Source organism: Ornithorhynchus anatinus, chromosome 3 (assembly GCF_004115215.2).
Source record: "Ornithorhynchus anatinus isolate Pmale09 chromosome 3, mOrnAna1.pri.v4, whole genome shotgun sequence".
In the NCBI taxonomy this organism is placed as follows: domain Eukaryota; kingdom Metazoa; phylum Chordata; class Mammalia; order Monotremata; family Ornithorhynchidae; genus Ornithorhynchus; species Ornithorhynchus anatinus.
The window spans coordinates 18,516,156-18,785,635 of NC_041730.1; the positions used below are offsets into that span (position 1 = coordinate 18,516,156).

General features: G+C 47.7%; 13 protein-coding genes, 2 long non-coding RNA genes and 9 other non-coding genes across 26 annotated transcripts; 10 read left to right on the forward strand and 14 right to left on the reverse strand.

The window, feature by feature from the left end:
• Positions 1 to 2,876: 2,876 nt before the first annotated feature.
• On the reverse strand, positions 2,877 to 4,387 carry LOC100084070 (olfactory receptor 10V1-like). The gene has a single exon (XM_029059832.2). It carries the CDS (start codon positions 4,156 to 4,158, stop codon positions 3,211 to 3,213), a length of 948 nt encoding a protein of 315 aa, XP_028915665.1. The 5' UTR covers positions 4,159 to 4,387; the 3' UTR covers positions 2,877 to 3,210.
• A 15,637-nt stretch (positions 4,388 to 20,024) lies between these two features.
• Positions 20,025 to 20,972, reverse strand: LOC100075155 (olfactory receptor 10V1). Its single transcript, XM_001506638.3, has one exon. The coding sequence runs from the start codon at positions 20,970 to 20,972 to the stop codon at positions 20,025 to 20,027; it is 948 nt and encodes a 315-aa protein (XP_001506688.3).
• A 20,623-nt stretch (positions 20,973 to 41,595) lies between these two features.
• Positions 41,596 to 76,485, forward strand: PATL1 (PAT1 homolog 1, processing body mRNA decay factor). Of its 3 annotated transcripts, XR_005659845.1 has the most exons (20): positions 41,596 to 41,674; positions 45,395 to 45,506; positions 54,954 to 55,171; positions 55,929 to 56,006; positions 56,912 to 57,106; positions 58,023 to 58,124; positions 58,613 to 58,702; positions 59,355 to 59,584; positions 60,270 to 60,359; positions 63,225 to 63,405; positions 65,696 to 65,819; positions 66,194 to 66,291; positions 66,455 to 66,514; positions 67,799 to 67,947; positions 68,795 to 68,954; positions 71,373 to 71,528; positions 74,094 to 74,185; positions 74,288 to 74,437; positions 74,639 to 75,355; positions 76,247 to 76,485. XR_005659845.1 is itself a non-coding variant. In XM_029060645.2 (19 exons), exons 1-19 carry the CDS (start codon positions 41,660 to 41,662, stop codon positions 74,658 to 74,660), a joined length of 2,322 nt encoding a protein of 773 aa, XP_028916478.1. In that variant the 5' UTR covers positions 41,596 to 41,659; the 3' UTR covers positions 74,661 to 76,485. The 3 variants fall into 3 exon arrangements, 2 of the variants coding, with proteins under 2 accessions (XP_028916478.1, XP_039767338.1); XM_029060645.2 differs by having other exon boundaries at positions 74,639 to 76,485; XM_039911404.1 differs by having other exon boundaries at positions 55,932 to 56,006; positions 74,639 to 76,485.
• LOC120638273 lies at positions 60,186 to 63,841 on the reverse strand. Its single transcript, XR_005659846.1, has 2 exons — positions 63,595 to 63,841; positions 60,186 to 60,485 (listed from the first exon to the last, which is right to left on the reverse strand). It is a non-coding gene; the product is annotated as an uncharacterized LOC120638273 (long non-coding RNA).
• A 14,354-nt stretch (positions 76,486 to 90,839) lies between the features above and the next one.
• On the forward strand, positions 90,840 to 127,058 carry LOC100074379 (oxysterol binding protein). Its single transcript, XM_029060040.2, has 14 exons — positions 90,840 to 91,101; positions 102,512 to 102,720; positions 104,316 to 104,566; positions 112,030 to 112,228; positions 112,653 to 112,755; positions 113,143 to 113,197; positions 114,662 to 114,793; positions 115,615 to 115,860; positions 117,001 to 117,121; positions 121,274 to 121,377; positions 121,710 to 121,805; positions 122,347 to 122,528; positions 124,379 to 124,599; positions 124,734 to 127,058. Exons 1-14 carry the CDS (start codon positions 90,857 to 90,859, stop codon positions 124,874 to 124,876), a joined length of 2,307 nt encoding a protein of 768 aa, XP_028915873.2. The 5' UTR covers positions 90,840 to 90,856; the 3' UTR covers positions 124,877 to 127,058.
• Positions 127,059 to 135,931: 8,873 nt separating this feature from the next.
• TRNAL-UAA lies at positions 135,932 to 136,014 on the forward strand. The gene has a single exon. It is a non-coding gene; the product is annotated as a tRNA-Leu (tRNA).
• A 4,180-nt stretch (positions 136,015 to 140,194) lies between these two features.
• Positions 140,195 to 140,267, forward strand: TRNAF-GAA. The gene has a single exon. It is a non-coding gene; the product is annotated as a tRNA-Phe (tRNA).
• A 788-nt stretch (positions 140,268 to 141,055) lies between these two features.
• On the forward strand, positions 141,056 to 141,128 carry TRNAV-UAC. Its single transcript has one exon. It is a non-coding gene; the product is annotated as a tRNA-Val (tRNA).
• Positions 141,129 to 141,400: 272 nt separating this feature from the next.
• On the reverse strand, positions 141,401 to 141,473 carry TRNAK-UUU. Its single transcript has one exon. It is a non-coding gene; the product is annotated as a tRNA-Lys (tRNA).
• Positions 141,474 to 141,972: 499 nt separating this feature from the next.
• On the reverse strand, positions 141,973 to 142,045 carry TRNAK-UUU. The gene has a single exon. It is a non-coding gene; the product is annotated as a tRNA-Lys (tRNA).
• A 6,012-nt stretch (positions 142,046 to 148,057) lies between these two features.
• TRNAF-GAA lies at positions 148,058 to 148,130 on the reverse strand. Its single transcript has one exon. It is a non-coding gene; the product is annotated as a tRNA-Phe (tRNA).
• Positions 148,131 to 148,368: 238 nt separating this feature from the next.
• Positions 148,369 to 150,088, reverse strand: LOC100074423 (olfactory receptor 4D9-like). The gene has a single exon (XM_001505988.3). It carries the CDS (start codon positions 149,839 to 149,841, stop codon positions 148,906 to 148,908), a length of 936 nt encoding a protein of 311 aa, XP_001506038.2. The 5' UTR covers positions 149,842 to 150,088; the 3' UTR covers positions 148,369 to 148,905.
• A 5,069-nt stretch (positions 150,089 to 155,157) lies between these two features.
• LOC100074469 (olfactory receptor 4D9-like) lies at positions 155,158 to 156,227 on the reverse strand. The gene has a single exon (XM_007670613.3). The coding sequence runs from the start codon at positions 156,225 to 156,227 to the stop codon at positions 155,292 to 155,294; it is 936 nt and encodes a 311-aa protein (XP_007668803.3). The 3' UTR covers positions 155,158 to 155,291.
• Positions 156,228 to 161,837: 5,610 nt separating this feature from the next.
• Positions 161,838 to 162,773, reverse strand: LOC100074511 (olfactory receptor 4D9-like). The gene has a single exon (XM_001506065.3). It carries the CDS (start codon positions 162,771 to 162,773, stop codon positions 161,838 to 161,840), a length of 936 nt encoding a protein of 311 aa, XP_001506115.3.
• An 8,371-nt stretch (positions 162,774 to 171,144) lies between these two features.
• Positions 171,145 to 172,726, reverse strand: LOC100074553 (olfactory receptor 4D6). The gene has a single exon (XM_001506101.4). It carries the CDS (start codon positions 172,608 to 172,610, stop codon positions 171,600 to 171,602), a length of 1,011 nt encoding a protein of 336 aa, XP_001506151.3. The 5' UTR covers positions 172,611 to 172,726; the 3' UTR covers positions 171,145 to 171,599.
• A 1,602-nt stretch (positions 172,727 to 174,328) lies between these two features.
• LOC114810208 lies at positions 174,329 to 181,163 on the forward strand. The gene is made up of 3 exons (XR_003757939.2): positions 174,329 to 174,386; positions 178,331 to 178,456; positions 180,520 to 181,163. It is a non-coding gene; the product is annotated as an uncharacterized LOC114810208 (long non-coding RNA).
• Positions 181,164 to 187,456: 6,293 nt separating this feature from the next.
• On the reverse strand, positions 187,457 to 188,404 carry LOC100682180 (olfactory receptor 5A1). Its single transcript, XM_007670621.2, has one exon. It carries the CDS (start codon positions 188,402 to 188,404, stop codon positions 187,457 to 187,459), a length of 948 nt encoding a protein of 315 aa, XP_007668811.2.
• A 10,281-nt stretch (positions 188,405 to 198,685) lies between these two features.
• On the reverse strand, positions 198,686 to 199,645 carry LOC100074611 (olfactory receptor 5A1-like). Its single transcript, XM_001506152.2, has one exon. The coding sequence runs from the start codon at positions 199,643 to 199,645 to the stop codon at positions 198,686 to 198,688; it is 960 nt and encodes a 319-aa protein (XP_001506202.2).
• A 17,257-nt stretch (positions 199,646 to 216,902) lies between these two features.
• On the forward strand, positions 216,903 to 217,891 carry LOC100074651 (olfactory receptor 5A2-like). Its single transcript, XM_029058979.1, has one exon. The coding sequence runs from the start codon at positions 216,932 to 216,934 to the stop codon at positions 217,889 to 217,891; it is 960 nt and encodes a 319-aa protein (XP_028914812.1). The 5' UTR covers positions 216,903 to 216,931.
• A 1,793-nt stretch (positions 217,892 to 219,684) lies between these two features.
• LOC114810361 lies at positions 219,685 to 219,822 on the reverse strand. Its single transcript, XR_003758062.1, has one exon. It is a non-coding gene; the product is annotated as a small nucleolar RNA SNORA7 (small nucleolar RNA).
• A 4,937-nt stretch (positions 219,823 to 224,759) lies between these two features.
• LOC100074694 (olfactory receptor 5A2-like) lies at positions 224,760 to 225,794 on the forward strand. The gene is given in 2 exon segments (XM_001506230.3): positions 224,760 to 225,051; positions 225,053 to 225,794. Coding segments are annotated over 2 exon segments (957 nt in total). The 5' UTR covers positions 224,760 to 224,836.
• Positions 225,795 to 249,055: 23,261 nt separating this feature from the next.
• LOC114810754 lies at positions 249,056 to 249,193 on the forward strand. Its single transcript, XR_003758449.1, has one exon. It is a non-coding gene; the product is annotated as a small nucleolar RNA SNORA7 (small nucleolar RNA).
• A 1,458-nt stretch (positions 249,194 to 250,651) lies between these two features.
• Positions 250,652 to 250,789, reverse strand: LOC114810867. Its single transcript, XR_003758557.1, has one exon. It is a non-coding gene; the product is annotated as a small nucleolar RNA SNORA7 (small nucleolar RNA).
• Positions 250,790 to 254,997: 4,208 nt separating this feature from the next.
• On the forward strand, positions 254,998 to 256,572 carry LOC100682251 (olfactory receptor 5A1-like). Its single transcript, XM_007670622.1, has 2 exons — positions 254,998 to 255,932; positions 256,509 to 256,572. Exons 1-2 carry the CDS (start codon positions 254,998 to 255,000, stop codon positions 256,570 to 256,572), a joined length of 999 nt encoding a protein of 332 aa, XP_007668812.1.
• Positions 256,573 to 269,480: the final 12,908 nt, after the last annotated feature.

Genomic DNA, 269,480 nt, shown 5'->3' on the forward strand with positions numbered 1-269,480 from the left:
CTTTCCACTGAGCCAAGTAAGTACTTAACACATGCCCTATAAAAATAACAATGTAAATGAGTAAATCTCAATAGGTAATTTAAAGAGATGTGCGTAAGTGTGGTGGAGGGAGAATAATGATCGTGCTGCTTATTAAGTGCTCATTATGAGCCAAGCACTGTGTTCAATTCATTTATTCAATCTTATTTATTGAATACTTACTGTGTGCAGAGCACTCGACTAAGCGGTTGGAAGAGTTTTCAGTGCTGGGGTGGGTATTGAGATACCTAAAGATAGGCTTAAAAATAGAAGAAAGCCCTGTTTGGAGTAAATGCATCAACACAGCAAAGAACGGTCTTCATCTGCTGGTTTCCAGGACCGAAGACATTCGTTCATTCATTCGTTCATTCAATCGTATCTAATAATAATAATAATGTTGGTATTTGTTAAGCGCTTACTATGTGCAGAGCACTCTTCTAAGCGCTGGGGTAGATACAGGGGAATCAGGTTGGCCCACGTGAGGTTCACAGTCTTCATCCCCATTTTACAGATGAGGGAACTGAGGCCCAGAGAAGTGAAGTGACTTGCCCACAGTCACACAGCTGACAAGTAATAATAATAATAATGTTGGTATTGGTTAAGCGCTTACTATGTGCCGAGCACTGTTCTAAGCGCTGGGGTAGACACAGGGGAATCAGGATGTCCCACATGGGGCTCACACTCTTAATCCCCATTTTACAGATGAGGTGACAAGTGGCAGAGCCGGGATTCGAACCCATGATTTCGGACTCCCAAGCCCGGGTTCGTTCCACTGAGCCACGCTGCTCATCTGTTGAGCGCTTACTGTGTGCAGAGCACTCTACTAGGCGCTTGGAATGTACAATCCAGCCACAGGTGGAGACAATCCCTGCCCAGTGGGCTCACAATCTAAAAGGGGGAGGCAGATAGCAAACCAAAACAAGTAGACGGGCATCAATTCCATCAAAATAGATAAATAGAATCATAGATATATACGCATCATTAACAAAATAGAGTAATAAATACTATATACAAATATACGCAAGTGCTGCGGGGAGGGGAAGGGGGTAGAGCAGAGGGAGGGAGTCGGGGTGATGGGGAGGGGAGAAGGGGCAGAGGGAAAGGGAGGGGCTCAGTCCGGGAAGGCCTCCTGGAGGAGGTGAGCTCTCAGTAGGGCTTTGAAGAGGGGAAGAGAGTGAGTTTGGCGGAGGTGAGGAGGGAGGGCGTTCCGGGACAGCGGGAGGACGGGGGCCGGGGGTCGACGGCGGGACGGGCGAGGACGAGGCCCAGTGAGGAGGTGAGCGGCGGCAAAGGAGCGGAGCGTGCGGCCTGGGCTGGAGAAGGAGAGAAGGGAGGTGAGGTAGGAGGGGGCAAGGCGATGGACAGCTTTGAAGCCAAGAGTGAGGAGTTTTTGCTTCGTGCGATGGTTGATAGGCAACCACTGGAGGTTTTTGAGGAGGGGAGTGCCATGTCCAGAGCGTTTCTACCTCCACACTCCTCTCTTTGCCCTCCCTTCCCTCCTGCTGCTACTGGAGTACTCGGTCCAGAGTCGAGGGTGCTCCTGCAAGGAGGAGGAGGAGGAGGTAGACATCGGGTCAGAGAGGGAGGGTTTGACTCAATCCTACAACCTCTTTGTGATCCGAATTGCCGGCCGGGACTCCCAATAGCCTGTGGGATGAATGGTTCTGGATGTGGGAGGGAAAGGGAGAAAGGGATAATGGTCCTTTCACGGGGCTTTCTGTCCTCTGTGTGACATGAAGACGGGGGGAGGGTGTTGGGTGGGAGTTAAAGTTAATTAGTATCGGGCCCAGCCCATGACATCATCATCTTATGCCGTGTGCTGCTATAGCATGAGTGATGTCATGGCGGGGGGTGGTTTCTAAAATTTTGTTTTGCTTTGGTTTTTTAGCACTGAGCCAATCCAAGAAGACTAGACCTGGCAATTAATGCCCTCCCCCCTCCATTGTATGGAAAATGAAACTGCTATCCCCATAAGAAATAAATGGCTTCTGGATACTTTTTCCGAGCAAAATTGGGTTTTCCCCTGTACAGGCTCAGCTAATGCAATTATGGTGCTTGTAGAAGCAGCGCGGCTTAGTAGCAAGAGCGCGGGCTTGGAATTCAGAGGTCGTGGGTTCTAATCCCTGCTCTGCCGCTTGCCAGTTGTGTGACTTTGGGCAAGTCACTTCACTTCCCTGTGCCTCAGTTACCTCATCTGTAAAATGGGGATTAAAACTGTGAGCCCCACGTGGGACAGCCTGATCACCTTGTATCCCCCCAGCGCTTAGAACAGTGCTTGGCACATAGTAAGAGCTTAACAAATACCACCATCATTATTATTATTATTATTATTAATCCCGACTCTGCCACTTAGCCGTGTGACTTTGGGCAAGTCTTCTCTGTTCCTCAGTTTTCTCATCTGTAGAATGGGGATGAAGACTGTGAGCCCCACGTGGGACGACGTGATTACCTTGTATCTACCCTAGGTCTTAGAACAGTGTTTGGCACATAGTAAGCGCTTAAATACCTTCATCGTTATTATTATTAAGAGCTTACTATGTGTCAAGCACTGCATTAAGTCCTGGTATAGATACAAGATAATCAGGATGGACCCAATCCAAAGGTTACACAGTGCTTTGTTTGCTCTGAAATAAAGGCATGATATAAACATAAAGTTAATCAATCCCTTAATTTTTGTCTGGGGGGATTTTTTCCACACCCCCAAGGAGCCCAAGCACCAGATTGTCTTTGTTGATTTATGCTTATGCAGAGCCCATCAGTGAGCTGAATTCCTGAGCCAGCATTCAGCTCATGCGTCTCACTGAAAAGCAAGGCAAAGTCAGGTCATTTTGCCCAACACTGTATTTACCTACCCCAATATCCAGTCCTGCGTGACATTTTTTGTGCCGTGATGGAGGTGGTGATGGTGATGATGTCAATGAAAGCAGTCTTCTGGGAAGCCTTGATTACTCTGAAACTTCAGCATGCTCCATTCCCCCTTCCCCCTACCCTTCAAGCTTTGGAAGAGGGGTCATCGCGAGGTGGAAGTCTCTCTCTTTTCTTCCTCACTCAATCACCCTAAACACTGGTGCCGAAGGCCACGAAGTCCATTACAGCCTAGTCACCGGTAGCCAAAGGGCCCAGTCTTCTTCCCGCCCCGCTGGTCCCTCTAATTCTTTTCCTGAAAAGAGACACTATTATCAGGCCAGTCTTTCACTTCACACGGGGCAGCAGATGCCTCCTCAGGGCTCCCTTCAGGGCATTCTTGAGCTCCCGATTCCTCAGGCCGTAGATCACTGGGTTCAGCACTGGCGTGATGAAGGTGTAAACCACAGACACCACCCGGCCTCTCTCCGGCGAGTAGCTGGAGCTGGGGCATAGGTAGATGAGGCTACCGCAACCATACTGGAGGAGGACGACGGTGAGGTGAGAAGAGCAAGTGGAGAATGCCTTACGCCTCCCCTCTGCGGAGCGGATCCTCAGGATGGCGGCCGTGATGAAGACATAGGAGGCGGTGATGAGCAGGAAGGGAATGGTCAAGACCACCACACTGACCGCAAACACGATAGCTTCGTGAACTCGAGTGTCTGCGTGGGCCAACAGGATGACGGGGAGAACGTCACAGTAGAAGAAACCGATTTCACTGTTGCCGCGGAATGGGAGCTGGAAGATCAGCACCGTTAACGGCACGGCCAGCGTGAACCCCAGCGCCAGGGACCCCGCCGCCAGCTGGACACACAGCCGCCATCTCATGATGAGGGTGTATCGCAGTGGTTGGCAGATGGCGACAAACCGGTCGTACGCCATGACGGCCAGGACGATGCAGTCAGAGCTACCCAGAAAGATGAAGAAGAACATCTGCGTGCCACAGCCCAGGAGGGAAATGAAGCTGTTCCCCATGGACCGGACGTTGACCAGGGTCAAGGGGGCGATGGTGGAGGAGTAGCAGATCTCCAGCGCTGCCAGGTTGGCAAGGAAGAAGTACATGGGAGAGTGGAGGGAGTGGTCGATCCAGATGATCAGGCCAATGGTCCCGTTTCCCAAGACGCTGACCAGGTACATGAGCAGGAAGGCCACGAAAATCAGCATCTGCACGCCGGGTACCGCTGAGAAGGGGTGGAAGTGGAAGTGGATCATCCCGGTTTGGTTTTCATCCCCCATGTGAACAGGATCTGGAAGTTGGGGCCACTCAGGAGCAGGATCCGGAAGCTGTGGCCACTCAGGATCCAGAAGCTGTGGCCACTCAAGATCTGGAAACCGTGGTCACTCAGGAACAGGATCCGGAAGCGGTGGTCATTTGGGAACGGGATCTGGAAGCAGTGATCACTTAGGAACAGGATCTGGAAGCTGTGGCCACTCAGGATCGGAAAATGTGGTCACTCAGGAAAAGGATCTGGAAGCTGTGACCACGTAAGATCTGGAAACTGTGGTCACTAAAGGAACAGGATCTGGAAGCTGTGGCTACTCACGATCTGGAAACTGGGGTCACTCGGGAACAGGATCTGGAAGCAGTGGTCATTCGGGAACGGGATCTGGAAGTGGTGTTCACTCAGAAAGAAGCTCTGGGAGTTGTGCTCACCCAGGACCGGGGACTGGAAACTGCGGTCCTTGAGAATCCAGAAGTTTCACATGATCTCTCCCACTCCATGCTCTACTGATTAGTCCCCGTTCTCTCTCATACGCTGTCCCCACCAGTGCACCTCGTCATCTCACCCCCAACTAACTCACCCCCCACCCCCTACTCAGACCATCCCCTCCTTAGTAAACCTCTCACATCCCTGTCTAAATGCAGCCTGTGGAATCCCTGCACCATCGTAGATAGATTCCCCTTCATCCTTGACCTTTTCCTAACTCGGTCGCTACTCCTCAGCAGCACTGAGAGCCAACTATCACCTGACGATACTGTGTTCCCCGTTGCTTTCTCTCAAGCTCATCCTCTCACGAGGAAAGGAGGATGAGTCGGACTGCCCCTGATTCTCCAATGTTGCTTCCATCCGAACCCTTTCAACCCTCCCCTTCTCTTCCTTTGAAGCCTATGTCATCCACCTTTACCACCGACAGTGGTGGTAAATTTTTAGTCGCAGTGTTCTGCTGCCTCCCTGGCCACCTCTACTTTTTTAAATGACCTTCTCTTCTTCCTTTTCTGATTCTTCTCCCTTACACTAATCACTGGGGACTTTCAAATCCACAAGGATGTTCCCTAACCCCAGGCCCCGCCCCATCTCCCCCTCTCACCTACTTAGCGACACGCTGGCTCTCATCGTTCCTAGTCATTATACCGTTTCTAACCTTACCAACTCTGAAATCCCACCCTTCAACCACAATCTTGTAATCGTCCATGTCAGCCATACTCATTCTCCATACAAAACTCCTCTCTCCCCACACAACTTATCCCAAGCCCTCATGCCCAACTTGGACCCCTTTCCAAACTCCTTTTTTTTAATGATATGCTTACTATGTGCCAGAGACCGTAGCAAGCAGTGGGGTAGATAATAGCTGATCAGATTGAACACAATCCCTGTACCAATTAACAGTCTTAATTATCATTTTACATATGAGTTAACTGAGTCTTCTCTCACCTTCTAAAAAGACTTGCATCCACTCTTCTCCCCTCCCTTTCTGCCATCATCGACCGCTATCCTCACTCTTTAATGACACCTTCCTCTCTGCTTTCAACATGTTCACGTCTCCTCTATATTAAAATAAAATCTCCTGGACCTCACCAATCTCTCCAGCTATTGCCCCATCTCCCTCCTCCCATTCCTGTCCTCTTGTCAAACACCCTTCTTGACCCTCTACAATCCAGTTTCCACCCTCTTCATTCGATTAAGACCGCTCTCTCCAAGGTCACCAATGACTTCCACCTGGACAATTCAAACAGACTCTATCCTAATCTTCCTCGACCTCTTGGCTGCTTCAGACACTGTAGACCATCCCTTCTCCTGAAAGCACTATCTAACCTTGGTTTTTCGGACACAGTTCTTTCTTGATTCTCCTCCTATTCCGCCGGCTAGGCCTTCACAGTCTAACACTGGGTTTTCCTCCATCTCTCACCCCCTAACTGTGGCTATTCCTCAAAAATTCTTATGGCTCTCCTTCTCACTGTACTTAATATTCACTCCCTTGGAGAGTTCATTTGCTCACGCTGCTTCCACTCCCATCTTACTGTATGATCACACCATAAAGTAGCCTGGTACAGAAAGCTCCATCTTTAAGAATAATTCTTTGTCTCCAATTGTTCTATTATAGATGTATAATGAAAGTTGCTGCTTAGCAGTGGGTGAAGAGTCCAACATACATAGATAAATAAAGGCTCCCCCTACCCCCAAAAAAAGTTTCAAGGATTTTACTAACCCATCTTAATCCACAAGAGGAAAAAAGTGTTAAAGAAAGGGAACAGCATTTTTTTCACTCCACCCTCAGCCCCATGGCGCTTATGTACATATCCATAGTTCATTCATATTAATATCTGCCTCCCTCTCTAGACTGCATGCTCCTTGTGGGCAGGGAATGTGTCCTCCAACTCTGTTGTTCTGTACTCTCCCAAGTGTTTAAGATTGTGCTCCGCACACAGTAAACACTCAATAAACGCCATCAATTGAGTGATTGATTCTTTAAATCTCCCTTTGCCAAAACCATTGCTCGACCAGGAAGAATGGTCGAGCATCTTTTTGTAAAGTTGTTCATTATATTAACTGCAAGAAGTTGAAGGCTTTTCATTAAAAAAAATCATCGTGGTTGGTTTGTTATACCATTCCATCCTTCCTAACATCAAAATATTCTAATTTCATAAATTGGGAAAGTTCTTCATGTTTTCAATATCATCAAACACTTTTCCCTCCTCTATTCCTCCCTGCCCATCGCTATCTCACCTGTAACCCTTTTCCCAATCTTCTCTGTCCTGCCGTCCACCTCACACTGTCAGTCAGTCATTCATAATTATTGACCCCTTACTGTGTGCAGAACATTGTACTGTGTACTTGGGAGAGCACAATACAACAATAAGCAGACATATTCCCTGCTCACAACAAGCTTACTGGTTGTGACAGTGTCATCGTTCTCTTTCTCTTCTTTCTTTCCATGAGACCAGGTAGTGTAACACAGTATTTACTGGGGGGAAGGGGGAGGACTGGGATTTTCTAGGGTTGGGGTGGGGGGGGATTGGGTATTAAAGCTGTAACATCTGTAATTAATTTATATTAATGTCTGTCTCCCCCTCTAGACTGAAAGCTTGTTGGGGGCAGGAAATGTGTCTGTTTATTGTTATAGTGTATTTTCCCTAGTGCTTATTACAGTGCTTCACACACAGTAAATGCTCAATAAATATGACAATGGATGAATGAATAAAGCTGGATAACTTTTTGGATGATTCTGGGATCGTGTCTACAACTCTGTGGAACTCTCCCAAATTCTTAATACAGTGCTCTGCCCACAGTACGTACTCAGTAAATGCATTGATCTACTGATTGATTGATTTTTTAAAAAGAAGTATTAAGCATTTACTATGTATCAGGCACCACACTAAGCATTGGAGTAGATAAAGGATAATTGGGTTGGACGTAGACCATGTCACACATAAGGCTCACAGTCTTATTTTGTATTTTACACATTTCGATAATCAGTCCCATTTTACAGATGAGATAACTAAGGCACAGAGACATTAGTGACTGGCCCTAGGTCTCACAGCAGACAAGTGGCAGAGCTGGAATTAGAACTCAGGTGCTCTGACTCCCAAGCCCATGCTCTATCTACTAGATGATGCTGCTTCTGGGCAAGGCCCTGAATCGTCTTCAGTAATCTTTCAGTAAAATGAGAATTGTGCCCAGGTGGATTGATTTTCTCCCTCTTTCTTGAGGCTTATACCTCAGTGGGAAGTGGAGAAGTGGCTCCCCAGTTTGTATTCCCACACGCAAAGGGCATCCCCGGCAGTCACTTAAATCTGCTCAAGAGGTCCATGTGTCCAGAATTCTTCTCCCCCCTTGGGCAGAGCAATGAGCTTCCCTCCTATCCTGCTCTGGACCCTGAGCAAATATTCCGACGGGCAGAGAATGGGGCAACCAGAAGAATCAGGGAGACAGAGCTCAGACTACCTGCAAGGAGGTGATTATCTGTTTTGCTACAAGACCAAGCGTTCATGCTTCGATGAGGTCTTATCCAGCTCCTCACCTGCAGCGTGGGTCAACCTAGAAAATATTCACTTATAATAATGATTATAACAATTACGGCATTTATTAAGCACTTACTCTGTGCCAGGCACTGTACTCGGCGCCGGGATGGATACAGGTAATCAGGTTGCTTTAGAGAGCTAAACCAAAGGTTTAACCCCATTCTCACAGCTCTCTTGAGCTGGCGGCAATGTGGGAAAAGATTTTCCCCACTTCCCTGAATTAGGGCCTTCTAAATGGAATCACAGAATTCCAGGGTTTGAAAGGATCTGAAAAGGTTATCCACCCCAACCTTCCCTCAGAAACACACCTAAACTAACTCAAGCAGACCCTTACCTTGTCCTGGAAGAAGGCAGCAATGATATCCCGTCCCAAGTCTGAGCTCTAAATACTGTTCCTAACGAGGGACCCTTTACCACATCTCAAGGACCTCTGGGACTCCTTATAGGAGTCTCCCGTCCACTGGGGCAGATACCAAAAAGTAAGCCAAAAAATGAACCGCTTCAATGATGCTCCACCGCAACACGATGAAAGGGGTGCCTTTGTGAACAAAATGGAAAGGGTTCTTGTTTGGTCTGATCCAATACTCATGACTCATGCCTCTGGCCTGGAACACCCTCCCTCTTCATATTATTATTATCAAGTGCCTTCACCAGAACGTCCTGTCTTCTGCCATGATCTGTAACCTTCCTAACGGTTCTTCCGTTATCGCTGTTAGGGAGCCGACAGACGATTACTGTCTGGCACATCGCCTTCAGGAGGCTTCCCGGACTAAGCCCTCATTTCCTCTTCTCCCACTCCCTTCTGGGTCACTTAGATTTGTTCCGTTTTCCCACCCCTCCTTCAGCCCCTTAGCATTTATGTACATACCCATAATTAATTTATTTATATTAGCGTCTGTCTCCCCCTCTAGACTGCAAACTCACTGTGGGCCGGGAATGTAGCTATTCTTGATTCGATTTATTGCTATTGTTCTTGTCTGTCCATCTCCCCTGATTAGACTGCAAACCCGTCAAAGGGCAGGGACTGTATCTGTTACCGATTTGTCCATTCCAAGCGCTTAGTACAGTGCTCTGCACATAGTAAGCGCTCAATAAATACTATTGAATGAATAAATGAACTCTGTTATCCTGAACTCTCTCCGAAACTTAATACAGTGTTCTGCACACAGTAATAATAATAATAATAATAATAATGTTGGTATTTGTTAAGCGCTTACTATGTACAGAGCACTGTTCTAAGCGCTGGGGTAGACACAGGAGAATCAGGTTGTCCCACGTGAGGCTCACAGTTAATCCCCATTTTACAGATGAGGTAACTGAGGCACAGAGAAGTTAAGTGACTTGCCCAAAGTCACACAGCTGACGAGTGGCAGAGCCAGGATTCGAACCCATGATCTCTGACTCCAAAGCCCGTGCTCTTTCTACTGAGCCACGCTGCTTCTCTAAGTGCTCAATAAGTATAATTGGTTGATTGACTTCTTGTGTCATTTCTTCGGAATGTTCTGCTTTCTTTGGGTACAACAAAGAGCCAGTAGACTGATATAACGTCTAAAAGTACCCTTCCTCAAGAAAGCGAGCGGTAGTGCCAAACCGAACGATTCAAGGAGGACGAATTAATTTTTTAAAAAATTTTAATTGTTTCTGTGCTTTGTGTTTTCATTTGGGGACCTATTGTCTGCATCATTCTGTGAAAAGCACAAATGATGAAATAACTAAATATGCCTCTTCTAAATAGTTTTGGAAAAGAAATTCAATCCATCAGTTAATGATATTTACTGAGTGTTGTGCAGAGCATTGTACTAAGCTCTTGGTAAAGTACAACTGCGGTGGTAGAAGCGATCCCTGCCCACAAGAACCTTACAGTCTACAACAGACATTGAAAGTGATTAAGGATAGGGAAGATATTAGAATATAAGAACATTTACATAAGTACCATAGAGCTGGGGTGAGAATCAAAGCGCTTTAAGGGTAATAAGCCAAGTGTTGTCTTGCAGGGGGAGACGCAGATGGGAGAAATTTAGGATATAATCTGGGAAGGCTTCTTGGAGGAGATATGTTTTGAGGAGGGCTTTGAAGGTGGAAAGAGTAACGGACTTTCAGATGTGAAGAGGAAAAGATTTCCAGGCCCAAGGGAGATTGTGTGTAAGGTGTCAGAAGGGAGATAGATGAAATCGAGGTACAGACAGTAGGTTGGTATTAGAGGAGGGTAGTGTGTGGATACCTTCTCTATGTCTCAGTTTTCTCATCTGTAAAATGGGAGTTAAGAGTGTGAGTCCCATTGCGGAACAGGGACTGTGTCCAACCTGATTAACTTGTAACTACCCCAGGGCTTAGTACAGTGCTTGGCACATAGTAAATGCCTAACAAGTGTCATCATTATTATTATTATTAGAAGATAAGCAAGGTTAGGTAGAAGGGAGGGAGCTGACTGAGTGTCTTAAAGCTGATGATAAGGAGGGTCTGTTGCCTAGGTGGATGGATAGCCATCGAGGAGTGGGAAGATATGGAGCCAAGTTGTTTAAGAAAGTTCACACCTGACACTTTCTATTTTACCAACAGTATCGTTGGTGAGGTCAAACAGTAATGTGACCTCCCGTCAAGGAAATGGAAGAGTTGATACTGCTCCCCCAGACTCACTGTGGACTGAACCCTTAGCAATATCGTTTCCTTGAAGCTTCGTTCAGAACTGGACATTGGCAAAAATCTTCGGAAAAGAAAAATCACTTTCCTATTTTCATGATATCGCTTCCTATTCACCAGATATGTTATTTCCTCACACTTATTTTTCTCTCCCTTTTCCCAGTTCCATCTTCACCTGAAGCACTGTAGGTTAATTACATGACTGATGGTAGGTTTTTGGCTGTGCTGTCTCTCGGCATCTGGTAATTATTCATCGTGGGGTTTGCCCACATACTTAATGGAAGTGGATAGGCAATGAACAGAAAACAGAGTGAGAGAAACTCCTAACCATAGTCTCCAGGGAATAAAACTCATCCCCAATAAGAAATGCTGTTGCTAATTACTGTCTTTCATTCTGGGACCAAGTAATAAGTCAGAACCATTGGCGTGAAGGAAAAACTGGAAAAACAGCAGGTATTCCCTTTAAGAGGGACAGGATAAACCCCTTACCACTGGCTAAAAAGCCCTCAGTCAACTCACCCCATCCTACCTCAGCTCACTGATCTTCTACTCCAGCCCGGCCAACGCATTTCACTCCTCTAGCAATAGATTACTCACTGTGCGTGGATCTCATTCACCTTGCTGCCGACCACTTTCCAACATCCTCCTCCTAGCCTGGAACTCCCTCTCCCCTCCATATACAACAGACCGCCACTCCTCCCTCAAAACATTATTATCGTCACATCTCCTCCAAGAGACCTTCCCCAATTAAGCCCTCTTTTCCCTGGCTCACTCTCCCTTCTGCATCGTCTATGCATGTTGATCTGTGACCTTTGGACATCTAAAATTCACTCCACTCCCAACACTGTAACACTTATAGCATACCTTTAAATAATATATTACAAATTATTTATTCATACTAATATCTATCTTCCCACTGGACAATAAGCTCATTATGGGCAGGGACTAGGTCTGTTATTTCTGTTGTATTGTAGTCTCCCAAACACTCAGTACAGTACTCTGCACATAGTAAGCGCTCAATAAATACCATTGATTGATTCATTGATTGACCAAAGAGAAGACAGATGATCACTTCTCAGGGAAATCATGAGAGGAGTTTACAATCCTGTGTCCTACACGGGAAGTAAAAGCCACTATTAAGCATTCCCCAAAGTTCGTAGATGTGAGAGAAGATAAATTGCAAATAAGGCAGTGAGTCTCATATAATCTATCCTGTCACCTAAAGAACTGTTCCAGTGGGTTTTCTCAGGGGATGAAATATTACTTGAGAACAGTTGAAGCATTTTTACATACCTGAAACTCTTTCAGGTCACCAGAGAAACCTGGTGTCCATATTTTTTATTGGATTAAGAGGCACCCAAGTGGTCTTAAAACATTGAAGCCGTTTCTGAAGAGACCTGGCTTACTTTCTGGGGCTAGCGTAGATCCAAAGTCAAAATTACTAGTTGATTTCAGAAGACATTTTAGGTCCTATTCCATCTTAAAATTGTTTCGGGTTCGATCGATTCAGCTGGAAATGCTTCTCTAGAACAGATCTCTTCTTAGACACCATTATTCTACTCACTATATTCTCTATAAAACCTTCCTTTGAAGCGACGTGATCTAGTGGAAAGACCACAGGCTTGAGAAGTCAGAGGACCAGGGTTCTAATCTTGGCTCAGTTAATTGCCTGCTGTGTGACCTTGGGCAACTCACTTATCTTCTCTCTGCCTCAGTTTCCTCATCTGTAAAATGGGGGTTAAATACATATTTACTCTCCTACTTAGACTCTGAGCCTCAAGTCTGGCAGACACTGTATCTGGCTTAATTAACCTATATCTACCTCAGCACTTAGAACAGGACTTGATACATAGTAACCACTTTACAAATGTCATAATTATTTTAAAGTACTATCGTTTTCTTTTACACTCTTCAGCTGATTGCAGGTAGTTAAACTGGAAAAAGTAAGCTAGTCGTAGTGTTATAGGGAATTTGATTGGAGAAGTTCCTGGAGGATTCTCCAAAGAAATTGATTTGAGAAGCAGCGTGGTCAAGTGGATGGAGCGCGGGCCTGGGAATCAGAAGGACCTGGGTTCTAAACCCAGCTCTGTCACTTGCTGTGTGACCACAGGCAAATCTTTTAACCTCTCTGGGCCTCAATTTCCTCTTCTGTAAATTGGGGATTAAGACAATGAAGCCTCAAGCGGGGCAGGGCTGTTTCCAACCTGATCAGCGTGTGTCTACCCCAGCATTTAGTACAGAGCCTGACACGTAGTAAGCGCTTTACAAATACCATTTAAAAAATGGATGGAGTAGAACACCATTCGTTTTTAAGCTTTGGGGTGTCCTAAAGAGAAGAGGACCCTGGGGTAGGAAGACAGGCAGCACGGGAAGATCAAAGTGGCTTTTGAGGCTGACTGCTCAAGTCTTTTAGGCGCTAGCTGATTTATTCTCACATCATTTCCCTGAGCGCCTTTGAGACCTTCTAACCGGCATAACCGTCGCTACCCTGTTCCCTTAATTCCAAACTACAACCGCTACAACCGGCAGTTTAAGGTGTATCTGTGTTTGTTCATAGCTGGAGACTAGAAAGATGAGCTTCTAGTAGAAAATTAGGTCATCTGTCATTAGGTTGCCTTAGGTCTTATTAAATTACACTTATTGTCTCTTAAGAAAAAATAAACAAGGACGTAAATAATGCCAAATGGTTTCCAAATGACGGTTTTTTGTTTTGTTTTTGTTGTTGTTGTTGTTGTTTTTCAGAAACTTGGAGAGGTCGTTAGCCAAATACCAAAGGGACTATATGCAAACCTTCTCCCAACTCCTCATCTATTGCGAACCATTGGAGGGACAAGGTCTGTGTCTCATTTCATTCATTCATTCAATCGTATTTATTGAGCGCTTACTGTGTGCAAAGCACTGTATTAAACGCTTGGAAAGTACAGCTTGGCAACAGGTAGAGACAATCCCTACCCAATTACGGGCTCACAGTGTAGAAGGGGGAGACAGAGCATACTCTTTCCCCAGCCTTAGTTAGGTTCTCTATACACGGTAAGTGCTTAGTAAATATAATTACTATTATTACTGCTCCCACGAGTCCAAATCAAGTAGAGCACAGGCCTGAGAGGCATAAGAACCTGGGTTCTAATTCCGACTCTACCAGTTGATTGCTGTGTGACCTTGGGCAACTCATGTAACTTCTCTGTGCCTCAGTTACCTCACCTGTAAAATGGGGATTAAAACTGTGAGCCCCATGTGGGACATGGAATGTGTCAAACCTGATGATTTGGTGTCCACCACAGCTCTTAGAACAGTTTATACATGTAAACATGTATAAACGTGTATAAACATCAGTGTAAGCATGATGTGTGGCACATCATAAGCACCGAAAAAAATCATTAAAAAAAATAAACCCTTGGCAAATCGCTCTCATCAAAATATGAATCAGCACCTCGGACAATGCTCCGCGATTGAGTGGTCTAAGCTTTCTGGTTAAGACGAAACTTCAGAATACTACCCCAAAAGGTGAAATGATACTGAAGCAGTGTTTTCTTTTTTCCCAATAGCACAATCCCAGGAAACAGAAATATTGTGTTCGATTTTTAAAATCGCCAGCAAGTAAGGCAGCAGAAGATGAAAGCATAGGCCTGGGAGTTCAATTTAATAATCATAATGTTGGTATTTGTTAAGCGCTTATTATGTGCAGAGCACTGTTCTAAGCGCTAGGGGAGATACAGGGTAATCGGGTTGTTCCCACGTGAGGCTCACGGTTAATCCCCATTTTACAGATGAGGTAACTGAGGCACAGAGAAGTAAAGTGACCTGCCCACAGTCACACAGCTGACAAGTGGCAGAGCTGGGATTCGAACTCATGATGTCTGACTCCCAAGCCCGGCTCTTTCCACTGAGCCACGCTGCTTCTCTACGAACACCTCCTCTGCCACCTGTTTTTTATTAATAATAATAATAATGGTATTTTTAAGACATCTTATTATATGCCAAGTGCTGTAACAATTACTAGGGTAGATACAAGATAATCAGGTAAAATAGTCCCTGACCCATATGGAGAGGAAAAAGATTTATTTAATCCCATTTCACAGATGAGGAAACTGAGGCTCAAAGACGATAGATAATAATAATAATGGTATTTGTTAAGCACTTACTATATGTCAGGCATTCTTTTAAACACTGGGGTAGATTCAAGATAATTGGGTTGGTCACAGTCCCCATCCCACCCAGGGCTCACAGGCTTAATCTCCGTTTTGCAGATGAGGGAACTGAGGTACAGAGAAGTGAAGTGACTTGCCCAAAGTCACACAGCAGATAAGTGGCAGAGCCGGCATTAGCACCCATGACCTTCTGACTTCCAGGCCCTTGCTCTATCCACTAAGCCATGTTGTGTGACTTGCCCCTGATCAACACTGCAGTGAAGTGACATATCTGGAATTAGAACTTCAACATTTGGGCTCCCCAGCCCATCGTCTCTCCATCAGGACCCGCTGCTTGCGCTCTGACTTCCATTAGGTTCCTTTCTGTCTTAATGACTCTACTGTCCGCTACGTAAGTATTATTGCTCTCCTGACATGTTGGAAGAGATTGAAAAATCCTTCAAAAATAGGAATCGTGGGTAAGGAGGGGAGGAAGAAGGAAGGAACGGAGTGTGGTTGTGTTTGTCTTCTTTGAGGGTTACCTGCTGGGAGGAATGCACAATGTTCGATGTTCCAGGGCCAGTGCTAGTGGCCTGAAGACATCACTTTATCCTCCTTCATGTCTGTCTCATGCTACTTTTGAAATGGTTTAAGAAAGCTACACTGGTACCTGGCTCCAGAAGAGAATGCAGAAGAGGCCAGGGCCAAGAGAGAGGATTTGGTTTTGGTTTTTTTTACCCTTTCCCCCTTCACAGAGGGGAATAGAATACTTGGGGGGGGGGGCATCTTTGTTTCAAAGGAATGAAGAATGAAAGGAAGATATTTAGCTGGTCTTCAAAGAAAGACCCAATATTGAAAACATTAGAAGATCTGACACTGACAATTCTTTTATCCTGATATGCGGGTGCTGTCTTTTCCTCGTGCATGATTTCTTTGCTTGCCAGCTGTCTAGGTAATCTCTGTTGTTATTAGTTCATTTCTGCAGCTCCAATCCTTCCTGGTCTTATCATCAGTAAGCAGCACGGATCCAAACTGACCAGAGTACTCAGAGAGGAAGTGGCAGGGCAGCAGAAGCAGAGGTGAAGTGGCCAAAGAAGGGCAGCCGCAATCCTGTAGTGACCATCCTTCCTTTTCCCGTAGCCTGGAAGCTCCCCGTGGGCAGGGATAATAACTGCCAATTCTACTGCACTGTATTCATCATTCATTCAATCATATTTATTGAACGCTTACTTTGTGCAGAGCACTGTACTAAGTGCTTGGAAAGTACAATTCAGCAAAAGATAGAGACAATTTCTTCCCAACAATGGGCTCACAGCCTAGAAGGGGAGGTGACAGACAACTAACCGAAACAGTAGACAGGCATCAGTAGCATAAAAATAAATAGAATTATAGATGTATACACATCATTACATTGTTCCGCACTGGACCGGGAGTTCAATTTAAGGTGTTCTAACACCTCCTCTGCCACCTCCTTCTTATTAGGAATAATATGGATTGATTGATTTGAAAAATGTTAACTATGACGTAATAATAATCGTTGCGGTATTTGTTAAGTACTTATTACGTGCCAGTCACGGTACTAAGCACTGGGGTGGATACAAGCAAATCAGGTTGGACAGAGTCTCTGTCCCACATGGGGCTCACAGTCTTCATCCCCATTTTACAGATGAGGTAACTGAGGCCCAGAAAAGTGAAGGGACTTGCCCAAGACCACACAACAGACAAATGGCAGAGCCGGATTTAGAACCCATGACCTTCTGACTCCCAGGCCCATGCTCTATCCACTACATTATGCTGCTTCTCTTCTATATGGAGCAAGAAGGAGTGGGGAAATTCTTCCCTGCCTTGGGGTGGCCAAGTGTCTAATGTTAGCCTTGCTGGAATTCCCTTTCCAGGCCCCTTTTTTAAAAGAAATTTTATGTTATTTGTTAAGCATTTATCTTGTCCCAAGTACTGTACTGAATATTGGGTAGATACAGGATAGGTTGGACACAGTCCATGTCCCATTTAATAATAATAATAATGACTTTGGTATTTGTTAAACGCTTACTATGTGCAGAGCACTGTTCTAGGCGCTGGGGGAGATACAGGGTCATCAGCTTGTCCTACGTGAGGCTCACAGTTAATCCCCATTTTACAGATGAGGTAACTGAGGCACAGAGAAGTTAAGTGACTTGCCCACAGTCACACAGCTGGCAAGCGGCAGAGCCGGGAGTCGAACCCATGACCTCTGACTCCGAAGCCCAGGCTCCTTCCACTGAGCCACGCTGCTTCTCACAGTCTTAATCTCCACTTCAGGGCTCCTTAGGGCTTTAGGGCTCTTTAGGGCTCACAGTCTTAATCTCCACTTTACAGATTAGGTAACTAAGGCACAGAAAAGTGAAGTGACACACCCAAGGTCACACAGCAGAGAAGTGGAAGAGCTGGGATTAGAAGCCAGGTCCTCTGACGCCCAGGCCCGTGCTGCTTCTCATAGGCCCCGCTGCTTCTCCCCTTCTTAAAAGCTCTTCTGAGATCCCTTCTCTGCCATGAGGGCTTTCTTTTCCCTATATCATAGTATGCCAACTATCGCTTCAGTACCTACAGCCATCCAGAGCACTTATAAACTTATAATATCGGTTTATAAACTCAACCATTCAAGTTCTTCTTTATTCACTTTTCCGTCTATTATCTTGTTTTAAACCAGTTGCATCCCTCTTTTCTCTCCTAAATAAATTTGATGGTCTCCTCTCTTTAGAATATAAGCTCCTTGAGGCCTGATCCCAGAAGGAAGAAATATCTAGGCGATATCTGACCCAAAGCAGCCCCCTGCTGCACCCCTGAGGCTCAGAATCTGGGTGAGGAGGAAGGTGTCTTGAGTGAACAGATTGGAGCTGATGAAGGGGGGGTGGGAGAGAGGTAGGGCATGTTGGGGGGAGAGAGAGTTCAGGGAGTAAGCTCCCTGAGGGCACAGGTCATGCCTTTTACCTCTAGTAAACTCTCCAGAGAGCTCAGTGCAGTGTTCTGCACATAGAAGGTGCTCCACAGCTCGTTGTGAGCAGGAAATGTGTCTGCTTATTGTTGTATTGTATTCTCCCAAGCACTTAGTAGAGTGTTCTGCACACAGTAAGTGCTCAATAAATATGATTGACTAACTAAATTATTATTATTATTAAGTGCCATCGAGTCATTTCCTACTGATAGCGACTCCGTGGATATACTTTCTCCAGAATATCCTGTTCCTCTGCCATAATCTGCAACCTTTCTCATGGTTCTTCCGTTATCGTTGTTACGGTCTCTATCCATCTAGCTGCCGGTCTGCCTCTTCCGCGTTTTCCCTGGACTCTTCCTAGCATTAGTGTCTTCTCCAGAGAATTAGTCCTCCTACTGATGAATTGATTGCTTAAACTTGGTTTATTGGGCTATGAAGTTATATCCCAATTTTCCCATTTCTAGCATATGTCTAGTCCAAACTTCCATCTTGAGACTCCATTTTAATCACTACACCGGGTTGTCTCTTTCCCTATACAAGGCTTACAATATTTAGAAAATTGTCCGAAAGTTCTTCTTCAGAAAGACAAATTATAGGATGTGCTCTTAAATGTCATATATTTTTTAATTTTATTTTCAAGCATTTAGAAAAAAAAGGTGATGAACACAGTCTAAATCCATCCATCGGTCAAGGAATCAATAGCATTTACTGAGCATCTACTTTTTACAGAGCACTGTATAAGCTCTTGGGAGAGAACAATCATCACCGTCGATGGTATTTATTGAGGGCTTACTGCGTGCAAAGTTCTATACTAAGCATTTGGGAGAGAACTATGGAGCTAAAATCCATATTCATTAGCTACAAGAAGGAATTCAGCTTTGGCACAGATATTAGGTCTACCCTATCTTTATGAATGGGCCATAAAAGAATGAAAAAGACAGATGCAAACATTGGAGACAGAAAAAGAAATAATTAAAAAGAAATCTGGACAAGAACCAGAAGCCCAATTTAGCATGTTGACATTTTGAAGCAGCTTTGGCAAGAGACCCAGAGTTTGGGTTAGGTAATTATCCACTCCACAGATCTGTTACCCTGGGCCTTGTTAAAAAGTATCTAGGATCTTTAGGGACGGTGTATTAAAATAATTCTTTTCGACAATCTGAAAGGTCTAATGAGTCCAGGGAAGTTAATCTTATATTGGATGAATCCTCAGATAACTCTGACTTGAAATGAAAGCATCTGGCATCACTCTCCATACAGTCTTTCAGTTCCTGAAAACATGAAGATGATAGAGCTGATGGTTGCAAAGTGACGATCGGTCACAACAGTAATAATGTTGGTATTTGTTAAGCGCTTACTATGTGCCAAGAACTGTTCTAAGCGCTGGGGTAGATACAAGCTAATCAGGTTGTCCCACGTAGGGCTCACAGTCTTCATCCCCGTTTTACAGATGAGGTAATTGAGGCACAGAGAAGTGAAGTGACTTGCCCAAGCTCACATAGCTGACAAGTGGCAGAGTTGGGATTAGAACCCATGACCTCTGATTCCCAAGCCCGGGCTCTTTCCACTAAGCCACGCTGCTTGAAGCAGGGAAGCTGGACACCTGATTATGACCACACTCTTTCACTCTTCCCAAGGACATGCCGGTCTTCTTTGATTGGGTTTTCTATTTGTTTGTCTAACTGTGCATCACTGAAGAGCATCTGCCTAAGTATGTACCCTGCAAATACTTTTCACATGACTCCAGTGTCAGCATTATAAGTACGATAAAGTGACCTCAGGAAACTCAGTCTTCACTTTGAAGAAGAAGTGAAACATGCGCTCAGCCCCAAGGTAGTGGCATTTATTCACTTTAGATGTTAAAACGGTACCAGTGAATATGAACCTTTTATGTCCCCATAGCTTTGGTACTGAAAAGGTGACACCGCAGCAGTCTCATTAAATTCTTCCCCAAGTTCCGTGCCCTTTTTCTATCTCTTGCATTTTTAAATTAAATCAAGATTCTCTTAGTCACTTAAACCCTACCATCACCCTTTCCTATTCTCTCATGGGCTACCCGATCCTTCAGATCATCTTGTCTTCCTAATGATGACAAAAAACCTTGGGTAAATGAGATGACCTTTCATTTCCTCTGAGGTAACAAGCATCTTCTCAGTGTTTTCTGCAAGGCATCTTTCAGGAGCTCGTTCCTCATACTGTATATCACTGGGTTTAAGATGGGGGTGATGAAGGTGTAAACCACGGATATCCCCCGGCCCGTTTCCGGTGAGAAACTGGCACTGGGGGATAAGTATATGAAGCTGGTGCAGCCGTACCGCAGGAGGACCACGGTGATGTGGGAGGAACAAGTGGAGAACGTGCGGCGGCGACCTTCCGCTGAGCGGATTCGCAATATCACCATCCCTATAGGGACGTAGGAGATGAAGATCAGCGTGGCGGGGATCGCCAAGACCATGAAACTTATGACGTGCAGGGCTGTCTCGTGGACGCGCGTGTCGGCGCGGGCCAGCCTCATGACGGCAGGCACGTCGCAGTAGAAGTGACTGATTTCGATGTTGCCGCGGAATGGAAGTTGGAAGATCAGAGCGGTCAGCGTCAGGGACGACAGAAATCCGAGCACCAGGGCTCCTATCAAGAGCTGTACACACAGCCGCCAGCTCATGATGAGCCTGTAACGCAACGGGTGACAGATGGCTACAAACCGATCGTACGCCATGATGGCTAGCAGGACGCAGTCTGCTCCCCCCAAGAAGACAAAGAAGAACATCTGTGTGCCACAGCCGGCCAGGGGAACTGGGGTTCTGCCCGTCGACAGGAGAGCGGTCATGGCCAAGGGAGCAATAGCGGTGGTGTAGAAGATCTCCAGGATTGCCAGGTTAGCGAGGAAGAAGTACATAGGGGTGTAGAGAGAATAGTTGGTCCAGATGGTGAGTCCTATGGCACCATTACCAGTGAGGCCGAGCAGGTACATGACCAGGAAAGCCACAAAAATCAGGACCTGCACATCTGAATCGGTAGAAAATGGACGAAAGTACAACTGCACCCAGCAAGTTTGGTTTGCCTCTCCCATGAAAGCAGCACCTTAGAATTACCAAAGTGGAAAGAGAATTTGAGCAATATTAGCACCAAAAAAAAAAAATGAAAGGTTACTGTAAAATCGGTCTTTAAAGATATACATTATCTTCCTCTGCCATTTAAAGTCTAAGTGACTCAGTTTTGCTCTAAATTCCTTTCACCCTCCCTATCTGTCAGTGCTTTATTGTATCTCCATTCCCATGGGCCTCTGGAATCTGTCGATGCAGAATCCTTCCCTAGAGAAGGATGCAGGAAGGGAGACGGAGGGAGAGAGAAAAGAGAGAGAGAAAGAAAGAGCGGGAGAAAGAGGTAGAGAGCGAGAGAGAAGAGAGAGAGAACAGAAAGATAGAAGAGAAAGAGGGAGAAGGAGGGAGAGAGAGAGAAAGGTAGACAGAGGGAGAGAGGGAGAGAAAGAGGTAGGGAGAAAAGGAGAGAGAGAAAAAGGGAAAGAGAAGGGGAGAGAGAGATATCAACCCAGCCCAACTCAGACTGGCTCAGTCAGACATTAACTCACCGTGATTTTCCTAGCATTTCAGAAAGTCAATTAAATCCCAGACATAGAGAGAAAACTCAATCCCTGGCCCCGAGGGCCTGATAGTCTCCAGGGGTCAAAAGTGATATCAGGCCTCTGGTAGCTCAGCTCCACCACCCACACCACTTCCCTGACTCTTTAAACCCCATCCCTCACTGCAAATTGCCTGCGTGAGAAGTCAGCAACTTTGTTACATGGCCAATTTGTAGAGCCTCTCTAAGACACTCAGGTGATACTTGGGTCCTTTAATCCCTCACCTTCGAGAAAAATCTGGGGGGACCCCATTCCTACTCCTTCGCCCACCCTGAGCCTCCTCACTCTCTCGATCTTCCTCCTTCACACACCCAAGCAACAAGGGGAAGCTCCATTCCCTTCCCCACATTTTTGGAACCCCAGAGAATTCCTTTCAGAAAATCAGGTTGAGAGACTCCACAAGTTCCTAAACAACCATCCTTCAACTGCTTTGGGGAAAGACGCCAATCCAACAATCAACAAATCGGTCATTTTACTGAGCACTAACTTTGTGCAGAGTATAGTATTAAGTGCTTAGGAGAGCACAATGGAGTCGGAAGACGCAATCTCACCGTACACAAGAATCCCAAGAGTGACCTACGGACCGCTTAGCACTGACTGCTGAAACTAGAATCCCAGCCTGATTCCTGGATCCGAGTTAAGGGCACCAAACCATTCTTAACTATAGAGAGCAGATTTTAAAAACCCAGAAGGGACCTTAATCAGCAGGATCAACTATTTTATCAGTGTTCCATTTGGGAGACCTGAATTTTTTTCCAGCTCTGCCCCTGACATGCCGAATGATACTTGTAGAAAATCGACATTCAGTCTTTCAAGGTACCAGAAAAATAGATCCAATAATAATTGCCTCTGTCTTTACCTATAGGACTGCTGTGATGATTGCGTGGTCTAGTGGACAGAGCACAGGCCTGGCAAACAGAAAGATCTGGGTTCTAATCCCGGCTCTGCCACTTGTCTGCCGGGTGACCTTGGGCAAGCATTTTCACTTCTCTGTGCCTCAGTTGCTTCATCTGTAAAATGAAGATTAAGACTGTGAGCCCCATGTGGGATAGGGACTGTGTCCAACCAGATTTGCTTATATCTACCCCAGTGTTTAGTACAGTGCCTGGCACGTAATAAGGACTTAAATACCACAATTATTATGGAACACAATGGGCAGAATTCTTTTAGCGCCTCAAGAAAACAGGGCTGTATTTATCTTAGAAGATGCAATTATCACTGGATATTATTGGTTCTGTTGGAAGGAGGTTGCCTCTTACCCTGAGTAGTTGTTCTTAGTAGAAGTAAAGGAGAGACACAGGCCCATAGTGAGGTCCAGAAAAAAAGACTACTTCAGGAAAGGCTTTCACTGAATCAAAAGTACCTTCAAAGCAGCAACTCTGGCAGGGAACTTGAAAGAGTTGTGTCTCTTGCTGTTTGTCCTGAAAGACTAAAGGGATGTCCTGATGATAATGTTCTGATGATGTTCTGATGTTCCGATGATAAGGACTAAAGGGATGTTCTGAGGATAATACGCAAACTTATTTTTCATAACCGATTCCTTGATGTTTTTCCATCAAAGGGAGAGCTCAAATGGGGTCTAACCCCAAAGCTAGGAATAATAACAGTAGAGTATCTCCCCATGACGAATTTTTAATAATAATGGTATTTGTTAAACACTTATTATGTGCCAGACACTGTACTAGGCACTGGGGTAGAAACGAGATCATTGGGTTGGATGCAGTCCCTGTCCCACACGAGGCTCACGGTCTTAAATCCCATTTTACAGATGAGGAAACTGAGGCACGGAGAAGTAAAGTGATTTGCCCAAGGTCACATAGCAGACAAGTGGCAGAGTTGGGATTAGGACCCAGCTCCTCTGTCTCCCGGGTCCATGGTCTTTCCACTAGGCCATGCTGCTTCTCAGTGAGTGGTCTACGCATAAGTAGTATGGGGAAAAGCATTTTATGTGAGTAAATTGCTAACTCTATTTCTGACTCGGCAATGCTTACGGTCGGTTATCTGTATTTCTCACAGTTGGTTACACACACACACACACACACACACACACTTCATCAACAGACGTACAATGGGAAGAAATTTTTGTTGAGTTTCAGCTCAAGGTCAAGTCGTCTCCCTTTCAGAAGACTGATCTGTCGACATGAAACTCATCTTGTAGATGAGACACTCAGATCGGACTTTCAGAATCCTCTTCTCCTTCACACTTAGCGAGCACTGAAGGTTCTCAGAATCCTTTCCGAAAAACAGATTTATTCCTTTCTCTTCGTTCCAAATTTTTCCACCACCCCCGGTGTGTTGCTAAGTGTCCTAGGCTATCCTTAACACAGAAGTGGCTGCAGGGAAGAGATAGGTTCGAAAATATCCAACAATAATAGTATTTGTGGTATTTGTTAAGCGTTTACCATGTGTCAAGTACAGGGGGAGAAATAATATCAAATCAGACAACAGTCCCTTTTCTACAAAGCGTTCACAGTATGTTGGTAAGGGAGAATAGGAATCTCATCCTCATTTAACAGATTAGAAAACTACAGCCTAGGGAAGTGATTTGCCCAAGGTCACTTAGCAGGCAAGAGGTGGAACCAGGATTCGAACTCATGTCTCCTGGTTCTCAGCCCTGTGTTCTTTCCACTAGGCCACGTTACTTCTGAGAGTACAAGGCTCAAGGCTAATTGAGCATCACTAACTTTCAAAAGTTAATTGACTAATTTATTCATTCTCCTCTTTTTCTTTCTCTCTTTTTTCTAATCCCCCTCCTCCTTACACCTTCACATCCACTAGAATATTAATACCAAGGGCCTAAAATTATTTCTTAAATGCTATTCAGCGAAACATTCACACCAAAATTAACTCCACCGACCTGATCCAATGAAACCCTCTCAAGCCTACTCAATTAATCTTGTCTGTGAACAGAGTGTTGGATGGGCTACTTATCAGCCACAGCCTGGTTTACATCTTGGGCTTATTTAGAAATGACATCTCTGGTTCCTCATCGTCAGTGGTGATTAGTAAGCACTTACTGTGTGCAGAACACTATACTAAGCATTTGGGAGAATACATTTCAACATAAGTGACAGACGCATTTCCTGCCCACAGCAAGTTTACTCATTCCCTGCCACAACGAGGGAACTAAGAGGATGACCGAGGTAGACTGTGGGACCACCTTCCCCAGGCAGCCCATGAGAAGCAGCACGGTGTAGTGGATAGAGCATAGATCTGGGAGGCAGAAGGTCATGGGTTCTAATCCTGGCTCCACCCCCTGTCTGCCGTGTGACCTTGGGCAAGTCACTTCACTTCTCTGGGCCTCAGTTCCCGCTCCTGTAAAATGGGAATTCATTCAATCGTATTTATTGAGCACTTACTGCATGCAGAGCACCGTACTAAGCACTTGGAAAGTACAATGTGGTAACATTTAGAGACAATCCCTACCCAACAACGGGCTCACAGTCTCGAATTGAGACTGTGAGCCCCACGCGGGACAGGGACTGGGTCCAACCTGATTTGGTTGTATCCACCTCAGCACTTAGTACAGGACCTGGCACCTAGTAAGCACTTTACAAATGCTACAATTATTATTATTGTTATTATTAAGAAGAGTTTAGGTAGCTATCTGATTTGAACTAAGTCTCATGCAGTGGATAGACAGAGTAGAAGGACTCTTTATTCTTTCTGGAGGCAGGGGGACGTTTTAGGTGACTTCAAACTCCGAGATTTGGGGATTCTACGATAAACCGCCCTAAGAAGAACAGGTTGTAGGTCCCCATGTTTAGCGGTGAGAAAAATGAATCCGAAATCAAAGGAAAGGGAGAAGATCTTACCTTGTACTGAATGGGAGTACGTTTTCAGCTCCGCTTGCTGAAGATGCCCCTTAGAGTCCTCTAGACTTTACCTACCTCTGAAGGACCCTCCTGGGAATGAGCTCATGAAGGCTCCACTCTCTGAGGGGATTTCGGGGGGATATTCACCCTTTCATGACAGAAGACACTCATGATGAGAGGCCTCAGGGGGTTGTATTCAAGCCACCTATTGCCTTGGTCTGTAGAACATCTAATCACCTCTGGGCTGCATTTTATGTCCTAACTGTCACCTTCCTACCCTGTCCCAGGTGGCTTCGAGGGTTTACCTCTCCCATATTCCTGACCTGGGATTTACTTGAAATTTTCCCTGTAGTGATTTTTTTTTTTATGAACAGCAAAGAGTAGTTTCTAATCTCCTACATTACCAGATGGCTTCAGCATTCTTTGCCCCCCACATTAGCCAGCTGTTTTCAGGATTCGTTCTGGGCTTGTCCAATGTTCAGAAAACCCTAGGTGGTTCTTGGTCCACACCATCAATGTTGATAGAATAGCCCTAATCAATCAATCAACCAATCAGTCACTGGTATTTTCTGAGAGCTTATTATATGCAGAGCACTGTACTAAGCCACTGGGAGAGTGCAAAAAGAACAGAGTTGGTCATTCTCTGCCCACCAGGAGTTTACAGCCTAGACGGGGAGACTGACGCTAAAATAAATTTTGGATATGTACAGAAGTGTTGTGGGGCTGAGGATAGGGTGAATATCAAGTGCTTAATGGGTACAAGTGCAAAGAAAGATGCAGAAGGAAGAGAGAATAGGTGAAACGATGACTTAGTCAGGGAAGACCTCTGGGAGGAGATGTGATTTTAATAAGGTTTTGAAGGTGGGGAGAGGAGTGGTCCGTCAGAATTGTGGGCCAGAGGGAGGCAGGGACAAGGGGTTGGAGCTGGATTGAAAAGACTGAGGTACAATCAGTAAATTGGCATTAAAGGAGGAAAGTGTGTGGGCTGAGTTGTAATTGGAAATCAGTGAAGTAAGAAGGGGCAAGCTGATTGAATGCTTTAAAGCTTATGAGAAGGAGTTCCTCTTTGATTCTTTGATGCGGAAGAGAATGGGCAATCAGTGAAGGTTTTTTTAGGAGTGGAGAAACACAAAATGAACTTTTTTTTGAAAAATGACCTGGGCAGAAAAGCGAAGTAAGAACGAGAGAGGGAAGAGATAGAAGGTAGGGGGGTCGGCGAGGAGGCTGATGCAGTAATCAAGACAGGATATGATAAGCGTTTGGATCAGAATAGCAGAAGTTTCGATGGAAAGGAGAGGACTGATTCTAACACTGTCGTGAAGGTAGAACCGACAAGATCCAATATGTGGATTGAATGAATCTGCATATTCAGCGACTGACTGAAATTGAATATGTGGATGGAATGAGAGAGATAAGCCGAGGATTTTACCAAGATTATTGAGCATGGGAGACAGGGAGGAGAGTGGTGTCGGTTACAGAGGAGGGAAAGATAGGGGAAGGACAGAGCTCGGGTGGGAAGATGAGGAGTTCTGTTTTGAACATATTAAGTTGGAGGCATTGGCAGGAGATGTCCTGAAGGCAGGAGGAAATGTGAAACTGCAGAGAAGGAGAGGGGTCAGAGTTGGAGATCTGGGAATCATCTGCATAAAGATGGTAGTTGAAGCCATGGAAGCAAATGAGTTCTCCAAAGGAGAGGGTGTGGATGGAGAATAGAAGGTGACCCAAAACTGAACCTTGAGGGACCCCCACAATTCTAAAGTGGGGGGAAGAGGAGGAGCCTGCAAAAGAATAATAATAATAATAATAATGTTGGTATTTGTTAAGCGCTTATTATGTGCAGAGCACTGTTCTAAGCGCTGGGGTAGGCACAGGGGAATCCGGTTATCCCACGTGGGGCTCACAATCTTAATCCCCATTTTACAGATGATGTAACTGAGGCCCAGAGAAGTGAAGTGACTCTCCCACAGTCACACAGCTGACAAGCGGCCGAGCTGGGATTCGAACCCATGACCTCTGACTCCAAAGCCCGTGCTCTTTCCACTGAGCCACGCTGCTTCGAGAAGGAGCGGCCGGCGAGGAAAGAGGAGAACCGGGAGAGGCCGATGTCAGTGAAGCTAAAATTGGATAATGTTTCCAGGAGTGGGGGAGGTTGACAGTGTTGAAGGCAGCTGAGAGGCTGCGGAGGATTAGGATGGAGAAGAGGCCATTGGATTTGGCAAGGAGGAAATCACTGATGATATTAGGGAGGGCAGTTTCTTGGGAGTGAAGGAGGCGGAAGCTAGATTGAAGGGGATCGAGAAGAGAATTGGAGGTATTCTCCTACTTCCACCCCCACCAACCGCTGTAAGGGGAAAGTTGGACTGGTGGGAAAGGAGGGGGGGTGGTCTGCCCACAGAAGGCACTCAGTAAATGGTATTAGTGATGGTGATACGGATGACGATAATCGTGATTATCGTCATAACCATGATTATAATAATAATAATGGTATCTGTTAAGCCCTTACTATGCGCCAAGCACTGCTCTAAGCTCCGGGGGAGATACAGGCTAATCAGGTTGTCCCACTTGGGGCTCACACCTTTAATCCCCTTTTCACGGATGAGGCAACTGAGGCACAGAGAAGGGAAGTGACTTGTCCAAGGTCACAGAGCAGACAAGCGGCAGAGCCGGGATTAGAACCACATCCTGGAGGATCGTGATCGTGACGAATTTACGAGGCTGGCTGTTAGCAGTGCCTGTCAAAGCGTGTCTTTGGACTTTTACTGCCACTAGTATAAGAGACACTCACCTTTCAGAGGGGGGATTCTCTTCAATCAGTCAGCCGATGGTATTTATCGAGCGTTTACTGTGTGCAGAGCGACGAGGTGGTAGATGCGATCCATCCCTGGTCACTTTTAAAAGCCCTGCAGATTTGCTTCCAGTGTTATTTTCAGAGGGAGCTGCTATGGGGTGCCACTGAAAGCCTTAATAATAATAATAACAATGGTGGTATTTGTTAAGCGCTTACTATGTGCAAAGCACTGTTCTAAGCTCCGGGGGATACAAGGTGATCAGTTGTCCCACGTGGGGCTCACAGTTTTAATCCCCCTTTTACAGATGAGGTAACTGAGGCACGGGGATGTTAAGTGACTTGCCCAAAGTCACACAGCTGACAAGCAGCGGAGCCGGGATTCGAACCTATGACCTCTGACTCCCAAGCCCCGGCTCTTTCCACTGAGCCAAGCTGCTTCCCTTGTGGACCACTTGTGAGCCTTGTGGACCACTGATTTTTAGGGCACGGGTGGCTCAGGATATACAGGATCAAGAGGTTTGTATCTTCCACACTTAGTACAGTGAGCTTCGTACAGAGCTCTGCACACGGTAGGCGCTTAATAAATACGACTGAACGAGTTGAATGAATCTTAACTCGCTCCGGCTGCTCCTTCCGGGGCAACACTAATAGCAATAATAACATTTACCTATTAAATGCGGCGAACTGTTCTGAGGGCTTAAGAAAGTTCGACATTCGCATACACCGACAAGGAGCTTCCATTCTAATGGGGAGTACAAACAAAAATACTTACAATCAGTGGAATTATCATTTATATTCAATTGAGTATATAGACATGTACATATACATATATATACACACATAGGCAAGTGCTCAGAATGAATATAAATAGAGAAGCGGCGTGGCTCAGCGGAAAGAGCCCGGGCTTGGGAGTCAGAGGTCATGAGTTCGAATCCCGGCTCCGACGCTTGTCAGCTGGGTGACTGTGGGCGAGTCACTTAACTTCTCTGTGCCTCAGTTACCTTATCTGTAAAATGGGGATTAACTGTGAGCCTCACGTGGGACGACCCGATTACCCTGTGTCTACCCCAGTGCTTAGAACAGTGCTCTGCACGTAGTAAGCGCTCAACAAATACCAACATTATTATATAAATAGATTAATGCTCGAGGAAGCTGTCAGGCTGATTCGACTTGGGGTCTTCGAAATTAATCAGGGAAAGTTTCTTGGAGGAGGTGGGGGTTTAGAAGGGCTTTTAAATTGAGGAGGGCTGAGGTCTGGGGTTCTAATCCTGGTTCTGCCACTTGCCTGCTGGGTGAATTTGGGCAAATCACTTCCCTTCTCTGTGCCTCAGTTACCTCATCTGAAAAATGGGAATTAAGACTGTGAGCCCCATAAGGGACACGGATTGTGTCAAGCCTGATTAGCCTGTATCTACCTCAGCACTTAGTACAGAGCCTGGCACATGGAAAGCACTTAACAAATCCCATAAAAACAAACAAAAAAATTACATGATTGCCATTTTTGAGCCCGTTCGCTTTGCAGAACATGCTAGGCTCAAGCCTAAAGCATTTCTTCCAACAGATCCGGGGCCTTTGCATTCCTCTCCCAGGTCCTTATGAAAGGCACAGTGGATAGAGCACAGGCCTGGGAGTCAGAAGGTCTTGTGTTCTAATTCTGGCTCTGCCACTTGTCTGCCGTGTGACCTTGGGCGAGTCACTTTACTTCTCTGTGCCTCAGTTACCTCATCTGTAAAATGGAGATTGAAACTGCGAACCGCATGAGGGACAGGGGCTGTGTCCAACCTTATTTGCTTGTATCTACCCCAGCGCTTGGTAGAGCGCCTGGCACAGAGTAAGCGCTTAACAAATGCCATAATTACTCCACGAAGTCTGGTTCAGCATCCAAGCCACAGAACGCAGTGGCAGGAGCCACTGGAGCGGGCTGCTCAACACTGGAAACAATCAAAAGCAGACACTGAAGCCTGCAGAACAAAACAGAGGATGGACCAGTTTGAAACCTGCACTGTCCAGTGTCATACCGGACGACCGGCCGTTCTGGCTGGAGCCCCTGGAACACAGTATAACTGGAAGTCAGTCGGTCAGTAGTATTTATTGAATAATAACTGTGGTATTTGTTCAGCACTTACTATGTGCCAGACACTGTACTAAGCGCTGGAGTGGATACAAGCTAATTGGTTTGAGCCAATGGGTCCCTGACTCATGTGGGGCTCACAGTCCCATTTTACAGATGAGGTAACTAAGGCCCAGAGAAGCCAAGGTCACACAGCAGACAAGCGGAGGAGCCGGGATTAGAACCCACAACCTTTTGGCTGCACCCTTATTGTGGGCAGACCACTGTACTAAGCATTTGGGAGAGTACAATGTAACAGTGAACGGACATATTCCCTGCCCATAACGAGCTTATAGTCTAGAGAAGGGAGACGGACTTTAATATAAATAAATAAATTACCTTAATCCCCATTTTACAGATGAGGTAAGGGAGGCAGAGAAGTTCAGTGGTCTGCTCAAGGTCACACAGCATTTTGGTAGATATGTAGATAATCCTGTAGAAATTTCGTAGATAATAAGATATGTACATAAGTGCCGTGGGGCTGGAAGGGGGGGGGATGAATAAAGGGAGCGAGTCAGGGTGGCGCGGAAGGGAGTGGAAGAAAAGGAAAAGAGGGTTTAGTCAAGGAAGGCCTCTTGGAGGAGATGTGACTTCAATAAGGCTTTGAAAGGTGGGGGAGAGGAATCGTCTGTCGGATATGAGGAGGGAGGGCGTTCCAGGCCGGGGGCAGGATGCGGGCAAGAGGTCAGTGGCGAGAGAGACGAGATCCAAGTACAGTGAGAAGGTTACCATTAGGGGAGCCAAGTGCGCGGGCTGGGTTGTAGTAGGAGAGAAGTGAGGTGAGGTAGGACCAGGAGGGGAAAAGATGATCGAGAGCTTTAAAACCAATGATGTGGGGTCGCCGCTCGATGCAGAGGTGAACGGGCAACCGCCGGAGGTTCCCGAGGAGAGGAGAACCGTGGACTGAGCATTTCTGTAGCAAAATGATCCCGGGCAGCAGAGTGAAGTAGGGACTGGAGTGGGGAGAGACGGGAGGTCAGCAAGGAGGCTGATGCAGTAATCGAGGTGGGATCGGCTAAGTGCTTTTGATCAGTGTAGGAGTGGTCTGGAAAGAGAGGAAAGCGTGGAGTTTGTGAAGGTTGGAACCGACGGCATTTAGCGACGGATCGAGTACGAGGGGTGGAATGAGAGAGAGGAGTGAAGGATAACGCCAAGGTTACGGGCTCGTGAGACAGGAAGGATGGTGGTGCCACCTACAATGATGGGAAGGTCAGGGGGAGAGCAGGGTTTGGGTGGGAAGATAAGAAATGGGAGGAGAGAAGGAAACTAACAAGGCCTCTGCCCTGGAACGCCCTCTCTCTTTAAATTCGGCAGACAATTATTCTCCCCCTGGTCTCCTTCAAAGCCTTATGGAAGGCCCATCTCCTCCAAGAGGCCTTCCCAGACTAAGTCCCACTTTTCCTCATCTCCCACTCCCTTCTACGTCTCCCTGACTTGCTCCCTTTGCTCTTCCCCACCCCTCCCCCGCCCCACAGCGCTTATATACAGATCGGTCATTTTTTTTATCTGTACTGATGTCGGCCCGTCCGCCCCCCCCCCCCCCCCCAAGACTGCGAGCTCCTTGTGGGCAAGGATTGTCACTCTTTATTGCTGTACTGCTTCTAGATTGTGAGCCCATTGCTGGGTAGGGATTGCCTGCTATCTGTTGCCAAATTGTAATTTCCAAGCACTTAGTACAGTGCTCTGCACACAGTAAACGCTCAATAAATACGATTGAATGAATGAACGCAGGGGGAAACGAAGCAGTGTAGCTTAGTGGAAAGAGCCCGGGCTTGGGAGTCAGGGGCCGGGGGTTCTAATCCCGGCTCCACCACTTGTCTGCTGTGTGACCCCGAGCAAACCACTTAACTTCTCTGGGCCTCACTTACCCTATCTGTAAAATGGGGGTTAAGACTGTGAGCCCCAGGTGGGACAACCTCATTGCCTCTGAGCACTTAGAACAGTGCTTGGCACGTAGAAAGCACTTAATAAATGCCATAATTTAACTTTTTTTATTGTACATTCCCAAGCATTTAGTACAGTGCTCTGCACACAGTACGCACTCAATAAATACTATTGAATGAATGAATACAGACTATAAGAAGAATTATTATGGTATGTGTTGAGCGCTCACTATGTGCCAAGCACTATTCTAAGCACCGAATCAAAGTGACAGGTTTCTTGCCCACGAGAAGTTTCCAGGGCAATGGGGGATACAAACGTAAAAGTCCTGTCCAAATTCATAAATTAGACTTGGGGTGTATTCTGCTTCAAGATAGGAGACTGAGGAGGTAGCCTCTGAAAGGCCGCCCAAACCTTCCAGCCCGAAGATCCGAAGACATCTGGGGATGGGTTGCACCGAACACCAGTTCAGCCTCCTCCTCCGAGCGGCCTCCTCCTCTCGGATCTCCCATTCTCCTCTCTCGCCCCGCGCCGGTCTATTCTTCCCTCCGCTGCCCGGATCATCTTCCCGCAGAAACGCTCTGGGCCTGTCACTCCCCTTCTTGAACACCTCCAGTGGTTGCCTATCGACCTCCGCTCCAAACAGAAACTCCTCACTCTAGGCTTCGAGGCTCTCCGTCACCTCGCCCCTTCCTACCTCTCCTCCCTTCTCTCTTTCCACCGCCCACCCCGCACGCTCCGCTCCTCCGCCACCCACCTCCTCACCGTCCCCCGGTCTCGCCCGTCCCGCCGTCGACCCCGGCCCACGTCCTCCCGCGGTCCCGGAACGCCCTCCCTCCTCACCTCCGCCAAACTAACCCTCTTCCCCTCTTCCAAGCCCTCCTGAGAGCTCACCTCCTCCAGGAGGCCTTCCCACACTGAGTCCTCCCTTTTCCTCTGCCCCTTCTCCCCTCCCCATCACCCCGACTCCCTCCCTCTGCTCTTCCCCCTTCCCCTCCCCGCAGCACTTGTGCATATTTGTATATATTATTACTCTATTTATTTTGTTAATGATGTGTATATATCTGTGATTCTATTTATCTTCATGATATTGACGCCAGACTACTTAATGTTGGTATTTGTTAAGCGCTTACTATGTGCACAGCACTGTTCTAAGCGCTGGGGTAGACACAGGGGAATCAGGTTGTCCCACGTGGGGCTCACAGTCTGCATCCCCATTTTACAGATGAGGGAACTGAGGCACCGAGAAGTTAAGTGACTTGCCCAAAGTCACACAGCTGACAAGTGACCGAGCCGGGATTCGAACCCATGACCTCTGACTCCAAAGCCCGTGCTCTTTCCACTAAGCCACGCTGCTTCACGCCGCCGCTAAGCACTAAGCACGCCGCTACTTGTTCTGTTTTGTTGTCCGTCTCCCCCGTTTGGACTGTGAGCCCGTCGTTGGGCAGGGACGGTCTCTATGTGTTGCCGAATTGTCCATTCCAAGCGCTTCGTCCAGTGCTCTGCACATAGTAAGCGCTCAGTAAATACGATTGGAAAGAAGCAGCGTGGCTCAGTGGAAAGAGCCCGGGCTTGGGAGTCAGAAGTCATGGGTTCGAATCCCGGCTCTGCCACTTGGCAGCTGGGTGACTGTGGCCAAGTCACGTAACTTCTCTGAGCCTCAGTTACCTCATCTGTAAAATGGAGATTAAGAATGTGAGCCTCACGTGGGACAACCTGATGACCCTGTATCTCCCCCAGCGCTTAACAGATACCAACATTATTAATATGGGAAGCAGTGTGGTTCAGTATAAAGAACCCGGCCTTGAGAGTCAGAGGTCATGGGTTCGAATCCCAGCTCTGCCACTTGGCAGCTGGGTGACTGTGGGCAAGTCACTTCACTTCTCAGCGCCTCAATTCCCTCATCTGTAAATTGGGGATTAACTATGAGCCTCACGTGGGCCAACCTGATTACCCTGTGTCTACCTCAGCTCTGCACACAGTAAGCACTTAACAAATGTCAACATCATTATTATTACTATTATTGAACGAATGAACGAATGAAGTGTCCATTCCAAGCGCTTAGTGCAGTGCTCTGCACATAGTAAGCGCTCCATAAATACGATTGGATGAGTGAATGAATGAAGTGTCCATTTCAAGCGCTTCGTCCAGCGCTCTGCACACAGTAAACGTTCAATAAATACGATTGGATGAATGAAGCGTCCATTCCAAGCGCTTCATCCAGTGCTCTGCACACAGTAAGCGCTCCATACATACGATGGGATGAGTGAATGAATGAAGTGTCCATTCCAAGCGCTTCATCCAGTGCTCTGCACACAGTAAGCGCTCCACAAATATGATTGGATGAATGAATGAGTGTAAGCCGGTCAAAGGGCAGGGACTGTCTCTCTCGGTTACCGATTTGCCCATTCCAAGCGCTTAGTCCAGTGCTCTGCACATAGTAAGTGCTCAATAAATACTATTGAATGAATGTGAGTGAATGAGTGAGTGAATGAATGAACGAACGAACGAAGGAAGGAAGGGATGGAAGGAAGGGAGGAAGGGAGGGAGGGAGAGATGGATGGAGGGAGGGAGGGAGGGAGGAAGGGAGGGAGGGAGGGAGGGATGAATGGATAAATGGATGGATGGATGGAGGGAGGGAGGGAGGGAGGGATGGATGGATGGATGGATGGATGGATGGATGGGTGGATGGATGGATGGAGGGAGGGAGGGAGGGAGGGAGGGATGAATGGATGAATGGATGGATGGATGGATGAATGGATGAATGAATGGATGGATGGATGAATGAATGAATGAAGTGCGTAATGACCACCAGGGGGCAATAGACGAGTTAAATGCAGGGTCCGCCGGCTTCGTGCGGTGAGAGGCGCCCCCTGGTGGACACTGTGCCAACCGCCCATATTTGACACTGAGGCCCAGAGAAGTGAAGTGACCTGCCCCCAGTCACCCAGCTGTCAGGTGGCAGAGCCGGGATTCGAACCCATGACCTCTGACTCCCAAGCCCGGGCTCTCGCCACTGAGCCACAATGCTTCTCTATGAATGAATATGAATTCATTATTCTCTATGAATATTCTCTAGGAATATTCATTCTTTCACCCCATCGTGCTTATTAATAATAATGGCATTTATTGAGCGCTTACGGCGGGCAAGGCACTGTCCTAAGCGCTTGGAAAGTACAATTGGCAACAAAGAGAGACCATCCCGCTGCCCACCGGGGGCTCACAGTCTAGAAGGGGGGAGACTGCAAAACAGGGAAAGAGGCATCGGTAGCATTAATAATATCAAGAAATAGGATTTATAGATATCTGGAGGCAACAGTTTGGATTCGTGAAAAGAGCCCGGGCTTGGGAGTCAGAGAACGTGGGTTCTATTTCCCGCTCCGCCACTTGTCTGCTGTGTGACCTTGGACAAGTCATTTTATAATAATAATAGTAATAATGGTGTTTGTTAAGTGCTTACTATGTGCCAAGCACTGTTCTAAGCGCTGGGGTAGATACAGGGTAATCAGGTTGTCCCACGTAATAATAATAATAATGGTATGTGTTAAGCTCCTACTATATGCCAACACTTTTCTAAGCGCTGGGGTAGATACGATAATAATAATAATAATAATGTTGGTATTTATTAAGTGCTTACTATGTGCAGAGCACTGTTCTAAGCGCTGGGGGAGATACAGGGTCATCAGGTTGTCCCACATAAGAATAATAATAATAATAATAGTAATGGTATGTGTTAAGCTTTTACTATATGCCAAGCACTTTTCTGAGCTCTGGGGTAGATATAATAATAATAATGTTGGTATTTATTAAGTGCTTACTATGTGCAGAGCACTGTTCTAAGCGCTGGGCAAGATACAGGGTCATCAGGTTGCCCCACGTGGGGCTCACAGTCTTAATCCCCATTTTACAGATGAGGGAACTGAGCCACAGAGAAGTTAAGTGACTTGCCCACAGTCACGCAGCTGACAAATGGCAGAACCATAATTCGAACCCATGACCTCTGACTCCCAAACCCGGGCTCTTTCCACTGAGCTACGCTGATCAGGATGTCCCATGTGGGGCTCACAGTCTTTAATCTCCATTTTCCAGATGAGGTAACTGAGGCCCAGAGAAGCGAAGTGACCTGTCTAAAGTCACAGAGCTGACACGTGGTGGAGCCGGAATTAGATCCTGAGGTAACTGAGGCCCAGAGAAGTTCAGTGACTTGCCCAAGGTCACACAGCAGACAAGTGACGGAGGCGGGATTAGATACCACATCTTCTGACTCCCAAGCCCGTGCGCTTTCCACTAAGCCACACTAAAGAATAATAATGACGGTATCTGTTAAGCACTTACTATGTTCTAAGCATTGGGGGAGATACAGGGTCATCGGGTTGTCCCAGGTGAGGCTCACAGGCGTCATCCCCATTTGACAGATGAGGGAACTGAGGCCCAGAGAAGTGAAGTGACTTGCCCACGGTCACACAGCTGCCAAGTGGCAGAGCGGGGATTCGAACCCATGACCTCCCAGGCCCGGGCTCATTCCACTAGACCGTGATGCTCCTCTACTTGATCTTCCTTTGCCCAAATTTTCCTTGACCTATATTTGTTCTGGAACGATGTGTCTTAGAAAGGTAAGGCACACATATTTTTATTAATGTCTGCCTCCCCCTCTAGACGTTACGCTCCTCGTGGTCAGGGAACGGGTCTACCAACTGTCCTTTTCCAAGCACTCAGCACAGCGCTCTGCGCATACTGCTACGGGCTCTCGTTAGATCCCGGCTAGACTACCGTGTCGGCCTTCTCTCTGACCTCCCTTCCTCCTCTCTCGCCCCGCTCCGGTCTATTCTTCACTCCGCTGCCCGGCTCATCTTCCCGCAGAAACGATCTGGGCATGTCACTCCCCTTCTTAAACAACTCCAGTGGTTGCCTATCGACCTCCGCTCCAAACAAAAACTCCTCACTCTAGGCTTCGAGGCTCTCCATCACCTTGCCCCTTCCTACCTCTCCTCCCTTCCCTCTTTCTACCGCCCACCCCGCACGCTCCGCTCCTCTGCCGCGCACCTCCTCGCCGTCCCTCGGTCTCGCCCGTCCCGCCGTCGACCCCCGGGCCGCGTCCTCCCGCGGTCCCGGAACGCCCTCCCTCCTCACCTCCGCCAAACCGATTCTCTTCCCCTCTTCAAAACCCTACTTAAAACTCACCTCCTCCAAGAAGCCTTCCCAGACCGAGCTCCCCTTCTCCCTCTACTCCCTCTACCGCCCCCCCTTCACCTCTCCGCAGCTTAACCCTCTTTCCCCCCATCTCCCTCTGCTCCTCCCCCTCTCCCTTCCTCTCCCCTCAGCACCGTACTCGTCCGCTCGACTGTATATATTTCCATTGCCTTATTTATTTTGTTAATGAATTGTACATCGCCTCGATTCTATTTAGTTGCCATCGTTTTTACGAGATGTTCTTCCCCTCGACTCTATCGTCTGTCCGTCTCCCCCGATCAGACCGTAAGCCCGTCAAACGGCAGGGACCGTCTCTATCTGTTGCCGACTTGTTCATTCCAAGCGCTTAGTACAGTGCTCTGCCCATAGTAAGCGCTCAATAAATACTATTGAATGAACAGTAAACTCTCAATAAGCCTCATTAACTAACTGTGCGGCAGTTAAGACTGGGTTCACCCAAGTGGAGCTCAACCTAACTCAACGAGGGATAGGGCGTTGGAAGGGGAGATCCGTGGAAGGTTATATTATCATTATTATTATTATTATTATATTTGTTAAGCACTTACTAGGTGCCAAGCACTGTTATAAGCGTTGGGGTAGATACAGGGTAATCAGGTTGTCCCACATGGGGCTCACAGTCTCAATCCCCATTTTAATAATAATAATGTTGGTATTCGTTAAGCGCTTCCTATGTGCAGAGCACTGTTCTCAGCGCTGGAGTAGATAGAGGGTCATCAGGTTGTCCCACGTGAAGCTCACAGGCTTCATCCCCATTCTACAGATGAGGGAACTGAGGCCCAGAGAAGTGAAGTGACTTGCCCACGGTGCCACAGCTGCCAAGTGGCAGAGCCGGGAGCCGAACCCATGACCTCTGACTCCGAAGGCCCAGGCTCTTGAGGTAACTGAGGCACAGAGCAGTGAAGTGACTTTCCCGAGGTCACACAGCAGACAAGTGGCGGAGTCAGAATTAGAACCCACATCCTCTGACTTCCAAGCCCGGGCTCTTTCCACTAAGCCACGCTGCTTCTCGAATTTCTATGCATTCGACATAACAACCAAATTAGCTTTATTCTTTTCTAGTTAATCACCTCATCACTGCAGGAAGGGTTTATACATGTGGTTGGTCCCAAGGCCGAAGATAATAATAATAATAATAATAATGTTGGTATTTGTTAAGCACTTACTCTGTGCAGAGCACCGTTCTAAGCGCTGGGGTAGCTACAGGGGAATCAGGTCATCCCACGTGAGGCTCACAGTTAATCCCCATTTTACAGATGAGGTAACTGAGGCCCAGAGAAGTGAATAATAATAATAATGTTGGTATTTGTTAAGCGCTTACTATGTGCAGAGCACTGTTCTAAGCGCTGGGGTAGTCACAGGGGAATCAGGTCGTCCCACGTGGGGCTCACAGTCTTAATCCCCATTTTACAGATGAGGTAACTGAGGCACAGAGAAGTGAAGTGACCTGCCCGAAGTCACACAGCTGACAAGTGGCCGAGCCGGGATTCGAGCCTATGAACGCTGACTCCAAAGCCCGTGCTCTTTCCACTGAGCCACGCTGAAGCGACTTGCCCACAGTCACACAGCTGACAGGCGGCATCGACTTGTATTTCTTTTCCTTCTTCACTCGTCTCGCACTCTAGCCCCCCGATATCAAATAATGATCAAACCTTCTGAAACAGAATACGTTCCGTTTGTTTTCTGTTACCAAGTCCCGGATTTTCAGAACTGCTGGGCATCGTAATCACCTTCCTCTGACTCAAATAAGTGGGTAACCTAGTGCCGTCCGATTTATATGAGTTGCTTTTTATGGCCACGGTAAAAAGATCTTCACTGCGAGCTGGAGGTGTGAGAAACGCTGCGGGCACCGTAAAAGAATGGCGGAGCGGCCAAGCGGAGCACAGAGAGGGTCGGGTGCTGCCCTGATGTAGCCCAGCCAGCCCTGCCACAGTGAAGACTGGAATCCAAAACTTCACCTCCCTCCTCCACCTTATTCATTCGTTCCATCATATTTATTCATTCATTCAATAGTATTTATTCATTCAATAGTATTTATTGAGCGCTCACTATGTGCAGAGCACTGGACTAAGCGCTTGGAATGGACAAGTCGGCAACAGATAGAGACGGTCCCGGCCCTTTGACGGGCTCACGGTCTAATCGGGGGAGACGGACGGACGAGAACGAAAGCAATAAATACAGTCGAGGGGAAGAATATCTTCTAAAAACAATGGCAACTAAATAGAATCAGGGTGATGTACATCTCATTAAACAAAATAAATAGGGTGAAAGAGATTTATTGAGCGCTTATTATGTGCAGGAGCACTGTATTCATTCTGTAGAGCAGCAGCACGGAGAAGTGGCTAGAGCCCAGGCCTGGGGGTCAGAAGGTCATGGGTTCTAATCCTGCCCCCGCCACTTGTCGGCTGCGTGACCCTGGGCAAGTCACTTCACTTCTCTGGGACTCACTGGCCCCCTCTGTCAAATGGGGATTCATTCATTCAGTAGTATTTATTGAGCGCTTACTATGTGCAGAGCACTGGACTTAAGCGCTTGGAAGGGACAATTTGAAGGCGGTGAGCCCCACGTGGGACCACCTGATGACCTTGTATCCTCTGCAGCGCTCAGAACAGCGCTTTGCACAGAGTAAGCGCTTAACATTCATTCATTCAATGGTATTTATTGAGCGCTTACTGTGTGCAGAGCCCTGGACTAAGCGCTTGGAATGGACAAATCGATAGAGATCGTCCCTGCCCTTTGATGGGTTTACAGACTAAACAAATACCAACATCATTATAATCATTATTATTATTATCCCCCTTTTCCAGATGAGGGAACTGAGGCCCAGAGCCGAGAAGCAGCGGGTTTGGGAGTCAGAGGTCATGGGTTCGAATCCCGACTCCGCCACTTGGCAGCTATTGACTATGGGCAAGTCACTTCACTTCTCTGTGCCTCAGTTCCCTCATCTGTAAAAATGGGGATGAATTCATTCATTCATTCAATAGTATTTATTGAGCGCTTACTATGTGCAGAGCACTAGACTAAGCGCTTGGAATGGACAAATCGGTAACAGAGAGAGACACTCCCTGCCCTTTGACGGGCTCACAGTTTAATCAGGGATGAAGACTTTGAGCCTCACTTGGGACAACCCGATGTCCCTGTATCTCCCCCAGCGCTTAGAACAGTCCTCGGCACATAGTAAGTGCTTAATAATAATGTTGGTATTTGTTAAGCGCTTACTATGTGCCGAGCACCGTTCTAAGCGCTGGGGTAGACACAGGGGAATCAGGATGTCCCCCGTGGGGGGGTCACAGTCTTCATCCCCATTTTCCAGATGAGGTAACTGAGGCCCAGAGAAGTGAAGTGACTTGCCCACAGTCCCACAGCTGACAAGTGGCAGAGCTGGGATTCGAACTCATGACCTCTGACTCCAAAGCCCGTGCTCTTTCCACTGAGCCACGGACATTATTATTACTATTATTGTTATCATTATTATTATCATGTTATAATATTGACAATATATATTATTTGTATTTATCATACTTATTTTATAATGCCTTTATTTTATATTTATAAAATTTATCATATGAATAATATTGTATTATATATTTTAAATATAATTATATTCATTGTATGCGATTATAAATGTTTATTGTGTGAACTTATATGCATTATATTATAAATTACAAATTAATATTATATATATTATTATGAAGCGGCTTTGCCCAGGGTCACCCAGCTGACGAGGGGGAGGTGTCGGGATTCGCACCCACGCCCTCCGCCTCCCCAGCCCTCCCTCTTCCCTGTGCGCCGCGGCGTTTAGCGCAGCGTTTAGCGCCTCGCCAACGAGGAGGCGCCAAAGCGCTGACGCCCGGCCGGACCGCGCGCATGCGCACCCGAGGGGCGGGAGGGAGCCCGGGCAGGAGGCAGCGCGCGCATGCGCACCCGAGGGGCGGGAGGGAGCCCGGGCAGGAGGCAGCGCGCAGGAGGCAGCGCGCGCATGCGCACCCGAGGGGCGGGGGAGCCCCGGCAGGAGGCAGCGCGCGCATGCGCCCTCCCTCCCCCCGCGACCTCTTTGCCGCCCGTCCCGGGGACGTAATCCGTCCCGCCGGCTCTCCGCGCGCAGCCGCAGTCTCCCCCCACCCCACCCCCTCCCCCTCCCGCCCGCCCAGGGCGACGTGCGCGCGCGGCCGCACGCACGTAGGCGGCGTACGGCGGCGGCCGGGGGTCGCAAGGCGGTGGTGGCGGCGCGCGGAGGAGCCGGGGGCGTCAGCCGCCGCCCCCGCCCCCCTTCCCTCTCCCCTTCCCTTCCCCCCCTCCGTCCCTCCCCCCGAGAATGTTCCGCTACGAGGTGAGCAGTAACGACCGGAAGTGCCCCCCCCCCCGGGGTCCCGCGCGCCCCCTTGGCCGCCCGAGCCCCAGGGTGCGGGGCCGCCCGGAGGGCCGGGCGACGGTGGCCGGGAGGGGCCCCGATACCTCCGTCCCTTCCGCGCGCTCCCTTTCCCCCCCCCCCATCCTGGGGAGACCGCAACCCTGCGTTGCCGGGGAGGGGGCGCGGGGGTGGAGATGATGATAATCCCAATGTTGGGGTCTGTGAAGCGCTTACTGTGTGCAGAGCACTGTTCTAAGCGCTGGGGGAGACCCAGGGTCATCAGGTTGTCCCCCGGGAGGCTCATCCCCATGAAGAGGAAGGGGGACCGGCCCCAGTGCTCTGCACAGAGTCCAGCGCTTCGCCCAAGCCTGCCGGGGAGCGCCCAGTAAATAGCCCCGGGGGCCGCCTCCCGGGGGAGGGAGGCTGCCCCTCTTTGCAAGGCAGCCTATTGTGCGCGTCCCAGCGCACAATAATAATATTACCCCGTAATAATCATAATATAATGTTGGTATTTAAGGGCTTACTGTGTGCAGAGCGCTGTTCTAAGCGCTGGGGGAGATACAGGGTCATCAGGTTTAATGGTTTGTCTGCCTCAATGGGCTCATCATCATCATTCGAGCGCATGGTGCCTCAGTGACCTCATCTGGAAAATGGGGAAGACTGGGTGCCTCAGGTGGGACAACCTCATTACCCTGGAATAATAATAATATAATAATGTTGGTATTTAAGTGCTTACTATGTGCAGAGCGCTGTTCTAAGCGCTGGGGGAGATACAGGGTTATCAGGTTTAATGGTTTGCTTGCCTAAATGGGCTCATCATCATCATTCGAGCACATTGTGCCTCAGTGACCTCATCTGGAAAATGGGGAAGACTGGGAGCCTCAGGTGGGACAACCTCATTACCCTGTAATAATAATGATATAATAATGTTGGTATTTAAGTCCTTACTATGTGCAGAGCGCTGTTCTAAGCACTGGGGGAGATACAGGGTCATCAGGTTGTCCCATGTGGAGCTCACAGTCTTCATCCCCATTTGACAGATGAGGTGACTGAGGCCCAGAGAAGTGAAGTGACTTGCCCCCAGTCACACAGCAGACAAGTGGCGGAGTCAGAATTAGAACCCACATCCTCTGACTCCCAAGCCCGGGCTCTTTCCACTGAGCCACGCTGCTTCCTGTAATTACCCCAGCGCTTAGAACCGTGCTCTGCACATAGCGCTTAACAAATACCAACATTATTATTATTGTACATTCCAAGTGCTTAGTACAGCGCTCTGCACAGAGTAAGTGCTCACTAAATAGGATTGAATGAATGACTTTGAGTGCTTACTGTGTGCAGAGCACTATAGTAAACGCTTGGACTCTACAATTCAGCCACAGATAGAGACCATCCCTGCCCAACGATGAGCTCACAGTCTAAAAGAGGGAGACAGCAAAACAACAGTGTTGGTATTTGTTAAGCGCTTATTTACAAAACAAGTGGTCAGACTATGATGGGATCTGTTGAGCTCCTACTATGTGCCAAGCATTTCACAGGGTGTAAGGGGAGGGGCAGAGAAAATCGTTCTGGGTCGTGCTGTAGGGAGAGGCGGGGCTTTAAGTGAGTTAGTAATAATAATGTTGGTATTTGTTAAGCGCTTACTATGTGTAGAGCACTGTTCTAAGCGCTGGGGTAGATACAGGGTCATCAGGTTGTCCTACGTGAGGCTCACAGTCTTAAACCCCGTTTTACAGAGGAGGGAACTGAGGCCCAGAGAAGTGAAGTGACTTGCCCACAGGTACCCAGCTGACAAGTGGCAGAGCCGGTATTCGAACCCATGACCTCTGACTCCCAAGCCCGGACTCTTTCCCCTGAGCCGCGCTGCTTCCCCCAGTTTTGAGCCCGGGGGAGCGAGGGAGGGGATTTCCCCCGCTCTGGCTCCTAAACCAGGGCCCTAGGAGATGTGAAAAAAGCGGCTGAGAAGGCCTCATTTATCCAGCATCCCGATTTATCCCACCAGACTAGGATATCCTGGCAACGGGATGTTTCCAAACTAAACAGACTCGGTGTGGACCGGGAGAGAGGTAAGGGGATACAGTGGGTAGCCGCTAATGAGAAAACTTAGAAGGGGAAAGTCAGCCGAAGGAAAGGAGAGGCAGAAACGAGCGATGTGGGAGAAAAAAGTGAAGCTTTTCGTCCGCCAGCAGTCGCCTAAATTTAGAATCTCATTCCGAAGGCCCCGGGAATGGCATCAGGATGGACAACTTTACTGGGCGATGGTGTGCGGTCAGTCCTGAAGAGGTGCTTAGATAGTCGGTGGTGCTCATCGAGCCCGGACTGTGTGTAGAGGACTGTAGTAAGTGCTTGAACGCTCTAACCTTCATTCCCCTCTCTGTCGGGCAGTCAGTACTATTTATTGAGCGTCCGCTCGGAGCTCAGCACTGTACGAAGCACTTGGTTGACTGTAAGAGCGGTAAAAAGTTACCGGAGCGTGGCTCAGTGGAAAGAGCCGGGCTTGGGAGTCAGAGGTCGTGAGTTCTAATCCCCGCTCCGCCACTTGTCAGCTGTGTGACCTTGGGCAAGTCACTTCATTCAGTAGTATTTATTGAGCGCTCACTATGTGCAGAGCACTGTACTAAGCGCTTGGAATGGACAAATCGGTAACAGAGACAGTCCCTGCCCTTTGATGGGCTTATGGTCTAATCGGGGGAGATGGACAGACAGGAACAATAGCAATAAAGTGAATCAAGGGGATGAACATCTCATTAAAACAATAGCAAATAAATAGAATCTCTGGGCCGCAGAGACCTCATTTGGAAAATGGGTGTGAAGACTGTGAGCCCCACGTGGGACAACCCGATTACCCGGTATCTACCCCAGCACTTAGAACAGTGCTTGGGCCACAGTAAGTGCTTAACAAACACCAACATTATTATTATTATTTAAAAAACACACGCCCTGAGAAGAGTGCCTAATAAGGCACGTATTATTTTCAATTAATGGGGTCAATGGAAGAATGAAGAGACAGACACCTAGACTAGGAAGAGCATAGAAAGGTGGATAAGAGAGTGAGTAAATGAATGAATAAATAGACCTTATTGATTGATAAAGGTATAAATTGCTGTGGTGAATGTTGATATGTGATGACGAGCTATGGGAAGCACCAGAAGGAGGAATGAACAATACTGGAAGATCCCTAAAAGTAAGGGAGGGGGTAAATTGAAACTAGGAAAAAAATAGGAAGTAATGGAGTGGTGAGAAAGATTGTTTAGAAGTGAACTATATGAAAGTGAAAAAGGAGAAGAGCCCCGATAGTTTTTCAGTTTTCGGTTCTAACTACCACTCTATCGGTTAATAAGTTCTTGGCACACAGCAGGAACTCAGACTAAAAATCTCAATGTTGACTCCTCTGCAAAAGTCAGGGGTAGAAGAGGGGGTCCCTTTATTAGAATTTCGGTTAAACCAAAAAGTAAAACTCTGGAATAGGAGGAAAGATAGAATGGATAAGCTGGAGCAGAAGAAAACGATCTAGTAAAATGTGCCATACTTATGAAAGTGAACACTCACGTCAAGGAGGCCATAGGGAAGAAATCTCTTTGAGAAAGTTGTGCAGTTCTTTCCCGGTAAGCGTTTTAGAGGTGAATAAAGAAGTGGAGTGGTGCACTTGTGCGATTTCTAGAGGCTTTTTTCATCTTACCAAACTCTCCTCTCTTTCCTCAGTCCTTGGAAGACTGCCCTCTGGATGAAGACGAAGATGCCTTTCAAGGTCTGGGTGAGGAGGATGAAGATATTGATCAGTTCAACGATGATACATTTGGGGCGGGGGCAGTCGGTGAGTATTTTTTTTTCCCCATTTCATCATCATCTTATCCTTCCGGTCCTTCGATCTTTTATTAACTCCCCTCACTGATTTGGGAACGTCCGCCAGTGTCCGGTCTTGATTCTTGGTTCCACGCAGAGAATCACCTCTACCAGAAATCAATCAGTAGTACCTATTACGTGCTTTTACTGTGTGCAGAGCACTGTACTTAGCACTTACCCAAGCCCTTGTCCTACCGACAGCGGGATACCCTCTCCTCCTACCCCTAGTCAGGAAGTTATCCGCAGGTAGGAGGACCAGTATATTGGGGTAATGACTGATGAGGTCACACCTTAAATATCTGAGCAGCCCTATTTAGGAATGCACTGCTCTTCCTCACTGGAAAAGTCCCAGAATTTTCCTTCCCCAAACTCCACATTGGCTTTCCAGAGGACTGCAGCCGGCGAGCCTCCGTCTTGCGGGGCAGTAGCAAAGAGAAACCCAGTCAGTGGCGGATATCGACCACATGGGCACAGGTTGGGTAGGAATGTGGTCTTCAAGAATGAAGGACAGATACGCCTCTAGATTGGAGCTAAATAAGACAAGTGAGAGGGTAGGCAAAATCATCTCTGAGACATTAAACGAGATCATTCGGGTAGGGGGATCCAAATGGCGGCTGCAGATTTTGCATTCACAGCAAGGAGCCAACAGAAGCAAGGAAGCTTTTGGCTCAGAAGAAGATTTTTGTGAAGTGTAGATTTTTTTTTTCTGCCATCAGTCTGTAGCTTTGTGCATGTCATTCGGTCTCTTCTTCGGTAAATGGAGATAATGCTTATTTACCTCGACTACATATACCCGGTGTTCTCCCAACTATTGAAAATGGTAGCTAAGTCTTTTTATGAATGTAAGCGTGCTATATTAATGCCCATTCTGCATGGTGTCCTGCAGTTTTCTCTCCCCTGGCTAACTTCAGTGTTCTGGTGATTGAGTGGAAAAGGTCAGGGATCCAGACTTAGCCCGCCGGCTGCTAAAGTTGTGACTGGAGTTGTCTTAATTTGAGGCTGACGGAAATGATGACGAAAGGATCGTAGGAAGCAGGTTGGTGCTAGAAAAGCAGAGGGCTATGGGTATCGGGTGCAAATAGAATTTCTGAAAGAAAACTATGAACCTGATTCTGAAATAGATGGCAATCGTGAAGCGTCGGTGGGGGACCGAAAATGATCTCGGCTTGTTGTTGAAAAGATTTGGAAACGGCATGTAACTCGTCCTGCGGGTCGAAGAGAGGACATTAAAAATGCAGGTGCTGAAAGCCACCGTACAGAGAACGGATATGAAAATGTCTAAAGAGGAGGAGTAAGGCAATGGTGTGCGTGGATATTGTTGACAAAGTGCTATAAAGGCTAATCTGTACACAAAGGAAGTAGAGAAAAAGCATTCAAGAAGTCTTTGGTGATTGGGAGGGGCGATGAAGACAAGTGGGTGATGTGAACATGTTGCTAGCTATAGAGAAAGGTGGGTGGCTAAAATTTTTAAATTGCCCACTGTAAAATGGGGATTGAATTTAAAGATAGGGCTGGCATGAGTGTGTGGAGAAAAGGGAAAAGGGATCCTAAAGTTGAAAATTGAGCTTGGAGGAACTCCACAGAGAACTAAGGCAGTGTCAGTACCACAGACTGTGCTTGGGAGAAGACAGAAAAGGAACCTTAGTGCAAGGAAACGAAAGACCATTTGGACTCTTTCCATATTTGAGGAGACAGGCCAAGAAGGTGATGCGATCCAGCACTGAAAACCTCTACCGGTAACAGGGTGAAAGGATCAGAGGAGAGATGTCTACATTTGCTTAACCAGATGACGAGCGGTTGCTTCTGAACGCTAGTTTTGTTTAGCAGTTGCTTAACAGTGTCCTATGGCGTTCATAGACAGCTACCTTGGCCAGTCTTATTTCCGGGAACGTTTTTGTCCTTTGAAACAATGGACTTGGGTTTTCCTGCCCTTCAAGAAGTCCTGAACAAGTACTGGCTTTGCCTAATAGATACTGGCAATTTCGTTTGGCTGTGTGAACTCACATTTATTTCGGATAGCGGATGTTCAAATCGCCGTATTATTAAATCGCTAAGCATAGGAGTTGATTTCTGATGCTAAAGTCAGTTTGTGGTCCGATTTTTGGAATTTGGAACCCAAAGGAGGAGGAGTAATAATATGTATTGCCTGAATGCTGGATGCAGGGCACTGTATTAGTGCTTGGGAAGTGCAAAACAAAGAAGTGAAATATGCCTCACCCCCAAGAGGCCCTCACTCTATTGGAGGAGGCAGTCATAAAACTATTTAGAAATAGAGTAGTCAAGGAATTGAATATAAAATTGAATAGCTATAGAGAGTTTACAAAAGGGCTAAGGAGAAGTATAAATACGTTCATAAGTGCTAGAGAGGAGGGTTCCTTGATCGGCTTTTGACATGCAACACCTTGGAGAAAGTCACTCCCTCTGTCTCTCCTCACCAGGTAAGGTGAGAAACTGCATTATGTAAAGATGTTAGAAAGTATTTTATGAAATGGAAAAAGAAAAAAGAAATTCTTGCCTCTGGATACCCAGAGCAAATGAGTAGGAATTAGAGGCCATCGTCGTAATGTCCTGTGGATCGGCCTGCAGCCTTTAGGGAAAAGTGTATAGAAAAGAAAGTCTTGCCAGCGTTGGAGTACAAGGCAAAAGGTATTCAAAAGATGAAGATTTTTCTATTGAGCCCCCTCTGCCCAGCCTTTAGAATTCAGATATTGGGAACTTGGGAGGTTGGTAGCTTGCCAGGTTTGTTAGGTTGCCATAAGTAACCTATAAAAGGGAAAGTGCTCTTTCTGGAAAAGCCAGGGAGGCCCACATGACTTCAGCGTTGGCAGTTTTCACCTCTGTTACACGTTACTGTCACCCACTGGTATCGGTGGGCCGAGGGATAGGCCTCGGCCAGTTTTCTGACCAAATGCAGCCCACTGGTGGTATTGCGTGGAGACCTCGAGATTTAAAAACTGTAGACACTAGACAGGGAATTCAGTTGGCGAATCAGTGCAAGCTCTCAAGCACTGATGCCTCTCGCTCCCAATCCCATTCTCTTAAAAATGTGATTTTGTTCTACTAAAGTTCTGGGTGATCTTCTTGAGAGTATCCGATAGCACTACAGTAATCCTTTCAATATATAAAAGGCTGTTCCACATCCTAACTTAGGTACCACATACTGCAGCCCAGAAAGGCCAAGGAATTTCTGCTTCTATCTTTGGAGTAAAAGCAGATGAGGTGGTTTCCTGCCCGCTCTTATATAATCTAACCCCTCCTTCCGCACTGTGCACCCTATCACCTCTCAAAAATACTTGCTTCTGACTTCATGCCCTCCCTTACAGCTATTTTCAATCTGTCACTCTCCTTTGGCTCCTTCCCTTCTACCGTCAGGCATGCTCAAGTCTCCCCTTACTAAAAAAAATCTTGATTACTCTGCACACTCCAGCTATTTCCATATCTCCTTTGTCTCATTCCTGTCCAAACTCCTAGAATAGGCGTTCTATACCCACTGCCTTAATCTTCTTTCCCAAACTGTTTTCTCGATCTCCTGCAACCTGGTTTCCACCCTCTTCTCTCTGGTAAGAGCGCTCCTCGAGGTCGCCAGTGACCTTCGTTTGGTCATATGTAGCAGACATTACTCTCCTAAATTCATGCAGTTCATTCGGTCGTATTTACTGAGCACTTACCGTGTGCAAAGCAGTGTACTAAGCGCTTGGGAGAGTACAATATAATAACAAACAAGCACATCTTTTTGAGCTTCTCAGCTCCCTTCTCCTAGAAACTCAGGGTGGCTCTGGTTTCACTGATTCAGATCCTCCTGGTTTTCCTCTTTCTGTGTCCGCTCATCCTCCCTCTCCTTTTCTGACTCTTCCTCAGTCTCCTTTGCCGGCTTTTCCTCCTCTCTTTTTCACCTTTCAATTGTGGTCGGCTCACGGCTTATGGATCTCCTTTTCTCACTCCAAACCCATTCTCTCAGGGAGTTCATCCTCTCACTCGCCTTCAATCACTTAATCTAGGGAGTTGAATCCCAAATCTACCTCCCCAGTTTACCTCCTGCCTTTGCCATGTATTTCCTCCTGCCTCCCGGACATCTCCACATAGATGAGCCGTAGTCACTTGAACATAATAATTTAATTATGGGGTTTATTAAGCGCTTACTAAGTGCCGAGCATTGTACTAAGCCCTGAGGAAGATCCGGGATAATCAGTTTGGACACAGCCCCTGTCCCATATGGGGCTCACAGTCCAAGTAGGAGGGAATGGGATTTAATCCCCATTTTACCCGAGAGGAAACCGAGGCACAGGAAGTTAAGTGACTTGCCCAGGGTCACACAGCAGACATTTGCAGAGCTGGGATTCAAACCCAGGTCCTCCGGCTTCTTGGCCCGTCCTCTTTCCACTAGACCGTGCTGAATTCTTCATCTTGCCTAAATCTATTCTCCCTCCTCCCTGAAATAGTAGCTTTCATTAAGCACTTTGGTGTGCAGAGCATTGTACTAAGCACTGCGAAAGAATACATGGGTAGGAATCAGGCATGGTCCCTGTCTTCTTGAGCGGCTCGTGATCTAAAATCGTGAGAAGCAGCGTGGCACAGTGGAAAGAGCACGGGCCTAGGAGTCAGAGGTCATGGGTTCTAATCCCGGCTCCGCCACCTGTCAGCTGTGTGACTTTGGGCAAGTCACTTAACTTCTCGGTGCCTCAGTAAAATAGGGATTAAGACTGGAAGCCTCACGTGGGACAACCTGATTGTCCTGTTATCTGCCCCAGTGTTTAGAACGGTGCTCGGCACATAGTAAGCGCTTAACAAATACCATCAGTATTATTATAATTAGAATTAAAATGGGGAGAGGAGACTGGCAAGACACATAGGAGAGATGAAACAAAGCACCAAGACCACATAAAGACCAAAAGCAAAGCAACGAGGCCTAAGGGAAAGAGCCCAGGCCTGGGAGTCAAAGGACGTGGCTGCTAACCTCCCGCTCTCCACATGTCTTCTGGGTGACCTGGGCAAGTCACTTACCTTCCCTGTGCCTCAGTTACTTCGTCTGTAAAATGGGGATTAAGGCTGTGAGCCCCATGTGGAGAATGGACTGTGCCTATCTTGATTAGCTTGCATCTACCCCAGCGCTTAGTACAGCACCTGGCACATAGTAAGTGCCTGACAAATGCCATTTAGAGGGAAAAAAAAGGCTCAGTAGGGCCTTGCGGCTAGAGATGTTGGGGCCCTTGCGGCTCGGAGTCCACAGTCATAAGGTCAGTTACACTGAACGTTCCTGCAGGAGCGGCCACAGTCTTCCTTTGGTTTGGCGGAGGGGGTGCCAGGCTGGGGCGGCTTCTTCCTGTGCCGCCGGGTGGGACAGGGCAGGGCACGATGGAGTTTTCTCTCTCTCCCTGGGCTTCGATCTCTCCTATCTCGCCGCCGACCCCTCTCCCACTTTCTGCCTCTGGTCTGGAACGCTCTCCCTCCTCAAATCCAACAATTACTCTTCACCTTCCCCCCTCCCTCCCCAAGGCCTTCAAGAAGGCACATCTCCTCCAGGAGCCCTTCCCTGTCTAAGCCCCCCTTTCCTCTTCTCCCACTCCGTTGTCATCACCCTGACTTGCTTCTTTTGTTCTTCCCCCCTCCCAGCACCTCAGCGCTTGGTACGTACCTGAAATTCATTTTTATTCATTTCCGTCTCTCCCCCCGACCCGACTGTAAGCTCGTCGCGGGCAGGAAATGTCTGTTTATGGTTGCGTTGTACACTCCGATGCACTTAGGTCAGTGCTCTGCGCACAGTAGGCGCTCGATAAATACAGTTGAGGGAATGGATGAATTGGAGGTGAGCCACTCAGGAAGGCAGCTCAGTGAGCCAGTAGTGGGGGACGCCGAGGAGAGCCGCGATGCGGGGGGCGGCAGGGACCCAGAGAAGTCACGTGGCCATCCGGCGGGGCGGTCCCGGGATGCCTAAATCCTCACGGGCAGCCGGCGGTGCCCAGGGCGTGCCGAGGGCAGAGCCCCGAGAGCTGCCAAGGTGGGCAGCGGGCACCGGGAGGGCGCCGGTAGAGAGGTCCGCAGCGCGGTAGGCAGCGGCTTAAGTCCGCACTGGCAGTCCAAACTTGTCCCGTCATCAGCAGTCGGTAGTATTTATTCAATAGTATTTAGTATTTATTGAGCGCTTACTATGTACAGAGCACTATACTAAGCGCTTGGAATGGACAGATCGGTAACAGAGACGGTCCCTGCCCTTTGACGGGCTTACGGTCTAATCGGGGGAGACGGAGGGACGAGAACAATGGCAGTAAATAGAATCGAGGGGATGAACATCTTATTAAAACAACAGCAAATAAATAGAATCAAGAATAAATAATAGTATTTATTGAGCTCTGCCTGTGTGCAGGGTAGTGTAATAGGTACTTGGGAGAGTTCAGTGCATCAGAGGTGGTGGACTCCTTCCTGAGTCGGGAGGGTATTAAGCACTTATTGTGGGCCAAGCGCTGTGCTAAATGCTGGCGTAGGAACTAGATAGTCTGGGCACAACTAGAGTCGGGGGGATAGACATTAAAATATATTTGGGATCGGTACCTGAGTGCTGTAGGGCTGCCGGTGGGGTGACTTTCTCAAGGCTTAAAGGGTACAGATCCCAGCGCAAGGGTGTGGCAAAGGGAGAGGGAGGAAGAGAAGGGAGGGCTTTAGTCGGGGAAGGCCTCTCGAAGGAGGTGAGATTTCATAAAGGGTTCAAAAGTGGGGAGAGTTGAGGCTGGAAAGGGGTAGGGAGTTTCAGTCCAGGTTTTGAAAACCACCACCGCCCTGCCAGAAGCTCACAAGCCTCGCGTCTCCCCTGCTTTTCACCGCCCACGTTTAGTCCATCCGTGAGTCCTGCCTGGTTTTCGTCCAATATATCGTTCCTTCTCCTCCCCGCCTCCCCCGCCCCACCGGCCCCCGTGGCGGCCACCACCTGGTCCAAGTCCTCATTCCCACCTGGCCGGATTGCCGCATCAGCCTCCCCTCCGGTCCCCTTCCTTCCGAGCCTGGTGAATCCCCTGTGGCAGCGGGGTTGTGCCCAAACTATCTAGTTCCTACACCAGCATTTAGCACAGCGCTCGGCCCACAGTAAGGGCTTAATACCGCTGTTATTGTTTCCCTGCCTCCTGCTTCTCCCCCCTACCCCCATTTAAGGTATCCTCCACTCTGCTTTCCCTGAATGTCTTCCAAAAATGCTAGTCAGGATGGATCATTCCGATGTTCAGCAGCTTCCAGTGGCTGTTGGTCTCCACATTAAACAGGGACTCCTGACCTTTGAATTCGAAGCTCGATTCCAGCCGTCTCTCCTGCTGCTCCCCAGCTCCCCCTCCTCGCTTCTCCCAAGCCAACCCCTACCGTTGCTTTTGATTCTCCCGTCCTCTTCCAGTTGCCCCTGCCTTTCCCCCTCGAATCCCACCTCTCCCCACTTCCTATCCCCTGCCTCCAGGAGACATTCCCCCATTAATCACCACATCTCTGCTCACGCCATGGCACTCATCTATCCCACTTGTTCATTTAATTTTTTTTTTTGGTTGACTTTTATTACTACCAGTGGCGGGCATTGGCTTCTCGTCCTCCCTGTGATGGGAAGCAACTTGGAGGGGCGTGGGTTTGGCCTGGTCAGATCGACAGGGAGAGAAAAAAATCTGAGGCAGGAAGCTCCAGAATGAGATGATAGGGACCGTGCTCGGAGAGTCCAGGGAAGGTGAGATTTCGGTGATCCAGTTTAGACACGACTAGGGCCCCGGGTCAGTAGGGTAACCGGAGAGGTGGACGAGAAGGGAAGGATTTGAGAAAGGTGGTGATGACAATCAGTCAATCAATCGGTCATATTTATTGAGCGCTTACTATGTGCAGAGCGCTATACTGAGCGCTTGGGAGAGTACGGTACAACAGAATTAGCGACACGTTTCCTGCCCACAAAAAGCTAACAATCTAGAGGGACGATCTGAATGTTCCCAAGGGACCCGGAGATGGCTTGACATAATGGAGCGCATTTCACGCTTCTTGATTCAAAATGATAAATCCGAACAGTAAAAAAGAAAAATTATTCTGAGAACTCCCAGCTCAGTTGGACCGGCATCTGAAGGGGGTGGAGTATAGACAAATTGGACATGTCCTTCCTGATCAGTTTCTTTCTTGGTTTGAGTTTTCCAAGTAAATCTCAGAAAGGCCTCCGGAATCAGTTTGCAAAACCTCTGTTTTGGTGGACAAAGCTGTTAACGTATTCAAGGGACCTATTCAAGGGACCTATTCAAGGGAATGAAGTGTGCCTCTTAATTGCTTTCTGCCTCAAGTTCTTCTTAATCACTCAGTTGCATTTACGGGGCACCTACTGTGAAGAAAGCGCTGTATTAAGCGCTAAGGGGAATCCAGTAGAGTTGGTAGACATTCCTGCCCTGAGAAGCAGGTTGGCCTGGTGAAAAGAGCACAGGCCTGGGAATCAGAGGATCTGGGTTCTAATCCCTGCCCCGCCGCTTGTCTGCCGTGTGACCTTGGGCAAGTCATTAACGTCTCTGAGACTCAGTTATCTCACCTGTATAATGGGGATTAAAGTTGTGAGCCCCATGTGGGACACGGACTGTGTCCAACCTGATTAGATTATGTCTACCCCAGCGCTTTAGTGCCTGGTACATAGTAAGCCCTTATCAAATACCATAAAAAGAGAGAGGAAATAGAGCATAAAGATATGTGCATACATTCTTTGGGCGGGGCAGAGGGTGGGGTGGTGAGTATCTAAGTACTTGGGTCACATGGGAGGAGAAAAGAGTGATTGATCAGGGGAGGCCTCCTGGAAGAAATGAGATTTCAGAAGGACCTTGAAGAAGAGAGTACCCGTATGCTGGGTGTGAAGGGGAGGGGCGTTCCAGGTAGGAGGGAGGGCGTGAGCGAGAAATTTTGGCAGGAGAAATGAGAACGAGGCACAGTGAGGAGGCTCGAGGCAAACAAAATGGGGAAGGAGAGAGCCGGTTGAAGGTCTTACGGCCAATGGTAGGAAGTTTCTGCATAGTGCGGAAAGGAGTTCCTTTTGAGGTTGTTGAAGTTGCAACCCTTTGAGGTTGTTATGGAGTGGAGGGGTGTGGGCGGAATGGCATTTTAGACAAATGACCTGAGGAGCGTCCAATGGCAGGTGGACGTGACTAATTGCCCAGAGCGGCGTAGTGGCTGTTTAAGCGGAGAGAAAGGTGGAGGAAAAACCGGAGAGAAAGGTGGAGGAAAAACCGACAGAATTTGGCCAGAGGATAGGGGAGTTGAAAGAGAGGGAGGAACCAGGATAATGTCCAGTTGGCGGGTTTTGGAGACGGGAAGGCTGGTGGTCGTGTCAACTGTGGCGGGGTCCTCGAGGTGGAGGATTGCCCATCTTCTCCTCAAAGGGACGTTCTCCGGATGAGCAGCGGAAGGCCAATGTTCCTTTTCGATGTCAACCTTGCAGACGATGACTGGCAGGAGGCCCACGAGAGACTGGCCGAGTTGGAAGAGAAGCCGCCAGAGGCAGCGCGAGAAGAAACAGGGAACGGCAACAACGATGAGATGGACCTGCTGGGGGACCACGAAGAGAACCTGGCAGAGAGGCTCAGCAAGCTGGTGATTGAGAACGAGCTGGAGGACCCAGCAATAATGCAGGCCGTGCAGACACGGCCCCCAGTGCCGGTGAGAGTCCCGTCCCGCTTGGTGGAGGGGGTTAGAGACCTCTGGGTTCACCCCCATCTCCAGGATCTGCACCCCGGCAGGGCAGTTGAGCGCAGCCCTGGATCTTTATGCCAGGCACTGCTCTAAGCGCCGGGGTAGATTCACTTCTAATCAGGTTGGACACAGTCCGTGTCCCATATGGGGCTCCCAGTCTTAATCCCCATTTTACAGATGACGTAAGAGAAGCACAGAGGAGTGAAGTGACTTGCCCACGGTCACACAGAAGACGAGTGGCGGAGGCAGGATTAGAACCCAGGATTAGTCCTTCTGACTCCGGGGCTCTATCCGCTAGGTCCCGCTCGGTCCTGGGAATAACTAATTAAGGATGGTATTTGTTAAGCGCTTACTGCGTGCCAAGCCCTGTTCTAAGCGCTGGGGGAGGAATACAAGGTAATCAGGTTGTCCCACGTAGGGCTCACAGTCTTAATCCCCATTTTACAGGTGAGGGAACTGAAACACAGAGAAGTTAAGTTGACTTGCCCAGAACAGGTGGCGGAGCCGGGATTAGAACCCAAGACCTCTGACTCCCAAGCCCGTGCTCTTTCCACTGAGCCATGCCGCATCTCTCAGCCTCACGGGAAAAGCTGAAAGAGGACACAAACTCCCAGCCTCTGTTGTATCTTCTCAGCCTACTTCAAGAAAGTTGTTCTAGGATCGCGGAACACATCTTGAGAGTCCCCGCTTCGTTCTGACCCTTTTTTTTTTCCCCCTCCCCCAGCAGCCAGGAGGTCTCAATTCCAGCATCTGGGATGGATCTGCAGTCCTGAGACGCATCCGAGGGCCACTGCTTACTCAGGTAATCTAATCTAATTTGCCAAATGAGCGGAAGGGTGGTTGTTTTCCACCTTTCGTAGCAACCTTAGATATTTCGATGTTTCTAGAGCAGCGAAGAAGTTGGGGAGATGGGTGAGCTATTAGGGTTTGCCCCAGGGAAGCTGAGCACTGCTCTCTTGCTGAAGTTAGGGTCGATCCCAGGAGATATTGGGCATCATTCAATCAATGATATTTACTGAGCGCTTCTGGGTGTGGAGCACTGTATTAAGCACTGTACTAAGAGTATACAGAGTTGGTAGACGTGTTCTCTGCCCACAATGAGCTTTCAGTCTAGTTGGTGAGACGGACGTTAATTTAAGTAAATAAATTGACGGAGATCTATGTAAGTACTGTGAGGCTGAGGGACGGTTGAATAAAAGGTTCAAATCCTAGTGCAAGGGCGATGCAGAAGAAAGTGGGAGACAAGGAAATGAAGGCTTAGTCAGGGCATCCTAGTTCTTTTGTGTTGTTGTTTGTTTTTTTGTATTTTTTTTTTCAATGACACTACTAAGCTCTGGGGTATATACAAGCTAAAGAGGTTGGACACAGTCCCTGACCCACGTGGGGCTCACAAGTCCTAATCACCATTTTACAGATGAGGTAACTGAGGCCAGACAAGTGAAGTGAGTTGCCCAAGGTCACCCAGCAGATAAATGGCAGAACTGGATTTAGAACCCAGGTCCCTCTGATCCCCAGGCCCATGCTCCATCCATTAGGCCACGTTACTTCTCAGGGCCTTCAAGAAACCAGACTTCCCCAGTTTCACAGCTGGGACCGTCTCGGTACCGCTGTTGTCTCGGGGTGGCACGGTGTGAGCAGAAGCTCCTAAAGCGGCCTACTCTCCTATAAAGTTTCTGAATTCTTCTTCTCCGGCTTCCACCCCCTCAGGAGATGCCTGCCGTGTCCGTGTTAGAATACGCCTTGCCCCCGAGGCCCCCGCAGGGCCCAGAAGAGGAGAGGGACCTTTCTGAGCGAGCGCTGCCGAGGCGCTCCACCTCCCCCGTCATCGGGAGCCCCCCCGTCAGAGCCGTCCCCATCGGCACCCCGCCCAAGCAAGGGACGGCGCCCGGCTTCAACCAACAGGTACCTCGCGCCGCCAGCCCTCCAGCCCCAGCGGATTTTGGGAGTCCGGGCACGCGAGCCGAGCGCTTTGGTTCAGGGAGGAGGGCGGAAGGTCAGAAAGGAGAACTTAGGGCAGAGGAGCGACCGCGCCGGCTGCCGCCGTCCCAGGGGCGGGGACTTGACCACGGTGGCGAGGCGTGGGTTTCGAGGTGGCTGTCCAGACACAGAGAGGAGTTGACGATGACCGAGAAGCGGCGGGGAGTGGGGGCGCCACAGCTCTGTCCACATCCCATTGTACCTTTAAGATGTCCCTGCTTTCCCTAGAACCTGTGCCAGCCCTGTTCCATAGACTTCCTCCCACCTGAAACCAGCAGCTGAAAAGGAAGGCCCAGTTGGAAGGTATGGGGGGAGGGTGGTACCTGTACGGCCCAGCTAGGATCACTTCCAACTAAAATGGTGGAAGCCGTCACCAGCGTGTCACGGAGCTGCTGAGCAGAAAGGCCCACTCGTCGTACTCCCGAGTGGGACGTGGTTCCTCCTCCAGCTTTCTCTCCCAGCGCCACCCCCCCTTTCTTCCTGACTGCTTCCTAAAGCGTGCCATCTTGGAGAGAGGAGAGAAGGGTCAGGAGATCTGCTAGTGCCCCCACCCCCGACCGCCCCCACCGCCCCCTCGGAGAGCACAGATGGGCTGGGGATATCGGAGACCTAGCTGAGCCTCCCTCAGCCCCAACTGGCACATGGCTAGGGAGCCGTTAGAGGAAGGAGACGGCGTCAGCGGGTTCGTATTACCGCCCAGATGGACTCTTAGAAATAGGGCCCGGAAATTCAGACTCCCGTAGCTTCCCCAGGCCGAGGGGCGCGGGACCCTGAGAGTAAGTGAGAGGGAAGCGTTCGCCGGGGGAAGGCCGTGCCACGTGTCTTTTTCTTTCCTTGACAGATTCTCTGTCCGAAGCCCGTTCATGTCCGAGCCCCAATGCAGCAGAGATATCCTGCTCCCTATGGCGAGAGGATGTCCCCAAACCAGCTCTGCAGCGTCCCGGTATGGCACTTTTCAACCTGGGCCCGGAGAGGGCGAAAGATCACAGGCGTTTGCCCTGGATGCAGCGGCTAGGTCCCGCCCTCTCCGTTTTGGAGGTTCTTAACCGGAATTTCACCTTCTTAGAGGACAGTCTTATGTAGTCCTGGCTACCGAGTTCTCTCTTCATCTCACCTTGGTTCCGATTTCCCAGAAATCCATCTCTCTTTAACGGGAGTGTGCCGCCTTTCCTTTTTCCAGCTCCTTCCCCAGTTACGGACATCAAATGACTCGGGTCTTCCTTGCCCCGGTTCTTAACGTGACTCATTTTCCCACAGGCCTTTTTTTTTTCCCCTGGGGATCCCCAGAGATTTCCTAAGAGCAGACTGTACATTTTCAGTTAGAGTGAATTTTGTCTTCTTGCGAAATGCCTCGATTGTGATTTTTCATTTCTCGTTTGGAAGGGACTTAATTTTTCCCTTGTGTTTTTCCGTGTTTCGTCCATCTCCCAGAGTTCTTCCCTCCTGGGCCACCCATTCCCTTCCACCGTGGCACCCGTTCTCAGCCACCTTCAGAGAGCCCAACTTCTAGGTGGAGCACAGGTAAAGTAGTAGTAGAAATAGCAGTCGTTTTAAGGAAGCAACCACTGGGTGCCAAATGCTCGGAAAGTATCAGAGACGTTACCCTTTTCCTGCCCACAAGGAGCTCTTACATTCACTGGACAGATTGCCGTGAAAGTAGGGATAAAGTAATCTATACAAAGTTGCCGGGGTTGGGTACAAATAAGTATTTGAGGGGCTAGAGACGGCCGGCGGGCCGCGGGCCTGTAGAACCTGGGGTGCTGGGAATTAATCGGAGCTGACTTTGGAGAAAGAGGTGAGGTCTTAGGAAGGCTTTGAATGTGGGGAGAATCTGTCTGATGTGGGGAGAGATGGAGTTCCAGGTCCGAGGAAGGGAGAAAGAAATCGGAGGCTATTTTGGAAAGGAACGACAAAAACTGTGAGAAGCTGTAATTGTTCCCTTTCTTATTGAAACTGAATGCTCAGCTCTCCCCCTCCCTAAGTTCCTGTCATCTGATCCACCTCTAGCTCCCATAGCCTCTCCCTTGTTCTATTCTTTTTCTCCCCAAGCGGTTAACAAAGTCCGCGTTCTTTGCTCACCGGGGGGATGATAGTTTGGAGTCAGGTCTCTTGACTGGGGTAGCTTCGTCTGAAGGCGGATTAAAGATCTGCCTCTCTCTGCTCCTCCCTCTAGGCTGGACGGATGTCTCCCAGCCAGTTTGCTCGGGTCTCTGGACTTGTCGGGAGCCCCCTCGCCTCCATGAACCCCAAGTTGTTGCAAGGGCGGGTCGGGCAGATGATGCCACCCACCGCAGGATTCCGTGCCTTCTTTGGGGCACCCCCTCCTCCCACACCCCCACCACCGCTTCCGCCTCCTTCCCAGCAGCACCCCGCGTGTCCAGGGGCTCACCTACAGAACCTAAGGTACGAAAAAATCACCTTCTCGTAGGCAGCCGATGAACTCGTATTTTAGCCGAGCCTCCCGGGAGGATATACAGGTGCATAGAGCTCTTTCACTTCAAATGGACCAAAAAAAAAAACAAAGGAAAGACATATGTCCCCCCTTACTAGGAGTTCACGCAAGCCCATTAGTCATACTTTAAAGAAGTGAGTGTGCTTGTTAATTGTGGTAATTGTGGAATTGGTTAATCGCTTACTGCGTGCCAGGCACCGGGGTAGATAGAAGGTAATCAGGTCAGACACGGTCCCTCTCCTACATGGGACCCAGAGTTTGAGGGGGGAACAGAGAGCGGGTAGGATGAGGAAACTGAGGCTTGGAAAGTATCAAAGAAGTTACCCTCTCCCTGCCCACAAGGAGCTTACATTCACTGGAGGGAAAGCCAGTGAAGGTGTTGAAATGTTAAAATACGTGGAAAAAGTGTTCCAAAAGAGGTGTGTCTGAACCCTAAGATTGTGTCATCTGGTATCCTTAGCCTAGAATGTACTTCAGCTAGTTCTTATAAGCTTAAAATTGGGATCCAAGGGCTTCTACACTGAATCTTAGTGAAAGTCGTGCAGAAGGACGGTAACTCAAAACCGCTCATTTAATTACTTCTCCCTGGCCTTGATGACAGTTCCGCACTCTTCACTCTTTTTCCCGTTCCTGCAGATCTCATCACCAGATGTTCAGGCCAGACACAACTCACCTCCATCCCCAGCATCGACGACTCTTGCACCAGAGACAACAGCAGAACCGGAAGTGAGTAGTGGGTTTCTGTGAATCTCATCGGGGACCATTTGTCCGTCTTCCTGGTGGTTCTTCTGGCACGTGGGCAGTGCCCTCTGGGATCTGGTCGCCAAGACGATATTCCTCTTTGTGTACTCACTGGGGGAACCAGGGCAATCCAGCATTCCCAACTGGGACACTGGCACAAGAAAATCCGTAGTAGTCTCCCAGAGGATAAGTTGATATGGGGTTAGTACTCCTTGCTCCTTTCCTACCTCACAGGGATCTTTGGGAATCAGTGAGGAGATATAGATGGAAAGACTTGAGCACTTTGGAAATCACCACATATCAATTCAAGGGGCTAATATAACCCTTATTAATATTATGACTTGGGCCGAAATTACCCACAAATGATAGGGTCTGTTCAGCTACAATTTCCATTTCCAAAATTGGATTGAAACGTATTTGTCTCGGATGGTTTAGATATAGTCCTGTATGGAAGTTGGGAGACAAGCTATGTCTATAGCCTTTTACGGTCTCTTCCAGCACTTCAGTTCTGAGATTTTAACGGAGCACTGCACTGAATTGTTCAAAGCACTTTCTTACTTTGGCTCTGTTTTGAGCCAGAGTAATTGAACTTGTTACTGTCTTCATCCGTATATCCTTGAACTTGCCGAGTTGTGGCTATATCCGTCTTTTAAGGCTTTGCACGGCTCTCTTTGTTGTTTATCAACTGTTAACATCTAGGCAACTGTTGCCAATGATATATCTATTATAATTTGGTTTCTTTCTTCGTCTTTTTAATTTTACTTTGGAGGTGAGGTGAGGAAATAGTTTTCAAGCTAAAATAATACCATTATATTAGTATAATTTAGCGCTGCATGGCCGAGGCCTTGTGGAAAGAGCGTGGGTCTTGGAATCAGAAGACTTGGGTTCTAATCTCAGCTCTGTCACTTGTCTGCTGCGGGAACTTGGACGAGTCACTTCACTTCCCAGTGCCTCAGTTCTCTCATCTGTAAATGAGGATTCAATACCCGTTCTCCCTTCTACTTAGACTCTGAGCCCCTTGTGAAACAGGAACTGATGATTTCACTGACACCGGCCTCTTCTGGCTCTCCTCCTATCTCTCTGGCCACTCATTCTGTCTCTTTTGCTGGCTCTTCCTCTGCCTCCCCCACCCCCTAACTGTGGGTATCCTTCTAGGTTCAGGTCTGGGCCCCCTTCCCTTCTCCATCTACACCCACTCCCTTGGAGAGCTCATTCGCTCCCGTGGCTTCTACTCTCCCCTCTGGTGGATGATTCCCAAATCTAGATCTCCACCTCTGTTCTCTCTCCCTCTCTGCTGCCTCGCTGTCTCCTGATTTCAAGACGTCTCTGCTTGGATGCCCTGCCATCACCTCAGATTTAACGTGTCCAAAACAGAATCTGTCTTCCCACCCAAACCCTGTCCTTCCCCTGACTTTCCCATCACTCGAGTTGGCACAACTCTCATTCCTGTCTCACAAGCCCAAAACCTTAGGAAAACCTCCTTGACTCCTCTCTCATTTGTAGCACATATTCAATCCATCACTAAATCGTGTCGGTTCGACCTTCCAAACTACTACGACATTAATCCAGTCACTTCTCTATCTCCCTTGATTACTGTACCAGCCTCCTTGCTGACCTCCCCGCCTCCTGTCTCTCCCCACTCCAGTCCCCACTTCACTCTGCTGCCCGGATCCTTTTTCTACGAAAACCTTAAGTCCCTGTTTCCTCGCTCCTCAAGAACCTCCAGTGGTTGCCCGACTGTCTTCGCATCAAACAAAAGCTCCTCACCTTTGGCTTTAAAGCACTCAGTCATCTTGTTCTCGCCTACCTCATCTCACTACTGCCCAAAGCAACCTAGCCTGCACACTTTGCTCCTGTAAGGTCAACCTATTCATCATACCTCGATCTCGTCTACCTAACTGCCGACCTCTCGCCCTTGTCCTGCCTCTGTCCTAAAACGCCCTCCCTCTTCATATCCAACAGTTATTTCCCCCCACCTTCAAAGCCTAATTAAAGGCACATCTCATCCAAAAGGCCTTCGCCAACTAAGACTTCTTTTCCTTTTCTTCCATTCCCTTCTATGTCACCCTGACTTGCTCCCTTTAGTCATTCCACCTTCCCGGCCCCACTACACTTCAGTATATATCCATAATTTATTCATGTATATTAATGTCCATCTCCTCCCCCATACTGTAAGGTCGTCATGGGCCGGGAAGGTGTCCGTTATATTCTCTCTCAAGTGCTTAGTACAGTATTCTGCACAAAGTAAGTGCCCAATACGTACAATTTGATTGCTTTTGTATCTGCCTTAATGCATAGTACAATGCTCGGCCCATAATACTTAACAAATATCATAATTATTATGAAAGCAACAGAAATTTCTTTTCCCCCTTTATTGTGAAACGAATGTTCCCCCTCCTATATAGAATGTGAGCCCCATATGGGACAGAAACTGTCAGACTTTTTTTTAATGGTATTTGTTAAATACCTACTCTGTTTCAGGGACTGTACTAAGCTCTGAGGTAGATCTAAGTTAATCGGGTTATACAAATCCATGTCCCACATGGGGCTCGCGGCGTTCATCCCCATTTTACAGATGAGGTAACTGAGGCACAAAGAAGCCAAGTGACCTGCCCGGGGTCACACAGCAGACGAGAAGAGGAGCTGGGATTAGAACCCGGGGCTCTGACTCCCAGGCCCACGCTACATCCACCAAGACACGCCGCTTCTCTAAACCCATTCAACTTGTAACTGCCCCACTGCCTAGAACATTGTCTGACCCAGAGTCAACATCTCAAGAAGACCACAGTCGTTATTATTGTCATTACTGTCGATGTTGTTGTTCTCATCCGTGCGTGTTCTTCTCTTTAGTCAGCACCGGAGTGTAAACGGAGCCGCTGGGGATCGAAGTCACCGCAGCAGCCATCAAGAACAGCTGCGCAAAGACCCCTATGCCAATCTCATGTTGCAGAGGGAAAAGGACTGGGTGTCCAAGATCCAGATGATGCAACTGCAAAGCACTGATCCTTATCTAGATGACTTCTATTACCAGGTAAGTCCAATAAATATTCACCCTGCGGGTAACTCTTTGCTCCCTAATGGCTTCCAGGCAAATATAGCTGGCATTTTCTCGGGTGTTCCGTTCAGCCACGATTCTGTTACTTTAAAAGAATACAAGAATACACCAAACTGATGTCTGTGGCAGTTGTATTCATAGTAATAGTATATATGAAGCACTTACCGTGCGCAAAGCACCGCCTAACCTCTGAGGAAGGAATTCATAAGTAAGAATTAGCCGTGGTCCTTCCCCTCCCTCCCCTACCCGCCAAAAAGGACTCTAGTCGAAGAATGGGGGCGGAGGAGAGTGTTGGCAGCAGGCACATAAGGACAGATAAAATAATAAAAAGAAAAACTGCATGAAAGATAAGGGCAGCAGAACGTTGAGGGTGAGTGGGGAGTCCCTCACTCCTCTGTCCTCAGCTGAGGCTGTTCAGATCCAACATTCACACCCACCCCAACCCGAACACTCTAGAAGTTTGAAGGCCAACCGAAGCCTGGCCCTATTTTAGTTCCGATTTACTGAGGCTGTCGGTTTAATGCCACCAACTTCTCCAGCTTTCCCAGAGGTTTAGTTCTCCGTAATGAGAGGTGTGTTGTTGTTACTGTTTTTGATCTCTTTTGGGGGTTTTTTTTTAATTGATTTTTGTTACGTGCATCCTGTGTACCATGCACTAGGCCAAGGGGTAGGGTAGGTATAAGGCAATCAGGTTGGACGTAGTCCCTGTCCCACGTGGGACTCAGTCTAAGTAGGAGGAAGATTTAACCCCCATTTTACAGATGAGGAGAGTGAGGGACAGTGAAGTCAAGTGACTTGCCCAAGGTCACACAGCGGACAAGTGGCAGAGCCAGGGTTAGAACCCCGGGCCTTCTGACTCCCAGTTCCAAGCTCTTTCCATTTAGGCGACACGGCTTCCCTTTCAGCGTGGCTCAGTGGAAAGAGCCCGGGCTTGGGAGTCATCGGTTATGGGTTCGAATTCTGACTCTGCCACTTGACTCTGTCAGCTGTGTGACTGTGGGCAAGTCACTTAATTTCTCTGTGGCTCAGTCACCTCATCTGTAAAATGGGGATTATGACTGTGAGCCTCACATGGGGCAAGCTGATTACCCTGTATCTACCCCAGAGCTTAGAACAGTGCTCTGCACATAGTAAATGCTTAACAGATACCAACATTATTATTATTATTATTTCACCTCCCCCCCAACAAATTTCCCTGTACCCCTAATCTCACCCCCGACTCCAAAAGCACTTACGTACATATTTTAGTCAGTTTGCTCTACTTTATCCTTCTATTTTAGTCAGTCGATCAGTGACATCTATTGAGCACTTATGGGCAGCTCTACCATTCGTACGTTTCCACTTAGTAATAATAATTGTGGTATTTGTTAAATGCTTGCTATGTGCCAAACACCGTTCTACACCTTGGGGTGCGTACAGTTTAAGTAGATTGGACACGGTCCCTGTCCCACCTTTGGCTCCCAGCCTAAGTAGGAGGGAGAAGAGGTATTTGATCCCCATTTTACAGATGATGGAACAGAGGCCCAGAGAATCTAAATGACTTGCCCAAGGATTAGAACCCACATCCTCTGACTCTCAAGCCCGTGCTTTTTCCACGAAGCCCTGCTGCTCCTCATATTTAAATAGTCCAAAACTGATTTTTTGAAATATAAGAGACGGTCCAGTAGGTTATTGAAAGTTCAGATAGCCAGGACGGATTTTGTTCTTTTGTTTATCTCAGACAAATGTGCCAGCAACTTTTTTCTGTCACAATATTGTTTTTTGATAGCAGCATGGCCTAGTAAAAAGAGCACGGGACTGATAGTAGGGCCTAGTAGAAGAATCCCAGGGCTGGGAGTCTGGAGCCCTGACTTCTAGTCTCAGTTGTCCTACTTTGCCTGCTGCCTGACCTTGGGCAAGTCACTCAAGCTCTCGGTGCCTCAGTTTCCTCATCTGTGAAATGAGTTTAAAATACCCGCTCTCCTTCCCTCTTAGACCATGAGCCCCATATTAGACAGGGACTCTGTCTGATCTGATGATCTTGCATCTATCTACTCCACGATTTAGCAGGTAGTAAGCACGTAAGAGATAGCATTCGTATCATTATTAATATAGTCCAAAGAGTAAGTGTGTTAATATTAACAGTGAAATATCTAGAAGTCCATTGTAAGTTAACTAGTGTCCATCCCACTTGGCGCCGCCCCAGCCCCCAGGTAGTAAAGATTTTAAAAACTGACCGTGTGGTGGTGGTTCCGTGCTCTGACTCTAAACTCTTTCCGTGGCTAAGAACTATTTCGAGAAACTGGAGAAGCTCTCGGCAATGGAGGAGATGCACGGTGATGGCCCCAAGAAAGAACGCACCAAACTCATCACCCCCCAGGTGGCCAAATTGGACCACGCGTACAAGCCAGGTAAGCTGGGGTGGTCGTAACAAGCCCGCTGGCCTTCCCTGGGCTTCGAACCCCAGAAGGAAGGCAGGAGGGAGATCCTGGAGTTAACTCTTCAGGAGGTCGCGCTCTTCCCCCGCTAGACTGTAAGCTCACTGTGGGCAGGGAATGGGTCTGTCCTATTGTTATATTATACCCTCCCCGGGGCTCTGTGCACCGTAAACGCTCCGTAAGTATGATTGATCAGCGCTTAGAACAGTGCTCTGCACATAGTAAGCACTAAACAAATACCAACATCATCATTGACCGGGCATTGTTGAGTTGTTTCTCAGAGACCGATAGGAGAAGACGGTTCGTAGAAGCGGCTTGACTGCGTTCTCTGTGTTTGACCCTTGCAGTGCAGTTCGAAGGCTCTTTAGGAAAGCTCACCGTCTCCAGCGTGAACAACCCCCGGAAAATGATCGACGCCGTGGTGACGTCCCGTAGCGAGGATGACGTAAGTGGTAGCGGAACAGGGTGGCGGCCAAAATTTGGCCTGTCCCTTTTCTGTTTGCTCCGTGAGGGGGATGGGTGCAGGGAGGACATTGGATTTTACAGCAGTGGGAGCCCAAATACTTCTCTTAGAAGCCTGACAGGAGTGCCTGCCTTTTATTCCTTAGGAGACTAAAGAAAAACAGGTCCGGGACAAGAGACGTCAGACGCTCTTCACAATTGAGAAAGTGAGTATTTCGACCCGTTGCTGCGCTCAGGGAATTGAGGGAAAGCACCAAGTCTACAAGCAAGGGGGTGGGTATTTGGTCATTTACTGAAACGAGGAGTAACATTCAGGGAATGTTGGAGTGAAGAGCTGCCAGTTATTTTAGTGGGAAAAGATGCCGGTATCCAGCTCCCTCTCAGAAAGCAGCGTGGATTCATTGATCGGACAGAATTACTAGCACACCGGTGGAATTTCCTCAGGAAGGTGGAAGTGTTTCTCGGCCCTCAGTTGTTCGTCGAAAGATCTGAAGGGAATGGGGGGTCCTTGTTTGTAGAGAATGCCACAGCACATAAAGCAGCGTGGCGTAGTGGATAGAGCACGGGCCTGGGAGTCAGAAGGTCATTCATTCATTCAGTAGTATTTACTGAGCGCTTACTATGTGCAGAGCACTGTACTAAGCGCTTGGAATGGACAATTCGGCAACAGATAGAGACAATCCCTGCCCATTGACAGGCTTACAGTCTAATCGGGGGAGACGGACAGACAAAAACAGGACAGCTTAATCACGATAAATAGAATAAATGGGATGTACCCCGTCGTTATCAAAATAAATAGGGTAATAAAAATCTATACAAATGACCACAGTGCTGTGGGGAAGGGAGGGGGGAGGAGCAGAGGGCAAGGGGGGAAAGGGGAGGGAGCAGAGGGCGGAGGGGGAGCAGAGAGGGAGCAGAGGGTTCTAAGCCCGGCTCTGCCACTTACCTGTTTACCTTGGGCAAGTCACTTAACTCCTCTGTGCCTCGGTTACCTCATCTGTAAAATGGACATTAAGACCGTGAGCCCCACGTGGGACAGGGACTGCGTCCAACTTGATTAGCTTGTATGTACCCCAGCGCTTAAAACAGCGCTTGACACATAGTAAGCGCTTAAGTCACCATAATTATTTTATATTATTATTTAGTATAGTGCCTGGCACATAGTAACCACTTAACAAAACCATAAAAAAAGTTGCAGTTTTGTATTTTGCCTCAACTGCCTAACTTTTATTTAAGAGAATTATAGAGTCTTTTAATCCACCTTTTAAGTATATTCTAATGTTGTATGGCCAGAAATGACTTTCTAGATCCAGCAGCATTCCGTCGCTCGCTTTTAAACTACGATCTCAGGAATTTTACAGAAGCAAAACCGTCTCGGCGATAGCTTAGATTCTAGAAGCCCTTGCAGACATGCGTGGGGTGGGCAGGGGCTCCCGAGCCAAAGCGAGGCCGGGCCACCGGGCCTCCAACCCGATTCCCGTGTCCCGTAGACATACAGCCTGCTTCTTGACGTGGAGGATTATGAGAGGCGTTACCTCCTGAGCCTCAAAGAAGACCGACCGGCTCTAGTGGGCGAAAGGAAGCAGAAGATCTGCGACATGTATGACAATTTGAGGGGGAAATTGCCTGGTCAAGAAAGGTAAGGCCCGGGCACTTCAGGAACCTAAAGTAGATGGGGATCCTTTCTCCTCTGTGGGAACAGAATGCATGTGAATCTCTCATGCCTTCCAGGACTCCCAAACCACTCAGTCTCCTTAAAAGAAAACCGGTGCTTCCTCCATGTAAAATGACTTACAGACCTGCACAGAGGAACCGATTGGCAGTTCCCACGCTCTTTGAATTCATCTTTTCTGGAAGTGAGGGGAAGGCAGTATGTTTATGGTCATTATTATTGAGAGGAAGACTGGAAAGGTCCTGGGATTTCAGATTTTTCCCAGATAAATGGCCCATTAGGGTAAACCTAACTTTATTTCTATTCAAGCACTGGATTTTGAGAATCAGCTAATGACTGAGGAAAAAATGATGGTTCTACTGATGGGACAGAAAACAAAAAAATGAAGGCTTAAGTAGATTTTTTTCCTAGTGATATTATCAGTCGATATCATTTCTTAAGCACCTTAGCGCGAAGCGCTATACTAAGCCCTCGGAAAAGTAGAATAGATGCAAAACACACTTTTCCTGCCCAGAGGATCCTACGATCTAAAGGGGTTTTCCCAGGAAGAGACTGAGGGAAATCAGAGGCCAGGGCCTGGCCACGTCCTGTCGGACGAGCAGATGAAAAGATGCAGAACTGTTTCATCCCTCCTAAAAACTCAATCTCGTTTTGTCCTGTGGGCGTTGGAGCCCGTCAGCGTGACCGGATCCATGGCGTAGGAATCCCTTCCGAGGGGCCACCCACGCGTTGGGTTCACTGGGTTCAAAGGAAGGGGAGCTCCTTGGCTCCAGTTGGCGGACTACAGTTAAAAGTCTTCTTCCTCTCTTGGCAGACCCAGCGATGACCATTTTGTGCAGATAATGTGTATCCGGAAAGGGAAGCGGATGGTGGCCCGTCTCCTCCCTTTCCTGTCCCCAGAGCAGGCGGCTGACATCCTCATGGCAACAGCTAGGAACCTGCCTTTTCTGATCAAGAAGGATGCCCAAGATGAGGTAGTCTCCCAGGGAACGAATGGCCGTCTTTCCTTTGGTGTCGATAAGATTGTTTAATTTTAGAACCTACTGCTTTCTTTGCAAGAAAAAGAAAAGATAAAGCAGTGCGGCCTAGTGGAAAGAGCCCGGGCCCGGGAGTCAGAGGACCTGAGTTCTAATGCCGGCTCTGCCATTTGCCTGTTGGGCGACCTTGGGCGATTCACTTCTCTGTCCCTCAGTTTCTTCATCTGTAAAATGGGGGTTCAAGCCTCCTCACTCCTCCTTAGGTTATGAGCCCCGTGTGGGACAGGGCCTGATTATCTTGATCTACCCCAGCACTTGGTACAGTGCTTGGCACATAGCAAGCGTTTAACGAGTACCGTAATTATTACCCTAAATATTATCCTTGGGCAGAGTTTGGTCAAGTGATCAGGGGAGAAAAATGGAGCATTTAAGTATAGGATTCTTATTCCCTCGGTGTGGTCGCTTTCCTTCTTTGGTAACAGGCTGTGACGAGAGAAAAGAAGTAGGTGTGCTATTAGCTAGGCCTTAGCGAGGCTTCTGATTAACCCGCATATGTTATTCTTAACAATCAAAGAAGATACGGCTAGCGACAGGAATGTAAACCACCGGCTAGAGACTTGCACTCTTAAGGTAGACGTAAGTGGTTCGAAACCAATTTGGAAAAGCATTTTTAACTTTATTGCACGAGGTAGGTTTAATCTTCAATCCCACATCTCCATTTACCATCTCTGCAGATGTTTCCCAAACCTTTCTCCTCCTCTGCAGACTTGCAATTCCTCCTGCCTTCAGGATATCTCCGCTTAGATGTCCCACAGACTCCTCCAACTCAACATCTCCAAAACACAACTACTCATCTTCCCCCCAGAAACCTGTCCTGTCCTTACTTTCCCCTCATCGTAGTCAACACCGCCATCCCTCTCTTTCCCACAAGCCTGTAACTTTGGCATTTTCCTCCACTCATCCAGCCCACATATTCAGTCTGTCACCCGATCCTCCAAATCCACCCTGTCTTCACCGTCCAAACTGTTACCACACTGAACCCGGCATTTATCATTTCCCATCTCAACTGTTGCATTGGCAGCCTCCTCACCGCCCCCGTCTCACCTCCTGCCTCTCTCCCTTCCAGTCTGTGCTTCACTCTATTGCCCAGCTGATTTTCCTGAAAAACTCTTCAGTCCATATCTTTCCTCCCTCCTCCAAAATCTCCAGTGGTTGTCCATCCACCTCCACACCAGATTCCTCACCGTTGGCTTTAAGGCGCTCAGTCAGCTCTCTCCCTCGCTTATCTCCTACCATTACCTAGTCTACATTCATTCATTCAGTAGTATTTATTGAGCGCTTACTATGTGCAGAGCACTTTACTAAGCGCTTGGAATGTACAATTCGGCAACAGATAGAGACAATCCCTGCCCATTGACGGGCTTACAGTCTAATCGGGGGAGACAGACAAAAACAATAGCAATAAATAGAATCAAGGGACTGTACACCTCATTAACAAAATAAATAGGGTAATAAAGATATATACAAATAAGCAAATGAGCACAGTGCTGAGTGGAGGGGAAGGGAGAGGGAGACTGTAAGCCCGTCAAACGGCAGGGACTGTCTCTATCTGTTGCCGACTTGTTCATTCCAAGCGCTTAGTACAGTGCTCTGCACATAGTAAACGCTCAATAAATACTATTGAAAGGGGAGGTGAAGTGGGGGGGCAGAAAGGCAGCAGAGGGAGCAGAGAGAAAAGGGGAAGCTCAGTCTGGGAAGGCCTCTTGGAGGAGGTGAGCTCTCAGTAGGGCTTTGAAGATCCGCACACTCTGCTCCCCTAATGCCAGCACATCCTCTGTACCTCGAAATCGTCTCACTCAACCCCTTGCCTACGTCCTCCCTCAAAAACTCCCTCCCCCTTTATATCTGACAGTCCAACAGTCTCCCCACCTTCAGAACCCTCCTAAAATCACATCTCCAGAAGGCCTTCCTTGTCTTAGCCCTCATATCCCCTTTCCACCTCCCCTCTGTGTACTTGACCGTATACCCCTTAAGCGCTCTGGTACTCGCCCCAGCCCCCCCAGCACTTAATCTTCAGTAATTCATTCTATTGTCTTTCTCCCGCCGTAGCCCGGAAGTTCCTTGCGGGCAGGGATCACGTCTTCCAACTCTATTATATTGCACTTTTCCAAGCGCTTGGCACAGTGCTCTGCACATAGTCAGTGCACAGTAAACACCATCGATTGAAGGATGGATGGATGGATGGATTTAGGATAGTGTCAGCAGGCCCAGGTCCAGCTTCCTTAGAATTCTTTTTTGCCAAGATCGGTCCCTTTAGTTGTGTAGTACAACCGACTTGGATCTCTCTCGGGCTGGAAGTTCTTCCTTCTTTCGGAGGCATATCAGCATTTGATGTTCTTGTCCCTTTTCTCTCAGGTGCTGCCTTGTTTATTGAGACCCTTCTCCTTCTTCCTCTATCATCTTCCATCGGCGACTGTCACCAGCCTTCTGCAACAGTTAATGAACCTACCTCAAAGTGCATCTGCACCAGCCCCTGCCAACCCGCACCTCACCGCTGTGCTCCAGAACAAGGTGCTTCTTTCTCTCGCCCTCTCCAGCCTCTAGACTGTAAGCTCGTGGTGGGTAGGGAGCGTGGCTACCAACTCCGTTATTTCGTCCCCTCCCGACTGCTTAGTACAGTGCTTCGCGCACAGTAAGCACCGTGTAAACCTTGGAATGGAACCCAACACCATATTGGAGGGAAGTTGGAGGTGACGGGGCCTCTTGCTACAGGAGAGGCTGGTGACCTGAGCGTTCTTTGGTGGCCTGAGTGTACATCCAGCATAAGGTTAAACATCCCGAGCACCTTTTTTTAAAGAACTGGAGACAATTATACTCTCACCTTCCCTCGTTGAGCTAAAACTTTAGCTCCAGGAGCCCTAAGTGGAACATCAGCTAGGTTGTTGATTGGGGTGGGGAGGGCAAAGAAGGGAGAAAGGGTTTTGGGTGGTTTATACAATGTCTGACGTATAAGTCGCCAGACCTGAGGTTAGCAAAATTCTTGGCTTCTTCCGCGTGTGTCTTCTGTCCTAAAAGTTGTCCCTGAACGTTGCTATCTCGTGTACCTGGTGCCCCTAATATGTAAGACACCATCATAATTGGCGAGAAAAGCCTCTTCATCCTTGAAACCTGTTTGAAGAGGTCACACGTGATAATGAACAGTTCACACCCAGCTCGGTCGTAGCAGCAGCAGGAGCAGCATTTATTGAACGTCCACTCGGTGCGGGGTTCGCTCCGGGCTAAGCGGTCAGGAAGAACAGAAGAGCAAAGCGACGCATCTGCTGCCCACGTGGGTCCCGTGGGTGAAAGGAGGAGGAAAATTTTGCTCTAAAGCTGTTGAGGAACATGCCCGATCTCAATGATGTTTCCTGGGAGTTGCTGAGTAGTGAGGCCCCAAAGGTACCCTCTAAAAGAGAAGCAGAGTTGTTCAAGTGGATAGAGTACGGGCCCAGGAGTCAGAAGGACACGGGTTCTAGTCCTGTCTCCGCCCCTTGCCTGCTTGTGACTTTGGGAAAATCACTTCACTTCTCTGTGCCTCAATTGCCTCATCTATAAAATGGGAATTGTGACTGGTAGCCCTCTGTGGGACAGAGACTGTGCCCAACCCGATTATCTCGTGTCTGACCCAGCACTTAGTATGGTGCCTGGCACATAGCAAACACTTAACAAGCACCGCAATTATTATTACTACTATTATTAAAACCACTGATCATAAATAGATGAAGCGCAACAAGTCAGAACACTGACAAAACCTGTTGAGCAAACGTCCAGACCCCGTCGATGAACCAAGGTCCCGTGGTTCTTTCGGGATCGCCTTACTCGGTTCTCGTCTTTTTCGTCCTCCCTTTGTGGGAGCCTCGGCTGAGGGCGACGGGTCCTTCTAGGCCTGTCAGGGCTCCCAATCTCCCGTCGTCATCTACCTTTCCTGCCCCCGCTCCTCCCAATTATCCCAGAGGCCCAACAACCGTCGGCTTTGCCGGAGGCCTTCGTGGAGCCCTGACCCGGACAGAGAAGGGGTAGTGACCCCCCCGGGCTGACCTTGCCAGCTAAGGAGGGTCACTGCCCCGGCCCTGGCAGGACTGGAAGCAGCCAAAACCGCAACAGGGAAGGCGTAAGAGAAAGAAGAGGGGCACCGCGGCACGCGGGGGGGCAGGGAGGAAGAACGAAGCCAGCCGTGGCGGCTGGAGCTGGAGGCCCATCGGGGAAAAGCTCAGTGTGGCGTAGTGGACAGGGCACGGGCCTGGGCGTCAGAAGGTCAGCTGTTCCAATCCCGGCTCTGCCACTTATCTGCTCGGAGACCTTAGGCAAGTCATTTCACCTTTTTCTGCCTCAATTACCTCATCTGTACAGTGGGGATTGAGACCGTGAGGCCCGTGTGGGACAGAGACTGGGTCCAACCTGATTCGCTCGTAGCCACCCCGGTGCTCAGTACAGGGCCTGGCACATAGTAAGTGTTCAATCAGTGCCGTAATTTCTGAGGCGCCGGCCCGTAGATCGCTTTGTGCAGCGATTGCCCTCTAGACAGCCGAACACGCGGTGATGGGTTGGTCAACTCTTCGCGTTTATTTTGGATTGTGTGTTCTGTATCCCAAGGGAGTAGTCTTATTTATTGAGTGCTTACTGTGTGCGGAGCACCGTACTAAGCAATAACAGTAGAACAGACGCATTCCCAACGAGCTTACAGTCTGGAGGAGTAGCAAGCCCTGAGAGGAGGTTCCCGTTGGCCTGTCGCGTTTCATCTCTCCAGGGGGAAAGTTCCGCGGCAATTTATGACGTGAGCGTGATTTCTCCCTTGCTCTACCCTCCCGTGGCCCCTTTCAGCCCCGTCTATTTCTGGGCCTAGAATGATTAACGTGTCAGGCAGATCCAGGGAGGCCATCTGCAGATCAAGAAGAGGGCTAATTGAGAAGTGACCGGTGTCCTCCTTCAAGACGGGCCTACCTTTACAGCGAGGACAGGGGACCTCGCGAGAGAATGACGAGGAGAAGAAACGTTTAACGGGTCTGGTTCTCGGGTCGAGACCGGACAGGCCGTCCGTGTTCTGGAGGGCGGGCGAGGTCCGGGTCCGTCGCCTAATCCCTCGCCTCCGCCTTGCAGTTCGGCCTGTCGCTGCTCTATCTGATCCTGAGCCGGGGGGAGGAGCTGCAGAGTTCTGATGCTGCTACGGAGCTGATGCAGGACAACCAGTGGTGAGTCCCGCCGCGACCCTCTCGGACGCGGCCCCCCCCCGGCCCCGCGGCCCTTAAGTTCCCGCCTTTTCTCACGCTGCCTCGGTGGCCTCTCCTCGCTAGGACAGAGTTGATGTTCGTGGCCACTCGAGAACTCCTGCGGGTCCCCCAAGCCACGCTGGCCAAGCCGGTCTCCACGCCCGCGAACCTCGCGTCCCTGTTCTCCCGCTACGTCGACCGACAGAAACTGAACCTGCTGGAGACAAAGCTGCAGTGAGTACAAGCCCGGCGGGCCGGACCGCCGCGGGATCGGCGGCCCGGTCGGTGAGGGAAAGGACGTCGAGGCGGGGGGCCGGGGGCCCGCTCCAGTCGAGGGTAGAGAGGAGAGGGGGAACGGTTCCGACCCTCACCGCCACCCTCCCTTCCTCCTCCCCCACCCGGCACCTCCACCCTTGGCCTCGCCTGTCCCGTTAGGTTGGTTCAAGGGATGCGGTGAAGGATCTCCACGTCCCCGGTGCCTCCTGCCATCCGCACTGCTGCCATCACCAATGGAGTGTTTTCGACGTGGGAGGGGAGACGGCTCCTTCCCCCAAAGCAGAACCCGGAGGGATCGTTTCCCCCGTAGATATCCGGTGTTTGGAGAACGGCCCTCCTCCTCTTCCGCCTCCCCCCCCCCACCCCTCCCCGCCCCACCGCTCTGTGAACTTGGCTGGGTGTGACTTCCATCGCTTTCTCCCCTTCGCTCTTAAGTTCCAATTCTGCATGCCCCTCCCCTCCCCCCGCACCGGCCCTCCCCTGCCCATTCTCGATTTTCTTTTCCGCAAAGTCCCCCGTAGAATCCCCCGACCTCTCCCGTGGGACTGGCGTGAAAGGCCTCCCGCCCCAGGAGGACGTCCCCTCCCCCTTGTCCTGCTGGAGAATCTTCCGCCCCCCTCGTCTCCTGTCACGGTTTCCCCCGGGAGAGATGGTTTCCGGGGACGAGAGGGAGTTAGGCGGAAAGACCCACCGTCCACCCGGTGTGGGAGCCCTCCGGAGAGTGAGGCTGCCGACTTGGGGGGTCGGAGAGGGCGGTCGGGGCCGGGGAGAGGGCCGGGGGGATAGTCCTTGGCCTCTCGCCCTGTCCTCCGTCTAGAAGGCTGTCTGCCGAGAGGTGGAGGATTCTCTTTGTGCCTCTCTCTGGAGACTTACTAGGTGAGTTTTCTTTCGCCCTGACTCAAAGCATCCCGCTCTCTCTGGAGAGTTAGCCCCCGTCTCACGTGAGGGGCCTGCCCGACCCCGCCCACCGTCCCGACTTGCCCCGGCCCCTTCCGATCTTTCCGTCATCCCCCCCCCGGCCCGGGGAGGCGGCCCGCGGCCGCTCCTTCTCTCTTCCCCTCCCCGGTTGCGGCGGGCGCAGGTCCGTGCCCACCTCCCTCGCCTCCTCGGCCACCCGCCCCGGACGGCCCGCTCGGCCGGGCGGCGGGTCTCTCGCGTGCTCCTCTCGGCACGCTCGCTCTGTCTTCCTGGGAACGCTCAGAGGGCCCCACCCCTCCCTCGCCCCTCGAGTTGCCCTCGCACTGCCCCCTCCCCTCACCCCGTCCCTCCGCGGGATTCTGACCTTGATGGATAGAAGCCCTTTCCAACCGTAATCATGAAATGGAGGCTGGAAAGTCCCCTCTCCTCTCTCTCGGCAGCGAGTGGGCTGCTCTCCTCGCCCCCACCCCCGCCGTCCTCTCTCGCCCGGTCCCATCCCCCTAGGTAGCCGTGGGGCCTGGGTTTGACCCCCAGCAGGAAGAGCCCCCTCCTCTTTCCTTCTCCCTCACCAAGATGATCAGGGGGACTGGGTTTGACACCCAGCAGGTACAACCCTCTGGGACCCTTGAATCCGAATGAATTTTCCATAGTCATCGCCTGCCCGACCCTTCCGTCGTACCTCTTGGAATGTGGCAGGGAGGAGGGGTCGTTTTATTTAAGAAAATGAACATTTTGCACATTGTATGTATTGTATAACCAGTGAAATTCTCCGTTATAACCACCTCCCTCCCACAACCTCCCTCCCTATCTCTCTCTCTCTCTCTCTCTCTGTCTCTCTCCCCTCTCCAGCCCCAGCCTCTTCACAGTCGCCCCTCCTCCCAATAATGCTTATCCAGCCACTCCCCACCATCACCTACAGAATATTTCTATCGCCTCTCCCGCCCTCCCTCACAGCCAATCAAGTGGACAGTGCTCTCATTTCTTCCTTCCGTGCTTTTACTTTGTTTTGGTTCCGATTAATAAAAATTAAAATTTCTAAATTTACATTTTTATAGGGTATTGTAAATAAAAACAAATTGTATACTTGAGAAATTGCCTTTTTGAGTTTCTTCTCCCAACTTTCGACTGGCCCCTTCTATATTTCCCTGTGGTGTCTCTCCCATTCCGGCATTCCTCCTGACACCCGAGGGAGGGATAAAATCTGCCTGGCACCTCCTTGCACTTACAGAGCATCCTCTTTTAAGGAACTCGGTGCGTTTGGAATGCCTGAACTCGTCCTCCAGAGTTCAAGAGCACGGGCTCTGGAGTCAGAGGCCATGAGTTCGAATCCCGGCTCTGCCACTTGTCAGCTGTGTGACTGTGGGCGAGTCACTTCACTTCTCTGTGCCTCAGTGACCTCATCTGTAAAATGGGGATGAAGACTGTGAGCCCCACGGGGGGGGGGGACAACCTGATGACCCTGTATCCCCCCCAGCGCTTAGAACAGTGCTCTGCACATAGTAAGCGCTTAACAAATACCAACATTCGTATTATTAAAGTGAGGATTAAGACTGTGAGCCCCACGTGGCAAGTGTGTCCAACCCGATTTCTTTGTGTCTATCCAGTGCTTAGTACCTTGCCTGGTCTTTAGTAAATGCTTTAACGAATATCCCGATTATTATTACTTCCACCTCTAGGTAAAACCGAAGCTAAACTGTATTAATCAATCATATTTATGGAGCTATTATATTTGTTTAAGCACTTGAGTTAGAAACAAGTTAATGAGGTTGGACACAATCCCTGGCCCACTTGGGGCTCACTGTCCAAGTCCCTGACAGATCAATCGATCATACTTATTGAGCATTTAGTGCGTGCAGAGCGCTCTCCGAACCACTTGGGAAGGTATGATATAACGGAATCGGTAGACAGATATGGGTCTCTCTCTTTAAGAAGAGAGAAGCAGCGTGGGTTAGTGGAAAGAGCGCGGTCTTGGGAATCAGAGGTCGTGGGTTCCAATCCAGGCCCCGCCCCTTGTCGACTGTGTGACAAGTCACTTCTCTGCGCCTCAGAGAAGCAGCGTGGCTCAGTGGAAAGAGCACGGGTTTGGGAGTCAGAGATCATGGGTTCAAATCCCGGCTCCGCCACCTGTCAGCTGTGTGACTTTGGGCAAGTCACTTCACTTCTCGGCGCCTCATCTGCAAAATGGGGATTAAGACTGTGAGCCCCATGTGGGACAACCTGATCACCTTGTATCCCCCCAGCACTTAGAACAGTGCTTTGTAGACACTTAAATGCCAACATTATTATTATTATTCCCTCATCTGTAAAATGGGGATTAATAATAATAACGTTGGTATTTGTTAAGCGCTTACTATATGCCGAGCACTGTTCCGAGCACTGGGGTAGACACAGGGTAATCAGTTTGTCCCACGTGAGGCTCCCAGTCTTCCTCCCCATTTTACAGATGAGGTAACTGCGGCACCGAGAAGTTACGTGACTTGCCCGAAGTCACACAGCTGACAGGTGGCGGAGCCGGGATTAGAACCCATGACCTCTGACTCCTAAACCCGTGTTCTTTCCACTGAGCCACGCTGCTTCTCAAGACTGTGAGCCCCCCACGGAACAACCTGGTCCCCTTGTTTCTATCCCCACGCTTAGAACGGTGCTCTTCTGGGCCTCGGTTACCTCATCTGTAAAATGAGGATTAAGAGTGCGAGCGCTATGTGGGACAAGGACTGTGTCCAACCTAATTTGACTCTACCCCAGTGCTCAAAACGGTGCTTGGCACATAGTGAGTGCTTAACAAGCACCATTATTATTAAAACAGCAGGAAGGGGGTGAACTTCGACTCGATTGGCAGGTTTGGTCTTGGCCTCGCTTTCATAGTTTAGGGGAAACGAGGCTTAGAGGTCACTCAGCAATACAGAGGTAGGGTTGAGTTCTTTCTCCCAATCCCCTCTGATGGATTACCCATCCAGAAAACCTGGAGATTCGGACCCTAAATTCTAGGTTGCTCAAGACAGGCAAGATGAGCTAAAAGAAGTTTTGCCTCCCAAGGTACAACTCACTCGAACCCGTGAGGAAATTTCTTTCTCACAACCTGCCCCTCCCAGTCCATTTCATTTCAGTTTCCCCACGGGAGAGGCGTTTACCTGGCATGGGGAGAGAGATGCAGAGGCAACTGACAGACCAACACGCTGTGTTTTCCTCATTCCCGGCCTCGGAGGTGAGGAATAAAGCCCTGAACTGTAGCTAGCCGAGGGACAAGAGAACCGAAGCGACGTGCCTGGGGTGTCCCCACGTTACCGGAGCGCACTGTTCTGTGCCAATTGCAACCTTTTCTTGGCCTTCGTGTTAGAACAGAGAGAAATGAAAAGATCCAAGCGGGATACCGTACGCAGGGTATCGAGACCGTCGTCACGGGATCTTTCTGCCTCAAAAACAGAGATAAAAATGGTGGTACTTCAAGTGCTTACTGTGTGCTAAGCCCTGGGCGGGGGCGAGAGAGGCGGCAGTGGTACGATACGATCTTTAAAAATGTTCATTGAGCAGGCCTTGCTAAAACTTCCTGGCTTGGCGATTCACCAAGTCGTCCTGTCAAGCGGTGAGAAAGCCAGGAGGTTGCTTTTTCTGGTCCTGACGCAAAGTAGATGCAGAATTGGATTCCGTCCACATACCGATGACAACGAAGGCCACTGTGGGGCTTCTCCCTCCCGATCCCGGCGCCGAATGCCTCGTCCCAACCCCGCAGCGCCGTGGGCCTCAGAAACCTGGCGTGGGAGTGTTGGTGTGATCCCGAACCGTTTTAACTTGGGGTCAAGTATTTCACCCGGTGGTGGTAAGCACGGTTTGCCCGGCCTTTCTGATGCAGAAAATGGCCCAGCGCGGTGACTCAGTCACTCGGCGAGACCACCGCCGTTTGGCTGCGAACGGATCGCGAGTCTCCTGGCTGTCTAGCACGCCGTTCACTTGCCAATTGCTGCACCAAAGAGTTTTCTGAAGCAGTGAAGCATTAACCCACCAAGGCTTTCATTAAACTGCTAATTTAAGGCAGCTCCAGCAATCTCTCAGGCCGGGTCCTAAGACTGGGAAATCAAAGGTGGGAGAAGAATCGGGGATGATGCGTGATGCAGGATATTCTATGTATAATAGCTTTTTTAAATTTTTTTTATATAATATACATATGCCTATAGTAGTGTATTAATAATAATAATAATGTTGGTATTTGTTAAGCGCTTACTATGTGCAGAGCACTCATCTAAGCGCTGGGGTAGATACAGGGTCATCAGGTTGTCCCACGCGGGGCTCACAGTTTTATTGCCCATTTGACAGATGAGGTCACTGAGGCCCAGAGAAGTGAAGTGACTTGCCCCCAGTCACGCAGCTGCCAAGTGGCAGAGGCGGGATTCGAATCCATGACCTCTGACTCCCGAGCTCGGGCTCGCTCTTCTGAGCGCCGCTGCTTCGCTAGCCACGAGACTCAGACTTGCCACTCCAGGTCCTTCACAAGCCCCGCTAAGAAGCAGCTTGGCCCAGTGGAAGGAGGCCGGGCTTGGGAGTCAGAGGGCGTGGGTTCGAATTCCGGATCCGCCACTTGTCTGCTGTGTGACCTTGGGCAAGTCACTTCACTTCTTTGTGCCCTAGTTCCCTCATCTGCAGAATGGGAACTCAAGGCCTGTTGTCTCTCCTAATTGGACTGTAAGCCTCACGTGGGACCTAATTATCTTGTCTCTCCCCCAGTGCTTAGTACAAAGCTGGGAACATAGTAAGCGTTTAACAAATATTATCATTATTGTTAGACACGATCCTCACCCTCGAGGATCTTACGGTCTAACAGATGATTTCCCTGGAACAGCGAAGTCCCCGAAGATTGCCCCTTTCTACTGTGAGCCCCACGTGGGACGACCTGATTCCCCTGTGTCTACCCCAGCGCTTAGAACAGTGCTCTGCACATAGTAAGCGCTTAACAAATACCAACATTATTAATTTTACCCATTTTACTTTGAATATTCTTGAATCATTTCATTTTAGCCTTTTTTACTGGAGGCTGGAACATGTTGCTATTTGTCTCTGTCTTCCCCTTCTTAAGATCCTGAGTCCCTTCGAGGGCCGTGATTGTTTCTTAATTGATTTTCCCGTCATCTAGGGCTTACTACAGTGCTTTGCACATTGTAAGTGTTCAATAAATATTTGTAATAATCATCAAGAGAAGCTGCGTGGCTAATAGAGCACGAGCCCGGGAGTCAGAAGGACCTGTGTTCTAATCCCTGCTCTGCCACTTGTCCGCTCTACGGCCTTGGGCGAGTCGATTTAACTTCTCTGTGCCTCAGTTTCCTCATCTGTTAAATGGGGATCAAGACTGTGAGCTCTATGTGGGACAGGGACTGTGCCCAACCTGATTATCTGGTAATCTACCCCAGTGCGAGTAGCGGATAGAGCACGGGCCTGGGAGTCAGAAGGTCACGGGTTCTAATCCCGGCTCTGCCACGTGTCTGCTGTGTGACCTTGGGTAAGTCACTTCACTTCTCTGGGCCTCAGCTACCTCCCCCGTAAAATGGGGATGGAGACGGGGAGCCCCATTTGGGACGGGGACTGTGTCCAACCAATTCGCTTGTGTCTACCCCAGCACTTAGTACAGCGTCTGGCACAGATTAAGTGCTTAAAAAATATTATTATTACTATTATTACAGTGCCTGGCACATAGTAGGTGCTTAACAAAATACCACCGAAAAAATCCTCTAAAAAATCTCTGATCATCTACTGGTTTTTCCTGTCTTTTCAGTCCCAATCAATTAAATGTCTTTATTGAGTGCCTGTGCGCAGAGTACTGTACTAAGCACTCAGAAGAGTACAGATGTGTAAGAAGCTCGGTCCCTACCCTCGAGTACCTTAAAATCTAACGGGGGAGACGGGCAGATTCATTCACCCATTCAATAGCATTTATTGAGCGCTTACTACGTGCAGAGCACTGTACTAAGCGCTTGGAGTGGACAATTCGGAAACAGAGACAGCCCCTGCCCAATGATGGGCTCACAGTCTAATCGGGGGAGAGAGATGGGCAAAAACAAGACAACGTAATCACGATAAATAGAATGGAGGGGGTGGACCCCTCATTAACAAAATAAATAGGGGAATAAAAATCTAGACAGACGAGAGCGCAGTGCTGAGGGGAGGGGAAGGAGCAGAGGGAAAGGGGGCTCAGCGGAGGGGAGGGGAAGGGGGGAAGGGGGAGGCGAGCCATTCGCCAAACGTTGATTAACGGTAGCAAAGGCAGGGAAGGAGAAGTAGATAAATAAAGAAATGTAGTTCGTGTAAATGGCGAATATTCATCTGCGCTCAGGGCGGCTGTTGGGTGGATGGAACTCGGCAGCTTTATCAGGAAAAGGCTCTTGGAGGGAGGTGGGTTTTCAGGGAGGCCCCGAGGACGGAGAGAGCCGGGGTCTGGGGGATTCGAAGGGGACTTTCAGGTCGGGGGAAGAGTGTGAACAAGGAGACGGAAGCTGCGAGCTGGGGGTATAGCGTATGAGAAGAGAGACGATTTAAGTCAGGGGGAGAGAGCTGGCTGAGCGCCTTAAAGCCAATAATCGAGAGTTTCTGCTTGACGCAATGAGGAACAGGTGGAGCGGTCTGGGCCACACAACAGTTTAGGAAAATGACCCGGGCCAGGAAAGTGAAGAAGGGACTAGACTGGGGAGAGGCCGATAGTCTGATCTGGGTGTGACCATTTCCTGGATCAAGATGGTGGCCGTTTGGATGGGGAGGAGTGGGGTACGGAATCACAATAATAATACTGTATTCTGTCAGCTCTGCCCCTTGTCAGCTGGGTGACTGTGGGCGAGTCATTTCACTTCTCTGGGCCTCAGTTCCCTCATCTGTAAAATGGGGATGAAGACTGGGAGCCTCACGTGGGACAACCCGATGACCCTGGAGCTCCCCCAGTACTTAGAACAGTGCTCTGCACCTAGTCAGCGCTTAACCAATGCCAACATTATTATTATTATTACTAAGCACTTTCATTCATTTATAATAATAATATTGGTATTGGTTAAGCGCTTAACCAATACCAACATTATTATTATTATTAAGCACTTTCGTTCATTTATAATAATAATAATAATATTGGTATTGGTTAAGCGCTTAACCAATACCAACATTATTATTATTATTACTAAGCACTTTCGTTCATTTATAATAATAATAATAATATTGGTACTGGTTAAGCGCTTAACCAATACCAACATTATTATTATTATTAAGCACTTTCGTTCATTTATAATAATAATAATAATGTTGGTATTGGTTAAGCGCTTAACCAATACCAACATTATTATTATTAAGTACTTTCATTCATTTATAATAATAATATTGGTATTGGTTAAGCACTTAACCAATACCAACATTATTATTATTATTATTATTAAGCACTTTCATTCATTCATTTATAATAATATTGGTATTGGTTAAGCGCTTAACCAATACCAACATTATTATTATTATTATTATTAAGTACTTTCATTCATTTATAATAATAATATTGGTATTGGTTAAGCGCTTAACCAATACCAACATTATTATTATTATTATTAAGCACTCTCATTCATTTATAATAATAATAATATTGGTATTGGTTAAGCGCTCACTCTGTGCAGAGCACTGTTCTAAGCGCTGGGGTAGATCCAGGGTCATCGGGTTGTCCCACGTGAGGCTCCCAGTCTTCATTCCCCTTTTTACAGATGAGATAGCTGAGGCACAGAGAAGTGACTTGCCTAAGGTCACACAGCCGACAAGTGGCAGAGCTGGGATTCAGTCAATCATTCAATAGTATTTACTGAGCGCTTACTCTGTGCAGAGCACTGGACTGAGCGCTTGGAATGGACAATTCGGCAACAGAGGGAGACCATCCCTGTCCAGGGATGGGGCTCGCAGTCTAGCCGGGGGAGAGGGACAGCAGAGGAAAACAGAACCATGTGTGGTATTTGGAAAGTGCTTCCTAGGCGCCAAGCACCGTTCTAACCACTGGGGTAAATTCAAGCGGATCCCATTTTCCAGATGAGGCAACTGAGGCAGAGAGAAGCGAAGAGACTTGCCCGAGGACCCACGGCCGAGATGCGGCGGAGCCGGGATTAGAACCCAGGCCCTCTCGACTCCCAGATCCCGGCTCTTGCACTTACTCTGGGCCAAGCACTGTTCTAAGCACACAAGGTCATCAGGTTGGACACAGTCCCGGGTTGGGTTCACGTTGCTAATTCCTGGTTTGTTTGTTTTTTTACAGATGAGGTAACCGAGGAGGCATAGAGAAGTTACGTGACTTGCCCAAGGTCACACAGCATACAAGTGGTGGAGCCCGGGTTTTGAACCCGAGACCTCCTGACTCCCAGGCCCGGGCTCAATCCACTACACCACGCCGCTTCTCTTCGGTCAAGTAATAATAATTACGGTACTTGTGAAGTGTTTACTACTTGAGAAGCAGCGTGGCTCGGGTTTGGGAGCCGGAGGTCCGGAGTTCGAATCCCGCCTCCGCCCCCGGCCCGCTGGGTGACTTTGAGCAAGTCACTTCTGGGCCCTCGGTGACCTCATCTGGAAAATGGGGATGAAGCCTGTGGGCCCCACGTGGGACAACCCCATCACCCTGTATCCCCACCCCCAGGGCTTAGACCAGCGCTCTGCACATAGTCAGCGCTTAACAAATACCAACATTATTAAGTCACTTCACTTCTCTGGGCCTCAGTTCCCTCATCTGGAAAATGGGGATGAAGACTGTGAGCCTCACGGGGGACAACATGATTATCCCGTATCTCCCCCAGCGCTTAGTACAGTGCTCTGCACCTAATAAGCGCTTAACAAATGCCAGATACCAGTTAGGTCGGACACGGTGTCCCTGTCCCCCTTAGGGCTCCGGCTCTTAATCCCCATTCTACAGATGTGGGAACGGAGGCCCGGGGAAGGGAAGTGACTTGTCCAAGGTCACACAGCGGACCTGTGGTAAACGCTTAACAAGCACCAACATTATTATGGTCACGGGTTCGGATCCCCACCCCGCCGCTCGCCAGCTGTGTGACTTTGGGCAAGTCACTTAACTTCTCTGGGCCTCCGTGACCTCATCTGGCAAATGGGGATTGAAAACCGTGAGCCCCACGTGGGACAACCTGATTCACCTTGTATCCCCGCCCCCAGCGCTTAGAACAGTGCTTTGCACGTAGTAAGCGCTTAACAAATACCACCGTTATTATTATGTGTAGAGCACTGTACTAAGCACTTGGAAGGAAGAGTACAGTCTAACAGAGCTGTCTGCCCTGAAGCAGGCCACTTAACTTTTCTGTGCCTCAGTTGCCTCATCTGGAAAATGGGGATTAAGACTGGGAGCGCTGGGTAGGACGGGGAATGCGTCCAACTCCATTACCTTGTATTTACCCCAGGGTTTAGAACAGTGCTTGGCACACAGTAAGCACTTAAATACCATTATTAGTATTATTAGTAGTATTATTAGTACCCACAGTGTGCTTATAGTCTAGAGAGAAATTTAAATCCCGGGGGTAGGGCAGAGGAGGTTGGTCTACCGGGGTCCATCTGGGTGCGCGCTTTCAACTTGAGAAGCGGCGTGGCTCAGTGGAAAGAGGCCGGGCTTGGGAGGCAGAGGTCGTGGGTTCGAATCCTGCCTCCGCCCCTTGTCAGCTGTGGGCAAGTCACTTTACTTCTCGGTGCCTCGCTGACCTCATCTGGAAAATGGGGACCAAGACTGTGAGCCCCACGGGGGACCACCTGATCACTTTGTAGCCCCCCCCCCCAGCGCTCAGAACAGTGCTCTGCACATAGTGAGCGCTTAACAAAAATACCGTTTGGGCCTCAGTCACCTCTTTAGAACAGTGCTCGGCACATAGTGAGCGCTTAACAAATACCATTATTATTATTATTCTCTGGGCCTCAGTCACCTCATCTGGAAAATGGAGATTAAGACTTTGAGGCCCACACGGACAGGGACCGCGTGCAACCCTATCGGCTTGTATTCCTCCCCGGCGCTCAGTACGGTGCCTGGCACGTAGTAAGCGCTTAACAAAAATACCGTAATAATTATCGTTATTATTATTACAACACGACAGGGTCGGTAGACATGTTCCCCGCCCCCTCTTAGAACAGTGCCCGGGCACACGGTAATCTCTACACTAAACTCGTTGTGGGCAGGGACTGTGTCTGTTTGGTGTTGTATTTTACTCTCCCCAGTGCTCAGTACAGTGCTCTGCACCCAGGAAGCGCTTAATAAATGCGACTGACTGACTAAGCGCTTAAATACCATTAAAAAACCCCCACAAACCTCTTGCCCTTACATCCCTCTAGACTGCAATCTCGTTGTGGGCAGGGAATGCGTCTATCTCCTTATATTCTACCCTCCCAAGCGCTCAGTACACTTAATGTTGGTATTTGTTAAGCGCTTACTAGGTGCCAGGCACTGTTCTCAGCGCTGGGGTAGACATAGGGGAATCAGGTTGTCCCACGTGGAGCTCACAGTCTTAATCCCCATTTTACAGATGGGGGAACTGAGGCCCAGTGAAGTGACTCGCCCACAGTCACACAGCCGACAAGTGGCAGAGCCGGGATTCGAACTCACGAGCCCTGACTCCAAAGCCCGCGCTCTTTCCACTGAGCCACGCTGCTTCTCTACTTCTCCGCATCCGGTAAGTGCTCAATGAATGCTCTTAACGATAATGACGATGGTGTTTGTTAAGCGTTTACTATGTGCCCAGCACCGTTCTAAACACTAGGGTCATAATGTTGGTATTTGTTAAGCGCCTACTATGTGCAGAGCACTGCTCTAAGCGCTGGGGGAGATACAGGGGAATCAGGTTGTCCCACGTGAGGCTCACAGTTAATCCCCCTTTTACAGATGAGGTCACTGAGGCACCGAGACAAGGGGCAGAGGCGGGATTTGAACCCATGACCTCTGACCCCAAAGCCCGGGCTCTTTCCCCAGAGCCCCGCTGCTTCTAGATACAAGGGCTCGCGGTCTTGATGCCCATTTGACAGAAGAGGTAGCTGAGGCACAGAGAAGTGACTCGCCCAAGGTGACACAGCAGGCAAGTGAAGGAGGTGGGATTCGAACCCATGACCTCTGACTCCCAAACCCGGGCTCTTTCCAGTAAACTCTCCATGACTAAGCGCTTAAATACCATTAAAAAAAAACAAAAAAACCCGAGCCTCTTGCCTGTACATCCCTCTAGATTATAAACTTGCTGTGGGCGGGGAATATGTCTGGTACATTGTACCCTCCCAAGCGCTCAGTACAGTGCCCTGCATCCAGTAAGGGCTCGATAAATGCTATTGACTAAGCGCTTAAATACCATATTTTTAAAAACCGAGCCTTTTGCCCATTTATCCCCCTAGATTGGACCTTGTTGTGGGCGGGGAATATGTCTGTTATCGTCTACCCTCCTAAGCGCTCAGTACAGTGCCCCGCATCCAGTAAGTGCTCGATAAGTGCTATTGACTAAGCGCTTAAATGCCATATTTTTAAAAAACCGAGCCTTTTGCCCAGACATCCCCCTAGACTGGAACCTTGTTGAGGGCGGGGAATATGTCTGTTATAGCCTACCCTCCCAAGCGCTCAGTACAGTCCCTGCACCCAGCAAACGCTCAATAAATACTATTGTTTTTTAAAAAACCGAGCCTCGTGCCCCGCGCCTAGCAGGGGCTCAATAAATGTGATCGACTGCCTAGGTAGTTAAATACCATTTTTGAAAAAACCAACTCTCTTGCCCGTCCATCCCCCTGTACTGGATGCAGAGCACTGTACTGAGCGCTTGGGAGAGTACAGTGTACCACACATATTCCCCGCCCTCAACAAGGTCACAGTCTAGAGGGATGGACGGGCAAGAGGCTCGGCTTTTTTTCTAACGGTATTTAGGCGCTCAGTACAGTGCCCTGCATCCAGCAAACGCGCAGTGAATGCTACTGACTAACAAACGCTCAATAAATGCTATCGACTAAGCGCTTAAATATCATTTTTTAAAAAAAACCGAGCCTCTTGCCCGTACATCCCTCTAGGTTGTAAACTTGTTGTAGGCGGGGAATATGTCTGTTATATTCGACCCTCAGTGGAAAGAGCCCGGGCTTTGGAGTCAGAGGTCATGAGTTCGAATCCCGGCTCGGCCCCTTGTCGGCTGTGGGACTGTGGGCAAGTCACTTCGCTTCTCTGGGCCTCAGGGACCTCATCTGTAAAATGGGGATGAAGACTGGGAGCCCCACGTGGAACAACCTGATTCCGCTGTGTCTACCCCAGCGCTCAGAACGGTGCTCGGCACCTAGGAAGCGCTTAACAAATACCAAATACCCTCCCAAACGCTCAGTACAGAGCTCAATAAATGTGATCGATTGACAAGTTACTTAACTGCCATTAAATAAAAGCAAGTCTCTTGCCCGTACGTCCCCCTAGATTGGAACCTTGTTGTGGGTGGGGAATACGTCTGTTTTAGTCTACCCTCCCAAGCGCTCAGTACAGTCCCTGCACCCCCCAGCAAACGCTCAACAAGTACTATTTAAAAAAAAAAACAAAAACCGATCCTCTGGTCCGTACATCCCCTTAGATTGTAACCTTGTTGTGGGTGGGGAATATGTCTGTTATAGTCTACCCTCCCAAGCGCTCAGTACAGTCCCTGCCCCCCAGCAAACGCTCAATAAATACTATCTTTTTAAAAACCGATCCTCTTGCCCGTACATCCCCCTCGATTGGAACCTTGTTGTGGGTGGGGTATATGTCTGTTATAGTCTACCCTCCCAAGCGCTCAGTACAGTGCCCTGCAGCGAGCAAGCGCTCAATAAATGCGATCGCCTGACCAGGTACTGAAATACCATTAAAAAAGAAGTCTCTTGCCCGTTCATCCCCCTAGATTGTAACCTCGTTGTGGGCGGGGAATAGGTCTGGTACAGTCTAGTCTCCCAAGCGCTCAGTACAGTCCCTGCACCCAGCAAAAGTCAATAAATGCTGTCGACTAAGCGCTTAAATATCTTTTTTTTTTTAAAAAAAAAGAAACGCTCCTCTTGCCCATCCGTCCCCCTAGACTGTAACCCTGTTGTGGGAGGGGAATAGGTCTGCTACATTGTACCTTTCCAAGCGCTCAGTACAGTCCCGAAACCCAACAAAAGTCAATAAATGCTGTCGACTAAGCGCTTAAATACCTTTTTTTTTTTTTAAAAAAAGAAACGCTCCTCTTGCCCATCCGTCCCCCTAGACTGTAACCTCGTTGTGGGCGGGGAATAGGTCTGGTACATTCCAGTCTCCCAAGCGCTCAGTACAGTCCCTGCACCCAGCAAACGCTCAATAAATACTATTTTTTTAAAAAAAAACCCCAAGCCTCTTGCCCGTACATCCCCCTAGACTGTAACCTTGTTATGGGCGGGGAATAAATCTGGTACATCGTACCCTCTCAAGCGCTCAGTACAGTGCCCTGCAGCCAGCAAGCGCTCAATAAATGCGATCGCCTGACTAGGTACTGAAATACCACTAAAAGAAAAATAAAAGTCTCTTGCCCGTACATCCCTCTAGATTGCAGATTTAGAGAAGCAGCGCGGCTCAGTGGAAAGAGCCCGGGCCTGGGAGGCAGAGGTCGTGGGTTCGAATGCCGCCCCTGCCCCTTGTCAGCTGTGGGACTGTGGGCAAGTCACTTCACTTCTCTGGGCCTCAGTTCCCTCAGCTGTGAAATGGGGATGAAGACTGAGAGCCCCACGTGGGTCGACCCGATGACCCTGTGTCTCCCCCAGCGCTTAGCACAGCGCTCTGCACAGAGTAAGCGCTTAACAAATACCAACAACATTATGATTATTATTATTATTAGCTGTAAAATGGGGATGAAGACCGTGAGCCTCCCGTGGGCCAACCTGATGACCCTGTATCTCCCCCAGCGCTTAGCACAGTGCTCTGCACATAGGAAGCGCTTAACGAATAGCAACATTAAGTCACTTCACTTCTCCGTGCCTCAGTTCCCTCATCTGTAAAATGGGGATGAAGCCTGGGAGCCTCACGTGGGACGACCTGATGCCCCTGTATCTCCCCCAGCGCTGAGAACAGTGCTCTGCACAGAGTAAGCGCTTAACAAATGCCAACATTATTATTATTATTATTATTATTATTAAAGTGCTTGGCGCATAGTAAGCGCTTAACAAATGCCATGATGATTATTATTATTAAAGTGCTTGGCACATAGTAAGCGCTTAACAAATGCCAACATTATTATTATTATTATTATTAAAGTGCTTGGCACATAGTAAGCGCTTAACAAATGCCATGATTATTATTACTATTATTAAAGTGCTTGGCACATAGTAAGCGCTTAACAAATGCCATTATTATTATTATTATTATTATTAAAGTGCTTGGCGCATAGTAAGCGCTTAAATGCCATGATGATGATTATTACTAAAGTGCTTGGCACATAGTAAGCGCTTAACAAATGCCATTATTATTATTATTATTATTATTATTAAAGTGCTTGGCACATAGTAAGCGCTTAACAAATGCCATGATGATGATGATGATTATTATTATTATTATTATTATTAAAGTGCTTGGCGCATAGTAAGCGCTTAACAAATGCCATGATTATTATTATTATTATTATTATTAATAAAGTGCTTGGCGCATAGTAAGCGCTTAAATGCCATGATGATGATTATTATTAAAGTGCTTGGCACAGAGTAAGCGCTTAACAAATGCCATTATTATTATTACTATTATTAAAGTGCTTGGCACAGAGTAAGCGCTTAACAAATGCCATTATGATTATTATTATTATTAAATTGCTTGGCGCCTAGTAAGCGCTTAACAAATGCCATGATTATTATTATTATTATTATTATTATTATTAATAAAGTGCTTGGCGCATAGTAAGCGCTTAAATGCCATGATGATGATTATTATTAAAGTGCTTGGCGCAGAGTAAGCGCTTAACAGATGCCATGATGATGATTATGATTAATACAGTCGTGGGGGGGATGGGGCATGCACGTATCGCACTGTCCCAACGGGCTGCTCCGGGCGCTCAGAGCGGCGGCCCGCCCAGCGTCAGGGCCCAGGAGCCGGGAGGGAGCGTCCGCCCGCCCGGGCCGCCGAAGGCCACCCCTCGCCCCAGGTGGAGCCAATCATCCCCCCCGCCGGGCGGAGCGACGGCCGCCGCGCCCAATCGCAAGCGAGGGCGAAGGAGCCGCTCCCCGTCCGGGCCCTCCCGTAGGCTGGCAGCGGGGAGGGGGGGCGGAGCCCCGTCCGAGCGGCCAATGGGCGCGTCGGGGGGCGGGCCGGGGCGACGTGGCACCACCGCGGGCCAATGAGCCGCGCGCCCGGGCCCGCCCCCCTCCCCGGGCGGGCGCGGCCAATGGCGGCGCCGCGCGGCTGAGCGGCGGGCGCGCGGGCCAATGGGCGGGCGCGGGGCGGGGGCGGCGCGGGGGGCCGGGGCGGGGCGGCGGGGGGCGGAGCGCTGCGCCGAGCGCTGCGGGCTGATGGCGGCGGCGGCGGCGGGGGGCGGGGGTCGCGGGGAGCCCGGGGCGCCGCCGCCCTGCTCGTCCGGACCCGCCGGTGCCGCGCCTGCGGCCGCCGCCAGCCCTGCCGCCCCGGCCACCGCCGCTCCCGCCGCCGCCCCGGGGGGCTCGTCCCGGGAGGGCTGGCTCTTCAAATGGACCAATTACATCAAAGGCTACCAGCGCCGCTGGTTCGTGCTCAGCAACGGCCTGCTCAGCTACTACAGGTGAGTCGTCCCCTCCCCTCCCTCCCCTCCCTCCCCTCCCCCCCCCCCGGCGCTGCACCAGCCCGGACCTTCGCCCCCGCGCGCCTTCGTTCCGGCGGATGTGCGGAGCGACCCCTGGCTGCGCGACACTGGGCTGAGCGCCTCCCTCGGGCCGTTTATATTCCGTCGTACTGATGGAGCGCCCGCTACGTGCGCGGCACTGGGCTGAGCGCCCCTCGCGGACCGTGCTTTCCATCGCCCTGATGGAGCGCCCACTAGGTGCACGGCACTGGTTTAAGTGCTTCGAATGGACCGTGCTTTCCATCGCCCTGATGGAGCGCCCGCTACGTGCACGGCACTGGGCTGAGCGCCCCTCGCGGACCGTGCTTTCCATCGTACTGATGGAGCGCCCACTAGGTGCACGGCACTGGTTTAAGTGCTTCGAATGGACCGTGCTTTCCATCGCCCTGATGGAGCGCCCGCTACGTGCACGGCACTGGGCTGAGCGCCCCTCGCGGACCGTGCTTTCCATCATACTGATGGAGCGCCCACTACGTGCACGGCACTGGGCTGAGCGCCCCTCGCGGACCGTGCTTTCCATCATACTGATGGAGCGCCCGCTACGTGCACGGCACTGGGCTGAGCGCTTCCCGTGGACCGTGCTTTCCATCGTACTGATGGAGCGCCCGCTACGTGCACGGCACTGGTTTAAGTGCTCCGAATGGACCGTGCTTTCCATCGTACTGATGGAGCGCCCGCTACGTGCACGGCACTGGGCTGAGCGCTCCGCACGGACCGTGCTTGCGATCGCCCTGATGGAGCGCCCGCTAGGTGCACGGCACTGGGCTGAGCGCTCCGCACGGACCGTTCATCCGGTCGGATTGATGGAGCGCCGACTGTGTGCCCGGCACCGGGCTGAGCGCTCGGAATGGACCGTTCATTCAACCGTATTGATTGAGCGCTACGTGCGGAGCACTGGCCTGAGCGCTTCGAGTGGACCGTCCGTTCGGTCGTAGGGATGGAGCGCCGACGGCGTGCGGGGCACTGGACTGAGCGCTTCGAATGGACCGTCCCTTCGGTCGGGTTGATGGAGCGCCGACGGCGTGCGGAGCACCGGACTGAGCGCTTCGTAATGGACCGTCCGTTCGGATTGATCGAGTCCTGACTACGTGCGGAGCACCGGACTGAGCGCTTGGAATGGACCGTTCGGTCGAGCGGACTTATTGAGCGCTGACTTTGGGCGGGACACTGGACTGAGACCTCGGAATGGACAGTTGAGTCAGTGGGATCGATGGAGCCCCCTGTGCAGAGCGCCGGACTGAGCGCTTCCAAAGGACCGTTCAGTCGGATCGATGGAGCCCTGACTACGTGCGGAGCACCGGACTGAGCGCTTGGAATGGACCGTGCATTCGTTCATTCAGTCGTACTTATCGAGCACCTACTACGCAGAGCACTGGACTGAGCGCTCGGAATGGACAATTCAGTCATATTTACTGAGCGCTTACTATGTGCGGAGCACTGGATTAAGCGCTTGGAATGGGCGATGCCTTCCTTCGATAGTATTTATTGAGCGCTTACTATGTGCGGAGCACTGGCCTGAGCGCTTGGAATGGGCGGTGCCTTCATTCGATAGTATTTATTGAGCGCTTACTATGCAGAGCACGGGATTAAGCGCTTGGAATGGACAATTCAGTCATATTTACCGAGCGCCTACTATGTGCGGAGCACTGGACTAAGCGCTCGGAATGGACCGTGCGTTCATTCAATAGTCTTTATTGAGCGCTTACTATGTGCGAAGCACTGGACTAAGCGCTTGGAATGGATGATGCCTTCATTCAGTAGTCTTCATTGAGCGCTTACTATGTGCGGGGCACTGGACTGAGCGCCTGGAATGGACCGTGCGTTCAGTCGTATTTGTGGAGCGCTTACCGTGTGCAAAGCACTGGACTAAGCGCTGGGAAGGTGCAACTGGGCAACAGCGAGAGACGATCTCTGCCCAACGACGGGCTCACAGTCTAGAAGGGGGAGACGGTCAAGAAAACTGTAAGCCCGTCGAACGGCAGGGACCGTCGCTATCTGTTGCCGACTTGTTCATCCCAAGCGCTTAGTACAGTGCTCTGCACATAGGAAGCGCTCAGTAAATACTATTGAATGAATGAATTGAATGAAAACAGAACGAAACACCAAAAGTAGTCAAATCCCAACCTGTTGGCCGCCAATCCTCCCCGCCGCCTCTTAAGCGCTTACTACTACTACTGCTGCTAATAATAATGTTGGTATTTAAGCGCTTACTATGTGCCAAACACTCTTCTAAGCACTGGGGCAGAAACAGGGCATTCAGCTTTTCCCACGTGGGGCTCCCAGGCTTCGTCCCCATTTGACAGATGAGGTCACTGAGGCCCAGTGAGGTGACTTGCCCAATGTCCCGCAGCAGCTGCCACTTGTCAGCTGGGTGACTGTGGGCAAGTCACTTCTCAGGGCCTCGGTGACCTCATCTGTAAAATGGGGATTAACTGTGAGCCTCACGCGGGACAACCTGATGACCCTGGATCTCCCCCAGCGCTTAGAACAGGGCTGTGCACGTAGTAAGCGCTTAACAAATACCAACATCGTCAGACAAGCGGCAGAGCTGGGATTAGAACTCACGACCTCTGACCTCCCCCCCCCCCCCCCCCCCCGCCCGGGTTCTTTCCACTAAGCCAAGCTGCTTCTGATCATAATGATGGTATTTGTCAAGCGCTTACTATTCATTCAGTAGTATTTATTGAGCGCTGACTATGTGCAGAGCACTGTACTAAGCGCTTGGAATTTGGATTACAAATTACTGTGTGCCAAGGACTGGTCTAAGCGCCGGGGGAGATGGGGGGGAAATCATCAGGTGGTCCCGCGTGGGGCTCACGGTCTTCATCCCCCTTTTCCAGATGAGGAAACTGAGGCCCGGAGAAGTGAAGTGAGTTGCCCCAGGTCACACAGCAGACACGTGGCGGAGGCGGGATTGGAAACCGTGTCCTCTGACTCCCAAGCCCGGGCGCTTTCCGCTAAGCCGCGCTGCTGCTCGCGCCAAGCACTGTTCTAAGCGTTGGGGTGGATCCAAAGTCATCGGGGGCGGGGGGGGAGGGAGACAACGCCCCACAGTCTTAATCCCCATTTTACAGATGAAGTAACTGAGGCCCAGCTTGCCCCAAGTCAAACAGCTGATAAGCGGCGGAGCCGGGATCGGGGCCCACGTCCTCCGACTCCCAAGCCCGGGCTCTTTCCGCTAAGCCACGCTGCTTTCCGAGCGCTTACCACGGCGCTCCGCACGCGGCGGGGGCTCGATAAATGCGATCGAATGAAGTAGATCGACTCGCGACAAATTTCCCCTCCTGGGACGCTTATATATTCAGTTTGGCCCCTACGTATCAGACCCCTCGTAGGGCGTTCCCTACACGGTAACCGTGGAGAAGGTCACGGGGACGTTAGTGGATACGCGATCTGGCACGAGGTGTTTGGAAATGTCCGTGATGAAGGTATTTGTTACGCCTGTACTATGTGCCGGGCACTGTACTGAGCGCCTGGGCGGATACGGGCAAACGGAGTCGGACGGCCCCTGGCCCACGCGGGGCTCACAGTCTCGATCCCCATTTGACAGATGGGGTCACCGAGGCCCAGAGAAGTGAAGGGACGCGCCCGAGGTCCCGCGGCAGACGTGTGGCAGAGCGGGATTAGAACCCACGCCCCTCCGACCCCGTCCACCACGCCAAGGCACCGTCTTAATAAAGAAAGGTGAATTTTTGAGCCAGTCAACCCTTGACGGCAACGGTCAGTACTCGACCCACACGTATCAGTCGATCGATCCGTGGTATTTATTGAGCAGCACCGAGGAGGTGCAGACCACTGTACTGAGCTCTTAGCACATAGCAGCAGACCGGGTCGCGCGGCTCAGTGGAAAGAGCCCGGGCTTGGGAGTCAGAGGTCGTGGGTTCGACTGGCGACTCTGCCCCTTGTCAGCTGGGTGACTGTGGGCGAGTCACTTCCCTTCTCTGGGCCTCAGTTCCCTCATCTGTAAAATGGGGGTGAAGGATGTGAGCCTCACGTGGGACCACCTCATTCCTCTGTATCTCCCCCAGCGCTTAGAACAGCGCTCTGCACGTAGTAAGCGCTTAACAAATACCAACATTATTATTATTATAATGTCGTTCCCTGTCCACAAAGACCTTACAGTCGTACACGCCTTCGGTCCGACCGATCGACGAGTACCAGAAATCAATCTCCGTGCACTACAGCTTCCGTCCTGTAGACGCGGCGTGGCTCAGTGGAAAGAGCCCGGGCTTGGGAGTCAGAGGTCGTGGGTTCGAATCCCGGCTCTGCCACTTGTCAGCTGGGTGACGGTGGGCGAGTCGCTTCCCTTCTCTGTACCTCGGCAAAATGGGGATGAAGACTGTGAGCCTCACGGGGGGCAACCTGATGACCCTGTATCTGCCCCAGGGCTTAGAACAGCGCTCTGCACATAGTAAGCGCCTAACAGCTACCAACGTTACTATTATTTATTATTATAAACTCCCACCGACAGCGAGGCCGAACCCACCCCCCTGAATCAAACGCCTTGGAAAAGCCACCCTCGTCAACTCCGTCATCCTTGGGTCGATAGTGGCAGAATGTAGCCGATACTCGTTAGAAGTTCTGTTCCCTCATCTGTAAAATGGGGATGAAGCCTGTGAGCCTCACGGGGGACAACCCGATTACCCGTATCTCCCCCAGCGCTTAGAACAGTGCTGGGCACATAGTAAGCGCTTAGCAAATCCCAACATTATTATTATTATGATTTATTTGCTATTGTTTTAATGAGAGGCTCTTCCCCTTGCTTCTATTTATTGCTATTGTTCTCGTCTGTCTACCCCCCCCCCCCCCCGATTAGACCGTAAGCCCGTCAGAGGGCAGGGACGGTCTCTATCTGTCACCGATTTGTCCATTCCAAGCGCTTAGTCCAGTGCCCTGCACATAGTAAGCGCTCAATCAATACTAATGAATGAATGAAGTTGGGTGGAGCCGGGGGCCGCTGCCGTGTGATATTGCCTCTGCGAAGCGCCCCTCGTTTCTGGAAGCGTCCTTTAAGATAAGCCCGTATAACTTGGCTTTTAATGAGATTTACGGTAGAGGGCCACTGGGGATGAAGCCGGAGAAAGGGGCGCGCCGGGGGGGTCCGAAAGAAAGGCGCCGGCCGATAGTTCAGGTTTTTCTGTTCCCTCCGTGGAAGGCGCAGACTGCAAGCCGTGAAGCCGAGCCACTTCTCCCACTCACTACGGTTTATCGGCTCCCCCGTCGAAATCAGTGGGGGTGACTGAGGTCAGGAGCGCCGGCGGGCCGGTGAACGGGGGGACCCTGTCCCCGTTCCCCAGCTCGGCGGAAAGAGAGCTCACCCGAAACCCCCCAAGAGGAAGCGTGTCAGGATTCCCGTCTCTAATAAATAGAAAGTGGCACTTTTAAAAGGCTCCACTCGGCAGGAGCGTTGATGCCTCCCCGTCCTCCCTCCGCTCTTTTCCCCTTTGGCTTCTCACCCGGTTAACAGATAGAAAAGTCAGCCCCACCAGCTGCCTCTCAGTAGGCAGTTGTTGACATCGGGTAGATTGCAAAATGGCGTTCAGCATTGACATCGGCTGTTCGTCCCATTTCATCTGTTTGCGGGTGGTTCGTTAAAAAAAAAAATTAGCAAGAACGCCCTCCCCCCCCGCCCCGGCCCCAACCTCCCCCACCCCAGTTCTCCTCTCAGATCTACAATTCCGGAGCTTCGGTCACCTACACGAATTGTCACTGCTGATTCATATCCTGGCTTCAGTCCCTAGTCCCTGTCGGCGCTTAAGTCATAGATGGGGTTTTTGCCAGAAGGCGGGAGCGTCTTGGGAAATTCGGTCTGGGCCAGGGTCTCGCCACTCGACCTGTTCCACCCGGACCCCCGTCCTTAGACCGGGCCAGGCGTGAGCATCCTCCGCCCGTCGTAGCGCCGGCTCCTCTTGTCGGAGATCTGCCTCGCCGAGATCCTTAACCGCCCTCTCCCGAGAGCCTTCAAAATCCGTTCGCCGGCCCGTTTTCATCCGGAGCGCTACCCAATCCGCGTCTTGGAGGGCGGCCAAAGAACCACCCTTGCCATCTAGACAGTCTCACCCACGCCCCCCCGGCCGTGCGAGGGGAACCCGAGTTATCACAGTTAGCCACCGCAGACGGAATCCCGTGACCGTCTCTCTTATCTTTTCCCTTTTTCAATGGTATCTGGTAAGGCTTATTCTGTGCCAGGCGCTGTACTGAGAGCCGGGGTAGATAGGAGATGACCGGGTCGTTCGCAGTCCGTGTCCCGCATGGGGCTCACGGTCTTAATCTCCGTGCTGCAGACGAGGGAACTGAGGCACAGAGGAGTTATGATAATACTAACTGATGTTGGTATCTGTTAAGCGCTCACTATGTGCAGAGCGCCGTTCTAAGCCCTGGGGGAGATACAGGGTCATCAGGTTGTCCCTCGTGAGGCTCGCGGTCTTCATCCCCATTTTAAGGATGAGGTCACCGAGGCCCAGAGAAGCGACTCGCCCACAGTCACCCAGCTGCCAAGTGGCAGAGCCGGGATGCGAACCCATGACCTCTGACTCCCAAGCCCGGGCTCTCTCCCCTGAGCCGCGCTGCTTCCTACCCGAGGTCAGACAGCGGACGGGTGGTGAAGCCTGGATTCGAACCCGGGCTCCCCGACGCCCAGGCCCGGGCTCTATCCACGAGGCCACGCTGCTCACAAGGCGTAAAATCAGAGCCAACCTGAGTCACCCTGAGTCTCATTTAACCTCCCGGGTGGCTCCATAACCTGTTTGAAGCCAGGAAGGAGCGGCTCAGAGCAGCCGCTCCCTACCACCTCTGAATCATTTTCTCTTAACCCGGGTTAGAAAACCCTGGCTGTCGTTAGCACTTTTATTTCCCCAGCCGCTCTCGCCTTACCTCGGCTCCGCCCTCCGAGCATCCCGGTGAGGTGGGGAAAGGGAGGTGGCGTTCTCCACCCCCCTCACGGAGGAGGTTGTGACCCCCTCCCCCCCCCCCCCGAAGTCGTACGGCCGAACCCGGCTCCTCCGCCTCCTCCGCCCAGGCTCGTCCCGCGACACCTCGCTCCCCGTCCGACGCGACACTCCCCTCAGCCGGATCCCGTGTCCCGACTGACTAGTCTCGTGCCCCCCCCCCCCCCCCCCCCGGGAACCGGAGAGCGAAGCAGCGGTCTGCCTCGCCCAGGTTCTCTGTCGTCGACGATAGAAAACAGTTGCGGTATCTCTTAAGCGCTTACTGTGTGCCGAGGAGACACTGGGGTAGAGCAATCCATCGTATCTGTGGAGCCCTTACTGTGTGCAGAGCACTGTCCTGAGCGGTTGGGAGAGTAATAATAATAATGTTGGTATTTGGTAAGCGCTCACTATGTGCAGAGCACTGTTCTAAGCTCTGGGGGAGATACGGGGTCATGAGGTGGTCCCACGTGAGGCTCACAGTTAATCCCCATTTGACAGATGAGGTCACTGAGGCACAGAGAAGTGAAGTGACTCGGCCACAGTCACCCAGCTGCCAAGTGGCAGAGGCGGGATTCGAACCCGTGACCTCTGACGCCCAAGCCCGGGCTCTTTCCACTGAGCCACGCTGCTTCTAGGTATGACAGAGTTGGGAAGCAGGTTCCCGGCCCACAAGGAGCTTCCGGTCTAAAGGGATACGAGGATCGGACACGGTCCCAGCGGAAGCTCGAACAGGTGTTGAATCTCTGTTTCACAGACGAGGAAATTGGGGCACAGAGAAGTTAAAGGACTTGCTCGAGGTGACCAGCAGGCGGAAGGCAGAGCTGAGATTCGAACCCAGGTCCTCTGACAGCCCGAGCCCTCTTTATTAGGCCTCACTGCTTCTCGGCAAGACCGCGCCGTGGAAGGGCCCCTGGCCTCGGTGCCCTTTCACCGTCCACCGTGGTGATGATGATAATTTTGGTATTTGTTAAGCGCTCACTCTGTGCAGAGCGCTGTTTTAAGCGCCGGGGTAGACACGGGGGATTCAGGTTGTCCCACACGGGGCTCACAATCTGAATCCCCATTTTACAGATGAGGGAACTGAGGCCCAGAGAAGTGAAGTGACTCGCCCACGGTCACACAGCTGCCAGGTGGCAGAGCCGGGACTCGAGCCCATGACCTCTGACTCCAAAGCCTGTGGTCCTTCCGTGGAGTCACGCTGCTTCTCAACCCACCAGCATCCGTCCTCCCGGCCCAACTGGGCAGAGGGTGAAGCTGAGGGGACCCGGACCCTCTTTGTAAGTGTTTTGAAAGGCAGGGGGTCTGAGCACAGGGGAGTGAATAGGCTTAGTTTCGGTCTTTCCGGGTTCGTTATTTTCCCGTCTTTTTGCAAACTCCTCCTGGGCGGGGACTGGCTTCAGTTGATGGCTTTTTTGAAAATTCTCAAAACCCCAGTACAATCCTATACGTAGAGTAACTGCTCTGCAGATGTTTCTGTTAATCCTCCGCCTCATAAAGTTGCCTCATAGCCTTGTTCCCTTGTACTCTCCCAAGTGCCTAGTACGGCGCTGTGCACACAGTAAGCGCTCGATAATTACGACTGAGCGAATCCTTCAGCCGGATTCCACGGCGTTCGGATGAAGCTCCCACCCTGACTCAAAATCAGCCTTCCCATTGTGGCTGCTTAATCTTAACTTGGGCCCCCACCTCTCCCTCCCCAATCCCACCTCCAGATAATTCCGCTGGCCAGAATAACGGACTCCCGAACTACCCGAGGTTAAAAATGTAGGACATTCCTTAGCTGGACTCTTCCTCTTTAGGGCAGAACCACGTCCGGGTGAGGAAACCCTTCCCCACCGTTGGCTCCCCTTGTCAACCTCATCCTCCTCCTCCTCGGAAGACATCACGCTGCTTCTGCATCGGGCGTTTCCCTGAGGCCTGACTTCTGCCACCAGAGCTGCTGTGGTCCCCTGGGTGTTGTGAAAGCAGCGTGGCTCAGTGTAAAGAGCCCGAGCTTGGCAGTCCGAGGTCATGGGTTCGAATCCCGGCTCTGCCGCTTGGCAGCTGTGTGACTGTGGGCGAGCCACTTCACTTCTCTGGGCCGCAGGGACCTCATCTGTAAAATGGGGGTTAAAACCGTGAGCCCCACGTGGGACCACCTGATCACCTTGTATCCCCCCAGCGCTTAGAACGGTGCTTTGCACATAGGTAAGCGCTTAACAAATACCAACATCATCGAGAAGCAGCGTGGCTCGGTGGAAAGAGCCGGGGCTTGGGAGTCAGAGGTCACGGGTTCGAATCCCGGCTCTGCCACTTGTCAGCTGGGTGACTGTGGGCGAGTCACTTCACTTCTCTGTGCCTCGGTTCCCTCATCCGTCAAATGGGGATTAACTGTGAGCCTCACGTGGGACGACCTGATGACCCTGTATCTACCCCAGCGCTTAGAACAGTGCTCTGCACATAGTAAGCGCTTAACAAATACCGGCGTTATTATTATTATTATTGAAGACACCCCCTCGCCCCCCCACACGCTGTCTTTATGGGGCCTGGGAAACCTCTCCAGAGGGGAATCAATCGGAGGACAGACCCAACTTGGGAAGGCCGGAGTAAATCCTCGGGAAAAGCGCCCTTTCGGAGGATCGTAGTGAGGGGACCGGGGGGGTGCCCTTGGAAGGGAGAGCCTGCCCGTCAGCTGCCCTCCTGTAATTCAGTTTGTATTATTCATAGAGTAACCGAAGCCCCGGGGGTAAGAATAGCCAGCCAACATGGGCTCGAATTACAGCCGGAGGCTGACCGAGGGGGAGAGCAGGAGTGGGGAGGGAGAGCGTTCGATCCATTGAGAATCCTCCCGTCGTCGTCATCTCGCCTGCCGTGTCTGAGGAAGGAAACGTTCCTTTTGGGGAGGGGGGGGGCAGCGCAGGAAGGAAAGGCTGCCGCGCTGAGCGGTTAGAACCTTCCCCTGCCCGCCGGACCTTCGTGGTCGGAGAAGGGGTGCGCCTCCGGCATGCGGCGATTCCGGGCGCTCCAGGTGGGTTCGGCCTCAGGGCCGCGCAGGAAGGGAGATAGCTCCGCTTTGTACCGGGAGGACTTTGACCTCTTTATGGTCCCCGGCCACACGGAGGGGAAAGGGCACACTCAATAACCCGAGAGCTTTAACCCCCAAATATCTGTGCGGAAGCCACGCCGGCAGTGGAAATGTGAAAGGCCTCTGCGGATTCCGTCGGCCAAACCCCGGCCCGATATTTCATGTAAAATCCCTGCCGACCGTGCCGAGGGCGAGCGGTACAGGGAACTTCAAGGAGGCGCTCTGTATTTAGGGCTGTCGGTCGCTGGGGATCAGAGAGGAAGAGGGGAAATTTTTGCACCCGGTGTTCTGGGAATGGGCCCACGATAACTCCCCCAGCTAATACTAGGGTGTCCCGGGCGGCGGGGGAGAGAGGGTCCCACCGGGAGAGGACCGTGGAGGATTGATATTCTTTAGCGCGATGTGACTTCTTCTTCCTCGCCCCTTCAGAGGTTTACTTCTACAAGCCAAAGAGCATCAGAGCTGTGGGACTTGGGTTTTGCTCAAACTATGGCATTTGCTTAGATGCTCTGAAGACCGGAGAATTAAGAGGGAAGAAAGTCAATAAGGCTTATTTATTGAGCATCGAACCAAACGCTCGGGAGAGTACAGCAGAATTAGTGGGCCCGATCCCTACCCTCAAGGAGCTTACGCCAGTCTTCCGATCGGCTCTGTGCACTAAAATTTAGGAACCCTAACGCGACCCTTCCGATCAGCTCTGTCCGCTAAAATCGGGGAACTCCAACGTTTCGGTTCCTGCCCAGGTGAGCGTCTGTTTCAGCGGAATGGGGCCGAAACACACGTCGTGCCGGGCGAGCAGTAGGTAATACCCATAAATTACTTGGCTAAGAAAATGACTCTTCCTGCAGTGAGAGGGGCAGCCCGGCAACCGATTCTCTGCTGCAAGAAGAGTGGGTCCCTAAGGGGAGCCCCCTCCCCACTCCAGCTCTATCCGTACAGTACCTCTCCTTGTGTTTTTGATGGGTGGTGGAAAAATGCGTAACAGACCGGCCCGCTACAGACCTACTGTGGTTCCAAATCCATCTCAGTGTGCTGAAAGAAATCTTTCAAAGTATCGCGTGCTCAGTATGTGCAGAGCATTGTCCTAAGCCCTTGGGAGACTACACTACAGTAGAATTGTATTCCGTTCACAGTTCCCCTCTAGACTGTAAGCTCGCTGTGCGCAGGAAAGGTGCCTCTTATATTGTATTCTCCCAAGCTCTTAGTTCAGTGGTCAACATATAGAAAGTGCGCAATAAATACGATTGACTGACCGACTGACACGTTCCCTACCCGTAACGAGCTTACGGTCCAGAGGGGGAATTCCAGCCCCGCATCCCCAATTCCACCTGGCCCACCTCCATTTCTCTCGTGGCAGATCCAAGGCCGAAATGCGTCACACCTGTCGCGGCACCATTAACCTGGCCACGGCCAACATCACCGTGGAGGATTCCTGCAACTTCATCATCTCCAACGGGGGAGCCCAGACCTACCACCTGAAGGCCAGCTCCGAAGTGGAGAGGCAGCGGTGGGTCACGGCTCTGGAACTGGCCAAGGCCAAGGCCGTGAAGATGCTGGCGGAGTCGGGTAAGCCAGCCGGGCCCCGCGAAAGCTCTCCTCGGGCAACTTCCTCCCTCAGGCTCGCAGGGAACCGGACGTCCTCGGTCCCCCTCGGCTCCACACGTGGCTCCGCCGGCGCCCAGGTGGATGGCGGTCATTCAGTCGATCGTATTTATTGAGCGCCTACCGGGTGCAGAGCTTGGGAGGATGCAGCACGACGATATAGCAGACACGTTCCCTGCCCACAAGGACCTTACGTCTCTCACCTGCCTTTCAGCTATTCCTTTAAGAGCACCCCGGACTCCTGGGCTTCCCAGCCACTTCTCCTGTGGCAGAGATCACCTCCTTTTCTTCTGAAATTGAGGTACCCTCCCAAGCGTCTCGTGCAGTTTGACGCGTGCGAGAGACAACCTTGCCTGCTGAGTCAGTCTTGCAGTTAGCCCGGGTCACAGCCTGGATCCTCCAGGAATCCTTTGCCCCCCACCCCAGATTCGAAGGATTTGTCTTTTGAATCGCCCGGGTTAATGATCCATCGTTTAAAATCCCATATCCCAGGCTCGATATCTTCATGTGACTTCTCCCTTTTTGATAAACCACTGGACAGGCGGATCGTCCCAAGGATCAGGCAGTCAGTCGTATTTATTGAGCGCTTACTGTGTGCGGAGCACTTTACCGAGCGCTTGGGAGCATACAATATAGCAATCAACAGACATATTCCCTGCCCTCAACGAGCTTATAGTCTAGAGGGGGAGGCAGACATTAATAGAAATAAATCAATTACAGATATGTCCAAAAGTGCCACGGGGCTGTGAAAGCCACGCTGTTTCCCTTGTTTTCGGTCCAGTTTTTTCTGCTGCTTCTCTCCTATCTAACCAGCGGCCCCCAGGGATCGGGAAACTGTCCTAACAGGTGGTAGATAGTTTCCGCTGAGCTGAGTTGCATTTTAAAGTGGGCGCTGTGGCTTGGTAAGAAACCGAGCCTCTTCCGTGGGCAGAGGAATCCACCGAGCAGCAAAAGTCCCGTTGTGAAAAACACCAGCCTCTCAAGTCATATTTTACCCCTGTTCCTTCCTCGCTGTCAGGCAGATTGAGCCAACAGGTTTTTTTCTTTCATTTTCCTTGCTCTCACCCCTGTTGATCCGACAGCCCCGGAGAGTGAAGTAGTCGAACGGATTCTCTGCGTCCCGTAGTTAGCCAGCGTAAAGTCTCCGTCCCGTCGCCTCCGCGGTTCGGGGGAAGGGGGGGGAGTCTCCGACTAGGAGGGGCCGCTTCATAAAACTCCCGGCCTGAGCGGATTTCGTCTCAAACCCCCCTTCCCCGCCTTCCCCGGGGACGTGGACTGAGATTCTGAACTCGTTTCACACAGGGCCCTCCGAGCATCCACCGGATGATAGTGGATTGTCGATAACAATCGGCTTGGGCTGGATTGGACCCGGCGACCTGGAGGTAAAAGGCTCTCTAAGCTCTTCCCAGTCCCGGGAGCCATCCAGCCTTCCCTCCCGTTCCCCCGCCCCGCCCCGCAGTCAGGGATTCTCCATCGCAGCGAGGTCTCCCGGTCAGTAGGGACTGCAGACTAAGCCCGGAACTGGCCGGCCTCACCCGACCCGCTCTCTCCTCCCGCAGACGAGTCCGGGGACGAGGAGTCCGTCTCGCAGACGGACAAGACGGAGCTGCAGAACACCCTGCGCACCCTGTCCAGCAAGGTGGAGGACCTGAGCACCTGCAACGACCTGATCGCCAAGCACGGCACCGCCCTGCAGCGATCCCTCAGCGAGCTGGAGTCCCTCAAGTTGCCCGCCGAGAGCAACGAGAAGATCAAGCAGGTCAACGAGCGGGCCACCCTCTTCCGCATCACGTCCAACGCCATGATTAACGTGAGTCCGGCAGCTGGGCCGCAGATGTGGTGGAGTCTTCCGGAAATCGGGACCCTCAGAGGGTGGGGCATCGCATCTCGCTCCACCGCACGGGGGCCTTGGGAGGGAGGCTAAAATCGTCTCGGTCGTTCCTTAAGGTGGCCCTGGCCACACGCCCAAAGTGAGTCTCCTGGAGTCACGACTCCAGGCCGGGAGTCGTGAGTTAGCCGTGATGGCTGACTCGGAAACGGTGTGGCCTAGTGGAAAGAGCAAGGGCCTGGGAGTCAGAGGACCTGGGTTCTAGTTCCGGCTCTGCTGCTCTCCTGCTGCCTGACCTTGGGCAAGGCGTTTCAATGATAATAACAATAGTAATTCTGGTATTAAGGGCTTACTATGTGCCAGGGACTGTACTGAGCTCTGGGGTAGATACAAGCAAATGGGTTAGACACAGTCAGTGTCCCACGTGGGACAATCCCCATTTTACAGATCGGGTAATTGAGGCCCAGTGAAGTGAATTGCCCCAGATCACACAGCAGACAAGTGACAGAGCCAGAATTAGAACCCGTGACCTTCTGACTCCCAGGCCCACGCTTTCCGTGCCTCAGTTTCCTCATCCGTAAAATGCGGATTCAATACTCGTTTACCTTCCAACTTAGACTGAATGCCCCATGCGGGACCTGATTATCCAGTATATACCCCAGTGCTTAGTCTTGATTCTATTTAGTTGCCATCGGTTTTTACGAGATGTTCTTCCCCTCGACTGTATTTATTGCCATCGTTCTCGTCTGTCCGTCTCCCCCGATTAGACCGTAAGCCCGTCAAACGGCAGGGACTGTCTCTATCTGTTGCCGACTTGTTCATTCCAAGCGCTTAGTACAGTGCTCTGCACATAGTAAGCGCTCAATAAATACTATTGAATGAATGAATGAATACAGTGTTTAGCATATAGTAAGCACATAACGAGTACTACAATTATTATTATGGCCCTCCAGTGAACTCATTTGGAGTGTTGCCCCTTCTAATGCCTTTTGCCCTCGGGGGCGGAGGGGTAGCCAACCGGTCGATCAATCAATCAGTTGTATCTGTTGAGCACTTACTGCGTGCAGAGTAGTGAACTAATGTTTGCGGCGGCGGCACGGGAGAGTCGAGGGCGGGGACTCAGGTTTACAGCGCGGAAGGAGGCGATGGTAAACCCCTCCGTATTTTTACCAAGAAAACTCTTCGGATACACTACCAGAACGATTACAGATGGAGGTGGGGCCGTTCTGGGAGAGAATTATCCGTGGTGTCGCTAATGGGTCGGACACGACTCGACAGCGTAAGACAACAACAACAGAGTACAATAGAAGAGCTCCCTGCCCACGACAAGCTCACAATCTAGAGATCGAGGGGTGGACTCGGTTTTAGGAGACCGGGTATTCTGTGTCCAGGTTCACCACTGCCTTTTGGGGTTAGGAAACATACTTAGCCCTCTACCTCCTTTCCTTCTTTCAGTAGTACTTGACACCTTCCCATTCCAACTTCCTGTTCCACATGGATGGATGTTAGGAAGATAGAAATGTTTTCCAAACAGTTGGAGTGAAAATAGGTAAAAATCAAGTAGAGGCATTAGGTGCTTAGGGGCGTATGAGTAAACGGTGGTGCCTTTCTCTGCAAGAGACACTAGTCTGTGGGTCTTGTCAAGACCAGCGGAAGAACGTTAAAGGAGTTTTTATAAGGCAGAGGAAAAAAGGGGTCTGGGGCTTTAAGGATTTGAAGCAATTTTGGAAGGATTGAAAAGTCGGCTTCCTCGTTGCAGGCATAGGGAGATTGATAACTCACTTCTATTTTTACGTTATTTCTCCGAAGCCTTCAGAGCATTCCCCGAACTGTATCCGACCCTTTCGTGTAAGGCAGAAGGTAGGGCAGGGATGAGCCTCATTTGCTGGTGAGGAAAGGTTGCAGAGAGGTTAAACAGTGACTTCCCCGAGGCCACTCAGTGAATCAAGTCATGGAGACACTGATTCCCTTGGGGGTCTGGGTTTTCTCCAAGCCACTGTGGCCATCCGGCGGGGGCTAGAAAACAAAAAGGAAAGATCCAGTTTTTCCCCCTTATAACCCGTCGTCCATCAGCACCTAAAGGGCGGCGCGGTCCTGGTCTCACCGCATTTTAGGAAGGACGGAAGAGAGCCGGAGAAAGTAATGGCGATCGAGGAATGGAGATGCCCCCTGATGTGGAGAGGCTGGAAAGGTCGAATGCCTCAATCCGGAAAGATCAAGGCCCAGAGGGAACAGGGTTGAAATCTGGGGAATCTGGGTGGGTGTGGGATAGTCAGACCCAGAATCATTGTTCAGATTCCACAGATCGGGACGGGAGGGTCCCCGTGGAAGCCGAACGGTGAGGAATCCAAGACAAACCAAAGGAAACACTTCTTCACACAGCGGGTAGTGAGCATACTGGGTTTGTTATCACAGGAAGTTGTGCAGGCAGACCACTGCAGCAGGCTCGAGAGGAGTTTGGTTAAATTCACTGATAAGTTATCCATAATAACGGAGAGGACAAAGTTAAAGGATTAGATTTTGCATCCCTAAAAATGAGTGCTTTACTATCGAGGAGGGCAACTGCAGTAGTGATAGTACCCTACTGTGTGCAGAGCACTGAGAAGCAGTGTGGCCTAGTGGATAGACCACAAGCTTGGGAGCCAGAAGGACTTGGGTTCTAGTACCGGTTCCTGTCCGCTTTGTGATCTCAGGCAAGCCACTTTTCTTCTCCGTGCCTCAGTTCCCTCGTCTGTAAAATGGCAGTTAAGACTGTGAGCCCATGTGGGATGGAACTGTGTCCGACCTGATTAACTTGTATCTAGCCCAGTGCTTAGAACAGTGCCTGGCACATAGTAAGCGGTTAACAAACACTATAAACACCACCACCACTGAATCAGCCGTGACCGTGATCCCTCTGGGGATCACAGTGTAAAAATAAGTGGTCAGGGAGAGGGGCTTGGCGGCAGGCACGCTAGGAAAGCTAAGCCAAGATAAATGGAAAAACAACATAAAAGAGTTCAGAGTCCAACCGATCTGGAGGTAAAGGAGGCCAGTAGGAGCCTCAGGGTGCTACCGCCCAAGTCACCAGCTTCCAGCTACCCCCAAAGCCTTGCCAGCCTTCCAAAATAATAATAATAATTGGGGTATTGAGCGCTTACTACGTGCCAGGCACGGTACTGAGCGCTGGGATGGATACGAGCAAATTGGATTGGACACATCCCCCGTCCCATGTGGGGCTCACCGACTCAGTCTCCGTTTTGCAGATGAGGTAAATGAGACACACAGAAGTTAAGGTCACCCAGCAGACTGTGTAGGGGCCACCCGCTGCTGCCGCTCCTTAAACTCCTCACAACCCCACAGACCCAGAGCAGGATGGGAGCAGGAGTCGCAGGTGGCCCCGCGGAAGGGCGACCGGGGTCACTGGGGGCTTCTTCGGGGCTAGTGGGCCTCTCCTTTTCTTAGTCAACTGTATCGAACACTTACTGTGTGCCGAGCACTGTTTGAAGCACTTGGAAGAGTACAGTATTCATTCATTCGTATTTATTGAGCACTTACTATGTGCAGGGCACCGTACTAAGCGCTTGGAATGTACAGTTGAGCAACAGATAGAGACGATCCCTGCCCGTTGACGGGCTCACAGTCTAATCGGGGCATTCTCTGCCCACAACAAGCTTACGGTCTAGAGCTTACACTTTCCGGAAGAAGGGGCCTTTGGCCTCCATGGTCTCTTGAGGCCGGAAATGTTTCTTCCTAAGCAATAGCCAATCCAAGTTAGAACCCTTCAGTGCTGAGTTTTTCCTAAAGGAGGAGAGATTAAACCGCTGCTAATGTTTTAAGGAAGCAGTACTCCACGGAATCGAAGACAGCATGGGCCCTCTGGAGACATCAACCCTCACGGGGTAACATTCTGCCAAACCTAAAGGAGAAGGCTCGCTCCTGAAACTCTTTCACAAAATTATAATTTCAGCTTTGACCAGGCCCCTGCCGCTGTGCCTGGGAATAATCGATGGATCGATAGATCCATCAAGGGTGTTTACTGAGCGCTTGCTGTGTGCAGAGCGCTGTACAAAAGCTCTTGGGCGAGTACAGTACGGTAGATTTGGTTCCCTCCCCACAACGAGCTGACAGTCTTGAGGGCCCCCTTCAACATCCCGATCCATCCAGCCTGGTGACAAAGTCTCCGTTCTATTATACCCTAGAGCAGGCACAGATCGTCTCTTTTTCGGAATTATTCCTCCCGCCTGATTCCGAACTCTCCTCTCGCCCTGACCTCACCATTTTCACATTTGGTCTGTTCCCGATTTCTTCCCTCTCCCCTCCTATCCTGCAGTAAGAAAACCTAGAGTGAAATCTCTTCTTTGGAATTCCCAAGCAGTTCTAAGGAGAGATGTTGGTCTCAAATTGGGAAAGGAGGATTGCACCCCTCTAGCTTGGCCTCTGAATTTTTTGTTTCCAGTAATCCTAACCGGGGGGGAGGGGGCGGGGGTGTACAGCCTCTAGAGGTGATAAATTCTTGGTTATTTGAGATTTTCCAGAGTTTCTTGGAGATTGTTTCCAGTCCATTCTAGACTTTAGAAGGGACTTATTTACTTTATTGGCTAAATTCCTCCTCAGTGGTCTTGTGGGAATGATGATAATAATAATGTTGGTATTTGTTAAGCGCTTACTATGTGCAGAGCACTGTTCTAAGCGCTGGGGGAGATACAGGGTAATCAAGTTGTCCCAGGTGAGGCTCACAATTAATCCCCATTTGACAGATGAGGTAACTGAGGCTCAGTTAAGTTAAGTTAGAAGTTAAGTGACTTGCCCACTGCCACACAACTGACAAGTGGCAGAACCAGAATTTGAACCCATGACTTCTGACTCCCAAGCCCGGGCTCTTTAATAATGTTGGTATTTGTTAAGTGCTTATTATGTGCCGAGCACTGTTCTAAGCGCTGGGGTAGACAGGGGAATCAGGTTGTCCCACGTGGGGCTCACAGTCTTCATCCCCATTTTACAGATGAGGGAACTGAGGCACCGAGAAGTGAAGTGACTTGCCCAAAGTCACACAGCTGACAAGTGGCCGAGTCGGGATTCGAACCCATGACCTCTGACTCCCAAGCCCGTGCTCTTTCCACTGAGCCATGCTGCTTCTCTAAGAGCATGGGCCTGGGAGACAGAAAACATGGGTTTTAATCCCGACTCTTCCACTGGCTGGCAGTGTGCCACTGGACAAGTCACTTAGCCCGTCTGGATCTCAGTTTCTTCATCTGTAAAATGGGGACGCGTTACCAACTCTCTCCCTTCCTCTTAGCGTGCCCCTCAAGAGAGAGGGAGGGTGTCCAATCTCGTGTCAACCCTGGTGCTTAGCACAGAGTAAGCACTTAATAAATTCAATTTTTATGGCATAACATATGGGGGGGGATGGTAGGGGCATTAAATATTTTTACATTCTGACCAGGTGAATGTATCTGTCTCTGGGATTTCTCTTTGTGCTGCTTGGTAAATACCTACTCGGCCTCGCTCCCTAAGTTTCGGCACCTTGACATTTTCACTTAAGTTCCTATATTTCTTGCCAGGGTGAGGCAGGTGGCGGGGAGGGGAGAGTCCTGTTTTCCATTCAGCTGACCTTTGACCGCAAAGGGCCTCCAGCAGAGACGCTCACACAGTTGTCCCCCGGCCCCCCTCACTCGTGTCGTCTGGAATGCCTCGTCCGGCCTTGCTGCTGGCATTTCTCAGAAGAGGCTCTCGGCCGGCTGAACTCTTGTAGCTCTGTGAGGTTTGACCTGGACTGTGGGAGAAGGTGGCTTCCCCCACCATATAAAGATAAAGACTAGTCACACCGGAGAAGCAGCGTGGCGTAGTGATAGGGCAGGGGCCCAGGAATCGGAAGGTCATGGGTTCTAATTCCAGCTCTGCCGCTTGTCTGCTGTGTGGGCAAGTCACTTCACTTCTCTGGGCCTCAGTTCCCTCACCGGGAAAATGGGGATTAAGACTGTGAGCCCCATGTGGGACACCGACTGTCCGACCCGATTTGGTTGTATCCAACCCAGCACTCAGTACGGAGCCTGGCACATAGTAAGCGCTTAACAGATATCATACCGTTATCATTATTACTGTCAGACCACCGTCTTTCCAATTTAAGTGATTTAGTGAATTCATTCGGCCGTACTTACTGAGCGCATACTACACTAAGCTCTTGGGAGAGTATAATCCAAGAATAAACGGAGATATTCCCTTGCCCAGAACGATAATAATAATAACTGTGGTATTTGTTAGCGCTTATCGTGTGCCTCTGCTAAGAGCTAGGGTGGATACAAGCAGATTGGATTGGACCCAGTCCCTGTCTCACATAAGGCGCACAGTCTTGATCCCCATTTTACAGATGAGGTAACTGAGGCCCAGAGAAGTGAATTGACTTGCCCAAGGTCACACAGCAGACAAGTGGGCGGAGGCAGGATTAGAACCCATGACATCCTGACTCCTGGGCCCATGCTGTATCCACTTCACCCAGGATCCCTGGGTGGGGAGCTGATGCACAGCAGCGCTCTTCCCATCCAGGCATGGCCTAATGGAAGGAGCCCGGGCCTGGGAGTCAGAGGATCTGGGTTCTAATCCCGACTCCGCCACATGCTGTTAGAGAAGCAGCGTGGCTCAGTGGAAAGAGCCCGGGCTTGGGAGTCAGAGGTCGTGGGTTCAAATCCCGATTCTGCCCCTTGTCAGCTGTGTGACTGTGGGCAAATCACTTCACTCCTCTGTGCCTCAGTTACCTCATCTGTAAAATGGGGGTGAAGACCGTGAGCCTCACGTGGTACAACCTCATTCCCCTGTATCTACCCCAGCGCTTAGAACAGTGCTCTGCACGTAGTAAGCGCTTAACAAATGCCAACATTATTATTATTATTTTGGATGACCTTTAGTAAGTCACTTCTCTGGGCCTCGGTTAGTTCATCAGTAGAATAGGGATTAAGACTGCGAGCCCTGTGTGGGGCAGGGACTGTGCCTGACTTGATTATTTTGTATCTTCCCCAGCGCTCAGAGCAGTGTTGGACACGTAGTAGGCACTTAACCAAAACCACAGTGATTTTTTTCAATTTTATTATTATTGGGTTTTTTTATTATTATTCATTCACTCGTATTTATTGAACACTTACTCTGGGCCGAGCGCTTTACTAAGCGCTGAGGAGAGTACACTGCAATAAGCAGACACATTCCCTGCACACAGTGAGTTTACAGTCTAGAGGGGGAGACAGAAATCAATACAAACAAAATAACAGGTAAATATATAAGTGCTTTGGAGCTGGGCCGGGGGGATGAATAAAGGGAGCAAGACAGGGTGACGCAGAAGGGAATGGGAGAAGAGGAAAGGAGGGCTCGGCCAGGGGAGAGACTTCCTTGTGTTGGCCTTCGAACAGTGCTAGACACATATTAATGGCTTAATCGATACCGCAGTGACGACTGTTTTTATTATCGTTATCCAGGCCTGCAGAGATTTCCTCGTGTTGGCCCAGACCCACAGTAAGAAGTGGCAGAAGGCCCTGCAGCACGAACGAGACCAGCGCATCCGTCTGGAAGAGACTTTGGAGCAACTGGCCAAGCAGCATAATCACCTGGAGCGGGCCTTCCGGGGAGCCACCGTGCTCCCGGCAAACACCCCCGGCAGCGCCGGCTCCGTTAAAGGTACCTGAGCGGCCGCTAACTCTCCCAAACTCTGAGGCCGGCCCCCGCCCAGAGTGAGCGCTCAATAAATAAATCCCGGTCTGAGGTCCCGACAGTTAAGGCCCCTGAACTGATGTCTGCTGGGACCTATTCGGGGAGAGGCTGGAACTGGCCGGGGTGAAGACTGGAACCTCGTTGTGGGCGGGGAATGTCTGTTTATTGTTATTGCACTCTCCCAAGCGCTTAGTACACACAGCGAGCGCTCAGTAAATGCAGCTGACTGACGGACTGGAATTCGCAGAGGTGACTTGCTCACCCACTCCGGGCTTTCGCAGAGTTTGCCGCAACACCCGGTGTCCTGGGTGATCGCGGAGGACGGGGGCGTTGTCACCCTGATGGGCGGACGAGCGAAGGCGGGTAGGTAAAGCCGACGGTACCTTTGCAGATCAGTGCTGTTCCGGCAAAGGAGACATGAGCGATGAGGATGACGACAATGAATTCTTCGACGCTCCCGAGATCATCACGGTGCCCGAGAGCTTAGGCCACAAGTGAGTTGATTCTCCCCGCTCCCCTCCCGGTGCGGTCCCCGAAAGTCTCCGACCCCTAGCTGGTTTGAGAGGCTTCAGCGGAGGTAATGGACATCTCGACGCTTGTTTCCAAGAGCTAGGCTCTGGGTTCTTCCGCAGGGGGTGTGGACGTTTTCTGCCGAAAGGTTCGGCTCCTTTTCGTAGCTAGGTTCAAGAATCGGGGATCCTTACGTGAAAGGAGCCGCTCTTTGGGGCTTTATCCGAGAACCCTCGTGCCCGGGATCGTTGTTGGCCGTAGCGATGGGGTCACAGCCGTTGACGGAGGCCAGTTGTCATTGCGTGCTTTGAAGGAATGCTAGGAACCGGACCTCACCAACTGTGGTCGGCGTTTTAATGCTTGTCTTTCAGACGCACCGGGAGCAACATCAGTGGGGCCAGCAGCGATATCAGCCTCGATGAGCAGGTAAGCGCTCCATTAAAGGTCCCGGGTGACTGATGGATCAATTGATTGGTGTCTGAAGACGGGGGCGGGGGGTTCATTTGGGGATGGCATAATAATAATTACGGTAACGCTTACTTTGTGCCAGCCACTCTACTAAGCGCCGGGGTGGGGACAAGCAAATTGGGTTGGGCACAGTTCCCTCTCCCATATAGGGCGCCCAGTCTTCATCCCCGTTTTACAGACGCGGTAACTGAGGCACAGAGGCGTGAAGTGACTTGCCCAAGGCCACACAGCAGACAAGTGGCAGGGCTGGGATGAGAAAGCCCATGACCTTCTGACACCCAGGCCTGTGCTCTGTCCACTTCACGCTGCTGCCGCTGAATGAGTTAGGACTGTGGCAGTTGTTAGTAATCTTCTGGGTAACCTTGAGGGGGATCGCTTATTAAAATCTAGGGGGAAACATGGATATTTACTCTTGGACCCGTTTCCTCAGAGGTGGAAAGGAAGTTGCATTAGTTCTCTGAGAGCAACTTAGAGGGTCAGAGAAGTACTCCAAAAGGTCACTGGGTCCAGCTCCCCGCCCCAAAAGCACTGGGTCAGATGGCTGTTGAATCATGGAGAAGCAGTGTGGCGTAGTGGATAGAGCACAGGCCGGGAGTCAAGGTCATGGGTTTTAATGCCGACGCTGCCATTTGTGTGCAGTGTGGCCTTGAGCAAGTCACTTCACTTCTGGGCCTCAGTGACCTCATCTGTAAAATGGGGATTGAGGCCGTGAACCCCACGTGGGACAGGGACTGCGTCCAACTTGATTTGATTGAATCCACCGCCTAGTACAGTGGAGAAGCAGCATGGCTCAGTGGAAAGAGCACGGGCTTTGGAGTCAGGACTCAGGAGCTCGAATCCCAGCTCTGCCACTTGTCGGCTGTGTGACTGTGGGCAAGTCACTTAACTTCTCTGTGCCTCAGTTCCCTCATCTGTAAAATGGGGATTAAGACTGTGAGCCCCACGTGGGACAACCTGATTCCCCTATGTCTACCCCAGCGCTTAGAACAGTGCTCGGCACATAGTAAGCGCTTAACAAATACCAACATTATTACTATTATTATTATTATTACAGTGCCTGGCACGCAGTAAGCACTTACATACCATCATTATTATTATTATTTCTTAAAGAGGCAGAATAACCTCCCGCAGGAGCTTCTTCCAGCGGTCCGACACCCTGTCCATCAAGAAGCTCTCTCTCGAGTCCCGCTGAAACCTTTCCTGTTGCGATCTTAGATTATTTCCCCCCGTTTGGTTCCCAGGGAATATGAAGAACAGCCATTCTCATAAAAACCCCTTTCTGCACGTAAATAGCCACATCATTCCATAGCTTGCTCTCTTTATGCTAAGCACTCCCCTTTCCTATAGCTTTTCTCTTTATAGGACCACTTTTCCAACTCTGTAATCCCTTTCCAAGTTTGCTCCACTTTGTCGTCCCCTCAGTACAAACACCAGCTGGAGGAGACCAAGAAGGAAAAGAGAACTCGAATCCCCTACAAACCAAATTACAGCCTCAACTTATGGAGTATAATGAAGAACTGCATCGGAAAGGAACTCTCCAAGATCCCCATGCCGGTGAGGGGCACTGGGGCAGGGGGTGGTCACCTGTCCTACCCCTCATCCTAAGAGATCAGAATGGAGGCAGAGGGGCAGTTGGTCAAACCCAGCTAAGGGAACAGGTCACGGCCTCTGCCCTCGAGAGTCCATCGCGGCCTTGCAGAGAGAGACAAAAAATGGACCAGTCCGCGTAAATTATTATTTGCCCACCTCCCTCAGAGGTGGGGCTCTGACTCACAGCGGGTAGCCGGCTCGGCTAGCACTGGAGCCAAATGGGCAGTAAGCCAGTTGCAAGCCTGACAGAGCATCAGCACGTAGACCAGAACTTTATCCCGGGCTTTAGCTCCTCTTGATTGGGTTATTTTGGTTGCAGAACTTCCCCTGTCTCTGCCTTAATTTCACCATTAGTCCTTGTAACCCCTTTGCATCGGTATTGAGAGAGTCTGCATAGCAGTTGGCGTGTTCTTGGCACCGAGCTACTGCCCGAACCCAGGGCTTGATGGTGTGTGTCGGGGGGTGAAGAGTGGGTGATGCCAAACTTCTCCCTTCAACGCTGGAGAAACAACCTGGCCTAGTGGGATAGAGCGTGGGTCTGGACGTCAGAAGGACCTGGGTTCTAATCCCGGCTCCTCCGCTTGCCTTCTGTGCGACCCTGGCCAAGTCATTTCACTTCTCTGCATCTCAGGTACCTCCTCTATAAAATGGAGGTTAGGCTGCCAGCCCCACGCGGGACGGGGACCGACAAACTTCTCTCTGCCTCAGCGCTTATTATGGTGCCTGGCACATAGTAAGCGCTTAACAGATACTACCATTCTTATTCTTATTATCCTTCCCATCAGGTGAACTTCAACGAGCCCTTGTCCATGCTGCAGCGGCTCACCGAAGACCTGGAATATCACGAGCTCCTGGACCGAGCGGCCAAATGCGAGAACTCTCTGGAGCAGCTTTGTTACGTGGCCGCTTTTACCGTGTCGTCCTATTCGACCACCGTCTTCCGGACCAGCAAGCCCTTCAACCCGCTCCTGGGGGAGACCTTTGAACTGGACCGCCTCGAAGAGAATGGCTATCGCTCTCTCTGTGAGCAGGTGAGGGGCCCTCTCGGGCAGACTGGATGATACTCCACTTGGGCAGCGTCCCCGATCTGAGGGCTCAACTTTGACCCCCTGGGGGCCAAGCTGACCCAAATGTCTTTGGGGAAAAAGTATCCTTTTGCAGAAATTATTGTTATTATTACTATTAATAATAGCATTTGTTAAGCATTTACTGTATGCCAAGTACTGTTCTTAGCACTGGGATAGATACAAGGTAATCAGGTTGAACAGAGTCCCTGTCCCACATGGGGCTCACTGTCTTAATCCCCATTGTACAGACGAGGGAACTGAGGCCCAGAAAAGTGAAGTGACTTGCCCAAGGTCACGCAGCAAAGTGGCAGAGCCGGGATTAAAACCCAGGTCCTGCTGAGTCCCAGGCCTGTATTCTATCCTCTAGGCCATGCTGCTTCTTAATAAATCCCTGCAGCCGCTGAGCTGCGCTAAGGTTTCTAAGGTTGACCGCGCTGGAGGTTCATCCGCTTAGGAAGCAAGCAAAAACTCCTCTCCATTGCCTCTAAAGTACTCAGTCACCTTGCCTTCTCCTTTTTCACCTACAATCCAGCCCACACACTATGCTGCTCTAATGCTGACCTTACTGGGCCTCGATCTCACCGCCAACCCCTCGCCCACCTCCTGCCTCTGGCCTGGAACGGAACACCCTCCCTCCTCAAATCTGATAGACAATTACTCTGCTCTCCCCATCTTCGAGGCCTTGTTGAAGGCACATCTCCTCTTGGAGTCCCTCCCTGACCAACCCTCGCCCCCTTTCCTCTTCTCTCACTCCCTTCTGTATCACCCCGACTTGCTCCATCACCTCCCCAGCCCCCCAGCACTTATGTCCATATCTGTAATTTATTTATGTTACCGTCTAGACTGTAAGCTCCTTGAGGGCTGGGAATGAGTTTGTTGATTGTTGTGTTGCATTCTCCCAAGCACTTAGTACAGCGCTCTGCACACAGTAAAATACGATAAATAAATAATAAATATAGATAGATGAATATAAATAGTGATAGTAAATACGATTGAATGGCACCCCCAGAAGCGGGGCATCTGGGCCTCGAGCGCGCCGTCTCTGCCGGACACTGAAGCTAAACCTTGCCTTTTTGCCCCCTCCCCTTTCTTCCTCTCTTCCAGGTGAGCCACCATCCCCCGGCCGCAGCACACCACGCCGATTCCAAAAACGGCTGGACCTTGCGCCAGGAGATCAAAATCACCAGCAAGTTCCGCGGCAAATACCTCTCCATCATGCCTCTTGGTCAGTTGCCCCCACCCTGTCCCTCAAAGCCCTTTTCCGTTAGGGATAGAAGTGCATTTCCTGAAATGTGAGTGCCATATTCCTCCTAATACTTGGGAACCCCGGGGGAGAAGGAGCCATACCTGGAACTCACAGTGTGGCCGAACGGGTAGAGCCCGGGCCTGGGAGTCAGGAGGATCTGGGTTCTAATCCCAGCTCCTCAACTTGTCTGCTGTGTGACCTTTACCTCATTTGTAAAATGGGGATGAAGACTGAGTCCCATGGGGGACTGGAACTGTGTCCAGCCTGATAAACGTGTATCTACCCCAGTGCTTAGTAGTAAAAATAAAGATAATAATGTTGGTATTTGCTAAATGTCTATGTGTTGAGCACTGTTCTAAGCGCTGGGGTAGATACAGGGTAATCAGGCTGTCCCACGTGAGGCTCACAGTCTTCATCCCCATTTTACAGATGAGGTCACTGAGGCACTGAGAAGTGAAGTGACTTGCCCAAAGTCACACAGCTGACAGGTGGTGGAGCCGGGATTAGAACCCATTACCTCTGACTCCTAAGCCCGGGCTCTTTCCACTGAGCCACGCTACAGTGCCTGTGGTACAGAGTGAGTGTTTAACAAATACCCTTTAAAGAAAGAAAGAAAAAAAATTTCCTTCAGGGTAGGAAATTGCTGTTTCGTTTCTGCTTCTCTTGGCTCCTCTTTATGACTACCTTTGTGCTCCATATTTGGCTGACAGCTTGTTTGAGGTCTTATTATAGCCTCGACTGTAAGCTCGTTGTGGACAGGGAATGTATCTGCCAATTCTGTTGTTTTGTGCTCTCCCAAGCGCTTAGTAGAGTGCTCTGCATATAGCAGGTGCTCAATAAGTACCACTGTTTGACTTTCCCACCCCTCTGTGGGTTCACTCAAAACACATAGGATTGTCTGTTCTGTGACCTTGAGCAAGTCACCTACCTTCTCTGTGTCTCAGTTCCCTCCCTCCTCTGTAAAATGGGGATTAAGACTGTGAGCCTCACGTGGGACATAGTGTGTCCAAATGGATTAATTTGGATCTATTGTTATGCTGGACTCTCCCAAGCACTTAGTACGGTGCTTGGCACAGAGTAAGCAGTCAGTAAATATGAATGAATCCCCCCAGCGCTTAAAACAGTCCCTGACCCAAAATAAGCACTTAACCAATACCATAAAAAAGTAGGATTTAGCCGCTTCTCAGGCTCGATTTTTCACCGGTCACCGGGGAGTAGTTAAAATCGTTGTCGTCATTGTAAGGCTTCTCTCTCCGCCCTGTGTAGAGAGAAATGGATGGCTTTCATCCACAAAGAAATCCTGGCCTTCTCCCACCCCTCCCCCCCGCCGGCCCCAACCATGTTCAGCCAGCACAGTAGATCAAGTCCTTCCTTGAGGCAAAATTCCCAGGATTCATGGTGCCAGTGGGACCGTACCGAGGGCCGGGGCCGTGGGCCCACGCTGCTCGTACATCTGCCGTCAGCGCTGACCCCGCTTTCAATGCCGTGTCAATCTAGCCGTTAAGAGCAGCACTGGGGGAGGGGGCGGCATGGGAAGCGGGGGCAGTCACTCCCTCCGCTCTCACAAGCGTCTTGTGGTATCCTCCAAAATCTCAGGCGGGAGAGCCCGCTGCCAAGTCGTCCTTGAGGAAGCCCTCCCGTTGTGCGGGGAATCACCTCTGCCCAAGGATGCCACGGGAGAATCGCTCAATGGGGCAGGGGCAAGCAAGGCAGTTGGATAGCCGTCCGAACGCAGGATAATTTTTCGGGAGAGAAAAAAATGTCGTGCGGGGGACCCGGACGTAGATCCGGGTTATATCGGCTTCCGTGGAAGTGCTGAAAGACTTGTAGAAATTTCCTCGAGGAACTAGCGTTTGCCCGAAATCAAGGGACGGGCCGTGAACTGAGAGTGAATGCCCAAGGGGTTGGCCGCTGCAAAGCCCCAGATTACACCTTGTGAGCGATGAAAGCCCTCTCTATCATTCTTATTGATCCCAATTTTAATGCCTAAAATAGTTGGAGTCTCCCGGCGTGAAGGACAGGTGAGTCTTGATCCACGCCCAAATAATATTAATAATAATTATGGTACCTGTTAAGTGCTCACTATGTGCCAAGCACCGTTCTAAGCACTGGGGTAGTTGCAAGTTAGATTGGACACAGCTCCTGCCCCTTATAAGGCTTAATCCCCATTTTACAGAAAGAGGTCACTGAGGACAGGAGAAGAGAAGTGACTTGCCCAAAGTCACACGCCAGATATGTGGCGGAGCCGGGATTAGAACCCATGACCTTCTGACTCCCGTGCTCTATCCACTGAACCGCGCTGCCTCAAAGACTTCAGGACTGAGAAACTGCCCGAAGGAACCGACTCTGTCGCTTGCGGTTTGCGCGGTGCCTCTCTCTCGTCCCTGTCAGTCGTCTTCCGGCTGGGGCAGGGAGTGCCCTGAATGAATAGATTAGCCAGGGGTGTGCGGCACATTGCGACACACCCGCGGAAGTTTTAGTTCTAAAGCCCATTTATGGGTGAAGGTAGTGGGGTGCCGCCGCAGGGTACGGAGTAGCTGCTGCGGTCTTCATTGCCCATACTGGTCGGTCAATCGGTGATATTTTTTGAGCGCTTACAGAATGCAGAGCACCGGTTGGAGCACTTGAGAGAGAACATTAGAGAGTAAGTAGGCACGATCTCTTAGGCAGCAATTTTCAGGGTTTTTGCATAGTTCTGTCCGTCGTGGTTATGATTATTGTGCTTATTAGTAGGCCATATGCTAAAAAGCTCAAAGTGCTTTCTTGATAATACCTAATAACTCCAGAGAGGCAGCATGGCCTAGTGGAGTCAGAGGACTTGGGTTCTGATCCCAGCTTCACCACTTGTGAGACCTTGGGCAAGCCACTTAACTTCTCTGTGCCTCAGTTACTTCATCTGTAGAAATGGGGATTAAGACTTTTTAGCCCCACGTGGGACAGTCTGATGGCCTTGTAACCACCCCAGTGCTTAGAACAGTGCTTGGCACATAACAGATACCATAATTATTATTATTATCTTAATAATAGTTGATAATACCATCTTTAAAAATTAAAAATAATTCCTCTGACAGTGTTCCTGTGACCTAGGAAGGGGTGTTTTACAGACCCAGCAACCGAGGCTCAAGTCGGTGCCTGAACTCAGAATCCAGGTTTCCTAATAATTGAGGATTTGTTAGCTGCTTACTACATGTCAAGCACTAGCCTCAGCACTGGAGTAGATACAATTTAATCGGGTCAGGCACACTTCCTATCCTACATGGTGATCACAATCTAAGTAGGAAGGAGAAGAGGTACTGAGTCCCCCTTTTTCAGAGGAGGAAACTGAAGCACAGTGAAGGTGACTTGCCCACGGTCACACAATAGACAAGGGACAGAGCTGGGATTAAAACCCAAGACTCTGACTGCCAGACCCGTGCTCTTTCCACTGGGCCACACTACACTGGACTCTTTTCATTCAGCCGCTGCTACTCCGAAAAGAACCTTCAAGCCAATGACTGTCAGAGGGAATTTGCAAAACTTAATGCCAGCGACTAAGGAAAGCCAATGTGCTGATTCCTCCTGTTGGAGCATTTTGTGTCCCACACGTGACCAGTGTGCCCGAGTTCTGGCTCGGCGGGGACTCAAAGGCAGAAGTGTCACCTGTCTCATTACCTACATCACTTCCTGTTGCACCCAAACTTTCATAGTCTTGTTGATCACCTGCAATTCTCGAAGCCACGTTTCAAGTTAGAAACAATGGGATTAGGGCATTTCTTTGAATTCTTTATTTTCTCTCAATTTCTGCCACTACTAAAATCATCTTCATAGGTGGGACATATTTTAGAGAGTGGTTTTTTTTCCTCCTCCTTGAGCTATAGCTATCAAGCACCACAAACCTGTGGTGCTGGGCTTAGTGCATAGAATTCATCCAAAGAGACCCAGTCCTTGCCCTTATTCTGGCTGTATTTTGGTGTTTTGGGCTTAGTTTTAAAATCCAACCAACATTTAACATTTAACTTTACTCTTTCTGTAATGTCCCTCGCTCAAGGGTGGTAGGTGGGAGGAGGGAAGGGCCCAGGGGATTGAGGGAGGAGGTGGGAGTGAAGGAGGGATCCCAGTCTCTTCTCGTCATTAACTTCCTATGCCTCCTAGGTACCATCCACTGTATATTCCATGCAACTGGCCATCACTACACCTGGAAAAAAGTCACCACCACAGTGCACAACATTATCGTGGGAAAATTGTGGATAGACCAGGTGAGCTAAGCTACCCAGAGGGTCTGATGTTTAAGAGGGAACGGACGTTAGCTTAGGGAGGCGCTTCCAGAGAGGAAAAAAGAAAGGGATCAGCCTATTAAGTGTTTTCACTAGTTCTCTATTCTCCCGCAGGCAGGTGGCAAAATAAATTAATCCAACCATCTGGCATCATTGGTTCTGGCAAGGGGCCACGGACAGGTCAGCGTAGTCGGGAACTGGAGCTAGGGGATCCTGAAACGTTCCGATTCCGGAGTGGAGGCTTATGGGCTCAGGCAGAGCACTGGGTCCCCTAACCACCCACAGAAGTAACTCGTGATATTCTCTCTCCCCAGTCCGGCGAGATCGACATCGTGAACCACAAGACGGGGGACAAATGCAACCTCAAGTTCGTTCCTTATAGCTACTTTTCTCGGGATGTGGCTAGGAAGGTAAGAGAAGGAGGAATCAAAACCCCTCCCCCAGGTCAGTGCCTTTGTTGGACCCAGCACATAGCCTAAGTGCTGTTTCTGTGCCCCGTCTGTTCCTCTGGGCGAGGATTGAGAAAGAGGGGAAATGGAGGAGGGGAGAAAGCAAGGAAGGGAACTGTGTGTAAAACTTACAAAACAGGTCTTTTGCTTTCTTTGGAAAGATGACCGGAGGGGAAGTAGAGGGAGAGAACAATAGTCAGTTGAAACGGAGAAACAAAGAGACTGAAAGCAGGAAACCCTGAGGGAGAGGGAATGAGAAACTTGACCCTGTGGGGTTTGAGGGTGAAGCACATGCCAGTCCCCTTCAGCTTAGGGTGAGGCTGGCGGGTAACGACCTCTGAGGACCTTTCCTGGTGCGTTTGAAACCTTCGTGAGTTTCTCAGCGCTCGGCCATTCACTTCCCACCTGAACCCGAAGCTCATGCAGATGAGGACTGACAAGCTGGACGGAGTGAAAAAAAAATGACGCTGGACTGAGTGACCCCCACGTTTCATGTCTCTAGGTCACGGGGGAAGTGATGGACCCATCAGGAAGAGTCCACTTTGCCCTGGTGGGCACCTGGGACGAGAAGATGGATTACTTCAAAGTGACGCAGGTCAACGGGGACAACGGCAGTGACGGGCGCCAGCGAGGCCACGAGGCGGAAGAGAGCCGGGTCATGCTGTGGAAAAGGAACCCTCTACCGTGAGTCGGCAGCCCCGGGCCTGCTCAGGCCAGAGGTTCCCTGAAAGGGATTCCCGGCCCGGGGCAGTGGGGACAGAGTTATCCTGGCCTTTTTACCCTTCTGGAAGAGTGAGTGGTGTGTGCACAGTCAGTCGTGTTTATTGAGTGTTTTCTATATGTAGGGCACTGTACTGAGCGCTTGGAAGAGTCCAGTATAACAATATCACAGACACATTCCCTGCCCACAGCGAGCTTACGGTCTGGAGAGGAAGGCGGACATTAATAGAAATAAATCCATTACAGATCTGTACATAAGTGCTGTGGGGCTGGGAAGAGGGATGAATAAAGGAGCAAGTCAGGGTGTTGCAGAAGGGAATGGGAGAAGAGAAGAGGCCTCTTGGAGGAGATGTGCCTTCAGTAAGGCTTTGAAGGGGGAATAGAGTGATTGTGAGGAGGGAGGGCGTTCCAGGCCAGAGGCAGGAGTCCTGAGGGCAGTTGGAAAGGTAGTTCATTTTAGCCTCCCATCATAGGTTGAGCAGTTGAAAGAGTTGGCCTCATCTCTGCGACAGGGTTCCGGGCTGGGTCCTGCTCCTCACCCCCCAAACCCGGACCAGAAGGGGAGCTGAAGCGTGCCGTTGGGTGCCACTCACCTCCCGGTCCCCTTCTTCATTCATGGAAGGGAGTCTTTCGGACCGTAAGCTCGTTGTGGGCAGGCGATATGTCTGTTATATGGTACTCTCCCGAGCACTTAGTACAGTGCTCTACACAGAGTAAGCACTCAATAAATACATTGACTGATTGCCTTAAGCCCCCACAAGCCTCCAGGCCCAGGACTTCCAGCTCAGCCTTCCTTCAAAGGACTCAGGGACTTAAATGCCATCCACCGTTGCTCTTTCTGTGGCCTGTCGTTCCACGGAAGTTCATCCCTTGGGAGGAGGGTGATCGGGAGGCCAAGGCTGGAGGGAGTTAGGCAGCAGCAGAGCCCTGTAAGGTGGTAACGGTCCCAGGCAAGTAGGAAGAAGGATTCTGTCACCCACTGTCCCTCACCTTGGGTAAGTGGGCCACTCCCTCAGCACGCCTGCTTTCAGGAGGGCTGTGACATTGGGAAGAGGGGACAGTTCCTACAGAACCACTGTCAGATGTGAAGTCCCTGATCTCCCAAGATTCCCAAGATGGAACCCAGAAGAGAAGGATCCAATAATAATAATAATATTGGTATTTGTTAAGTGCTTACTATGTGCAGAGCACGGTTCTGAGCTCTGGGGGAGATACAGGGTAATCAGGTCGTCCCACTTGAGGCTCACAGTTAATCCCCATTTTACAGATGGGGTAACTGAGGCACAGAGAAGTTAAGTCACCCAGCTGACAAGTGGCAGAGCCGGGAGTCGAACCCATGACCTCTGACTCTGAGGCCCAGGCTCTTTCCACTGACCCATGCTCCTCTAATGCCGCTCAGTCTCAGCAACCTCCAGGCCTGTTTCTTCCCATAGGAATTGTAGAGGAGGTCAAAGTAGAGGATTATAGACCCCTCCCACCCCGTAGAAAACTGCTTTTGGAAGGTCACCTGATTCAGCCGAGCCTCCCGTGGGCCCTGGAGTTTAGGTGTGTGTGAGGAAAGGTGGAGCCAGTACAGTCCCTAGACTGTAAGCTCTCCCAAGAGCTTAGTACAGTGCTGTGCACATAGTAAGCACTCAGTAAATCCAGTTGAGTGAATGACTGACAGAACCTGGGAGCAACTGGAGTCCCCCTCCCTGGTTGAGGGAGATATGAGGCATCTTTGTTGAAGTATCCTTAGCAGCGTCTTCGAAGGTTCGGCCACCGTCACCGACGATGGTCTCGTCCACCTCTGGATGTCTTTCTCCCCTAACCAGGAGGAATGCAGAAAACATGTACTACTTCTCAGAACTGGCCCTGACCCTCAATGCCCTGGAGAGTGGCACCGCCCCAACGGACAGTCGGCTGCGGCCGGATCAGAGGCTGATGGAGAACGGGCGCTGGGATGAAGCCAACGCCGAGAAGCAGCGCCTGGAGGAGAAGCAGCGAATTTCCCGCAAGAAGAGAGAAGCAGAAGCTGTGAAAGCCACGGAAGATGGTGAGATGGACGGGGGGGGGGGGGGGGGGGGGGGGGAAGGGTCTTTCCCCCTTATACCTTGGGGCAAAGCCAGTGTCAGCTGACCTGACTCCCACTAACCTTTCTTCTTTTCTCTTTCCTCCCCTGTCTCTTAGGCACGCCTTACGACCCCTACAAGGCATTGTGGTTTGAGCGCAAGAAGGACCCTGTCACCAAGGAAATAACTCATATTTATAGGGGAGGCTACTGGGAGAGTAAAGAGAAACAGGACTGGAACTCATGCCCGGACATTTTCTGAAATGGCGGCATCAGGAAGAGAGAGGTGGATCGTCGGGGAGGAGTTCGGAAGGGAGGACTGCAGGCGATCTTGACTTCTTTACCTAGGAATTTCCCCAAGTCTTTCGTAACCAATCATTTGTTCCGAATCAATCACCAAAAAACAGAAGTCGGTGGTGGTGATTGGCTGGGTTGCCTTAGCTATTTGAAGCAGAAGTTGATGATGTACCTAATGTTTGGAAGAAGAGATTGGGTGGTCGGGCGGTAGCATTCTTTCTTGTCTGCAAGCTTGTAGAATCCCCCCGGCTCGCTTCCTCCCCTGCCCCCCGATGAAAATTGTCCCCTGCCCCCCATCATGGTTACACTCTCTTAATTCTCCAGAATTCCCGTGAAGGTGAGTTGCTATGGGACAGGACGGCCGGGGGCGACGGTGGTTCGGTGCTGTGCAGAGCGAGACCTAATCTCAGAACTTCCTTTAAAAAGAAAACAGGAGAGGGGATCACCAAGGGAAGACAGCCGGAACTGGTACCTTTGGGGACTGGCCACCGGGAAAAGAATAGGAACAGACACACATGCACGCGCATGTGTGTACAAGCATATTGACGGTCCCAGTTCTCGGAAGTGCTAACTTGACTCGCCGGTAACCCCCATCCCCTAAGCTAGAGAGCCTTGCTAGGTAGTGGGAAGAGAGACCTCTGAGCCGCCCAGATCATGCCATGGACGTTCGATGGGAATGTTTGGACTTCGGAGGCAGGAGGGGGGCCCGAACCCACCTCTGCCCTCCAAATCACTCCTAACTCCCTTCCCGGCGCCTTCCCTTGCTTCTGCCTACGTGGGACCGCACCCATGGAGCAGGAGCTTTCCCGGCCCGCCTTCGATGAGCAGGAGACATGAGACACGATGATCTGGAATGACTGTCTCCACTCTTTCTAAAGCCCCGTGGACTGGAGCCGCCTCCAGAATAATGTGTTATATATCTGTATATTATATATATGTAGAGAAATCTAATTTTTCTGTTTCGATTTCCTCCCTCTCGTCAAGGATCTTGGTTTTGCTCTCACGTGTCCCCTCCCCACTCCCAGGTTTTTGCATTAAATTCTATAACGTGGACTCGAGGAGTTCTCCCTCCCCCTCCGCCTCTTCCCTCCTCTCCCTTCCCCTCCCTCCTCCACCTCGCACCTTGAATGGGCAAGGAAAGCTGAAATTGAGTGAGGATTGGGCCCAAGCAGTCACTCAACCAGGGTGATCACAGGCCTTCTTCCCTGGATGCCCTTTGTGGGTCCAGAGCAGATTGAGCGCCAGATGCCCGATTGTGCTCCTCTTCCTCCTCCTCCTCCCTTCCCTCCCCCCACCCCCAACTGGACCGAAACACCCCGCTTCCTCCCCTGCGTGTCCCTGACCCATTGGTGTCAGGAAGGAGGGAAGGCTTTGTGTGCAGAGCTGGTGGCTCGAGCGAGTTCCAGGTGGACTGGCTTAGATCACCTCCCTCCAAGTCCCAGAAGGGCCTCTCTGCTTGGCTCTGGGACTGAGAGCACTGCCATTTGGGAGGGGACAGAAATCAACTACTTCAGCTAAATCCTGGTTTCCAGCCTTTTTTTATTTTGTATTGTGGGGGGGCGTTGGAGTTGTTCCCTCCAGAAGCTCACCCTTATCACCCACCTCTGGTTGAGGATCCCAAATTGAGGTGCCTTCCTTGTCGGGGGTGGTTTGTTTCTGTTCCTTAAGTACTGAGCCTCAGCCAGTGGGAGTGCTGGGAGTGGGGAGACTGATCATTCCAGAGGAAGACACCTCTCCAGTAGGATTTATTTATCACACACACACACTCTCTCTTTCTCCCTCCTCTCTCCCCTTCCCCCTTCTCTTATCCCCTCTCCCTCCCCCTCCCTTTCCTCCCCTCTGCCTCCTTCCTAGCTGTGATGGGCAAGACAGAGGGGTGACTGTTGGGTGTTTCCAACCACATACCCCAGTCCCAGAGCAGGGAAGGGGAGCCTCCAATCTGCTTGCCAGGAGGGCTGTGGAGGAAGTGACCAGAGTTGGGTACAGCAGGGCCTGGCAAGGACCCTGTCCATAGTTCCCTGGCCCAACCTGGCCCCTAAGCACTCCTCCACTACTCTACCGGGTTTGGAGGCTTAACCTGATTCCTGTCAGTTGGAATAGGCTTCAAGTACTGGAGATGGAATAAAGGCAGACTTGAAAAACATTAAGAAGAAATTATTATATTTTTGGGTTTTTTTGCCTTCTTGCTTTTTTCCAAGAAAACAACTAAATTAAATAATGAAAAAAAGTTGTCTGGTTCGCTTCCATTCATATTACTTTAGCAGAGGCTGGGAAGAATAAACCCTAAATTCATTCTGTTTTGATTCCCGAGAACCTTAAAGTGGTCACGGAAGAATCAGGAACACCAGACTGAATGAGAAACAGAAAGGTTTGGCTGTACGGAAGTAACGTGAGGGTTTCTTATAGTATTGGAAACTGGAAACCAAAATACGAAAGCAGGTGTCCAGGGTTTTAACCACAATTTTTGAATAGGACACTGGGAATTTGTTTTGAGAAGACAAAGTTATCAGTTTTAGGAGAACTGGGTGTGTCAATGTCACATTGCTCTATAGGATGAAAACTGGAGTGGCTTTGTGAAAGGATTGGCGTTCCCAAGAAATATGGAGAGAAGCCTATAAGATGTGGAGTTTTGCTTGTTCCCATTATCATTCACTGGGATGTATCTGATGAGACGTGGGTCATGTATTGGTTTGGGGAGGATGGACAGCGGAGGAAGATGGGGAGGGGCAGAGAGGGAAGGATGGTGTTATTTGGAATGGAAAAGCCCGAGACACAAAATACCTTGGCACTGCTGCTAGCGAAACAAACTGCCAGCCCTTCCTCCACAGTGTACCATCGATCTCTTGCCCTTGGACAGAGCCTGGTTTATAAGCTAGGGGCTATTTGCTCAAAGAGCTTCCTGCTTTGGTGCAGGGAATTACCCTGCCAGCTCAGAATCTAGGCATCTGCATTGATTTTAACAGTGTGCTGCTATTACTCATTTACTTTTTCACATCTATTAAAAAACTCACCAGTTGCATAGAACGTGGGAGCAAGCGAGGGACTGTGAGGACATTGAAGGGAGGTTAATGCCAACTTTTAGTCATTTACTTTTTCACATCTATTATGAAACTCACCAGTTGCGTTGAACATCGGAGCAAGCGAGTGACTGTGAGGACGTTGAAGGGAGGTTAGTGCCTACTTAAGTCGCTGCCTAAAGGTCTGGTGGCAGGGGAGAGTCTCTGTTCTGCTCGTGAATGTTAGGAGCAGAGGAGGGATCATCCAAGATGGTAAATCAATCCAGGGACGCCAGGGCTGAGTTGAAGTTCACAGCCAATTGTCTGGCTGGAGCCCCCTGGTTTCTCTTCCAGATGCTGCTTTCAGGATCCCCAACAAGGCTGGGAAGGAAGCCAGGTTTGGGGGAGATGGATATTTACACAGGCGGCTTTAATCCCATTGTTGGTGCAAACGGTACAGCGGGGTTCGCTGAGGCGAGAGTTTCCAGTACAGCCAGGGGGTGTCCATCTTGTGGAAGGACCGGGACTGAAGTCCTGATAAAGATATTGAGCTAATAATAATAAAAATGGTGCATCTTAAGCACTATGTGCCAAGCACTGGGCTAAACATTTGGGTAGATACAAGATAACCAGGTGGTAGTCCCTGATCCACAGGAAAATCGGTAGAATGCCTATTTGATTCGCTCTTCAACAGATGAAGAAACTGAGACCCAGGGAAATGAAGTGACTTGGCCAAGGTCACGCAGCAGGCAAGTGGCCAAACTGGGATTAGGACTGAGGTCCTCTGACTTCCAAGACCATCGTCTTTCCACTAGACCCCGCTGCTCCCCAATGCCCATGTGCCTTAATAATAACAGCAACAACTAACAGTAGTGACAGAGAAGCAGCTTGGCCTAATGGCAAGAGCACAGGCTTGGGAGTTAGATCACCTGAGTTTCTAATCCCTTTTCTGCCATTGTTTGCTGTGTGACCTTGGACAAGTCCCTTAACTTCTCTGGTCTTCAGTTTCCTCATCAATTAAAATGGAGCTTAAATCCTCCTCGCTCCAATTTTGACTGTGAGCCCCAAGTGGGACAGGGACTGTACTCAACCTCGTAAACTCGTAGAGCTTGAGAAATAGTAAGTGCTTAACAAATACCATTACAGAAAAAAAGAATAGTATTTGTTAAGTGCCTGCCTACTATGTGCCAAGGATGAGTGCTGGAGGAGATAAGTTATTAGGGTCAGACATAGTCCCTGTCCCATATGGGTTCCCAAGTCATTATTATTATAGTAATAGTAGTGTTAATATAATGGTAATATTCATACAATATAGTAATAATATTAAGCACTATTTGCCAAGAACCACACTAAGCACTGGGGTAGACTATCTGGTCAAATAAGGCCTGGAAGTCAGAGGTCCTGGGTTCTAATCCCTGCTCTGCCACTTATCTAATAATAATAATAATGATGATGATGGTATTTGTTAAGTGCTTACTATGTGCAAAGCACTGTTTTAAGTGCTGGGGGGATACAAGGTGATCAGGTTGTCCCACATGGGCCTCACAGTCTGAATCCCCATTTTACAGATGAGGTAACTCGGGCCCAGAGAAGTTAAGTGACTTGCCCAAAGTCACACGGCTGACAGGCAGCCAGGATTAGAACCCATGACCTCTGACTCCCAAGCCCGGGCTCTTTCCACTGAGCCACGCTGCTTCTTGTTGTGTGACCATGAGCAAGTCACAACTTCTCGGTGCCTCCATTCCTTCATCTGCAAAAAGGGGATTCAATACCTGTTAATAATAATCATTCCGATATTTCAGCGCTTAGTATGTGCCAGGCACGGTACTAAGCACTTGGGGGGGAGTACAAGCAAATCAGGTTGGACACAGCCCCTGTCTCAATCCCCATTTTACAGATGAGGTAACTGAGGCACAAAGATGTGAAGTGACCCCAGGTTACACAATAGACAAGTGGTGGAGCCAGGATTGGAACCCATGTCCTTCTGACTCCCAGGCCCGTGCTGTATCCACTAGGCCACGCTGCTTCTCCCTTCTACTTGGACTGTGAGCCCAAGATGGTATCTACGGCAGCACTTAGTACAGTATTTGGAAGAGTGCTAAAGAAATACCACAATTAATTGAGGAGGTTGCCTCGTGTCTCTGATGTGGATGGGGTCACATTAGACTGTAGGCTCATTATGGGCAGGGTGTATCTGCTAATTCAGTTGTACTGTACTCTCCCAAGCGCTTAGTACAAAGCTCTGCACAGAATAAGCGCTCAATAAATGCCATTGATTGATTGGGGGCTGGAACAGGAGACTCCACCCGGCCTTCACATGGATTTAGCCCTTTGCTCCCTCTATAATTATAATAATTATGGTTAAGCGCTTACTATGTTCCACCCACTGTACTAAGTGCTGGGGTGGATATCCAACCCAAGAAGCTGCTAACTGGCCTTTTTAAGGTTCAGAGAGCTGTCCCTCTCTTTCTGTTCAAAGAGAACTCCTGGAGGAGTGTGAAGCTGGCAATCTCTGCCACACACACTGTGGGAAAAGATTATCCTTGGCCGCATCTTTCCATTTCCTCCCTCCTGAGTACCTTGAGCTGTTTTCGATTCTGACCCCGGGCGTACACACTTCTTGAAGAGTCCTTCGGTTTTAGGTGATAACTAGGGTAATTACACAGTCACTAAAGACCCTGGGCGAGTTCGGAAGGCTTGAAGCAAGTAGTTATCTGATGACGAAGCTCAGAAGTGGGACGGTGTGTCAGGCTAATTTTCGTTCAAGTGTCATTCATTCCTTAGCGACTGCTGTCCTCAGTGTATCCACTGTTGCTAAGCGCCCTGATGTTCCCTGAGAGCTTGATCATAAGGACCAGAAATTACGAAGGTAGTCTGGCTTGGCTCATTTATGGCCATTTAAGGCACATTTGCTTTCCCCCTCCTCCTTTGAGAGCGCGTCCAATATTGTTGCTGCAGTTTCTTCAGTAACTAAGCGACCAATGTCCGGGACCATCTTCTTGCATAACGCTGCTGCTTAAGGAATCCAACCCTCAGCAGGACATGCATTTGAGCTTTTTTCCCAGTAATATTAATCACAATAATAATTGTATTTATTAAGCGTTTACTAGGTGCCAAGCGGTGGGGTAGATACAAGCAAATCGGGTTGGACTCCGTCCCTGTCCCTCAAGGGGCTCCCGATCTTAACCCCCATTTTAAAGATAAGATAACTGAGACACAAAGAAGTGAAGTGACTTGCCCAAAGTCACATTACAGACAAGCGGCAGAGCCGGGACTAGAACACAAATCCTTCTGATTCCCAGGCCGGTGCTTTATCCACCAGGCCATAGTGGTGATGAATTGTGCTGAGCCATCCACACTCTAGATTGAAGTCGATAACTAAACGTTTGTGTCTTTTTCAGCAATAGGCATTTTTTATGGTATTTGTTAAGCGCTTACTATGTTCCAAGCACTGTACAAAGCGCTCGGGTAGATACAAGGTTGTCCCACTGGACACAGTCCCTGTCCCCCGTGGTTTTCACTGTCTTCATCTCCATTTTACGGATAAGTGAAGCTCTGAGAACTGAAGGTTTTTTGTTTTGTTTTGCTTTTAATGGTATTTGTTAAGCGTTTTGATGATGGACCAGGCCCTGTTCTAAGCACTTGGGGTAGTTACAAAGTAATCAGGTCCCTATCCCACATAGAGCTCACAGTTTTAATCCCTATTTTACAGATGCTGAAACTGAGGCTCAGAGAAGGAACGTTACTTACTCAAGGTCACACAGTAGGCAAGTGGAGGAGGAGGGATTAGAGTCCAGGCCCGTGCTCTATCCACTAGGCCACGGTGCTTCCTAAAGGGCGTTGAGCCATTTATCCATTATTGTTAAGTGAGGCACTCCCTTCTGCTGAACAAACTACTACTACTACTGGTTTAAAAAATGACTATAGGAGAGAGGGGGTTTTTCTCGAGTGAATCATCAGAGCCTAGATGGCTGTCGGGAGCTGGCACTGGCCAAGTTGTCCACTGGTCCTCTCCCTCTGCAGCCAAAGGATCCCCAGAGTCTGGGGAGGGCCTAAATCAGGGCCTGAGCAGTGCCGGGCCTGGCAGGGCTTCAATCCAAGGGCCTCGACCGGCCCCCACCTCCCCAAATCGCATCCCCTCTAGACGTCCCCAAAATAGCTCCTGTTTGGGGCCCTTTGAAGATCCGTTCTTCTCAAAATAGCCGCCTCAAAGAGCAGCCTGTCTGGTTCTCAAAGAGGAAGCTCGCTATCCTTTAAACTGCAGGGAATAGGGCAGCTTGACAGAGGAGGCTGAGAAGCACCGTGGTTTAGTGGGTAGATCACGGGCCTAGGAGGCAGAAGAACCTGGGTTCTAATCCCGATTTGCCACTTATCTGCCGTGTGACCTTGGGTGAGTCACTTAACTTCCCTGGGCCTCATCTGTGAAATGGGGATTAAGACTGTGAGCCCCAGGTGGGATAGGGGCTGTGTCCAATCTGATTAATTTACATGTACGTCAGTGCTTGGCACATAGTAAGCGTTTCACAAGTACCCTAATTATTATTCATTCAATAGTATTTATTGAGCGCTTACTATGTGCAGAGCACTCTACTAAGCGCTTGGAATGGACAGTTCGGCAACTGATAGAGACAATCCCTGCCTATCGATGGGCTTAGAAGAGATTTTGGGGCCAGGTGGTGCTGAAGTCAATAGTATTCATTGAGTGCTCACTGGGTGCACAGCATTGTACTAAGCGCTTGGAAGCGTACAATAGAACAGACACATTCCCTGCCCAAACGAGTTTACTAGTTTGTCTAGAGTGGGAGACAGATATTCAGGGGTCATGGGTTCTAATCCCGACTCCGCCACCTGTCAGTTGTGTGAGTTTGGGCAAGTCACTTCACTTCTCGGCGCCTCAGTTACCCATTTGTAAAATGGGGATTAAGATTGTGAGCCTCACGTGGGACAACCTGATTACCCTGTACCAGTTCCCTGATACAGTACCCTGTTCGCTTAGAACAGTGCTCGGCACATAGTAAGCGCTTAACAAATACCAACAGTATTATCATTATTATATTAATATAAATAAATGACAGACATGTACATAAATTCAGTGGGGCTGGGAGGGGAGGAGATGAATAAAGAGAGCAAATCAGGGCGAGGCAGAAGGGAGTTGGAGAAAAGGGGTTCCTTTAAAATCCTCACCCAGCCTTTTCTCCTTTTCAGCCCACCCGCGGGGTGCAGAGATTAACACAAAAAAAAGGTGCTATTCACCGGTGCTAATCCCTGCTCTTCTGCTCTTCATCTTTGGGGCTATTGTTGATTCCGTGATTAGGAAGGGAGAGGGTGAGTGAGTGAGAGGGCTGCAGGAGGAGAGGATCTGGGGGACTTGTGCAGAGCGACGTTTTAACCAAAATGATCCAGAAGATTGAATTAGCTAGGGGAGAGGCTGGAGGCAGGGAGGTCAGCGAGGAGGCTGATGCAGAAGTCAGGCCTGAGAAGCAGCGTGGCTCAGTGGAAAGAGCCTGGGCTTTGGAGTCAGAGCTCTGAGTTCGAATCCCAGCTCTGCCTCCTGTCAGCTGTGTGATTATGGGCAAGTCACTTAACTTCTCTGTGCCTCAGTTACCTCATCTGTAAAATGAGCATGAAGACTGTGAGCCCCACGTGGGACAACCTGATTCCCCTGTGTCTACCCCAGCGCTTAGAACAGTGCTCTGCACGTAGTAAGCGCTTAACAAATACCAACATCATTATTATTATGACAAGGGTCTGGACCGGCACAGTGGTTGTTGGATGGAGAGAAAAAGGAGGAAATCGTTGTGGAAGAAGAACCGACAGCATTTGGTGACAGAGCAGAGAAAGGAGTCCAAAATAATGCCTAGATTGCAGGATTGAGAAGCGGGGACAGTGGTGAGCCAATAGTCATTAAAAAATTAGGTGATGAGAAGATTGTACTCTCCCAAGCGTTTAGTACAGTGCTTTGCACACAGAAAGTGTTAGGAAGGGAAGATGAGGTGTTCAGTATTGTACATACTGAGCTCGAGATCTTAACAGAACAGCCGTGTAAAACAAACTGCCAAAGGAAGATGAATTTAACGCACATACTCTAGGGACTATTGACCACGGACCGCACATAGTAAGCGCTCAATAAATACTATTGAATGAATGAATGAATGCTGTGTGACCTTGGGCAAATCTGTAAAATGGGGATCAAGACTGTGAGGCCCGAGTGGGACATGGACTGTGTCCAACCTCATCACCTTGTGTCTACCCCAGTGCTTAGAACAGTGCTCGGCACATAGTAAGAATTTAACAAATACCATCATTATTATTATAATGATTATTATTATAAAGTAACATATTATATTATCATTATTATATTTATCATAATATATTATATTATATAATTATATATTATTATATATTTATATATTTATTATTATTATAATGATGGTATTTGTTAAGTGCTAAGTGCAAAGCACTCTTCTAAGCCCTGTAATTTATCTATTTTAGTGTCCATCTCTCTTTCTAGACTGTGAAGCAGCAGTCTAGTGGATAGAGCACGGGCCTGGGAGTCAGAAGGTCATGGGTTCTAATCCCGGCTTGGCCACTTGTCTGCTGTGTGACCTGAGACTGGGCCTCAGTTACCTCATCTGTAAAATGGGGATTGAGACAGGGGTTGTGCTCAACCTGATTTGCTTGTATCAATCCCTGTGCTTAGTACAGTGCTTGGCACATAATTAAGCACTTAACAAATAGGATGTGTCTGTTCTTATATTGTACTCTCCCAAGTGCTTAGCACAGTGTACACAATAAACTCTCACTAAGTACGACTGGATGATGATGATGATATTTGTTAAGCGCTTACTCAGTGCCAAGCACTGTCCTAAGAGCTGGGGAAGATCACATTACACATAGTCCCTGCCCTATATGGGACTCACAGTCTTAATGAGATTAAGAGATATATGCAGCTATGGGGGCACTGACCCCATAGCTCTCTAGATTGTGAGCTTGTTGTGGGCAGGAAATGTGTCTGTTGTTGTACTGTACTCTCCCAAACGATAAGTACAGGACTTAGAACGTGCTCAAAGTAGCTGGGCCAGTTCTGCCTGAGCCCACACTTCTGAGGGTAGAGGGTGGCCCTTCTTTCCCTGCCAATCAATCAACTGTAATTATTGAGCCTTTACTGTATCCAGAGCACTGTACTAGGCGCTTGGGAGAGTACCACACAACAATATGCCCACAACAGACTCCCTTTCCTCCAATCTCCACTGTGAGACCCTGGTCTCTCCTGCAACAGTTTTGGTGGGAAAACTGAGCCCAGACTGAGCCTCCCCTTTCCCTCTGCCCCTCCTCCCCTCCCCATCCTCCCTACTCCCTCCCTCTGCTCTACCCCCTTCCCCTCCCCACAGCAGTTGTATATATTTGTATATGTTATTTATTACTCTATTTTATTAATGATGTGTAATTATATAATAATAATGTTGGTATTTGTTAAGCGCTTACTATGTGCCGAACACTGTTCTAAGCGCTGGGGTAGACATAGGGGAATCAGGTTGTCCCACGTGGGGCTCACAGTCTTAATCCCCGTTTTACAGATGAGGGAACTGAGGCACAGAGAAGTGAAGTGACTTGCCCACAGTCACACAGCCGACAAGTGGCAGAGCTGGGATTCGAACTCATGAGCCCTGACTCCAAAGCCCGTGCTCTTTCCACTGAGCCACGAATTTACACTAGTGTATATGTTACACTATTAGTGTAATAATATGCCATTATTATATAACATATCATATGTTACTGTAGAACATATCATACAATATTATTATAACATATTATATATAAATTATAGTTAACCTGATTCCCCTGTGTCTACCTCAGCGCTTAGAACAGTGCTCTGCACATAGTAAGCGCTTAACAAATACCAACATTATTATTATTACCCCAGCGCTTAGAACAGTGCTTGGCACATAGTAAGTGCTTAACAAATACCAACATTAACATTATTAAATTGCAATAAATATGTCACCCCCATCATCATTATCATCACCAGAATGGCTGAGTGGTTAAGGCGTTGGACTTAAGATCCAATGGATGTACGTCCGTGTGGGTTCGAACCCCACTTCTGGTAAGGATTTTTCTTTATCCTTTCACATTGAACAAAAGATGGTGACATTGCAGTTTGGGCTCAGGAAGAGTTCTGCTCCCAGGGCAGTCAAAATCGAGAGAAGAAAGGTAAAGTAGGGTGTGTTTTTTCACTCCTTCCTTCAGGTATTCGTATCATACTCTCCGCCCTGAGGACTGTACTTTTGGAATAGCTGGGTTGTGGTTGATGAGCCTTTTTTTGGAGAAAGGCCTGTGTCACCAGCTCCTTTAGAGATACAAGAAATAAACACAGATAGGATGATAGGAACCTAACAGAATCAGGAACACAGCACCCTGGCAAACAGGTCAGGATACATAAGATAATAATGATAATTATTGCACTTGATAAGCACTTACTATGTGTCAAGCACTGTTCTAAACGTTGGGGTAATCAGGTTGGACACAGTCCCTGTCCCGTGTGGGGATTACAGTCTAAATGGGAGGGCGTAGGAATTAATCATAGTTTGACCCTGAGCAACTTTATGGAATAACATATCATTTACTCTTCCCTCCCCTGTTTTCCTGTCCTTCCTCACACACCCTTTGAGTTCTTCAGCTCTGGGGCCTAAATAAAGACGATGACCTTGGGAGAATGGATGGAATGGTTCTTATGGTGCTGTGTCATCTTGGTGCAGCTGCACCCTGGACTGCTTCCAACGTTTATGTCACCCAAGGAGATTTCATTTTCTTAATGCATTAATGACTCGCACCTTTGGGAAACGGCATCTCTTGGCCCCCAACCCTGGCTGGGAGTCCTGGAAAGAGGCTCTTTCTCGGTGACTAAACCTCTTTCCTAAATAAGGAAAGCATGAGATTGGGAGGTCGCCGGCCCGCAGCCAGGTTAGCCACCACGGAGTAACGCCGCCTGTGTCCAACACTGTACTAAACGCTAGAATAGAAACGATGCAGTCACATCAGGCACCATTCCTGGTTCCACACGAGGCTCACTGTGTGTTTGTGTTGGGGAGGACACACGTGTATCTAATCGCCATTTTACTGATGAGAAAGTGAAGGCACGGAGAAGTTCCTAATTCATTTCCTTCGCCTGGAACTCTCCAGCGCTTAGTACAGTGCCTGGTACATAGTAAGCGCTTAACAAATACCATTATTATTATTATATTCCAGACCATTACTATCTCCAGCTTCAAAGCTATACTAAGGTCACATTTCCTCCAAGAGGCCAACCCCAATTAAGCCCTCTTTTGCTCTGCTCACTCTCCCTTCTGCGTCATCTGTGCACTTCAATCTGTAACCTTCGGACACTTGATATTCTCTCCACCCCAACCCCACAGTACTTATGTACATATCTATAAATTATATATTATAATTACTCATTTACTCATATTAATGTCTGTCCCCAGCTCAAGACTGTAGGATTGTATGGGAGGGGAACACGTACTCTCCCAAGTGCTTAGTACAGATCCATCTCTGATTTATTTACTTATATTGTCTGTCTCCCCCTCTAGACTGTAAACTCGTCGAAGGCAGGAAATTTGTATGCTTGTTATAGCATACTCTCCCAAAACGCTTAGTACAGTGTTCCACACACAGTAAGCGCTTAATAAATACAATTGAATGAATGAGTGTTCAGTGCATAGTAAACACTCAATAAATACAGTTAATTGATTGAAGTTAAGTGATTTGTCCAAGGTCATACAGCAGGAAAGTGTCCAGACCGTAAACTCATTGTGGGCAGGAAACGTATCTACTCTCTCTGCCATATTGTACTCTTAAGCGCTTAGTACAGTGCTCTGCATGCAGTAATTGCTCATTAAATATAATTGTTTGGTTGAAAGTGTCAGAGCACGAATTAGAAGCCAGGTTTTCTGATTTCCAGTCCTGTACTCTCCGATCTGCTGTTCCCTGAGGAACTGGACCAAATACCAGTGCTGTTAGGGTCATGAAAGGATGAGTTTTCGGGGGGCATTCACAGGGCCCTAGGGTCTAGCACCCTCAGCTGGTGCCTGAAAACTGAGAATGAAACCCCACTCCCCAGTATAGTTTGTAAAATGTGTAGTGGGACTTGAGCGTGTGGTTTTTTTATTGCATTTGTTACTTTGTACCATGCACTGTTCTAAGCCGTGGGGTAGATATAGAAGTTAATGAGGTTGGACCTCTAGACTGCGAGCTCGTTGTGGGCAGGGAATGTGTAGGTTATACTGTTAGTGTTTTGTCCCCAGCACTTAGTTCAGTGTTCTGCACACAGTAAGAGTTCAATACGATTGATTGCAGAATGAGCCAGGGGTCCCTCTGGGGAGGGGACTTTTGATGGTGCTTGGAGCTGGGACTCCCTTCAGCTCTGAAGAAGTAGGCCAGGATGGTGACCACTACTGCTCTGGCCCACAGTGGGCCAGTCTGGGGCACGGAATGGGTGAGGACGGGGGCGAGGATGGGGATCTGATTGCGTGATCAGTGAAAAAGGACCTGCCAGGAAGCTCTAACCATACAGCATCCCAGCCTTTGGGGAAGAGCAGGCCTAAAATGGCGCCCAGAGGGCTCACGGCGCCTGCGCAGCTCCGCTTTGGGGCTGCAGTTCCAGCTCGCGGGCGTTGGGGGGCGCCTCTTTCAGAGGCCGGGGGCGCCTCCTTGAGCGGTCGAGGGTGACGAATTCGCTTTTTTTAGGCCAAACTGCTGCTTCGTGTGGCTTCCACACCCCCTTCGGTCCCCGATTCCCTCCCCGGAGTGAAAACTGGGAGGGGTCTCAGCCCAAGAGACCCCCAGTGACCGAGGGGATGGAGGTGTCGGCGGTGTTACCTCAGAGAGAGAGGGCGGGGGCCCTGCAAACTCGCTCTCTGCCTGCAACGCTCCCTTGTATTAACCTATTCTTCCTCCCACCCCTTGCGTAAAATTGATCCTTTTTAGGGGGCAGATACAGAGGGCAGGGTTGGAATGGAAAAAAAAATCTATTTAGTGTGGCAAAGAGCCACGGGGTTTACGAATTTGTCTAAAAAGACGCCCATATCAGCAACCTTAAAGCACTGGTCCCTGCTTCTTGCCAATAACCTGGAAGGGTTAACTGTGTAAATCAACTGCCCTGACTGCATTTAGTCCCAAACTCCCCCCGGATTTAGGTTCCCAGGTTTAGTGGCTACTAAACCGAGGAATTGCAACTGCTTCTATAAGACCTCCTCTGGTGCAGCAGAGCTTCCGGGGTTAGGTTGCTAAAAAAAGGCAGTCCGAGTGAAAACCGCATTCGACCCAAATCAAAGAAGTAAAATTTAGGAGGCACAAGGATCGGCTCTACGGAAGCATACAGGAGAAAAAAAGAATATTTAAAAGAATTCAGTAAAAGTGCAAATGAACAGAAGAGACGGTTATCATTATTGTCTCTACAGATGAAATACAGGAGGAGCTTGGATAGCTCAGTCGGTAGCGCATTAGGCTTTTAATCTGAGTGGCCAGGGTTTAAGTCCCTGCTCGGCTGCAATTTTTTTTCCCCCCTCAGCTCCCGTGCACAGCGAGGGTTACTAAAATGAGCTCTGTAGCAGTGGAAGCGATTGCAAGCTAAAGGCGATTTCGAGGGTCTCGGATGCCATAGCAGAGGGCAGCCACACGTTGCTCTTCGTGGCAGATCCCACAGCTCAAGAGGTCTGAATTATATGATCAACGTGTAATGAGGGCTCACAATAGAGACCGGTTGGGGTTGCAGACTGTTTACTGCGTGCAGAACACTGTACTGAGCCCTTGGGAGAGTGCAATATAAGAGTTGGTAAACAAGTGCCCTGCCCACAACGACCTTACAGTCTAGAACGGCAGGCAGACATTTATTTAAATAAATTACAGCGATGTACATAAATGCTGTGGGGCTCAGGGTGACGCAGGAGGGAGTGGGAGAAGAGGAAATGAGGGACACTCAAAGACACCCTCATGTTTTCCAATTTTATTTGCAGAGTGTCTCCCAGTAGATTGTTAGATCCTTATGGGCTGAGATCGTGGCTCATCCTACATAACCAAATAAGAAAATGTAGCCATAAAGTCACCCAAGTCTCCTTCCTGGGTTAACCAAATAAGAAAATGTAGCCATAAAGTCACCCAAGTCTCTTTCCTGAGTCCTAGGACAGAGTGAACGTCTCTCAAACAAGGCAAAATTTCACGGTAATTTTCCAATTTGTCAATTAAAAGGAATGTACTGTCTGTTGACAGTATTTAAGAGTCCTCCCCAGGCAGCCGAAATAGCTCAGTTGGGAGAGCGTTAGACTGAAGATCTAAAGGTCCCTGGTTCGATCCCGGGTTTCGGCAGGTAATTTTTCTGCAGAGTAAAGGTCTTTAATTTTGTACATTCTTCAAAGCGAATAAAACCATAAACTAAAATAAGGGACGGTCCTTCCCAAAGGGAATGATAATAATGTTCATTTCGCAAGAACAGTGGTATGGATTAGGTGTCAAACACAGTACCTAATAGCTGGAGTAGATGCAAAGCAAACAGGTTGGACACTGTCCTTGTCCCTCATGGAGCTCACAGTCTAAGTAGAGATAATTAATATTTGCATGCTGAATAAGCTTCGGCAATTTCCTCACACATAGTGCCGCCTACTTAGTGGGACGTTTAGGGGAATTCTCTGAAGTGGAGTAATTCATTCAGTCGTATTTATTGAGCGCTTACTGGGTGCAGAACACTTTATTAAGGGTTTATGGATTCATGTAGGTTTCTGGAAATTTGGAGGAGAGCAAGCTAAAGCACACAACCTCCAGGTTATCAATAAGGCTTACAGATATCCCCGAGTACATTCAATCATTCAAAACTCCTGGGGCAGAATAGAGGCGATGATCTCTTCAATACACCACCCCCGGCCCAACATATTTATCCTTCCACATCATTTTGAATGTTCACTTCCCCCAAACGATGGTGCCTCGGCATTTCCCTAATCCCGGAGAAAAACCTCTTATCGACCCAACAATGCTCTGATATAAAAACTTTGATGTGACCTTCTTTGTCCAGCTGATAATTGAAAAACCTGGAGTATTTTTCAATTACATCATTTTTTCCTTGCTCGTAGAGAGCGAAAGAACGCTTTCGTTTGTCGAGCGGTTCCATAGTGTAGTGGTTATCACGTCTGCTTTACACGCAGAAGGTCCTGGGTTCGAGCCCCAGTGGAACCAGCCCCGACTCATCATTTTCAGAAAATGATTTATAAGAATCCTTTAACAAGAGTAGACTCTTCAGACCAAGTTCCCTGAATAAATACCATTCTTAAGTTTAAATAGATTTAATTACTTATTCAAAAGGGGCTGCAAAGTGTTCCCTCTATTTCTCTTAATGCTAGGCAGGCTCTTTCTTTTTTCACTCGTGTCTGTCGGGGGGAAGAGTTCTTTTCCGTGGCAGAAATAAAGAGTGGAAAGCGATTAATTTTTTCAGGTTAAAAAAATACTCCCGCCCGCGCAGGGACTTGAACCCTGGACCCTCAGATTAAAAGTCTGATGCTCTACCGACTGAGCTACCCGGGCTCTCTCGTGAGCTTCCTTTTCAATTCTATTCCTGGTAGAATGGGAGCCTTCTTTTTAAAAATGTTGTTACGGATGATTTTCCTGTCCTTTTCAGCAAAGGAGAGATACAGCTCGGGACGGGAGGGACGAGGAAAGAGAGGGAAAGAAAGGGAAGGTCCAAATGTTCCTTTAAATCAGCTGGGCCAGTTTCACTTTCTGTATTTACTCGTCACAGCTCTTAAATCCATACTTAGTGGAAGGTTTATGGAATTCTCTAAAGTGTGTAATGGATTAATGGGCTTTTCTGGAAAATTGGAGAACAACCCAAAGCACACAATCTTAAAGTTATCAATAGGGCTCACAAACAACCCGGGGTCGCACACACCAACACCCGTGAGATAGAATAGAAACGACAATCTTGTCTCCACATAAAGAAAAATCGCCACCGGTTTATATACCGTCAATATGATTTTGAGTGGGTGGTAAGAGCAGTCATAAATGCATATTGTAAAACACATGACGCCCGAACAGGGACTTGAACCCTGGACCCTCAGATTAAAAGTCTGATGCTCTACCGACTGAGCTATCCGGGCTCTTTAGTCAGTGATTTTTACTTGTTTTAATACAGACCAAAAGCCATACTACCTGCCGACTTGGACTTTTCCATGTAATTAAATAATTTCTAAATTCTGCAATAATAATGTTGGTATTTCTTAAGCGTTTACTATGTGCAGAGCACTGTTTTAAGCGGCAATCCCACCACGACCTAGGGGCCAGTACCTAATCTAACCCGCCCTTTTTTTCCACTTCCGTGCTATTTCTTGTATGTTCCAAATTCTTCAATTTCCAACAGCCTTTTATATTTTATATTTTTGTTTTCATAGCCATACATCTTTAGGTCAGACGAATAGGTGTGAAGACTATATTTAGGTGCTGAAAGGGATATCCTCTCCATTGTTCCACGACAGTCTTGCAGCATTCCTTTTTCATAATCCCAACCATTTCCCCTCCTCCCTCACTTTGGTACAGTGCCCAGCCCAGGTCGTGTCAAATCCAATAAACCACATAAAAGAAAGAAAAAAGAGATTGGGTCTGAGTTTCGGACTGCTTCTTCCTCTCCAAGATGAGTCAGTGGTTTGTGCCGCAAGGCTGCAAAATTAAGGCCTGGAACCCAGACACAGTTCTGTGCTGTTTCTGTTGCCACAAATGTGCTTTTCTGTAGACGTCATAGTATAGTGCTCTGAGCACCATAAATGCTCTCTAAACACCACTGATTTGGAATCCGTCAACCAAAGCTTGCCTCAACTTGCTTGCTTTCCTTAGGGAGAAAATCAGCCCTCACCCCCACGATATCTTCCTTTCAGACTGTGAGGCCGGAGACACTTAAAAATAAAAGGAAGGCTTTGGAGAAATTTGAAGAGTCAGGATTACGCCTTAATCGCTTAGTCCATTTCACAACTGCTTAAATACTGTACTTTAGTTCACAGCAAATTGGCATTGGGCGGAGTTCTCAGAAAACAGGAAAATAGAGTCAGATTTGGCGGATAATCTGCTTTCAAGGGCATAGGCAGAGCAAGCCCAACTGAATGTAAAATGTCCTATGGGTAATTTTGTCACCCCCTAAATCTCTTAATTACCATTGGAAGGACAATCCAAGACTTTCCCGAATGATTTAGAAATGTGGGAGTGAGACGCCTAGCATTTTTAAGGAAAAGGGAAGCTACTTTTACCCGCTGGGAGCTCGCCTCCCCTCCTGACCTTCAAAATGCTGGGCACTAATTTCTTGGAGATTGGATTCAGTTGTATTTTCTGTTCTACATTTCCTCTTTTCTTCTTCCACTCCTTTCTGCGTCACCCTTTTATTCACTCCTCCCTCAGCCCCACAGCATTTAGATACATATGCATCATATAATCTCTAGTTGCAAATTACCCTTCTAGCCTTTAACCTCGTTGTGGGCAGGGAATGTGTCTGTTTATTGTTATATTGTACTCTCCGAAGCGCTAAGTACAGTGCTGTGCACAAAGTAAGTGCTCAATAAATGAGACTGAATGAAGTTTGTCTCCCCCTCTAAACTGTAAACTGGTTGTGGGCAGGGAATATGTCTACTAACTCTGTTATATTGTGACACTGTACTCCGCATACTGAAATGCTCAGTAAGTACTCAATAAATACCACTCATTGATTGTGTAATTCTACAAATACTAACATTATTATTATTACAGTCGCAGGGAATTAAATCAGATAAACATTCAAGCAAATGAAAAAGAACGACCTTGCATTTAAAGAGATGAAAACCCAACTGTGCAACTCAAGGTCAAAATCTGTGAATCCTAACACCCGTCTGGAAGCCTGATGGGTCGTTCACTGCATCCCATAACCAGCATTTAGACGCCTCTGATTTTAGGATGATCCAGGGAAAGCAAGTGAACCTTCTACTCTTCCTCACAGAGGTACAATGGGTTGAAGGCCGGGGGCGAGACAACTAGGATACCTGGTCTTCTTTGCCCAGTGTCTTACATGGCTGATATTCATTAACCGAGCTGGATTTTACAAAACTTGGGAAGTGGAAGGGACCCCTATTTTAAATATTTGAATTTTTTTATCTCCTTATCTCCTTCTGAAGGGGTCCATCTCTCTCCTACTCGTCCTCCCTCTTTCCTCCCCCTCGTGGTTCTTATGGCCATTTCTTTTAAACTCTGTTGCTTCTACCAACTGTTACATTGTACTCTTCCAAGCTCTGAGTTCAATGAGTTCTGCATACAGTAAGCGCTCAATAAATACGATTGATTTCCCCACCTGTCATTTATTTTTGTGTTTTTCTCCCCCTCAGGATTCAGAATCTGTTTTCCATCTAATGAATCACTGAATTCAATCCGTCCTCATAAACCTATCAATGGTATTTATTGAGCACTTACTGTGGTCAGAAAACACTGTACTGAGCACTTGGGAAAGTACAACATAGAGTTCATTTAGTCATTCTATCCTGTCATGGGGCAGGGATTGTCTCTGTTGCCAAATTGTACATTCCAAGCGCTTAGTACAGTGCTCTGCACATAGTAAGTACTCAATAAATACTATTGAATGAATGAATTCTATCATACTTATTGAACTCTTACTATATGCAGAGCACTGTACTAAGGGCTTGGGAGAATAGAACAATAAACAGACACATTCCCTGCCCTCAACAAGTTACAGTTTAGAAGAAGGTCCCAAGAGGTTTCTTGAAAGGAACTTCCAGGGTAGTAGCGGTCACATCTGCCTCACAGGTGTGTCAATCAATCAATCAATCAATCAATCAATCAATCGTGTTTATTGAGCATTTACTATGTGCAAAGCACTGTAATAAGGGCTTGGGAGAGCATAATGCGACAGAATTAGCAGATGCGTTCCCAGCACACAGCATGTTTACAGCCTAGAGTCAAGGTGATGCTAACGGGCTTTCTAGGCATGGGTTAACATTACTTTCTCAAAAATAACATGAGAGGACTCACATACTTAATCCCCATTTTACAAACGAGGTGCCTGAAACTCAGAGAAGTGAATTGACTTGGCCAAGGCCACATGGCAGACAAGTGGCAGATTCGTGATTAGAATCCAGGTCTTTTGTTGACTCCCAAGGCCTGTACTCTCTCCACTAGGCCACTCTTATTTTGTGAACGGATGGGGTGAAGGTGGGGAGGGGAGAAGCATCATGGCGTAGTGGATAGACACAGGACTGGAGTCATAAGGTCAGAGGTTCTAATTCCTAATCTGCCACTTGTCTGCCTTGTGACTTTGGGTAAGTCGCTTTAATTCTCTGGGCAAGTCACTTCAATTTTCTGGGCCTCATCTGTAAAATGGGGATTAATAATAATAATAATAATGTTGGTATTTAAGCACTTACTATGTGCAGAGCACTGTTCTAAGCGCTGGGGTTGATACAGGGTAATCAGGTTGTCCCACATGAGGCTCACAGTCTTCATCCCCATTTTACAGATGACGGAACTGAGGCACAGAGAAGTTAAGTGACTTGTCCACAGTCACACAGCTGACAAGTGGCAGAGCCGGGTGTGATCCCTATATGGGAAGGGATTGCGTCCAACCCGATTGGCTTGGGTCACCCCGGCGCTTAGAACAGAGTCTGGCACGTAGTAAGCGCTTAACCAAGACCATTATAAGAGAAGCAGCGTGGCTCAGTGGAAAGAGCACGGGCTTGGGAGTTAGAGGTCATGGGTTCGAATCTTTGCTCTGTCACTTATCAGCTGTGTGACTGTGGGCAAGTCACTTAACTTCTCTGTGCCTCAGTTACCTCATCTGTAAAATGGGGATTAAGACTGTGAGCCCCACGTGGGGACAACCTGATTCCCCTGTGTCTACCCCAGCGCTTAGAACAGTGCTCTGCACGTAGTAAGCGCTTAACAAATACCAACATTGTTATTATTGTTATTCTAATTATTATATCAGTCCCGTTTCCCCCCAAGCCTGGACTCGGCAGCCAAGGCTGCCCTCGTGAGGCCGCGTGGTGGTACTGCAGGTTCTGCGGAGAGTGTGTTTTGGGGGGGACGTGCCTCAGTTTCCTTCTCTGTAAAATGGGGATTAAGTACCTGTTCTCCCACCCACTCGGGCTCTGAGCCCACTGAGAGACAGGGACCGGGCCGGGAGATCGTCCACGATATTGTTTAGACTTGTGAGCCCGTCGTTGGGCAGGGAGGGTCACCCTCTCTTGCCGAATTGTACACTCCAAGCGCTTAGTCCAGTGCTCTGCACACAGATAAGCGCTCAATCAATACCATTGAATGAATATTGTGGTTGATCGTGGGTTTTAACCCCTGTCAGCTGGATGACCTTTGGCAAGTCACTTCACTTCTCTGGGCCTCGGTGACCTCATCTGGAAAATGGGGAGGAAGACTGGGAGCCCCACGTGGGGACAATCTGATTCCCTTGTATTGATCCCAACGCTTAGAACAGTGCTTGGTACATAGTAAGCGCTTAACAAATACAACATTATTATTATTTCTGGAGCTCGGGGCCTAGGATCCTAGTTAAACTCGGCATTTAGGCAAGGAGTTTCTATTTTAGTAATGCATTAACTGTCTATCTAGATACTGTTCTATCTAACTCGCCTGTCTGTCTATTTATCTATCTAGTCTGCCTGTCTGCCTGTCTGTCTGTCTATCTATCTATCTATATCTATCTATCTATCATCTATCTATCTATCTATCTATCTATCTATCTATCTATCTATCTATCTATCTATCTATCTATCTATCTATCTATCTATCTAACCATCTATTTGGTCTACCTATCTGATCTCTCTCTCTCTCTCTCTCTCTCTCTCTCTCTATCCCCCCTTTCCCTCTCCTCCTCCCCCTCTCCCGTCCCACCCCCTCAGCACCGTACTCGTCCGCTCAACTGTATATATCTTCATCACCCTATTTATTTTGTTTAATGAGATGCACATCACCCTGATTCTATTTATTTGCCATTGTTTTTATGAGATGTTCTCCCCCCGACTCTATTTATTGCCATTGTTCTTGTCTGCCTGTCTCCCCCGATTAGACCGTAAATCCGTCAAAAGGCAGGGACTGTCTCTATCTGTTGCCGACTTGTTCATTCCAAGCGCTTAGTAAAGTGCTCTGCACATAGTAAGCGCTCAAGAAATACTATTGAATGAATGACTCTATCTATCTATCTATCTATCTATCTATCTATCTATCTATCTATCTATCTATCTATCTATCTATCTATCTATCTATCTATCTATCTATCTATATCTCTACTCATTTATAATTTACTTGAGAGCAGCCAGGTTTTCAAGCCTCTGGGGAAGGGGAAAGTGTCCATGCTACATCGGTGTAACCAACCATAACATTTACTAAGCGCTTACAACGGGAAAAACCCTGTGCTAAACTTCGGGACGAACACAGGGGCGTTGATTCAAGCATGCTCCCCGGCCTCAGAAGGCTCACAGTCTCCCAGAGGGAGGAGACACCCGGGTTAAGGTCCATGAGGATTTCAGGATAACGGACCAAAATCAACGATTTTAAAGCAAGAAAAGTAGCAGTTCATCATTATTCTGGGAATGCGACCCGACTCACACTACTCCCACCCCGCCACCACCACCATCACCCCCACTTCCTCCCCCTCTTCCCTCCCCCATCACCCCTTCTCCCTTTTTTCCCAATCCCCGCGTTCCCAAGACACGGGGGGGGACGGGATTTATCCTCTCGGAGAGTGGGGCTGGATCAAGTCACCCTCCCACCATAATCCCCACCAACCCTAATCTAGGAGTGCTCGACTGTCGACGTTCTGGGTAGGTGGGGCTTTGATCGAGTTAAAAAAGTGATGCTGAGGTCCCAAATGGTTCGAAACCCATCGAGGATCAGAGTTTATATTATCTCATCAGAACCGCTGCACCCATCCTCCCCACTTTTAGACTGTGAACCCCTTGTTGGACAGGGATTGTCTCTGTTGCCGAATTGTACTTTCCAAGCGCTTGGTACAGTGCTCTGCACACAGTAAGCGCTCAATAAATACGATTGAATGAATGAATGAGTCCTTGGACCGGAAAAAAAAATTTCATTCACCCACCCAAAAAAAAACCAAAACTTGACTCAAAATCCGCTGCCGAAACCCGGGATCGAACCAGGGACCTTTAGATCTTCAGTCTAACGCTCTCCCAACTGAGCTATTTCGGCTGAGTAAGAGCAAAGATTTTACACCCTCAATAGATGGTATCATCGACCGCCAACTGTTCCAGGAAATTAAATTCAAAGTTCAGTCTTCATTGTTGATTCGCACACCCGCCCTCACACTGGATAGCTGTGATTTTGCTTCCTTATCCTGAGGCAGGAGCTCTAGTAAGCACTTAACAAATATCATTATTATTATTATTATTAATATTACTGTCTCCTCTCACTTTGCAGATGTCTCCACTGGTTAAGATATCTTAAGATATCCCTTTTGCACAGATGAGCATCTAAGAGAAGATTAGAGTTTGGAAAAGGCTGCTCCTTCCACTTGGACCAGTGAGAAATGAAATGAAGAACAAATTGTTCCTGATTGGAAGAATCTCTGCAGGGAAATAGATTCCTTCTGGCACAGAGTTTCTTCATCCCTTATCTCCTCCTGGCTCTGTTGTAGAAAATGTGACAGGGTAGGGTGATATAAGGACTAGGCTATAGTAGTAGGCAGAGAGTCTCCCTGAGATCTTCAGGTGGAAAATGCCCTGAGTAGAAAATAATTCTCCTGGGTTCTGGAGGCGAAGCTCACTCCACCATTTTGGGAGTTTAGTTTGCAAGTTTCAGAACAGAAACTCACAGGAAATCAAAGCCGTGGTTGAAGGACACAGGTTCCAACTGCTTCTGAGTCTCTTATCCTCCAAGGCTGACACGTATCATCAAGTCCTTTTTGGGAAATTGCATGAAAACCCGATAACCCTTTTCAGGCCTCTCCCCGAGTTTATTGTAATTTTCATTCCCTTCCTGATTGTATATCTCTTTTCTTCAGTCTCTTCATGGCCAGCATCATCTCGCGGTTCCTCAAGGTGTATATGATGGGGTTCAGGACGGGGATAATTCCCGCTAAGGTGATAGACACTGCCGTGTCCGTAGGCAGAGCGGTGAAGGGCCGGGCGTAGATGTAGATGCACGGCACGAAGTGTAGAGTGACCACCATCATGTGGGAAGTGCAAGTGGCGATGGCTTTTTTTTTCCCTTCCCCGGAGTGAGATCTCAGCATGAGCAAAGTCACTGTGTAGGACCCAATGAGCAAGACAAACCACAGGGAGGTGATCATACCGTTGTTGGAGATCATCAACAGCTCTGTAGTGACGGCATTGGAGCAGGAAAGTTTAAGTAGCTGGGGGACATCACAGTAGAAACCATCTAGGACGTTGGGTCCACAGAAGGGTAACAGCAGCAACAGAAAAATTTGGACCACGGAATGCACAAATCCCCCCACCCACGAAGCAGCCACCAACCCGAAACACGTCCCCTTAGTCATGATGGTTACATAGTGCAGGGGTTTCGAGATGGCCACGTATCTGTCATACGCCATGACAGAGAGAGAAAAAGTATCAGCCCCACCGAGGAGGTGAAAGAAAAATATCTGAGTGAGGCAGCCATTGAAGGAGATGGCTTTTCTCTTGGAAAGAAGATCCACCAAGACCTTGGGAATAGTGATGCAGGAAAAGGAGATATCTAGGATGGACAGATTGCGGAGCAAGAAATACATGGGTAGGTGGAGACGAGATTCCCAAGTCACTGTGACTATGATGAGGAGGTTTGCCGACACGGTTATCACGTACAAAACAAACAAAAGCACAAATAAGACGAAGCTCAGTTCCCGAGACTGGGTCAGTCCCCGGAAAATAAATTCTGAAACCCTGGTGTGATTTCCTAGCTCCATCCTCCATCCCCCTCTTCCAAGAACATCTAGAGAGGAAAAGAGATAATTACAGGCAAGGTGTCAGCAACAAGGAAAATGTCTTCCTACTAAGTTTGGGAATTCTTTAGCCATCCTTGGAAGTCCTTTGGTAACTTTCCCCTTGCCCACTCTTTCCTGCTAAACCTTTGCTCACCTTTTTGTCCAACTCAATATACTTGTTTCCACCCCAGTGCTTAGTATAGTGCCTGGCATGTAGTTAGCACTTAATAAATACTATCATTATTTTAGCAAAGCAGTGTGGCCTAGTGTATTGAGCTCCAGCCTGGAAGTCAGAAAGATCTGGGTTCTAATCCCAGCTCTGCCACTTGTCTGCTGTGTGACCTTGGGCAAGTTACTTCACTTCTCTGTGCCTACATTACCTCATCTATAAAATGGGGATTGAGACTGTGAGTCCCATTTGGGAGAGGGGCTGAGTCCATCATGATAACCTTGTATCTACCCCAGCCCTTAGAACGATGCTTGGCACATAGTAATTGCTTATTTAATACCGTCATTATTGTGATGATTACTTTCTGGCTAAAATCCCTTCTTGGTGAGGGGGTAGAAGTTGGATGTTGGTGGCAATACCCTACCCTACCTCTGCAGGGTGATGTGGGTTGTTAAGAAGAGAAGGAAGTGGACAGCATGGCCCAGTGGAAAGACCAGGGCCTGGGAGTCAGAGGACCTGGGTTCTAATCCCCACTCTGCCAACTCTTTGTGCCTCAATTTATCTGTGTCTCAATACCCTTACCTGTAAAATGGGGATTAAATACCTGTTCTCCCACCCATTCAGACTCTGAGCCCACTGAGAGACAGGGACTGCACTGGGCAGGGAAATATACCAACTGTGCTACATTGTAGTGCCAAAGTGCTGAGTGCAGTGTTTTGCACCTAGTAAGCACTCAAAAAATATGACTGATTGACCTGATTTTCTTGTACCTACCTCCAAAGCTTAGTACAGTCTTTGACACAGAGCTTACCAATGACCATGATTACTGTGTGGGTCTGTCTGTCCCACATGGCCAGATGACACAAAAAAGGCTTTGCCAGGGGCCACCAGGGCAGTGGTGGGGTGGGTGGGCCTTGCTGACCAGGGCCTTCCCTTCTCAGTCCCCTTTTATGCTGTCCCCTGTCTCAGAGAGCAGCCTAGACCAAGCTTGGGATACTAATTGTCACTGTGGCATTCATTAAGAGCTTAAGATGTTCCAAGCACTGGGGCAGATACAAGATAATCAGGTCAGATTCATTCCCATCCATCATTCTCACTGCCTAAATGAGCTGTCTGCAATAGGATAATTGTGGTATTTGGTAAGTGCTTACCATGTGCCAATCTGTCAGTCAATCAGTCAGTGGTATTTACTGAGTGCTTCCTAACGACAGAGTCCTGTGCTAAGCCCTAGGGAGAGAACAATACAACACGATTAGTGGACACTCCCTGCCAAGCACTAACCACTAAGGTAGAGACAAGATAATCAGGTCCCACATGGGACTCAAAGTCCAAGCAGTGGGGAGAAGAGGGATCTAATCTCCACTTTACAGATGAAGAAACTAAGGCACAGAGAAGTTAAGTGTCTTGCCCAAGGAGACACAGCAGGTATGTGGTGAAGCAAGAATTAGAACCCAGGTCCTCTGACTCCCAGGCCCCTGCTCTTTCCAATAGGCCATGCTGCTCCTGCAATGAGGCCTCTTGTATCAAAAATCTCAAGTGAATCTCTTCAGCGGTTGGGTAAGTTTTCAGAACTCCTAATTCTCAGCCCACCCAGCTACAAAGAGCTGTAGGGAAGAGGGGAGGGAAAGTGAGAGCCGAAGGGAGCATAGCAGAGAGGAACAGGAGCAAGGAGGCATCAGAGAGAGGATCATTTCCTGGTTTATTCTCCAATTAGAATAAGAAGTGGCATGGCCTAGTGGAAGGAGCAGGGGACTGAAAGTTAGAGGACCTGGGTTCTAATCCCTCTCTTTCTCTTGCCTACTGAGTGACTTGGGACAAGTCGCTTCAATTTTCTGTACCTTAGTTTCCTCATCTGTAACCTGGGAATTAAATCATACTCCTTCCTACTTGGATTTTGAGCCTCATGTGGGAAGGGACTGTGTCCAGTTTAATTATGTTTTATCTACCCCAGTGCTTAGTACAGTGCCTGGCACAGAATAAGTGCTAGACCAATAATTAATTAATTAGGATGTCCCCCACCTCTTTCTGAGCGAGGCATGCTGTGAGATGTGCTTTCCCATTTTTAAAATTGAGCATTCAAGAGACCCAGTGGAATTGCCAAGTCTTTATTTGTATCATTTTAACCAAAACCCTAACCCAAGCTTTAGCCTGATCTGTAAAATCCTCACCCAAGACCTTGCATTCACAATCTTTGTGCCCTGCATTCCCATGGTCACTCAGGATGAGGTTCATCCTCTTGGATAGTGGGGTTGGGGACTGGATTAGGTTGCCTTCCCACCATGTCCTCACCAATCTTAGTTTTCCTAGGAAAAGGAGATATCTAGGATGGATGGATTGCAGAGCAAGAAATACATGGGCAGATAGAAAAAAGATTCCCAAGTCACTGTGACTATAATGAGGAAGATGAGGAAACCAAGGCATGAAAAAGTTAAGTTCCCACAGAGAAGTTAGGTTCCTGGTGGGTGGGGCTATAATGAAGAGCTCAAAAATGATGCTGAGGTCCCAAATGGTTTGAATGCCAATAAAGAATGGAGTTTAGCCTTAGTTGGTACTCTCCTCAGAAGCATTGCACTCATCCTTGCAACAAAACAAAGCAAAAGAAAATCTCCACCCTGATCTCACCCCCACCTAAAAATCCACTTCCGTGACACAAAACCCTCTGTCGTAACCCGGGTTCAAACCAGGGACTTGAGATTTTCAGTCTAACATTCTCTCAACTTGGCTATTTCACCCAAATTACCAGTACTGATTTACCCCCTCAATAGATAGCATCATCTATCATAAACCATGCCCAGGAAATGAGATTCAGATGTCAACCTTCACTGGTGAGACGCATACCCACCCTTGCACTGGATTGCAGCAACTTTGGTTCCATATCCTGAGATAGTAGCTCTACTGTCTCTTCTCACCTTGCAGGTTTTTCCACCGGTTAAAACATCAGCCTTGCACCAAACCAGCATCTAAGAGATGATTAGGATGAGCGGAAGGCTGCTCCTTCCACTTGTGCCAGTGAAAAATAAAATAAAGGACAAATCGTTCCTACTTGGAGGAATCCCTGCAGGGCACTAGATTCCTTCCAATACCAAGGTTCTTAATCTTTTATGTCCTCTGGGCTCGGCTGTAGAAAATGTGGAAGGGCAAGGTGATGTAAGGATTAGGCTATAGTAGTCGGCGGGGAGTCCCTCTGAGATCTTCATGTGGAAAGTGCCCTGTGAGTAGAAAAGAATTCTCCTGGGTTCTGGAGGCAAAATTCACTCCACCATTTTGGCAGTATGGTTTGAGGTCTCACAACAGACACTCAAGGGAAATTAAAGTCATGGTTGGAGGACGCAGGTTCAAACTGTTTCTGAGTCTCTTGTCTTTCAAGGCTGGTCCATATCACCAAATCCCTTTCGGGAAGTTGTGGAAATACTCGATAACCATTTTCAGTTCTCTCTCAGTCAAAACCCCTCTTAATCTCTTCTCCCACCAAGCCACTACTCCCCCCATCTTCACAGCCCTTCTGATAGCATTTCTCCTCGAGGAGGCCTTCCCTGATTCATTTCAGTCAGTTAGTCAATCATATTTATTGAGTCCTTACTGTGTGCTGAGCACAGTACTGTACCTGGGAGTGTACAGTACAATAATATAACAGACACATTACCTTCCCACATTGAGCTTACAGTCTAGAGGGGGAGACAGACATTAATATAAATAAATTAATTACTGATACCTATATGTAAGTACTGTGGGGTTGATGGGGAGATGAAAAAAGGGAGCAAGTCAAGGGGATGCAGGAGGGAGTGGGAGAAGAGGAAAGGAAGGCTTAGTCAGGGATGGTGTCTTGGAGGAAATGTGCCTTCAATAAGGCTCTGAAGAGGGAGAGAATAATTGACTGTCGGATATAAGGAGGGAGGGCATTCCAGGCCAGAGGCTGGACGTGGGCGAGAGGTCAGTGGTGAGATAGAAGAGTAAAGTAAAGTAAAGTCAAAGTAAAGTGAGGGGGTTAGCACTAGAGGAGCAAAATATGTGGACTGGGTTGTAGTAGGAGAGTAGTGAGGTGAGGTAGGAGGGGGCAAGGTGATTGCTTTAAAGCCAATGGTGAGGAGTTTCTATATGATGAGGAGGTGGATTTGTATATATTTTTATTACCCTATTTATTTTTTTAATGAGATGTACATCACCTTGATTTTAATGAGATGTACATCCCCTTGATTCTATTTATTGCTATTGTTTTTGTTTGTCTGTCTCTCCGATTAGACTGTAAGCCCGTCAATGGGCAGGAACTGGCTCTATCTGTTGCTGATTTGTATATTCCAAGTGCTTAGTACAGTGCTTTGCTCATAGTAAGCGCTCAATAAAGACTATTGAATGAATGAATGAATGAATGAATGAATGACTAACCACTGGCGGTTCTTGAGGAAAGGGGAAACATGGCCTTAACCCTTTTTTTAGAAAAATGATCCAGACAGCAGAGTGAATTATGGACTGGAATGGGGAAAGACAGGAGGCAGGGAGGTCAGGAAGGAGGCTGATGCAGTTATCCTTGCAGGATAGGATGAGTATTAACATGGTACCAGTTTGGAAGGTGAGAAAAGATCAAATTTTAGCTATGTTGTGAAGGTGGGACTGACAGGATTTAGTGACGGATTGAATATGTGGGTTGAAAGAGAGAAAGAAGTTAAGGATGATGCTATGGTTACAGGCTTGTGAGACAGAAAGGATGGTGGTGTCATCTACAGTGATGGGAGAGTCAAGAGAAGGGCAGGGTTTGGGTGAGAAGGTAAGAAGTTCTGTTTTGGGCATGTTAGAGGAGATGGGAGGACATCCAAGTAGAGATGTCTTGAAGGCAGGAGGAAATGCAAGACTGCGGAGAGGAAAAGAAATCTGGGCTGGAGATGAAGATATGGGGAACATCCCAAAAGAGGTGGGAGTTGAAGCTGTGTTTTCTCCAAGTGGGTGTAGATGGAGAATAGGAGGGAACACAGAACTGAACCTTTAAGGATACCCACAGTGAGGGGGTGGGAAGCAGAGGAGGCATTGTATTTTCCAAGCGCTTAGCACAGTGCTCTGCACAGAGTAAGCACTCAATAAATACGATTGAATGAATGAATGAAGGAGCCCCCAAAAGGGACTGAGAACGAGCAGCCAGAGAGCTAGGAAGAGAACCACAAGAGGCCGGTGTCCACGAAGCCAGGGTTGGATATATTTCCAGAAGGGAGTGGTCAACAGCATGAGAGGTTGAGGAGGATTAGAATGGAGTAGAGGCCGTTTATGTTGATTTTCATTCCCTGTCCAAATGTGAAACTCTTTTCTTCAGTCTCTTCATGGCCAGCATCATCTCATGGTTCCTCAAGGTGTATATGATGGAATTCAGGACGGGGATAATTCCAGTTAAAGTGATAGACACTGCCGTGTCCATAGGCAGGGCGGTGAAGGGCCGGGCGTAGATGTAGATATACGGAACGAAGTGCAGAGTGACCACCGTCATGTGGGAAGTGCAGGTAGCGCTGGCTTTTTTTTTCCCTTCCCCGGAGTAAGATCTCAGCATGGCCAAGGTGACTACGTAGGACCCGATGAGCAGGACGAACCACAGGGAGAGTATGGAGCCGTTGTTGGAGAGGGTCAGCAGCTCGGTAGTGACGGCATTGGTGCAGGAAAGTTTGAGTATCTGGGGGACATCACAGAAGAAACCATCTAGGACGTTGGGTCCACAGAATGCTAAAGGCAGAAACAGAAGAATTTGGACCATGGAATGCACAAATCCCCCCACCCACGAAGCAGCCACCAATCCAAAACACGTCTCCTTGCTCATGATGGTTACATAGTGCAGGGGCTTCGAGATTGCTATATATCGATCATACGCCATGACAGAGAGAGAAAAAATATCTGCCCCACCGAGGAAGTGGAAGAAAAATAACTGAGTGAAGCAACCGTTGAAGGAGATGGCTTTTCTCTTGGAAAGAAGATCCACCAGGACCTTGGGAATAGTGATGCAGGAAAGGGAGATATCTAGGATGGACAGATTGCGGAGCAAGAAGTACATGGGCACGTGGAGACGAGACTCCCAAGTCACGGTGACAATGATGAGGAGGTTTGCCAACATGTTTATCACAAACAAAACGAACAAAAGCACAAATAAGGCGAAGCTCAGTTCCCGAGACTGGGTCAGTCTCCGGAAAATAAATTCTGAAACCCTGGTGTGATTTCCTAGATCCATTCTCCATCCTCTTCTTCCAAGAACACCTGGAGAGGAAATGAGATGAATGTAGACCAGGTCTCATTAAAGGAAAGTGGCTTCCTATTATGTTTGGGAATTCTTTAGCTGACCTTGGAAATCCTTTGGTAACATTCCCCTAGCCCTCCCTTTTCTGCCAAACTTTTCCTCACACTTTCTGGCTAAAGTTCCTTCTCGGTGAGGGGGTGGAAGTTGGTTATTGATGACAGTGCCTTACTCTGCCTCTGCAGGGTGATGGGGTTTCTGAGAAGATAAGCGAATGGACATTGTCGCTCAGTGAAAGACCCAGGGCCCGGGAGTCAGAGGACCTGGGTTCTAATCCTTTGTTCTCAACTGTCTGCTGGGTAACCTTGGACAAGCTATCCAATTTCTCTGCGCCTCAGTTCCCTTATCTGAAAATGGGGATTAAACACCTGTTCTCCCACCCACTTAGACAGCACTGGGCAGAGAAGTATAACAACTTTGTTAAATTGTACTCTCCCAAGTGCTTAGTAAAGTACATTTGCAAGAGTCCTTAGTACAGTGCTCTGCACCCAGGAAGTGCTCAAGAAATACAATTGACTGGTTGACCTATCTTTTATATACCCCCAGTGCTTAGTACAGCGCTTGACACAGAGCTTACTAAATGCCAAGATTATTGTGTGGGACTGTCAGTCCCAGAGGGCCAGATGACACAAAAAAGCTTAGCCGGGGGCCACCAGGGCAGTGGGTGGGTGGGCCTTGCTGATCAGGGCCTCTGCTTCTCAGTCTCCTTTTATGCTGAACTCTGTCTCAGAGAGCAGCCTAGTCCAGGCTTGGGATACTAATTATCACTGTGGTATTCATTAAGAGCTTACGATACTTCAAGCACTGGGGTAGATACAAGATAATCAGGTCAGACTCATTTCCATTCATCATTCTCTCTGCCAAAATGAGCTGTCTGTAATAAGGATAATTGCGGTATTCGATAAGTGCTTACTATGTGCCAATCTGTCAGTCAAACAGTCTGTGGTATTTACTGAGTGCTTCCTAACTACACAGCCCTGTGCTAAGCCCTAGAGAGAGTACAATACACCAGAACTAGTGGACACTTTCCCCGCCAAGCACTGAACTAAACACTAAGGTAGAAATAAGATAATCAGGTCCCATATAGGGCTCACAGTCCAAGCAGGATAGAGAAGAGGGATCGAATCTCCACTTTACAGTTGAAGAAACTAAGACACAGAGAAGTTAAGTGACTTGCCCAAGGAGACACAGCAGGTATGTGGTGGAGCAGGAATTAGAACCCAGGTCCTCTGACTCCCAGGCCCATGCTCTTTCCAGTAATAATAATAATGTTGGTATTTGTTAAGCGCTTACTATGTGCAGAGCACTGTTCTAAGCACTGGGGGAGATACAGGGAAATCAGGTTGTCTCACGTGAGGTTCACAGTTAATCCCCATTTTACAGATGAGGTAACTGAGGCACAGAGAAGTCAAGTGACTTGCCCACAGTCACACAGCTGACAAGTGGCAGAGCCGGAAGTCGAACTCATGACCTCTGACTCCGAAGCCCAGGCTCTTTCCACTGAGCCACGCTGCTTCCCACGCTGCTCCTGCAGTGAGGCCTCTAGAATCAAAAATCTCAAGTGAGTCTCTTCAGCGGTTGGGTAAGTTTTCAGAACTCCTAATTCTCAGCCCACCCAGCTACAAAGAGCTGTAGGGAAGAGGGGAGGGGAGGGAAAGTGAGAGCCGAAGGGAGCATAGCAGAGAGGAACAGGAGCAAGGAGGCATCAGAGAGAGGATCATTTCCAGGTTTATTCCCCAGTTAGAATGAGAAGTGGTGTGGCCTTGTGGAAGGAGCAGGGGACTGAAAGTCAGAGGACCTGGGTTCTAATCCTTTTCTTTCCCTTGCCTACCGAGTGACTTTGGGCAAGTCGCTTCACTTTTCTGTGCCTTTGTTTTCTCACCTGTAAACTGGGGATTAAATCATACTCCCTCCTTAGATTGTGAGTCCCACGTGGGACAGGGACTGTGTCCAGCCTGATTATCTTGTATCTACCCCAGTGCTTAGTACAGTGTTTAGCACAGAGTAAGTGCTTGACCATTAATTAAGATGCCCTCCACCTCTTTCTGAGCTAGGGGTGCTGTGAGACCTGGCCTCCCTTTTCTAAAGTTGAGCATTCGAGAGTTGCTAGATCCTGATCCAGTGGAATTGTCAAGTTTGTAATGGTACTTAAACCGCAACCCAAACTTTAACTCTAATCCTAATCCTAGCCCTAGCCCGAGCTTTAGCCCCAACTGTCAATGCTGTGAGACAGGGAGGATGGTGGTGCCATCAGAGAAGCAGCTTGGGAAGAGCTCAGGCCTGGCAGTCAGAAGGTCATGGGTTGTAATCCTGGCTTTGTCACTTGTCTGCTGTGTGACCTTGGGCAGGTCACTTTACTTCTCTGTGCCTCAATTACCTCATCTGCAAAATGGGGGTTGAGACTGTGAGGCCTACATGGGACAGGGACTGTGTCCAACCCGATTTGCTTCTATCTACGCCAGGGCTTAGTACAGTGCCTTGCACGTAGTGCTTAACAAATACCATTATTACTAGTATTATTTTTATTATCTCCTTATCGGGGACGTGAGCCAGGGAGGAAGCCACCTGCTGCTCCTGAATCTGCCTGGCATCTGTTATATTGTTCTACTGTACTCTCCCAAGTGCTTAGTAAAGTGCTCTGCACACAGTAAGCGCTCAATAAATACGAATGACTGACTGATTTCCGGACGAGATTCAACCAGGCTTGTCCCCCTCTTAATCTCTTCTCCCTCTACACCACTGCTCTCCCCATCTTCAAAGTCTTTCTGACAGCATACCTCCTCCAGGAGGCCTTCCCCAATTCATTTCTGACCTCCTCACCTTGGATCCCCTTAAAGGCCACTTCAACGCTTCCGCACCTCTCAAACACTAGGATACGCACCCGGCCCCCACCCACCTTGATAGCACTTATGTACTAATTTTTATAGTCTATTGCTTCCTCCCATCTTGTCTTTTGCCGTCGAGTCATCTCCAACCCGTAGCGGCCACATTTCTCCCAGAACGCCCCACCTCCAATTGCTTTCTCCTACCTGCACTATAATAATAATAATAATGATGTTGGTATTTATTAAGCGCTTACTATGTGCAGAGCCCTGTTCTAAGCACTGGGGTAGATACAGGATAATCAGGTTGTCCCACATGAGGCTCACAGTTAATCCCCATTTTACAGATGAGGTAAATGAGGCACAGAGAAGTGAAGTGACTTGCCCATAGTCACACAGCTGACAAGTGGCAGAGCTGAGATTCAAACCCATGACCTCTGACTTCCAAGCCCGGGGTCTTTCCACTGAGCCACTCTGCTTCTTTACTTTATTTTAGTGCCGGTTTCCTCGGCTAAAATTTTCAGGTCCTTGAGGGTGGGGATCTAGACTAATTCTATAGTACTCTCTCAAGTGCTCAGTATGGTGTTCTACACATAGTAGACACTCAATCAATACTATTGATTGATTGATTGATTGATTGACAGATAGCCCAAGAGAGAGCCCTATAAGAGATGACAGTATAAATGCATCCTGGGACCATTCCCCCAGCTCTGATTAAAGGCAGTGAGCAATCAGTCAATCATCAGTGGTATTTATTGACCACTTACCATGTGCAGAGCACTGTACTAACCGCTCTGGAGAGTACAGTATAACAGACTTGGTAGATACGTTCCCTGCCTTGAGTACTGTGAAATCTGTCTTAAAAAGTATTCTTATTTAAACAAACACAAATTATCGGCTCCAGAAAGGTCACTTTTCACCCCAAAGTGAGCCTGCTAAATAAAGCCTACTTAGTTCTAATCTGACCTAATTTCATAGTATTTTGTGTCCCCATTTCTAACTTTCCGATAACTTAAGAGCCATTATTGAACAGTGGATTCTTGAAATTAGACTTTTAGCTCTTTGAGAGCAGAGATAGTGTCTACGCACAGTGGTCTTCTCTCCCAAGTGCTTAGTACAGTGCTCTGCACACAGAAAGTGCTCCATATACACCACTGGTAGATTGATTCCTGGATTCATTATGCAGTATTCTCCACACCTAGTGGAATATCTGCTCTCAATTAATGTCTATTAATGATTATCAGCAGTATCCATGTCTCAATTAAAACTCTATGTACACAAGACTCCCAGCCCTCAGTTCAAACATGCCAAAATCAAAGAATTTCAAACAAGAAAACAATAGTTCATTATTCTGGGAATCCAAACCTACCCCACTACTTCCACCTGGCCACCACCAAGACCATTCCAACTTTCTCTTCCTCTTCCCTCTCCCTCCACCTCTTTCTCCCTTTCTTCCCAACATCCCTCACCCCTGACCCCACATTCCTGCTCTCTCCACCCTGTGGGATGAAGTTCATCCTCTCTGATAGGCGCTGGGGGCTGGATCAGGTCACCCTCACTCCAAAACCTCACCAACCCTGGTTTTGGGGTGACACACCTATTGGGGTTCTGGGTGGGGCTATAATGAAGAGTTAAAAAAGTGATGCTGAGGTCCCAAATGATTTGAATGTCATTGAAGATCAAGCTTGTCCCTAGCTGGTGCTCTCTTCAGGAACTCCACACCGGTCCTTGCAACAAAACAAAAAACAAAAATCTCCCCCTGACTCTAACCACCAAAAAAAAAAATCTACTTTTGTGAGTCAAAACCCTCTGCCAAATCCTGGGATCAGATCAGGGACCTTTAGATCTTCAGTCTAATGCTCTCCCAACTGAGCTACTTCAGCCAAATTACCAATATTGATTTACCCCCTGGATAGATAGCATCATCTACATCATCTACCCTTAACTGATCTCAGGAAATGAGACCCAGAGTTCAGCCTTCACTGGTGATTCGCAAACCCACCCTTGCACTGGATTGCAGTGACTTAGTTTCCATATCCTAAGATAGCAGATAACAGATAGTAAGATAGTCTCTTCTCACCTTGCAGATTTCTCCACTGGTTAAGACATCACCCTCACACCAAACCAGCAACTAAGAGATGATTAGGGTGAGTGGAAGGCTTCTCCTTCCTCTTGAACCAGTGAAAAATAAAATGAAGGACAAATTGTTTCTGGTCGGAGGAATCCCGGCAGGGAAATAGATTCCTTCTGACACAGAGTTTCTTATTCTCTTATCTCCTCTTGCTTGGTTGTAGAAAATTTGGAAGGGCAGTGTGATGTAAAGACTAGACTATCATAGTAGGTGGGGAGTCCCTCTGAGATCATCATGTAGAAAGTGCCCTGTGAGTAGAAAACAATTCTCTTGGGTTCTGGAGGCAAAACTCACTCCACCATTTTGAGAGTTTGCTTTGCAGCCTCAGAACAGACACTCAAGGGAAATCAAAGCTGTGGTAGGACACAGGTTCTAAATGCTTCCGAGTCTTTTGTCCTCCAAGGCTAACACATATCACCAATCCCCGACTGTTTCTGCATCTCTTGTCTTCCAAAGGTGACTCATATCACCATGACCCTGACTGTTTCTGAATCTCGTACTCCAAGGCTGAAATGCATAACCAAGTCCCACTGGGAAAATGGAATGAAAACCCGATAACCCTTCTCAGGCCTCTCCCCCAGTTTATTGTGATTTTCATTTCCTTCCTGACTGTGTAACTCTTTTCTTCAGTCTCTTCATGGCCAGCATCATCTCGTGGTTCCTCAAGGTGTATATGAGGGGGTTCAGGACGGGGATAATTCCATTTAAGGTGATGGACACTGCCGTGTCCGTAGGCAGAGCGGTGAAGGGCCGGGCGTAGATGTAGATGCACGAAACGAAGTGTAGAGTGACCACCGTCATGTGGGAAGTGCAGGTGGAGATGCCTTTTTTTTTCCCTTCCCCGGAGTGAGATCTCAGCATGACCAAGGTCCCTGAGTAGGACCCAATGAGCAATACGAACCATAGGGAGCTGATCATACCGTTGTTGGAGATCATCAACAGCTCTGTAGAGAAGGCACTGGTGCAGGAAAGTTTAAGTATCTGGGGGACATCACAGTAGAAACCATCTAGGACATTGGGTCCACAGAAGGGTAATGGCAGCAACAGAAGAATTTGGACCACGGAATGCACAAATCCCCCCACCCACGAAGCAGCCACCAATCCAAAACACGTCCCCTTGCTCATGATGGTTACATAGTGCAGGGGCTTCGAGATGGCCACGTATCTGTCATAAGCCATGACAGAGAGAGAAAAGATATCCGTCCCACCGAGGAGGTGGAAGAAAAATATCTGAGTGAGGCAGCCGTTGAAGGAGATGGCTTTTCTCTTGGAAAGAAGATCCACCAGGACCTTGGGAATAGTGATGCAAGAAAGGGAGATATCTAGGATGGACAGATTGCGGAGCAAGAAGTACATTGGCAGGTGAAGACGAGACTCCCAAGTCACGGTGACAATGATGAGAAGGTTTGCCAAAATAGTGATGATGTACAAAACAAACAAAAACACAAATAAGACGAAGCTCAGTTCCCGAGACTGGGTCAGTCCCCGGAAAATAAATTCTGAAACCCTGGTGTGATTTCCTAGCTCCATCCTCCATCCCCCTCTGCCAAGAACATCTGGAGAGGAAAAGAGATAATTACAGGCAAGGTGTCAGCAACAAGGAAAGTGTCTTCCTACTAAGTTTGGGAATTCTTTAGCCACCCTTGGAAATCCCTTGATAACTTTCCCCTCACTCACCCTATTCTGCCGAACCTTTCCTCACACTTTCTGACTAAGCTCCCCTGTTGGTGAGGGGGTGGATGTTGGCTGTTGGTGGCAATTTCTTACCCTGCCTCTGCAGGGTGATGGGGGTTAGTGAGAATAGATGTGAGTGGACAGTGTTGCCCAGTGGAAAGAGCCGGGGCCTGGTGTTCAGAGGATCTGAGTTCTAATTCCTGCTCTGCCAACTGCCTGCTGGGTGACCTTGGGCAACTCATCTAACTTCTCTGTGCCTAAGTTTCCTTATCTGTCAAATGGAGATTGAACACTTGTTCTCCCACCCACTCAGACTGTGAGTCCATTGAGAGACAGGGACTGCACAGGGGCAGGGAAGTATAACTGTGTTTCACTGCACTTTCCCAAGTGCTTAGTACAGTGCTCTGCACCCAGGAAGCACTCACTAAATACAATGGGCTGCTTAATCTGATTATCTCTTACCTACCCCTAATGCTCAGTGTAATGCTTCATTAAAAGCTTATATATCTTATAATAATACCATAATTATTAGGTGGGCTGTCTGTCCCACAGGGCCAGATGAGCCAGGGTCAGATGACCCGGGGGCCACCAGGGAACGGGTGGTGTGGGCTTTGCTGACCAAGGCCTTCGCTTTTCTGTCCCTTTTATGCTGCCTTCCCCCGCCACCCCAGAGAGCAGCCTAAACCTAAATAATCATTATCACTGTGGTATTTGTTAAGTGCTTATGATGTTCCAAGCACTGGGGTGATCATAATAATGTTGGCAGTTTTTAAGCACTTACTACATGCCAAGCACCGTTCTAAGTGCTGAGGTAGATGCAAGGTAATCAGGCTGTCCTATGTGGGGCTCACAGTCATCATCCCCATTTTACAGATAAGGTAACTGAGGCACAGAGAAGTTAAGCGACTTGCCCAAGGTCACGAAGCTGGCCTTGATACAAGATACAAGATCATCATGTCGGACTCATTCCCATCATTCTCATTGCCCGGAATCGTGACCTTACGATCTGTCTGTAATAATATAATTGAGGTATTTATTAAGGGTTTACTACGTGCCAATCAATCAATGGTATTTATTGAGTGCTTATTAAGTGTACAACACTGTACTAAAGGTTTGGAAGAGTACAATATAAGAGAATAATTATAATTATGGTATTTGTTAAGCGTTTACTATGTGTCAGGCACTGTTCTAAGCACTGGGGTAAATACAAGATAATTGGGTTGAACACAGTCCCTGTCCCATTGAGGGCTCACACTCTTAATTCCCATTTTACAGATGAGGGAACTGAGGCACAGAGAAGTCACACAGCAGACACATCCTTCCGACTTCCAGGCCCATGCTCTATCCAGTAGGCCATACTGCTTCTCTAGAATTAGAACTGGACACATTCCCGGCCAAACACTGAACTAAGGACTGAGGTAGAGACAAGATAATCAGCTCCCACATGGGGTTCAAAGTCCAGGTAGGAGGGAAAAGAGGTATCGAATCTCCATTTTACAGATGAGAAAACTAAGGCACAAAGAAGTTAAGTGACTCACCCAAGGAGACACAGTAGCTACTTGGTGGAGGAGGAATTAGAACCCAGGTCCTCTGACTCGCAGGCCTGTGCTCTTTCCAGTAGGCCACGCTACTCCTTCAGTGAGGCATCTTGACTCAAAGACCTCAAGTGAGTCCCTGCAGAGGTTGGGTAAGTATCCGGTATTCCTAATTCCCAGCCCATCCAGATATGAAGAGCTGTAGGGAAGAGGGGAGGGGAGGGAGAATGTGAGCGGAAGGAAAGAAAGCAGAGAGGGCAAGGTGCAAGGAATCATCAAAGGGAGGATCATTTCCAGGATTATTCCCCAGTGAGAATGAGAAGTGGCATGGCCTAGTTGAAGGAGCAGGGGACTGAAAGTCAGAGGACTTGGGTTCTAATCCTAACTTTCTCCCTTGCCTACTGTGTGATCTTGGGCAAATCACTTAGCCCCTCCACACCCCAGTTTCCTCATCTCTAAAAGGGGATTCAACACCTGTTCTCCTTCCCTATTAGACTGTGAGCCCATGTGGAACAGTGACTGTGTCTAATCAGATTGTGTTGTGTCTACCCCTGCCTTGGATACAGTGCCTGGCACATAGTAAGTCCTTAACCAATACCATAGTTATTATAATCCAGGCAGGATGATAATAATAATGACATCTATTAAGTGCTTATTATATGCCAAGCACCGTTCTAATCGCTGGGATAGATCCGAGGTAATCAGGTTATCCCACGTGGGGCTCACAGCCTTAATCCCCATTTTACAGATGAGGTAACTGAGGCACAGAGAAGTTAAGCGGCTTGCCCAAGCTCACACAGCAGGCAGGTGGCAGAGCTGGGTTTAGAACCCACGTCCTCTGACTCCCAAGACCGTGGTCTTTCCACTAAGTTATATTAGAGGTGGTAGACGAGTTCCCTGTCCTGAGGACTATGAAATTGTCTTGACAAAATTTTCTTGTTCAAACAAACATGAACTATAAACTCCAGAAAAGTTGCTTCCCTACTCCAGAGTTACTCTACCAAATAAAACCTACTTAGCTCTACTCTAATTTCACCTAATTTTTCAATGTGCTGTTCCTTCATTTCTAACTTTCCGATAATTTGAAAGGCATCACTGAACCTTGGATTCTTGAAGTTAGACTGTAAACTCTTTGAGGACAGAGATGGTGTCTACACACTGTAGTGAACTCTCTCAAGTGCTTTGTACAGTGCTCTGCACACAGAAAGGGCTCCATAAATAATAATAATAATTGTGGTACTTGTTAAGCACTTACTGTGTGCCAGGCACTATACTAAGCAGCGTGGCTCAGTGGAAAGAGCACGGGCTTTGGAGTCAGAAGTCATGGGTTCAAATCCCCATTCTGCCACTTGTCAGCTGTGTGACTGTGGGCAAGTCACTTCACTTCTCTGTGCCTCAGTTACCTCATCTGTAAAATGGGGATTAATTGTGAGCCTCAGGTGGGACAATCTGATCACCTTGTATCTACCCCAGCGCTTAGAACAGTGCTCTGCATGTAGTAAGCGCTTAACAAATACCAACATTATTATTATTAATACTAAGTGCTGGGGTGGAGACAAGCAAATCAGGTTGGACGTAGACCCTGTCCCACATGGGGCTCACATTCTCAATCCCCATTTTACAGATGAGATAACTGAGACACGGAGAAGTATCCACTTATGGAGTGATTCTGAGATTCATTATACAGTATTCTATACACTTAGTGGATTCTCTAATTTAGTGTATGGGAAGCAGCGTGGCTCAGAGGAAAGAGCCTGGGCTTGGGAGTCAGAGGTCACGGGTCCGAATTCCAGCTCTGCCACTTGTCAGCTGTGTGACTGTGGGCAAGTCACTTCACTTCTCCGTACCTCAGTTACCTCATCTGCAAAATGGGGATGAAGACTGTGAGCCTCACGTGGGACAATCTGATTCCCCTGTATCTACCCCAGCGCTTAGAACAGTGCTCTGCACATAGTAAGTGCTTAACAAATACCAACATTGTTATTATTCTCTGAACTCAATAAATGTCTATTAATAAACATTGATGAGGTGGAGAAGCAGCATGGCCTGGTGGGCAGACCACAAGTCTGGGAGTCAGAGGGACCTGGGTTCTAATTCAGGCTCTGTCCTTTTTCCACTGTGTCCTCTTGGGCAAGTCACTTAACATCTCTGTGCTTCAGTTACCTCATCTGTAAAAGGGGGATTAAGACTGTGAGCCCCACGTGGCAGAACTGTGTCCAACACGATTAGCTTGTACCTACCCCAACACTTAGTACGGGACCCGGCACATAATAAGGGCTTTAACAAATATCATTAAAAAACCAAAACCCCCCCAACAGTAGCAATGTCTCAGTTAAAATTCTATGTACACAAGACTCCCAACCCTGAGTTCAAACCTTAGAGAAATTTCCCCTCTTCTGGACTGTGCAAATGGAGTCATGTACCCCAGCTCGGCACATAGTAAGCACTTAACAAATACCATCATTATTGTTCTTATTATTACCCCTAAATGTTTTTGGGAGGTGCCTGAACACAGCCAATGGTCAGAGGCTAAAATATTCTTCCAAGTCAGATCCGGCAAACCTCTCTATGACTTACCTTCAGTTTTTGAAAGGGAGGACTTAGGGCTCTCCCACACTGCTCCTCTGTGCCCCTGCTAATATATTCCGTTCCCTCGGCCCAGGACTAATAGAATTAGCAAAGGGATTATTCTTGCACAGGTTGGGGTAGCCGAAAGATCAGATCCACAGTTGGCAATGCGGTTTCAGAGGGAGTTATTAAAAGTTAATGGGTGTTTGCATCAGCCATGGACTGGTACATGCCTGTGTACATGCTCTCCCCCCGCCCCCCACTCACAGATACATCCAAAGACTTGCCTCCTGGCCAGATGGCCCTTAATCAACCAGACGTACCACAGGGGAAAGACGCTTAATTCATTCATTATTCATAAATACCAACATTATTATTCATTCATTCAGTCGTATTTATAGAGCGCTTAGTGTGTGCGAGGCACTGTACTTGGGAGAGTACAATCCAACCACAAACAGACATATTCCCTGCCCACAGTGAGCTCACAGTCTAGACGGGGAGACAGACATTAATATGCCTAAATGAATAAATGAATAAATAAAATACATATACGTATGGGGTGTGAAGCTGGGAGGAAGAATAAATAATAATAATTATGGTGTTGGTATTATGCGCTTACCATGTGCAGAGCACTGTTCTAAGCACTGGGGGAGATACAGGGTAATCAGGTTGTCCCACATGAGGCTCACAGTCTTCATCCCCATTTTACAGATGAGGTCACTGAGGCACTGAGAAGTTAAGTGACTTGTCCACAGTCACACAGCTGACAAGTGGCAGAGCTGGTATTCGAACCCATGACCTCTGACTCCCAAGCCCGGGCTCTTTCCACTGAGCCACGCTACTTCCAAATGAATAAATGAAGGGAGCTAGTCAGGGAGATGCAGAAGGGAGTGGGAGAAGAGGACTTAGTCAGGGAAGTCATTAGTCTCTTTGTGAATCCCTGAACCAGACTCTGCTTCTCAGAAAGTCCACAGTGGCCCAGTTTCTTGATTCTCCCACCTCCCACTCCTAGCTCTGTTATTCCTTCAGCCTGGGGCTCCCTTTTGCTGGAAATCTGCCAGACCACCCTGGTTAAGCAGCGTGGCCTAGTAGATAGAGGGCAGGCTTGGGAGTCAGAAGGATGTGGGTTCTAATCCCAGTTCTGGCTTTTGTCTGCTGTGTGACCTTGGGCAAGTCATTTGACTTCTCTAGGCCTGAGTTACCTCATCTGTAAAATGGGGATTAAAAGTGTGAGCCCGATGGGGGACGATGACTTTGTCCAACCTGATTAGTTTGATTCTACCCCAGTGCTTAGTACAGTGTCTGGCACATAGTAAGTGCTTAACAAATACCATCATCATCATCATCTTATATCCTCAAAATTTCTCCTCTCCCCACCCTATTTCCCCTCTATTGAGTCCATACCCCAAAGTATTTCGGTCTTCATCCACATATGCACATATGCACATATAATAACTATGGTATTTATTAAGTGCTTACTATGTGCTAAGCACTGTCCTTAGCACTGGGGTGAGTATAAGGTAATCAGATCAGACCCAGAGGAGAAGCGGCCTGGCCTAGTGGATAAAGCATGGACCTGGGAGTCAGAACGACCTGGCTCTGCCACATGTTTGTGCTTAGTATAGTGCTGTCCACACAGTAAGCACTCAATACGATTGATTGATTGACTGATTGATCGCGCAATGGTCCTCTGGAGAAGGGCCTCCGTATCCACCACCACGGTAGCAGGGAATCTCGGCAGGCGCTGGGACTCATATGCCATCGTCAAATGTTTAACCGTGTGGTAGAGAGAGGAAAAGGAGAGGAGCCAAGGATAAAGGCAAAATCTAAGGGGCCAAGCAGCAGATTGTGATGGGAGTAGGGTGGCCTAGTGGAAAGCGCACAGGCCTGGGAGTCAGAGGCCCTGGGTTCTAATCCCAGCTCTGCCGCTTGTCTGTTCTGTGACCTTGAGCAGATCACTTCACTTCCCTGGGCCTCAGTTTCCTCATCTGTAAAATGGGGATTCAATATCTGAACTCCCTCCTACTTAGGCTGTGATGTGAGTCTCTTGTGGGACAGGGACTGTGTCTGACCTGATTAACTGGCATTTAGTCCAGTGCTTAGAACAGTGTTTGACACATAGAAAGTGCTTAACAAATAATAATAATAATCATAAGGTTGGGAAATGTATAAATCCCCCAGACCTCTGTACATTTCTTCAGCTATGTCCCCCCAGGACTGTCTGTTGGATTAAAAGGAAAAGAGATTAAAGAAAAGAGATGAAAAGAGAGATTTGTAATTCTTTGGATTGGCACTGATCTCATCTTCTTTTGTAGTTCCACGGAGCAGAGTGCTCCGCATATGATAAATGCTAAATAAAATACAGTTGATGTTGCTGATGATCTGGAAATCAAGAGAACGAGGTTCTTGGTCCAACTCGGTCACTGATTAATAATGTGACTGTGGTTATTATTTAGCATATCTGTGCCAGATTTTCTTCACCTGAAAACAAGGAGAATGCACCATCACAGGGTACAGATTCATAGGAAAAAGCAAAGATGGTTTTGGCTTGTGAGGAAGTGGAGGGTAGAAGCCTGAAGAAGTTCTTGCCGCAACTATAGGCTAAAAACAACAATAAAGATGTTAATAAGCATTGTTAAGCATTTACTGTGTGCCCAGCACTGTACTGAGCACTGGGGGAGATACAAAAGACACAGCCCCTGTCCTAAATGGGGCGCACAGTCAAAGTCAAAGTAGGAGGGGGACAAGTTTTGAATTCCCATTTTACAGAAGTGAAGTGACTTGCTTGTGAGAGAGGAGAAGAGACAGAGGGGAGACCAGCAGAAAGAAGAAAAAAGAGAAAAAGAGTCGATGTAGAAATGACATAATGGGGAAAGTAATGAAGTTAGGAGTCATTGAATTTGTGGGCTGGGAGAGGGTCAACATGTAGAGAGGAGTTTTAAGCGAGAGGTAGACACTAGAGACGATATTGGGGAGAATAGAGGTTTTTGGGGCAATGTTGGGCTTGGGATTTGGGAAGAGAGTTAGTATTAAAGGTGTTTGGAAAGCAAATTTGGAGGGAATTTGAGGAGGTGAGGACAACAAAGGAGCTGGAAAGAGTCGAGGTGGGGCAGGGGAGAGATGCAAGGTTGGTCATTCAGCCAAAGGTATTTATTGAGCCCTTACTGTTGCAGAGCACTGTATTAAGCATTTGGGAGAGTACCTTATAACCGACACATTCCCTCCCCACAGTGAGCCTACAGTCTAGAGGGAGAGACAGACATTAATATAAACCAAATTACAGAAATGTACACAAGTGCTGTGGGAAGGGGAGGGAAGACGAATGAAGGGAGCAAGTCAAAGCAACACAGAATGGAGTGGGAGAAGAGGAAAGGAGGCCTTAGTCAGGGAAGGCCTCTTGGAGGAGATGGGCCTTCAATAAAGCTTTGAAGGTGGGGAGAGTAATTGTCTGTCAGATATAAAGAGGGAGGGCATTCCAGGCAAGAGGCAGGATGTGGGCAAGAGGTCGGCGGTCGAGGTACAGTGAGAAGGTTGGCATCAGAGGAGTGAAGTGTTTGTGCTCAATCCATAGGAAATGTTGTTTAGTTAACAAGCAGTTGGGGATTTGTGGGGCCCAGAATTCTGACTTTTGCAGTGAGCCAGGCAGTCGTTCATTCAACAAGCTAACTAGGATGACCGGATCCGACAAAATCACCCTGACCATAAATCATAGCGCTGATTTGGGAAAGTGGGCAGTTACGCCTTCAAACACCCACTCCTAATCATCGTGGGGAATCCCTGCAACGCAAGACAAGTCTGAAGCTATCTTGGAATCTTTTAAATTGCAGAAGATCCTAGAATGAACCTGAGCAAATGGTTTTAATGCCAGACAGGCAATAACATCATGGTCAGAGAGAGGGAAGCAAATAGTTACATAGGACTTTTGCCTGCAATGAATATGTAGAGTCAAATCTGGATAAAAGAGGGCATGGGAGACCTGAAGAATCTGGACAGTTGAAATCCAACCTCCCCCTCTAGACTGTAAGCTCGCTGTGGGCAGGGAATGTGTCCGTTTATTGTTTCATTGTACTCTCCCAACTGCTTAGTACAGTACTCCGCACACGGTAAGCGCTCAATAAATGTGATTGACTGACTTTTAGCCTTTAATTTCAAGCTCTTTCTCCACCATAACTTCCTCTTGAGTCAATGTGACAAGTAATCGATATGCCCCCATCTCATTTCCTTCCCACCTATTAGGGATTCCAGAAATGGGCAGGACCTTGGTCAAAGATGGGTAGCTCGCAGGAGGAGAAGATCCAAGAGCATGTATAGACTGGACAATGAAACTGAGGAGAAACTGAATTGTTGCAGCTTGCCTCATTCTTCACGTGCTGTTTTCTAGACTTGGGGTTCCCCAAATTCTGCCATTTTTCACCTTCACCTGGAGACATGGGGAAGCACTTTGCCACTCTGTGTTTCAGGGAGAACTCCTGCCATGAATCCTTTTGGAATCCCCCCTAGAGGCCCGACGGTTTGCTTCAAGCCATATTATTTTTTGCTTCCCCCTCACCTCGTTCTGACTCTCAATACTAATCCCCCTTCAGAAGTCACGTCGTCTTTTTAATCTCCTCATGGCTGTCCTCATCTCCTGGTTCCTCAGGGCATATATCATGGGGTTCAACATGGGGGTGACCCCAGTGTTGGTGAGGGAAACAGCTGTGTCCATGGGCAGGGCGGTGAAGGGACGGCAGTAGATGTAGATGCTTGGCACAAAGTGGAGAGTCACCACCATGATGTGGGAGGAGCAGGTGGAGAGCATTTTGCTCCTTCCTTCTCCCGGGCGGGACCTTAGCATCACCAAGATGGCCGCGTAGGATCCCAGCAGCAGGAGGAACCAGAGTGAAGTCACCAATCCGTTGTTGGAGATCATCAACAGCTCGAGAGTAGACGTGTCGGTGCAGGCAAGTTTGAGGACCTGGGGGACATCACAGTAGAAAGCTTGAAGGACGTTGGGGCCACAGAAGGGTAAAGAGAGCATCAGAATGATCTGAACTATTGAATGCAAACCCCCACCCACCCATGAAGCCATGATCAGCCCCATCCACGTTTCCTGATTCATGAGGGTCACGTAGCGCAGCGGCCTAGAGATGGCGAGGTATCGGTCTAATGCCATCACTGAGAGGAAGAAGATATCAGCTCCCCCGATGAAGTGGAAGAAAAATATCTGAGTCATGCAGCCGTTGAAGGAGATGGTCTTTCTCTCAGACAGAAGGTCGACCAGGAACTTGGGAAACATGATGGAAGGAAAAATTATATCCAGGACTGCCTTGTTCCGAAGGAGGAAGTACATGGGTGTGTGGAGAAGAAACTCTTTGGTCACAGTGACCACAATAAGCAAGTTTCCCAGCACGGCTGTTACATACACTGTGAGGAACGCTACAAACAGGAAAATCTCCAGCTCCCGAAACTCCGTAACTGCTAAGAAGGAAAATTCTTTCAACCTGGTGTGGTTTTCCATTTCCACTGGGTAGAAGGACTTCTCAAAGGTCCAACCTGATAAGCTTGTATCTCTCCCAGTACTTAGTACAGTATCCGGAATGTAGCTTAACATACACTGTTAAAAAAAAAGGTTGACTTTGAGGAAAAAAATGTAATTAGAGATTGAGTGTCATAATGATAATTCTTGGCATTTGTATAGTACTTTTAATTTTCCAAAGCTTTTTCACAATACTAATAATAACGTTGGTATTTGTTAAGCACTCACTATGTTCAGAGCACTGTTCTAAGTGCTGGGATAGATACAGTGTCATCAGGTTGTCCCACGTAAGGCTCACAGTTAATCCCCATTTTACAGATGAGGTAAATGAGGCAGAGAGAAGTGAAGTGACTTGCCCACAGTCACACAGCTGACAAGTGGCAGAGCTGGGATTCAAACCCATGGCCCCTGACTCCCAAGCCCAGGCTCTTTCCACTGAGCCACGCTGTTTCTCTAGCCACGCTGCTTCTACATCCCTGACATAGGGAAAGGCAGCTATTATCATTCCCACTTTACAGAAGAGGGAACTGAGGAACAGAGAAGTTAGGTCACTTGGCTACGATCACACTGCAGGCCAGAAGCAGAGTTGGAATTAAAACCCAGAACTTCTGACTCAGTTTTTTGGCCTTTTTTATGGTATTTGATAAGTGCTTACTATGTGCCAGGCACTGTACTAAGCGCTGGGGTAGATGCACACTGAACATAGCCATGTCTCACATGGGGCTCATAGTTTCAATCCCCATTTTGCAATTGAAGTAACTGAGGCATTAAGAAGTGAAGTGACTTGCCCAAAGGCACAGAGCAGGTATGTGGTGGACCTGGGATGAGAATCCAGGCTGTTCTGACTCCCAGGCCCATGCTCTATCCACTGCTGGCTATGCTGTTCCTCTTTCTGCTCTCTGTTGACTATACTTTATTACATGGGGTTCTACACTATCTACAACATAGATCAGTATATCTATAGGAGTGATCAACAATAATTTAGTCATCAGCTTAGCCTAGTGGATAGAGCACAGGCCTGAGAGTCAGAGCTCATGGATTCTAATCCTCGCTTTTCCCCTTTATGCTGCGTGATTTGGGGCAAGTCACTTCACTTCTCTGGGCCTCAGTGACCTCATCTATAAAATGGGGATTGAGACTGTGAGCCCCATGTGGGACAGGGACTGTGTCCAACTTGATTTGCTTGTATCCACCCCAGAGCTCAGTACAGTGCCTGGCACACAGTAAGGTCTTAACAAATACCACAGTTATTGTTACCATCATCATCATCATCGTCATTCGGAATCATGAAGGAGGAAAATATCATATGCAGGACTGACTAGTTCCGATGTATGCGTGAACTCTGCTCATTATCTCTCTTTTGTGGAAATCAAAATGGAGAACAAAACTTGTCCACAGAGAAAGGCTCTACATTCTCTCTTGCCTCCTCTCTCCTCCTTCTCCATACCCCCTCCCCCTTTTATATGTTTTCTGGTTCTGTCTCTGCTTTGTTTAGCTCTTCCTCCCTTTACCTGACTGTACCTTCCTCTGCCCCTCTCCATCTCCCTCTGCCTTTCGTCACCTCCCTCTGTCTCACCCCACTTTCCTCTGCCTCTCCCCATCTCCTTCTGCTTCACCCCCACTTCCTCTGCCTCTCTCCATCTTCTCTATTTCCATTTGCCTCTCTCCAGCTCCCTCTGCTTTGCCTCACTCCCCTTCTCTGCCTCCCTACCTTCTGCTTTTGTCTCCTGTCAGTTTAATTCAGCAGTCTCTTAGAGTCTCCTATCTTCCTGCTCTGAAGCTGGAGTTAGATCGTCACTCCTGGGAACTGCATCATTCTCACCTTTGCTCGCTTTTCAACGTTAAAAAAAGGTTGGTTGCAGAATTATTGACTTCAGAGTCCAAACCTGGTGATAAGACTCTTTCTGGACTCCCTTTGTTGTTTACTTTTGACATTTTTTGAGGACGTACTGAGTGTGCTTATCATTTTCTCCATTTGCGGAGGCACCAGCACCCAGTTTCTGTGTTCTGCCTAGCACCAAAGTCCTGATATTACAGGCAGGAAACTCTCCCTTCTTGAGAAGAGACCGGCCCTGCCTTCTGGTAATAATAAGCCAACACGGTGTTTATACAGTGATTACCTAAAGCCACTGGGTTATATGGAATGTACAAATAATCTGGGTAACCCATGCCAGAAAAATTCCTTTCCTTACTAGTAGATTTCTGGGAGGCTTGGACGATGTGAAAAATCGCCCCGCTTCTTCACGGTGCCTCTAAAGACCCAGCAGAACTTATACCCAACATCTAATTTTAACACGCTTAAATGCATTCACAGCATCATTAAAAATACAATTCATTTTAAAGGGAAATTTGACCTTTTAGTGCCATAGACCTCCAACCCAAAGTAACAGTCATCTTAAAAAGAGAGAGAAAATTATCCTGTCTACTTGAGAATACAGTGTCTCCTCACCTATCTTCCGAATGGAAAGGGTGAGACTCCAGGAGAAGCATTCTTCACAGATTCCCCACCCTCCCTCTCATCACCTCTACACTCAACACCAGTCCCCTAGGCCTGACCTTGTGGGCTTAATATAATAATTAGCCCAGGGAATATTTTTGGGCACCGTTAAGGAAACACAACTTTGCAATCGAATGGTGTTAGCAATAGCAATGGGAGTTATTAAATGTTCCTGGGGGTTAGCCAAACACACAAAATCCAGAAAAATATTAGGAGGAGATACAGTCTCCCAGAATCCTCCCCAGAGACCTCACAGCCTCTCTCAACATCTGAGTCGAGAAGATGATGAAACAATCCCAGTTCATGCATTTTTGGGTCTTAGAATGTCCCTGTCGAAAGGACGCCTATCCGATTTAAGCCCTCGCTTCCCTTTTGCCTTCCTGTTTGCATCATCTATGCACCCCTTAAAGGCACCTGAGAGTCACCTCATCCCCAGTTCCCGGCACTTAATAATTGTGATATTTATTAAGTACTTACTATACGCCAGGCACCGTACTAAGCGCTGGAGTGGATACAAGAGAAGCAGCGTGGCTCAGTGGAAAGAGCACGGGCTTTGAAGTCAGGGCTCATGAGTTCGAATCCCAGCTCTGCCACTTGTCGGCTGTGTGACTGTGGGCAAGTCACTTAACTTCTCTGTGCCTCAGTTCCCTCATCTGATTAATGGGGATTAAGACTGTGAGCCCCACGTGGGACAACCTGATTCCCCTGTGTCTACCCCAGCGCTTAGAACAGTGCTCGGCACATAGTAAGCGCTTAACAAATACCAACATTATTACAAGCAAATCGAGTTGGACATAGTCCCTGCCCCATATGGGGCTCACAGTTTCTATCCCCATTATACAGATGAGGGCACTGAGGCACAGAGGAAGTGAAGTGACTTGCCCAAGGTCACACAGCAGACAAGTGGCAGAGCCAGGATTAGAACCCATGACCTTCTGATTCCCAGGCCCATGCTCTATCTATATTACGCCATGGTGATATATCCTTATACCTTCCCATTTCCCTTATCTGTGGCCCATTTTAATGTTTGTCTCCCCCTCTAGGCTGTAAACTTCTTGTGGGAGTTTACAAGCCACCCTTTTGTACTGTACCCTCCCAAGTACTTAGGATAGTGCTTTGCACTCAGTAAGTGCTCAAGAAATACCATCGGTTGATTGATTGGATCTGAATTTTATGGAAGATCCTCGAACTCTACTCCATTTGGCCAGACTGTCTCTACAGCTGCTATTCAGGAATCAAAAACAGTGGCCAAAGGCAGTAAGTAGCAGTGGTCATTATAGAACTGCACTCAAATTGCCCCCTTTTTAGAGTGTCTTTATCAAACAACCAGAGATGTTTAGTGAGACTTACTGTGTTCAGGGCACTGTACTAAATACAACAGAGTTGGTAGATATGTTCCTTGCCTAAACAGAGTTTACAGTCTAAAGGGAGCTAATCTGCTGGCCAGATTATCTTGCTACAGAAACGCTCTGGGCATGTCACTCCCCTCCTCAAAAATCTCCAATGGTTACCTATCAACCTCCATATCCAAACAAAAATTCCTCACTATTGGCTTCAAAGCTCTCCATCACCTTGCCTCCTCCTACCTCACTTCCCTTCTCTCTTTCTCCAACCCAGCCCGCACACTCCTCTCCTCAGCCGCTCACCTCCTCACTGGGCCTCGTTCTCGCCTCTCCCGCCGTCGACCCCTGGCCCACGTCCTACCTCTGGCCTGGAACGTCCTCCCTCCTCAAATCTGACAAACAATCACACTTCCCCCCCGCCCTTCAAAGCCCTACCGAAGGCTCACCTCCTCCAAGAGGCCTTCCCAGACTAAGCCCCCCTTTTCCTCAGCTCCTCCTCCCCTCTGCGTCGCCCCGACTCACTCCCTTGGCTCTACCCCCCCTCCCCTCCCCACAGCACTTGTGTATAAATGTACACATCTATAATTCTTTTATTTATATTAATGCCTGTTTACTGGTTTTGATGTGTATATATCTATATTTCTATTTATTTATACTGACACCAGTTTACTTGTTTTGATGTCTGTCTCCCCCCTTCTAGACTGTAAGCCTGGTGTGGGCAGGGATTGTCTTTATTGCTGAATTGTACTTCCCAAGCGCTTAGTGCAGTGCTGTGCACACAGTAAGCACTCAATAAAGACAATTAAATGAATGAATGAATGAATGAATAATGTAAGAACGACAATTCAGAAATCAGGCAGAACCGTTTAAGCCCAACGTGGCTTCCATGCCCTAGCTTGGAGACCTGGGGCGGGGTGGTTCGGAGCACTTCAGAGCTCTGCCACTCGTCTGCTCTGTAACCTTGGGCAAGTCTCTTCACTTCTCTGTTCCCCAGGTACCTCATCTGTAAAATGGGGATTAAGATTATGAGTCCCATGAGTCCTATGTCCCACCTGATTACCTTATATCTACCTAGTGCTTAATAAAGTGCCTGAAACACAGTAAGTGCTTAACAAATACAAAAAAAAAATCCCAAAGCAAAACAAAACAAAAAACTGTGAAGTCAGACATGGAGTTGGGCTGAATCCAAGCAGACTTGCACTGCTGGACCAACAATCTAATTCTCTAATGGTGTTCTATCCAAAAAGTATAGTGAAGGCACACGGTTAGGGCAGAACCGACCGTGGTCACATGCATTATACTGATGTCATTCCTATCACCACTTTACAGAGTCAAGGAGTGCATCAAACACGGCTGCAAGTCTTGTCCCGCTTTCCCATGAACCAATGATTTGGGTCTCTAAGCAATAATTAATAATAATAATATACTAAGTGCTGGGGTGGATACAAACCAATCGGGTTGGACAAAGTCCCGGTCACAAGTGGGGCTCACAGTCTCAATCCTCATTTTACGGATGTGGTAACTGAGACCCAGAGAAGTGAAGTGACTTGCTCAAGGTCACCCAGCAGACAGGTGGTGGAACTGTCATTAGAACCGATGAAGTCACCAGGAGGCGGGGCCTTTTCACGAGGGAGCCGTATCTTTCCTCAGGGAATTTTGGGGGTGAAGGTTCAGGCTTGGTCGCGAAACTGCATGAGCAATCTGCCCCTTTAGCAACTAACAACTGGCTTCTACCGTTGGCCATGAGTCTTCTCAGAAACCCTAGTGTCAACACACTGTCTCGATTGTTAGAAAGCCTCCCCATCTGCAGAGCTGGCCCAGCTGACCACAGGGCCCAGTCCAGATCCGAAACCCCAGTGCAGGCCAAAAAAATGGCTTCCAGGTTCAGTTGCCACGATGCCTCCTTTCTGTGAAATCACTGGTCCCACCCCTGGTTGTGATGTCATCCCCTACAGCATTGTTGATGGATTGTGTTTGCCCTGACTGCCTGAGCAAGAGAGAGGAGAGCAGGAGAGAAGCTATGTGAGAGAAACCATGTGGATCCAACTGAAACTCCAGAGCCTACATCCAGGGAGGGAAAGGTAAGTCCTTTTGATCAATCAGTCAATCAATCAATAGGACTGCGAGCCCCACGTGGGACAGGGACCATGTCCAACCCAATTTGCTTGTATCTACCCCAGTGCTTAGTAGTGTCTGCCACATTGTAAGCGCTTAACAAATACCATAGTTATTATTGTTATTTTTTGAATGCTTACTGTGTGCAGAGCACTGTACTAAGATCTTAGGAGAGGACAATAAAGCAGAGTTGGTAGACATGTTCTCTGTCTGGAGTTTACAGTTTAGAGGTGATTCTGAGATTTGAGATTCTGAGTAGAGAAATTTTTTTTTTCAGAAAATGATATTTAAGTGTGGGAACCTGTGACCCACTCCCTCTCTTCAAGATTCCATTCAACTCCCAGTCTCAAGGACACCGTACCCAGCTGATTCTCACCCCCCTTCTCTGGCTCCTCTCCTGCCTCTCATTTTCTTCCCATGCACATTCCACCAGGCTCTCTTCTGGGTTTTCCTACTCTTCTCAAGACATTAACAATAATAATTGTGGGATTTGTTTAAGTATTTATTATGTGCCAGGCACCGTACTAAGCACTGGGGTAGATAAAAGGTAATAATAATAATAATGATGATGGCTTTGGTTAAGTCCTTACTGTGTGCCAAGCCTTGTAATACAAGGTGATCAGGTTGTCCCACGTGGGGCTCACAGTCTTCAACCCCATTTTACAGATGAGGTAACTGAGGCACAGAGAAGTTAAGTGACTTGCCCAAAGTCACACAGCTGATAAGTGGCAGAGCTGGGATTAGAACCCACACCCTATTGACTCTGAAGCCCGTACTCTTTCCACTAAGCCACACTGCTTCTCTAATCAGGTTGATGATTTTTCCCCATTTTCCTCATTTTCCCCATTTTTTTCCTTCCACGCCCCCCTACCTCAGGACTAGCTGGCCACCCATTAGAAACCCAGTGGCTGGTCATGATAACTAGCCTCAGGGACATCAAGGGCGATCAATCAATCATCAGTGGTATTTACTGAGTGCTTACTGTGTGCAGAGGACTGAACTAAACACTTAGGAAAGTACAATACACTGGAGTTGGCAGACACAATCCCTGCCCTCAGAAAGATTATAGTCCACTAGGGGAGACCGACATTAAAATAAATTAGAGATAGGAGAACTAGTAGAACATAAGAATGTCAGCTAATCAGTGATATTTATCTAATGCTTATTATGTGCAGAGCACTGTACTAAGAGCTTGGGAGAATACAATATAACAATAAACAGACATATTTCCTGCCCACGACAAGTTACAGTCTAGAGGGGGAGTCGGACGTTAATCTAAGTAAATAAATTACGGATATATAAATGAGTGCTGTGGGTCTGGGAGGGTGGGGATGAATAAAGGGAGCAAGTCAGGGAGATGCAGAGATGTGTACAAAAATGTTGTGGAGCTGGGGTGAGTATCAAGGTGCTTAAGAGCTACACAACCAAGCATGTAGGTGATGCAGAGGAGAGAGTGGGTAGAGGAAATGAGGGTTTAGCCAGGGAAGGCTTCATGGAGGAGATGAAATCTTAGGGGCAGCCTGCCAATCATCCAGGCTTGCTGACACCATGGTCCTGGGGCTGGAGACAGCAGAGATATTTACCTTTTTCTCCGCAAGCTGAGGATGAGGTTTATTCTGGCTCAAGGCACAAATTCTGCTTCAAAACACCCCCTTGGCCCTTGCGTTGTTGGGGTGACAAGTCAAGTCAGAGCCCGGCGTGTCAGAATGGGCCCTGTACCTTCATCCCTGACTTCTTCCCGAAGAAGCAGCAAGGCCTAGTGGATAGCAGCCGGCCCTGGGAGTCAGCAGGACCTGGGTTCTAATTCAGACTCCCCCACTTTTCTGCTGCGTGACCATGGGCATGGTCACTTTACCTCTCTGTGCTTCACTTACCTCTTCTATACAATGGGGATTAAGACCGTGAGCCCCATGTGGGACATAGACTGTATTCAACCCGATTAACTTGTATCTACTTCAGGGCTTGAAGTACAGTTCCTGGTACGTAGTAAGTGCTTATAACACTCATCTCAACTCCTCTTCCCTTCTAGAAATCTCAACATGTCCACATTTATGCTCTGGTTCTTCAAGAGGTTCATCACGGGGCTCGTGAACATAGGGCTGATGAGACTGTGAGTCCCAGAGCCTGGCTTTTCCTCGGGGATGGTAACAAAGGCAGGAGGTGGACTGATGCTCGGCCCGAAAATCAACGTGACCACTGGGGTGAACAGAGAATAGTCCAGAGGAGTAGCCTCCTCCTCTCTCCCCCTCGATGGTCATCTCTGTGGCCCTGCAGGGATTGTTTAGGGCAGAGAGCCGCGGCCCCATCACTGCTCCGGGACTGGATCCCCCATGGCGTGTCCCAGGAGAAATCGGAAGAGGGGCCCAGAGATCCCAGCGATGGCTCCTAGGATCGACCGAATGCTAACCAGTCACCTGACCAAATCTCTCTCACTGCTACTACTCTGATCATCCTTCCCGCCGGCCAGTATGCAGGAGGCTAGAGATCATCACACCTTGCTCGTGACCCTTTCACCAGAGAAGGAAAACAACGCAAGCCACACCAGACTAAGAGAAAGCAAACCCCTGGGCAATGCCAGCCGTCCTCTCCGCTGCAGAAACACAAAGAGGAACCCTACGAAGAAAACATCCTGCAACTCTCTCTAATCTCAGTAAACCCTGAGACAGCAAACTATTGCCTTTTTTATGGTATTTGTTAATAATCATGGTATGTGTTAAGTGCTTATTCTGTGTCGGGCACCGTACTAAGTGCTGGGTTGGATACAAGCAAATCGGGGTGGACAGAGTCCCTAACGTGCATGGGGCTCACAGTCTTAATCCCCATTCTTCAGATGAGGGAACTGAGGCCCAGAGAGGTGAAGTGACTTGCGCAAGGTCAAAAAGCAGACAATTGACAGAGCCGGAATTAGAACCCAGGACCTTCGCATTCACAGGCCCGTTTTATCCACTAGGCCATGCTGTTTTCTGTCACTTATATCTATAATTTATTTATTTATATTAATGTCTGTCTCCCCTTCTAGACTGTAAGCTCACCGAGGGCAAGGATGTGTCTTTTTATTGTTATATGGTACTCTCCCAAGTGCTTAGTACAGTAGTCTGCAAACAGTAAGTGTTCAGTAAGTACAATTGACTGGCTGACTGACCGTTGCCCTCCTTCCCTTCTGCTTCTACCCCTAACGTGTTTGTACACCAGCCATCTTGCCTCCTGGCGAACTGTTACTGGCTCACCTCTGCACCCCCAAAGAGACCACAGCCTCATCCGTGTCGCACTATCGTGGAAGAAAAGAGAATAGCACCAGCAGCAGGAGGCCTTATGTAACCACCTGTCTCGGCTGCAGGAGCCATTGCTGTGGCCGAAGGAAAACTGTGGATTCCGAATTCACGAGGAGGATGACATTCCATTCCTCCAGCCCACAGCTCCCTACTGACTTTTGCTTTTATCCTGTGTACAGTGTATTTGTCATTGTATTATTATTTCATTGTCCCCGATGTAACTAGCTCTAGTCCTCTCCCTAAATTATATTAATATTCATTCATTCATGGGATCATATTGATTGAGCACTTAATGTATGCAAAGCCCCGTACTAAATACTTGGGAGAGTACAATATAACAATAAACAGATGCTTAGATTGGGAGGGGCGTGGCTTTCTTTTTCTTCCAATCCTACAGTCCTTCGATGTTTTCTTTATTTGGGTGCTCCCAAAAACATCCTGTAAAATCAGTTCTTATAAACAATGTTACATTTTTGGACTTCTTTTGGACACAAACAACTTCCTCTTCCTCCAAATGACTTTCCAACCATCTCTCATTTCCACTGCCCTTTCCAACTTCTGATCTCCCTCTAAGCAATTCCTCCAACCTACTTTCATTCATTCATTCATTCATTCAATCAACTGTATTTATTGAGCACTTACTGTTTGCAGAGCACTGTACTAAGAGCTTGGAAAGTACAATTCGGCAACAGAGACAATCCCTACCCAACAGTGGGATCACAGTCTAGAAGTGGGGAGACAGACAACAAAGCAAAACAAAACAAGTAGACATCAATAGCATCAATATAAATAGAATTATAGATATGTACACATCATTAAAATAAGTAAAGTAATGAATATACACATATATAACCAAGTGCTGTGGGGCGGGGAAGGAGGGTAGAGCAGAGGGAGGGAGTAGGGGCAATGGGCAGGGGAGGAGGAGCAGAGGAAAAGGGACACAGTCTGCTTTCCGATAAAATAGTAGTTCTCGTGGCTATTATTGCCCACAGTTTCTGGTTCTGGATTTTTAAATATTCAGTTTTATCTTCTGGTCTCTCAACTCTTTTTTCCATGGTGTCCAAAAGACTTCGGCAACTCACTATCGGGACATTAAGTGTTCTTGGTTTCTTTCTCACAATGCTTTTTGTGAAGCGTGTTTTGGAGTTCGCGTCTCCAACTCTCTTGGCCTCTTCCTCTCCGCTTTCTTTGCATCACTAGTCAGAAAATGTCTCTATGTTCCCATGCGGGTTCATCTTATTTAAATTGACAGAAAATTTCTTCTGTTTCATCTTCTTTTCATCTTTGTCACTAGACCAGATATCACCATTGCTCTAAAATATCTTCGTATAAAAAGGCTCTAGGCTTTTCAGTCCCCTCCTCAGGGTCACACCTGGAGAGCGTCCAGTCTCGGCTATGGGAGGGAGAGTCAAGCGGAGGCCTACCCATTCCATTCCTAGCTTGGGCAGTGGCTAGCGAGTGGAAGGCCATCTGATACAAGTCAAAACTCACCCGTGCTGGGCAGCAACGGCATGGGAGAGAGTCGAGGGCAGGGATGCAAGTTTACTGCACAGAAGGCAGCCATCATCAGCCACTTCTGGATTTTTACCAAGAAAGCTCCCTGGATCCACTACCAGAACGATTGCAGATGGAGAGCAGGGCCTTCTGGGAGAGATGTGTCCGTTGTGTCACTATCGGTCAGAAAGAACTCGACGGCGTAAGACAAGACAAGGCTTTTCAGTCCTCACTATTTCCCGTTACATCATCATTATTATTATTATTTTAATTTATTTTTTAATGGTATTTGGTAAGCACTTACTCTATGCCAGGCACTCTACGAAGCACTGGTGTAGGCACAAGCTAATCAGGTTAGACATAGTCCATGTCCCACGTGAAGCTCACAGTCTAAATCCCCATTTTACAGATAAGTAGCTGAGGCACAGAGAAGTAAAATGATGCCCCAAATCACTCAGCAGACAAGTGACAGAGCCAGGATGAGAACCCAGGTCCTTCTGACTCCCAGGGCTGGGCTCTATCCATTGGGCAACACTGCTCTATTATTCTTCTGATAAGCGCTCTGTCAAAGCAATCTGTGCTCCCTCCCACCTCCATTCACCTCATCATAGTAGATCAGTCAATCAGTCAATGACCTTTTTTAATGGTATTTCTTGAGCGCTTACTCTGTGCCAGGCTCTGTACTAAACGCTGAGGTAGACACAGGTTGGACACAGTCCATATCCCACACAGCACAGTAGTAATCTCCATTTTACAGATGAGGTAACTGAAGCCCAGAGAAGTTAAGTGACTTGCCTAAAGCCAGAGAACAGGCATTTATTTATCCATTTATTTATTTATTTACTTATTGTATTTGACTAGGTATAAAGCACTTTTCTAAGCACTGGGGTAAATACATGATAATCAGGGGCAATTAAGCCACATAGGACTCGCAGTTTAAATCGGAGGGAGGAAGATTTAATCCCTATTATACAGATGAGGCAACTGAGGCACAGAGAATAATAATAATAATAATTATGGTATATGTTAAACGCCAGTCACTGTATTAAGCACTGGAGTGTATACAAGCAATTCGGGTTGGACACAGTCCCTGTCCCATGTGGGGCTCACAGTGCCAATTCCTATTTAACAAATGAGGTAACTGAGGCACAGAGAAGTGAAGTGACTTTCCCAAAGTAACTCTGCATACAAGCGGTAGAGTCAGGATTGGAACCCATGACCTTCTGACTCCCAGCCCGTGCTCTATCCACTATGCCACACTGCTTCTCAAGTTAAGTGACTTGCCCTAGGTCACACAGCAGACAGATGGCAGATCTGGGAGTAGAACCCAGGTCTTCTGACTCCTAGGTCCAGGTTCTTTCCGTTAGACTATACTGCTTCCCCGACACGATAATGTGATCATGTTATAATGTTATCAGGCTGTAAGTGAGGAAAGATCATGTTAAGATGACACCGTTGTGGGCAGGGATTGTCTCTCTTTATTGCTGAATTGTACTTCAATAATAATAATAATAATAATAATAATAATAATAATGTTGGTATTTGTTAAGCGCTTACTATGTGCAGAGCACTGTTCTAAGCACTGGGGTAGATACAGGGTAATCGGGTTGTCCCATGTGAGGCTCACAGTCTTAATCCCCATTTTACAGATGAGGGAACTGAGGCACAGAGAAGTTAAGTGACTTGCCCACAGTCACACAGCTGACAAGGGGCAGAGCCGGGATTCGAACCCGTGACCTCTGACTCCCAAGCCCATGCTCATTCCACTGAGCCATGCTACTTTCCAAGTGCTTAGTACCGTGCTCTGCACACAGTAAGTGCTCAATAAATACGATTGAATGCATGAACGAATGATACAATTCATGCTATAGAATATAGTTCTCCAAAAGTAGAAAAATGACAGGCAATTGAAAATGCTTTGATGAGAAATGATGATCCAGACCTTCCCCAGAAGAACAGAGAGCTATCATTACATCTGTATTAGAAATCTGCTTAAATGGACACCAGAAGGAAACGTACACAAAGCTAAGGAATATACCACAGAACACGGCACTAGCTCTAAAATGGGCTAAAGAAAAGACACAGGAGTTTGGTCTTCAGGACAGACAGTCTCTTCAGCCATCCCAGCCAGGAACATCCCAGAGTTTTTCGGAAGGAATCAGTCACTGGCAAATATTCAAAGACCATTGAGTCCTTACTCTGCATAGGACACTGCGCTAAGCGCGTGGGAAGGTAATCAGTCAGCCTGTCAGTCAGTCATATTTATTGAGCCCTTACTGTGTGCAGAGCATTCATTGATTCATTCAGCCGTATTTACTGAGCGCTTACTGTGTGCAAAGCACAGTACTAAATGGTTGGGAGAGTACAATGTAATAACAAACAGGTACAGTCTCTACCCACAGTGAGCTCACAGTCTAGAGGGGGAGACAGACATTAATATAAATATATATATAAAGAAATAAATAAATAAATTACAGGTGTAAACAGATATATATATATATATAAATAAATAAATTACAGATGTAAACAGATATATATATATACATGTATACATATACATGTATACAATATATGTTTACATCTGTTATTTATTTATTTATTTATATATATCTGTTTACACCTGTAATTTATTTATTATATATATTATTATATATATATTATTTATTCATATATATATGAGTTATGGAACAGTTTACTATGCGGTTGGGAGAGTACAATATTACAAGAGACACATTCCCTATCCACAATGAGTTCCCAGTCTAGAGGGGGATACAGACATTAATTTACATAAATAAATAAATTATAGATATAAACCGATATATGCATGTGAGTTGTGGAGCACTGTATTAAGCGCTTGGGAGAGTACAGTGCAACAATATAGCAGACACATTCCCTGCCCACAACAAGCTTACAATCTAGAGGGGGAGATAGATAATACGGAAGAGTTGGAAGACGTGATCCTTGCTCTCCATTGAGCATCCATTGGGTGCCCTACGCCGTGTGTAACGTTTCCTGTCCGCGAGGAGCTTCCACTCCGATGGGCCGCAGTAAAGAGCGTTTCGGAGCTTTTTCCAGCTGAAGGAGGTTTGCTCTAAAATACCATCCTGACTCCACGTCTTTTGCCTTTATCTAAAACTCCATGAAACAGTGGCAACCTCCATCTACTATCCGGCAGAGGGGAGAGAGCCAGCACTCGTTGCCAGATCCTTGAATGGCAAGGGGCTAGGAAAGGAACACAAAGGCCCAGAATACAAGCTCTCTTTCTCAACCACAAATGCACCGTCGTCCCCGCCCCCCGCCGCCCCCCACCCACACAATTGGGTGGATTCATACTTGTCAGAAGTGCCACCTTCCAAAAAAAAGGACTGGTACCTCAGGTGCTTAATAAAGACTGTTTATGTTGTACTACTTGAAGACAGTTGCAGCGTTAATCCTGAGCCTTCTCTTCTCTGGCTAAACACCAGTTCCTAAGGATAATAACTGTGCTATTTGTTAAGGGTATACTATGTGCCAAGCACTGTGGTAGATACAGTACAATCACATCAATGTCTGTCTCGCCTTCTAGACTGTAAGCTCTCTGTGGGCAAGGAACCTGTCTACCAACTCTGTTGGATTGTACTCTCCCGAGGGCTTAGTACGGTTTTCTGCACATGGAAAGTACTCGATAAAAGCTATTGATGAAGATGATGATGAGACCAGAATCAGTCCAGTGGATAGAGAACAGGCCTGGGAGTCAGAAGGACCTGGGTTCTAATCCCAGCTCTGCCACTCATCTGCAGGGTGGCCTTGGACAAGTTACTTCACTGCTCTGGGACTCGGTTCTCTCATCTGTACGATGGGAATGAAAGCTGTGAGTTGCATGTGGACTTAGACTGAGTCCAAGCTGATGATCTTGCATCTACCCCAGCAATGATAATTGTACTTGTTAAGAGCTTACTATATGCTAAGCACCGTTCTAAGTGCTGGGGTAGATACAAATCATTCATGTTGGACACAGTCCCTGTAGTACATGGAGCTCACACTCTTAAACCCCATTTTACAGATGAGGTAGCTGAGGGCCAGAACAATGCCCGGTACGTAGTAAGCGCTTAACAGATACCATTTAACAAAATACCACAATTATTACTGAACTCATCAGCTCTCTGCTGCTGGCAAAGTCCTGGCCATCAGGGAGAGAACACCTCAATTGGCCATTGAAGATCAATTCCATGATAGGCCTCTTTTCCTCTCTGCCATCTTGTGCAGTGTACCTCTGATCTCCTTGTTTCTCAGGCTATAGATGAGCGGGTTCAGCATGGGGGTCATCACCGAGTAGAACAGTGCCACCACCTTGTCCTGACCCAGGGAGTAGCTGGAGCTCGGACGGAGGTACGTGAAAAGAGCCGGGACGTACAAGAGGGAGACCACCGTCAAATGAGAGGCACAGGTGTAGAATGCCCTGCACCTGCCTTCGGTCGAGCGGACCTTCAGGACGGCAGCCCCGATGGCCCCGTAGGAGATGAGGAGGATGAGAAAAGACGTCCCCCCCACGGTAACCACCACCAGGAAATTCACCACCTGGCTGTCCAAAGTGTCCGAGCAGGAGAGAGCCAGGACCGGGGGAAGGTCACAGAAGAAATGATCGATGACGTTTGGCCCACAGAAATGGAGTTGGAAGATGGAAACGGTCTGGATCAGGGAGCTGGCAAATCCAGCCACGTAGGCCCCAGCCACCATCTTCTGGCAAAGCGTCCGGGTCACGGCGGCCTGGTACCGCAGCGGGGCGCAGATGGCCGCGTAGCGGTCGTAGGCCATGGCGTCCAGAAGGCAGCACTCCGTCAGCCCCATGCCGACAAAGACGAAAAACTGAGCGGCACAGCCCATGAAAGAAATAGTCTTCTGTTCCTTGAAGAAGTCGGAGAGGATCTTCGGGACCACCGAGGAGGAGTAGCAGACGTCTATGAAGGACAGGTGGCCGAGGAAAAAGTACATGGGGGTGTGGAGGCGGGAGTCGGTCCTGATCAGGATGATGAGGCCAAGGTTCCAGCTCAGGGTCAAGAGATAGATCATCAAGAGCAGCCCAAAGAGGAGACTCTGCAGCTGGGGAAATCCGGTGAATCCCAGGAAGGTGAATGTGGTCACTGAGGTAGTGTTCCAGCCCTCATTCATCGACTTGATTCTCGGCACCCTCGAAGACAAAATAGGATTTCTAGTATAATGGTGATCCAGTTCAAAAGTTCTGAAACCTTGTAGGGACTATTACAGGGCATTAATCCGGCTAGATTTTAAACTCACTGTGGGCAAGAAATGTGTCTACCCAACTCTGTTGTAATGTATCTCCTAAGAGCTTAATACAGTGCTCTGCACACAGGAAGCACTCAATAAATACCATTGCTTGACTGATGGTTTAAGGGGGAACAGTTGCAGGCAAAGTTATTCTATGTCAATGGCAAGCATGCTTTAAAGAGAGTTTTTCAAAAGACGTGTCCACTTTTTCCTCGATCTGTGTGGCAAAAACTTAACTCTTACTTCATTCATTCATTCGATGGTATTTGTTGAGCCCTGACTGTGTGCAGAGCACTGTACTAAGCACTTGAGAGAGTACAATAAAATAATAGACACGTTCTCTACCCAAAATAAACTTACAGTCTAGAGGGGGAGATGGATATTTAATATAAATAAATAAATAAATTACAGCTATGGAGATAAGTGCTGTGGGGCTGGGAGGGAGATTGGTGCCAGCCTAAATTTCACAGTGATCACGCTGGGCAGACGAAGGCTTTGAAACAACAGATCTTTAGCCAACCAATCAGTAAGTGGTGTTTACTGAGCACTTACTGTGTGCAAAGCCCTATATTAAGCGCTTGGGAGAGGACAAAACAGTAGAGTTGGTAGACTTATTCCCGGCCCCAGGGAGCTGATAGCCTAACCCCCACTGTTCATCTGCGATCTCACGTCTCCATCAGTGAACTACGTGATTCGGTATCCACTCGGGAAATGACTTATTTATAAACAAGTAATACTTTACGAATCACTTATTCATATTAATGTCTGTCTTCCCCTCTAGACTGTAAGCTCATTATGGGCAGGGAACATGATTTTTACTTTGGTTGTATTGTACTCTCCCAAGTGTGCTCTGAACATAATAAGCACTCGGTAAATACCACTGATTGATCGATGAATTGATTGCTTGAAAAGTTTCCTTGCTCTGCCTCTGGGGGTCATACTGAACCCAGTCTGCAGCTGCTGGTTTGCCACCGAGGCCTTTCTTTTTCTCATTGTTTTTGCTCTTGGTTTCCTCGCTCTCTCTTTTGGCTCTCCTAACAGAGAGAGGGCCCCAGTGGCTTTCGGAAGCTGTGGAGGGTGCTGAGAGGAAAAGGAAAGATGCCTCTATGTGCCTGAATGCATGCAAAATATATATTTAGTCCTCAAAATACCAACTACAAGTTAAACATTGCTAAAATGAGTAGGCAATTCCAAGGAAACCTCAATAGAATAAGAAAAAATATCCTCCTTTAAATTGAAAATGTTACATGTAGGGGAAAATGAAGTTAGAACGTGAGCTGTTTGTTTGCAACTGTTATTATAAAGAATGCCTATCTGCAGCAGAGGGAAAACAGAATTGTTTGTTATTCCTGAAACTAAGAAAATAAGGTTTTCCCTCTTCCAAGCACCCCGGGGGTTCCTGTTCCCAATTGGGCTTCCAGGAGAGCAACACTAAATGGCAAATCCATATGGAGTCTTAGCAGATCAGAGAAAAAGAATCAGCAGATGTCATCAATCCAGACAGATTCCCAGGTCATTCAAGGGCTAGTCCCAATGATTCGATCCCAAAGTGGAAAAAATAATAGTAATAGTGGCATTTGTGAAGTGCGTACTATGTGCCAAGCACTGTACTAAGCCCTGGGGTAGATAGAAGACATTAAAGTCCCATATAGAGCTCACATTCTAAGGAGGAGGGGGAACCTATTGAATAACTATTGAATCCCTATTGTGCTGATGAGGGAACTAAGGCACAGAGAAGTTAAGTGACTTGCACAAAGTCACCCAGCAGGGATGAAGTGGAGCAGGATTAGAATGCAGGTCCTCTGACTCCCCATTCTGTGATCTTTCCACCTGGGCATTCTGCTTCTCACTGGAATAAGAGATCCACTAATGTCTAGGTCTGTGGGGCACTCATATTGTTATGATTATGATCATCATTGTATTTCTTAAGTACTTACTAAGTGTCAAGCACTCTCCTAAGCACTGGGATAGGAACAAGTTAATCAGGTTGGACACAGTCCTTGTCCAACATGGGGCTCGCTGTCTAAGTAGATGGGAGAACGGGTATTAAATCCCCTTTTTACATTTGGGGAAACTGAGGTTCAGAAAAGTTAAGTGATTTGCCTCAGTTCACACAGCAACTGGTTGGCAGAGTGGGATTAGAACCCAGGTCTTCTGACTTCCAGGCCCATGCTTTTTCCACTAAGCCATGCTGCTGTTGATTGATAGTTCATCACCATTCAATGAACTCAGTGCTCTCCTTTGCACCGGAAGACCGTGGTATCCTGCCTTTCTGGAAAGGAAGGGAGGAAAAGCTCCCACTACCTGAAGAGCAGTTGAGGAGCAAGGCAGAGATGTCCAACCCGCCTGTATATTGCTGAGGCCATTTTCTATGGTCAAGGACAGGTGGGCCTTGGCCCAGTCATGAAGAGTTGAGACTGAGAATCTGCAGGAAGGAGGGGATTACAGTGCTAATGGTTTGCTCAGCACCACCTGCGCTCTTTCATATCTATCAGTTGTGCTTACGCTGGGGAGGTACAATCAATCAATCAGTTGCATTTTTTGAGCATTTACTGCATGAAGAGCACTCTAGGAAGCGTTTGGGAGAGTGAAGGTCACTGTGGGCAGGGAACCTGTCTCCCAACTCTCCTGTGCTGTATTCTTCCAAACGCTCAGTACAGTGCTCTGCACGTAGTAAGGGCTCACTGAACACCATTGTTGGTGATAATGATGCCAAGCAGTTAGATTTGATAGGCATGATCTCTGCCCTCAAGGAGCTTACAACCTAGTGGATCTTAAAAATCTCAAGCTTAACTCTTCTGAACTTATAAGTGGGGATGGCTGTCTGGAATGAGCCCCTGCCTCATCATTCCTCTGCGTCCAGTGATTCTGTTGCTATGGATATCTCAAGTGAGCCCCCTGCCCCTGAATTCCCCCCGACCTCCTCTATCAGATCAATACAAGTTGGAATAGCTACCAAGACTAATCTCAGCAACCCTGAGCTGAACCTTAATCATACCAGTATCTTCCTCTCTCTCTGATTTAACATGAAAACCCAGAAGTGTAAGCCTGCTATATTGCTGATAACTAGGGGATGATGATAACTAGGGGATGATTCAATGCATTATCAAAATCTAAACCATCCAGGGTCGTTATTTCCCTCTGAAACTGCCAATCATATGCAGCGTAAGCTCTCAATAGTGGAACTTCAGAGGTGGAAATTTACAGTAATGTAATCTCGTGAGCTAATTGCTTTCAGGGATGGCAAGTCTTCTACGGCTATATCTGCTATGGATCCTATCTTCATCCCACTTCTGGAATGATATGAAGCAAAGTGCTTGGATGTCAGTGTCTCCTAATACCTGATGTCCCACGGGAAGTTCTTAAATAGAAAATCTGCAGTCAACCCTGAAAGCATTGTAAAATGGTGTTAACTTTATTTTTTAGAACTCACTCTCAAAACTTTAAAAAGGGGCTTGTAAATGAAAAAATATTTGCCATATATGAGTTTGAGAGTTACAATTTGCTTTATATGTTAATTCTTTCTGTCGTATTTATTGAGCACTTACTATGTGCAGAGCACTGTACTAAGCACTTGGAATGTACAATTTGGCAACAGATGGAGACAATCCCTGCCCAACAACGGGCTCACAGTCTCTGAGCATCGAACATCTTTTTGATGTTGGGATCTGGACAATTATCTGAAATTTTCCTCTTGGTTATTTTAGAGAGGGAAAAAGTGAAGAATTTAGGCGGTGGTTTCTATTCCATTGTTCCAGTCTTGATTATTAGACGCATGTATGAAGATGGGGCAAGAGATAATAATTATGATAGTCTTCGTTAAATGCTTACTATGAGCCAAGTACCATGGTAGATACAATACAATCAGATCAGACTCAGCGACTTGTCTCGCCTGGGTCTCCCAGCCCAGGTAGGAATGAGAACAGGTATTTTATCCCCTTTTACAGGTGAGGAAACAGAGGTTCAGATAAGTTAAGTCACTTGCCCAAGGTCACAACAGGCAAGTGATGGAGGCAAGGTTAAAACCTAGTTCCTCCGCCTCTCGATTCCACGTTTTTGGTACTAGGCCACGCTGTTTCTCTATTGATAAATCTTTGAATCGACAGGCCAAATAATGAAGAAGCAGGATCAAAAAATGAATCGAGGTAACCTGGGAAGAAAGTATATTTAAAGACCTGGAATACGCTGAGTTTACCAACACAAGCCTGTTCCTCCCTCCTGTTTTGAAGATCATGGATGCTAGAGGAAAGAAAGAACATTAAGGATGACTTATAAGGCAGGGAGAGAAGAAGCAGACTACACTCACCTCATTGCTCCTGGTCAGGTGGTCCTGCTCTTTTCGGCTTGACTTGTTCCTGCTTTGGCTCCCACCTGATCTGAATTAGCTCCTTCGGACCCTTCCAAGCTCAGCACAAGTAGCAGATAATGGACATCAAGGGAATAACTTTGTTCACTTGAAAAACTCTTCTTTTCTCTTGATTCCTAAATTCTGAGTTTGGGTCATGTGGGACAGGTGTTCAAAAGTATAGGCAGGTTTTACCTTCTCCTTGGAAATGTTTCAGGCATAAGCGCCCTCCTCCCCGCTGGGTGTCTTGGAGAGAGGAAGAGAATGCCCAATCAAATCTGCTTGGCTTTGTGAGATAATTGCTCTCAGGGTGATGAAAGTTCATATTTCTAAAACTTCTCTGAGGACAAAATATTAAGCCCCAAAAGGATTTTATAAACCGGTGAGTAGGGTAGAACCCTGAGGAATCTGTACAAGAAATGTTCTGGGGCAATTAGGGCCCACGTGGGACTCAGTTCCCAGGTCTCGTCTACCCTTTTATTTCCCCGAGCTCAGTCCCATATGCCCTGGGAAAAACATAGCCTTTCTCCCCATTCCCAATTTCAATCCATGGTATTTACTGAGTGCTTATTTTGTACAGAGAACTGTACTAAGTGCTTGGGAGAGGACAAAACAGTAGAGTTGGTAGACATGTTCCCGGCCCCCAAGAACCTCACAGCCCACAAGGACCTTTCAGTCTAGAGGGGGAGAGAGACATTAAAATATATTATAGATACATACATCGATATGTAGATGGGGAAGCAGCATGGCCTAGGGGCAAGGGCTTGGGAGTCGAGGTCTTGGATTTTAATTTTGGCCCTGCCACTTGTCTGCTGTGTGACCTTGGGCAAGTCACTTAACTTCTCAGTGCCTCAGTTATCTCATCTGTAAAATGGGGATTAAGAGTGTGAGCCTCATGTGGGACAGGGACTGTGTCCAACCTGATTACCTTGTATGTACCTGAGCACTTAGAGCAGTGATAGGCACATAGTAAGCACTTAACAAATACCACAATTATTTACATATGTGCTGGGTGGCTGAGGATGAGGTGACTATCATGTGCTCAAAAGGGGAGAGCTTCAACTGCATAGGCAATGCAGAAGGGAGAGGGAGTAGGGGAAATGAAAGTTTTAGTCTGGGAAGGTTTCTTGGAGGAGATGTGGTTTTAATAAGGCTTTGAAGAGGATGAAATCAAGGTACAAAGAGTAGGTTGGTATTAGAGGATAAATGGGCCTTGAAACTTGCATTTGAGAGTCATAGGTCAGCACTTCCATGGAAAAAGCTTCTTCCTTATGAATATCATCCTCGGGATATCAGACACACAGCTCCCTCTGCCATACATCCTTACTTCTCTGAGACAGCAGATAAGAACGCTATCATTACAAGGCCTGACCCTTTGAGGTTTAATGACAATGGAGGCCTTAGAGGGGCGAAGCGTGTGGGCTGTGTTGTAGTAGGAGATGAGCTAGATGAGATAGGAGGGAGGTGAACTGATTGGATGTTTTAAAGTTGATGGTGAGGATTTCTTCTTCCTTTTCCCCAAGATTCCTCTGAAGGAAAGAGGACAAGTCAGTTTCCTCTAAGAGTCAAGCATCCTGCTCTGGGAGATGTCCAGCAGGAGGCTTCTCTCCTGTAGCCCTTCGCTTTGGATGTGTGGTTGGGGCCTTACACAGTGGCAGAAGGGAGTTGAGTTACCGTGAAAACCTGACCCGCAGGCTCAGCCCCTGCTGTGTCCTTACACTTCATCTCTTTTGCCTGTAAGCTCTAAATCTGTGCAAGCAGATTGCAGCTATTGGAGTCCAAGGGGACAAATCAAGTGTGAAAGACTTAAAATTTCCTACTGGAGCAGTTGTATTGCTCGCCAGTCTCCACCATTCTCTCACTGATATTAAATACAATTCTGAGTAAGAATTCCATCTTAATGTACCTACTAACATGCCCATTAGATTCTGTTGAGCATGTACTGTAGATGGTATTTTAAAAAGTCTAAATTTGTGCCCTGACATGACAGACTTTGACAATGTTAACAACAATATTAATTATTATTATTATAGGATTTGTTACATTTATTATAAGCCAAGCAGTGTGCTAAAGGCTGGAGTAGATACACTACAATCAGATTTAATCAGATCAGATTAGAGAAACAGCGTTTAATGCATAATGGAAAGAGCTCGGGCTTGGGAATCAGAGGATGTGGGTTCTAATCCCTGCTTCACCATTTGTCTGCTGTGTGACCTTGGGTAAGCCACTTAACATCTCTGGGCCTCAGATACCTCATCTGTAAAATGAGGATTAAGACTGTGAACCCCACGGGGGACAACCTGATTGCCTTGTATCTACCACAGAGCTTAGAACAATGCTTGGCCATAGTAAGTGCTTAATACCGTAATTATTATCCAACAGAACCTCTTGCCCCACATGGGGGTCACAGTCTAAGGCATTAAAACTCACGATTGGTATTTGAGACAAGCCTCCCCAGGCATGACAAGAACACCCAGTTCACATGGTTTCTGCACTCAACCCAGCCAAGTCCACTTTATCAGATCATGCTGTGGGCACCATGCCTAGATGGAGTGCCTGAGTGCCAGGCCAGCATGTCTGTTTGCCTGGAGGAGGCAACAGAGTTCACCTCACCTCCACCTCCACCCATTAGTCCACCCTGGAGGTGCCACCCCTGGAATCTTTAAGCCCACCCTCCACCTTGGCAGCATTTTTCATTTCAAATACTTGGGACTGGGAGTCAGAAAGATCTGGGCCCTAATCCCAGCTCTGACACTTGTCTGCTGTGTGACCTTGGGAAAGTCACTAAACTTCTCTGTGCCTCAGTTTCCTCACCTGTAAAACGGGGATTAAGACTGTGAGCCCTAGGTGAGATCAAGACTTCAACCAACCCAATTTTCATGTACCAACCCCAGCATTTAGTACGGTGTCTGGTGCATAGGTAGTGTTTAACAAATAGGAAGGAAGGGCTGTATCTTGCAGACTCTCAACTATGATGAATGAGCCTTGAAACTTGGATTTGAGAGTCACCAGTCAAAACTTCCATGGGAAAAGCTTCTTCTGGGCATCAGACACATGACACCTTCTGCCATACATCCTTTCTTCTCCGAGGCAGCAGATAAGGACTCAGTCATTACAAGGCCTGACCCTTTCAGACTTTAGCATGTGTAATGACAGAGACGGTGCAGATTTATATTGAGTAATGGTCAGTCACTCAGAGAGATGCATCATCATTACCCCGGGGAATGCATTAAAACTAGTATTCTAAAAAGGAAATAACAAGCAGCGTATTCCACCTCTTGCACAATTCCTCCTTTCGTAGCAGGTGATCGTTTACTTGAATTTTGCAAACAAGAACGGAAAAGACCCAACCTATAAAAATCATTTGCCACCCTGCCTTCTTTTTTTAATGGTATAATAATAATAAATAATTATGGTATTTGTTTAGCGCTTACTGTGTCCCAAGCATTGTTCTAAGCGCTGGGGTAGATACAAGGTAATCAGGTTATCCCACGGGGGGTTCACATTCTTAATCCCCATTATGCGGATGAGAAAACTGAGGCACAGTGAAGTTAAGTGGCTTGGCCCAGGTCACACAGCAGACAAGTGGCGGAGGAAGAATTAGAACCCACGTCCTTTGACTCCGAAGCCCGTGCTCTTTCCACTAAGCCACATTGCTTCACTTACCATGTGCCAGGCATTGTATTAATTGCTAGGGTAGATCCAAGTCAATCAGGTTGGACACAGTCCATGTCCCACATGGGGTTCACACTCTTAATCCCCATTTTACAAAAGAGGGAATTGAGTCACAGAGAAGTGAAGTGACGAGTCCAAGGCCACACAACAAAGTGGTAGAGCTAGGATTAGAATCCAGTTCCTTCTGACTCCCAGGCCTGTACTATAGTCCCTAGGCAACATTCCTTCTCTCTTCCTCGGCAGGCAAATGAACAGTGAGGTAGTCAGCATTCTTTTCCACTTGGCCAGTGCAAATGATCCCTCACCCTAGGTAAGTGGGCAAGAGCTATTTTTTTGGGCTGAGTTTTCATCACCCCACTGTCACTGGTACTTCTGTGTATCCTACACATTAGCCTACCGCCCCCCACCCCCCCCGCACCGATCGACCTTACATGTGTATCTTTAAACTCTGTTTCTTCCCTGATCTTAATTTATTTTAGTACCTGTCTTCCCTGCTAGATTATAAACTCCACTATACTGTAAACTCTTCAAGGGCAGGGATGGTGTCGACTACCTTTACTGTCTTCACCTTACTAAGGTCACATCTCCTCCAAGAGGCCTTGCCCGATTAAGCTCTCTTTCCCCTGGCTTCCTCTCTCTTCTGCATCATCTGCACTTAGATCTATGATCTTTGGGCATTTGGTATTAGCTCATCTCTCATCCCCACAGCACTTATGCATATATCTAGAAATTATATACTATAAATTATTTATCTATATACTGTCTGTCTCCCCCTCTACTCTGTAAACTCACTGTGGGCAGAGAATGTGTCTATAAATTCTGTTGTATGGTACTCTTCCAAGTGCTTAGTACAGTGTTATGAACAGATACATGCTCAATAAATTGATTGATTGATCCAAGTGCTTTTTCTAATAAGAGAAAGAATATACTAAATACTATTGATCGATTGATTGATTGCCAACACTCAAGATGTTAACCCTGACCGAGTCAAAGATAAAGGAGACTCTCTAGATAGGTCTTCCATTACTGTTATTGTTATTATTATTATTATTTTTTATTTTTAGTAAGGGATTACTATGTATCAAGTACTGTTCTAAGGACTGGGGTGGATGCAAGTTGATCAGACTGGACACAATCCCTGTCCTACACGGTAGTCATAGTTTAACAACCCCTTGATTGTTCTTTTTGACATTTTTTGTGGTATTTGTTAAGTGTTCACTAGGCTCCAGGTGCAGGTATTGTGGAAAGAGCACGGTCTTTGGAGTCAGAGGTCATGGGTTCGAATCCCGGCTACACCACTTGTCAGCTGTGTGACTGAGGGCAAGTCACTGAACTTCTCTGTGCCTCAGTTACCTCATCTGTAAAATGGGGATTAAGACTGTGAGCCCCATGTGGGACAACCTAATTCCTTTGTGTCTACCCCAGCGCTTAGAACAGTGCTCTGCACATAGTAAGTGCTTAAATACCAACATTATTATTGAGAAGCAGCGTGGCACAGTGGAAAGAGCCCGGGCTTGGGAGTCAGAGTTCATGGGTTCAAATCCCGGTTCCGCCGCTTGCCAGCTGTGTGACTTTGGGCAAGTCACTTAACTTCTCTGTGTCTCATTTACCTCATCTGTCAAATGGGGATTAAAACTGGGAGCCCCACGTGGGACAACCTGATCACCTTGTATCCCCCAGCACTTAGAACGGTGCTCTGCACATAGTAAGCCCTTAACAAATACCACCATTTATTTATTTATTTTACAAGTTAATTAGGATGGACAAAGTCCGTGTCCCAGGACGGGACTTAGAACGGTGCTCTGCACATAGTAAGCCCTTAACAAATACCACCATTTATTTATTTATTTTACAAGTTAACTGAGGCACAGAGAAATTAAGTGACTTGCCCAAGTTCACACGGTAGACAAGTGGCAGAGTCAGGATTAAGACCGATTAGAATTGTGTTCCTTTTGAGTTCTGGTGACCTCCTGAGCCCAATCACAAAGGCTCTCCAAATGCAGGAGATTCTCATCTCACAGAAGAGGTGACATTCATAAAGGGGGCAGTGTGGGGGTGAGCTAAATGGGTCTCAGTAATTCTGGGGCAATTCAAATGCAATTTTATTCCCACATTCCCCCGGACAGGAGATGCCTTAAGCACCATTAGGATAAATAAGGCAGAGAGAAAGATCTGGTCTTCTCCCTCACTCTTCTCAGAGCATCCTTAATCTCCTTGTTCCTCAAGCTATAGATGAGGGGGTTGAGCATAGGATTCACGAGGGAATATAAGACAGACACCACCTTGTCCTGGTTCAGGGAATAGCTGGAGCTGGGACGCAGGTACGTGAAAAGGATGGAGCCGTATAGCAGAGTCACTGCCGTCAGGTGAGAGGCACAGGTGTTGAAGGCCTTAGACCGGCCTTGGGCCGAGCGGATCTTCAAGATGGCATCGGCGATGTAGCCGTAGGAGACGAGGATGACGAGGACCGATGTCACTCCGATGGTGGTGGTTAAGCTGATGTTAGCCACTTGGCAGTAAAAAGTGTCCGAGCAGGACAGTGCCAGGAGAGGAGGAAGATCACAGAAGAAGTGATTAATGATGTTGGACCCACAGAAGTGGAGTTGAAATACAAAGTACGTTTGGATGGAAGATGCCAGGAAGCCCCCCATGAAGGCTCCGGCCACCATCTGCCCACAGAGCCTGGGGGACATGACGGCCGTGTAGAGCAGGGGGTTGCAGATGGCCGCGTATCGGTCATAGGCCATGGCGGACAGAAGAAGGCACTCGCCACCCCCCAGGCTGGCAAAGACAAAGAACTGAGTGGCACAGCCCAGGAAAGAAATGGTTTTCTCCTTCCGGAAGAAGTCTGAGAGCATCTTTGGGGTGATGGTGGAGGAGTAGCAGATGTCAGTGAAGGCCAGGTTGCTGAGGAAAAAGTACATGGGGGTGTGGAGATGGGGATCACCGCTCCTGATCAGAGTGAAGAGCCCTAGGTTCCCGGCGATGGCGATGAGGTAGATCCCCAAAAACATCACAAAGAAGAAAACCTGGAGCTCTGGAACGCTTAGGAATCCGAGGAGGATGAACCTTATCGTTGTCGTGCCGTTTCCCTCTCCAGCCATGAACTTGCTCCTTAGTACCAGCAAGAAAAGGAAAATGAGTCTAGGAAAGATGACATCAACACTATCATTATCATCATTATTGTCATTATCGTCATCAATTGTATTTTTTGAGCTCTTACTCTGGGCAGAGCACTGTACAGAGTTCGCAGATACGGCAGAGTTGGGGAAGCAGCGTGGCTCAGTGGAAAGAGCCTGGGCTTCAGAGTCAGAGGTCATGAGTTCGACTTCCGGCTCTGCCACTTGTCAGCTGTGTGACTGTGGGCAAGTCACTTAACTTCTCTGTGCCTCAGTTACCTCATCTGTAAAATGGGGATTAACTGTGAGCCTCACGTGGGACAACCTGATGACCCTGTATCTACCCCAGTGCTTAGAACAGTGCTCTGCACATAGTAAGTGCTTAACAAATACCAACATTATTATTATTATTATTATTATTATATGTTCCTTGCCCACAGCGAGCTTACATGATCTTTGAATATGAAGGACAGCTATATCTATGAAGGATGATCACTCTTTACATTAGTAGTACTATGCTGTGAGCTGGGAATGTGTCTATTGTTTTAGTCTATTCTCCTAAGTACTCAGTAAAGTACTCTGCACACAGTAAGCGCTAAATTTTAAACATGATCATGAATGGATGAATAGTACTAGTAATAGTAGTAATGGTTTACACTGAAAGCCCACTGGGTGTGATGAACCAACCATTCTAAGTGCCAAGAAATGCAAACGTTTTACAAGGAGCAGCTGTAATATTTTCAGAAAGAATTAAATGCTCCAGTACCAGGGCCTCCTGGGTAATCTTTTCAAAAATATCATTAGATCTTAAGTGAATTGATTCATCATTTGACATCCCTCTTGAAAAGAGACCGGGCGGCCTTCCAATTGTCTGCATTTATTTCCCAAAGTGAATTCTGGTATTATCACTAGTCCAAAACCAAACTTGGCCCCAACCTTAGCCAACTGTAATTCTAAAGCTACGGTAGGGCTAACGCTAACCCCAGCCCTAGCCCTTGCTCTTACTTCATCCTTAACCCCGGTGCTCGGATTTGGCTATTGTTTTTATTGATAACTGCACTTCCCTCTTTTACATTTTCAAGATTCTTCTTGATGATTTGTAAATGTGCCACCCGATACAAGGCATCTCTCAAATCTCTACAGGGAATTCACATTTGAAAAGATAAACAAGATGCCAAATAATTCAACTCTTTTACCAACAAATGACTGAGACCGTGTCCAAATAGGAAGACCACTCTTCTAATCAATCAATGGTATTTACTGGGTGCTTTCTGTGTGCAGAGCACTGCACAAAGCAAGATGGGAAACAGCTTGTCCTAGTAGAAGGAGCACAGGCCCGGGAGTCAGACAACCTTAGCTCTAATCTTGGCTCTGTCACTTGTCCGCTGTGTGACCTTGGGCAAGTCACTTCATTTCTTCGTTCCACAGTTTCTTCATCTACAAAATGGGGATTAAGAGTGTGAGCCTCATGTGGGACAGGGACTGTGTCCAACCCGAATACCTTGTGTCTTCCCCAGTGCTTAGCACAGTACCTAGCCCTTAACAAATACCACAATTATTATTATTCTTTTTGGGCAAGTATAGTATAACAGAGTTAGTAGACATGTGCCCTGCCCACAATGATCTGTGGGTAGAGACTGGCATTAATAGAAATAAAGAATTTCTAATATATAATTTACAGACATGCACATAAGGAACCCAGCTTCCCCAGTCACCTCTGTATTTCTTGATCACGTTTGAAGGGGAGCCTCCTATTAGAGGAAAATGGTTCCCAAAGCCCCTCTGGAATACCAGGATCTCAAATGTCAGGAGATCCTGACTGGAGATAGGTGGCCCCTCCTCTCTGCTTCAGCCAAGATTAGAAATTTTCCCACATAATGATGTCTTGGAGCACCTTTATGTAGACCTTTAGGTAGACCTTCAGGGCACCTCAGGGCACAATGTCCGACCACGGTGCGGAGAAGCTCTGTGCTCCTGCAACTTGGTCTGCCTCTCCTTCTTCTGGTTCTACTTATTTCTCCATAAACCAGAAAAAGGACATATAATCCAGGCAGTCCAACTGCCCTCACAGGCATTAGATTGTCAGTTCTTTGTGGGTAGAAATGGTATCTTTGCCTTTTGTGTGCTAGCTCAATGCTGAGTAAAATGCCCCGCACGCGGTAGAATTGTTGATAACCACTCAATCAATCATATTTAATGAGCACTTGATTTGTGCGGAGCATCATTCTAAGCTTGTGGGAGAATACAGTTGGTAGACATGTTCCCGCCCACATTTAAAGTTTTAAGTCTAGAGTGGGAGACGGACATGAAATAAGTAAATTATGGATATGTACATAAGTGCTATGGGGTTGAGGGAGGAGTGAATAAAGGGTGCAAATCCCACTGCAAGGGTGACACAAAATAACCAAGAGACAAGGGTGACATTATTGAGGAATTTCATCCTGTATTTATGGAACGGTGAACTTTTCCAACTCTTCCCACTGGCTCGTGGTAAAATCTTTTAGATATGTCACCAACAACTGACCTTTTCTCAGAACTGCTTTGTGGATTGGCTTATATCCTTTCAAAAGATGAATTTCGAAGGGTACCCCCGTCCTCCGGGGACCAATAATTCCTCAGTCCTTTGTACATTAGCAAAGGCGCAGATTTCTCACGTACCATATTGAGGGACACAGAAACCAGTTGACATTTAAGAGGAAGATTTGATTAATTCCATTTGATCAAGTAGCTCACAAACAGCCATGAAAGAATGAATTATTTCTAGAGTCATTCATATTTGGGTTGGAAACGATAGGATAAGTGCAATCCCAATAGGATTTTATTTTTTTAAAAGCATAATAAGCCTTTGGCAAGAGAAGCTTAGCATAAACCCGTGATGCTGATTAGCATTCAGCTTAAAATGGAGTGAAAATAACAGCCCCCAAGGAAACGACCGCAGAGATGTTTATGTCATTAAAAATAAAGAGTTTCTAACCTGATTACTGTTCACTCCGCCTAGCTCTTGTTTATGCATTATGTATCATTTCCCCATTTATTTCTGAGGCTAATGCTTTTCACTAGCTATCTTCTAGGGACCCGGTGAATATTCACAAAACCAGTGCTTCTTCCTTGCAGAAATGGTGCACCGATTACAAACTTTTGAGTGCAAGATTGTGCGCCTGGGAGAGATAATAATAATAATAATAATGGCATTTGTGAAGCACTTACCACGTGCTAGACACTATAGTAAACACTGAGGTTGGTACAAGCTAATCAGGTTGAACACAGTCCCTGTCCCACGTGGAGCTCACAGTCTCAATTCCCATCTTACAGATGAGGGAACAAAAACACAGAGAAGTTAAGCGACTTGCCCACAGTCACACAGCAGACAAGTGGCAGAGCCGGAATTAGAACCCATGACCTTCTGACTCCCAGGCTTGTGGCTCTATCCACTACACCATCTGCACCCCTCTACAGTGTAATTCTGGGTGGCTGGAGATGGGAGGTGTTAAGCAATAGTACTAGTAGCAAGAGTAGGAAGAGGAGGAGAAGTGGTATTTATTGAGCGCTCAATACAGTGAATTGTACTAAGGACTAAGGGCTTGGGAAGAACAGAACAAAGACGTGGCACATTCCCTGGCCACAAGAAGCTTAGACTCGAATGGAGGAGACAAGCCTAAAAATAGTCACAACTAGGGTAGTCAGTATGAGAGATGGCAGAGGGCCTCTTTAACAAACATCTTCCTTCCACTGTCTTTCCTTCCCCTGGGTTTTTCTTCTCTTGCTCAAACTTTTGACATTTACACCCAACCTGTGGTTTTCATCTCCTTTACTTTTAGAGAAGCGGCATCGCCTAGCGGTTAAAGCACGGGCCTGGGAGTCAGAAGGACCTGTATTCTAATCCTAGCTCTGCCACTTCTCTGCTTTGGGATCTCGGGCAAGTCACCTAACTTCTCCTTGCCTCAGTTACTTCATCCGTAAATAAGGGGTTGTAGACTATGAGCTCCATGTGGGACAGGGTCTGTGTCCAACCGGATTATCTTTTATCTACCCCAGCGCTTAGCAAAACGCCTGTCACGTAGTAAGCACTTTACAAATACCCTAAAAAAGTAGCAGGACTCCACTGGGGTATTCCGACTGAAATAAAGCCCTGCACTTGTTTCTGAACCTGATTCTACTTTGTTTGTTGGTGGTGGGGGAGAGGGAAGGAAGAAGGACCTACCAGGATTTAAATTGGGAGAGAGTGTCCATTCCTGGGTACAGAGTGAGGATATCGCATTCCATCTGGGCTCTGGGCCCACTTGCAAGGGCAAACAATGCTGGGTGGTGGACGGAGGGCGAAGCAACAGGCCTTAGATATTTGCTACTAACAGATCCACCCTCAAGACTATTCTATTCCCCTCTGATGCTTCTTCACTGAGGCTCAAAGGCAGGCAGGCAACACCAGGCCATGTGGCTACTCTAAATGGGACAATAATGGACTCCCTGGATCTTGGATGCTTAAATTGGGGCAGGCTTTACCTAAAAGAATTCTTGCGGCGAAAGTCTCATTTCTGCTGTTTGGACAACCTTACTTCCCTGACATTCTTCTTTTGGTGTTGTCCTTGACTGAGCCCTCTCATTCCACCCACATGTTCAGTCTATCTCCAAATCCTGTCAGTTCTACCGTCATGACATTGCTAAAATCTGCCCTTTCCTCTCCAATTGGCTACTATGTTAGTCCCAGCACTTATCCCTCCTTGACTACTGTGTCTGCCTCCTTGCTGACCTCTGAGCCTCCCATCTCTCTCCACTCCAGCCCATATTTCACTCTGCTGCCTGGATCATTTATCAACAAGAACATTCAGTTTATGTTTCACTACTCCTTAAGAACCTCCAAATGGCTGCCCATCCAACTCCACGTCAAACAGAAACTCCTTACCACTGGCTTTAAAGGACTCAATCACCTCACCCTATCCTGCCTCACCTCACTGATCTCCTACTACAGCCCAGCCCGCACACTCTGCTCCTCTAGCACCAGCTTATTCACTGTGCCCCAGTCTCGTCTGTGTTGTCTCCAGCCCCTTTCCCACGTCCTCCTCCTAGCCTGGAACGCTCTCCCCTCCATATACCCCAGACCACCATTCTCTCCATCTTCAAAGCATTATTAAGGTCACTTCTCCTCCAAGAGGCCTTCCCTGATTAAGCCCTCTTTTCCTAGGCTCACTCTCCTTTCTGCAACATCTATACTTTTAGATCTGTGACCTTTGAACATTTGATATTTGCCCCACCCCATGCCCCACAGCACCTATGTACATATCTTTAAATTATATATTGCAAATTATTTATTCATATTAATGCCTGTCTACCCCTCTGGACTGTAATCTCATTATGGGCAGGGAACATATCTGATAAATCTGTTGTACTCCCAAGTGCTCAGTACAGTGGTCTGCACATAATAAGTACTCAATAAATACCATTGACTGATGGACTGATTCCATTTAGAAAGATTCTTCTATGGTGAATTGATTACAAACCCTCTTCTCTGATAGTTTTAGATGGGAGTGCAAGTAAAAGTGAAAATGATCTGTCCCTGTTTGAAAGATGATTAGGATGACAACCTGTTCTGAAAAGGGACATAGAGAAGAAACCAATGAATGACTAACCTAGGGTGTCCTAGGATAATCTTGTGTGGCCCAGTTCATCTGGATTAAGGAATAAAAATTTAAAAGGTAACAAGGCCAGATGAGTGACAGAAGAAGGTCAAGAGAAAATGCCTGTACATACCTGTTTTCCCTCTCCTCTAGAATGTGAGCTCCTTGTGGGATAGGGACAGCATCTAATCTGATTATCTTGTATCTACCCCAGATCTTAGTGCAGTGCTTAACAGACAGTAAGCACTCAACAAATATTATTACTATTAATATGCATTTTACTAGGACTCACCTGAAAATTGGTGAGGCTCATGAAGGGGAGGTTTCTGAGGTCAGGGTCTTCGGTGGCCTAGTCCGGAGGTTTAGAATAGCCTCCAATTGATCTCTTTCATGATTTCTGTTTGCTCACCCGATTGGAGACCTCTTAATTTCATCATCATGTCTGAGAACCTCTCAATTGGAGGACAATCTTTGGGGTTTGCTTCTTTGAACTCCTCTCTGGCTTTGACGGGCAGTCTGGAGCATGGTTAGAGGTTTTTAAGGGTAGTGTGAGTCAAGTCCTGTCTCTTCTGAGTACCTTAGGAGTTTCTGGCAAACAGGCAATTAGAACGGCAGTCCCTTTGGGCCTGGGTCCCTCTGGACCTGGGTCCCTCTGAATGGTGCTCTCCAAGATGATTAGGAAGCAGACTATCAATTTCACCAGAACAAAAGACCACTCCAGGCAACATATTTACCAGGACTGGGGACAGAAACTACTTGAGAACAAATGACTTTTGTCCCATTCCCTCAACCCAAACCTTTTCTGGTGGTAGGTTGACCGCTCAGAGGTCAGTGGGGAATAGTCAGTGATCTGTAGCTGGAGGCCAGGTTTCAGAATTATATATAATAATAATAATAATAACTCTTACTATGTGCAAACACTGTACTAAATGCTGGGATGGGTACAAGAAAATGGTGCTGGACACAGACCCTGGCCCATGTGGGGTTCACAGTCTCAATCTCCATTTTAAAGATGAGGTAACTGAGGCACAGAGAAGAGAAGCAACTAGCCCACGGTCACACGGCAGATGTGTGGCAGAGTCAGGATTAGAACTTATGACCTTCTGACTCCCAGACCCGTGCTCTATCCACTATGCCATGCTGCTTCTCTTTTTAAGGAGCTGAATTGCTCACCCGGAGAGACTTTGACACTGGCTCCTTGAGGTTAATTCTCCTTTTTTAGTTGCAAAATATGCATTCTCTGGGTGGGGAATGGGGAGACACCTCATCCTTCTAGACCATAAACTTGTGTGGGCAGGGAATGTGTTTACTAACTCTGTTATGTTGTACTCATTTAGGTGCTTAGTACAGTACTCTGCACACAGTAAACACTCAATAAATACCATTGATTGATTGAGGTCTACTTCCAGAGCCTTCCTTTCATCTGGGCTTATGGCTGGGTGAAAGTTTCGTCCCATTCTTGTGGGAGGGAGGGTCTCTCTCTGATCCCGGATCAATCGATCAGTGGTATTTATTGAGCACTTACTATGTGCAGAGCACTGTACTAAGTGCTTGGGAGACTACAACACAACAGCATTAGCAGATACATTCTTCCCCTTTGGTGCACTAGGAGCACCGAAGAAAACGGGGGACTCTTTCTCCCATTCCTGGGTCTCACAGAAGGAGGGAGGGTAAGTGTTCTCTAGTTACCTTGGAATTCTACCTCTCCACAGAGCAGCAGGGGAGAGGCAGCCCCTTAGGTTGTGGGAGCCCCCTAGACTGTAAGCCCTTTGTAGGCAGGGAGCATGTCTACTAGCTCTGTTGTTTTGTACTCTCCCAAGCGCCTACTAAAGTACCCTGCACACAGTAAGTGCTCAATAAACACCAATGATCTAATGCCTCCTTGGGGTGGCTCTGGTTGACAAGAAGTCAAGAATTCAAGTTCAATTCCTCGGTCCAATACTCATACCGCTCCCTCACCCTCCTCCTTGAGATCACCTCAAATGCAATTCTTTACCTTGGTAACCATTAATCAATAGAATTATTGGTCCGGTTGCCATGATACCTGTAGGTGGAATTTCATAAGACTACTCTAACGGGCTAGGAATGATAGAAAAGGTTCTGGTTTGCGTAGTGTCCTGTGAGGTAGTGATTATATTCTAGTAGTAGTAATGATAATTATAATGATAACAGTAGTATTTGTTAAGCATTAACTATGTGCCAAGCACTGTATTAAAGCACTGGGGGAGATATAAGGTAATCAGGTTCCACATGGGACTCACACTATAAGCAGGATGGAGTATTCCCATTTTGCAGATGAAGGAACTGAGGCACAAAGAAGTTAAGTGACTTGCTCAAAGTCACGTAGCAGGTAAGTTCATTCAATAGTATTTACTGAGCGCTTACTAGGTGCACAGCACTGTACTAAGCACTCGGAATGGACAATTCAGCCACAGATAGAGACAGTCCCTGCCCAATGACGGGCTCACAAGTGGTGGAGCTAGGCTGAGAGCCCAGCTCCTCTGACTCCCAAGCCCATGGACTTGGCCCTACTAGGCCGTTTAGCTTCTTTATCATTGGCTGAAGAATATTGATCTGAACTTGGATCTGTAAACATTTAAACATTTGGCATTCACCTCACGCCCAGCTTTTCAGAATTTATATACATATCCTTCCACTCTCACAACCTCTTATCAGTAATTCATTTTAATGTTGAGACTGTGAGCTCCTTGTGGATAAGGAATGTGTCTATCAACTCTACTAAGCAGCATGGTGTAATGGGTAGAGCTGAGGCCTGGGCCTGAGAAGGTTATGGGTTCTAATCCCGGCTCGACCACTTATCTGCTGTGTGACCTTGGGCAAGTCACTTTACTTCTCTGTGCCAGTTACCTCATCTGTAAAATGGAAATTGAGACCGTGAGCCCCACATGGGACAGGAAATGCATCCAGCCTGTATCCACCCCAGCGCTTAGTACAGTGCTTGGCACATAGTAAGCATTTGCCAAATACCACAGTTATTATTATAGTCTCCTAAGTACCTAGTATCCTAGTATCAGTCTCTATTCTCCCTCCTACATAGACTGTAAGCCCCACGTGGGACCTAATTATTTTGTACCTACCTCAGTGCTTAGAACCGAGCTTGGCACACAGTAAACACTTAAAATTATTATTATATAATATTGCATTTGCCAAGCACTGTAATAAGCACTATGGTAAGTATAAGATAATAAAGTTGGAGACGATCCCTGTCCACACTGGGCTCACAGTCTAAATTGGAGGGAGTAGGATTTAATTCCCATTTTACCAGTGAGGAACCTGAGGCCCAGAGAAGTTAAATGACTTTCCCAAAGTCACTCAGCAGAAGGGAGACTGAAAAGACCAATGTATGACCAATATTCCACGCTACAGACACTTAAAGACTATTCTCTGCTGCGCTTTCGCATCTGCTCTTTGCGGTAGCTGCCGCGATTTTGGGTTCCGCCTCTTGCTATCTCGTTCCTTCTGAAGCTTTTGCTCGGAGCCGCCCCCTTCCCCCCTCACCGTTCCTCCCAGTTTCACTTCGAATTGTCTGCTGCTGCTGCTGTCTCCCAGCAGGCCCCAGCTGTGCCATTTGGTTTCGACCTCCTCGTTTCAGTTGACCAAACAATCCGTGCTTGGGTATCCTGCTGTCACCTTCTCACACGCCCCATCCACGGACCCTGTGTTCCTGTGAACATTATTCACTGTAGGGATCCCCCCTTGCCATTGGACATTAAAAGTAAAAAATGGGTGATCATGATAAAACTAAGAATTTTAGTGAATTTTCTGTGATAGGTTCCGGCGTTACAATCATAGGAAATCAACTCTGTTTTATTGTACTCTCTCAAGCTCTTACTACAGTGCCCTGCACGCAGCAAACACTCAATAAATACCTCTGACGATGATGATGATCACTTCATAAACATGATTGATTTGGTGCTTATGGCCATGTTGACATAAATGTAGCTTGTGAGTCTCCCAAAGGATACACTGGCTTTCTTAATTCAATTTTCTACTTCCTAGCATCTTCAGGAAGCGTGCGGTCTCGGTAGTATTACTCAGCTTCAGGATTCGGCCGGATGTCACCAGTGAAAATCTTTGATGGAGTGAAGGGAATTCTGGGTGCACAGTATAGACTGTCACGTTCATTCATTCAATAGCATTTATTGAGCACTTACTATGTGCAGAGCACTGTACTAGGTGCTTGGAATGTACAATTCGGCAACAGATAGAGACACATAATCTTGGCCTTCTTCATGGTGATCATGGTTAGTCCAAAGTGTTTGCTGGGTTATGGTTTTCTCAAAAACGACTCCAGAATTTTAATCAATCCATAATATTTACTGAATACTTTGCACCAAGCATTGTCCTAAGCACTTGGGAAGGGGTTAGAGAGGTAGTAGACGAGATCCTTGTCCTCAAGGAGTTTGCAATCTAGTGGGGGAGACAAACACTGAAATAATCAATCAATCAGTGGTGTTTCTTGATAGCTTATCACGTTCAGAACACTCTGCTAAGTGTTTCGGGGAGAACAATATAACAGAGTTGGGAGACACATTTCTTGCTCACAGCAAGCTCACAGTCTAGAGGGGGAGACAGACATTAATAAATAAATAACTTATGAATATGTATAACAGTGCTGTGGGGCTGTGGGTGGGGTGAATATCAAGTGTCCAAAGGGTACAGATCCAAGTGCATAAAGTGCAATAAATTAAGGGGAAGGGGAAGCAATAGAGTTGTATTGAGTTTGCATCGACCTGGTTTAGATTCAAGAAGGATTAATTAGATCAGCTATTTATTTTTAAGCTTTAGTTCTTGATGCTTGAATTCCAAATATTTCTATCGAGAAAGACAACAGCCAGTAGAGACAGGACACATTTCTGGCATTAAGTTTGGTGACTCAGAGATTGATTCTTGTGGTGGAGATGAGGAATGAGGATTTCGACATCCTGCAAAAAATGCTGGAAGATACAGAGACATTTTAGAACGTGACTGTGACGGTGACAGGGCAAGCAGAAGAAGCCAAACCAGAGTCAACCCCTGCCCAGTCAGGCCTTGAAAAATGGTGCTCTAAAGAGGAAAAACAGTGTGCTAATCAAGTGGGAAACCCCAGTGAACTCAGCCTCAAACTAAAAGTTGGTATTAAAATCGAAACACTTCCAATTCAGGGTTGAGGGATATGTTTTAACCATCATTTCCCCCCGATCCACTGCACTCGAGAGCAGTGTGGTCTAGTGAATAGAACACAGGCCTGGGAGTCGGAAGGACCTGGGTTCTAATCCCAGCTCCACCACCTGTCTGCTGTGTGACCTTGGCCGAATCGCTTCACTTCTCTGTCGCTTAGCTACCTCCTCTGTAAAATGGGAATTGAGACTGGGAACCCTCCGTCGGACAGGGAATGTGTCCACTTGATTAGCTTGTATCTACTCCAGTGCTTAGTACAGAGCCTGGAACAGAGTTTGCACTTAACAACCAACCAAAAAAAGGACAGAAAACTTGCCCCAAGTTCACTGTGGACAGGGAACATGTCTAACAACCCTGAGGTATATATATATATATAAAACAAATATATGTAGGTTCAGTTATTACAATTATAGGGAAGATCAAACACCAACTCTGTTGTATTGTACTCTCCCAAGATCTTAGTTCAGTGCTCTGCACACAGTAAACGCTCAATAAATACCTTTGATGATGATGATGATCACTCCATAAACCTGATTGATTTGGTGCTTAAGGCCATATTGACACCAAATGTGTACAAAAAAAAAACTTGCCCTAAGCTCATTGTGGACTAAGCATTGGTGTAGATACAAGCTTCTCAGGATGGACAGAGTCCCTGTCCCACATGGTACTCAAAGTCGTAATCCCCATTGTGCAGATGAGGAAACTGAGGCCCAGAGAAGAGAAAAGGCTTGCCCAAGGTCACACAGCAGACAGGTGGTGGAGCTGGAATTAGAACCCAAGTCCTTCTGATTCCCAGGCCCATGCTCTTCCCACTAGGCCATGCTGCTTCTCGAATTCTATTCTCCCACGCTCTTAGTAAAGTGCTCTGCACATAGCAAACATTCAATCAATGCAATTGATTGATTGATATCTACTATGTTCTCTACTGAATTAAGTGGAACTAAGTGAGTGGGACAGGTGCCTGAGCAACCCAGAAGCCAGAGCCTGGGTCTTCGACTGCCAGGATAACCCGGCTTCACTTATGCGGCTTCAGAGCGTCAGGCAAGGAGCCCACCAGGGTGCGGGGGGAGGACCGTAGCCAGACCCCAGAGGTTCAGAATGGGAAGGAATCCTGGCCTTAGGGCCAGTAGAGAGAGGGCTTTGTCCCATCTGCTACATTACCAGGGCCCCAGGGCTGCGGACTGTAAATAACCAAAGAGAATCAGATCCTGAGGCACTCCAGCCCTTTTCTGAACTGCAGCCAAGCCAGATGCTCAGATAAACATTTTGATTAGTGGTAAATGGAATCCTGGAAAGGGGGAGCTTCTTTGTTGCTTCCATCTGCTCTGAACTATGAAGTTCAGCTTGGTTGACCATTAGTGTTTACCATTGAAAGGATGCCCTGTCTCTTTTCTAGGCTTCCTCCTCAGGTCCCACTGGTTTGAAAGAGTGCTGAACCCTAAGAAAAGGAGGTGGTTAATTCAGGGTCATGCTCCTCTTACAGATTGGCTGGGGACGACGGAGACTTGCATTATGCAATCAAAGAGGTTTCCTAAGCCGGTGGGCGGAGGTGGAGCTGGAGAGTAGGCACCCTTTGGCTAGTCATCCTCCTGATTGCTGTTCTGGTGGTCATCGCCAGGGCTTAATCGGTCATGCAGGAAGAAAGGGCTGGGGCCCAAATGATCATGCAATGTTACATTTCAAATCTGTCCTGACTTTGAATGTGCACCTATATTGTCCTTGGGACCGATGGCATGTCATTATTAGCGATGACATTATTCCCACTGTACCATACCATCCTTTTGGAAACCACTGTCAGTCACTCAGTGGTATTGATTGAACAATTACTGTGTTTTGGGCATGGGGTGTGCAATAAACAAACCATGATCACGGCCTTCAAGGAGAAGCAGCGTGGCCTAGTAGATAGAGCATGACTCTGGGAGTCAGAAGGACCTGGGTTCTATTCCCAGCTCTGCCACTTGTAAGCTGGGTGACCTTGGGCAAGTCACTTCATTTCTCTGGGCCTCAATTACCTCATCTGTAAAATGGGGATTAAGAATGGGAGCACTACGTGGGACAAGGTCTGTGTCCAACCTGATTAACTTGTATCTACTCAATGCTTAGTAGAGGGAGCAGCACATAACAATCACTTAACAAATACCATTCTTTTAAAAAAGAACCTCACAGTCTACTTATTTATACCCTCCTTATCCCTAGTGGGTATATATTTTTTCATTTCTCAAGTATATTTTAACAATTCTAGTTGCAACAATTTTTACGTAAACTCCCCAACCATTTGTAAGTGTAAGCTCCTTGAGGGCAGGGACTGCATGACTTTATTATTCAGTACTTCCCAAGTGCCTGGCAGAGTGCCTCTAGCAAGTTGCTGTTGCTGTCTTAGGCTGCCGAGTCGTGTCCGACCCATAGTGACACCATGGACACATCTCTCCCAGAACGCCCCGTCTCCATTTCCAATTGCTCTAGTAGTGTACTCATAGAGTTTTCTTGGTAAAAATACAGAAAAGTTTACCACTGCCTCCTTCCGTGCAGTAAACCTGAGTCTCCACCCTTGACTCTCTCCCGTGCCGCTGCTGCCCAACACTGGTGAGTTTTGACTTAGTAGCAGATTGCCTTCCACTCGCTAGCCACTGCCCAAGCTAGGAATGGAATGGATAGGCCTCTGCTTGAGTCTCCCTCCCGTAGTTGAGACTGGTAGAGGACTGGAAAGTTTCTAGGTGTGACCCTGAGAGGTGTCTCTCCACAGCAAGTAGAAACTGAGTAAATACTATTACTGATGACAGCCATAATACATATCCACTGACAAATGCATTGAGAGTAGAATTTCACAGTCAGAGGTGACCTCTTTGAATATGAAAAAAATGATATTTGATATATATAAATATATAAATTTATACATCATACCTATACAGAGTCAGACATTTGAAAGAACCACCTACTTGTGCAGTATTGCATCGAATTGCATTGGATGCTAATAAAAACTAAGATGTTCACGTTCCACTTCCATAATTGAAAGAAGTCCAGAGGTTCCAGGGCTGTGAATGGGCAAATATTGCCCTAAATTAAGCATTGACCATCTCACAGGAACCACAAAAGAAACTCCATTTGGATCTAGTTCACTGAAGCAAAAACCTGGAACTAAAGGGAATTGGTCCAATGGGAAGAGCAACTAAAACTCTCCATCCTCCTTTGAGAATAATTAACTCGTGGAAAAAGACAATTCTAATGATCTGTCTTCTCCTGGTCTTGGACCCATAAGAGAGGAACAGAGAAATCTCAGAGGAGAAGGGTAGCTAAATCTTGACACTTTAAAACTATCCTCTGCCATAGCCTTTATGGCCACTTTGACAACCACAGAGAACAACTCTTGTGAGGACTCACTCTCTTCATTTAACATCGGTTTCCCAAAGTGAGAAGGAGAGAGAGGCCACCTCAGCTCAGACAAGATCTCTGGGGTTGTGGGTGAAGATTTGTTAACTGAGGAAGCCCCACAATTCTTCTCCTTCTCCTCCTCTTCCTTCTCCTCTTCCTTCTCCTTTTCCTTCTCCTCACCCTTCTCCTCTTCCTCCTTCCCCTCCTCCTCCTTCCCCTCCTCTTCCTTCACCTCCTCCTCTTATTTCTTCTTCTTCTCCTCCGCCTGAAGACAATGGTGAGGTAAAAGAACATCCCTACCCAGCAAGTAACCTGTGAGTCCAATTGCTTTACTTTTCCTCTCCAAGCCATTTCTCAAAGCTATTGCATGAAATCATTACCCCTACTCCCAAGCAATAATAATATTTGTTAAGCTCATTGCGGGCAGGGAATGTGTCTCTGAACTCTGTTATACTGTTATCTTGTACTCTCTCAAGAGCTTAGAACAGTACTCCGCAAACAGTAAGCGCTCAATATGTATAATTCAGTACTTCATATGTGCCAAATATTGTACTAAGTGCTAAACTATATGCAAGGCAATCAGGTTGAATACAGTTCCTGTTCTGTATGTGGCTCACAGTCTATTGAATCCCTATTTAAAGATGAGGAAACTGAAGCACAGATAAATTAAATCTAAGTAACCCTTAATATCTGTATGGAAATAAGTAATTTTTTAAATTAAGACCCTTTTCAAGATGGGAATGCTGAGGACTAAGAAAACAGGGTGATTTGCCCAAGGTTATGAGGGGAGCCAATAGCTTAGAACCACAGATCTATGAACCTCTATTAATTCTATTTACTGCTATTGTTTTAATGAGAAGTTCATCCCCTTGATTCTATTTATTGCTATTGTTTTTGTCTGTCTGTCTCCCCCGATTAGACTGTAAGCCCGTCAATGGGCAGGGACTGTCTCTATCTGTTGCCGATTGGTACATTCCAAGTGCTTAGTACAGTGCTCTGCACATAATAAGCGCTCAGTAAATACTATTGAATGAATGAATGAACCTCTCATTTGCTATTAAGGCCACTCAACTCCTTCTTCCTCTTAGGTTCATGAAACCATCTTGGATAGTGTCAAGCTCTGAGTTCCACTGGACCCACTCTAACAATGGATGGTGAGGCAGAGTGGAATGGGCTAAGGCCTTTTTATCTTAAAACATTTTCTATAAACATGCACATATGAGGCCAAATTTTTGCTAGGGCTTGTTGGAAGCAGAGGAGCATCTTTTCCTCAGATTACTTTCTTCCCCTCCTCCTGAACCCCTCCTTTCCTTCTGCTTTCTCACATTTGAATCTGCCGGTCACCAGCAAACACTGGGTTTGATGCTGGAATGCAGAGTTTCCCCACCACCTCTCTCTGTCTCTCTCACTTTCTCTGTACAAATACACTAACTACCCTCCATCCCCCAGGCACACACTACAGTTTCAAATGAAAGCTATCTGCTGTCACTTAATCTATCCTGCAGTAGCACTCGAAGATACTTCCAGTCAAGGTGCAGATTATCATGCTACAATTAAATCAATATAAAATGAGGAAAAGTTCCAAAGACCACATCATTTGGATCCTGGATTTTTTTTTGTCCTAGAGAGTGAATAGTTTATCTTTTCCTAAAACTTTTACTGAAGTTGCTAGATTGTAAACTACTTGAGAGCAGGGATGTGTCTACTTACTCTACCCAAGTGCTTAGTACAGCACTCTGCATAGAGTAAGTATTCAATAAAAAACATTGACTGATTGATTGGAACATTTCTTAGTCCACCATCTTGAACAATAGGGCATTGAACATTCTTTACCTTCCATTTTCCATCTCTATTGCTTTAAAATGTTCTCCTGATGATACCAAGTTCCTCATTTAGCCAATCAATTAACAGTATTTATTGAGTGCTTACTGTGTGTGAAGCACTGTACTAAGCACTAAGCACCATGTTTGCCAAACCCCTCCAGTTTTTAAACGGCACATCCTTGCCTCAATTCCCAAGAGCTCAGTAGAGTTCTTGGCATACACTAAATGTTTAATGAATCCTACTACTACTAATAATACTATTACTACTACTAAGCGTTTTAATTTAACGAGTCCTAAGTGAAAATGCCAAAGTAGGTCTTCCATTTTTCACTTTGGAGCCTCGCCCCGACCTGAGTGAGAAATGTATGAAGAGACTGCACAAGTCTTCACTGCTTTTGAGCTCTTAACTCCAGTACTTTCCTCTGGCCTCTAGCTTTTTAAAGATTAAAAACGGCCTCCTAGCCAGATCTGAATCCCCAGCACCAGGTCAGACTTCTCTTCCTCTCCCAGCAGGGCAGACCACCTGTATGCAGCCTCCAGGATTGGGAGATTTGAGTTTAACGGGGCCCTATCAGACCCAGGAAGAATTTGGGGGTGTAGTTACCATCATCCCTTCCTCAACCCTGGAAAAATCAGGGACCTTCCTGTGGGTCAACAGCAAATGCTCTCTAAAGTAGCCTGACACGAGTTGGGCAGTTGATTCCAAAATGCCAACCTGGATTCTTCCCTAGGCTTCCAAGATACATCAGGGCCTTCCCAGGAAAAGCCGTACCTTGATGATTCACCCTCTGATCCAGAGGCAGAGGTGTTAGGATCCAGGGCTTACCTGATGTTGGCTGGGACTCAGGAGGGTAGCTACTCCTGGATTATGAGGAAATCTCGAGGAGCTGGGGTCCAGAAATCTTTCCCAATAGGACAGTTCTTCAAGATATTGTTTCAATTCCTCTTTGGATCTGTCAACCAAGGCTCCCGAATAATATAGCTGGAAGCACTTGGACCAAACCCAGTTACCCCATTCATCCTTCTCTCGGGAAGTACCTAATCACACAGTATTAAAAAGAGTCAAGCGACCGTATTTATTGAGCCCTTATGGGGGGGTGGATTACTGGACTAAGTACTTGGGAGAGCACATTATAAAAGAGTTGGTAGACACGCTCCCTGCCCACAAGGAGTTTCCAGTCTGGAGGAAGATTGAGCTGTCACTGATTGTGAACAACTGTGATTCTAAATTGAATTGCTGTCTAGGTGTTTCTCTTCTTGACCTTGGAAGACCAGGTAGCGGGTAAATGTCTTGGGGAAGAAACACCACAGTGGTCACCGAGTTCATCCTCCTGGGATTTTCAGACCATCCAGAGCTCAAGATTTTCCTTTTTGTGTTGTTCTTGGCCATCTACCTTGTGACTCTCACCTGGAACCTGGGCCTGACCAGCCTGATCAAGGTCTCCCCCAGTCTCCACATCCCCATGTATTTCTTCCTCCGTCATTTGTCCTTCATCGACATGTGCTACTCCTCTTCCGTCATCCCCAAGATGCTCTCAGACTTCTTCAAGGAGCAGAAGACCATTTCCGTCTTGGGCTGTGCCACTCAATATTTTGTCTTCAGTGGGTTGGGCCTGACGGAATGCTGTCTCCTGGCTGCCATGGCGTATGATCGTTATGCGGCCATCTGTACCCCACTTCTCTACACGACCGTCATGTCTCCCTCCCTCTGTAGGAAAATGGTGGCTGCGGCCTACGCGGGGGGATTCCTCAGCGCCCTGACTGAAACGGGCTTAATATACCGGCAGGACTTCTGCGGGCCAAACGTTATCCATCACTTCTTCTGTGACCTCCTTCCTCTGTTGGCTCTGTCCTGCTCTGACACTTCCACCACTCAAGTCGTGGTCTTCGTTGTGGGCGTGGTCATCGGAATGATGTCCGTGCTTGTGGTCTTCCTGTCCTACGGTTATATCACTGTGGCTGTCCTGCTGATCCGCTCGGCGAGAGGCAGGTACAAGACCTTCACCACCTGTGCCTCTCACCTGATCACCGTGATCCTCTTCTACGGCTCCGGGTTCTTCGTGTACATGCGTCTTAACTCCAGCTACTCCGAGAGCCGGGACAAGGTGGTGTCTCTGTTCTACACAGTGGTGATCCCCATGCTGAACCCGCTTATCTACAGTCTAAGGAACAGAGAGATTCTGGACACCTTGAAGAGAGTGATGGAGAAAAAGGTAGTGCTCTTTCAGTGCCTTGCACTCTTTTGAAGCATAGGAGAAGCCAGGGTTGGAGCCACCTGAGAAGCAGGCTGGCCTAGTAGAAAGAGCACAGGCCCGGAAAGTCAGAAGACCCGGTTTCCAATTCCAGCTCTGCTGCTTGTCTGTTGTGTGACTTTGGGCAAGCCACCTAAACTTCTCTGTGCCTCGGTTTCCTCATCTGTAAAATGAAGAGTCAATACCTGTTCTCCCTCCTATTTAGATTGTGAGCTCCAGGAGAGACCGTGTTCCACCGCTATCTATCCCCAGTGCTTGGCACACAGTAAACACTTAAAGACCACGATTATTATTATGCTTTCTGCATAATCACCCACAGACAGCTGTTTGAATTAATGAAAATTTTTTTTTTCTTCCCAGCTCTCCCATCTCAACAGACATGGGTTATATATTTACTGTTTGGCATGACGTGGCTATTGATTTTATTGTGTAAGAAGTTGAAATGCATTGATTGGCCATGTACAAATTGTATTTTTTGTTCCTTCCCCCTTAGACTGTGAGCCCCACGTGACTGTGTCTGATCTGATGATATTGTATCTCTCTGGTGCTTGTCAAAGTGTTTGATATATAGTAAGCACTTACCAAATACCACAATAATTATTACTGCTGTTGTTGGGTGTTTTTTTCAATTAGATACCGAATTCGATCCAAAATTCAAAGGATGACAACACCGTGTCTAATAGTCAATAGAACCAATACAAAGCAGGTCCCTCATTGACATTAGCAATTAATCAATCAATCGATGGCATTTATTGAGCACTTATTCTTTGCAGAGCATTGTACAAGCGCTTGGGAGAGAACAACTGAACAGAGTACATATTGCCTGCACAGAAGGAGCTTAAAGCCTAGAGGGGGAGACAGATATTAATGTAAATAAATATCCGACGGATATGTACATAAGTACTGAGGCTGAGAGTGAGGTGATTACCAGTTCTTCAAAGGGTACAGATCTAAGTTATGATCCTATGAAACCTTTTCCAGCAGGGCCGGGCTGCTCCTTCAAGGTGACCCACTAACCATAACATGCATGGCCTAGTAGATTGAGCATAAGACTAGGAGTCAGAAGGACATTCATTCATTCATTCAATAGTATTTACTGAGCACTTACTATGTGCAGAGCACATGGATTCTAATCCCAGCTCTGCCACTTGTATACTGGGTGACCTTGGGCAAGGTGCTTCATTTCTCTGGGCCTCAATTATCTCTTCTATAAAATGGGGATTAAGACTGGGAGCACTCTATGGGACAAGGACTGTGTCCAACCTGATTAACTAGTATCTATTCCAGTGCTAAGTACAGTGAGCCGCACATAACAATCACTTAACAGATACCATTTTTTTTTTAAAAAAGAACCTCACAGTCTACTTATTTATACCCTCCTTTTCCCTTGCGGGTCTATATTTTTTCATTTTTCAAATGTATTTTGACAATTCTAGTTGCAACATTTTTATGTAAACTCCCCAACCCTTTGTAAGTGTAAGCTCTTTGAGGGCAGGGATTGCACTACTTTGTTATTCTGTACTTCCCAAGAGTCTGGTACAGTGCTCCTAGCAGGTTGCTGTTGTTGTCTTAGGCTGCTGAGTCGTGTCTGACCCATAGCGACGCCACGGATACATCTCTCCCAGAACGCCCCGCCTCCATTTGCAAGCGCTCTGCTACTGTATCCATAGAGTTTTCTTGGTAAAAATACAGAAGCGGTTTACCATTGCCTTCTTCCGTGCGTTCAACCTGAGTCTCCACCCTTGACTCTCTCCCACGCCGCTGCTGCCCAACACTGGTGAGTTTTGACTTGTAGCAGATTGCCTTCCACTCGCTAGCCACTGCCCAAGCTAGGAATGGAATGGATAGGCCTCTGCCTGACTCTCCCTCCCATAGTCGAGACAGGTAGAGGACTGGAAACTCTCTAGGTGCAACCCTGACAGGTGTCCCCCCCCCCCCCAGCAAGTAGACAGTGAATAAATACTATTACTGATAATAATAATAATGATGATGGTATTTGTTAAGTGCTTACTATGTGCCCAAACACTGTTCTAAGCACTGGGGTAGACATAAGGAAATCAAGTTGTCCATGGGGCTCACAGTCTTCATCCCCATTTTACAGATGAGGTAACTGAATAACAGAGAAGTGAAGCGACTTGCCCAAAGTCACACAGCTCATAAGTGGCAGAGCCGCGATTAGAACTCACTTTCTCTGACTCCCAAGCCTGTCCTCTTTCCACTAAGCCATGCTGCTTCTCTGATGACGGCAATGTTGCATATCCATCGACATATACATTGAGAGTAGAATTTCACAGAGAGTGATGACCTCTTTGAATATGAAAAAATAACATATGATATATATTAATATATATTATAACTACACAGAGTCAGACATTTGAAAGAACTACCTACTTGGGCAGTATTGCATTGCATTGCACTGGATGCTTATAAAACCTAAGATGTGCACATTCTACTTCCATAATTGAAAGAAGTCCAGAGGTTCCAGGGCTATGAATGGGCAAATGTTGCCCTAAATTAAGCATTGCCCATCTCACACGACCCACAAAAGAAGCCCCATTTGGATCTAGTTCACTGAAGCAAAAACCTGGACCTAAAGGGAACTGGCCCAATGGGAAGAGCCCCTAAAAGTCTCTACTCTCCTCTGAGAATAATTAACTCATGGAAAAAGACAAATCTAATGATCTATTTTCTCCTGGTCTTGGACCCATAAAGGAGGAATAGAGAAATCTCAGAGGAGAAGGGTAGCTAAATCTTGACACTTTAAAACCATCCTTCTGCCATAGCCTTTATGGCCACTTTGTCACCCACAGAGAAGAGTTCTTGTGAGGACTCACTCTCCTCATTTAACATCGGTTTCCCAAAGTGAGAATGAGAGAGAGGGCACTTCGGCTCAGACGAGGTCTCTGGGGGTGCGGGTGAAGATTTGTGAACTGAGGAAGCCCCACAATCCTTCTCCTTCTCCTCCTCTTCCTTCTCCCCTTCCTCCTTTTCCTCCTCCTCTTCCTTCACCTCCTCCTTTTTTTCCTTCTTCTCCTCCTCTGTCCGAAGACAATGATGAGGTAAAAGAACATCCCTACCCAGCAAGTAACCGGTGAGTCCAATCACTTTACTTTTCCTCTCCAAGCCATTTCTCAAAGCTATTGCATGAAACTTTCTTGAAATTCTTTATTCTCCCTACCCCAAACAATAATAATAATAGTAACATTTTTTAAGCTCATTACAGGCAGGGAATGTGTCTCTGAATTCTGTTATACTGTTATCTTGTACTCTCTCAAGAGCTTAGAACAGTACTCTGTACATAGTAAGTGCTCAGTAAGTATAATTCAGTACTACTTATGTGCCACACATTGTACTAAGCAGCGTGGCTCAGTGGAAAGAGCCTGGGCTTTGGAGTCAGAGCTCATGAGTTCGAATCCCAGCTCTGCCACCTGTCAGCTGTGTGACCGTGGGCAAGTCACTTAACTTCTCTGTGCCTCAGTTACCTCATCTGTAAAATGAGGATGAAGACTGTGAGCCCCACGAGGGACAACCTGATTCCCCTGTGTCTATCCCAGCGCTTAGAACAGTGCTTTGCACATAGTAAGCGCTTAACAAATACCAACATTATTATTATTATTACTAAGCGCTAAGCTATATGCAAGGCAATCAAGTTGAACACAGTTCCCGTCCTACATGGAGCTCACGGTCTATAGAATCCCCATTGAAAGATGAGGAAATCGAAGCACAGAGTAGTTAAATCTAAGTAACCCTTAAGCTCTGTATGGAAATAAGAAATCATTCTTTAAATTATGACCATTTTCAAGATGGTAATGCTGAGGACTAAGAAAACAAGGTGAGTTGCCCAAGATTATGAGGGGAGCCAATGGTTTAGAACAGTTGATCTATGAACCTCTCATTTGCTTTTAAGGCCACTCAACCCCTGCTTCCTCTTAGTTTCATGAAACTATCTTGGATAGCGTCAAGCTCTGTCTGAGTTCCACTGGACCCACTCTAACAATGGATGGTGAGGCAGAGTGGAATGGGCTAAGGCCTCTTATCTTAAAACGTTTTCTATAAACATGCACATAAGAGGCCAAATTTTTGCTGGGGCTTATTGGAAGCAAAGGAGCTTCTTTTCCTCAAATTACATTCTTCCCCTCCTCCTGGACCCCTCCTTTCCTTCTGCCTTCTCACATTTCAATCTGCTGGCCACCAGCAAACACTGGGTTTGATGCTGGAATGCAGAGCTTCCCCACCACCTCTCTCTGTCTCTCTCTCTCTCACTTTCTCTCTTCTACAAAAACACTGACTACCCTCCAGCCCTCAGGCACACTCTACATTTTCAAAGGAAAGCCATCTATTGTCACTTAAATCTATACTGCAATATGACTCGAAGATACCTCCAGTCAAAGTGCAGATCAACATGCTACAATTAAATATATCTAAAATGAGGAAAAGTTCTCCTCCCTCCTTCCATTCTTAGCCCAGAGGTGGAATGGTTTTGAAAAAGCTTTTCTGACTTATCATTGCTGTTAAGATAGCAGAACAGATAAAATAAAGTGCTACTAAGAATCAGAATTGAGTTCCAGATCATCTATTTGAACTAAGTTAAAGGCATAGTTAAATACTCTGCAACATCAATCTGAATGAACACTGTTTTTCCAAAGGAAAGAAAGCCTTCCCTGACCTCTTTGTGATCAAACTATTATTTTCACATATCTTTAGCTATCTTATCATCCACTTGATATTCATTTAATAGTATTCATTGAGAGCTTACTATGTGCAGAGCACTGTACTAAGCACTTGCAGTTTACAATTGGGCAACAGATAGAGACAATCCCTCCCCAATCCCTACTGATTCCCTAGGGTGATGAGAATACATTCCTGAAACTCATCGTTTATTAATTTGCCATTTTTCCAAAGGCCACATCATTCGTATCCTTGATTTTTTTTTGTTCTAGAGAGTGAATAGTTTATCTTTTCCTAAACATTTACTGAAGTTGCTAGATGGTAAACTACTTGAGAGCAGGGATGTGTCTACTTACTCTACCCAAGTGCTTAGTACAATACTCTGTAAAGAGTAAGTGTTCGATGAAAAACATTGACTGATTGACTGAAACATTTCTTAGTCCACCATCTTAAGCAGTAGGGCGCTGAACATTCTTTACCTTCCATTTTCCATCTTTATTGCTTTAAAATGTTCTCCTGATGATACCAAGTTCCTCAATTAGTCAATCAATTGACAGCATTTATTGAGTGCTTACTGTATGTGAAGCACTATACTAAGGACCAGGGAGAGAACAATACACCCATCCCTGGCCTCGACAAGCTTATAGTCTAGACAGCCATTAATATAAATGAACAAGAAATCTGAGTAAACCATCCAGTGTTCCTTTTACATTTCTTCCATGGTGACATTTTGCATTCTTCCCTTCTTGGAATTAAACTATGTCTAATCTAGTGGTCATCAGCAATAACAACATTTATTGATCTCCTACTGTGAGTGTAGCACTTTTCTAGGTGTTTGGGAAGCTCCAATAGGAGGAAAAGACACTGATCCTGGCCCTCAAGAAGTTTACACTCAAAGTCTTGCTGAAGTCAGCCTTCCTCAGTGATTTTAAACATTTTCCACTGAGATAAGGGTTTAACCTCCAGCAAGCCTTCACACTAGGGAATGGCAAGTCCTCAGGAGAGTTTCTGGAAACAAACATGGGATTTTTTTGAAACCACCATGTTTGCCGGAGCCCTCCAGTGTTGAAATAAATGGCACATCCTTGCCTCAATCCCCAAGTGCTCAGTAGAGCTCTTGGCATACACTGAGTGCTTAATAAATCCTACTACTACTATTATTACTAATACTACTACTATTAAGCGTTTTAATTTAACGAGTCCTAAGTGAAAATGCTGAGGTAAGTCTTCCATTTTTCACTTTGGAGCCTCGCCCCTGACCTCACTGGGAAATGTATGAAGAGACTGCACAAGTCTTCACTGCTTTTGAGCTCTTACCTCCAGTACTTTTCTCTGGCCTCTAGCTTTTTAAAGACTAAAAACTGCCTCGTGTATAAATCTGAATTCCCAGCACCAGGTCAGACTTACTCTTCCTCTCCCAGCAGGGCAGATCCCTGGTCTGCAGCCTCCAGGATTGGGAGACTTGAGTTTAATGGGGCCCTACAGAAGACAAACTCGGCAGGGGCAGAGTTTGGGGGTGTAGTTAACGTCATCCCTTCCTCAACCCTGGAAAATTCAGGGGCCTTCCTGTGGGTCACGAGCAAATACTCTCTAAAGTAGCCTGACACGAGTTGGGCATTTGATTCCAAAATGCCAACCTGGATTCTTCCCTGGGCTTCCAAGAGACGCTAGGGCCCAGCCACTACAGTGCTCTGCATATCGTAAGCGCTTAATAAATACTACTGAATGAATGGATCACCAGGGAAAACCGTACCTTGATGATTCTCCCTCTGATCCAGAGAGAGGCAGAGGTGTGAGGCTCCTGGCCTTACCTGGTGTCGGCTGAGACTCGGGAGGGTAGCTACTCCTGGATTATGAGGAAATCTCGAGGAGCTGGGGTCCAGAAATCTTTCCCAAGAGGACAGTTCTTCTAAGATATAGTTTCAATTCCTCTTTGGATCTGTCAACCAAGGCTCCCGAATATTATAGCTGAAAGCACTTGGACCAAACCCAGTTACCCCATTCATCCTTCTCTCAGGAAGTACCTAATCACACAGTATTAAAAAGAGTCAAGCGACCGTATTTATTGAGCCCTTACGGGGGGTGGATTACTGGACTAAGTACTTGGGAGAGCACATTATAACAGAGTTGGTAGTCATGCTCCCTGCCCACAAGGAGTTTCCAGTCTGGAGGAAGATTGAGCTGTCACTGATTGTGAACAACTGTGATTCTAAATTGAATTGCTGTCTAGGTGTTTCTCTTCTTGACCTTGGAAGACCAGGTAGCGGGTAAATGTCTTGCGGAAGAAACACCACGGTGGTCACCGAGTTCATCCTCCTGGGATTTTCAGACCATCCAGAGCTCAAGATTTTCCTTTTTGTGTTGTTCTTGGCCATCTACCTTGTGACTCTCACCTGGAACCTGGGCCTGACCAGCCTGATCAAGGTCTCCCCCAATCTCCACATCCCCATGTATTTCTTCCTCCGTCATTTGTCCTTCATCGACGTGCTACGCCTCTTCCGTCATCCCCAAGATGCTCTCAGACTTCTTCAAGGAGCAGAAGACCATTTCCTTCCTGGGCTGTGCCACTCAATATTCTGTCTTCAGTGGGTTGGGCCTGACGGAATGCTGTCTCCTGGCTGCCATGGCGTATGATCGTTATGCGGCCATCTGTACCCCACTTCTCTACACGACCGTCATGTCTCCCTCCCTCTGTAGGAAAATGGTGGCTGCGGCCTACGCGGGGGGATTCCTCAGCGCCCTGACTGCAACGGACCTATTGTACCGGCAGGACTACTGCGGGCCAAACGTTATCCATCACTTCTTCTGTGACCTCCTTCCTCTGTTAGCTCTGTCCTGCTCTGACACTTCCACCACTCAAGTCGTGGTCTTCGTTGTGGGCGTGGTCATCGGAATGATGTCCGTGCTTGTGGTCTTCCTGTCCTACGGTTATATCACTGTGGCTGTCCTGCTGATCCGCTCGGCGAGAGGCAGGTACAAGACCTTCACCACCTGTGCCTCTCACCTGATCACCGTGATCCTCTTCTACGGCTCCGGGTTCTTCGTGTACATGCGTCTTAACTCCAGCTACTCCGAGAGCCGGGACAAGGTGGTGTCTCTGTTCTACACGGTGGTGATCCCCATGCTGAACCCGCTTATCTACAGTCTGAGGAACAGAGAGATTCTGGACACCTTGAAGAGAGTGATGGAGAAAAAAGTAGTGCTCTTTCAGTGCCTTTCACCCTTTTGAAGCCAAGGAGAAGCCAGGGTTGGAGCCAGTTGAGAAGCAGGCTGGCCTAGTAGAAAGAGCACAGGCTCAGGAGTCAGAAGACGTGGGTTCTAATCCCAGCTCTGCTGCTTGTCTGTTGTGTGACTTTAGGCTAGTCACCTAACTTCTCTGTGCCTCGGTTTCCTCATCTGTAAAATGAAGAGTCAATACCTGTTCTCCCTCTTATTTAGATTGTTAGCTCCAGGTGAGATCGTGTTCCATCTCTATCTATCCCCAGTGTGTGGCACACAGTAAGCACTTAAAAAAGACCACGATTATTATTACGCTTTTTGCATAATCACCCACGGACAGCTGACTGGATTAATGAAAATTTTCTTTCTCCTCAACTGTACCATCTCAACAGATAAGGATTATATATTTACTGTTTGGCATGAGGTGTCTGTTGATTTTATTGTGTAAGAAGTGTAATGCATTTATATAAATAATGCATTTATTGTGTAATGCATTGATTGGACATGTACAAATTTTATTTTTTATTCTTTCCCCTTTAGACTGTGAGCTCAGTGTGACTGTGTCTGATGATATTGTATCTCCCTGGTGCTTGGCAAAATGTTTGATATATAGTAAGCACTTAGCAAATTCCACAATAATTATTATTGCTGTAGTTGGGTGGTTTTTTAAATGAGGTCCTGAATTCTACCCAAAATTCAAAGAAAGACGACACTGTGTCAAATAGTCAAAAGAGGCAAGACAAAGCAGGGTCCCTATCTCTCTGGCCATTCATTCTCGGTCTCTCTCGCGGGCTGCTCCTCCACCCCCATCCCCTAACTGTTGGGGTTCCTCAAGGGTCAGTTCTTGGCCCTCTTCTGTTCCCCATCTACACTCACTCCCTCGGTGTATTCATTCGCTCCCACGGCTTCAACTATCATCTCTACACAGATGACACCCAAATCTACATCTCCTACCCTGTTCTCTCCTCCTCCTTTTAGGCTCGTATCTCCTCCTGCCTTCAGGATGTCTCCACCTGGATGTCTGCCCACCTTCTAAAACTCAACACGTCCAAAACTGAGCTCCTTATCTTCTCTCCCAAACCCTGTCCTCTTCCTGACTTCCCTGTCACTGTGGATGGCATGCAAGCCTGCAACCTTGGTGTCATCCTTGACTCGGCTCTCTCATTCACCCCACACATCCAATCCGTCACCAAGGCCTGCCAGTCTCATCTTTACAATATCGCCAAAATCCATCCTTTTCTCTTCACCCAAATGGCTATCGTGCTGGTACAAGCTTTCATAGTATCCCGACTGGATTACTGTGTCAGCCTCCTCTCAGATCTCCCCTCCTCCTGTCTCTCCCCACTCCAGTCTATTCTTCATTCCGCTGCCCGGATCATCTTCCTACAGAAACGCTCTGGGCATGTCACTCCCCTCCTTAAAAACCTCCAGTGGTTGCCTATCAACCTCCGCATAAAACAAAAACTCCTCACTCTTGGCTTCAAACCTCTCCATCACCTTGCCCCCTCCTACCTCACCTCCCTTCTCTCTTTCTACTGCTCACCCCGCACGCTCCGCTCCTCTGCTGCTCACCTCCTCACGGTCCCCTGTTCAGGCCTATCCCACCGTCGACCCCTGGCCCACGTCCTTCCGCTGTCCCGGAACGCCCTCCCTCCTCACCTCCGCCAAACTAACTCTCTTCCTCTCTTCAAAGCCCTACTGAGAGCTCACCTCCTCCAAGAGGCCTTCCCAGACTGAGATCCCCCCTTTTCCCTCCGCTTCTCCTCCACCCTCTGCTCCTCTTCCTTCCCCCCTTCACCTTCCCTCAGCTGAGCCCCCTTTCCCTCTGCTCCCCCTTCCCTCCCCTCCCCACCCACCCTCTGCTCCCCCCCCTTCCCCTCAGCACTGTGCTCATTTGTATATATTATTTATTACCCTATTTATTTTGTTAATGAGGTGTACATCCCCTTGATTCTATTTATTATGATAATGTTGTCTTGTTTTTGTTTCGTTCTGTTTTGCTCTGCCGTCTGTCTCCCCCGATTAGACTGTGAGCCTGTCATTGGGCAGGGATTGTCTCTATCTGTTGCCGAATTGTACATTCCAAGCGCTTAGTACAGTGCTCTGCACATAGTAAGTGCTCAATAAATACTACTGATTGATTGATTGGCTGACATTAGCAATTAATCAATCAATCAATGGTATTTATTGAGCACTTATCCTTCGCAGGGCATTGTACTAAGCGCTTAGGAGAGCACACCTGAACAGAGTTGGTAGACATGTTTCCTGCACACGAGGAGCATAAAGCCTAGAGGGGGAGACAGATATTAATACAAATATCCTACGGATATGAACATAAGTACTGTGGCTGAGAGTGGGGTGATTGCCAATTGTTCAAAGGGTACAGATCTAAGTTATGATCCTATGAAACCTTTTCCAGTAGGGCAGGGCTGGCCCTTCAAGGTGGAAAATGACCCACTAACCATAAGCCGCAAGGCCTAGTGGATTGAGCATCACCCTAGGAGTCAGAAGGACCTGGGTTTTAATCCTGCCTCTGCCACTTGTCTGCTCTGTGAACTTGGACAAATCACTTAACTTCTCTGGCCTTCAGTTACCTCATCTGCAATATGGGGATTAAGACTGTAAGTCCCATGTCGGACATGGAATGGGTCCAACCTGATTAACTCATATAATAATAATTATAATTATGGTATTTGTTAAGTGCTTACTATGTGCCAGGCACTGTACTAAGTACTGGGGTGGATACAAGCAGATCGGGTTGGACCCAATCCCTGTCCCATGTCCCAGTCCTCAGCATAGTGCCTGGCACATAGTAAGCACGTAATAAATACCATTAAAAAAAAAACCACAACTCCTTGTGGGCAGGGAATATGTCTACCCACTGTTATATTGTACTCTCCCAAGCACATATACAGTGCTCTGCACACAATAAGCGTTCAATAAATACCACTGATAGATTGATTGACCACCTTCTTTCTGAAAGGTGCTTGAGGCCACACAGCTCTGGCCCTAATTGATAAATATGTGAGGAGGAACTTTTGTGAAGCAAAACACTTTTGGGAGAGGAGGCAGTGTTGATTTCTCTCCAACCTCAGTGGCCCCTTCTGGATCCGGCCCAAGGCCGCTGACCCCAGCATGCCCTAGTTAGGCACCTTTTTGGCAGAGCGAAGAAGGGAGAGATTCACTCCACCCATGCTTCTGCTATTCCCCTCTCCCGTTGCAACCCTCAGTAGGCAACCAACTCTAAACGTGATGGACAGCACATCAATCCCTTCCGCCACAAGAACACTAGGGAAATTGGGATTGGCCTGAACTTCTCAGGGGCCCTGCCTCGGTGGAGCAGCCTAGATACCGTTCTAAAGTTTCACCTGGTCATGGGAGGTGACCAGGGGAGTGGGGGTCTGTCTGTCTGTCAGCTGTGGCTCTCCCACCCCTGGGTGCTATGCCCCCTTATTGCCATGAGCAGGAGTTGGTTACCTATGGGGAGTGATCAGCTTTTCATCCCCACACCATTGGGACCTGATCAGTGTAATGGATAGAGCACAGGCCTAGCAGTCAGGTCATGGATTCTAATCCAGCCTCTTCCACTTGCCCGCTCTGTGACCTCGGGCAAGTGTGAGACCGCCCCTAGGTATGTCCTCAGTCGCCTGAACAGAGCGAACCAAACCGACTCCATTTTGGGGAGGCCCGCCATCTTACGCCTTCCGGTAATTGTTACATGCTCTTAGTTGTATAAGTATGGGGAAATGATTTGTACGATGAAGGACTTGTAGTTCACGAGAAGAAGGCCATGGTTTGTAGATATGGCCCCAAGTTGCACTTGAGAGGGACTAAACATCTTAACCAAATTCCCCGAAATCTTCCCTTCCTGCCATTTCCACGAAAAATTTATATGTAGATTAGGGCTCAGGAGGAAGAAGCTCAATGTCCCACTCTACAGGCAGATAATCTTTTCCAGAAAATCGTAGAGATACGGTGCGGTCGCCCGGTGGGTCAGTGGATTACAGATGCCCAGCTTCCAGATCCACTCTCCCCTACAATTAAAAGGTAAGCGGCTGCCCCTTGCAACCCAGAGGGGAGGTTAAGACAGCCCAGAGTGAGCTTGGATTACCCAGGGATGCCCGGTCTGAGGCTCTGTAAAGGACTGGCTGAGTACTAGAGAGGAAAAAGCGTTCGAGGGCCTGTTCATCTGGGATAGAGGTTGGTACTTGCGTGCAAACCACCCTGTGGTTGGGCGAGACATTGGGCCCCTAGGGGACGTAATAACTTTGTTCGTGGGACTCTAGGGGATGTAATAATTTTGGTTGAGGGTTCCTGAATGTTCTATGCATTGGAGCCATAGTTTTCGTAAGTTTTCGCGTTAAAGTCATAGCTTTCATAGCAAGACTTGGTGTGTTCTTTTGTTTCATTCTTCTGCACCTGGATCTGAGTGCCCAAAGGCAAAACCCCTCCTTTTGGGGTACATGAGCAAGCCACTTTACTTTTTGTTCCTCAATTACCTCATCTGTAAAACGGTGATTGAAACTATGAGCCCCATATGGGACAGGGACTGTGTCTGACCTGATTTGCTTGAATCCACCCCAGCGCTTAGTACAGTGCCTGGCACATAGTAAGCACTTAACAAATACAATTATCGTTATTAATTATCATGGAAAGATGGAGGGAATGCTCCTTCCTTGCACCCGAGATATAAGACTATTTATCCCATGTGGGACTGGACTGTGTCCAACCTGATTAGCTTGTATCTACCCAGGGCCTGGCACATAACAAGTGCTTAACGGATACCGTAAAAAAATAATAATCCTGCTGACTGACCCAGATTTGTTCAGAAGTGTCCGACAAACGTTAATAGAGAATCAATCAATTAATCAATAAATGTATTTTTTGAGCACTTACTCTGTGTAGATCATTGTACTAAGCACTTGGGAGAGTACAATAAAAAAGAGAACAGATAGTAGCAGTCATCCTAATCCCAGGACCACAGTTTCTGACCTGGAAAAGCATTCCGAGAACTTGGCATGGCAATTGGTGGTTCAGGCTTCGGGGAAAAATATCCTTCCCAGTTGGAGCAGAAAACTCAGAAATGAAGCAGAAGGAGGGAGTATTGTTTGTCCTCCAGGCTCGCCCCCCCCACCTCTTCTCCTTCCCTCCCCTTCGTCATTCCCGGCCTCTCAAGGTCAGAGAGGAGAATCCAGCTCATTATTCAATCATGATTTAATGATCCAGAAAAACAGAGTTCTCTCTTCTCCTTTGACCTGTATCAACCGTGGAGGTTTCACATCTGGTATCCCTGAGTGAAAGAAACAGCTGTGTCAACACAAGGGAGGAGTACGGACCGAGGTTTGGTTTTACATGGCTGGGCTGGAAAGCACAGAGGGCAAAATCCAGCAGAGGCAGCAAATGGCCAGGGCGGCGGCCAGCCCAAGGGGAGTTTGCTTTGACCAGCTCTCTTTCCCGCTATTTCTCTCGCCAATTGCAACCCCCAGCAGGCAACTAACTCTAAACATGACGGGCAGCACATCAATCCCTTCCACCACAAGAACACTAAAGAAAGTGGGATTGGCCTGATCTTCTCAGAGGCCCATGCCTCGGTGGAGTGGACTGGGTACTGATCCAGAGTTTCACGTGGTCAGAGGAGGTGACCAGCGGAGAGGGGTCAGTCTTTCTGTCAGCTGCGGTTCTCCCACCCCTAAGTGCTGGGCCAATCCTCAGGAGTGCTCCTGAGAAGAGCTGGCAGTGATTTTTTTCCCGCTGTCACATATTTCACCCTTTCACTTTCCAGGGGAAGCTACCTTATAGGCAGTGAAATGTGGATGTCACCAGGCCCCTCTGGGAAACAGCCCAAGACCTGGGTTCTAATCGTGACTTTGCCGTTGGTGTGCTGTGTGACCTTGGGCAAGTGACTTAACCTCTCTGGACCTCAGTTTCTTCACCTGTAAAATAGGGATAAGACACAATGTCTCCTTCCCTTTTAGACTATGAGCCCCTTATGGGACAGGGACTGCTTCTAACTGGGTCATGTATCCCAACACACGACACACAGTAGGCACTTAATAAATTCAATAACTGATTAATTAACCATGTGAACTGCAGGAGGGTAGGGAGAGGTGACCCTTCAGCCAGACTGAACAGCAGAGAGAAGAGCATAGTGGGATGGGGCAGAGAGGTTAGTCTCCCATCTGAACTCTAGGAGGGTCTAAGCCAGTGTCCTTTAATAATAATGATAATAATAATAATTATAATTATGGTACTTGTTAAGCGCTTATTATGTATCTTACCGGGGTAGATATAACTTAATCATTTTATCCCAATATATCGAATTTTAATCCCAATTTTTTACAGAGGAGTTAACTAGGCACAGAGAAGTTAAGTAGCTCGCCCAAGGCCACACAGCAGACATGTGGCAAAGCTGGGTTTAGAATCAAGGTCCTTCTGGCTCCCGGGCCAATGTTCTTTCTCCTAAGCTATGTTTTGTCTTCTTTTTTTGTTCCCCCTTACAAATGACTCATGATTTTTCTTTCATTTCATTCCCAAAACCTTCCCAGACTGTTTTCGTCCCTCAGACTTCTAATGGTCAATAGTTTGTTAGTTTTCAATTCCTTATCAATCATTGATATTTACTGAACACTTACTGTGTGCAGAACACTGTACTAAGCGCTTGGGAGACTACAAAACAACGGCGTTGGTAGACACATTCCCGGCCCACGATGAGAAGCAGCGTAACCTAGTGGATAGAGCATGGCCTTAGGAGTCAGTAGGACTTGGGTTCTAGTCCTGGTCTCAGCCACTTGTCAGGAGTGTGACCTTGGGCAAGTCACTTAACTTCTCTGTGCCTTAGTTACCTCATCTGTAAAATAGGGATTAAGACTGCAAGCCCCATGTGGGACATGGACTGTATCCAGCCTGATTACCTCATTTCTACCTCAATATTCATTCATTCAGTCGCATTTATTGAGCCCTTAATGTGTGCAGAGCACTGTTCTAAGCACTTGGAAAGTACAATTGAGCAATAAAGAGAGACAATCCCTGATCACAGTGGGCTACAGTCTAGAAGGGGTGAGGCAGATATCAAAACAAGTAAACAGGCATCACTAGCAGCAATATAAATAAATCGTTCAAATCCTGGCTCTGCCACTTGGCAGTTGTGTGACTGTGGGCAAGTCACTTAACTTCTCGGTGCCTCAGTTACCTCATCTGTAAAATGGGGATTAAGACTGTGAGGCTCACGTGGGACAACCTGATTACCCTGTATCTACCCCAGCACTTAGAACAGTGCTCTGCACGTAGTAATCGCTTAACAAATACCAACATTATTATTATTATTATTAAATAGAATTATAGATATATACACATCAAAACAAGCAAACAGGAATTAATATAAATAGAATTATAGATATGTACATATATATGCAAGCGCTGTGGGACGGGGGTAGAGCAAAGGGAGCGGGTCGGGGTGAGGTTGGGGGGGAGGGGGAGTTGAGGAAAAGGGGGCTTAGCCTGGGAAGACCTCCTGGAGGAGGTGAGCCTTCAGTAAGGCTTTGAAGGGGGGGAAGTGTGATTGTTTGGAGGATTTGAGGAGGGAGGGCATTCCAGACCAGAGGTAGGATGTGGGCCAGGGGTCGATGGCGGGACAGGTGAGGACGAGGCAGAGTGAGAAGTTTAGCACCACAGGAGCAGAGTGTGCGGGCTGGGATGTAGAAGGAGAGAAGTATACCGTGCTGTAGTAGCTATATCTGATAGATATAGATATCCGTACTTAGAACAGGGCCCGGCACATAGTAAATGCTTAACAAATACCATTAAAAAAATGAGCTTACCGTCTAAACAATTGATATATATTAATTATATATCAATTAATTATAAGGACGTGTGGTCCCCCCTAGGTATTCTTGAAATTTCTCTTTACTACAACTCACTGCTCAGTTCCTCTCTCTAAGTGCTCGGTTCAGAGTATTGAGTACTCCCTTCCTTTTTTTAAAAAATCTCTTCTTTCTCTTCCTCAGGAGAGGCCACACGGGAAATGGAGCAAGTCATAATACTAGCCGGGTACTTGGGAACTACAGATCCTCTCCTTAAGAACTGTTTTTGAGATGCCGCTTGTCATCTTAAGTGATGACGAACGGATGAGAAGTCAGGAAGGGCTTGAAGGCAGTGAGGAACCTGAGGTGTGAGTGAAAGGATCAGAAGAGAGGGCTCATTTATGTGCGTTTATATTTTTCTGGTTTTAGATTTTGGTGGGGAAGATGCAAAGTTTATATGGGAGTTTTGAGGACAGCAGGTGATCATCTCAAATAGAACATTGTTGTTAGCCTCCGTGACCGAGAGATCCGGTACTTCTCAAGAACTTCTCCGGACCCTCATTAAATACCCTCAACCTAGTATTTTAGTAGCTGGGTTGGGATATCATTCTAAATGTGGAAGTACTATAAAAATTGGTCGTTGCTGCCTTGAAAAAAGTGAATTAAGGCATCACGGTTTAACTTCAGGCAAAGCCTTTCCCTAATGACGACTTAAAAAGAAATTTCTCATATTCTCTGAAGAAATCAGAAATATTTAAGAATATTTTTTTCCATATCCTATTTGGTCACTAGTAAGAGTCACGGTTAGGATAGTTGTTTATGGCTTCCTTTTACTTTTGGCAAGACTACAACAGCTTCTAAAAGGCAGAATTTTAAAGAAAGTATCATTAAAATCCCCAGTGATTCGGCCCCGGTCAATCTCTCAGGTCTGAAGCAGAGTCTACTCGGCAAGATTTGAACAGTTTCAGCCCGATTAACATTCTTCTAGGATCACTGGCATTGAAGTTCCTAATCCAGAGAGATTTCCACTGCTGGATGGAAAAGACTTCTTAACCCTGGATTTGCAGTTCTGATGCTGTTCGACACAACAGAATGGCCAAAGCAGCTTCTGTTCCAGGATGGGGAGTTTGAATGCTTACTGAGCTCCCCCTAATCCTCCATACGAGAAGCTCAAACATGTTCTATTTAAAATGTCTTTCATTTTTTAGACTACAAACTGAGACCTGGGAAAAATTCAAAACACTTTGTACTTTCCCTTTCTGATTGTCTCCTTCCTTTTCCCATTCTCTCCATTCCCTGACATTTTCATCCTCTTGGTTTCTTCTCTCTCCCTTTCTTCTGTTTCCCTATTCTCCCTCTTTTTTATCCCTGCCTCCTTTCTCCTCCAACTCTCTCCCTTTCTTCCCTCTCTGTTATTTTTTAAAATGGTACTTGTTAAATGCTATGTGTACTAAGTTCTGGGGTATCTACACAATCCATTCCCAAATGGGACTCACACTCTAACCCCCATTTTACAGTGAGGTAACTGAAGTACAGAGAAGTTCATTGTTAATTTGCAAGTCCAGTCAAGTCCCCTGTGGAAACACAGTACTCAGACGCCCGAAGACAAAGTCATCTACTATACCTGGTTATCCGTTCACGACACCCAACTCACTTCACAACTCTTTTTCTTAAATAGTATTTGTTAGCACTGTCAGGCACTGTGCTAAGCACTGGGGGAGGTACATGATATTCGGATTGGACACAGTCCCTGTCCCAAATAAGGCTCACGGTCGTAATCCACATTTTACAGATGAGGTAACTGAGGCACAGAGAAGTTAAGTGGCTTGCCCAAAGTCACATGGCAGACAACTCCCCACAGACACCTTTTGAATCGGAAGAGCTGAGATTTAGATCAAGTCTGGCCCCTTATTCCTAGATGACTTGGACAAATAGCTTGGCCCCATTTCTGTTTCCAATCTTTTCTGAAATGAATCATTTCACCACCACACGTGCTGACATCATTCCAATCTTGTCTTATGCCGTTGAGTCGTCTCTGACCCATAGGGATGCCATGGACACATCTCTCCCAGAACGCCCCACCTCCAACAGAAATCGTTCTGGTAGCGTATCCGCAGAGCTTTCTTGGTAAAAATAAGGTAGTGTTTACTGTTGCCTCCTTCCGCACAGTAAACTCGAGCATCCACCCTCGACTCTCTCCCGTGCCGCTGTGCCCAGCCCAGGTGAGTTTTTACTTGTAGCAGATCGCCTTCCGCTCGCTAGCCACTGCCCAAGCTGAGAATGGAATGGACAGGCCTCTGCTTGACTCTCCCTCCCGTAGGCGAGACTGGTAGAGGACTGGAAACCCTCCAGGTGCGACCCTGAAAGGGGCCATTACAACCTAGATGCCGGTAAATCATCTGAAGGCCTCTTCGAGGAGATTGTAGGGAAAACCTCAACTAGTCCTAGTACTATTCAAGAGATGCCCTTTCCTGTCTCCCTCCAGTCCATCTTGGCCTCAAATAGCCTTTTATCGAAGATGAAGGTGAACTAAGGCAATGGTAAAGAGAATCTGGAACCTATCAATGACACTGGGAAGTTTCTTGGTCTCTGAAAGCTCTGATTGTAAATGGTAGATTGTAAGCTCATCAAGGGCAGGGATCTAACATTATTGATCTCTTCTGAGTGCCTAATGCCTTACTCTGCATGCAGTAGGTGCTCAATAATTCTTCCTGATTGATTGAAATATGGACAAAGAAGCCTCTTGCTCTGTTTCCATTGGCTTAGCTGTAGGCAGGAAAGCTCCTACCATGTTGTAACGTACTCCCCTAAGTGCTAAGGACAATGCTCTGCACACAGGAAGTGCTCAATAAATACCACTGATTGATTATGCTGACTTTTGCTGTTTAAGTGAATTTATAATTATGATGTCCTAAGTATGTGACATTTTAGTATTCACAAGGATTTGACCAAATGTTTCATATTCACCATGGCTATCGGTTATTTCTCAAAGTCCCCCATGAAGCGTATATTGCTCTTCCACATCTTCAAGATAATGCCCTGAAGTCAATCCATCAATTAATCATATTTATTGAGTACTTACTGTGTGCAAAGCACTGTACTAAGCACTTGGGAAAGTACAATATAACAATATAACAGACACATTCCCTGCCTACAGTGAGCTTACAGTCTAGAGGGGGAAACAGACATTAATATAAATACATTATGAACATTCATTCATTCACTCGTATTTATTGAGCACTTACTGTGTACAAAGCACTGTACTAAGCACTTGGGAGAGTGTGATGTAACAATGTAACAGACACAATCTCTGCCCACAGTGAGCTTGAAATGGATATCAAATTCTTAAAGGGTACAAATCCAAGGGTAAAGAAGAGAGAGGGAGTAGGAGAATGAAGGCTTAATTAGGGAAGGCCCCTTGGAGATGTGATTTTAGGAGGACTTTAAAGGTGGGGAGAGTGGTGGGCTGTTGGATATGAAGGGGGAGGAGTTTCAGACCCGAGGGAGGATGTGGGCGAGGGGTCGGCGGTGAGATTGACAAGACTGAGGTACGGTGAGTAGGTTGGAGCTAGAGGAGTGAAGTGGGTGGTAATCAGAGATCAGCCAGGTAAGGTAGGTGGGCGCGATCTTACTGAGTCCCTTGAAACCAAATGAAAAATGAGACCAACAAGAGTGTAATCATTAACTAGTACCTCCCTAGTGAACCATTAACTAGCAAAATGAGGCAACTTTAATGACCTGTTCTTGCTAATACTAATAATAATTATGGTATTTGTTAAGTGTGCCAGGCACTGTACTGAGCACTGGGGTGGATACAAGCAAATTGGGTTGGACGCAGTCCCTGTCCCACCTGGGGCTCACAGTCTTAATCCCCACTTCATAGATGAGGTAATTGAGGCACAGAGAAGTGAAGTAACTTGCCTAAGGTCACACAGCAGGTAAGTGGCTGAGCTGGGATTAGAATCCATAACCTTGTGACGCCCAAGCCCATGCTCTAGTCACTAAGCCATGCCACTTCCTGTGGGCATACCTAAGGTACCACCTACATCTTTTAAACAGCTCTTCTCCAGTGTCCTAGTCAGAAGCATTTAGAATCTGAAGAAAAGACTTTTGGGTGCGGGAAGAATCAATCAATAAATCAATGATATTTACGGAATGTTTACTGTGTGCAGTGTACTGTACTAAGCACTTTGGAGAGTACAATACAACAGAGTTGGTAGACCCATTCCTCGACTGCCTCAACGTCCATTTCTGAGCGAGATTGAATGAATCGATCAGCCGTCACCATCCACAGCATGAACCATAAATACTACTAAGGAGGATGGGTGGGGACGCAGGAGCCAAGAAATTCCTCCAAACCTCTGGAATGGAAAAAGGCAGAAGGCTGACTCCGGATAACCTCACTCAGGAAGAATTGGGTGATTCTATTCCCTTGTTTCTCTTCGTCATTTCTAGGATGTGTTGGATAAATAATAATAGTTATGGTAGTTATTAAGCGCTTACCCCTGTTCTAAGCAGTGGGGTAGAAACAAGTTATTCAGGTTGGACACAGTCTTTGCCCCCCTGGGTCTCACACTTTTAATCCCCATTTTACAGATGAGGTAACTTGAGGCCCAGAGAAGTGAGGTGACTTGCCCAAGTTCACACAGCAAACATACGGTGGAGCTGGGATTAGAACCCAGGGCCTTCTGACTCCCAAGCCTAAGCTCTTCTGACTAAGCCACGCTGCTTGACACTCCCACTATCCTCTTCACCGCCAGCAAGAGACGGTCTCCTCGCAACCACATATCCAAGGCTGCCAGTTTTAGTCTCCTGAGAGGATCCAGGTCCTCTCAGGTCCAGGTCCTGAGAGTTCCTTGTGGTGGAAAGCTCCCCCCAGCTCATTCTCCAAAATCCTCTTTCCGGGGACCCAGGAAGGAATCTGAACCAGACTACCCCTCCTTTCTTTTTAACAATCTCTTACTTTCAGACCCATTAGCTAATCAGGAAACACATTCTGAAAATACAGCCCAATCCTCTCTCTCCAATCTAATCCTAAAAGAAAGAGATTTACCAAATGTTTAGGGCTTACGACAACGGTCGTTATCAAGGGCTTTTCTGGTAAATCGACCTCCACTGAAGGATCTTTAGCAGAACTGATACTTTCTTCAAAAGGCCCATTGGATAATAATAAACACTGTGGGATTTATGATGTCCTTATTATATGCTGAGCATTGTACTCAGGGCTGGGACGGATTCAGGTTAATCAGGTCGGACACAGTCCCTGTCCCATGTGGGGTTCGCAGTCTAAGAGGAAGGGAGAATGGGTATTAATTCCCCAATTTACAGAAGAGGAAACTGAGACAAAGAGAAATGACTTGTCCAAGATTATCTAGGCTTCTCACTCTAGGCTTCACATCACCTGGCCCCTTCCTACCTCTCCTCCCTTCTCTCTTTCCACCACCCACCCCGCACGCTCCGCTCCTCTGCCGCCCACCTCCTCACCGTCCCTCGGTCTCGCCTATCCCGCCGTCGACCCCTGGGCCACGTCCTCCCGCGGTCCTGGAACGCCCTCCCTCCTCACCTCCGACAATCTAATTCTCTTCCCCTCTTCAAATCCCTACTTAAAGCTCACCTCCTCCGAGAGGCCTTCCCAGACTGAGCTCCCCCCTTTTTCCCTCTGCTCTCTCTACCCCCCCTTCACCTCTCCGCAGCTAAACCCTCTTCTCCCCGCTTTCCCTCTCCCGTCCCACCCCCTCAGGACTGTACTCGTCCGCTCAACTGTATATATCTTTATCACCCTATTTATTTTGTTTATTTTCTTTAATGAGATGTACATCACCCTGATTCTATTTAGTTGCCATTGTTTTTATGAGATGTTCTTCCCCTTGACTCTATTTATTGCCATTGTTCTTGTCTGCCTGTCTCCCCCGATTAGAATGTAAGCCTGTCAAAGGGCAGGGACTGTATCTGCTGCCGACTTGTACATTCCAAGCGCTTAGTACAGTGCTCTGCACATAGTAAGCGCTCAATAAATACTATTGAATGAATATTGAATGAATGAATTATCAGCAGGCAGGAGACTGATGGGGATTGGAATCCAGGTTTTCTGATTCCCAGACCTACGGTCTATCCATTAGGCAACACTGCATTTGAAATATCGGTAGCTCTTTTAACACAAGACCAAGATAAATAAAAGCAAAGTACAGACCAGCAGATAGTTGGATGGCTTCCATCCTTGGGTAGTATACTGGGGGTTACTTAGGGAGCCACCACCCATAACAACTGTGATTGCTGATTTTGAAGGCGGATCAAAAATCCCACCCCATTTGTCCAGAAGTCTGGACTAACTTCCCATATTTCTAGAATTTTAATTTTTAGAGTCGCTGCCTTAAATGGAAATGCATCTTTCCTGCCCTTACATAGTTTATGGAACAATAATGAGGAATCAGATCGTTTTTAAAACATCTTCCAAATCTCATAAGTGGCTGTTGATGTGAGCACGGGGAGAGGTGAGAGACTTTTCCAATAATGTATCGGGCTCTGACGAAATCCAGTTCCTTTAAAAAGAATTATAACCAGAACATTAGAACCTCCATTGGCAAATATCCTGGAAAAACTACCTCTTGGCAGCAGATCTGCCAGCTGCTTGCTGTATGGATCACCCGACACAAGGCCTAGTGGCCCTGTGACCTAGGCCATGCTTCTCGATGACTCTTCATTCGTGAAGTACATCATCATGCCGGCTGAAAATGGTTCATATTCTGACTCACCTTCATGTTTATATTAAATCATTTTGACCAAAGTATGTGAAACTACAGCTGCTTCTTGAATTTTACACAAAGAAATCGCTTCCTCCTTTCTGACAGGTTCTGACTTCCCGTTAACTGGGCCCCAAGGAGAATTATCCGTTGAGTCAGTCCGTCAGTTTGCCAGTCAATTGTATTTATTGAGCGTTTACTGTTGTAGAGCAGTGGATCAATCAGAGCTAGAACAGAGAAACAGAAAAACAAAGCAGTGTAGAATTTAAATGGATCACCCAGATTTTGGTGATCTGGACTTAATTCTATTGAAGAATGGCCAAAGTAAACAGTTTATGAATGTTACCAAACTTTTGAAAGAAACCAGACTGCCTTTCGAGCTACATCATATTAGCTTTCTAGAGTCTCCTGTCTCTGCTTCTTCCTGTTGAGCGCAGTTATTTTATGAACTCCCATTTTCTCTTTTAGGATTCTTCATGCACAGGGGCCAAGCCACACCAAAAGGTGAAGTGCTCTTTATTAAGAAATAATATACAATTTTAAGTCCTTCCATTTGTAATTTGTCAGGATTAAACATGAACATTTTGTAAAGACGTCAATAAGGATCCTTCCTGGGAGGAGAAATGTCACAAAACTGTGCGATGCAAAAGTCCTCAATTTCACGGGAAATTGTTTATTTCACTACTTATCCTTGGAGAACTTGGCTGTTGATTTTCTCTTTGTCTGTGTCAGATTACAAGCCTCCAGAAGTCAGGGGCTATATCTTCTCTGTATTACAATCCACCCTATTGCTCCCTGTAGAGTGCTAAACACATCCTAGGAATGTGTCAGACCCTTGGAACAATGAATGTGTGCATGAAAGAAGGGACAATAGAATGAATAGAGAAAAATGGAATAATATAGAGAAGCAGTGGGGCCAAGTGGAAAGAGCATGGGCCTGGGAGTGCTGCCCATACCAGCAAAGAAAAGGACCTGAGCCCTTGAAGGAAGTGGTCTTTGCCTTCTTGAAGAAGTCAGAGAGGGTCTTTGGGACCACTGAAGAAGAGCAGCAGATGTCTACGAAGGACAGGTGACCGAGGAAGAAGTACTTGGGGGTGTGGAAATGGGAGTCGGTCCTGATCAGGCTGATGAGGCCAAGGGTCCAACATATCACCAAGAAGACCCCAAAGACGAGACCCTGAAACTCTGGAATCCCCTAAAACGATGAATGTGATCACTTTAGTGACATTCCTATTGCCATCCATGGAACTGCTCCCTAAAATAGAAGGGAAGAAAAGAGGATTCTATTCAAAACATCGGTTTTCTGCTATTTAATTAGGCCAGTCACTGAGACTAGTGCAGCATTAGTGTTGTTGCAATTATTCAGAAATAATGGGGATCCCAACGCTTGGGATAGATCAGGAACAAATGGATGCTAGAGTGCTTTATTCATCTCAATTAATCGTATTTATTGAACACTTGCTGTGTGCGGAGCACTGTCCTAAACACTTGGGCAAGTACAATAACAACAGTGTTGGGAGACACGTTACCTGTCCATAACAACCTTAAAGTCCAGAAGAGCTTACAGTCTAGAGGATTTATTCACTTATTCATTCAATTATTCATATTTTTCATGGAATTCAAGCTCTTTCTATGTCCCGGACACTGTATGTGGGGATGGGAGTTGAGTCCTACCTAAATGACTTCCTCAAGGCCTCGATGGAAACAGTCATTATATTCTGTTTCCATTTCTATGATCCTAATTTCCTACCCATTGTTCTGCTATCTCCATCTGGAGGTGGTGATTTCTTGTTCTGATGGCTTTGTTAACCAGTGAGCGAGGTACCTTATGGTCAGCACTGTTGGCGTAGTGACCGTCCTGGTACCCTACTCGCATCTGGCTAAATTGCTTTGGCCATTCTGAGGATCCTGTCAGGCCAAGGCTGGGGTAAAGACTTTGGTGCCTGTTTCTCTGAACCGTTGGCTGATTCTATCTTCTATGGCACAGGACTGTCCGTGGACATGCGGCCCAACTCCAGGAACGCTGGCGGCCAGGGCAAGGTGGTACCGGGCATCTACTTGGTGATAATCCTCATGCTGAACCCCCTCATTGATTTGTTTTGCTTGTATCCACCCCAGCGCTTAGTAGACAGCCTTTAAGTACTTGACAAATACCATTATTATTATTATTTCCCTGACTCCATCACCACCACCTCTCACAGCTCCTGATCATAAATCCCTTAATTAATATAACCTCTCATCTGGTACACAAGTGCAATTAGATGGGCAGGGATATTTGTGATGGAGGCAGAAATTCACCAGAAAAGTAGAGATGGTTCGTGGGGAAAGACAAACTATGATCTCCTTGTCAAAGTTAAGAAAGGCACACTTCTCTGTGCCTCAGTTACTTCATCTGTAAAATGGGGATTAAGATGGTTAGCCTCATGTGGGATGTGGATTACGTCCAAACTTGTATCTATGCCAGCACTTAGAACTGCTCCTGGCACACAGTGAGTGCTTAACAGATAACATTAAACAAAAAAAGTTAAGCCACTTTCCTAAGGTCACAAAGCAGACAAGAGGCAGAACTGGGATTAGAACCCAGGTCCTCTGACTCCCAGGCCCATACACTTTCCACTATTCATTCATTCATTCAATAGTATTTATTGAGCACTTACTATGTGCAGAGCACTGTACTAAGCGCTTGGAATGAACAAGTCGGCAACAGATAGAGACCGTCCCTGCCGTTTGACGGGCTTACGGTCTAATCGGGGGAGACGGACAGACGAGAACAATGGCAATAGAGTCAAGGGGAGGAACATCTCGTAAAAACAATGGCAACTAAATAGAATCAAGGCAATCTACAATTCATTAACAAAATAAATAGGGTAATGGAAATATATACAGTTGAGCGGACGAGTACAGTGCTGAGGGGATGGGAAGGGAGAGGGGGAGGAGCAGATAGGCCATGCTGTTTCTTACTGTAACAATTTTAAGACCCCTGTAAACCATTCTATGATGGCGCTGAAACAAGAACTGCCCATTTCTATGGTCACAACAAATACTTGGAAACGGGGACCGCGTCTGACCTAATTAACTTGTATCTGCCCCCAGCGCTTAGAACAGGGTTTGACACATAGTAAGCGCTTAACAAATACCATAAAAATAAATCTTTGGGTCACCAGGACACGAAGCAGTGTGGTTTAGTGGAAAAAGCAAGGGCTTGGGAGTCAGAGGTTGTGGGTTCTAATCCTGCTTCTGCCACTTGTGAAGCAGCGTGGCTCAGTGGAAAGAGCCCGGGCTTGGGAGTCAGAGGTCATGAGTTCAAATCCCGGCTCTGCCACTTGTCAGCTGTGTGACTGTGGGCAAGTCACTTAACTTCTCTGTGCCTCAGTTACCTCATCTGTAAAATGGGGATTAACTGTGAGCCTCACGTGGGACAACCTGATTACCCTGTATCTACCCCAGCGCTGAGAACAGTGCTCGGCACATAGTAAGCGCTTAACAAATACCAACATTCTTATTATTATTACTTGTCTGCTGTGACCTTGGGCAAGCCACTTAATGTCTCTGTGCCTTAGTTATCTCATCTGTAAAATGGGGATGGAGGTCTGTGAGCCCCACGTGGGACAACCTGATTAGCTTGTATCTACCTCAGCACTTAGAACAGTGCTTGGCACATAGTAAGCACTTAAAAAATACCATCATTATTATTATTATTATAATTAGTTGCAGGTTTTAAACTTTGACTATAAGCTCATTGTGGGCAGGGATGTGTCTGTTTATTGTAACATTGTACTCTCCCACCCACTTACTACAGTGCTCTGCACTCAGTGAGCACTCAATAAATACAGTTGGTTGAAGGAATGAATGAATGACCCACATGTAACTGTGCCCTTGAGAGATTCCAATCTATTATTAGTTCCCATTCAGATGTGCTTCCTTAAAGTTTCAAAATCCTAGGCCATTTTGACCTAACAAGACCAAGAGGACTTAACCCTAATAAATAATAATGGTAAGAATAACAGTAACCATAATAATTACAATAACTATGGTATTTGTTAAGAGCTGACCATGGGCCAGGCATTGAACTAAAATACAAAATAGGTCAGTCACCTGATTTTCTCCCTTTATTCACTCCCATCAGCCCCACAACACTTACATACATACCCATAATTTATTTATTTATATTAATGTCTGCCTCCCCCTCTAGACTGAAAGCTCATATATATATTGTTACATTGTACTCTCCCAAGCACTTAGTACAGTGTTCTGCACACAGTAAGCACTCAGTAAGTACAATTGACTGATTGATTCCCACTTCTTGTCCCACCTGTTTCACAGTCTCAGTAGGAGGGAGAACAGGTATCGAATCCCTGAGAAAACAGAGGCACAGAGAAGTGAAATGACTTGCCTAAGGTCACACAGCAGGCAAGTGGCAGAGCTGGATGGTCCTTAGCGGCCTGTGGCCATTGACGCTCTCCACCCCTCATCTTGATTCTATTTATTGTGATTATGCTGTCTTGTTTTTGTCCATCTGTCTCCCCCGATTAGACTGTAAGCCCATCACTGAGCAGGGATTGTCTCTTTCTGATGCCAAACTGTATATTCCAAGCGCTTAGTACAGTGCTCTGCACATAGTAAGCGCTCAATAAATACTATTGAATGAATGAATGAATGAATAAACTCCTCTCAACCCTCGCCCCACATTCCGCCTCTTTTGTTGATTCCCTGCATGCAGCTGGAGTGACCAGTTGGCTTTCGAAACCAAGGACCAGAAAGTTGCAGCTGGAAGGGTTTGTTCATGGTATGCATAGTTGAGGAGGAAAAGGGAAGTCAAGAATTAGATGGGGAAATGGGGGCATACAACCCAGGGATTTAGCCCTGCTGGGGGTAGGGGAAGGGTGTCGGCAACCGCTTAGAACCCCATCTTTGAGTTGCTGGAAATAAGCTGATAATAATGATAATAATGTTGGTATTTGTTAAGCACTTACTATGTGCAGAGCACTGTTCTAAGCGCTGGGGTAGTTACAGGGTAATGAGGTTGTCCCACGTGAGACTCACAGTTAATCCCCATTTTACAGATGAGGTAACTGAGGCACAGAGAAGTTAAGTGACTTGCCCACAGTCATACAGCTGACAAGTGGCAGAGCCAGGATTCGAACCCACGACCCCTGACTCCCAAGCCCGGGCTCTTTCCGCTGAGCCAGAGCCAGGGATTTGAAAGACGTGATTCTAATCCCAGCTCCGCCACTTGTCTGCTGCGTGACCTTGGGCAAGTTCCTTAACTTCTCCCTGGCTCATTATCTCATCTGTAAAATGGGGATTAAGACTGTGACCCCCCCATGTGGGACAACCTGACTACGTTATACCTACTCCAGCGCTTAGAACAACAGTGCTTGACACATAGTAAGCACTTAACAAATACCATCATCATTATCATTATTATTATTATTGTTAAAGAGCCAGGAATGAAGCAGAAACTGGAGTCCTGCCAACAAAATAAAATAAACATTCCTCCCCAACTACTGTCTTCTCCCTCCTGCTTGGCATTTGTCCTCAAAAATGGTTTCTGCTTTGTCCACTTCTGAGCGGACGCTGAGAGGACGGGGGCCTGGGTCTCCCTTCAGGGGTTCTCCCTCACACTCCCTCCTCTAGCATCCATAAGTCTCACTGGTGGGCTGCTCCTTGATTGCATAAATTGTTCTCACCAGATTTGGGCCATCGCTGACCTTTCCCCAGTTTCTGGGCCAGTTGCCACCTTCTCCAGGGGCAAGAGTGCAGTGCCAGGGCCAGTGTCCTCAGGAAGACAGGTCTGGGTTCACTTCCAGTCCAGCTGGGACCCCCATTGGCCTCAGATGCAGCAGCCCAAGAGAAGGCCAGATGAGGGGTGGTTGGATGGTGAAGGCCTGGAGATTTTTACCCCCTAAAGGCTCCAGCCCAAATCTTTGGGCAGGGCTCTCCCCCTCAGATACCCTGTTTTGTTGGGGGCTTTTTTTGTGGTGGTAGTTAAGCCCTTACCATGAGCCACACACTGTACTGAAGTGCTAAAATGGATACAAGATAATCAGGTTGGACACAGCCCCTCATGGGGCTCACAGTCTTAATCCCCATTTTACAGATATTAATAATAATAATTACAGTATTTGTTAAACACATATTATGTGCCAAGCACTGTTCTAAGAGCTGGGGTAGATACAAGTTAATCAGGTTGTCCCACACGGGGCTCACAGTCTTAATCTCCATTTTACAGATGAGATAACTGAGGCACAGCGATGTTAAGTGGCTTGCCCAAGGTCACAGAGCAGACAAGCGGCGGAGCTGGGATTAGAACCCACGTCCTCTGACTCCCAAGCCCATGCCCTTTCCACTAAGACAGATGAGAAAGAATGTCAAGAAAACAATCATGACGGCTGGAAGTTTTAACACATTTGTAGTGGATGGAGAGAAGATTGAAATAGTGGGCAATTTTTCTCTCTGGGATCAATAATCAATAATAAAAGGAAGTAATAGTCAAGAAATATGCCAAAGATTAAGGTTAGGAAGATTTGCTATGAAGAGCCTGGAAAAAGTCATGAAATGTGCTGATGTAACAATTGCCACAAAAATACAAATTGTCAATTTTATGGTGTTTCCAGTAACAAGGTACAGTGAGAAAACAGCACTAATTCTTTTGAAATGTGGTGTTGGAGAAGGTTATTGTGAATACCATAGCCTGCAAGAAAAACAAGCAAGAGGATTTTGGATCATATTAAGCCAAGGGGGTCTTTGTAAGACCAAATGACTCTCCTTCGATTAGCATATTTTGGACAAATAACCAGGAGGACAAATTTTCTGGAGAAGACGCTGATTCTAGGAAAATTCCAGGGAAAACATGGAAGAGGCAGACCAGCAGCTAGATGGATAGAAGCCATAACAACGATAACTGAAGAACCATTAGCAAGGGAACGGATTATAGCAGAAGACAGGACTTTCCGGAGAAAATATATCCATAGAGTTGCTATGAATCGGAAACAGTTCAACGGCATTTAGTGATAGAAAAAGAGGCACAGAGAAGCGAAGTGACTCGCTGAGGGTCACACAGCAGACAAGTGGCAGAGCCGGGATTAGAACCCAGGTCCTCTGACACCCAGGTCTGTGCTCATTCCACTGGACAACCACTGCTCCCTGTTTCCAGGGCACTCGCTGCCCTTGTGCAAGGTGAGACAGATTAGAGAAGCAGCGTGGTCTAGTGGATGGGGCACCTCCCCGCACCTCCAACCCTCTATCAACTGCTTCATTTCAGCTCTTGGCATTTGTGCTGAGGACTAGGGTCAGAAGATTCTCTCCATTTAAACAGATTTCAGTGGAAATTTGCTCTTTCATTGTAGGATAAGTCTCTGTTAGACTCCGATAAGGTGCTCTAATGACCTGAGCTGCAGAATCAGAATAGAAAAGCCCAGGGGAAAACCATCAGTTCAGCTGTTTCTTTCCCCTGGACATTTCCTTTTCCCTGCTCTAAACCACCTGGATATCTGTTTCTCAGCCTTCAGGACCAACACCATCAATGCTGCAAAGGTAAAAAGCAAATGATAGACCGGGGCTAAAAAGGAATAAGCTCAGTTCACCTACCTCTCAGGGCAACCTGAATGGTAGGAGGGCCTCTCTACCCAGGATCCCGGAGGACTGGGAGACATCTCTGAGGAGATAGAAGCCATCTTTAAACTCTCTTCCCCCAAAGACCCAACCTGCGGAATTTGAGATCAAATGAGAAAGTATATAAGCCTTGTCCCTCTATTAACCTCGGGAAGCGGCTGATTCATCTGCTTTTTGAGTTTTCAGTTCCCTTCAGGATTTTGGGGGCAGTGGTTGAGGAGCCGGAAGAGAACTAACTCACTCCAAATCTATTGAAGACCCTCATCTGACTGAAAATTCAAGTTTCTCTTGCCGGGAATACTTGAGAAAGTGGTGCGGTTTGTTCTTTCTCTTCTTTACAAAGGATTTCTGAGGTGAAACTGTCAATTTTATTATGCTTACTAGTGATTTCTTTGGAGAAGTTTTCAGAAAACTTGGTTTCCAGGAATTGGGTGGCTCTATAAATTCTGCTTCAAACACTTTCAACTGTTGATTTGTTTGACAGTTGCATATGTAGTGACAAGTTAAATGTTTGTTGACTTAATGTCCAAACTACGCCCTGCCTCTTTCCCTCTCACACATCCCATGCCTGTCCCAGCAGATTTTCATTCATTCCTTTTTCCACAGACCAACCTTCTCAGAATGTGCCAGTGTTTATTTATAATGTTGGTATTTGTTAAGCGCTTACTATGTGCCGAGCACTGTTCTAAGCTCTGGGGTAGACACAGGGGAATCAGGTTGACTCACGTGGGGCTCACAGTCTTGATCCCCATTTTACAGATGAGGTAACTGAGGCACCCAGAAGTTAAGTGACTTGCCCAAAGTCACCAAGCTGACAAGTGGCCGAGCTGGGATTCGAACTCATGACCTCTGATTCCAAAGCCCGTGCTCTTTCCACTGAGCCACACTGCTTCTCTAGCCACACTGCTTCTCTGTATTTATGGATACAGAAAGGGAACGAAACTCTATCCCATTGCCTGGTTCACTGGACTCTCCTAAGGGGAAACTGGAGGATAGTGTGAGTGTGGGTTCTGATATAATAATAATAATAATAATTATGGTATTTGTTAAGTGCTTACTACATGCCAGGCACAGTACTAAGCACTGGATGTCTTTGTAACTTCCCTAAAATTCAGCTACCCCTCTCAGGGTCACATGTGGAGAGTTTCCAGTACTCCATCAATCTTGACTCTGGGAGGGAGAGTCAAGCAGAGGCGTATCCATTCCATTCCTAGCTTGGGCAGTGGCTAGCGAGTGGAAGGCAATCTGCTACAAGTCAAAACTCACCAGTGTTGGGCAGCAGCGGCGTGGGAGAGAGTCAAGGGTGGAGACTCAGGTTTAACACACGGAAGAAGGCAATGGTAAACCGCTTCTGTATTTTTATCAAGAAAACTCTATGGATACGCTATCGGAACGATTTCAGATGGAGGTGGGATATTCTGGGAGAGGTGTATCCATGGGGTCGCTATGGGTCGGAAACGACTGGACAACATATGACAAGACAAATATCAGCTAGAGTCCTTTACCCACTCATCCTTTGAAAAAATATTAGTCAATCCCCGTGATGTCCTAGGAAGATCTTAACCCAGAATACCTACTTTGATCAGAGAAATGGCACCAAGAAGAGTTTTCCTGTCTACCTGAGTTAACCGCATCACTAAAAATAAAGTTGGTGCACCCAGAATCCAAGGTGCTGGCCTCTGTGAATTGTATTTGCTGCTCTGAATTCAAATTGCCTTATTCCTTGTTTGAGAATCAATCAACTGTATTTATTGAGCACTTACTTTATGCAGAGCACTTTACTGGTAGACATGTTCCCTGCTCACAAGAGAAGCAGCGTGGCCTAGTGGATAAAACATGGACCCGGAGCCAAAGGACCTGGGTTCTAATCCTGGTTCTTCCACTCGACTGCTGTGTGACCTTGGACAAGTCTCTTAATTTCTCTGTGCCTCAGTTTCTTCAACTGCAAAATTGGGATTCAAAATCTGTTCTCTCTCCTATTTAGACTGTGAGTCCCATTCGGGACAGGGATTGTATCTGGCCTGATTAACTTTTAGAACAGTGCCTAACACATAGGAGGCACTTAATAAATACCATAAAAAAGGGAGTTTACAATCTAGAGGGCTGAGAAAGCAATGTCTTGGACACCGTTGCTCTATATTGGGGTCAGACTCCTTAGTGAGGGATGATGCTCTTTCGTTTACTGATGTTTCAAACATGGATTACTAAGCCTAGTTGTCCCGCCGAGGCCCGGGGGTGACCCTGGGGAGGTGGGGTGTTCCCAGCATTTCCCGCATGGAGACATTCCAGGCAAGTGTTCGAGGTGATGCTGAGGGGTCTGCCGCCTACCCCTTCCTAGCCCTGCCACTTCCCAATCCCGCCATTTCCCAACTTCCTTAGCCTCATCAGTTCCCAGCCCCGCCACTTCCCACTCCTGCCACTTCTTCAACTCCTTTCTGTGTTGCCCTTTATCCATCCCCCATCCCAGCCCCACAGCACTGAAGTCTTGATTTGTCTTATGCTGTCGAGTCATCTCCGACCCATAGCGACACCATAAACATATCTCTCCCAGAACCCCCCCGCTCTCCATCTACAATCATTCTGGTGGTGTATCCGTAGACTTTTCTTGGCAAAAATATGGAAGTGGTCTACAACTGCCTTCTTGCATGCAATAACTTGAGTCTCTGCCCTGGACTCTCTCCCATGCCACAGCTGCCCAGGAAAGGTGAGTTTTGACTTGTAGCAGATTGCCTTCCATGCACTAGCCACTGGCCAAGCTAGGAATGGAATGGGTAAGCCTCAGCTTGACTTTTCCTCCCATAGCTGAGACTGGTAGAGCAATGGAAACTCTCCAGGCGCATCCCTGAGAGGGGAGCACTAATGTATATATCTGTAATTTAGTTATTTATATTAACATCTGCCTCCTGCTCTAGACTGTAAGCTCATTGTGGGCAGAGAACGTGTCTGTTATATTGCTATATTGTACTCTCACAAGCTCTTGGCGGCTCGATACAAAGAATTTACTGACTTCCCAGCCCAGCCACTTTCTAATCCTTTAACTTCTTAGCCCCAGCCCTTCCCAGCCCTGCAAAATTGGGTCTCTGTGAGTACCTAAATGCTTAGGGGCTTCATCTTGGGAAATTCTGTACCCGATAAAATCTTTGTCCAGGCCTCCCCTTCCCAAGCAGAAATTTCTGACCTCTGACTTTGAGGCGCCCCATCCACTCTCTCCCCACTACTTTCCCTTGTTCCTCTCCCACTACATCCCAGCTCGCACTCTTCATTTCTATCAAACTAACCAACTCACAATGACTTTGTTCTCATGTCTTCTGCTTGCACCCTCCCCCATGCCCAGAAATCCTTCTTTCTTCATAACCACCAGATCACAGCTCTCCCTATATCGCAAGCTCTCCTTAAATCACAAATCCTCCAGGGGGGCTTCCGTAATGAATTTCTAATCTCCTCACCTTATAGTCTACCAACTACCATTTTAGCCTCCCCTCCCTGCTTAAGCATTGGGATAGCAGATCCGGCATATTTCCTGCCCTACATGAGGCCTCCAGTTTAAGGGAGTGAACAGGCATTTAATCCCCATTTACAGAGGAGGAAATTGAGGCACAGAGCAATTAGGTGACTTGTCTGAGGTCACACAGTGTACCTCTCTTTTCTCCCCAATATCTTTTTGTACTCCTTTTTCCTACTGCCCTGTGACCTCCTGCCACTCTTCTTTCCCTGACTACTTCTCTCCCATTTTGTACCATTCAATACCTCCTGGGGATGTTGCTTCTGGGGAGGTCGAACCTTGAGTTGCCTGGGGAAATGCTCCAGTCTGATGGCCCAGCACTCCACCTAAATCAATAAATGGCATTTATTAATACTAATTATAATAATAGTTATTATTAATGAAAATAATGGTATTTATTAAACACTTACTATGTGCCAACTACTGTACTAAGTTTTGGGGTAGATACAAGATAATCATGTCCCACATGGGGCTCACAGGAGGGAGAACAGGTATTGAATTCCCATTTTGCAGATGAGGGAATTGAGGCAAAGAAAAGTAAAATGACTTGCCCAAGATCACGCAGCAGATAAGTGGCAGAACTGGGATTAGAAGACAGGTCCTCTGACTCCCAGGCCTGTGCTCTTTCCACTAGGCCACGCTGCTTCCCATTTATTGAGCGCTTACTGTGTGCGGTGCAGAGCTCTGTAATCAATCCATCAATCAATTAGGTTTATTGAGTACTTACTGTGTGCAGAGCACTGGACTAAGCACTTGGGAGAGTACAACACAACAGGGTTGGAAGACACGTTCCCTGGCCACAAGGAGCTTATAGTTTAGAGGGACTTGTGAGGCTAAAGGGGTGGAAGATAGAGTCTCCCCTCCTCCCGGTTTCCTAGAACTTGAGGTATTGTCTCAAGGGTGGGAGTCTAGACCCGCTTGGGGAGGGAGTCATAGTCCAGGACTCCAGCCAACCCCTGGGAAAATGATAACAATTACATTGTCCTTAGTATCCTTCCTTTCTCAACATTTTTTCTGGTTTGAATTGTTTATAGTTATATTGTCCCCTCTTAAGGTTGCACCCTGGAGAGTTTCCAGTTCTCTATGAGTCTTGACTACGGGAGGGAGAATCAAGCAGAGGCATTTCCATTCCTAGCTTGGACAGTGGCTAGTGAATGGAAGGCAATCTGCTACAAGGCTAAACCTCACCTGTGCTGGTCAGCAGAGGCATGGAAGGGAGTCGAGGGTGGAAACTCAAGTTCACTGCACAGAAGGAGGCAATGGCAAACCAATTCTGGATTTTTACCAAGAAAACATTACCAGAACAATTGCAGATGGAGGTGGGCTGTCCTGGGAAAGATGTGCCAGTGGCGTTGCTATGGGTCGGAGAAGACTCGGCAGGATAAGACAAGTTATATTGTATTCTCCCAAGTGCTTAGTACAGGGCTCTGCACACAGTAAGCACTCCATAAATATGATCGAATGAATCGTTTTCTTATCACTTGAGTCAGATCAGTTGATCACTGCCAAGTTATTCTACCCTGAAAGCACTAAAGCATTTGCAGAAAAGATGGCTGGTTCTTTAGTTCCTTCTCTTTTGCCTTCCCCCAAGTTAAGCCAAGTTGAAATTTGGCTTTTCAAACCCATATTTTATTGGAGGTGAAATGCCATGTCTCTCGGGGTGGACTAGTGATATGTAAACCAGATTTTGGCTAAGTTGTGTCTCTGTATGTGAGGTTTTACTTGTAACAATAAATAGAAAACTTGACTGCTAGCTACAAAACCACCGAAGTATTTAGTTCTGTACAATCTGGTTTACATTAGCTTCAAGTCAGACTCCTTGATTATGTGTTTATAAACCATAGTTCTTAAAAAAATGAATGTTATTTCCATATCTTGGGCCAGTGTATGTGTCTATGTATTCGGTCAGGCTGATTTCCCTTCTGAGCTCTCAGTGGTGCCAGCAATGTGGCCATCTGAGCACAGAGGGGAGATGACCCTTGTCTCACCTCCCATATCCTCTTCTTGATCAGGGGTCAAAGTGAGTCCAACTTATGTAAAAATAATAATAATAATTAGGGTACTTCTTAACCATTTATTATGTGACAAGCACTGTTCTAAGCACTGGGATAGATACAAGTTAATCAGATTGGACACAGTCTCCGTCCCATTTGGGGCTCACAGTCTTAATTCCTGTTTTACAGATGAGGGAACTGAGGCCCAGAATGGTTTAGTGACTTGTCCAAGGTTACACAGCAAACCTGTGGAAGAGCTGGGATTAGAACCCTTAACCCTCCGACTTCCAGGCTCGGGCTCTGTGCATTAAGTCACGGTGGCTCCAAGCAGATTGCTTCCAGCAGATGACTCCAGGCAGAGCTCACTTCCGAGCTCACTCTTGGGCCACTTTCCCCCAAGAGATGTGGGGAGAAAGAAAAGAGGAAAGGGATTTGGTTAAGGAGCAGAAATTCTTGCTACGGCACAAGTCCCATCACTCCTAGACTGAGTCCAGTGACAATTGGTTTCAGGCTGACCCTCCCCAGGTGGTTTGGCCCAGTTTGGAGCCCCTGAAAATTAGCAGCTCCAAGTCACCTCTCACTTTGGCCATCATCACTAAAAATAGTTCTGCAGGTGACTGCTTGGGTCTAACTAAAATGGCTTCTTTTATGGCATTTGTTAAGTGCTTACTATGTGCCAGGCAATGTACATACTGGGATAGATACAAGCTAATCAGGGGTTGGACACAGTCCAGATCCCGCATGGGTCTCACAGCTTTAATCCCCATTTTTTCTGAGGTAACTGAGGCACAGAGAAGTTAAGTGACTTGCCCAAAGTCACACAGAAGACAAGTGCGGTGGAACTGGGATTACAAACCAGGTTCTGTGACTCCAAGGCTTGTGCTCTTTCCACTAGGCTTCTCTGCTTCTCAAAGAAGACCACCCCACTAACTTTGAGGTTGGCTTCATTGGGAACAAAATGCCTCCTATCTCACCTTGCTACTCTCCTACTATAACACTGCCCGCATACTTCGCTCCTCTAACTCTAAGCTTCTCACTGAATCGCGATCTTATCTATCTCGCCATCGATGTCTCGCCCACATTCTGCCTCTGCCTGGAACACTCTCCCTCCTCCTATCCAACAATTACTTCCCCCTACTTCAAAGTCTTATTAAAGGCATATCTCATCCAAGAGGCCTTCCCTAAGCCCTGCTTTCCTCTTCTCCCACTCCCTTTTGCGTCACACTGATTTGTTCCATTTATTCACCCCACTCCCAGCGCCACAGCATTTATGTACATATCTGTAATATATTTATATGTTTATATAACTGTCTCCCTCTCTAGACTGTAAGCTCATCGTGGGCAGGAAATGTGTTTCCTTACTGTTTTATTGTACTTTCCCAGGTGCTTAATATAGTGCTTTGCACACAGTAAGCGCTCAGTAAATACAATTGAACTGAATTGAATCGAAGTGGACCAATAAACGAAGACTCCGTGAAATGATCTATTCACAAACTATGTTCATTTGGATTCTCACTGCCTTAGAAATCACTCTCTTCTTGCAGACCCAGGCGGTGGTTCACAAATGGTTGGGAGAAGAAATTCTACAAACGTGATCAAGTTTATCCTACTGGGATTCTCGGAGCCTCCACAGCTGCAGGGTCTCCTCTTTGGGGTGTTCTTGTTGATCTACCTCATGACCTTGAGCTGGAACCTTGGCCTCATCACCCTGATCAGGACCAACTTCCATCTCCACACCCCCATGTACTTTTTCCTCAGTCACCTGTCCTTCGTAGACGTCTGCTACTCTTCCTCCGTGGTCCCGAAAATGCTCGCCGATTTCTTCAAGGAGCGGAAAACCATCTCCCTCATGGGTTGCACCATTCAGTGTTTTGTCTTTGTTGGCATGGGAGGCACAGAGTGCTGCCTCCTGGCTGCTATGGCATACGATCGCTATGTCGCCATTTGTGACCCACTGCGGTACCAGGCCGCCATGACTCAGACCTTGTGTGTGCGGATGGTGGTCGCTGCCCACCTGGGGGGATTCCTCACGAGCTTGGCCGAAACGAGCTCCATATTCCAGCTTCGTTTCTGTGGACCAAATGTCATCCATCACTTCTTCTGTGACCTGCCTCTTCTCCTGGACCTGTCCTGTTCTAATTCCTTTATCAGTAAAGTGGTGAACTGGCTGATGGTTTTCATTACTGGGGTGACATCTGGGCTCATTGTTCTCATCTCCTATTTATATATCATTACCACCGTGGTGAAGATCCGTCCTGTCAAAGGGAGATCTAAGGCATTCAGCACCTGCGCCTCTCACCTGACGGTCGTCACCCTCTTCTATGGCTCTGGCCTCTTTGCATATCTCCATCCCGGTGCCAGTCACTCCGCGAACCAAGGCGAAGCGGCATCCTTGTTCTATGGAGCCGTGATCCCCATGTTGAACCCTATCGCTTATAGCCTGAGAAACAAGGAGATCAAAGATGCCCTGACAAAGCTGAAGGAGGCTATCGATCAGTGGTACTTATCGAACGTTCACTATGTGCAGAGCACTGTATTGAGGATTTGGGAAAGTCCGGTCAACAGAATTGAGAGTAGGAATGTGTTTCCTATGTGTCATTAATTCCTTTGAGCCCTCTGTGAGAGGTTTTCAAGTTGCTGCCTCACAGTGACTTGTGCCAGCATTTGAAACATAAAACTTTTCACCGCTCTCAATCCCTCCCTGCCTGCACGAGCTAGTTTAAGGAGCCCTGACTTGGCCCGGATCTTCAACCACTCCCTTGATTCGAAGTCTACACCAAGGGAGTGTGTAAAGTGTATGTGATGGACATACAAAATGTATGGACGCAAATTGGAATGGAGTCCAAATTCACGGTGAAGGTGGATATGATGGTCTGACAACCCAATATCAAAGATAGGATTGAACAAAATAAACAGGGGCATGTCTACGCCAGGTAAACTTTTCCGAGGCTTACTGCATCCTTTAGGTTCAAATGGCTCACCAGCCCACAGTTTGATGTTAAAGAGAGGAGAGTGGATGATCCAACATTAGTGAATTGGGAATCATTTGACTAGAAGCCCCCCAACTCAATACAGGAAAATCCCCTGGCTCGAAGCAGAAGTTTGTATGAAATACTGGCCTGAACAGAACCTACCTTAAGACGGTATAAAGCTCTCACCTATTTGCACTGGGTACTTCTTTCACAAAATGCCTCCTATGGTGTAGATTGAAACTTTGCTTTCCTTAACTGGACCATCCAGGGCTGGTTCAAGTCAGGGTGATTCTTTAGGAAAAAAAGGAGGCGACAGAGAAGGCAGGTGAATTTGGGGTGAGAAACAGAAGTCAAGAAGAGAAGAGGTGTCACTGGCTGGAAATCTCATCCTCTAGACCGTAAGGTTATTGTGGACAGGGAATTCTCCTCAATTCTGCCAATTCTGTTAGAGTGAACTCTCTCAAATGCTTAGTACAGTGCTCTGCACATAGTAAGCATTCAATACCATTGATGGATTGCTTGAAGGACCTGAAGCACATGCCTCGTCTGTCTTTACAGAAGAGACCCCTGGATGCACTTTTTTCTTGGTGGGAATCCAAACTTTTCCATGGAAAACCTAAGCGTGCACAACTGTATCGAATGGAAAGGGAATGGGCAGGATAAGAAGGACTCTGATACCAAATATTTGGATGAGACATTTAAAATGTTACTTAGTTGAAACCAGCTGATTCCACTGAGATTCAACACGTGTAAATTATCCCTAGCCAGTTTCCCCGCTAATATTTAATATGTGTTTCCTTGCCTGGGCCAAGTATTTATCCTCCCTGCCATCTAGGGAAATCTGTATGCATCTTGGAATCATAAGATCTTTGAGTCTTCAGTCCATGTCCTTCAACCAGGACTAATTTTAAACCATCCTAAACAATTGAGACTCTATCCTATTTTAAAATGTCAATCCTACTTAGACTGTGAGCCCCATATGGGACTCAAATTATCAGGAGATTCTTCCTCCTCTGACTTGTCTGACCTAATTCCCTCATGCTGCAGTTGAATTCCATTTTCCCAGGGTGTATGGTCAGACTCCATGGGAAACATTTGGGCTAGCACAGTCAAGGCCGACCCCCGCTCCATCCTGCCTCATTAATTGCACACTGCCGGCGTAGTGCCAACCCCCGGTGGGAGGAAGATGGACCCGCCGGAGGAAGGAGGCCCCACGGCAGCAACAAGACCATACGGTTTACGACCGCCAAGGACACACGGCCTTACCAATCTTGGGGCCCCAGAGATATCTGGAAGGGAGCATCAAGTCAGGTGGCCAGGTGTTCTTGGCACACCAGAGGGGATATAAGGCAGTGCATGCGGGGGAAGGGTGCGGTGTGATCTCTCCAAGTCCGCCGGCCGCCACGGACTGTTCTGTGGATAAGCCCCCAACCGCGTCCCACTCTAAATAAACTATCTACCTAGACTTTTCCACCTCTTTCCTCGGTATTCCATTATCATCAGTATACGGGGGACGGGCAGTCTACGCCGGCTCCGGTCCATCCCGGTACACTGGGGTAAGGGGAAACAGTTGGAAGACATCCTTTATGGGAGAGGCTTTGGCATCAAGAAGAAACATTTAAAGATTCAAGGACACAAAGCCTCAAATGATGCATCACAGTAGTAAGCAGTTGGAAAAATGCAGCAGAAAGCAGACGAGTTCTGCAGGACGTAATTAGAAATAGGGTAACTGTGTGTAAAAAGTGCTAGGATGCTGCACGAACAATTTTTTGATGTTCACGATGAGAAAGGAAGGGTCAGTCATCCCTCCCGTCCCCATTTATCAACATCTGTCATTTTCAAACACGAAAAGTTTGAATACCCCTCATATGTGAATTCGTATGAACCTTTGAAAACCATTATGACTTTGTTGTGTTACACCAACTTCCGCAGTGAAACGTTCTACTTCCTTTTCTTTGCTTAAAGGTCGGGTTACTTAAATGAAATGAAGTTCCCATTTCCACACAAGTTGAGCGCTAACTCTACTGGTCTGGGGGCCTCATATATATTCTTTCTCTCTTTCCTTATTGCTCATCCATCTAGCAAGCAAGGAAGAGAGGAACAGAATTCTATTAGAATTCTATTCATTATTAATGAATACCGTAGTATCCGGAAATGCTGCCAGTGATACTTTTGCAAGTTAAAGAAGCAGCACGGCCTAATGGAAAGAGCATAGCTTGTGAGTCAGGAGACCTGGGTTCTAATCCTAACTTCACCACGTGTCTTTCTTGTGAACTTGGGCAAGTCACTTTACTTCTCTGCACTTCAGTCACCTCATCTGTAAAATGGGGATTAAGACTGTGAGCCCCATGTGAGACATGGACCGTACCAGAGGATAGGGGTAACAAGACAAAGCGGAGGAACAGAGAGCATTCCCCATGGTCTTATGGGGACCAAACCCATTTTAAGGACCATTTTTAACCCTTCTTCTCCCCATATGGCACCTTTACCTCTTTCTCCACCCAAAATGTTTCTTTTCCCTCCTCACATTCGTCACCCCTCACTAGGTCTCCTCTAAAGAAGGAAATGAAAGAGGAGATGGACAAGAGGCACAAAGAAGGAAAAAGTTTCAAAAAGAAAAAAAGAGAAGAAAATAATTTAAAGATGGTACCCTGGTATCCGAAGGGACTCCACAGCCTAGAAACAATCAGACATTAAGGAACAGAGAAAGAAACACAGGTGGGGCTAGACCAGTGATAGAGGGTAAAGAAAGAGAGAGAGATGGAGAAAGAGAGAAAGATATACTGAAAGAGAGAAATAATAATAATGTTGGTACTTGTTAAGCGCTTACTATGTGCAGAGCACTGTTCTAAGCGCTGGGATAGATACAGGGTCATCAGGTTGTCCCACGTGGGGCTCACAGTCTTCACCCCCATTTTACAGATGAGGTAACTGAGGTACAGAGAAGTTGAGTGACTTGTCCACAGTCACACAGCTGACAAGTGGCAGAGCCGGGATTCGAACCCCCGACCTCTGACTCCCAAGCCCGGACTCTTTCCACTGAGCCACGCTGCTTCTCTAATAAATATTTACTTAATAAATATCTATATAATTCATTATCTAATAAATAGGAGGCAGACCCATCACCTTAGACTTTCATCAACCCTCTGGCTTTTTGCTTTAAGAGCAAATTGTCCAACTAAGCTCACTTGTGTCCTGGCTAGTGTTTAAGAAAGAGAACTTGGCTTTAGTGAACTCAGAAATCATATTTAAAAACCTCAGTAAGTGTAAATAAAATTTGCAATCTTCTTGCACTGTTTTGCACTTTTTAGGGGCAAAAGTCACCAGCCCCACTGAGCCATTTTTATCAAGTGGCTCCCAGAGCCACAGGTTGTCATCTTCCTGCATACGGGAAAGAGCTGGGTCCCCCAGCGTAGAAAACAGCTGCCAGCTGTTGGGTCTGTTTGAAGAAATGGAAAGTAAATTGGTTTCCGCCACCACACCCCTATCCCATCCCCGGATATCGGGGGACCAGGCAGATGCCCTCTTCTAGGGGAAAGCACATGCTCACCAAGCAATGGGAGCGCTGGGTAGGGGAGATGGGAGGATGCTCCTAGCTATTTGTAGCTCAGACTTCACCACTGAACACAGGACCAGCTTCAGGCAGAAAGCAAGTGAGGGGGCCATTTTAGGGCATGAAATCAGAAGGGTCACTGCAGGGAAGCTGCGGCTTGAGAGTAGCGGGTGAAAATTTGCAAACGCCCAGCCTCCCTCGGCCCGAGTCAGAAACAGCAGCTGCGGTGAGATTCATTTATATTTACTGAGTGCTCGCTGTGTCCGACGAACTGTACTAAACACTTGGGAGAGTCTTGTCTTATGCCCAGTCAACTTTGATCCACAGCGACTCCATGGACACATCTCTCCCAGAACGCCCCACCTCCATCTGCATCGTTCTGGTAGTGGATCCAGAGAGTTTTCTTGATAAAAATCCAGAAGTGGTTTACCAGTGCCTCCTTCCACACAGTGAACCTGAGTCTCCACCCCCGACTCTCTCCCTTGACGCTGCTGCCCAGCACAGGTGAGTTTTTGATTTGTAGCAGATTGCCTTCCACTTGTGAGCCACTGGCCAAGCTAGGAATGGAACGGGTAGGCCTCTGCTCGACTCTCCCTCTCATAGCCGAGACTGGTAGAGGACAGGAAACTCTCCAGGTGTAGTCCTGAGAGAGTTATAATAATAATAACGTTGGTATTTGTTAAGCACTTACTGGGTGCCGAGCACTGTTCTAAGCGCTGGGGGAGATACAGGGTAATCAGGTTGTCCCACTTGGGGCTCACACACTTTTAATCCCCATTTTACAGATGAGGGAACCGAGGCACAGAGAAGTTAAGTGACTTGCCCACAGTCACACAGCCGACAAGTGGCAGAGCCGGGAGTCGAACTCATGACCTCTGACTCCGAAGCCCAGTCTCTTTCCACTGAGCCACGCTGCTTCTCCAAGGGTACTTGGGAGAGTACGATATAATAATAGAGAGACCTGGGAGGAAAAATGCATTGGCTTTGGGCTGGGGAGAGGTTGGAGGGAAAATGTGTACCTTTAGAGAAAATGTTCTAGATTCAGGGATTCAGGGGGACCTAACGGAAGTGAAAATTGTTGTATTTGTTAAACATTTGTGTGCCAAGCACTGTTCGAAGCACTGGAGTAGATAGAAGATCATCACGTCTGGAGAAGACCTGAGGGGTATGTGAGAAGCAGTGGCCTAGTGAATAGAGCAGTCAGAGGGACCTGGATTCTAATCCTGACTCTTATTTGTCTGCTGTATGATCTTGGGCAAGTCACTTAACTTCTGTGTGCCTCAGTTACTTCATCTGTAAAATGGGGATTAAGATTGTGAGGATTAAGATTGTGAGCCCCATGTCGGGCATGGATGTGCCCAACCTGATCAGCTTGCATCTACCCAGTGTTAAGTACAGTGATTTGCACATAGTAAGCGCTTAACAAATACCATAAAAAAGGTCAGACACAGTTCCCGTCCCACGTAGGACTCCTAGTCTAAGAGGGAGGGAGAACAGGCACTAAATTTCCCTTTTTCATAGGTAGTAACTGAGGCACAGAGAAGTTAAGTGCTTTGCCCAAGGTCACACAGCTGGCAATTGGCAAAGGTTCTCTGACTCCCAGGCCTGTGTTCTTTCACTTAGGCCTGGGAGTCAGAGAACTCGTCTGCCTGTCTGCTGTATGACCTCGGACAAGTCACTTAACTTGTCTGTGCCTCGGTTACCTCATCTGTAAAATGGGAATTAAGATGTGAACCTCAGGGGAGACATGGACTGTGACCAACCTGATTAGCGGGTATTTAGCCCAGCCCTTAGGACAGTGACTGGCACCTCGGCAAACAGAAATTCCTTACTATCGGCTTTAAAGCACTCGATCACCTTGCCCCCTCCTACCTTACTTTGCTGCTTTCCTACTATAAACCAGTCTGCACACTGAACTCCTCTAATGCCAACCTACTCGTTCTACTTGGATCTCATCTATCTTGACCTCTCGCCCACGTCCTGCCTCGGGCCTGGAACCACTTTCCTTTTCATATCCAATAGATGATCACTCTCCCCACCTTCAAAGCCTTATCGGAGGCACATCTCCTCCGAGAGGCCTTCCCCGACTAGAACCTCATTTCCTCTTCTCCCACTCCCTTCTGCATCCTCCTTACGCTTAGATTTGCTCCCTTTATTCACCCTCTTCAATCCCACAGCACTTACGCACATATCTATAATTTATGTATTTATACTGTCTGCCTCCCTCTCTGGACTGTAAGCTCAATTTGGGCAGGGAACGGATCTACCAATTCTGTCATATTGTACTCTCCCAACTGCTTAGTGCAGTGATCTGTACACGCTAAGCTCTTAAATACGATCGATTGATTCTTTTTTAATGGTATTTGTTAAGCCCTTGCTATGTGTCGGGCACGTTCTAAGCACTGGGTTAGACGCAAAGTAATCGGTTTGGAGGGAGTCCCTGTCCATATGGGGTTCACAGCCTTAAGGCCCATTTTCCAGGTGAGGGAACTGAGGCACAGAGAAGTTAAGTGGTTTACTAAAGGTCACACAGCAGATAAGTGGCTGTGAGCCCGTTGTTGGGTAGGGATTGCCTGTATTTGTTGCCGAACTGTACATTCCAAGCACTTAGTACACTGCTCTGCACACAGTAAGCGCTCAATAAATACGATTGAATGAATGAATGAATGGCAGGTCAGGATTAGAACCCAGCTCCTCCTGACTCTCAGGCCTGTGTTCTCTCCACTAGGCCACGCTGCTTCTCGATGGATTGATAGACCTTTTAAGAGTTTAAGAAATACCATAAAAAACAACATCAACCAAAAAAAACTCAGCCACGCTGTTTCTCTCAGACCTCTGTATGATGTCATTATGTTACGCTACATACGCACTGCGATCCATCAACCAATCAATGGTATTTATTGAGCGCTTTCTTTGTGCAGAGCACCACTGTAAGCATTTGGGAGAGTCAATACAAAAGAATGCGAAGAGGTCGTGAGGTGAAAATGAGTCATTACCGCTCCCAGCCCTGAGTCCTGGAGACCCGGTAGCCTCCCCCAACTTTTTCTGTTCCTTACGCGCAGGATGCCTCCTGAATGCTACTTCATTCCTCCCATCGAGACCACTGAACCCACCCCTATCAGAACGCGGTCCTGTCTAATGGGAGACATGGCCATCTCATGCTAGGTAATCAGTTGGATAGATAGTGACTCATGGGTCTACCGACAAACCCTCCGAAAAACCTGATTACTCACTCTCTTGGTCAAAATCCCCTTCGAAAAAGGAAGCGAAGTCCCAAGAAAAAGGAAGTGGCTGAACCTGAAAAATTAGACATCGCTTAAAGGGGTTTCTATCTTATTTTCAATCTGGTTGGCGTAGTGGCCCCATTTTAACCCTTTCCTAAGCGGACAAGAGGTACTGTAGTGGAAAGAGCCCCGGTTTGGGAGTCAGAGGTCGTGGGTTCTAATCCCGGCTCCGCCACGTGTCAGCGGTGTGATGTTGGGGAAGTCACTTAACTTCTCTGTGCCTTAGTTACCTCATCTGTAAAATGGGGATTAAGACTGTGAGCCCCAAGTGGGACAACCTGATTGCCTTGTATCTGTGAGCTCCAAGTGGGACAATCTGATTACCCTGTATCTACCCCAGTGCTTAGAACAGTGCTCTGCACATATTGAGCACTTAACAAATACCAACATTATTATTATTACTATTACTGACATAACAGAGGAATAAGCTGATGAGAGGGAAGAGATTGTTTCTAGAGATTGTTTCTCCTGCCTGCTCTGGGAGCCAAAGAAGGGAACATCAGTTTATGCAATTGCCAGTCATCGTCCTGGAGGAAAAGTAGTAATGAACAACATTAATTTGGTCAACAAATAAGTTTGGCACATACTAATCCTTAACTATTATTATTATTATTGGTATTATTTTCATTATTACATTAAGCACTTGTGAGAGTACAGTAGAGTAAATTGATACAATCCCTGTCTTCAAGGATCTTGGAATTACGGATTCAAACCGGCTGTAAAACCCAGCAAGGTACAAATATCCCAATGGAGAACGGGAAAGCAGGGGTGGGTTCAGTGTGTTTCTCCCTTTTACTTGGATTTGCACCCTTTATCCACTCCTCCCTCAGCCCTATAGCACTTATGTACATGTCTGTAACGTATTATAGGAATGCCTGTCTCCCCGTCTAGACTATGGACAGGGAACGTGTCTCACAACACCGCTTCAACATAATCTCCCAAGGGCTTAGTACGATGCTCTGTACACAGTAAGCACTCAATTAATACGCTCGATTGATTTTCCAACAGGCCCATAGTCCCAGCCTAGAACAGCAATTTTTGGGGTGTGGGGCTGCAATGGAAAGCCCCAGATTCAAAGGGCAGGCAGAAGCTAAGGCTGGAGTCATGTGGCCTGGGGCTCTCCCTTCAATGCAAGGGAGCACTCATTCACCTTGCCTCCTCCTACCTCATCTCACTACCCTCCTACTACAACCCAGCCTGAGCACTTTGCTCCTCTAATGCTAACCTTCTCAATATTACTCGATCCTCTTGCCCACATCCTGCCTCTGACCTGGAACGCCCTCCCTCCTCATATCTGCCAGACAATTACTCTCTCTCCTTCAAAGACTTATTGAAGGCACATCTCCTCCTGAATAAATAAGCCCTCTTTTCCTTTTCTTGTGCTCTGTTCTGTGTCTCCCTGACTTGCTTCCTTTATTCATCCCCCCGCCAGCCCCACGGCACTTATGTACATATCCGTAATTTATTTATTTATATTAATGTCCGTCTCCCCCTCTAGACTGTAAGCTCGTTGCAGTGCGGGAATGTGCCCGTTTATTCTTATATTGTACTCTCCCAAGTGATTAATATTAAGGATTGTATTTGTTAAGCACTTACTATGTGCCAAGCACTGTTCTAAGCACTGGGGGAGATACAAGGTAATCAGGTCTTGGTCCCCATTTTCCAGATGAGGGAACTGAGGCACAGAGAAGACCAGTAACTTGACCAAAGTCACACCGCTGGTAGGTGGCGGAGCCGGGATTGGAACCCGTGACCTCTGACTCCCCAACCCGTGCACGTTCCACTAAGTCATGCTGCTTCTCAGCATTAGTACAGATAAGATTAGTACAGTGCTCTGCACACAGTGAACACTCAATAAATAAGAATGAATGAATTAGGATATTTTGCCCTCAGGGCAGGAATATGATCATCCAGGAAAATGATCCCCACTTCGGGAAGACTTGTGGATCTCCTCCAAATGAGAATCTACAGACCATTTCAAAACCATCTCAGAGTGGGTGGGTCCTTCGGTGCCCTCCCTTCTCCTCTGCTCTGATTCCTACCTGTGGGGAGGGGGCCAAGGACATGGACCACGTGGAGACCCCACATCTCAAGACCCTGCCCCGAGCTGGGTTGCTGACTGTGGGAAGCGGGTACCCATATCCCCACGGGAGAAGCAGCTTCCCTGCTCGAGAGGGCAGCAACTGAACCCTCCAACCTCACCCATATGGGAGAGGGGAACGTGACCGGATCCCGGGAAATGTTAGCACAGTCTTACTAAACTGCCAGCGGTCACGGGGATGGCGGGGAACTGCTCAGAGGCTCTTGCTTCCAGCGGAGAATTAGGAGGCCTCAAAAGTTAAAACAAAGAGGAAAGGGAGCCAGGCTCCAGATGGTCCTCGGGGCGGCTGCCAGAGGGTCCAGATGTGTGGGGGATGATGAAGTGAAACGGCTCTGCAGCAAGGGTTGTCGGATGTCTTGGGGGGAAATCGAAATGGGGAGCGGGGAGGTACCCGCTTAATTCAGCCCTTGTCCCCAAGATCTCTGTGCCTAAGAACAGAAATGAGAAATAGGAATGAGCCAAACTAAGAATGAGAGAAGCAGCGTGGCTCAGTGGAAAGAGCCCGGGCTTTGGAGTCAGAGATCATGGGTTCGAATCCCGGCTCTGCCACTAGGCAGCTGTGTGACTTTGGGCCAGTCACTTCACTTCTCGGTGCCTCAGTTACCTCATCTGTAAAATGGGGATTAAGACTGTGAGCCCCACTTGGGACAACCAGATTCCCTTGTGTCTACCCCAGCGCTTAGAACAGTGCTCTGCACATAGTAAGCGCTTAACAAATACTAACATTATTATTATGGAGAAGCAGCGTGGCGCAGTGGAAAGAGCACGGGCTTTGGAGTCAGGGCTCATGAGTTCGAATCCCAGCTCTGCTACTTGTCGGCTGTGTGACTGTGGGCAAGTCACTTAACTTCTCTGTGCCTCAGTTCCCTCATCTGTAAAATGGGGATTAAGACTGTGAGCCCCACGTGGGACAACCTGATTCCCCTGTGTTTACCCCAGCGCTTAGAACAGTGCTCTGCACATAGTAAGCGCTTAACAAATACCAACATTATTATTATTAGGATTTCACCAGCCCTTTATAAGGCATTTTGTAATGGTATTTGTTGAGCACTTACTATATGTCAGGCACTGTACTAAGTGCCGGGGTGGAATAAAGCAAGTCGGGTTGGATACAGTCCCTGTCCCATGTGAGGCTCACAGTCTCAATCCCTATTTTACAGAGGAGATAACTGAGGCACAGAGAAGTGAAGTGACTTGCTCAAGGTCACCCAGCAGACAAGTGGTAGAGCTGGGATTAGAACCCAGGTCCTTCTGACTCCCAGGTCCATGCCCTATCCATTGCACCATGCTGCTTCTCTAAACTGTAAGCTCGCTGTGGGCAGGGAATGTGTCTATCGTATTTTACTCTCCCAAGTGCTTAGTACCATGCTCTGCGCACAATACGCTCTCAATAAATACCATTAAATGAATAATTGAAATCGAAATGCAGAGCTGACAGACCATAGGCCACACTTCCAAAGCTGCCAGATTCCCAAATCCGGATTCGAGGCAACGGTGGGAGTGTGTTTTCGCAAGAACGGGAATGTGCGGTGGACTCAAAAAGGAGAACAACTCCACTTACCTCCTGGGGGCTGCCCATTCTTTTGATGAAGTGAAATTGTTCCCTAGCCCTACTAGGAGGAAGGAAAGCAGACCCTTAATCTGTGGCCCTCATCCTTCTTTTGTGGTTACAGACTGATTTCAGAACTTCAGGTTGTTGGCTGAGGTCAGGGTTGGGGAATTGGCAGATCTGTGTCAGCTGCCTCAGGCAGCCAAAGTAGGGGAAGCTGAGGGGTTTTTGCAGCGTTGCACCATGTGAAAAAAGCTTGCATCACATCGGGGTGGATGTTCCCTGTTTCTAGTCCCAGCCTGGGTTCTTCACTTACAGGAACACCCTGTCACGTGCCCATCTCGGTGGAACTAAAAAAAGCCAAACCCCAAACCCCACATTTGCTGCTCTGTTAAACACAATCGTGAGACTTTGGCATATTAACTCCTCGAGAGCAGGAGCCCTGTGCTTATGAAATTTTTCCAAAAAGCCCCATTTTGTCAGGAGTTTCTTGCTGGGTACTGGAACCAGTTCTACATACAATAGCAATAATAAGAAGACGAATAGTATTTTTTAAGCACATACTATTTGCCAGGCACAGTACTAAGCACTGGGGGGGATACAAGCAAACTGAGCTGAACACAGTTCCTGTCCCACAAGGGGCTCACAGTCCCGATCCCCATTTTAAAGATGAGGCAACTGAGGCCCAGAGGAGCCAAGTGCCCAAGGTCACACAGCAGACAAGTGGGGGAGCTTGGATTAGAACCCATATCCTTCTGATTCCCAGGCCTGTGCTCTATCCACTAGGTCACGCTGTTTATGCTGAAAGAAAGAGGAGCCACATTAAGATCCTTCTTACCCACGCCAAACTTCTAACTAATTAACCGCTCTGCCAGCTGACTGCTTGGGCCTGGGCCCCTCTAGCTAACCTGACTTCCAGCTGCAGAAGTTGACCACGGGGCAACCGTCAATTCACCGGACGATTTGCAACCCGCTCAGGAAACCCACCCGAATGCCTGGACCTTTCCGGCTCGTCTAAAAGCGTTCCCAGAGGCCAGACACCATCACCATTCTGCTTCCAACACCTCCACGGCTCCATTTTTAGGAAGGGGAGTGGGGAGAGCCGGGGCTTGGGACTGTAGACGGTAAACTCCTTGTGGGCGGGGAACATGTCTACCAATTGTGTTGTATCGTACTTTTCCAAGCGCTTAATGCGGTGGTTGACCCGCAGTAAGTACTCAGTAAATACCACTGATGAACTGATTGATTAGGCCACTTCTGGTACAAACTCAGTCCTTTGACTGGAGTCTCTAGAAAGGTTGGGTGTTGATGGGTCAGACACTCCTGACCACCTTGCGGCATTTACTATGGAAGTTGCTCCACAGGTGAAGAGGGAGGCATACTTTTGTCCCGGAGAAAACTTTGAAGGGAGTTAGTGAGTGACTGGTTGTAAAGTACCAAGGGATTTATTGCGGGGAAATGCATTGTTTCACTTCTGTGACTGTAAGCTCACTGTGGGCAGGGAATACGTCTGCTAACTCTGTAATATTATACTGTCCCAAGCGCCTAGTACAGTACTCTGCACGTAGCAAGTGCTCAATAAATACCATTAATTGTTCAACATAAGCCCTGCTGTTGGTCCAATGAAAAGAACTTGGCTACTAATAATGACAATAATAATGAGAGTATTTTTTAAGCGCTTATTATGTGCCACTAAAGGCCTGGGAATCAGAGGACCTAGGTTCTAATCCTGGCTCCTCTGCATACCTGCTGTGTGACTCTGGGCCAGTCACTTAACTTCTCTAGGCCTCAATTCCCTCATCTGTAAAATGGGGATTCTATACCTGTTCTCCCTCCTACTTAGACTGTGAGCTTCATGTGGGACCTTACTATCTTATATCACCTCAGCAGTTAGTACAATGCTTAGCTCATAGTAAAAACTTAACAAATATCACAATTATGATTATTATTAAGCACTGCACTAAGCACTGGGGTAGATACCAGATAATCAGATTGGACACAGTCTTTGTCCCACACGGGACTCACAGTTCAACAGGGAGAACAGATTTTTCAGATGAGGCAAGTGAAGGACGGAGAAGTTTCCACATAGCTGGGATGAGGCAGAGCTAGGATTAGAGCCCAGATATTCTGAGTCACAGGACTCACAACTAGAGCACAAAGACTTGAACTCTAATCCCAGTTCCACAAGTAGGGCAGTGACTACTGGGGCTACGCCATCAGTGGTGAAGGTTTATGACCGAAGGTGGACAGGTCCAGCAGGAATCCTGAGGAATAAAAATAGCAGGCTAACCAAAGTGCTGGAGACCACAAGCAGTTACCAAAGTAACTGTCTGTTGGGTTATGGGCACTATGGCAGAATAATAATAATGATTGAGGTATTTGTTAAGCCCTTACTATGTGCCAGGCACTGGACTGAGTGCGGGAGTGAATACAGGCAAGTCAGGTTGGACACAATCCCTATCCCATGTGGGGCTCACAGTCTCAATCCCCATTTTACAGATGAGGCAACTGAGGCCCAGAGAAATAAAGTGACTTCCAAAGCCACACGGCAAACAGGCGGCGGGGCCGGGATGAGAACCCACGACCTT

Bases quoted from the DNA above. Each gene is read 5' to 3' on its own strand.
- LOC100084070 (XM_029059832.2), bottom strand. From the start codon at position 4,158: ATGGGGGATGAAAACCAAACCGGGATGATCCACTTCCACTTCCACCCC.
- LOC100075155 (XM_001506638.3), bottom strand. From the start codon at position 20,972: ATGGGAGAGGCAAACCAAACTTGCTGGGTGCAGTTGTACTTTCGTCCA.
- PATL1 (XM_029060645.2), top strand. The intron at 55,172-55,928 runs GTGAGAGTCCCG...CCCCTCCCCCAG, and splicing joins AGACACGGCCCCCAGTGCCG to CAGCCAGGAGGTCTCAATTC. The intron at 63,406-65,695 runs GTAAGTCCAATA...TCCGTGGCTAAG, and splicing joins TAGATGACTTCTATTACCAG to AACTATTTCGAGAAACTGGA.
- LOC100074379 (XM_029060040.2), top strand. From the start codon at position 90,857: ATGGCGGCGGCGGCGGCGGGGGGCGGGGGTCGCGGGGAGCCCGGGGCG. The intron at 112,756-113,142 runs GTGAGTTGATTC...CTTGTCTTTCAG, and splicing joins CCCGAGAGCTTAGGCCACAA to ACGCACCGGGAGCAACATCA. The intron at 113,198-114,661 runs GTAAGCGCTCCA...TCGTCCCCTCAG, and splicing joins ATATCAGCCTCGATGAGCAG to TACAAACACCAGCTGGAGGA.
- LOC100074423 (XM_001505988.3), bottom strand. From the start codon at position 149,841: ATGGAGCTAGGAAATCACACCAGGGTTTCAGAATTTATTTTCCGGGGA.
- LOC100074469 (XM_007670613.3), bottom strand. From the start codon at position 156,227: ATGGATCTAGGAAATCACACCAGGGTTTCAGAATTTATTTTCCGGAGA.
- LOC100074511 (XM_001506065.3), bottom strand. From the start codon at position 162,773: ATGGAGCTAGGAAATCACACCAGGGTTTCAGAATTTATTTTCCGGGGA.
- LOC100074553 (XM_001506101.4), bottom strand. From the start codon at position 172,610: ATGTTAAGCTACATTCCGGATACTGTACTAAGTACTGGGAGAGATACA.
- LOC100682180 (XM_007670621.2), bottom strand. From the start codon at position 188,404: ATGAATGAGGGCTGGAACACTACCTCAGTGACCACATTCACCTTCCTG.
- LOC100074611 (XM_001506152.2), bottom strand. From the start codon at position 199,645: ATGGCTGGAGAGGGAAACGGCACGACAACGATAAGGTTCATCCTCCTC.
- LOC100074651 (XM_029058979.1), top strand. From the start codon at position 216,932: ATGTCTTGGGGAAGAAACACCACAGTGGTCACCGAGTTCATCCTCCTG.
- LOC100682251 (XM_007670622.1), top strand. From the start codon at position 254,998: ATGGTTGGGAGAAGAAATTCTACAAACGTGATCAAGTTTATCCTACTG. The intron at 255,933-256,508 runs GTACTTATCGAA...AACTCAATACAG, and splicing joins AAGGAGGCTATCGATCAGTG to GAAAATCCCCTGGCTCGAAG.